General features: G+C 36.7%; 1 protein-coding gene and 1 pseudogene across 7 annotated transcripts; both read right to left on the reverse strand.

Annotated features, from left to right (window-relative positions):
• Window positions 1-24,521: 24,521 nt before the first annotated feature.
• CHM (CHM Rab escort protein) lies at window positions 24,522-242,944 on the reverse strand. Of its 7 annotated transcripts, none has more exons than XM_064574309.1 (15): window positions 242,877-242,944; window positions 219,230-219,296; window positions 188,286-188,358; window positions 185,268-185,392; window positions 160,823-161,210; window positions 155,130-155,246; window positions 154,505-154,625; window positions 152,799-153,024; window positions 120,233-120,310; window positions 102,394-102,498; window positions 101,541-101,604; window positions 94,048-94,144; window positions 51,376-51,474; window positions 45,508-45,668; window positions 24,522-30,852 (listed from the first exon to the last, which is right to left on the reverse strand). In XM_064574309.1, exons 1-15 carry the CDS (start codon window positions 242,923-242,925, stop codon window positions 30,808-30,810), a joined length of 1,815 nt encoding a protein of 604 aa, XP_064430379.1. In that variant the 5' UTR covers window positions 242,926-242,944; the 3' UTR covers window positions 24,522-30,807. The 7 variants fall into 7 exon arrangements, with proteins under 7 accessions (XP_064430379.1, XP_064430380.1, XP_045736000.1 ...); XM_064574310.1 differs by lacking the exon at window positions 24,522-30,852 and adding an exon at window positions 30,903-32,107; XM_045880044.2 differs by lacking the exon at window positions 24,522-30,852 and adding an exon at window positions 34,187-38,989.
• LOC129045955 (prefoldin subunit 3-like) lies at window positions 120,946-127,594 on the reverse strand (annotated as a pseudogene).
• Window positions 242,945-288,358: the final 45,414 nt, after the last annotated feature.

A 288,358-nucleotide genomic window follows, 5' to 3' on the forward strand; every position in this document is an offset into this window, starting at 1 on the left:
TCTATGAAAAATCCACAGTGAATATCATCCTCAATAGGGAAAAGTGGAGAGCCTTTCCCCTAAGATCAGGAACACGTCAAGGATGCCCACTCTCACCACTATTCTTCAACATAGTACTAGAAGTCCTATCAACAGCAATCAGACAACAAAAAGAAATAAAAGGTACTCAGATTGGCAAAGAAGAAGTCAAACTCTCTCTTTTCACAGACGACATGATACTTTATGTGGAAAACCCAAAAGACTCCACCCCCAAATTACTAGAACTCATACAGCAATTCAATAATGTGGCAGGATACAAAAGCAATGCACAGAAATCAGTTGCTTTCTTATACACTACCAATGTGGCTGTAGAAAGAGAAATTAGAGAAACGATTCCATTTACAATAGCACCAAAAGCCATAAGATACCTCGGAATAAACCTCACCAAAGCCATAAAGGATCTATACTCTAGGAACTACAGAACACTCATGAAAGAAATTTAAGAAAACACAAAAAGATGGAAAAACATTCCATGCTCTAGGATCAGAAGAATAAGTATTGTTAAAATGTCTATGCTACCCAGAGCAATCTATACCTTCAATGCCATCCCAATCAAAATTCCAATGACATTTTTCAAAGTGCTGGAACAAACAATCCTAAAATTTGTACAGAATCAGAAAAGACCCCAAATCGCCAAGGAAATGTTGAAAAAGAAAAATAAGGCTGGGGGCATCACGTTGCCCGATTTCAAGCTATAGTACAAAGCTGTGATCACCAAGACAGCATGGTACTGGCACAAAAAAGGACATATAGACCAATGGAATGGAATAGAGAACCCAGATATGGACCCTCAACTCTATGGTCAAATAATCTCAACAAAGCAGGAAAAAATATGCCATGGAAAAAAGACAGTCCCTTCAATAAATGGTGCTGGGAAAATTGGACAGCCACATGCAGAAGAATGAAACTCGACCATTCTCTAACACCATACACAAAGAAAAACTCAAAGTCGATGAAAGACCTCAATGTGAGACAGGAATCCATCAAAATCCTAGAGGAGAACATAGGCAGTAACCTCTTTGACATTGCCCACAGCAACTTCTTTCAAGATACATCTCCAAAAGCTAGTGAAACAAAAGCAAAAAGCAACCCACAAAATGGAGAAGATATTTGCAAATGACACTACAGATAAAGGGCTGGAATCCAAGATTTATAAAGAACTTCTCAAACCCAACGCCCAAAAAACAAATAATCAAGTCAAAAAATGGGCAGAAGAAATGAAAGACACTTCTCTGAAGAAGACATACAAATGGCTAACAGACACATGAACAAATGTTCATCATCATTAGCCATCATGGAAATTCAAATCAAAACCAAATTGAGATACCACCTTACACCAGTTAGAATGGCAAAAATGGACAGGGAAAGAAACAACAAATGTTGGAGAGGTTGTGGAGAAAGGGGAAGCCTCTTACACTGTTGGTGGGAATGCAAGTTGGTACAGCCACTTTGGAAAACAGTGTGGAGGGCCCTCAAAAAATTAAAAATAAAATTACCCTATGACCCAGCAATTGCACTCCTGGTATTTACCCCAAAGACACAGATGTAGTGAAAAGAAGGGCCATATGTACCCCAATGTTCATAGCAGCAATGTCCACAATAGCCAAACTGTGGAAAGAGCTGAGATGTCCTTCAACAGATCAATGGATAAAGAAGATGTTGTCCATATATACCACGGAATATTACTCAGCCATCAGAAAGGATGAATACCCAACTTTTACATCAACATGGATGGGACTGGAGGAGATTATGGTAAGTGAAATAAGTCAAGCAGAGAAAGTCAATTATCATATGGTTTCACTTATTTGTGGAACATAAGAAATAGCATGGAGGACATTAGGAGAAGGAAGGGAAAAATGAAGGGGGGAAAATCAGAGGGGGAGATGAACCATGAGAGACTATGGACTCTGAGAAACAAACAGGGTTTTAGAAGGGAGGGGGGAGTGGGGATTGGTTAGCTCAGTGACGGGTATTAAGGAGGCCATGTACTGCATGGAGCACTGGGTGTTATACAAAACAATGGATCGTGGATCACCACATCAAAAACTAATGATGTGTTGTATGGTGACTAACATAACAACAAAATTTTAAAAAATTAAAAAAAAATAAGATTGCTTTGGCAATTTGGGTTCTTTTGTGGTTCCATACAAGTTTTAGGGTTGTTTGTTCTAGCTCTGTGGAAAATGTCTGTGGTATTTTGATAGGGATTGCATTCAATGTATAGATTGCTTTGGGTAGTATAGACATTTTAACAACATTTGTTCTTCTAATCTAGGAGCATGGAATGTTTTTCATTTCTTTGTGTCATCCTCAGTATAGTCTTCAGAGTACAGATCTTTTACCTCTTTGGCTGGGTTTATTCCTTGGTATCTTATGGGTTTTGGTGCAATTGTAAATGGGATGGATCCCTTGATTTCTCTTTCTGCTACATAATTATTGGTGTATAGAAAATCAGCAGATATTTGTATGTTGATTTTGTATCCTCTGATATTGCTGAATTCGTGTGTGAGTTCTAGCAAATTTTTGGTGGAGTCTTTTGGGTTTTCTATATAGAGTTATGTCATCTGGGGATGGAGAAAGTTTGACTTCTTCCTTGCCAATTTGGATGCCTTTATTTCTTTGTTTTGTCTGATTGCTGTGGTTAGGACTTCCAGTACTATGTTAAGTAACAATGGTGAGAGTGGATATCCCTGTCTTGTTCCTGACTGTAGAGGAAAAGCTCTCAGTTTTTCCCCATTGAGGATGATATTAGCTGTGGGACTTTTGTATATAGCCTTTATGATGTTGAGTTATGTTCCCTCTATCCCTACTTTGTACAGAGATTTTATGAAGAATGAATGCTGTACTTCCTATCCTTTCCTTTATTAATGTGGTGTATCACACTGATTGGTTTATGAATATTGAACCACCCTTGCTGGTCATGAATAAATTCTACTTGATTGAGGTGAATAATTCTTGTAAGGTACTGTTGGATTTTATTTGCTAATATCATATTGAGAATTTTTGCATCCATGTTCTTCAGGGATATTGGCTGGTAATTCTCCTTTTTAGTGGGGTTTTTGGTTTTAGAATCAAGGTAATGCTGGCTTTGTAGAATGAGTTTGGAAGTTTTCCTTCCATTTCTATTTTTTGGAACAGTTTGAGAAGAATAGGTATCAACTCTTCTTTAAATGTTTCGTAGAATTTGCCTTTATAGCCATTTGGCACAGGACTTTTGTTTGTTGGGATATTTTTGAATACTGACTCAATTTCTTTGCTGGTATGGTCTATTCACATTTTCTATTTCTTCCTGTTTCAGTTTTCATAGTTTATATGTTTCTAGAAATTTATCCATTTTTTTTCCAGGTTGCCCAGTTTGTTGGCATATAATTTTTCATAAGAGTCTCATAATTCTTTGTACTTCTGTGGTGTTTGTTAGAATCTCTCCTCTCTAATTCATGTTTTTATTTATTTGGGTCCTTCCACTTTTCTTTTTGATAAGTCTGGCTAAGGGTTTATCAATTTCAATAATTCTTTCAAGGATCCAGCTCTTAGTTTCACTGATCTGTTCTACGGCATTTGTTTGTTTGTTTCTATATCATTTATTTCTGCTCTAATCATTATTACTTCCTTTCTTCTCTTGGCTTTAGGCTTTATTTGCTATTCTTCCTCTGGCTCCTTTAGGTGTAAGGTTAGATATTTGAGACTTTTCTTGCTTATTGAGGTAGACTGTATTGCTATATACTTCCCTCTTATGACTGCTTTTGCTGCATACCAAAAGTTTTGGGCTGTTGAGTTCTCATTTTCATTTGTTTCCATGTATTCTTTTTAATTTCTTCTTGCATTTCCTGGTTAACCCACTCATTCTCTAGTAAGATGTTCTTTTCCTCCATGTATTTGTGGTCTTTCCAAATTTTTTTTCTTGTGGTTGTCTTCAAGTTTCATAGCATTGTGGTCAGAAAATATGCATGGTATGATTTTGATCTTTTTTTTTAAATTTGTTGAGGCTTGATTTATGAACCAGTTTTTGATCTATTCTGGAGAATGACCCATGTGCACTCGAGAAGAATGTGTATTCTGCTGTTTTAGGATGAAATGTTCTGAATATATCTATTAAGTACATCTGGTCCAGTGCATCATTCAAAGCCATCGTTTCCTTGTTGATTTTCTGCTTTGATGATCTGTCCATTGCTGTAAGTGGGTTGTTAGTGTCCCCTACTATTATTGTATTCTTATCAATGAGTTCTTTTATGTTTTATTAATTATTTTATATATTTGGGTGCTCCCAATTTGTGGGCATAAATATTTACAGTTGTTAGATCTTCTTATGGAATAGAACCCTTAATTATGATATAGTGCCCTTCTTCATCTCTTGTTATAGACTTTGTTTTAAAGTCTAGTTTTTCTGATATAAGTATGGCTACTCTGGTTTTCATCCATTTGCATAATAGATGTTTCCCCATCATATTGCTTTCAATCTGCAGATGTCTTTAGGTCTGAAATGAGTCTCTTGTAGGCATCATATAGATGGGTCTTGTATTTTTATCCATTCTGATACCCTATATCTTTCCATTGGAGCATTTGGTCCATTTACATTCAGAGTGACTATGGATAGATACGAGTTTAGTTCCATTATATTATTTGTCAAGTTGTTTCTGGAGATTTTTTCTGTATTTTTCTAGTCTTTGTTTCTTTTAATCCTTCTTTCACACTCAAAGAGTCCCCTTTAATATTTCTTGCAGGGCTGATTTAGTGGTCATAAACTCCTTTAGTTTTGTTTGTCTGGGAAGCTCTTTCTCCTTCTGAATGACAGCTTTGCTGAATGAAGAATTCTTGGCTGCATATTTTTCCCATCCAGCATGTTGACTATATCATGCCAGTCTTCTCTGGCCTGCTAAGTTTCTGTTGATAAGTCTGCTGCTAACCTGATATAGGGATTTCTTTCCCCTTGCTGCTATCCAGATGTTTCCCTTATCTCTGTATTTTGCAAATTTTACTGATATATCTTGGTGTTGACCTCCTTTTTTGATTTCATGGGAGTTCTCTGTGCCTCCTGGATTTGGATATTTGTTTCCTTTGCAGATTAGGGAAGTTTTCAGTTAAAATTTACTCAAGTAAAACTTCTGCCCCCTTTTCCCCCTCATTTTTTTCTGAGAATGCTATGATACAAATGTTATTATGCTTTATGGAGTCACTGAGTTCCCTAAGTCTACATTTGTGACCCAATATTTTTCTTTCCCTCTTCTTTTTAGCGTCATTATTTTCCATAATTTTATCTTCTATATCACTTATTCATTACTCCATTTCATTCATCCTTGTGCTCATTACATCCAGTGAGCTTTGCATCTCAGTTATAGTGACTTTTATTTTGGCCTGACTAGTTTTTAAGTCTTTTATCTCTGTACTAAGGGACTGGTGTCTTCTATGCTTTTCTCAAGCCCAGCTAGTACCCTTATGATTATTGTTTTAAATTCTGTCTCAGGCATATTACTTATATCTGTTTTGATTAGCTCCCTAGCCATGACCTCTTGTTCTTTCTTTTGGGGTGAATCCCTCCATCTTGGCATTTTGTCTAGGTTTCTGTCTTCTCTGTGTTAGGAAATCCATTATGTTTTCTGCTCCTGAAAGTAATGGCTATATTAAGAAAATGTCATATACTGACCAGGGCATGGTTCTTCTGGAAGTGTTTCTGGTGTATGCTGCTTGCAGTCTGTTATTGTGTTTGAGCTGCACTTTCCCTCAGGTCAGTCCTCTGTAGTGTTTCACCTTGTCTGCAGTGGGGAGTGTTTGGACTTTGTCCAATGTGTGGCAAGTTTTAACTACATGGGTTTTGGTCTCCTTGTTAAGAGTCCAGATCCTATTTCCAGTACAGCTGAATTTTTACAGCACTTTATGATCAGTAGACTTGACGAATGTGTGTGGGGGGGATTGTGCTTGTCTTCTGGGGAAGTGACATGCTGCTTGTCTGCCTCTCAGGCACACATGCACTAGTTCAGACTCACCTGCAGAACACAGGGGGTTAGGCTTGATATAAGTGGCTCAAGCCTCCACTGTGGGCACTGTGCTGCTTACTGAAGTTCCTCCAAGCTGATGCAATGAGGGAAAAATTGTGTCAGCCAGCTTTCTTGGCCCTCAAAAGGAAAGTTTGGGCCCCCTGCTTTTCAGGAAGCCCTCACAGAATAGCACATAATCTTCCCTCATTTGTCCCAAGCTTCCCTCAGATCCCTGCCTTTATGTCTGTGGCATCTGCCTATATGATGGTACATTGTTCCTGTTTTATCTCAGGTGTGCTGGCTGGTTTTCAAAATTCCAAATTTTAGAGACTCGGCATGGCCTGGACCTGTGCTGATACCCTCAGACAGGGTCTCACTGTGCTGTGGTTGCTGCCGGTTTTTTTCTGTAAGGGCAGTCCCATGGACTTCCTGGGGCTTGGAGTTTATGGTAAAGTGCAGCAAAAAGCTGGTGTACAGGTCCAGGTTAGCTGCCCTCAACAGGTGTCTCTGCTCATATGCTAATGAATGGGGCAGCTCAAATGCTGGCTCTCTTGTCCCCGGAGATGCAGTGCTGCCTCTCCCAAATACGCTCCAAGATGCAGAACTTTCTCTCCCAGCAGGACCCAGGGGTTCCTCAGACCACACTCTCCACTACTGGGCCTCTGCCCTCCTTCACGAGCACCTCTACACCCACCAGCTTCCACCTGGTAATGGTGCTGACCTCTAAAACTTTATTCTTTGATCTCTGCTGCTTGTGAAAACTTGCAATAATCAGCCCCTCTCGTTTTCCCCATCAATGATTTTGGGGAAGTGTTTTCCTTGTGCAATGCCCTGCGCTCTGTTTCTCTCTCTCTCTTTCTCTCCTCTCCCCCTGATCAGGGCTCCCTACCTTCTGTAGCACCACTGATTCTTTTTTTTTTTTATGTTAATCCCCATACATTACATCATTAGTTTTAGATGAAGTGTTCCATGATTCATTGTTTGTGCATAACACCCAGTGCTCCATGCAGAATGTGCCCTCCTCAATACCCACCACCAGGCTAACCCATCCTCCCACCCCCTCCCCTCTAGAACTCTCAGTTTGTTTTTCAGAGTCCATCGTCTCTCATGGTTTGTCTACCCCTCCAATTTCCCCCGCTTCATTCTTCCCCTCCTGCTACCTTCTTCTTCTTTTTTTTTTTTCTTAACATATATTGCATTATTTGTTTCAGACGTACAGATCTGAGATTTAACAGTCTTGCACAATCCACAGCGCTTACCAGAGCACATACCCTCCCCAGTGTCTATCACCCAGTCACCCCATCCCTCCCACCCCACCCCCACTCCAGCAACCCTCAGTTTGTTTCCTGAATTAAGAATTCCTCATATCAGTGAGATCATATGATACATGTCTTTCTCTGTTTGACTTATTTCACTCAACATAATACCCTCCAGTTCCATCCACGTCGTTGCAAATGGCAAGATCTCATTCCTTTTGATGGCTGCATAATATTCCATTGTATATATATACCACTTCTTCTTTATCCATTCATCTGTCGATGGACATCTTGGCTCTTTCCACAGTTTGGCTATTGTGGACATTGCTGCTATAAACATCGGGGTGCACGTACCCTTTCAGATCCCTACTTTTGTATCTTTAGGGTAAATACCCAGTAGTGCAATTGCTGGATCATATGGTAGCTCTATTTTCAACTTTTTGAGGAACCTCCATACAGTTTTCCAGAGTGGCTGCACCAGCTTGCATTCCCACCAACAGTGTAGGAGGGTTGCCCTTTCTCTGCATCCCCGCCAACATCTGTCATTTCCTGACATTAATTTTAGCCATTCTGACTGGTGTGAGCACCACTGATTCTTTTTCCCCCAAATCACGTCTCTACATCACCTGTGTTGCATAATGTGGCCTCTTTTCTCCCTCTAGTTGTACAGTTTGTTATCTCAGTTCTCAGATTAATTTCCTATGTGCTCAGAATGATTTGATATTTATCCAGCTGTGTCTGAAGGACAAGACAAGCATAGGGTTCTACTACTGTGCCATCTTAACTCCTCCCTCGTGATTTATTTCTCCTATAATCATATCTCCATGCCCACTACCTTCCATGATGTGGCCTCTTTTCTCCCTCTAGCTGTTCAGTTTGTTCTCTCAGTCCTCAGATTTCTTGGGTGTTTGGAATGATTTGAAATATATCTAGCTGTGTTTCAGGGATGAGGCAAGCAGAGCATCCCCCTACTATTCTGCCATTTTCTCTCCTCTCCAGTGTTTAATCCATTTTTAGCTTACCTTTGTGTGTGGTGGAAAAAAGTGGCCCAGTTTCATTCTTTTGCATGTAGCTGCCTAGTTTTCCCAACACCATTTGTTGAAAAGGCTGTCTTTTCTCCATTGTATGTTCTTGCCTCCTTTGTCATAGATTAATTTACCATAAAAGTGTGGGCTTATTTCTGAACTATTTTCTTTCATTGATTTATGTGTCTATTTTTTGTCAGTATCATACTGTTGCAATTACTGCAGCTTTGTATTATATCTTGAATTCTGGCATTGTGATACCTCCAGTTTTGTTCTTCTTTCTTAAGATTGTTTTGGCTATTCGGGGTCTCTTCAGGTTCCATACAAATTTTAGGATTGTTTGTTCTAGTTCTGTGAAAAATGCTGATGGTATTTTAATAGGGATTGCACTGAATCTGTAGATTGCTTTGGGTAGTATGGGCATTTTAACAATAATTGCCCTTTAATCCATGAGCATGGAATATCTTTCCACTTGTGCCATTTTCAATTTCTTTCATCAGTGCTTCATAGTTTTCGGAGTACAGGTTTTCCACCTCTCCATTTCAGTTTATTCTTAGGTATTTTATTCTTTTTGGTGCAGTTGTAAATGGGATTGTTTTCTTAATTTCTCTATTGTTACTTCATTATTAGTGTACAGAAATGCAACAGATTTCTGCGTGCTAATTTTGTATCCTGCAAATTCACTGAATTCTTTTATTACTTCTAATAGGTTTTTTGGTGGAGTCTTTCAGGACCTCAATATGTAGCATTGTGTCTTCAGCAACATATAAAACTTTTACTTCCTTACCAATTTGGATGCCTTTTATTTATTTTTGTCTGATTGCTGCATCTTTTTTATTCTGATTTTTTTCATTTAACATTAAAGAGTGTTCATTGACATATGTTGATTGTTTCTCCTTAGCTTGTTTCTAGGGAGTGTTTTGGAAAACAGTGTTTTGGACTGTAGATAATACTGTTTCCAGGGAAAAATAAGACAAGGGCTTTGTGCATGTTAAACTGAACCTAAAATAATTTCACCTATCACCAAAGGAAGTTACAACTGGGAACAAAGAAGACTCTGCAAAGGATACTCTTACACCATAAAAAGTAAAAGACAAAAAAGTTTATATGACTCATATAACAAAAAGTTCATAAGTAAGTAGACTAAGTCTGTTGCAGGTCCCAATGATGCCCTCAAGGATCTAGGCTCTATCTTTCTACTCTGCCATTCCTTTTTTTTAAAAAATCCAGTATAACATACTGTATTATATTGATTTTGGGTATACAATATAGAGGTTCAACAATTGTATACATTATTCAGTAGTCATCAAGATAAGTGTACTCTTAATCCCCTTCACTTATTTCACCCATCTCCCTTCTGATAAATATATGTTTATTCTCCCTCGTTAAAAATCTGTTTATTGGTTAGTCTCTTTATTTTTCCTTTGCTCATTTGTTTTGTTTCTTAAATTCAACATATAGTATTTGTTTTTCTCTGACTTATTTCACTTAGCATTATACTCTCTAGATCCATCCATGTTGCTACAAATGGCAAGATTTCATTCTTTCTTATGGCCAAATAATATCCCATTGTATGTATGTATGCGTATATATACCACTTTCTTTATCTGTTCATCAATCAATGGAAATGGGCTGCTTCCATAATTGGCTATTGTAAACAATGCTGCAATAAACATAGGATGCATATATCATTTGGAATTAGTGTTTTCATATTCTTTGAGTAAATGCCAAGTAGTGCTTGCAATAGCAACAAACTGGAAACACCTAAATATTCATTAATAATAATGGTTGGAGACTTCCAGGAAGATGGTGGAGTAGGAGGACCCTAAACTCATCTTGTCTCATGGATACAACTAGATAACACTCACATCACTGCAAATAATCCAGAAAATGACCCAAACACTGGCAAAATAAACTCCACAACTAAATGTAGAGAAGAGGCCACATCAAAGAGGATAGGAAGGGCAGAAATTTGGTGAGAAGCAAAATCTGACAGGTCTGGGCATAAGACAGAGGGGGCTGTGGGTGCAGAGAGGAGAAAGAAACAGACTATCAAACTGGGGACCTTGCACAGGGAAGACGAATCCCCATAGCATTTGATTTTGAAAATCAGAGAGGCCAAATTTCATGAGGCACAAGTCTCCGCCAATAAAACCAACCCAAGGAGGTCCACACCATGACACATAGTAATTAAAATGGCAAAAAGTAGTGATAAAGAAAAAATTTAAAAGCAGTAAGAGAAAAGAAGACAGTTACATACAAGGGAAACGTCATAAGGTTATCAGCAGGTTTTACAGTAGAAATGTTGCAGGCTAGAAGAAAGTGGCATGATATATTCAAAATGCTGAAAGGGAAAATTCTGCAGCCTAGAATATTCAATCCAGCAAGGTTATCATTCAGAATAGAAGGAGAGGTAAAGAATTTTCCAGACAAAAACTAAAGGAGTTCATGACCACTAAATCAGCCCTGCAGGAAATATTAAAGGAGACTCTTTGAATGGAAATATCAGTAATGGAACTCACAAAATAAAAGGATGTAAAACATGACACCATATGCCTAAAACATGAGGGGAGAGGAGTAAAAAATGGGTTCAAACTTAAGCAAACATAACTTAAAATAAACTGTTATATGCAGATGTAATATACAAATTTAGTGGTAATGACAAGTCCAAGACCAGTAATAAATATGCAAACAATAAAAACAAAGGAATCCAAATATATCAGTAAAAAAAAAAAAGAAGGAAGGATCAGAGAAAACTACAAAATCCACCATAAAACAAGTAATAAAATGGCAATAAATGCATATCTATCAATGATTACTCTGAATGTAAATGGACTAAATGCTCCAGTCAGAAGACATAGGGTGACAGAATGGATAAAAAACAAGACCCACTGGGACACCTGGGTGACTTACGTGGTTAAGCATCTGACTCTTGATTTCAGTTCAAGTTATGATCTCAGGGTTGTGATTGAGTCCCGTGTTGGGCTTTGTGCTGAGTGTGGAGCCTACTTAAGATTTTCCCTCTCCTTCTTCCTCTGTCACCCCCTCCTGCTCACGTATTCACTCTCTCACTCTCTAACACAAAACAATACAAGACCCATTTATATGCTTCATATGACAGACTCATTTCAAAACTAGACACCAGCAGATTGAAAGTGAGGGGATGAAGAAACACTTGTCATGGAAATGCATATCAACAGAAAGCTGTGGTAGCAAAACTTATATATATCAGACAAAATAGACTTTAAAAAAAAGACTGTAACAAGAGACAAAGAAAGACACTATATAATAATAAAGGGGACAGGGCACCTGGGTGGCTCAGTCAGTTGAGCATCTGCCTTTGGTTCAGGTCATGATCCCGGGGTCCTGGGATCGAGCCCCACATCAGGCTCCCTGCTCAGTGGGGAGCCTGCTTCTCCCTCTCCCCCCACCTCATGCTCTTTCTCACTATCTCTATCCCTCTCTCAAATAAACTCTTGAAGAAAAAAATAATAATAAAGGGGACAGTCCAACAAGAAGACATAACAATTCTAAATATTTATGCACCCAACATGTGAGCACCCAAATACATAAAGCTGTTAGTAACAAACATAAAAGAACAAATCAGTAGTAATACAATAATAGTAGAGGCCTTTAACACCCCACTTACACCAAAGAACAGATCATCTAAACAGAAAAATCAATAAGGAAACAATGGCTTTGAATGACACACTGGACCAGATGGACTTAACAGATATATTCAGAACATTCCATCTTAAAACAGCAGAATATGCATTCTTTTCAAGGGGGCATGGAACATTCTCCAGAATAGATAACATATTAGGCCACAAAACAAGCTTTTACAAATTAAAATAGATCAAAGTCATACCATGCATCTTTTCCAACCAAAACACTGTAAAACTAGAAGTCAACCACAAGAAAAAATATGGAAAGACCACAAATACGTGGAAGTTAAATAACAGGCTATAAGCAATGAATGAGTTATCCAGGAAATCAAAGAAGAAATAAAAAAAATTACATGGAAATAAATGAAGATGAAAATGCAGTGCTCCGGGGCGCCTGGGTGGCTCAGTTGGTTAAGCGACTGCCTTCGGCTCAGGTCATGATCCTGGAGTCCCGGGATCGAGTCCCGCATCGGGCTCCCTGCTCGGCAGGGAGTCTGCTTCTCCCTCTGCCCCTCCCCCCTCTCATATGCTCTCTCTCTCTCTCTGTCAAATAATAAATAAAATCTTTAAAAAAAAAAAAAAGAAAAGAAAAAGAAAATGCAGTGCTCCAAAATCTTTGGGATGCAACAAAAGCAGTCCTAAGAGTGATGTTTATAGCAATACAGGTCTAACTCAAGAAACAAGAAAAATCTCAAATAAACAACCTAACCTTATACCTAAAGGAGTTAGAAAAAGAATAAACAAAACCCAAAACCAGCAGAAGGAAGGAAATAATAAACACTAGAGCAGAAATAAATTATGTAGAAACTAAACAAAAACAAAACAAACAAACAAAATAGAACAGATCAATGAAGATCTGGTTCTTTGAAAAGATCAACAAAATTAATAAACCTCTAGCCAGATTCATCAGAAAAAAAGAGAGAGGATTCAAACAAAATCACTAATTAAAGAGGAGAAATAACATCCAACACCACAGAAATAGAAACAATTGTAAGGGAATATTATGAAAAATTACATGCCAAAAAATTGAACAACTTAGAAGAAGTGGATAAATTCCTAGAAACATAAACTACCAAAACTGATACAGAAATAGAAAATTTAAACAGACTGATAACCAGCAAAGAACTTGAATCAATAACAAAAAACTCCCAATAAACAAAAGTCCAAGCCTAGATGGCTTCACAGGTGAATTCTACCAAATATTTAAAGAAGAGTTACTACCTAATCTTCTCAAACTATTCCAAAAAATAGAAGAAGGAATACTTCTAAGTTCATTCTATGAGGCCAGCATTATCATGATACTAAAACCAGATAAAGTTACAAAAAAAAAAAAAGAGAGAGAGAGAGAACTACAGGCCAATATTTCTGAGGAACATAGATACAGAAATCCTCAACAAAATATTAGGAAACTGAATCCAACAATACATTTTAAAAAATCACTTGACCTGAGATCAAGAGTCAGATGTTCAACAATAGTCAAACTATGTAGAGAGCCTAAATCTCCATCAACTGATGAATGGATAAAGAAGATGTGGTTTTATATATATATATGTATATATATATATATGTATATATATACACACACACACACACACACACAATGAGATATTATTCAGCCATCAAAATAATGAAATCTTGCCATTTGCAAAGACATGAATGGAGCCAGAGTGTATTATGCTAAGTGAAATAAGTCTGTCAGAGAAAGACAAACACCATATGATCTCACTCATATGTGGAATTTAGAAAGAAAAAAGGTGAACATATGGGAAGGAGGAAAAGAAAAAAAGAGAGGGAAACAAACCATAAGAGACTCTTAATGATAGAGAACAAACTAAGGGTTGATGGAGGGAGGTGGATGGGGGATGGGCTAGATGGGTGATGGGTATGAAAGAGATGACTTGTCTCCAATGTTTATAGCAGCAATGTCCACAATAGCCAAACTATGGAAAGAGCCTAGATGTCCATCAACAGATGAATGGATAAAGAAGATGTGGTATATATATACAATGGAATATTGTGCAGCCATCAGAAAATGAAATCTTGCCATTTGCAATGATGTGGATGGAACTAGAGGGTATTATGCTAAGCGAAGTAAGTCAATCAGAGAAAGACAAGTATCATATGATCTCACTGAAATGAGGAATTTGAGAAACAAGACAGAGGATCATAGGGGAAGGGAGAGAAAAATGAAACAAGACGAAACCAGAGAGGGAGACAAACCATAAAAGACTCTTAATCTCAGGAAACAAACTGAGGCTTGCTGGAGTGGAAGGAGTTGGGAGGAATGGGGTGGCTGGGTGATGGACATTGGGGAGGGTATGTGCTATGGTGAGCACTGTGAATCGTGTAAGACTAATGAATCATAGACCTGTACCCCTGAAACAAATAATACATTATATGTTAATACAAATATATATATATATAAAAGAGGGCACTTGTTATGAGCACTGGGTGTTGTATGTAAGTGATGAATCACTGAATTCTACTCCAGAACTCAATATTACACTGTATGTTCACTAACTAAAATTTAAATAAAAAAATCATTCATTATGATCAAGTGGGATTTATTCCTTGAATGCAAGGGAGGTTAAATATTCACAAATCAATCAATGTGAAACATCACATCAATAAGAGAGGATAAAAATCATATGATCATTCAATAGATGTAGAAAAAACATTTGACAAAGTACAACATCCATTCACGATAAGCCCAACAACAAAGTAAGTTTAGAAGGAACATACCTCAACAGAATAGAGGCCATGCATGAAAATCCCATACCACACATCATATTCAATTGGGAAAAAACAAGAGCTTTTCCCCTAAGGTCAGGAGCAAGACAAGGATGTGGACTCTCAGCACTTTTATTATTCAACATAGTTGGAAGTCCAAGCCAGAGCAATCAGACAACAGAAAGAAATAAAAGGCATCCAAATTGGTAAGTAAGAAATAAAACTTTTACTATCTGCAGATGACATAATATTATATATACAAAACCTGAAAGACTCCACCAAATAACTACAAGCACTGATAAATACATTCAGTAAAGTAACAAGATACAAAATCAATGTAGCATTTTTATACATCAATAATGAAGCAGCAGAAAGACATCTTAAGAAAATAATCCTATTTACAATTGCACCAAAAAGAATAATATACCTAGGAATAAACTTAATTAAAGAGGTGAAAGACTTGTATTCTGAAAACTATAAAACATTCATGAAAGAAGTTGAAGACAGCACAATCAAATGGAAAGATTTCCCATTCTCATGGATTGGAACAACAAATATTGTTAAAACATCTGTACTACTCAAAGCAATCTACAGATTTAATACAATCCCTATCAAAATACCAACAGCATTTTTCACAGAACTAGAACAAACAATCTTAAAATTTGTACAGAACCACAAAAGACCCCAAATAGCCAAGGCAGTCCTGAAAATGAAAAGCAAAACTGCAGGTATCACAATTCCAGACTTCAAGTTATATTATAAAGCTGTAGTGATCAAAACAGTATGGACTGACCCGAAAGAAAAGACACATAGATCAATAGAACAGAATAGAAAACCCAGAAATAAACCCACAAATATATCATTGACAAATCAGGAAAGAATGTGCAATGGGAAAGTCTCTTCAACAAATGGTGTTGAGAAAACTGGACATCTACATGCAAAACAATGAAACAAAGACCCCTTTCTTACACCATATACAAAAAATAAAATCAATATGGATTAAACACCTAAATGTGAGACCTACAACAATGAATATCCTAGAAGAGCACAGGCAGTAATTTTTCTGACATTGGCCACAGCAACATTTTTCTAGTTATGTCTCTCGAGGCAAGGGGAACAGAAGCAAAAATAATTGTGACTACATCAAAATAAAAACCTTCTGCACAGCAAAGGAAATAATCAATAAAACTGAAAGGAAACCTACAGAATGGGAGAAGATATTTCCAAATGACGTATCCAAACTATATAAAGACCTTGTACAACTCAACACCACACCAAAAACAAATAATCCGACTTAAAAATGGGCAGACGACTAAGAAACAAAACTAAGGAATATGAGGGAAGGGGAGAAAAAAATAAAATAAGATATAAACAGAGAGCGAGGCAAACCATAAGAGACTCATAACTATAGGGAGCAAACTGAGGGTTGCTGGAGGGGTGGTGTGTGGAGAGATGGAGTAATTGGGTGATGGGCATTGTGGAGGGCTGTTGATGTAATGAGCACTGGGTGTTATATGCAACTGATGAATCACTAAATTCTACCTCTGAAACTAATAATAAATTATATGTTAACTAACTTAAATATAAATAAAATATAAAAATAGTAAAAAATGGGCAGAAGACATGAAAAGACATTTCTCCAAAGAAGACATACAGATGGCCAACAGACACATGAAAAGATGCTTATCATCACTTATCATCAGGGATATGCAAATCAAAACTACAAGAGATATCACCTCACACCTATCAGAATGGCTAAAATCAATAATACAAGAAACAGCAGGTGTTGAAAAAAGCAACCCTTGTGCACTGTTTGTAGGAATTCAAACTGGTGCAGTTACTCTGCAGAACAGTACAGAACTTTCTCAAAAAAGTTAAAAATAGAACTACTCTACAATCTGATAATCATGCTACTGGGTATTTACCCCTGAAATACAAAACTATGATATGAACCAGTTTATGTTTTTAAAAAGTGGAAGAAATGGATGCATTCCTGGATATTTATAAACTACCAAGACTGAAACAGGAAGAGGTAGAACATCTGAACAGACCAATAACCAGCAAGGAAAGTGAAGCAGTAATCAAAAACCTCCCAAAAAGTCTTCCCAGGGGAATTCTACCAAACATTTAAAGAAGAAATAATACCTATTCTACTGAAGCTGCTTCAAAAAAAAAAAAAAAAGAAGAAGAAGAAGAAAGAAAGAAAGAAAGAAAGAAAGAAAGAAAGAAAGAAAGAAAGAAAGAAAGAAAGAAAAGAAATACAAGGAAAACTTCCAGACTCGTTCTATGAGGCCAGCATTACCTTGATCCCAAAACCAGGCAAAGACCCCATCAAAAAGGAGAATTACAGACCAATATCCCTGATGAAGATGGATGCCAAAATACTCACCAAGATATTAGCAAATAGGATCCAAGAGTACACTAAAAGGATTATTTACCAAGACCAAATGGGATTTATTTCTGGGATGCAAGGGTGGTTCAACATTTACAAATCAATCAACATGATAGAGCGCATTAATAAAAGAAAAGACAAGAAGCATATGATCCTCTCCATTGATGCAGAGAAAGCATTTGACAAAATACAGCATCCTTTCCTGATTAAAACTCTTCAAATTATAGGGATAGAGGGAACATACCTCAATAACATAAAAGCCATCTATGAAGAGCCCACAGCGAATATCATTCTCAATGGGGAAAAACCACGAGCATTTCCCTTAAGGGCAGGAACATGACAGGGATGCCCACTCTCACCACTATTGTTCAACATAGTACTAGAAATCCTAGCTTCAGCAATCAGACAACAAAAAGAAATAAAAGGCATTCAAATTGGCAAAGAAGTCAAACTCTCTTTGCAGATGACATGATACTTTATGTGGAAAACCCAAAAGACTCCACCCCAAAATTGCTAGAACTCATACACAGATCCAGCAACATGGCAGGATACAAAATCAATGCACAGTTGCATTTCCATACACTAACAATGTGTCTGAAGAAAGAGAAATAAAGGAATCAGTCCCATTTACAATTGCACCAAAAACCACAAGATACCTAGGAAGAAATTTAACCAAAGAGGTAGAAGATCTATACTCTACAGTATAGAAACTACAGAACACTTATGAAAGAAATGGAGGAAGACACAAAGATGGAAAAGTATTCCATGCTCATGGATTGGAAGAATAAACATAGTGAAAATGTCTATGCTGCCCAGAGCAATCTACACATTCAATGCAATCCCTATCAAAATACCATCAACATTTTTCACAGAGCTAGAAGAAACAATCCTAAAATCTGTATGGAACCAGGAAAGACCCTGAATCACCAGGGGAATGTTGAAAAAGAAAACCAAAGCTGGGGGCATAATGATGCCTGACTTCAAGCTCTATTACAAAGCTGTAATCACCAAGACAGCATGGTACTGGCACAAAAACAGACACATCGATCAATGGAACAGAATAGAGAGCCCATAAATGGACCCTCAACTCAATGGTCAACTAATCTTTGACAAAGCAGGAAATAACATTCAATGGACAAAAGACAGTTCAATAAGTGGTACTGGGAAAATTGGACAGCCACATGCAGAAGGATGAAACTGGACCATTCTCTCACACCATACACAAAGAAAAACTCAAAATGGATGAAAGACCTAACTGTGAGACAGGAATCCATCAAAATCTGAGAGGAGAACACAGGCAGTAACCTCTTTGAACTTGGCCACAGCAACTTTTTCCAAGATACGACTCCTGAGACAAGGAAAACAAAACAAAACAAAAATGAACATTTGGGACTTCATCAAGATAAAACACTTCTGCACAGCAAAAGAAACAGTCAACAAAACTAAAAGGCAACTTATGGAATGGGAGAAGATATTTGCAAATGACATTACAGATAAAGGCCTGGTATCTAAGATCTATAAAGAACTTCCCAAACTCAACACCCAAAAAACAAATAATCCAGTCAAAAAGTGGGCAGAAGACATGAACAGACACTTCTCCAAAGAAGACATAAATATGGCTAACAGACATATGAAAAAATGCTCCACATCACTTCCCATCAGGGAAGTGCAACTCAAAACCACAATGAGATATCACCTTACACCAGTTAGAATGGCCAACATTAAGAAGACAGGAACCAACAAATGTTGGAGAGGATGTGGAGAAAGGGGAACCCTCTTACACTGTTGGTGGGAATGCAAGCTGGTACAGCCACTCTGGAACACAGTATGGAGGTTCCTCAAGATGTTAAAAATAGAGCTACCCTATGACCCAGTAGTGCAATTGCTGGGTATTTAACTCAAAGATAGATGTAGTGAAAAGAAGGGCCACATGCACCCCAATGTTCATAGCAGCAATATCCGCAATAGCCAAACTGTGGAAAGAGCTGAGATGCCCTTCAACAGATGAATGGATAAAGAAGATGTGGTCCATATATACAATGGAATATTACTCAGCCATCAGAAAGGATGAATACCTACCATTTGCATTAACATGGCTGGAACTGGAGGGGATTATGCTAAATGAAATTAGTTAAGTATTTAAAAAATATACTCATTGTGTCTGTATGTTCATGTGTGTGTACAGTTTCACATCTCAAGAGGAGTGATATTAGAAGTGATGAATGAATATCTCAAAAAATGTAGACAATTCAAAAAATATAAGGAAAAAAGATTATTCATAAAATCACACTATTCAAAAAAACTATTACCATTTTGTGTGCACTCATCTGGACTTTGGGCATAAATACACATATGCATATAAACTTTCTTTTTTAAATTTTTTATTCTTATGTTAATCACCATACATCATTAGTTTTTGATGTAGTGTTCCATGATTCATTGTTTGTGTATAACACCCAGTGCTCCATGCAGAAAGTGCCCTCTTTAATACCCATCACCAGGCTAACCCATCCTCCCACCCCCTCCCCTCTAGAACCCTCAGTTTGTTTTTCTGAGTTCATCATCTCTCATGGTTCATCTCCCCCTCTGATTTCCCCCCATTCATTCTTCCCCTCCTGCTATCTTCTTCTTTTTTTTTTTTAACATATATTGTATTATTTGTTTCAGAGGTACAAATCTGTGATTCAACAGTCTTGTACAATTCACAGCATTCACCATAGCACATACCCTCCCCAATGTCTATCAACCAGCCATCCCATCCCTCCCAGCCCCCACCACTCGAGGAACCCTCAGTTTGTTTCCTGAGATTAAGAATTCCTCATATCAGTGAGGTCATATTATACATGGCTTTCTCTGATTGACTTATTTTGCTCAGCATAACACCCTCCACTTCCATCCACGTGATTGCAAATGGCAAGATCTCATTCCATTTGATGGCTGCATTAATATTCCATTGTATATATATACCACTTCTTCTTTATCCATTCATCTGTCGATGGACATCTTGGCTCTTTTCATGGTTTGGCTATTGTGGACATTGCTGCTATAAACATCAGGGTGCACATACCCCTTCGGATCCCTACATTTGTAACTTTGGGTTAAATACTCAGTAGTGCAATTGCTGGGTCATATGGTAGCTCTATTTTCAACTTTGTTTGTATTTCTTTGGTGTTGGTTATGATTGCTCCTCTTTCATTCATGATTTTATTATTTGGATCATTTCTCTTTTCTTTTTGATAAGTCTGGCCAGGGGTTCCTCAATCCTGTTAATTCTTTCAAAGAACCAGCTCCTAGTTTCATTGATCTGTTCTACTGTTCTTTTGATTTCTATTTCATTGATTTCTGCTCTGATCTTTATTATTTCTCTTCTCCTGCTGGATTTAGGCTTTATTTGCTGTTCTTTCTCCAGCTCCTTTAGCTGTAGGGTTAGGTTGTGTATTTGAGACCTTTCTTGTTTCTTGAGAAAGGCTTGTATTGCTATATACTTTCCTCTTAGGACTGCCTTTGCTGCATCCCAAAGATTTTGAACAGTTGTGTTTTCATTTTCATTTGTTTCCATGAATTTTTTAAATTCTTCTTTAATTTGCTGGTTGACCCATTCATTCTTTAGTAGGATGCTCTTTAGCCTCCATGTATTTGAGTTCTTTCCGACTTTCCTCTTGTGATTGAGTTCTAGTTTCAAAGCAGTGTGGTCTGAAAATAGGCAGGGATCATTCCCAATCTTTTGGTACCGGTTGAGACCTGATTTATGACCTAAGATGTGATTGATTCTGGAGAATGTTCCATGGGCACTAGAGAAGAATGTGTATTCCTTTGCTTTGGGATGGAATGTTCTGAATATATCTGTGAAGTCCATTTGGTCCAGTGTTTCTCTTAAAGTCTTTATTTCCTTGTTGATCTTTTGCTTAGATGATCTGTCCATTTCAGTGAGGGGGGTGTTAAAATCCCCCACTATTATTGTATTGCTGTCAATGTGTTTTTTTGCTTTTGTTATTAATTGGCTTATATAATTGGCTGCTCCCATGTTAGGGGCATAGATATTTACAATTGTTAGATCTTCTTGTTGGATAGACCCTTTAAGTTTGATATAGTGTCCTTCCTCATCTCTTATTACAGTCTTTGGTTTAAAATCTAATTTGTCTGATATAAGGATTGCCACCCCAGCTTTTTTTTGGTATCCATTAGCATGGTAAATTGTTTTCCACCCCCTCACTTTCAATCTTGAGGTGTCTTTGGGTCTAAAATGAGTCTCTTGCACACAGTATATCGATGGGTCTTGTTTTTTTGTCCAATCTGATACCCTGTGTCTTTGATTCGTGCATTTAGCCCATTTACATTCAGGGTAACTTTTGAAAGATATGAATTTGGTGCCATTGTATTGCCTGTAAGGTGACTGTTACTGTATATTGTCTGTGTTCCTTTCTGGTCTATGTTGCTTTTAGGCTCTCTCTTTGCTTAGAGGACCCCTTTCAATACTTCTTGTAGGGCTGGTTCCGTCTTTGCAAATTCCTTTAGTTTTTGTTTGTCTAGGAAGCTTTTTATCTCTCCTTCTCTTTTCAATTGCAGCCCACCTGAGTATAGTATTCTTGGCTGCATATTTTTCTCATTTAGTGCTCTGAATATATCATGCTAGTCCTTTCTGGCCTGCCAGGTCTCTGTGGATAGGCCTGTTGCCAATCTAATGTTTCTACCATTGTAGGTTACAGATCTCTTCTCCTGAGCTGCTTTCAGGATTTTCTCTTTGTCTCTGAGACTCGTAAGTTTTACTCTTAGATGTCGGGGTGTTGACCTATTTTTATTGATTTTGAGGGGGCTTCTCTGTGCCTCCCGGATTTTGATGCCTGTTTCCTTCCCCAAATTAGGGAAGTTCTCTGCTATAATTTGCTCCAATATACCTTCTGCCCCTCTCTCTCTTTTTTCTTCTTCTGGGATCCCAGTTATTCTAATATGGTTTCATCTTATGGTATCACTTATCTTTCAAATTCTGCCCTCGCGATCCAGAAGTTGCTTATCTCTCTTTTTCTCAGCTTCTTTATTTTCCATCATTTGTTCTTCTATATCGCTAATTCTCTCTTCTGCCTCATTTATTCTAGCAGTTAGAGCCTCCATTTTTCATTGTACCTCATTACTAGCTTTTTTGATTTTGACTTGGTTAGATTTAGTTCTTTTATTTCTCCAGAAAGCGTTTCTCTAATATCTTCCATGATTTTTTCAAGCCCAGCTAGTATCTTTATAATAGTCATTCTGAACTCTAGTTCTGGCATCTTACTAATGTCTGTATTGATTAGGTCCCTGGCAGTCAGTACCGACTCTTGTTCTTTTTTTTGAGGTGATTTTTTCCGTCTTGTCATTTTGTCCAGAGGAGAATAGATGAATGAGAGAACAAAATGCTAACAGGGTAACAACAACCCCAGAAAAATATACACTAAACAAATCAGAAGAGACCTGAAACCAGGGAAAAAGGAAGGGAAAGAAAGGAAAAAGAAAAAAAAAAGACAAAGAAAAAGATACAAAAAAAATAAGTGCTCTCCTTAATAGCCATCACCCTTTTAACCCATCCACCTGCACACCTACCCTCCAACAACCCTCAGTTTGTCCTCCATAGTTAAGAGTATGTTTTATAGTTTTCCTCTCTCTTTTTTTTTACTCCTACAGTCACATGTTTGGTTTCTTAAATTCCACATATGAGTGAAATCATATGGTATTTGCCTTTCTCTGACTGACTTATTTCACTTATCATAATACTTTCTAGCTCCATCCATGTTGTTGCACATGGCAAGATTTCATTCTTTTGGATGACTGAGTAATATTCCATTGTATATAATAGAATATATGTATATATATACAGACACACACCATTCTTCTTTTTCCATTCAGCAGTTGATGGACATTTGGGCTCTTTCCATAGTTTGGCTATTGTTGATAATGCTGCTCTAAGCATCGGGTGCATGATTCCCTTTGAATCAGTATTTTAGTATCCTTCGGGTAAATACCTTGTAGTGCAACTTCTGGGTCATAGGGTAGTTTTACTTTAACTTTTTGAAGAATCTCGATACTGTTTTCCACAGTGGCTGCACCAGAGTTTGCATTCCCACCAACAGTGTAAGAGGGTTTCCCTTTATCCACATCCTTAGCATCATCTGTTGTTTCCTGTGTTATTAATTTTAGCCATTCTGACAGCTGTGATATCTCACTGTAATTTTCCTTTGTATTTCCCTGATGATAAGTGACGTGAACATCTGTTCATGTGTCTGTTACCTATCTGTATGTCTTCTTTGGAAAAATATCTATTCATGCCTTCTGGCCCCTTTCTTAACTAGATTATTTGTTTTTTTGGGTGTTGACTTGATAAGTTCTTTATAGATTTTGGATACTAACATTTCATCAAATATGTCATTTACAAACATCTACCATTCTGAAGGTTGCCTTTTACTTTTGTTGATATTTCCTTCACTATGCAGAAGCTTTTTATCTTGATGAAGTCCCATCATTTCATTTTTGTGTATTTCCCTTGCCTCTTGAGACATGTCTAGTAAGAACTGGCTACAGCTGACGTGCTGCCTGTTTTCTCAGTATTTTGTTCGTTTCCTATCTCACATTTAGGTCTTTCATCCATTTTGAATTTATTTTTGTGTGTGGTCTGAGAAAGTGGTCCAGTTTCATTCTTCTGCTTTTTCAACACCATTTGTTGAAGAGACCGTCTAATTTCCAGTGGATATTCTTTCATGCTTTGTCAAGGATTAGTTAACCATTCAGTTGTGGGTCCACTTCTGGGTTTTCTATTCTGTTCCATTGATCTGTGTGTTGGTTTTTGTGCCAGTACCATACTGTCTTGATCACCACAGCTTTGTAATATAACTTGAAGTCGAGAATTGTGATGCTTCTAGCTTTGCTTTTCTTTTTCAAAATTACTTTGGCTATTTGGGTTCTTTTGTGGTGCCATACAAATTTTGGGATTATTTGTTCTAGCTCTGTGCAAAATGCTGATGGTATTTTGATATGAATTGCATTAAATGTGTATATTGCTTTGGATAGTATAGACATTTTAACAGTATTTGTTCTTCCTATCCATGAGTATGGAATGCTTTTCATTTCTTTGTGTCATCCTCAATTTCTTTCATAAGTATTCTATAGCTTTCAGAGTACAGATCTCTCTTTGGTTAGGTTTATTCCTAGATATCTTACAGTTTTTGGTGTAACTGTAAATGGGATCGATTCCTTGATTTCACTTTCTGCTGCTTCATTATTGGTGTATAGAAATGCAACAGATTTCAGTACATTGATTTTATATCCTGTGACTTTACTGAATTCGTGTATCAGTTCTAGCAATTTTTTGGTGGAGTCTTTTGGGATTTCTACATAGGGTATCATGTTGTCTGTGAAAAGTGAAGGTTTGACTTTTTCCTTGCTGATTTGTTGCCTTTTATTTCTTACTGTTCTGATTGCTGAGGCTAAGACTTCCAGTATTATGTTAAATATAAATGGTGACAGTGGACATCCCTGTCTTGTTCCTGACTGTAAAGGAAAAGCTCTCAGTTTTTCCCCATTGAGGATGATATTAGCTGTGAACCTTTTGTATATGGCCTTTATGATACTGAGTTATGTTCCCTCTATCTTTACTTTTTTGAGGGTTTTTATCAAAAATGAATGCTGTACTTTGTCAAATGCTTCTTCTGCATCTATTGAGAGGATCCTATGGTTCTTATCCTTTCTTTTATTAATGTGGTGTATCATGTTGAATGATTTGCAAATATTGAGCCTCCCTTGGAGCCCAGAAATAAATCCCACTTGATCATCATGAATGATTCTTTTAATGTGCTGTTGGATTAAATTTGCTACCTTCTTGTTGAGAAGTTTTGCATTCATTTTTCATCAGGGATATTGGCATGTAATTCTCCTTCTTAGTGGACTTTGGTTTTAGAATCAAGGTAATGCTGGCCTCAGGAAATGAGTTTGGAACTTTTCCTTCCATTTCTTTCTTCCTTCCATTTCTTTTCTTTTCTTTTCTTTTCTTTTCTTTTCTTTTCTTTTCTTTTCTTTCTTTCTTTCTTTCTTTCTTTCTTTCTTTCTTCTTTCTTTCTTTTCTTTCTTTCTTCTTTCTTTCTTTCTTTTTTCTTTCTTTCTTTCTTTCTTCTTTCTTTCTTTCTCTTTCTTTCTTCTTTCTTTCTTTCTTTCTTTCTTTCTTTCTTTCTTTCTTTCTTTCTTTCTTTCTTTCTCTTTCTTTCTTTCTTCCTTTCTTTCTCTTTCTTCTTTCTTTCTTTTTCTTTCTTTCTTTCTTTCTTTCTTTCTTTCTTTCTTTCTTTCTTTCTTTCTTTCTTTCTTTCTTTCTTTCTTTCTTTTTTCCTTCCTTCCTTCCTTCCTTCCTTCCTTCCTTCCTTCCTTCCTTCCTTCCTTCCTTCCTTCCTTCCTTCCTTCTTTTTCTCTCTCTCTCTCTTTCTTTCTTTCTGGAACTGTTTGAGAAGAATAAGTATTAACTCTTCTTTGAATGCTTGGTAGATTTCTCCTGGGAAGCCATCTGGTCCTGGAATTTTGTTTGTTGGGAGATTTTTTATTATTGATTCAATTTCTTGCTGGTTATGGGTCTGTTCAAGTTTTCTATTTCTTCTTATTTCAGTTTGGTTGTTCACATGTTTCTAAGAATTTATCCATTTATTCCAGATTTCTCAATTTGTTGGTATATAATTTTTCATAATATTCTCTTTTAACGGTTTGTATTTCTGTGGTGTTGGTTGAGATTTCTCCTCTTTTGTCTGTGATTTTATTTATTTGGGTTCTTTCTCTTTTCCTTTTGGTATGTTTGGCTAGGGTTTTATCAATTTTATTAATTCTTTCAAAAACCTGTTCCTACTTTCATTGATCTGTTCTTCTGGGTTTTTGTTATTGTTGTTGTTTCTATATCATTTATTTGTGCTCTAATCTTTGTTTCCCTTCTGCAGGCTTCAGGCTTCATTTGCTGTTCTTCTTTTTGCTCTTTTAGGTGTAAGGTTAGGTTGTGTATTTATTTTCTTTTTGAGGTGTTGTTATATGCTTTCTTCTTATGCTGTTTTTGCTGCATTCTAAAGGTTTTGGGCTATCATGTTTTCATTTTCATTTGTTTCCATGTATTTTTTTAAATTTCTTCTTTCATTTCCTGGTTAACCCACTCATTCTTTAGTAAGATGTTCTTTAACCTCCATTTTTTTGTGGTCTTTCCAAAATTTTTTTTCTTGTGGTTTTCCTCAAGTTTCATAGCATTGTGGTCAGAAAATATGCATGGTATAATCTCAATCTTTTTTTTTTTTTAATTTGTTGAGTCCTGATTTGTGACCCAGTATGTGATCTATTGTGGAGAATATCCCATTTGCATTCGAAAATATTCTGTATTCTGCTGCTTTAGGATGAAATATTCTGAATATATCTGTGAAGTCCATCTGTTCCAGTGTGCCATTCAAAGCCATTGTTTCCTTGTTGATTTTCTGCTTAGATGATCTGTTCATTGCTGTAAGTGGGATGTTAAAGTCTCCTACTATTAATGTATTAATATCAATGAGTTATTTTGTGTTTGTTATTGTTCTATATATTTGGGTGTTCCCAAGTTGGTGGCATGAATATTTACAATTGTTAGATCTTCTTGTTGGATAGACCCCTTAGTTATGATATAGTGCCCTTCTTCATCTCTCATTATAGTCTTTGGTTTAAAATCTAGTTTTTCTGATATAATTATGACTACTCTGGCTTTCTTTCAACATCCATTAGCATGATAAATGGTACTCCATCCCCTCACTTTCAATCTGCAGGTGTCCTTAGGTCTAAAATGAGTCTCTTATAGGCAGCATATAGATGGGTCTTATTCTTGTTGTTTTTAAAGATGTATGTATTCATTCTAGAGAGAAGTGAGTAGGGGGAGAGGGAGGAGAGAGGGAGAGAAAGAATCTCAAGCAGAATCTGCGCTGAGCACAGAGCCCCATGCAGGGCTTGATGTCATGACCCTGAGATCATGGCCTGAGCTGAAACCAAGAGTTGGGCACCTAACTGACTGAGCCATCCTGGCACCCCTTTTTGTTGTTGTTATTGTTGTTTTTATCCATTCTGATACCCTATGTCTTTTGATTGGCACATTTTGTCTATTTACATTCAGAGTGATTATTGATAGATATGAATTTAATTCCATTGTATTGCCTATTAAGTCATTGTTTCTGGAGATTTTTTTCTGTTCCTTTCTCGTCTTTGTCCCTTTTGGTCTTTTTTTCACACTCAAAGACTCCCTTTAATATTCTTGCAGGGCTGGTTTAGTGGTCACAAACTCCTTTTGTTTTTGTTTGGGAAACACTTTATCTTCTATTCTGAATGACAGCCTTGTTGGATCAAGTATTCTTGGCTGCATATTTTTCCCCTTCAGCACGTTGCCACTTTCTTCTGGTCTGCCAAGTTTCTGTGGACCGATCTGCAGCTAACCTGATTTGTCTTCCCTTCTGGTTAGGGTTTTCTTTTCCTTTCTGCTTTCAGGATTCTTTCCTTATCTCTGTATTTTGCAAATTTAACTGTGATATGTCTTGGTGTTGGCCTGCTTTTGTGGTTTTGATGGGAGTGCTCACTGTCTCCTAGATTTGGATGTCTGCTTTGTTCCCCAGATCAGGGAAGTTTTCAGCTAAAATTTCCTCAAGTAGACCTTTTGCCCCTTTTTTGCTCTCTTCTCTGCAACTGCTATGATATGAATGTTATTACACTTTATGGATATGCTAAGCTCCCTAAATCTACATTTGTGATCCAATTTTTTCTTTTCCTCTTCTTTTCAGCTTCATTATTTTCCATAATTTTGTCCTCAGTATCACTGAAGTATCACCTCTGCCTCTTCTATTCTTGTGATCATTACATCCTGTCAGTTCTGCATCTTGGTTGTAGCAGTTTTTATTTCTGCCTGGCTAGTTTTTTGGTCCTTTATCTCTGTGGTAAGGGACTCCCTGGTGTCTTCTATGCTTTTCTCAAACCCAGCTAGTATCCTTATGATTGTGCTTTATCTTCTCGATCAGGTATATTATTTATATGTTTCAATTAGATATCTGGCCATGACCTTTTCTTGTTCTTTTTTTGGGATGTATTCCTCCATCTTGGCATTTTACCTAGGTCTCTGTCTTCTCTGTGTTAGGAAAGCCTTTATGTTCCATGCTCTGGAGAGTAATGGCTTTATTAAGAAGAGGTCATATACTGTCCAGGATCTGGTGCTTCAGGAAGTGTTTCTGGTATATGCTGTGTGTACTCTGGTGCTGTGCTTTGGCTGTTCTTTCCCTCAGTTGTGTCCTCTGCAGTTTCTCCTTGTCTTTAGGTCAGTACTCTGCAGAGTTTCTCCTTGCCTGCAGGAGGGAATGTTTGGACTTTGGCAACAGTGTGGTGAGCTTTAACGAGGTGTGCTCTGTCTGCTTAAAAGAGATCTGATCCTATTTCCATGAGAGCTGAAGTTTTGCAGAACTCTATGGTCAGGATACGTGGCACGTGAGGGGGTATTGTGCTGGTCTTCTGGAGGAGGGGCCCACTGCTCTGGTTCTCAGGCATGCTTGCCCTAGAAAAGCAGCACCTGCAGAGTGCAGGGGGGCAGGGCTTTTTGTAAGCAGTTGAGGCTATTACCAGTGGCACTGTGCCGCTTACTGAAGTTAGTTTATGCTGAGGGGTTGGAGAGATAAATGGCACCAGCCCCCTCCATTTCACTGAGAAGGGAGTTCCTGTCCATCCCTGTCTGGGAAGTCCTCCCAAAAGAGCAACAATCTCACCTCATGTGTCCTAAGCATCCCTCAGATCCCTGCCTTCACCCTGTGTCCAGGCTGTCTGCCCACCCAGCAGCCCCACTTGTGTTCTATCCCATGCAGTCTGGCTGAGTTTTAAAACTCCAACTTTAGGGACCTGGTGTGGCAGGGACCTGCACTTATCCTCTGGGGTAGGGTCTCAGCATGCTGGGACTGATGCATTTTTGTCTCAGAAGGACAGCTGCACCAAAGCACAAGGGAGTGGACTTCGGAGTAAAGTGCAGTGAAGAGCCAGTATCCAGGTTAGCTGCCCTTAGCAGGTTTCTCTGCACCTATGTTGGGGGATGGGGGAGGGTAATGGTGCCCACAGGCTCTTTTGTCCCTGGAGAGGCAATGCCACCTCTCCCAGATGCTCTCCAAAGAGAGGGAACCGTGTCTCCAGTGTGTCCCAAGGGATCTTCATATCAGGCCATCCACTACTAGCCTATCTGTCCTCCTTCTCCATGGGAGCACTGCAGCCCCCACCAGGCTCCAAACCAGCCATGGCAATGGACCTCTAAAACTCCAGTCTTTGGGCCTTGCTGGTTGTAAAAACTCATGAAAATCAGCCCCTCCCATTTCCCCAATGTCTTTGTGGAAGTGTTTTCCTTCTGCAATCCCCTGTGTGCTCCTCTCTCTCCCTCTTGCCTCTCTCATCTCCATGACGAGGGCTCTCTCCCCTCTGCAGCACCTACAATCCTTTCTCCTCCAAATCACATCTCTGCACCTCCTACCTTCCACAATGTGGCCTCTTCTCTCCCTCTAGCTGTGAACTTTGTTCTGTCAGTCCTCAGATTTCTTGGGTATTCAGGATGATTTGATATTTATGTAGCCGTGTTTGAGGGATGAGGCAAGTCTAGGGTCCTCCTACTACTCCATCATATTCCCAGACATGTTTATTTAGTTAAAACTTGGTGTTTGCAAGTATCAAATCAATACACGTTTCTTGAACATCAAAGGAAATCTTATTATGAGGAGTCAGGAGTGTTTCAAAAAACTGAAGAGCAGCAATGATACTGGGTCTCCAAGAGGACTGATCTTGGAATTAGAAACTTCACAGAAACCAACGCTAGGTTCACCTGGCAATTCAGTGTCTCATCAGTGCTTCTTTGCAAACTGACTTTGCTCCCCTGGCCACCTGGTAGAAGATATAGCTGCTCATAGCTAAAGATAATTTTGCGTTATGGGCCAGCCACTCAGAACGTCAAACTCTTGATGAGTCCCAATTCCAAAGTGCTTCAGGGCCCTGTTTCCACCCTAGATTGAAACTAGTATGGCCAGAGGAGCAGGGTTATGCAGGACATGCATGGTCATGAGCCAAGGGTTGTTTAGGTACTGGAGATACATGGATGAATAGCAGGGTCCCTACCTTCAAGTTGTTCACTATCTAGGAGACAGGAATAAAATCAGGCAACTTGGAATTCAGTGAGATAAAGGCTTTATGAGCAGTACTGCAGGGAGCACAGAGGGAAAAGTAACTTTGCTAAGTGAGGTTACCAAGGGTTGGCAGTTGAAATAATATTAAATATGGGTTTTAAAGGCAGAATAGAAAGTTTATTAGAAGGGGTATAGTAGTAGCAGAGAGAAGTCAGGGCATTCCAGAAAGGATATATGTGAAGGGCCAAAGAGTTTGAAGATCCTGAGGAATTCACTGTGACTGAAGAGTAAAGTGTGAGGAGAGGTATAATGATAGGAGATGAAGGCAAACAGAAATATGTTTTTTGGGGGAGTGTGGTCTCATATGCAATGCTAAAGAAGTCAGATTGTAATTAGTATGGAAAAGTTTTTAGGGAGAGAGTGACATGATCAGGGCTATTATTTGTATTTAAGTGAAACTCTGCCACTAGAAGGGCAGCTAGATATAGCTCATTATGATGAGAAAGTATAATCTTGTTACTAGATCACAACCATGTTTCAGTGCACAAAGAATTTAGAGGAGCAATCCAAATCTTTCTGTGTGACCTTGGACAAATCATTTTAGCTCTCTGTCCTTCAGTTTCATCATCAAGATCCTCATCTGTAAAAGACAGAATGATTAATACCTACATGTTGTTTTGAGGTTAAAAGTGTTAATAGAATAGTGCCTGGTACATAGTAGGCACTGCAAGTGTCACCCTTCATTTCCTTTTCTTCTCTCTACCTGGACCTCAGAGTCCCAAGCTACACCCTGTCACAGCCATATTTGGTGCAGGCTAAGGATGCACACTCAAGAGCTTCACTCTTACTTAACTTTGGTGTGTTATTATGCTAAATAACTCCAACTCACCATGTGTAAGCCTGAGAAGGAATCCATGCAGTGGTTTCTGGAACCACCACCGGAATAGAATGGGGAACTTTGTGTCAAGAAGACCAACCGTAGGGGCGCCTGGGTGGTTCAGTCGTTAAGTGTCTGCCTTTGGCTCAGGTCATGATCCCAGGGTCCTGGGATCGAGCCTCACATCGGGCTCCCTGCTCGGCGGGAAGCCTGCTTCTCCCTCTCCCACACCCCCTGCTTGTGTTCCCTCTCTCGCTGTCTCTGTCAAATAAATAAAAAATCTTAAAAAAAAAAAAAAAGACCAACCGTAATAATTAATCTGAAAGAAAATGAGAACAGTGAGTTGTGGAAATAGAGGAAACTATGATCAGGAAGATATTCCTGAGATAAAAACAGTAAGATTATGTGTCCAGCTGGAGGAATGTGGGGATTGAAGAGTTGTAATTCTACATGTATGTGAGCAAGATAGACCTTTTTATACTACTGTATCAACTACTTCAATTAAAAAAATTGTCTACATTTCAGATGGTAGCTACTTGTGGTGAGCATAGCATAACCTATAGATGTTGAATCACTATATTGTACCCCTGAAATTAATGTTAACATTAACTATACTCAAATAAAAAAAATTAAAATAAAAAATCTATTCACATTTCAATTGACTTATTAACTTGTTCCACTGGTAGCTCTAATTGGATAAAAATAACTGAAGTGATCTCCACTCAGTAGAAGCCCTTTAAGAAGAATGGGGGATCTACTACCCCATCAGCAACAATTGTTAAGAGCAACAGTTGCTAACAGTTGAACTATATTGTTAATATAGGAAATGAGATTGAATTTTTGATGTGGATAATTGGGGCATGTTATATTTTACAACATGTATATATTCAGTTTAGTTTCTAAAAAAATATGATTATATTCAACAGATTCCCATAGATAGCAGTCACAAGCCCAAATGTGTACAGGTATCAGAGAGGTTTCACGTTGAAAATTAGTAGCAGTCTCCATGTTGCAACATCTGAAAACACGCAGATAGAAACACTGTAGAGGTTAAAAAGCATTAAAATTTTATCACTGATCTTTAATCAAGAAAGTACAAAGTACAGGTTATGTAAGTTGCAAGAATATAAATTTCCCCACTTCATGTGACTCTGTAATACCATTTTCATTTTCAATTTGAGATAGAGACTCTGTAAACATGCTTATTTTTCCCTAAGTTAATAAATTCAAATATGTTATTTTTATAGCTCATGGTTTCAAAACATTATAAAACAAAATTTACAGGAGAGGACTGAACATATAAGTCCTCCTTTTCAGAAACAGAAAAGTAGTTGTGTTGTAAAGTAAGATACTACCTATAGGTTATTATATTAATCAATAGACTTTTATTTACCATTTAAAAATTTTGCTATGTAAAGTTTTAAATACAAAAATACAAAATAGAAAAAAACGCCAAACCCATATAGCATAACCTAGATTTAATCATTAACATTTTATTATATGTATTTGCTTCACCTATTTTTAAAAAATCTCTAACAGATAATGCTTTTTAAAATTTTAACATTACCACACCCAGTAGTTAAAATTAATTCCTTGATGTCAACTAACACCCAGGCAATGTTCAATCCTTACAATGGTCTCAAATGGTTTTTTTGTTTTTTTCTAACAAAAGTTTCATTTATTCAAAGCAAGGTCCAAAGTCAGCATGTTGCACTTGGCTGATACATCTCTAAAGTCTCCTTTAATCTGTAACAGTGCTCCCTTCATTTTTTTCTGTGCAAGTTATTTGTTGATAAAATCAGGTTATTTGTCCTTTAGAATTTTATACATTGTATCTTCATGGTGTCATTTAATAAGCTCTTCTATCCCCCTAATGTTTATAAATTGGTAGTTAGATCTAGAGGCTTGATTATATTCAGATTGAGTTTTTAATTTCTATTTTGGCAAGAATTCTTCCCAGTTAGTGCTGTGTACTTCCTATTACAACACATCAGGAGACTTATAACATCTTATTTTCTCCTTGTAGTGATTTTTAAGATTGATCACTAGGTTCAGGTGATGTCTGCAACAAACTTTCAACTTAAGGTTTTAGTAACCATTGATAATCACTGCCTAGGTCCATTACTACACTGGGTTTACAAAATGGTGATTTTTCTATCATTCTTCATGTAATTATTAATGGTGATTCCTCTATAAGAATTTTCCTTCAACAACTATTTGAATACCCTGAAATAGTTTTCATAGGAAAGACAATAATAATTGCTTCTTTCATATTAGTTTCTAGAATAAAAGGTTGGTGCCATAGCAACGAAAGCAAAGCAAGATGAAAAAGTATCTAATAGATATTAATATATATTAATAGAAATGGGAAGAGAAAATTAAGAGGTAGTATTTTATCTTTTCAAGCTCTACAAACAAATCCTCTCCCAATTTAGGTACAGTCTATTTTTTTTCCACACATGAAAATCCTGAATAGAACAATTCATTAACAATTCATTAATGCTTCTAGATCAGCAACTGTCCAACTCTAAAGAATATTTCTTTTAGGGGTCAACTGTCTCATTGAGAGGAAGAGGATTTACACATGCACGTCCCATTAACATTAATAGGAGTTACCAGCATAAATCCCCCTCCAGTGATAGGTGAAAAGACTTACAGGCTACTAGGATTCAAGTTCTAATGATTATCTGTCAAATAGCCCTAAGAATCATCATCACCAGAAAAAGCAAAAACAGCAACTTGTATGGGAAGAGCATCTCATTGCAGCCCCACAGACAAACTATATTAATGGAAAGAAAACTGGCCTTAAAAAATGTGATTGGTGGGGGAATCTGGGTGGCTCAGTCATTAATCAGCAGTCTTGATTTTGGTTCAGATCATGATCTCAGGGTCATGGGATCGTGCCCAGCATCAGGCTCTGTGCTCAGCATGGAGGAATCTGTTCCTCTCCTTCTGCTCCTCCCCTTGTCCTATCTCTAATATAAATAAAATCTTTTTTTAAAAATGTGACATGGGATGCTAAGGGTTAAACCATTTAACATTTTATTTTTTAATTTTTTTAATGATTTAATTTATTTATTTGACAGAGAGAGAGCACAAGCAGGGGGAGCGGCAGAGGGAGAGGGAGAAGCAGGCTTCCCTGCTGAGCAGGGAGCCTGATGTGGAGCTCGACTTCAGGACTCTGGGATCATGACCTGAGCTGAAGGCAGACGCTTAAACGAGCACCCCAAGGGCCCCTAACTAACATTTTTAAAAAGCCACCATATGGTACATCATGTTTTTGATGTAGTGTTCCATGATTCATTGTTTACATATGGTGACTAACATAATAAAATTAAATTAAAAAAAGAACTAAAGCATAAACAGATGCTAGCAAAATATTAAAAAAATTAAAAAAGCCATCATTAAAGAGAATTCAAACATCAAATCACTTGTTTAAAAAAACAAAAAAGTGTGAATACTGTATGAGCTCCAAGGTGTTTGAAGGGTAATACAGCTACTTGTTTAAAAATTCAATTAACCTTATTTTCCCAAATTTGATTTATAAATAATCTCACAGATAAATGGTCAGTTTTGAAGGAGTCCTGTTATCTTTTGAATGCATTCTGAGAAGCTTTAGGAAACTACCTGGAATTGACAGAAAATGTCACTCTGTTTTAATTATTTGATCCAAGAGCAAATCAGAGTTAAATGAATGATTTCTGTATATGAGGAACACCAGCAGTCTCTTATGTATTTCAAGTAAATTGTTGTGGACTCAACCACCAAAGAGAAAAACATTTCAGGTTCTCATTCAACAGTATGAAAAACATTTCATATTCTCATATACTAAGTGAGATGTGAAAACAGTTTGTAGGCAATGTACTATAAAGCCATAGCCCATGCCTCAAGCACCCATTTCAAACAGAATGAGATCTGATGCTGGCATCTAGAACAATTTGCTAAGTAAATCAACCCAGGTATCATTTGATTTTGCCTTTCTCACAAACCTGACAGAGTTGACAAATACTTAGAAACAAAACCAAATATACAGCTGGACAATTGTTTAAATAATAGACTGATATCAATAAATCAGTTCCAAGACAATCTTTAATTTCTTGGTATATATGCAAAGTTTTTTTTTTTTTAAGATTTTTTATTTATTTATTTGACAGAGAGAGAGAGATAGCGAGAGCAGGAACACAAGCAGGGGGAGTAGGAGAGGGAGAAGCAGACCTCCTGCAGGGCAGGGAGCCCAATGCAGGGCTCGATCCCAGGACCCTGGGATCATGACTCAAGCCGAAGGCAGATGCTTAACGACTGAGCCACCCAGGCGCCCCTATATGCAAAGTTTTAATAGTAAAAAAATAGGAAACCACACCTGAAAGGCATCAAAACACTTTTATTTCTTCTGAAAACTTACTGCTACAGTGTGAAAATTATGAATAATCATATTTATGCCTTTGAAGTGCATATAAGGAAATTAATGTAGAGATAAATTATTCAATATCAACAGCAGTAAATGACTTATAAGAAAATTGTTTAATTCCTGCTTTAAAGGATCAATACTTAGCGATCAAATTTCAACAACATTTTTTGAGGTCTTTAGGACTTTAGACAAAGGGCTGCCTTCTTGGGAACTATAGCTATGACAGAAGTTATAATCATTAGCATGGTCATTATTTTAGATAAAAACCTGCTAATCTCAGAAACTACCATTCTAGAAGTTAACCATTAACATGGCCATTTCAGTATGGGTAACTAAATATCATCAGAGATGGGGAAAATTTTAACTCCGTTTTCCTATAGAAAAATACCTACATTTATAATATCTACCTACCTACCTATTTGCTTTTCTGGGCAGGCATGCCAACTAGATAAAGACACAGTAGCAACACAGGGTAACTGGTTTTCATGTAGATCACTAAGCTGAATGGTATTATCATTTTTGGTTAATAAGAAGCATGTATAACTAAACATTTTAAACACATGAATCAAAATTCTTTGATGACAATATTCAAAATTTTAAATTAGCTACTGAGATTTCTGTATCACATACAACATATTAACTTTATTCATATAACTTCAGGCTTATGGTTTTACAACAAAACCAAAAGGTTTTTCCTTTTTTGGCTTAAAACTATGAAAAAAAAGATTTGCAGTAATTAAGATAGCTGAAAAGAAAGCTCTTAGAATAATTTCTATTACATTCTGAGGCAACAAGAAATATCTAAAGTTCTCTACCATAATGTTTTTAACAGTTGTATAATATTTTAATCACCACTAACCATATTCAGGAGCTTTTAAACACTTAAATAGTATTTAATAAATAACCCGGAAGAGAGATTATGATGCTGGCTAATGGATAAAATAGGGTACAATATGGGTTGGGCCATGAGACCTCAGAGCATCTCCTTCCTTGTCTACATATAGATAGCTGCAGTAAAGCTGTCATAGTCTTTCTAGTTATTATTCTGGCCTACCCTGATTGGTTGCTTACATAAATGTGTATGCTGCATTCAAGAAGCCTTAACTCTTAGACTATAACAAAGTACAGTATCTTAATTGGTGCAACTTACTGCAATTGTATTCAGACTCAATACTTTCATATAGTGGAACCTTTTATATTGCTTGTATTGAGGGGCAGGGAAAATACCTGGTGCTTCAAGGTAGGTATTGTGCATTTAGCACACGGCATAGTTGGGTTTCAGGAAACATGATTTGACTTAAGAAAGATCTGAGTCTATATAGCAAAATGGATTATAATGTGATTCTACTATCCCTAATTTGTAGGACATTATAAAAGGGGAAGAGAGGGAAACAGGCCAAAGACTTAGGAGATGGGGTGTACAATGGGCAGAGGAGTTAGGAGCAGCCTGAGAGGCTGGGAAGGTTTTCCTTCCATCTGGATTCAGCTATATCCACAGGGGATTGGAAAGGTGAGGCAAGAGCTACATTCCTTGGTTCTTTCCATTTTCTATGAATCTGTGACCTGAAAGAACTAGCCTCCTTTAAGATCTCTGAAATCTGGAGAGGTCATAGCCTCACTGCAACTGTGTGCTTTCTACTGCAGCAATGGCTCTCTCATTGGTAATGTAGGCCAGAATGCACAATAAACTTTTTATACATTTAATTATTGAAATAAATCCAAAGTATTGCTCAAACAGAACAAACCATCAGAACTTGGCATGTGGAAAAATTTTAACAGTCACTGTCATTGTAACTAGATTTGCCGGCTACACAGAGCCCCAACATTTTTATGTTAAGTGTATATTAGGGTTTACCAACGGTCATACTGTATTCAGAGTCCTTAGTGGTTCAGGTTTACCTAGCAGAAAAGGAATATGAAGAATTTAGAGTGCTTTCCCTACTAAGATTCAAAACCACAATTCCATGTTACTATGCTTACTGGTCTACAAGACTATAAAATACTCATTTAGGAAACAGATTTTTTTTTTTTGCTTAGTTGCAATAAAAACACTGTGATCTATTGTGTTGGGGGGGAGTTGACAGCAGACAATTATTTGCTGCATGAGATTTTTGATATATACCTCCAAGTCAAGGGGAAAACAACTTTTTTCTCCCCCAGAACTACCATTCTATGGATTGAACTGCATTTATCTTCAAAATTATTCTCCTACAGTAGGCAACGTGTTACTATTTCCACCTTACATATGGAGAAAATGAGGCCTATAAGTTAAACAATTTGGGGGCGCCTGGGTGGCTCAGTCGTTAAGCGCCTGCCTTCGGCTCAGGTCATGGTCCCAGGATCCTGGGATTGAGCCCCGCATGGGGCTCCCTGCTCGGCGGGAAGCCTGCTTCTCCCTCTCCCACTCCCCCTGCTTGTGTTCCCTCTCTCACTGTATCTCTCTCTGTCAAATAAAATCTTTAAAAAAAAAAAAAAAGTTAAACAATTTGTCTAATATCATCAGTAGTATAGCTAGAACTAAATTGGGTCCATACACAATTAGGCTTTAGTTACCTGACCAGACAGAATTTCCACATACTGATGAGCATATCCAAATCTTTCCTTCCATTTCTTCAGTCCTATAAGCTTTCCTAGTGTGTAAATGATTCACATACAAATATCACTACTAACAAAAAATGTTGAGTAATGGACTCATGGTTTATTTGTAAAAATGAGTACTTTAATATTGGCATTTTCAAGAGTTCTCAAGATAGAAAACAAACCAAACCTCTATTCCAAACATAGGCTCCTGCCTAGATCATGATACTTTAGCTTTCCTCAACTACATTTACATGTGCTTTTATCATTGGTGTCATCATGCCCATACCCATGAAGAAAATAGAATTAAAATAATCAAAGGAAATATGTGACCTGATTCTGAAGATGTGGCTTTCAAACAAAGATCCAAAGAGGTAAGCAAAAGCTTTCTGAATATGACAGAATTATTAACAATGCATAGGTACACTTTCATATCCATAGCTACTATACTCCTGGGAACCCATCCATTTATATTTATCTGCTAATTCTACAGGTTTGGTAACTTAAAGCAGGCAAGCCAATGTGCTTTATAAGTGTTTTGTGTTCTTACAATGTCCTCTTTAAAGAAAATCCCCTTTTGGATTTCTATGACCTGCTTCTCTTGGTAATTATGTATGTCAACTGGCTGCTGTTTCTAACATTTTTCAAATAGTTCTTCCATGAAGAAGACTCTGAGGCCAGGAGGAATTTCCAAAGTGGGGTATTCAGTTTGGCATATATCCATTACTGAGAGGCCTCCTCTGGGTTTCCCAGGCTTGTGCTTTCCTTGGGAGTCTCTGAGTTAGCTTCTGGTAGGACACTGAATTCAGAAGCCTCTGATTGTAAACTGTCCCCATCAATGATAATGTCTTCAGGATTTGGTGGGGGTGGACAGAAGTCTTCATTGGGGCAGATTATCTGGAAAAGTGTTTCAGCCTGGCAAGGGAAGAAAGGACAAAATAGTTTTTGGATATCAGCTTAAAATGTATATGCCTTTCTGAAATTATTTAAAAAATGAAGTATCACCCTTGAAAATTTAAGTTATAGACCTTTATCAAGTATACATGACCTTCTAAAAATCTGCTTTCAGAATTCCATGACTTCTCTCCAATTCGATGCATGCATTCAGGCCCACCATTAAGTATATCAGTACTTGACCAGATTATCAAGTGTTAGATAGCTGAGACTTTAAGGACATTCATTCTACACATCAGTAGAGATACAATTTCCTTTAATATTCTTTATGTAAATTCCCAATAGAATCTATTTGTGATAGCTGTACAATTAAACTTGGCATATAATAACTTTAACAAGTCATTAAAATCAAGAAAATTCTTATTTGTTCAACTATTTGCTTTTCTGGTATAATTTAACTCCCCCCGGGCTTTAAGGAGTATAACATGGTGTTCAAGATCACGGACTCTGAATAGATGGCCATGTGTAAATGCTGGCTCTGCCAATTAGTAGCAATGCAATTTGGGGGAATGCTTAATCAACTTTTGAGCCTTGCTTTCCTTGTTTATGAAATGGCAGACTAAGCCTCTATATAATATGGTAGCTGTTATCTCTGTTATTAATAATAACATAAGTTAAAAGGTCAAGATTTTATTTTTAAAGATTTTATTTGAGAGAGACAGAGAGAGAGAGAGAGAGAGACTGCGCACACATGTGAGTGCAAGCGGGGGGTGGGGGGGGCAGGGGCTGGGAGAGGGAGAGAATCTCCAACAGACTCTGCCAACATTGGCCGATGCGGGCCTATGTGGGGGCTTGATTTCGTGGACCTGAGCTGAAACCAAGTCAAACGCTTAACCAACTGAGCCACCCAGGAGCCCCAGAATGTCAAGATCTAAGCTGAGCTTAGTCTGGCAGGATAAGAGAGTAAGAAACTGAATGTGATTTTAATGAACACACACGCATGCACACACACATACACACACGAAAGCAAATGTTAACAAGAAACATTGCTATTCTATTCTAAATATACCCTTACTTTTATTTAGATGAATACAGCTCATTGAGATAAGGGTCTTTGCCATACTAGGGAGCTTGCACTCTATCCTATTGGTAAACAAGTCATTAAACCGTTTTAAGGTATATGCTTGTTTTAAAGGCAACGTCTTTCTGTACCACTTTAATCCTTCTTCCTGACATGCACACAAAGTCATCCCTTAGGCCAGGTGTTGACAACTATGGTCCACAGGCCAAATCCAGCCTGCTATTCTTGTAAATAAGGTTTTATTGGAACACAGCCACTCTCATTCATTTATCTATTTTCTGTGGCTGCTTTTCCACTACAATGGCAGGGTTGAGTAGCTGCAGAAGAGACGACAGGAGCTGCAAAATCTAAACTATTTACCATCTGGCCATCTAGTGTTGGTAGACTCAGGTGGTTGGTCCATCTGGGAATTTACAGTGACATTCCTTGGGAGTGGGTGGAGGGATACTAAACAGAAACTTTTGAGCTTTGATGTGAAGTTGAAAGAAGGGACAGAGAAAAATACTTTCCCTCTTCAGTATAAAGGGTATATTTTTTGGACATGCCATTTTACTGTGACTATTTTGAAACTAAATATTTGAGATGCCTACTTTACTCTCCACCCCAGGAACTCACCACAGGTCTTTGCTGGAGAAACTTAGCTCTTAGAAGCAGGAGGACTGAGGTCAGAGCCTCTATCTCATCCTTTAGTTCCTCTTTTTGTCTTTTATCTCAACCTTGTCTGCCTATAGAAGTTCTCCCTCCCTCTTATTTCCTTTCACTCTCTGCATGCAATCAAGGGCCAAATCCTGACAATCTTATCTTAGTTCTTGACTCCATTTTTTTTTTTCCTTCCCTAGAGATACTATAGGCATACATCATCTTTCCCTTAGGTAACTGCAACATCTCTGAACTGGTCACCTCGCCTCTAGGGTTCCCCCATGTAATCCATTTCCATGCTGCCTTCAGAAGGGGTCTATGGAAATGAAATTCTGGTTATGCCACTTTCTGGCTTAAAACTCTTCAATGACTCCCCATTTCTTAAAAGGATAAAAATCCAAGATCTTTGCTATGGCATACAAAACCCTACAGGCCTATTTCTCTAGTCTTACCATTTATTCCATCCCATCTTCATCTTTCAGACTTTTTGCTTCAGTAATACCTACTTATGTGCACTTTCTTAAACATGTCATGTTTCTATCATGGATTGGTGCAGATGCTGGAATGTTTCAATTATCTTCCATTTGTATGGGGAATTGCTACTCATCTTTTATCTTCCTCTCTGCAAAGTTCTTTGACTCCTAAATAGAGCTCATGGCTCCTCTGTATTATTTTTGAACTTTGTATATTATTCTATTATTGCATATACTGTACTGCACTGTCATTTGTTTACATGTTCTTCTCCTTTACTAGCCAGTGATTCCTTCAGGGATGACAAGGACTGAAGGAATCAACTCTGGATCCTTATTCCTGGTGTGGAGTAGTATTCCAATATACATTTTTTAAAAAATGAACTAAAGAACTTTTAAAACTGTATATTGTAGAAATGTTGAACATAAATATAATAATTATTATTACTACTTTACTTCTATTCCAGTTCCTCTGTGTCTCACACCTTCTCTCCCTTTTGTTACCTACCTGTAGGATACATTTTCCTCTGGACCTCAGTCCCTGTGGCTGATTCCACACTCTGTTTCCATATATCCTTGTCATAATCTGTCTCCTAGGACTGCTAACCAATTGCAGGCTGCTGCACCACCCTTATTTGTTTTCTACCTGCTTGTGGAACTCTCACCATTAGCCCATCTGCCATTGGCCCTCACTGATGCCAATTTCCTACAGCCAGCCTTCAAAATCCTTCCCATCTCCTTTCTCTTACTGCTGGAACCTTTTAGGGTCAACTGCCATGCTCTGGAAGGTCTATCTAATACTTCTTGGTCTGCTGTATTTCATTTGTCAACTAAGCCTCAATTGTGAGAGCTGTCATAAGTAGAGGTTAGTTCAGAGGCGTTATTAACTTTTAATCCTTTTTGCCCCACCCCCGACCTTTTTTAGAGAGAGAGAAAACATGAGTGGGGAGGGGTAGAGTGGGAGGGAGAGAATCACAAGCAGGCTTCATGCTCAGCATGGAGCATGATTCTGAGCTCATGACCTGAGCTGAAATCAAGAGTCAGATGCTCAACCAAAAGAACCACCCAGGCACCCCAATCCTTCTTGCCCTTTTAAGCCAAAATCTAGCTTAAAGAGTAGAGAGTTTCATGTAGTTAAAAAAGTTAAAAAGGCATAATTATATTGTGACTTGGTTTCTTCATATTGGGAAGTATAGAGAGGACACACTGAGTTACTAAAAACATTCCCATGTGTATTTAACATACATCTAGACAAAACAAAACAAAAATATTTTGTCAGTCTAGCAGTTTAATATATTTAGGATGTATCCACATTAACAAGATGAAAGTAGCACAGCACAGTAGATGAATGTACAAGCACTGGGGTCCAACAGACCTGAGTTAAAGTTCTGGCTCACAAATTTACCAGATCTGTGATCTTTGGACAAGTTATTTAGCCCCTTTGGGTCTTAGTTTCCTCATCTGTAAAATGGGCATGTCACAGATACTTACTTCATAGGGTTCTGAGGACCAAATGAAATAATATACATGTGATGCTTAGGATATTGTCTGGTACACAGAAAATGCTCAGTGAATGGTAGCTTTAGAAAATGTGACACCTAAAATTTCCCTCTCCCTCAATGGCATGAGAAAGTGAACGATACTGCAATATGTGAGCAACTTGATAGGTCATATGATCTATAAAACTAGTCTTCAATTTACAAATTCTGTACCAAAAGTCATAAACAAATTGCTAATATGCCATAAAGACAACATTCTAAATGGTGGTTAGGCTGCCCACATCAGCCAATTTAAACCATTTTACATCTGAAATATAATACAAAGAGTACATTACTATATAATTATTCTTGTTCTTGTGGTAGTGGCACCTCCTAGGAGATGGGGGCTCCTGAAGGAGGAGTGAGCTATCAATGATCTTGGGAGTAGAGAACTATAGACCAGTCTGTTCATCAGTATGTGTGGGTAAATGAGACACTACCTGTATTAAGAAAAGAGGTATCATATGTCAGTTTCAGAAAAAAAAGAAAAAACTGAAGTAACAAACTATAAATACCAGCAAGTCACAGAATCACAATTTTCACTTAGGCTACTTATGCTAGCATCACTGTGGTGATAATAATGGCTTGGTGTGCTCCTCCTGCACACAACTTTAACTTGTATTAAACACAGGCCACTTTATATTTTTTAGTATGTTTTCAAATCATAAATAGTTCCATATGAACACAAGGGAGACAGGTCTATGCTATGCGACATCTATACATTTACAAATAGGAAAAGCAGCTGCAAACTTGCTAACTGGTAAAATAAAGCATTTGTGAAAAAAAAAGAAGTCTGCAGGTGCTTATGTTTACTACATAGACAAAGCCTAGGTGATGCTCTAAGAGCTTTTATAGACCATTTGGAAAACAGAAGTTATCAATTAGTGACTAGGCTGAACATAGGATGAAATACTGGAATTAGAACACAAGTTTATTTAAATACACTGGCTATTTGTAAATATTATTACTGATGCCCTTCAAAATAGGTATTATTTCTCCCCAAACTGATGTGAGGTTTAAAGCTATATAACAATTTAAAACTACTCACATTTACTAGGATATAATTAGTACCAAAAGTAGCATTATTATTGTTTTATACTAGGATAACACTGAAATCTACCTTCTTGGGAAGCAAATTACCTCATAACAAAATTATCCTTTAATTATAATATTCTAGCTGGTTGTTAAGATCACATTAGCATTTGTATAGTAAGTCCTTATGTAAAAAGCCTTCCCATTTTGGTTAAAAAACATTACAGTCCACTCAGGAATAAAAATGACCTAAGCTAGGGGCGCCTGGGTGGCTCAGTCAGTTAAGCATCCTACTCTTGATTTCAGCTCAGGTCATGATCTCAGAGTCAGGAGATGGAGCCCTGCATCAGGCTCTGTGCTCAGTGGGGAGTCTGCTTCTCTCCCTCTCTCTCTGCCCCTCTGCACACACGCTCTCTAAAATTAATAAATAAATCTTTTTTAAAAAATGACCTAAGCTATCTGCCTGAAAACATGTTGGCGATTCTGCTTGGGAAAAAATGGAACATCAAAGCAAAAATGCCTTGGTCATTTTAAGCCATAAATGTGGAACTTGAACCATCTCAGGTTCCTATTAAACTAATAGAATGAATGATGGATGACCTCCCACTTTTGATATCACTGATTGAATAGGATTATCAAGGATCACCACTAGACTCTGAAGAGAGAAACAAAGAATGAGGCAAAAAAAACTATAGATACATGGGGTCATGGCCTTGTTACTATGATTAAAAATTAAAGGGTCAATGAGGCCATTTGCTCCTATGAGATCCCTGCCACTAGTTGGATTGAAACTTCCATCTGTGGTCTTAATGTTAAATTATTCACTTACTGATTCAATAGACAGATATGCCAACTGTATCTGTGAAAAGTTTAGACTTGTGCCTCAAAAAAATATATTTTATGTTCTTCTCTTCCTGTCAGGTACAAAGAAGTGTATTTATATATACAAATGGATCTTCATCTGAATGGAATCATAGTTCACTTTTGTCAGCTTGTGTTGGCTTGTGCTGTACCAGTTCATAGCCCTGCCCAGAAGTGCTGTCACAAAATTCCACCTTGATTTAACATATTCCTCAGCAGCTATGACAGTAACTTTTGGGACACCAGCTTGTGTCAAAACATTAAAGGAATCATGTTAACTCTGAAAAACTGTAAGTTACATGTTCTTTTCCAAAATAAAATGTTTTAAGATCATTTAAAAATTATATTTTGTATGTGATTAGTTACTTAGTTACACTCCTTTTAAAATGACTCAGAGGGTAACAAAGAAAAATGGTTAGTGATTTCAAAATAATAAAACAATAGGCCTACAGTTTAAATTAGAAGGAGGGCATGTACTTCATGGAGCACTGGGTGTTATACGAAAACAAACTGTGGATCACTACATCAAAAACTAATGATGTACTGTATGGTGACTAACAAAATAAAATAAAATTAAAAAGAAGCAATATTTCTTTAGAAAACTGGCCTAACTTTAATTTTTCAGAATATGTATTTCTAATGTCTTCCATCCTTATTCCCACAATGGAACTCATAAATGCTCTCTTGCAAATTCATCATTATAGTCCAGAATGTGAAAATACTGGATACTATATTTAAAGTATATTTAAAGAAGTTTGGTCATTTATAGGAAAAAGTTTGGGGGCAAGTTACAGAGATGGTGTTAAATGACAGAGACACTTTTCTAGTCTTTTTTCCCACATCCCAGAGGAAAAAAACAATTCACTTTCCCAACCACACCAACTTTTTAACACAAAATGAGAAACACAAACAGCTTACCTGTTTGACTGCATTATCATTTCCTAAACCACAGTCTGGGCCAGAGCAGACATAAACGTTGGATGGTAAATCATTATAAGAGTTCCTGCTGACATCTGAAGAATCTCTCATATTGAAGTAAAGAGCCCACAGAAGTCTTGGTTTTTCAACTTCTTCATTTTCTAAATGTAGACATACATTTTACTTACATCTATAGCACAATAAGCCTGTCAATTAATACAATATGTAGCCAATTACTAACAAAGCCATGACTATATAGTGTAGTAAATCAGAGCTTTGTATGTAAAAAATAGTAAATCTTTATCCACACGCTCTAATACATGTATATATTTCAAGCAATGATGGCTTTTCAACCTAAGACAAGTTAGATTTTAAAAATTATTTTGACTACTAGTAAGTTACTTAGATGTAACTCCAATTGTGTTCTCTTGAATTTCTGTTGTTTCTCCACAGTAGTATCAAAGCATTTCTGAACACATTCATCCTTAAATTATGCCACTGAAGAAGATAAATTTTTTTATGTTTCACATAAACAAACTAACTTGAAAAAATTATTAAGTCAATGATCTATACAGGATTATGAGATGTCCAGAAGACATCTATAGAGACAGGAAGTAGATTAGTGGTTACTTAGGGCTGGGGGAATTGGGGTAAGTGAGGGATGACTGCTAACAGGCATGGGGTTTCTATTTTGGGTGATGGAAATATTCTAGAATTGACTGTGGTGATGTTTGAACCATTTGGTGAATATATTAAAAAACATTGAATTTTACACTTTAGGTGGGTGAACTGTATAGTACCATGGATTATATCTCAATAAAGCAGTTATTAAAAATAGTATATAAAGGATTAACACATTGATACCATCACTAACACTTTGTCCTACTAGATTATAAAAGTAATGGCAACCAACAACAAAAATAAGGTTGTGAGACTTAAAGTTGTTTTAGCACATACTCTCTCATTTAACAGTAAGCATCTATTATGTGTGTTAGGCTTGGGCTAGGAGACAGAGATGCACAGATAAAGCAGAGTTAGTCCTTAGTCTCCTGATTTTTCATGTTCCCTAATACAGAGGGCCTAACACAAAACAGACATTCAATGAAAAATTTCTATATTGATTTTCATCCTGTTTTCAGGTATAATCAAGTATGATGTGCTTATTAAAAGGTTCTACCTTATTAATACCTAAAACCTATTCTTTGCTATCTTAATAATTATTTCCTTGCCACTCTTCCTCAGAAGTGTTATAAATTTTCTTTGCTTGAAAACACAAAATATTGCTGTTAATAATGACTACAGAATTTTCTTTAGCCTGAATCTGAACAAAAATTCAAATTCTGTACAGTGATAACAATAGATGTATATAAGATTACCCAAGACCATGGGGTACCTTGTGAATCATAAAGAAAATACAAAACGTTTAATTATCTAGTTAATTAGCTCTTATTGTTAAATTGGTAATTAATGTAGTGAAATTCACAGCTAATTGCAGTATTCAATTAATAAGAATGCCCAATTCCCCAATTCAGGATAAACACGATTTTGTTATATTTAAAATATCTCCGGGTGCCTGGGTGGCTCAGTTGGTTAAGCGACTGCTTTCGGCTTGGGTCATGATCCCGGAGTCCTGGGATCGAGTCCCACATCGGGCTCCCGGCTCAGCGGGGAGCCTGCTTCTCCCTCTGACCCTCTCCCCTCTCATGCTGTTTCTCTCTCACTCACTCTCTAATAAATAAATAAATAAAATCTTTAAAAATAAATAAATAAATAAAATATCCTCACTACAAGAATACCAAATATGTTATTTTTCTAGTTCATTTTGAATAATCCATAATTATTAGTGTGACAGGATGAAGAAACTCTGAATGGAAGAAGTGATTCCTTATGATGTCCCTTCCTAATGCTAACATCTATTGAGTCTAAGATATCACTAACTTCATGTAAATACATGACAGATGGTGAAACCTATTTACTGACAAAATAAAGGAACTTAAGGAACTCATATTTCACAGCTAAAACTATATGGCTCTTAGTAAATTTACTGATTTTCAGTTTAGTTTCACTAAATTTTATGGGAAGACAATTAAACATATCGCCTGTGATTTGCAACATCAGACTCCAGGAGCACTGCAGAAAGAAAAGTGGGCTAAGGTCTGGAATTCCTTTAATATTGCCCAGTCCATTTCTAAGCATACATTAAGAGAGTTTATCTTGTATTTCATGAAAGTTCCAGCTCAAAGGGGGGCTTTCACTCAAAAGAAGTTGGGAAAAATGAATAATCCAATAGACTATAGGAAAGAAATTTCATAGAGGTTGAAGCATTGAGAAGGAACCATGAGAGAGATGAAAAGTTGACATAGGCTGAAGATAAATGCTCTAGATAGAAGGGAGTTATCAGGCTTTGACCTTAAAACCCTCAAGAAGACATATAATTGCTTCATCTTTCTTTGAGGTCAGCTGGAAGGCAGAGAGATAGTTGAAAAAATAACATGCAGTTGTGAACTACACAGTTGTCAAAAAAATATTAAAGCTGCTGAGGTTTGGCTAGGAATACATCACCTAACCAGGAGTAGAACTGGTTTTCTGTAATAGCTCATTTCATCAGTTAGATAATGTAAAGGACTGAACAAGTAAAAGGTAATTTAGAATAAGAACTTAGGCAAATTAAACTGAGATAAGTACAAAATAAGGTAGGCAGAAAAAAAAATCAACAATGTCATACCAAATACAAGCAATAAATGGTCTACAGTTACATGCCATATTTAGGAAGAGACTATTTTAGCAACATAGCAGAGCAGTATGAGGACAAGAGTGTAAGAGATTGTCACAGCTGTGACCTACTCTGGATACAACAAATACAAAAAGGAATTAAGATAAGGCATTTGACTTCTGAGCCCTACAATTACCTAACATCCTTATCAGCCACGAACCTCAAAATAACACCTGTAAGAGTAATTTTTGTTTTTAGGTAGTTTTGTATTTTGAGATAGGACATGAGTGAGATGGGATGAGATAATTCCACATGCCATGCACAATCAAGGGAAAAAGAGAACATGGTGCAGTAATGATACTACACTGTAGACATTTCAATATATAGTACTAACGAAATTCTTGTTTCAATTCATATAGAAAATCTCAACTTCCTGGGTAAAATAAGAAACCATTTAGGATAGTTATACCATTGCTCACTCAGTCCTTTGAAGGATATTCTGAAGTCTGGAAGAACTAATCCAGACTGGTATGAATGGTGAGCAATCACCTAATTTTCTTACCTATGCAATCAGGTTGATTAGACATAGTAACAGCTGAAATTTCTTTGGACAAGGAAATAGGGAAGGGTTTAGAGATCTCTGATGTTCTTAAAGGAGGCTGGGGGTTTAGAGATCTTTGATGTTCTTAAAGGAGGCTGGGAGGTAGGGCTCTTGGAAGTATTGGTACAACTGCATCTTAAGACAGCGTATGTCAAGAGCTCCAGCTGATACCTTAAATGTGAAAAAGTAAGTAGAAGGAATAGAGGGAATACCATTCACAAACCTACTGAAATTTCTTAGATACACCAGCAAAGAAGTACTGTATTTGAGAAGAGAACATGATCTTTTACAATAAATAAACTTCTTTGCAAGGTAACTAGGCTGACTTTCACAAAGGCTTATGAAGTGCAGCACTAAACAGAATGTAGAACTGTAAAAGAAAAAATAAGCTCAAGTGATGTTATTCCTTTGGCACACATTTTAAAACAAACATTAGGAGAAGGAAGGGAAAAATGAAGGGGGGGAATCGGAGGGGGAGGTGAACCATGAGAGACTATGGACTCCGAGAAACAAACTGAGGGTTTTAGAGGGGAGGGGGGTGGGGGAATGGGTTAGCCTGGTGATGGGTATTAAGGAGGGCATATATTGAATGGAGCACTGGGTGTTATACGAAAACAATGAATCATGATCACTACATCAAAAACTAATGATGTATTGTATGGTGACTAACAAAATAAAATTAAATTAAAAAAATAAAAAAACTATTTACAATGCTCTAAAGCATAAGATTTCTTATTACTATTAAATAATTAAAACATAATAATAAAAGCCACTAATCTGTGAAAATAGGTGCTTTTGCTACAGAGAAGAATGTGCTTTAATGCACTAAAAGTTGATATTGCTCATAAAGTTCTTTCTCATTTAGGCAGGAAAATGAATTGAGCTCTCTTCTCCAGGTGACTTTGCCTCTTTGACCTGCCATGGCCCAGTGCTCACTTTATCTGGTGATTCATTTTCAATAACTCCAACAGTATTTGTTCTGACATTTTAATTAAAATATGACCACTACCTCATCCTGATGATAAAAAGGTCTATGTGTGAGTGAAAACTAGCTTTTTAGTGCCTCAGTGCACCTGAGGACCCCTCTGAGCACATAGTTCTTACTAAAGAATTTCACTCAGGTTCTAAACAATACATCATTTCAAAATGGGATCACTTTAACCATTAAGATTAATGTTTAAAAATCTAAAATGACTAGAGGATGCCAAATAATGAATATGTAATTTCCTCAGCTTGTTTTTTTTTTAAAAGAAAATTAAATGCATTTAAAACGTGAAGAGCAATGATCCAAGATTCAAATTTAGTGTATTATTGGGACTATCACAAAATGAAATTAAAACAAAAAATTATGAAAAATTTCAGAAACAAGGAAAAAATTCAGTTTTGAAAAGCAAGGTAATCAAAGCCAAGGATAAAACCATGATTCCATATTAAGAATATTATCAGGTATCAAAACTTCGCAATCAAATTTTTAACAATAATTCAAACACTTATATATGAGACTTTCCAATGAATAAAATGTAAATATGAAAAAAACTAAATTCCAAACTAAAGTGAAATAAAGTTTCAGATTTCAGGATTTTGTTCACGTAGCTGAAAAAGAAACTAATTATACTGATATTAGTTCTTAAAACGGAGTTTCCTTATGTAAATATAAATGCCCCACGACATACTATCTCTGCATTAAGAAAACAAATAAGACACATAGGAAATGAACTAAAAGAAAATACAACAGGTAGGAGTAAATAAATGGTTGCCTGAACAAACATAACATCCAAAGGAAATAAAGATATATGACTCAGTGAGGAAACTGGTCATGATTCAAGTGGACATGCAAACCCTAAAATGAAAATCACCCTCGCTTCATATAAATGAATAATATCCATTAGGCTACTTTTTGATCACTTACACCCTAAATACACTACAAATAATTTGCTCCATTCATAGCTACAAGAGCTCCCCTACGATACGAGGAGAAAAATTTAAAACTTTGTGGTTGAAAAACATTTTTCCACTATGAGTAAGTAGTACAGTGGCACATATATTTTGAGAGCTAAATATTTATCACATCACTAGCAAGCTATATATTAAAGGACAATTATTAGAGGAGGGATTCCTACATTTGTCAATTAATATTGTAATATTATCTCAGCTCTCTTTTAAATGAAGATAACTTTTTCTGATAAAGGTATACTCTTTGTGTAATATCTGCAAAATGAAGAAAATTAAAAGGAAAAAAAAAAAAGTTGTCCATAATTCCACCAAAACTGAGAGATTTACAGGCAGTCTTTTTTCTACACATGTGAGTATGTATGCATATAAAAGTATATTTTTTGCACCTAATTATACATGCTGTGTGTAAAACATATTTTTCCTTTACCATTACAGAGTGAACATTTTCCCATTTTTAGGAAGAGAATGTGCTCCTTCATGCTACTAAAATGTGTAATACATCACATTTCAGTCCAGGTTGCAGAAACCTTCACGAGATATCTAAGAGGAGTAAAGTTGTTATATTACCTTTTCATCATGAATTGCTGATTATTATTCTTACCTATCTCCGTTTCAGTATATGGAGTAAACAATTTCTGCACAACTGGTTCTAAATCTTCTCTTGCTGTTTTAGAAGATGTACAAGTCAAATGAACCAAATCTGTTTAAAAAAAAAAATGTATCTTGAGTTCCTATTACACACATTTGGCACTAAACTGGTGCCAGGGGAAACAGAGAGCTAAGCAAGTCATGGCTCCTGCCTTTAAGGAATTTATAATCTAGTGATGGGAACATGTAGAAACCATAACAATATGCTATATGTGTTAATAGCTAAAATATGTGTTAACTAATAAAGAGCACACTAAGACCCAAGAGGAAGTAGCAGTTGGTGGTTCATTTTGTAAAACTAGCAGAGTAGAAAATCTTAGCAAACCATTTATTCATAGAAAGAGCTTAACTTATCCTTATAACATTCCCAAAGAGGCTGGATAAAGGACTGCTAAGCAAAGTAGAAGTATGTAAAAAAGATTGAAATGGAGCATTTACCTAGAGAACACACTTCATATTCTTCAGATGGAAGAATCCATTTATATAAACTTTACTGATAAGTTAACATATCTATTCATTATAGGGTTTTCTAAGAAACCTTTTCGGGGAACACTGCTGGCTAGGTTTGAGTGATACTTATACTTGAAAGTCCATAAGATGGCACAAATTAAAGCAGTATATAGTATTTTCAGAAATCCCAAATCACTTCCTTTTTCCATTTACAGATTCATGGGGCCTGGCCTTGGAGAATGTTTGCATTAGAGAATATCATGAACAAAAAAGGCCCTTCATAGGAGTAAAGTACGGTAGCCTAATACACTTAGAATTGCTAAAGCCCAACACACAAATATAAAGGAAGGACAAAAAGTTCTGTGTACTGAAAAAAAGGACTAAGGGGATCCCTAAATGGGAGAAATTCTTATGATCCAGGAAAGGGCTTGGGGTAGGATAAAATAATAACAGAAAAAATATATTAGAGAACAGTATAAGTACTGAGAAATTCTTTCCCCTAAAAAGCCAGTAGAAAAGTATACTCACTTCTTTTCTGAAAGTTTAGACCAGTAGACTTTTTTTTTAAACCCCAGGAAGACCGTTCAAAGCTTATCATGGAAGTTGACGTCAGAAGTGGATGCTCATTATTAAAATTCCATTCTAAGCATAAATTGAGGACTCTTAATAACCATCTGAGCTAAAATAAAATTTTGTAGTATTTTTTTTTCAGGTCCACCAAAAAAAGTGATATTCTAAGAGGGTTTCTATTTTATTTGAGAATAGTTTTTACATGATTGTAACAATGATTCCTATTGATTCTGGGATATAGTAGGACGTATGGTACTAATCATTTCAAAAGGTATAATAACCTTCACAACAAAATTATTCCTAATTAACTAAAATTTTTGAAATGCCATATAACTTTGCTGGGAAGTTTAAACTCCCTAGGTAGTTGCTGAATTAAATGGGGTATATAACTACAAAGGCAGAAATTCCTGATAAAACTTCAGAGAAACTGTCCTGTCTCATAAAATACCAATACCCAGGCCAAAGTTCTCAATTTTTCAGTTCTTCCTATTCAATTAATGTGTACTAGAGAAAAAGCAGATGAACATGAATATAAATAAAAGTATATTTTTAATATCTTAAGGGTAGACTACTGGTTCCATTTAACAGGATATATAAAAGAAATATATACTGGAGTAATTACATCCTTATGTTTTGTAACAATATTATCATAGTTTGGTTCAGGGAGTGCCACCAAAAATTTCTAGTAGTCAAGTCAGATTATCACCTTACACTTAATGAATTTTATAACAATTCTTAGAAAGAGGAGTGCCTGGGTGGCTCAGCTGGTTAAGCATCTGCCTTCGGCTCAGGTCATGATCCTGGGGTCCTGGGATCAAGCCCCTTGTCCAGCTCCCTGCTCAGTGGGAAGTCTACTTCTCCCTCTTCCTTTGCTCCTCCCCCCAATCATGCTCTCTCTCTCAAATAATAAAATCTTTATTTACAAAATAAAATAAAAATAAAAAATAATGTAAAAAAGCAAAAAACAATTCTTAGAAAGAAATACTAAAACATTCATAATGTGAATTCTAATGTCTGAACACGGATTCTGATTAGATGCTACATTATTAATTGACCTAAAAATTTAAGGTATAAACTATTTTTTTTTTCTCCCCACACTTCCTGCTTTTCCTGTTATGATTAAAGTAATATAGACTACTACTTATTTAGGAAGTTATATATGAACCTCATGGTAACCACAAACCCAAAAACTATAATAGATACAACAAAAATTAGGAGAAAGAAAGCCAAACATAACACTACAGAAACTCATCAATCACGAAGAAAGTAAGAAAGCAAGAGAGGGAAAAGAACTACACGACAACCACAAAACAATGAACAAAGTGGCAATAGAGATACCTAGCAATAATTACTTTAAATGTATTATGTGACTTTAATTCTTCTCCACAAAATTAACTTGCTCAATAAATGCTAAAAATGACTACAAACTACATCAAATGGGGCAGGTGCTTTCCTAAAAGCATTACACTTATTAATACAAATCAAAAACTATTACTAAGATTGCAGAAGATATATCAGAAGTGAAAATATTACCCATTGGCATCATGTAATATTAAAACTGACTCAAAATTTTTTAAACCTTGGCTCTAACTTTTATAAACTAAGCTCCTTTTACTTCATTTAGCAACTGCTTAAAGTCTTAATGGTCTTAAAGATGATGAAATGTATTTTCCATCACAATTTCTCTGCTGTCAATAATACTTCGATTTGATTGGCATTAAAGAAGCCTTAGGGCAATATAAGCTTTAATTCATAGAATAAAACAGTAACACTTGAAAAAGTTTGGGGAACAGAGTGCTAGTCACAATCAGTACCACTGAAACAAAGATATCTGAAATTCACAAGTCTGACATCACTCAACACGAAACTAGAAATACCACCATGCTTTCGTTTTAGTTCTCTAAAACTTCTTGTTCAAATCTGCATCTGTCCCAATGCAGTGAGACGCTCCCACAAAAGACCAGTGCAGGCCCCCGCCACAGCACTTCCCTAAAGTTTGGAGTTTTAAAAGTTAGCAGGCTTGGGGTAAATACCTAGTAGTGCAATTGCTGGGTCCTACGGTAGCTCTATTTTCAACTTTTTGAAGAACCTCCATACTGTTTTCCAGAGTGGCTGCACCAGCTTGCATTCCCACCAACAGTGTAGGAAGGTTCCCCTTTCTCCGCACCCTCGCCAACATCTGTTGTTTCGTGACTTGTTAATTTTAGCCATTCTGACTGGTGTGAGGTGGTATCTCATTGAGGTTTTGATTCGGATTTCCCTGATGCCGAGCGATGTTGAGCACTTTTTCAAGTGTCTGTTCGCCATTTGGATGTCTTTGGAAAAATGTCTGTTCATGTCTTCTGCCCATTTCTTGATTGGATTCTTTGTTCTTTGGGTGTGGAGTTTGTTACGTTCTTTATAGATTTTGGACAGCGCTCACCATAGCACATACTCTCCCCAATGTCTATCACCCAGCAACCCCATCCCTACCACTCCCCACCACTCCAGCAACCCTTAGTTTGTTTCCTGAGATTAAGAATTCCTCATATCAGTGAGATCATATGTTACATGTCTTTCTCTGACTTATTTCGCTTAACATAATACCCTCTAGTTCCATCTATGTCGTTGCAAATGGCAAGATTTCGGTTTATTTGATGGCTGCGAAATATTCCTTTTTTTTTTTTTAAAGATTTTATTTATTTATTTCAGAGAGAGAATAAGAGACAGAGAGCATGAGAGGGAGGAGGGTCAGAGGGAGAAGCAGACTCTCCGCCGAGCAGGGAGCCCGATGCGGGACTCAATCCAAGGACTCCAGGATCATGACCTGAGCCGAAGGCAGTCGCTTAACCAACTGAGCCACCCAGGTGCCCCTGGCTGTGTAATATTCCATTGTATATATAGACCAAATCTTCTTTATCCATTCATCTGTTGATGGACATCTTGGCTCTTTCCATAGTTTGGCTATTGAGGACATTGCTGCTATAAACATTGGGGTGCACATACCCCTTCGGATCACTACATTTGGGGGGTGGGAGGGATGGGGTGGCTGGGTGATAGACAATGGGGAGGGTATGTGCTATGCTGAGTGCTGGGAATTCTGTAAGACTGATGAATCATATACCTGTACCTCTAAAACAAATAATACATTATATGTTAAAAAGAAAAAACAGTAGGAAGGGAAAAATGAAGGGGGGGAATCAGAGGGGGAGACGAACCATGAGAGACCATGGACGCTGAGAAACAAACTGAGGGTTCTACAGGGGAGGTGGGTGGGGGTATGGGTTAGCCTGGTGATGGGTATTAAAGAAGGCACATATTGAATGGAGCATTGGGTGTTATATGCAAACAATGAATCATGGAACACTACATCAAGAACTAATGATGTACTGTATGGTGATTAACATAACATAGTAAAATAAAATTAAAAAAAAATAAAAATAAAGCGCCCGTCCTGCACCATTTAAAAAAAAAAAAAAGTTAGCAGGCTTGGCTGGGATAGAGCCCAAGTGCACTGCACTGCTCCAGGCAGGCAAGCAACACAGAGGCAGCATGAAAACACGTATCTGAAAAACGGTTGCAACGCACAAGAAGAAATTATTCCCTCTTCTGGGAGTGCTTCCCTGAGAACAGCAGCACAGAGACCACTCTCCACAGACAAAGGATGGCTGACTGGTGCCATTTCCCTGCTCCACCAAGTCCTACACACCCTGCACTCTGTTGGAACTACTTTTCTCCTACAACTGTGCATAAGTCCCAGTGCAACAGGCCCCTGCCCCAGAAAACCAATAGAAACCCCCACACATACAACGTATACTGACCAGAGAGTTCAGCAAGGCTTCAATTCTAGTGGAAGTAGCACCAGGTCTCACTTAACAAGTACACCAGAGTATGCCTAGTTAAAACTCCCTACACACTGGCCAAGGTCCAAACAATCCCCACTGCAGGCAGAGAGCCTCTGCAGAGGCTTGCTTGAAGGAGAGAACAGTGGAAACGCAGTAGCAGAGTGTACACAGCACACACCAGATACACTTGCCAGGCCCTGGACACTATATGACACCCTCATAAAGCCATTACTCTCTGGAGAAGGAAACATAACAGACTTTTCTAAAACAGAGAAGAAGATAGAGACTTACATAAAACGCCAAGATGGAAGAATTCATCTCAAAAGAAAGAACAAGAAAAGTTCACAGCCAGGAATGTAATTTAAACAGATGTAAGTGGGGAGCCTGCTTCTCCCTCTGCCACTACTCCCCTGCTTGTGCTCTCTGATAAATAAAAAAAATCTTTAAAAAAAAGATTTCTGGGGTTGTGTCAGAAGGACACAGGAGCACTGGCCAAAGGTTCGAAAGACGGGGAAAAGATGGTGGAGGAGTAGGGGTCCCTATTCCAACCGGTCCCCAGAATCAAGCTGGATATCCACCAGACCACTGTGAACACACAAGAAATCAGCTTGAGATGTAAGGAGATAGATCTGGAATTCTACAAACAGAATATTGCAGGTGGCTGCTTCCGAGGTAGGAAGAGGGGAGCCATGATTCTGCGGGCAGATATCCGAAGATAAACGGAAGGGGAAGGGAGCCAAGCTCTCGGGATCCTACACGGCGAGTGAGCGACAGCATCCCGAGATGCGGATGGGGCACAGACTCACAGACCGGTAGCAACAGGGAAAGGACTTTAGGGCAACCCAGGGACTGAAGCTGGAGTGGAGGGGCTGCGTGTGTGAACTGGGGGCAGCCGGCGGATTCAGAAGCACAAAGGGCAGAGACGTGCCCCGACCTGGAGGTGAGGACTGGGAATGCTGCGGAGGGTCGCACAACCCAAGATGCTGCAGTTTATAGCAGCACAGACAGAAACGGAGATAGCGTGGCCTGGAGAGCTCACTGAAGAACAGACTGTGATTGCTCTGCTCTGAGGCAGAGGGCTGGAAACAGTCTCTTCTGCTCTGACTCTCCAGAGAACAAAAGCCCCAAAAAACTGGTTTGCACTGAGCCCATCCCCCACCACAGGGGGGCAGGGCAACTCTGCCCCAATAGGGTTGCCTGAGTAACAGTGTGGCAGGCCCCTCTCCCAAAAACAGGCTGGGAAAACAAGAGGCCAGCAACCCTACGGTTCCTAGAAAACAGGTGCATTTTGCTTGAGTTCTCGTCAATAATTTGGACTCTATACATTCCCTCAACCACCCCCCAACAGAATGACTAGGAGGAGGAACCCCCAAAATAGGAAAGACTCAGAGACTATGATTTATGCAGAAGATTTACAAATGGTTGCAGATATAACCAAGATGTCAGAGACGGAATTCAGGCTAGCAGTTGTAAAGACAATCGCTAGAATGGAGAAATCAATTAATGGCAACAAAGAGTCTCTAAGGGCAGAAATGAAAGCTGAACTGGTAGAACTTAAAAATGCTATCAATGAGATCCAATCTAATCTAGATAATCTAACAACTAGGGTAAGCGAGGCAGAAGAATGAATTAGTGACCTAGAAGACCAACTAATAGACAGAAAGGGAAAAGAGGAGGCCAGGGAAAAACAACTCAGAATCCATGAAAATAGAATCAGAGAAATAAGTGACACCATGAAAGGTTCCAATGTCAGAATCATTGGGATCCCTGAGGGGGTGGAGACAGAGAGAGGACTAGAAGATATATTTGAGCAAATTGTAGCTGAGAACTTCCCTAACCTGGGGAATGAAGCAAACATTCGTGTCCTAGAGGCAGAGAGGACCCCTCCCAAGATCAAGGAAAACAGGCCAACACCCCGGCATGTAATAATAAAACCTGCAAATCACAGAACCAAGGAAATCATCTTAACGGCAGTTAGGGGGAAGAGATTCCTTACGTCCAGAGGGAGGAACATCAGAATAACATCAGACCTATCCACAGAGACCTGGCAAGCCAGAAAGGCCTGGCAAGACATATTCAGGGTACTAAGCGAGAAGAACATGCAGGCAAGAATACTTTATCTGGCAAGGCTGTCATTTAGAATGGATGGAGAGATGCAGAGCTTCCAAGACCGGGAGAAACTGAAAGAATATGTCACCACTCTGATGGCCTTTCAAGAAATATTAAGGGGGTTCTATAAAAGGAGAAACACCCGAAGAGTGATACAGAAAAGAAACTGGGACACCTGGGTGGCTCAGTCATTAAGCATCTGCCTTCAGCTCAGGTCATGGTCCCAGGGTCCTGGGTTTGAGCCCCACATGGGGCTCCCTGCTCCGCGGGAAGCCTGCTTCTCCCTCTCCCACTCCCCCTGCTTCTCTTCCCTCTTTTGCTGTCTCTCTCTCTGTCAAATAAATAAAATATTTATATAAAAAAAAGAAATTTACAGGGACAATCTATAAAAACAAGGTCTTCACAGGCAACATGATGACAATTAATTCATATCTTCCAATAATCACTCTCAACGTGAATGGCCTAAATGCTCCCATAAAACGGCACAGGGTTGCAGATTGGATAAAAAGACAGGACCCATCCATATGCTGTCTACAAGAGACTCATTCTGAACCTAAAGATACATCCAGACTGAAAGTGAAGGGATGGAGATCCATCTTCCATGCCAGAGGACCTCAAAAAAAGCTGGGATAGCAATTCTTATTTCAGACAAATTAGATTTCAAACTAAAGTCTGTAATAAGAGACACAGAAGGACACTATATCATTCTTAAAGGGTCTGTCCAACAAGATCTAACAACTGTAAATATCTACACCCCCAACATAGGAGCAACCATCTACATAAGCCAACTGTTCACCAAAATAAAGAGTCATACTAATAACAATACGTTAATTGTAGGAGACCTCAATACTCCACTCTCAGCAATGGACAGATCATCTAAGCAGAAAATCAACAAAGAAACAAGAGCTTTGAATGACACACTGGACCAGATGGACCTCATAGATATATGCAGAACATTCCACCCTAAAACAACAGAATAGTCACTCTTACCGAGTGCACATTGAATTTTCTCCACAAAAGACCACATACTGGGTCACAAATCAGGTCTCAAATGATACCAAAAGATCGAGATTATTCCCTGCATATTCTCAGACCATAATGCTTTAAAATGAACTCAATCACAAGAAAGAAGAGAAATAATTAAAATTAGAGCAGAAATCAATGAATTAGAAACCAGAAACACAGTAGATCAGATCAACGAAAGTAGTAGTTGGGTTCTTTGAAAGAATTAATAAGATCGATAAACCACTGGCCAGACTTATCCAAAAGAAAAGAGAAAGGACCCAAATTAATAAAATTATGAATGAAAGGGAAGAGAGATCATGACTAACACCAAGGAAATAGAAACAATTAGAAATTATTATCAACAACTAAATGCCAATAAACCAAGCAATCTGGATGAAATGGATGCCTTCCTGGAAACCTATAAACTCTGAAGCCTGAAACAGGAAGAAATTGACAAACTGAAGAGGCCAATAATCAGTCAGGAGATTGAAGCAGTGATCAAAAACCTCCCAAAAAACAGGAGTCCAGGGCCTGATGGATTCCCTGGGGAATTCTACCAAACATTCAAAGAAGAAATAATATCTATTCTCCTGACGCTGTTTTTAAAAAAAAACAGAAACGGAAGGAAATCTTCCAGACTCAGTCTATGATGCAGCATTACCTTAATCCCCAAAGCAGCCAAAGACCCCATCAAAAAGGAGAATTTCAGACCAATACCCTGATAAATATGGATTCCAAAATCCTCAACAAATCCCTAGCTAATAGGATCCAACAATACATTAAAAGGAACATCCACCACGACCAAGTGGGATTTATCCCCAGCATGCAAGTGTGGTTCAACATTTGCAAATCAATGAATGTGACAGAACACATTAATAAGAGAAGAGAGAAGAACCATATGGTCCTCTCAATTGATGCAGAAAAAGCATTTGACAAAATACAGCATCCTTTCCTGATGAAAACTCTTCAGAGTATATGGATAGAGGGAACATTCCTCAAGTTCATAAAATCCATCTATGAAAAACTCAAAGCGAATATCATCCTCAATGGGGAAAAGCAGAGAGCCTTTCCCTTAAAAGATCAGGAACACATCAAGATGCCCACTCTCGCCACTATTGTTCAACATAGTACTAGAAGTCCTAGCAACAGCAATCAGACAACAAAAAGAAATAAAAGGTATTCAAATTGGCAAAGAAGAAGTCAAACTCTCTTTTCTTTTTTGTTTTTTTTATAAAGGAACTCCATTTTTATTATAAGGAAAATCAAATTTTTTGAGAAAACCAATTTATGTATGACATAATTATGTTCCCTTACAAAGTGACTTTTTAAGAATATAAAAGATAATTAAAATAAATCTATTTCTATCTTATCATGATTTTAGTTTATAACTGGAATATTGCCAAGTTTCTAAAAAGTTACACCACTAAATTGTTACCTTTCTTCTGTGTTCTGGTCAAAGAGCAGGCATAAAATTATATTCTCTTAACTGGCCTATGACTTGAAAATCTCTTTGAAAATTATAATAAGATATGTAAAATATACACCTTCATCTAATTTTTTTTATGTTGTGGGGATGAATGATTTGCAAAATATGTTTAAAAAATCTTCCTATCCCCTGGAGCTTATTACTAAGAAAATTGAGATGACCAACTAGGTTGCTCTATTACTATCAAATAAATACATCAGCTAAAAAAGAAAATGGAATATTCACACCAAGTACATTCACTAACATAAGTGTGTTTGTGGTAAAGAGTTAGAATTACATGTTCATGTTGGACTGGGGTGGAAACAGAATTGGCAGTTATGGGATTGGACTTCTTTTATACTTGGTAGTTTGGACATCCTTCCTAAGGAGTTCATTTACTTTATTAGCAGGGGACATTTTTGGCTTTGACCATATCTGGGGGCTCTGAGGTAGTTAAAGGATATTTATAGGATCTCAATAATTAGGACCTGCATGCACCTTACTTACAGCAAACCCACTGCTGAGGGGGGAATTTCTAGGCGCTGTCTGGCCCTTAGGCCTGAAAGTCCTTACAGCCACCTCTGGATTGGTACATGATGTCTTCTGGGCAATGAAAGGGTAGGATGGGGTTTGTATCCATCCCTGTGGGTTACATGCTCCCCTGAAACCTTGAGGATAGAGGCTACCCTACAGTATGCTTTCTAAAAACTGTCTGCAGCAGTAAGAACAGCAAGAACGTATTTTATGATGAGAGGAAGAGAAATTTTTCAAAGACCCAGAACAAAAGGGTGTTTCTAGGTTTTTCAAAGGTTATGAAAGAATAAACCTGAGATGATGATAACAGACACTCTGCTCAAGCTGTTTTAGGAAGCCTTCTTTTTATCTAATATTATCATTCATATTATTAGCCATGCAAAACAGATTTCCCTACCTCCAATTTTCAAAAAGAATATCTGATTCTGTTTTAGTGATTTTAGATGCTATTACTTATTATCCTTTAATAAATCAATCAACAAATTATCAGAACATCTAAATATCCAATCTTACTTTTATCTGGACAATTTTAACTTCATCAAAGCTTATATCGGTAAGAGATTTCTTCGTCTGGCCTCTTCTGTGTCCAAATTTACACTTATTTCTCATCACTTGTTCATCATCTTCTATGGGTCTCCGAACATATTTAAAGCGATCTTTGAGAGCTCGTTTCCATAAAAAAAAGCCACAGCCATCGTCGTCCAGGAAAGGGTGGGCCTGCAGCAAGGCGCTGACCACATCATTGTACTGCTGGGTGCTGGGATACAGTGAGCCTTCCCAATACTTAGTCATGTCGGTCTGGAGAAACTCAATTGATCCTTATCCTCATGCTGTGATCGGGACACTTCTGTTCTGCTAACATGCATTTGACATCATAGGGAAATTCTGGTAAAACATAGGACTTAGTCCATTGCAATGCTTTATTCCTTGCTAGAACATGTTTCATATTCCTTCTCTGTTTCAGTACTCTTTGGTCAATTAGTCCATTATCAAGGTTTTCGGCTGCATAGAACGATGGTGTCTGCTTCCCACGGTTGGCAGGACTAGGGGACTCTTCATCCTCTGGGTCTGCTCCTGCTTGAGCAAGAGGGGCTGTTTCTCTAGGGCTTCCAAAGGACTCCAGTCTTTGACTCTCCTGCTTATATTTTTTAATTAAATCCATCTGAACAGCCTGGTGCCCAATTTTCTTTACCAGTTGCTGAACCATCCGATCATTAAGTGCTAGAAGAGCGGCCCCACTTACTTCTTCCTCTTGAAACCTATGAACTAGCTCTCCTAAGTTTTTCTCCACCAACCAAATGCAGACCTGAAAAACTGACCAGGTTTCCATGGCTGTGTCCTGTGAATACACCTTCTCCTACTTTTTTTCCATAGGCATCCCTCAGCTTTACTAACAGACCGCCAAAGCTGTACAATGATACCCAATCCTGTACCATTCCAAACTCTCTTTTCAAAGATGACATGATACTTTATGTGGAACACCCAAAAGACTCCACCCCCAAATTACTAGAACTCATACAGCAATTCAGTAATGTGGCAGGATACAAAATCAATGTACAGAAATCAGTTGCTTTCTTACACACCAGCAAAGCAACTGTAGAAAGAGAGATTAGAGAAACGATTCCATTTACAATAGCACCAAAAACCGTAAGCTACCTCGGAATAAACCGAACCAAAGCCGTAAAGGATCTATACTCTAGTAACTACAGAATACTCATGAAAGAAACTGAAGACACAAAAAGATCAGAAAACATTCCATGCTCATGGATTGGTAGAATAATCATTGTTAAAATGTCTATGCTACCCAGAGCAATCTATACCTTCAATGCCATCCCGATCAAAATTCCAATGACATTTTTCAACATGCTGGAAAAAACAGTGCTAAAATTTGTATGGAATCAGAAAAGACCCAGAATCACCAAGGAAATATTGAAAAAGAAAAACAAAGCTGGGGGCATCACATTGCCCCATTTCAAGCTGTGTTACAAAGCAGTGATCACCAAGACAGCATGGTACTGGCACAAAAACAGACATATAGACCAATGGAACAGAATAGAGAACCCAGATATGGACCCTCAACTCTATGGTAAATAATCTTTGACAAAGCAGGAAAAAACATGCAACGGAAAAAAGACAGTCTCTTCAAAAAATGGTGCTGGGAAAATTGGACAGCCACATGCAGAATGAAATTCGACCATTCTCTAACACCATACACAAAGATAAACTCAAAATGGATGAAAGACCTCAATGTGAGATAGGAATCCATCAAAATCCTAGAGCAGAACATAGGCAGTAGCCTCTGTGACATCGGCCACAGCAACTTCTTTCATGATACATCTCCAAAGGCTAGTGAAACAAAAGCAAAAATGAACTTTTGGGACTTCAGCAAGATAAAAAGCTTCTGCACAGCAAAGGAAACAAAACAAAGAGGTAAGCCATAGAATGGGAGAAGATATTTGCAAATGACACTACAGATAAAGGGCTGGTATCCAAGATCTATAAAGAATTCTCAAATGCAACACCCAAAAAACAAATAATCAAGTCAAAAAATGGGCAGGAGACATGAACAGAAATTTCTCCAAAGATGACATACAAATGGCTAACAGACACATGAACAAATGTTCACCATCATTAGCCATCAGGAAAATTCAAATCAAAACCACAATGAGATACCACCTTACACCAGTTAGAATGGCAAAAATTGACAAGGCAAGAAACAAGAAATGGTGAAGAGGTTGTGGAGAAAGGGGAACCCTCTTACACTGTTGGTGGGAATGCAAGTTGGTACAGCCACTTTGGAAAACAGTGTGGAGGTTCCTCAGAAAATTAACAATAGAGCTACCCTATGATCCAGCAATTGCACTCCTGGGTATTTACTCCAGAGACACAGATGTAGTGAAAAGAAGGGCCACATGCACCCCAATATTCATAGCAGCAGTGTCCGCAATAGCCAAACTGTGGAAAGAGCTGAGATGCCCTTCAACAGATGAATGGATAAAGAAGATGTGGTCCATATATACAATGGAATATTACTCAGCCATCAGAAAAGATGAATACCCACCTTTTACATCAACATTCATGGGAGTGGAGGAGATTATGCTAAGTGAAATAAGTCAAGCAGGGAAAGTCAATTATCATACGTTTTCACTTATTTGTGGAACATAAGGAATAGCACGGAGGATATCAGGAGAAGAAAGGGAAAAATGAAGGTGGGGAAATCAGAGGGGTAGATGAACCATGAGAGACAATGGACTCCGAGAAACAAACTGAGGGTTCTAGAGGGGAGGGGGGTGGGAGGATGGGTTAGCCTGGTGATGGGTATTGAGGAGGGCATGTTCTGCATGGAGCACTGGGTGTTATGCACAAACAATGAATCATGGAACACTACATCTAAAACTAACGATGTAATGTATGGGGATTAACATAACAATAAAAAACCTAATGATGTATTGTATGGTGACATAACATAATAAAATAAAATTAAAAAAAAACAGATATAAGTAAAATGCCTGGAGATTTTAAAGCAATAATCATAATGATATCCACCAGGCTTGAGAAAAGAATAGAATACTTCAGGGAGGCCCTTACCAGAGATAAAGGTGTTAATAAAAAGTCAGAAATGAAAAATGCTGTAAGTAAGATTTTTTTTTTTAAAAACTGAGATTCCAAAAAGACTGGATGTAATGACAACAAGGATAGAGGAAGCAGAGGAATGAATGAGTGATATAGAAAACAGAATAATGGCAAATAATGAAGGTGAACAAAACAGAGAAAGAAGAATTATTGAGCACAAGAACAGACAGGGAACTCAGTGATTCCATCAAATGTAGTAACATTCGTATAGTAAGAATCCAACAAAAAAAGAGAGAAAAGGGGGCAGAAGGTTTATTTGAGGAAATAATAGATAAAAACTTCCCTAATCTAGGGAACAAAACAGACATCCAAATCCAGGAGGCACACAGAACTCTCACTAAAATCAACAAAAGCAGGCCAACACTAAGACATATTGTAGTAAAATTTGCAAAATATAGTATTAAAGAAAAAATCCTAAAAACAGTAAGACAAGTCCCTAACTTACAAGGGAAGACCTAAAAGGCTAGCTGCAGATCATTCCACAAAATTGGCAAGCCAGAAAGGAGTGGCATAATATATTCAACTTCCTGAATGGGAAAAATCTGCAGCAAAGAATACTCTATGCAGCAAAGCTATCATTCAGAATAGGAGAGATAAAGAGCTTCTCAGACAAACAAAAACTAAAGGAGTTTGTGACCACTAAACCAGTCCTGAAAAAAAATATTAAAGGGGACTCTTTGGGAAGGAAAAAGCGACAAAGACTAAAAAGGAACAGAGAAAATCTCCAGAAAATGACAAAACAAGTAATAAAATAGCAGTAATAAAATTCATATCTATCAATAATTACTCTGAATGAAAATGGACTAAACACTCCAATCAAAAGACATAGGGTATAAGAATGGATTAAAAAAACAATACCCATCTATATGCTGCCTATAAGAGACTCATTTTAGACCTAAAAACACCTGCAGATTGAAAGTGAGGGGATGGAGAAATATTTCTCATGCAAATGAAAGTCAAAAGAAAGATGGAGTAACAATACTTGTATCAGACAAACTAGATTTTAAACCAAATGCCTTAAGAAGAGATGAAGAAGGGCACTATATCATAATAAAGGGGACTATCCAAGAAGATCAAACAATTAAACTTATGCCCCCAACATGGGAACACCCAAATATTATAGAACAATTAATAACAAACTAAAAGGCAGTAATTGATAATAATACAATAGTAGGCGACTTAAACATCCCACTTATAGCAATGGACAGATCACTTAAGCAGAAAATCAACAAGAAAACAATGGCTTTAAATGACACACTGGATCAGACGGACTTAACAGATATCCAACTTAAAGCAGAAGAATGCACATTCTTTTCAAGTGCACAGGGGACATTCTCCAGAATAGATCACACATTATATAAAAAAAAAAAAATCAAGCCTCAACAAGTACAAAAAGACAGATCATACCTATTCTATGAAAACTGAAGTCAACCACAAGAAAAATTTGGAAAGACCACAAATACATGGATTTTAAACAACATGCTACTAACAAATGGGCCACCCAGGAAATCAAAGAAGAAGAAAAAACCATGGAAACAAATGAAAATGAAAACACAATGGTTCAAAACCTTTGGGATGCAGCAAAAGTGGTCGTAAGAGGGAAGTATACAGCAATACAGGCCTACCTCAAGAAACAAGAAAAATCTCAAATACACAACCTAATCTTACACCTACAGCAGCTAGAATAAGAACCATGAACGAAGCCAAAAGCTAGCAGAAGAAAGGAAATAATAAAGATTAAAGCAGAAATAAATGATACAGAAATTAAAATAACCAGTAAAACAGATTAATGGAACCAGGAACTGGTTCTTTGAAAGAATTAATAAAATTGATAAACCCCAGCCAGACTTATCAAAAAGAAAAGAGAAAGGAACCAAATAAATGACAAATGAGAGAGGAGAAATCACAACTGACACCACAGAAATATAAGAGAATATTATGAAAAACTATATGCCAACAGATTGGACAACCTGGAAGAAGTGGGTAAATTCCTAGAAACAGAAACTACAAAAACTGAAACAGGAAGAAATATAAAATTTGAACAGACCATAACCAGCAAATAATTCAATCAGTAATCAAAAATCTGCCAACAAACAAAACTGCAGGTCCAGATGGCTTCCCAGGGGACTTTTACCAAACATTTAAAGAAGGGTTAATAACTACCTATTCTTCTCAAAATATTCCAAAACACAGCAATGGAAGGAAAATATCCAAACTCATTCCATGAGGACAGCATTTTCCAAAATAAAATCTAGTTTGTCTGATTCCAAAACAAGACAAAGACTCCACTAAAAAATAGAACTACAGGCTAATATCCTTCATGAACATGGATGCAAAAATTCTCAACAAGATACTAGCAAATTGAATCCAACAGTACATGAAAAGCAACATTCACCACAATCAAGTGGGATTTATTCCTGGGCTGCAAGGGTGGTTCAATATTTGTAAATCAATTAATGTGGCAAACCACATTAATAAAAGATAAGAACCATATGATCTTTTCAATAGATGCAGAAAAAAACATTTGACAATGTACAACATCCATTCTTGATAAAAACCCTTAACAAAATATGGATAGAGGGAACATACCTCAACATAATAAAGGCCATATATAAAAAAAAAAACACAGCTAATATCATCCTCAATGGGGAAAAACTGAGATTTTCCTTTAAGGTCAGGAACAAGATGGGGATGTCCACTCTAACCACCATTATTTAACACAGCAATGGAAGTCCTAGACACAGCAATCAGACAACAAAAAGAAGTAGAAGGCATCCAAATTGGTAAGGAAGAAGTCAAACTTTCACTATTTGCAGATGACACGATACTCTATATAGAAAACCCGAAAGACTCCACCAAAAAATTGCTAGAACTGATACACAAATTCAAGCAATTCACAGGATATAAAACCAATGCTGAGAAACCTGTTGCGTTTCTATACACCAATAATGAAGCAGAAAGAGAAATCAAGGAATCAGTCCCATTTATAATTGCACCCAAACCCATAAAATACCTAGGAATAAACATAAAAGATCGGAACTCTGAAAACTATAAAACACTGAAGAAAGAACCTGAAGATGACACAAAGAAATGGAAAAACATTCCATACTCATAGGAAGAACAAATATTGTTAAAATGTCCATGCTACCCAAAGCAATCTACATATTTAATGCAATTCATATCAAAATACCTACAGCATTTTTCACAGAGCTAGAACAAATAATCCGCAAATTCGTATGGAACCACAAAAGACCCCTAATAGCCAAAGCAATCCTGGAAAAGAAAAGCAAAGCTAGAGGCATCACAATTCCGCACTTAAAGCTATGTTACAAACCTGTAGTCATCAAAACAATACGGAACTGGCACAAAAACAGAGACCCAGATCAATGGAACAGAATAGAGAACCCAGAAATGGACCCAACTAATCTTCCAGAAAGCAGGAAATGCAATGGGAAAAAGAGAGTCTTTTCAGCAAATGGTGTTGGGAAAATTGGACAACCACATGCAAAAGAATGAAACTGGACCACTTTCTTACACAAGAATAAACTCAAAAACGGATGAAAGACCTAAATATGAGACAGGAAACCATTAAAATCTTAGAGGAGAACACATGCTGAATCCTCTTTCTCCTCAGCCATAGCAACTTCTTACTAGACACATCTCTGGAGGCAAGGGAAACAAAAGCAAAAATGAACTATTGGGACTAATAGACATGAAAAGATGCTCAACATCACTCATCATCAGGGAAATACAAATCAAAACCAGGATGAGATAACATCTTATACCTACCAGAATGGCTAAAACTAACAACAGAGGAATTAACAGATGTTGGCAATGATGTAGAGAAAGGGGAACTCTTACATTGTTAGTGGGAATGCAAACTTGTGCAGCCACTCTACTCTGGAAAACAGTATGGAGGTTCCTCAAAAGTTAAAAATAGAACTACCCTAATGACCCAGCAATTGCACTACTAGGTATTTGCCCAAAGGATACAAAAATACTGATTTAAAGGAGGACATGCACCCAATGTTTATAGCAGCATTACCAACAATAGCCAAACTATGGGAAGAGCCCAAATGTCCATCAACTGATGAATGGATAAAGAAGATGGTGTGTGTGGAATACTACCCACCCAATCAAAAAGAATAAAATGAATAAAATCTTACCATTTGCAATGCCGCTGATGGAGCTAGAGTGTATTATGGTAGAGAAAAAAGTCAGAGAAACAAATAGCATATGATTTCACTTATAGATGGAATTTAAGAAACAAACAGATGAACATAGGAGAAGGGGACAGAAAATAAAAGAGGGGGAGGCAAACCATAAGAGACTCTTAACTCTAGAAAACAAACTGAGGGTTGATGGAGAGGAGGTGGGCAGGTGATGGGCTAAATGGGTGATGGATATTAAGGACTGCACCTGTTGTGATGAGCACAGGGTATTATTTTTAAGTGATGAATCACTAAAATTCTACTCCTGACACTAATGTTACACTATACCTTAACTAACTAGAATTTACATAAAAACTTGAAACAAACACAAAAAAGGAAAAAAAAATTGTATCATGAATTTTATTAATATATACTACATACTATACATTTAGCTATATATTAGTATTTGTAATAAATTACTAATATCTTTAGTAAATTACACACATATAATTATATAGTACATGTTTTATATGTTTATATATAATGAAATATTACACAGCCATAAAATGGATGAGATTTTGCTATTTGCAACAACATGGACAGACCTATAAAATGTTATTCTAATTGAAATAAATCAGACTGAGAAAGACAAATACCATATGATTTCACTCTTATCTGGAGTCTAATGAAAAAAAAAATGAATGAATAAACAAGGAAAAAACAGAATCAGACTTCTAAATAGAGATCAAACTAATGGTTGTCAGTGGTAAGGGGAGTAAGGTGATGTGATGGACAAAATGGATGAAGGGAAGTGGGAGATACAGGCTTCCAGTTATGGAATAAACAAGTCACGGGAATAAAAGGTATAGCATAGCGAATATGGTCAATAATGTTGTAGCAGCACTGTATGGGAAGAGAGGGTAGCTACATTTGTGGGGAGCACAGCATAATGTATATGGAAGTTGAACTGCTTTGTTGTACACCTCAAGCTAATGTAACATTATGTGTCACCTATATTCAAAAAAATTTTTTAAGTGAAAACATATTTCTTGAGTTTTATAAGTGCCATACACTGTTCACATGAATCTGATCCTTGTAACAGTCCTGAGGTATAAATACTATCATTATCCCTATTTTATAGATGGGGAAGCTGAGGTACAGAGAGATTAAGCAACTTCCCTAAGGTCATTCAGCTATTATGTAAAAGAGTTAGTATTTGAACCCAGCCTATGTTCTCAACTACCATATAACAGTGTATTGTTAGAATGCATCTTCCTGGTTAACTGAACTGTTTAGCTGCCTTGGAAGTACCTTTTGTATATACTATTTCTATACTATATGAAAGTAAACTTCAGTTGTACACATATAGCTTTACAAATTCAAAATCAAGTCAAAGATAAGGCAATATGATATCCATGAAAAGTCATTAAATTAAAGAGACTAAAAGGTGAAAGTAAACTTAACGTATTTTAAAGATTTTATTTATTTATTTGACAGAGAGAGACACAGCGAGAGAGGGAACACAGGCAGGGGGAGTGGGAGAGGGAGAAGCAGGCTTCCCGCCGAGCAGGGAGCCCGATGTAGGGCTCGATCCCAGGACCCTAGGATCACAACCTGAGCCGAAGGCAGACGCTTAACGACTGAGCCACCCAGGTGCCCCAAACTTAACGTATTTTAATGTCTTAAGCACATTTTTGGTCATATACTTAAAACTACAGTGCATTTGCATAGCATAGGATAAAGAATAAAAAGTCTAAAATATGTGATCTGTAAAAAGAAAAATTAAAATTGCTTAACAATTGATCACTTCCTTTGTTAATGTCTAAAGATTAAATTGATTTTAGTATTACACTTGAATACATGATTTTTATGATATTTTCTACTCTGAATAAGAAATCTGTATTTATTTGGTATATTTTTATCAAACAAATTTGTTTTTATGAATTAATATTCTGACTAATCAAAATAGAAAAAAAATGGTTGAAAAATTAAAAATACTGTGAGAATTATATATCTTATTAAACAATGCCTACAATCTCCTAAACAGGATATTTTCTTTAACAAAAACTACAAAATGAATTTTATGTATTATACTTTACTGAATGCAACACAGTAACTGAATAGTATTTAACGTAAAGTACCACAGTATTTGTCAACCTTGAATTACACCATAAAAAGTTACAAAATTCTACCTGTTCTTAATGGAAAGAAAGTAGAAGTTGGTGCTGATTCAAGAATGGGTGAATTTGATCAGTTGATACTGAAAAGAGATAAAGATTAACTGAGTATGAGGATTAGTCAAGAAGTGAGAATATTCTCAGAAAGAATAACATAAAACCTTCATTAGCTAAAAGAGTACCTGAGCAATTTAAATTCTTTATCTTCCCAGTTACTTAACTGGGAAAAATACCTTTGAAATCAGTAACATCCTTAAAAGGAAAATAAATCTTTACATATTGATTACTATGGCTAATGAAGAATGGAGTACACTAGATTTAGACATTAATTAAACCCAGTATTTAAAAGTAAAAAAGACTTAAATTTTACTAAAGAATTCCCATATTTTCTCTAAAGCCATAATTTTGTAGTATGTCTTACAAACAAGCCAATTTGCTCATGAATATCTTTAAAATGCATTTCTTTGTTAAAAAAACTAAATAAATCACAATACTTCACATCATTTACTTTCTATAAATTTCATTTTATTACCTTTGAGGAATGAGTGTAACCCACAAAGTCTCACTGGTATGTATTTTGATTATGTTTGATTTACTCAGGTGCAACTGCATTAGTTACAGCGCTTACCAACATTTGTCTTCCAGTGATTCTTCCAATAGGAAGAGCAGTGAGTTTAGTTCATAATTTTGTCATTACAGTCTCAAATTTTAAGCCAAGTGAAGGCATTTGGTTCCACTCAGCTGGACATACTAATTATATGCCTGTCATTTATATAATGAGACCAGTCTAGATGTATTTGTCTACTTAAGTAATTGTTTTAAGGGAAAATTGTAACAATGAAACCTGCTTAATAATTAAATAACAAATTTATACAGTATTTAGAATTTACTCTTCCTAAATACTATTTTACTTTTTGATTTCTACAATCAGCACATAGATGATCATTAACAGCTCAACACTATTAGTATAAATATGAGAAATCTACAACATAGCTAAGCTAACCCAGATACATGAGCATTCAGACAGAATAGTAAAAAATGTTCTCTCAGGAATCCTAATTGAGACTAATTCTTCTGAAGATACTTTTTTTTTTAAAGTATGAATGCTGTCAAATTCCATACTATCCTCCCTTAATAGGTGGGATTCTTATACCATTTGAAAGTATTCATCATTTTCAGTTTTTGGTGTTTGACCTGGGAAATAATGAAATTTTTCTGTGAAGAAGCAATTCTGTAAACTTTTAAAACCTGTTCTATTGTGTTCAAGATAAATTTTATTCAAAAGGTTCAGGAAAAAAGACAAAACTCTTAAAAGAGATTTAGAAGTAAAAGTTGTGTAAGGGAAGAGAATTATTATGTAACATTGTAAGCTAAAAATATTTGCTTATAACCAGGGAGCTTTGAAAGAGGAAAATAAATGAGCCGGGAAAAGGTTTGGATACTTAAAATAAATACATGGCAGGGTGCCTGGGTGGCTCAGTTGGTTAAGCGACTGCCTTCGGCTCAGGTCATAATCCTGGAGTCCCTGGATCGAGTCCCGCGTCGGGCTCCCTGCTCGGCAGGGAATCTGCTTCTCCCTCTGACCCTCCCCTCTCTCATGTGCTCTCTCTCACTCTCTCTCGCAAATAAATAAATCTTTAAAAAAAAAAATAAATAAAAATAAATAAATAAATACATGGCATATACTCCTTTTTTTTCTGACTTGAAAATTTAAAAAAATTAAGAGAAAGGGAAAGGGTGGTTTAAAGCCTTCTGTGATATTAGACTAGTTCTGTTTCAGAAGACAGACAAGCTAATTACCAAGAGCAGAACAACTTGCCACCAGTTCTGATACCATGACTCTCAATTAGGGCAAAAGCAGGAAAATACACTATTAAAGACTTTTAATGTCCAAGTTACAAATTATTCCTGAAAGTCTATGAACAGGCCCAAAACATAAGACAAAAAGGAGGAAAAAAGAAGCCAAACTTTAAGTAAGAAAGTGAAAAAAACAAACAAACATGAACTTCCCTTTTTTTCTGGAACAGGACTAAGTATAAATAATAAATTCAAGCTTTTCTCTTTCAGTTAAACTTCCTGATGTAAGCCTCAGTACTGAGACTAAAAAAAACAAAGCCAGTGTATTTGTCTATATTGCTGGCTTTGCATTTATAAACTGATTAAGACATATTAGAGATTAGCAAAATAATTTTATCACAGAAAAAAGTGAGAAAGCTGAAGTTGGAGAGAGCTTTAAAGAAAAATCCAGTTTGCTTAAACTGTCATATGTTTTATCAACATGTATACAGGACAGGTGTTTTTCTACATACATGCAAAATCTGGACCATTGAGGGTGTTCAACTTGTATGAGATCTTTTCTAAACTCTTTAGACTACCCCCCATTTTCTAATAGAAACCAAGACCTAACAAATTATGAAACTTGTTCAAGGTCAAAGAATTAATTGCAAGGAATTCTGTAGACTCTTGGGCCAATACTTTTTCCACTATAACAGTATTCTTCCTAAATTTACTATAAAGTCAAGCTGGAAATTGATTCTTATAACATTAAATACAAGAACTGAAAACTAAATAAAAAACTTGTTAAAAATTTTTTTTTCTTTTCAGTATCATGACACCTTAAGATATAGTGCTTTAAAACCTTTTATTTTTCATTTACTAGTGGGTAAAATGTTTTTGAGAAAGTTTGTTTTTTTAAGTTAGAAAATGTGACTATAGAAACAAAACTGGATGTAGGGTTTTTTAAATTTGTATTTATTATATTTATTTTTATTTATTTACTCAGTACTGCTAAGCATAATGTACATATATGTGAGTTCTAGGAAGAGAAATGGTAAGCCATGATTCAGTTCCTCATATCGGACAAGAAATGTTAAAGTTATTCATGCTATAATTAACCCTAAGAAGCAGCAGAGGGCAGAGTTAAGATGGTAGAGGAACAAGGGACCCTAATTTCGTCTGATCCCTGGAATTCAGATAGTTATCAGATCATTCTGAACACCTTCAAAATTAACCAGAGATCTGAGAAAAGAATTGCTGCAATTCTATGAATAGAAAAGCGACCACTTTTTGCAAGACAGGAGGTGTGGAGACGGGAATCCAAGGCGATATATTGGAAGATAAACTGCAGGGGGAGGGAACCTCCATAAGCCTGCTACTTAAAAGTGCTATAAGCAGTGGAGTGCAAAATTGGAACTTTTAGAAGACTGATCCGAAGGTGCTCAGGAGGCAAAGTGGGGCAGAATATATGTGGGACAGTGTGGTCTTAGGATCCCTGGTGTCACAAAAAGAACAGAGGTGCCTGAGGGTAGCTAAGTTCCCATGCATTGGAGCAGGGAAGCTGGCTGCAAACACCAAGTCTAGGCACCAGCTTTCTGCTCCCTGTTGCCATAAATTGTGAACAGCTGCACGGTCTGGCGACTGCTCTCCAAGCAGGGGACCAAGAAAAGGCAGAAGCGCTCGGAGAACCCCCTCCCTAACCTGGGTAGAACAGCATGGGTCCACTGCAGGAGTCTGTCAAGTTTAGACACTGAAAAAATGGGGTTACAGCCCTGAGATAAAAATGCTAGTTCACAGTCTGGGTGAACACAGAGTTCAGATGGAAACCAGGGAGACAAGAGTGATTGACTGCTTTTCTGTGAGGCTCAATGAAGAGTAGGGGGGGCACAAACTTTTAGCTCCAGGGTTAGAGATCAGGGCACTGCCATTTTCATCCACCCCCATTGGTGCTGAAAGCCTTCAGGGAGCAAAGCAGCGACGCACAGTGCAATCCAGAGACGCTTACACTGAGCATGGCCCCTTGGCAAGGGGAGTGCAATTCCACCAGGGGAAAGACACCTGAGAATCAGCACAACAGGCCCCTCCCCCAGAAGACCAGCAGGAATATTCAGCTAATACCAAGTTTACTGATAATAGAGAACTGCAAAACTTCAGCTCCTAAGGAAAACAGTTTATACCATTTGTGTTTTTTTCTTATTTTTCTTATTATTCTTTAGGCTTTCAGTTTTACATTTTTTTTTCCTTTTCAGTTATTTTCTTATTTTATCAATTCTTATTTCAAGTTTTCAAATTTTTATTTTCACATTTATGCTTTATATATATATTTCATTTTTGTATTTTCACTGTATTCAATTTTATTTCTGTATATATATCTTTTTTTTTTCTTTCCTATTTTGGGATCTTGTTTCTTCTAACAAATGGACCAAAATAAAACCAGGATCTAGTTTATTGTTGTGTTCTGTTCTACTTCTTATTTGAATTTTTTCTCTCTCTTTTTCTGTTTTCTTCTGATTTGTTTAGTGTGTGTTTTTCTGGTGCTGTTGTTGCTATTTTTGTATTTTCTCTCTTTCACCTATTCTTTTCTGACATAACAACAAGATGGAATAACTCACCCCAAAAGAAAGAACGGGGGCAATACGGCCAGCAATTTAATCAATACGGGTATAAGTAAAATGTCAGAACTAGAATTCAAAACAATGATAATAAAGATACTGGCTAGGCTTGAGAAAAGCATAGAAGACATTACAGAATCCCTTACTGGAGAAATAAAAGAACTAAAACCTAATCAGGACAAAATAAAAAAGGCTATTACTCAGATGCAATAAAAAATGGAGGATCTAACTACTAGGATAAATGAGGCAGAAGAGTCAGTGATACAGAAGACAAATGATGGAGAATTAGGAAGCTGAGAAAAAGAGAGATAAACAGCTTTTGGATCACAAAGGGTGGATTCAAGAGATCAGATATACCATAAAGCAAAACAGAATTAGAATAACTGGGGTCCCAGAGTAAGAGGAAAGAGGGAGGTGGACAAAAGGTTTATTTAAACAAATTATAGCTGAGAACTTCCCTAATCTGGGGAAGGAAACAGGCATTCAAATCCGGGAGGCACACAGAATCCCCTCCAAAATCAATAAAAATAGGTCAACACCTTGATACATAATAGTGAAGCTAGCAAATTTCGGAGGTAAAGAGAAAATCCTGAAAGGAGCTCCAGGCAAGAGGTCCTTAACCAATAAGGGTAGTAACATAAGGATGGCAGCAGTCCTGTCCACAGAGACCTGGCAGGCCAGAAAGGACTGGCATGATATATTCAAGGTGCTAAATGAGAAAAATGCATGCAAGAACACTTTATCTAGCAAGGCTGTCATTCCGAATAGAAGGAGAGATAAAGAGCTTCCAGGACAAACAGAAACTAAAAGAATTTGTGATCACTAAACCAGCCCTGCAAGAAATATTAAAGGGGATTGATTCTGTAAGCGAAAAGAGAGCCCAAAAGTAACACAGACCCTAAAAAAACAGAGACAGTCTATAGAAACTGACTTTACAGGTAATACAATGGCACTAAATATGTATCTTCTAATAATTCCTTTGAATGTAAATGGAGTAAATGCTCCTATCAAAAGACACAGGGTAGCAAATTGGATAAAAAAAGAAGACCCATCCATATGCTGTCTATAAGACTCATTTTAGACCCAAAGACACCTCCAGATTGAAAGTGAGGGGGTTAAGAACCATTTATCATGCTAATGGACAACAAAAGAAAGCTGGAGTAGCCACCCTAATATCAGACAAACTAGATTTTAAACCAAACACTGTAGTAAGAGATGAAAAAGGACACTATATCATAATAAAAGTCTACCCAACAAGAAGATACAATTGTAAATATTTATGCCAACTTGGAAGCAGCCAATTATATAAGCCAATTAATAACAAAATTAAAGAAACACATTGATAATAATAATAGTAGGGGACTTTAACACTGCACTCACAGCAATGGACAGATCATCTAAGATACAGATCATCTAAGATCAACAATGACACACTGGACCAGATGGACTTCACAGATATATTCAGAGCATTCCATCTTTTTTATTATTATTATTATGTTATGTTAATCACCATACATTACATCATTAGTTTTTGATGTAGTGTTCCACAATTCACTGCTTGCGTACAACACCCAGTGCTCCATGCAGAACGTGCCCTCCCCAATACCCATCACCAGGCCAACCCATCCCCCCACTCCCTCCCCTCTAGAACCCTCAGTTTGTTTTTCAGAGTCCACAGTCTCCCATGGTTCATCTCCCCCTCCAATTTCCCCCCCCTTCATTCTTCCCCTCCTATCTTCTTCTTTTTTTTTTTTAACGTATAATGTATTATTTGTTTCAGAGGTAGGAGGTCTGTGATTCAACAGTCTTACACAATTCACAGTGCTCACCATAGCACATACCCTCCCCAATGTCTATCACCCAGCCACCCCATCCGTCCCACCCCCCACCACTCCAGCAACCCTCAGTTTGTTTCCTGAGATTAAGAATTCCTCATATCAGTGAGATCATATGATACATGTCTTTCTCTGATTGAATTATTTCCATCTTAAAGCAACAGAATACACATTCTTCTCAAGTACACATGGAACATTCTCCAGAATAGATCACATAGTGGGGTCTCAACCAATACTAAGAGATTGGGATTATTCCCTGCATATTTTCAGACCATAATGCTTTAAAACTTGAATACAATCTCAAGTGAAAATTTGGAAGGAACACAAATACATGGAGGTTAAAGAACATCCTACTGAAGAATGAATGGGTCAACCAGAAAATTAAAGAAGAATTTAAAAAATTCATGGAAACAAATAAAAATGAAAACACAACTGTTCAGAACCTTTGGGATGCAGCAAAGGTGGTCCTAACAGGAAGTACATAGCAATACAGGCCGTTCTAAAAAACAGGAAAAGTCTCAAATACACAACCTAACCTTACAACTAAAGGCGCTGGAGAAAGACTGCAAATAAAGCCTAAATCCAGCAGGAGAAAAGAAATAATAAAGATTAGAGCAGAGATCAGTGAAACAGAAATCAAAAGAACAGCAGAACAGATAAATGAAACTAGGAGCTGGTTCTTTGAAAGAATTAACAAGATCGATAAACACCGCATCAGATTTATCAAAAAGAAAAAAGAAAGAACTGAAATAAATAACATCATAAATAAAGAGGAGATCGTAACCAACACCGAAGAAATACAATTATAAGAGCATATTATGAGCAAGTATATGCCAACAAATTAGGCAATCTGGAAGAAATGGATGCATTCCTAGAAACATATAAATTATCCGCACTGATTGAATCTCAGATCTGTACCTCTGAAACAAATAATGCAATATATGTTAAGAAAAAAAAAAGAAGAAGAAGGTAGCGGGAGGGGAAGAATGAAGCGGGGGAAATTGGAGGGGTGGACGAACCATGAGAGACGATGGACTCTGAAAAACAAACTGAGGGTTCTAGAGGGGAGGGGGGTGGGAGGATGGGTTAGCCTGGTGGTGGGTATTGAGGAGGGCACATTCTGCATGGAGCACTGGGTGTTATGCACAAACAATGAATCATGGAACACTTCATCTAGAACTAATGATGTAATGTATGGGGATTAACATAAGAATAAAAAAAAAATTATCCGCACTGAAACATGAAGAGATAGAAAACCGGAACAGAGCCATAACCAGCAAAGAAATTGAATCAGTAATCAAAAATTTCCCAACAAACAAGAGTCCAGGAACAGATGGCCTCCCAGCCAAATTCTACTAAACATTTAAAGAAAAATTAATACCTATTCTTCTGAAGGTGTTTCAAAAAACAGAAATGGAAGGAAAACTTCCAAACTCCTTCTATGAGGCCAGCATTATCTTGATCTCCAAACCAAAGACCCCATCAAAAAGGAGAATTACAGAACCATATCCCTGATGAACATAGATGCAAAAAATTCTCACCAAGATACTAGCTAATAGGATCCAACGGTACATTAAAAGGATTATTGGGGTGCCTGGGTGGCTCAGTGGATTAAGCATCTGCCTTTGTCTCAGCTCATGATCTCAGGGTTCTGGAATCAAGCCCTGTATTAGGCTCCCTGCTCAGTGGGGAGTCTGCTTCTCTCTCTCCCTCTGCCCCTTCCCCCTGGCTTATGCTCTCCCTCTCTGATAAATAAATGAAATCTTTAAAAAAAAAAAAGATTATTCATCACAACCAAGTGGGATTTATTCCTGGGCTGCAAGGGTGGTTCAACAACCTCAAATCAATCAATATCATACACCACATTAAAAAAAGGACAAGAACCATATGATCCTCTCAATAGATGCAGAAAAAGCATTTGACAAAATATAGCATCCTTTCTTGATTAAAACTCTCCACAGTGTAGGAATAGAGGGAACATACCTCAAAATCATAAAAGCCATCTATGAGAAGCCTACAGTGAATATCATTTTTAATGGGGAAACAGTGAGAGCTTTTCCCTTAAGGTCAGGAACATGACAGGGATGTCCAATCTCACCATTCTTTAACAGTTTGGAAGTACTAGCCTCAGCAAGCAGACAACAAAAAGAAAAAAAAAAGGCATCCAAATTGGCAAGAAACAAGTCAAAGTTTCACTCTTTGCAGACAATATGATACTATATGTAGAAAACCCAAAAGACTCCATAAACAAATTGCTAGAACTGATACATGAATTCAGCAAAGTTGCAGGATAGAAAACCAACACACAGAATCAATTGCATTTCTATACACTAACAATGAGACAGAAGAAAGAAATTAAGGACTCAATCCCATTTACAACTGCACTGCCAATATCCTCTAGTACTTTGTCATTAGCTCACCCTAGGCCTTAAAAACCCTCCCACCCTCTACCTCAGGGGAGTTGGAATTCAGACTGAGTTGTTCTGCCCTCTCTCTTTTTTGCAATACTCTTCAATAAGGTTTTCCTTGTCTTTTAAACTTTGATGCAATCTTTGCTTTGACACCTTTTCACCCTAAAAAGGCATCTCATTCCTTTGTAGCAGTGGCTTTCAAACTTTCATGTATTTCTGAATCACCTACAGGGCTTCTCAAAACACGGTTTCTGAAGTAGTAGGCCAGGGTTCAGTTTTCATATATTTCCAACAAGTCTCCAGATAAGCCATGGCTGGTCCAGAGACCATATTTTGGCCTAAATTTTCCACAAACTGTCCTAACCTTCTGAAGCCCCTGGAGGCTCGAGCACATTTGCTGTAATGAGGTCATTTCTGGAGCTGATGAAGATGTGTTTTTCCTCACAATCTTCTCACTCTCCCCTTTTAAAAATTTATGTTAATTCCAGTAAACATACACTGTCATTTTTGTTCCAAGTGAACGAGATAGTGATTCAACAATTCTGTACATCACTCAGTGCTCATCATGGTAAGTGTACTCCTTAATCTTCATCACATATTTCAGCCATTTCTCTACCTACCTCCCCTCTGATAACCATCATTCTTTTTAAAAGATTTTATTTGAGAGAGAGAGAGAGAGAAAAAAAAAAAAACCAGCATGAGAGGGGAGAGGGTCAGAGGGAGAAGCAGCTCCCCGCTGAGCCGGAAGCCTGATGTGGGACTCCATCCCAGGACTCCAGGATCATGACCTGAGCCGAAGGCAGTCACCCAACCAACTGAGCCACCCAGGCGCCCCTGATAACCATCATTTGTTCTCTATAGTGAAGAGTCTGTTTCTTGGCTTGTCTCTCTTTTATTTTTCCTTTGATCATGTTTTGTTTCTTCAATTCCACATGAGTGAAATCAGATGGTATTTGCCATTTTCTGACTTATTTCGCTTAGCATTGTAATTTCTAGCTGCATCCATGGTGTTGCAAATGGGAAGATTTCATTCTTTTTATGGCTGAATAATATTCCACTGCATATATAAACCACATCTTCTTTATCCATTCATCTATTGATGGTCACATGGGCTGCTTCCATAAATTGGCTAGTGTAAATAATGCTGCAATAGAGGGGTGCATGTATTCCTTCAAATTAGTGTTTCGTACTTCTTGGTAAATGCCATTACTGGATTGTAAAGTACTTCTATTTTTAACTTTCTGAGGAACCTCTATATTGTTTTCCACAGTGGCCACACCAGTTTACATTGGCACCAACAATGCACAAGTGCTCCTTTTTTTCTACAGCCTCACCAACACCTGTTGTTTCTGGAGTTGATTTTAACTATTCTGACAGGTGTGAGGTGACAGCTCATTGTAGTTTTGATTTGCATTTTCCTGATTTTAAGTGATACTGAGAATCATGAGTCCATTGGCCATCTGTATGTCTTCTTTGGAGAAATATCTGTTCATGTCATCTGTCCATTTTTAAATTGGATTGTTTGTTTTTCAGGTGTTGAGTTGTAGAAGTTCTTTATATATTTTAGATAGGAGCCCTTTATAGAATGTCATATGCAAATATTTTCACACATTCCATAGGTTGCCTTTTAGTTTTGTTCACTGTTTCCTTCACTATGCAAAAGCTTTTTATTTTGATGTAGTCCCAGTGTTTTATTTTTGCTTTTGTTTCCCTTGTCTCAGGAGACATATAATGTAGCAGATGTCAGAAAAATTACCACCTGTGCCCTCTAGGATTTTTATGGATTTGGCTCTCACATTTAGGTCTTTAATCCATTCTGGATTTATGTTAGTCTATCGTCAAACAAAGAGGTCCAGTTTCATTATTTTGCATGCTGCTGTTAGGCTTCCCCAACTCCATTTGCTAAAGAGACTATCTTTTTCCCACTGTATACTCATTCCTCCTTTGTTAAAAATTAATTTACCATGTAACTGTGGGTTTATTTCTGGGTTTTCTATTTGTTCCATTGATCTGTGTCTTTTTTTGGGTCAGTACCATACTGTTTTGATTACTATAGCTTATAATATAAATTGAAGCCTGGAATTATTATTTCTTTTTCAAGAATGCTTTGGATTAGGGAAATGTAAATCAAAACTACAATGACATATCACCTCGCACCTGTCAGAATGTCTACAATAAAAAAAAGAAACAACAGATGTTGGCAAGGATGTGGAGAAAAAGGAACACTTGTGCACTGTTCGTGGGAATGCAAACTGGTGCAGCCACTGTGGAAAACAGTACAGAGGTTCCTCAAAAAGTTAAAAATAGAACTACCATATGATCCATTAATGACACTACTGGCAATTTACCCCCAAAATACAAAAACACTAATTCGAATGGATACATTCACCCCTGTTTATCGCAGCATTTACACTAGCCAAATTATGGAAGCAACCCAAGTATTCAGTGATAGATGAATGGATAAAGAAGATGTGGGGTGTATGTAGAACTTTATTCAGCAGTAAAGAAGAATGAAATCTTGCCATTTGCAACATGGATTGAGCTAGAAAGTACAATGCTAAGAGAACTCAGTCAGGGAAAGATAAATACCGTATGATTTCACTCATATGTGGAATTTAAGAAAGGAAACAATTGAGCAAAAATAAAAAAGAGAGAGAGACATGGAGACAAACCAAGAAACATACTCTTAACTACTGAGAACTGATGGTTTACCAGAGGGTAAGAATGTGAGGCAATGGATGAATAGGTGATGGGGATTGAGTGTACTTGTCATGATGAACACTGGGTGATGTATGAAATTGTTGCATCACTATATTGTACACCTGAAACTAATACAACACTGTATGTTACCTATACTGAAATAAAATAAAATAAAATAATTGAAGACTACTGTGTAGGTCTTTTTAGGCCTGCCTAGAGGAACCACAGAGATGGCAAGATCATTTGTCCAAGGTCATATGGTGATGATTTATCTTTGAAATATAATATTAATAATAACAACAACAACAGTTATCATCACGTATTTGCTGGGAGTAATGGGGTACGTACTCCCATTAGTTATTTCATGTATTTCTTAAGATAACCCTATGAAGTAGGTACCATTAGTTCCATTTTATAGATTGGGAAACTAAGGCTAATGGAGTTTAATTAGATTACCTAAATCACATATTTCAGTAAGTGGCAGAGCAGGGGTTCAGACATAATTTTTTCTGATTCAGGACCCATATAGCATATCACTGTGCTGATGCTGAAAATTAAAAAAAAAAAAATGCTGCCCTCGTATACTTTTCTTTCTCTAGTCATAAATCATCATCCTATTGTGCCAGCCTTAGAACTATGGGCTTTTTCCTATCTTACAATAAACAAAATAGTGCCCTGACATTCAATGATGATAGAATAAAAAGACTGTTTTCACTGTTCAGGGTCTTTTGTGATAACACACAAATTTTAGGATTGTTTCTTGTAGATCTGTGAAAACACTGTTGGAATTTTGATAGGGATTGCATTAAATATGTATATTACTTTGCACAGTAGACATTTTAACAGTATTTGTTCTTCCAACCCATGAACATGGAATGTCTTTTCATTTCTTTACGCCATCTTGAATTCCTTTTATCATTGTTTCATAGTTTTCAGAGTATAAATCTTTCATTTCTTTGGTTTATTCTTAGATATTTCATTGTTTTTGGTGCAACTGTAAATGGAACTGTCTTCTTAATTTCTCTTTTGGCTGCTTCATTATTGGTGTATAGAAATGCAGCAGATTTCTGTACATTGATTTTGTATCCTGCAACTTTCTTGAATTCATTTATCAGTTCTAGTAATTTTGGGTACAGTCTTTCGGGTTTTCCATATATAGTATCATGTCATCTGCAAATAGTGAAAGTTTTACTTCTTCCTTACTGATTTGGATGCCATTTTTCTTTTTGTTGTCTGATTTCTGTGGCTAGGACTTCTAGTACTATGTTGAATGTAGTGGTGAGAGTGGACATCCTTGTGTTATTCCTGATCTTTGGGGAAAAACTCAGTTTTTCACCACTGAGTATGATGTCCGCTGTGGGTTTTTCATATAAGGACTTTATTATGTTGAGGTATGTCTCCTCTAGACCTACTTTGTTGAGGGTTTAATCATGAATAGATGTTTAACTTCATCAAATGCTTTTTCTGTGTCTACTGAAATGATCATATGATTTGTATCCTTTCTTTCACTGATATGATGCATCACATTGATTGATTTGCATATAGTGAACCACCCTTGGATCCAGAAAATAAATTCCATTTGATCGTGATGAATGATTTTTTTTAAGGTATTGTAGGAGTTGGTTTGCTAGTATTTTGCTGGGGATTTTTGCATCTATGTTCAAATCCCTGCCCACACCACAACTCCACACCCAGGAGTTCTGAAGGGGCTTGGTTCCAGCAGCACTGCTGAAAGGTCTCATTTCACACAGACCAGAGCACATCTAACTGAAACTCGCCATATTCAGGACAAGGACCAAACATTATCCACAACAGGCAAAGCGAGCCTCCACTGGCGAAGGCATGAAGGATAAAGCAAACACAAGAGCACAGCACACAAAGCGGACACTGGAGACATTCCCTGAAGCACCAGGCCCTGGGTAACAGCAGAAACTGCACTAAGGGCACCACAGGACTTCTTCTTCATAAGGCCATTACCCTGAAGAACAGGAGACACAGCTGACTATCCTAACACATACAAGCAGGCACAGACACTTACACAAAATGCGAAAACAGAGGAATTTGTGACAAATGAAAGAAAAGGACAAGACTATGGCCAGAGAGCACTGCAAAGCACTCCAGGACCTCTTCCTCATAAAGCCACTATTTTCAAAAGCAGAAGATATACCTCACTTTCTTAACACAAAGAAACAGACACAGAGAGGGAGACAAAATGAAGAAACAAAGAAATGCATCCCAAATGAAAGAACAGGACAAGGCCACAGGCCAAGATATAAGCAAAACAGATATAAGTAACATGCCTGATAAAGAATTTAAAGTAATGATCATAAAGATACTCACTGGACTTGAGAAAAGAAGACATGAGTGAGACTGGTAAAACAGATAAGAAATAACACAGCGGAGACGAAGAACTCATTAAACAAAATGATAACAGGCTTGATGGAATGAACAGCAGGCTGGAAGAAGCAGAGCAACAAATTAATGAACTAGAAAAGAGAGTAATGGAAAGTAATCAAGATGAAAAAGAGAAAAAAATTATGGAAAACGAGAATAGACTTAAGGAACTCTGGGACTCCATCAAACATAGTAACATTTGCTTTACAAGAGTCAAAGAAGAGAGAAAAAAGGGGGTAGAAAATTTATTTGAAAAATAATAGCTAAAAAAAAAAAAATATCTAAAAACTTCTCTAATATGGGGTAGGAAACAAATATCCCGATGAAGGAGGCACAGACACCCCCAACAAAATCAACAAAAGCAGATCTATACCAGACATAATGTAATTAAATTGGCAAAATACAGATATTAAAAAAAGTATTTAAAGCATCAAGAAAAAGAAAACAGTTAAATACAAGGTAAAACCCATAAAGCTATCTGAGGATTGTTCAGCAGAAACTTTGCAGGCCATTAGAAAGTTGCATGATATATTCGAAGTGCTAAATGGGAAAAATTTGGAGCCAAGAATACTCTATCCAGGAAGGTTATCATTCAGAATAGAAGGAGAGACAGTTTCCAAGACAAACAAAAAACTAAAGGAGTTCATGACCACTAAACCAGCCCTACAAGAAATTTTAAAGGGGACTCTTTGAGTGGAAAGGAAAGACCAATATTGACAGTATGAAGGTAGAAAACACAAAAGTAGTAAAAATGACTATTTCTGTAAAAAGTCAGTCAAGGATGTAAAAAATGACACCACATACCTAAAACGTAGGGAGAAGAGGAGTAAAGAATGGGTTCAAACTAAAATGACCCTCAGCTTAATACAGACTGCTACATGGAGAAGATGTTATATACAAAGCTAATGGTAACTACCAATCAAAAACAAGTGCAAAGAATAAGGAGAAAGAAATCCAAATATATCACTAAATAAAACCATCAAACCATGAAGGAGAGAAAGACAAGAAAGGACCAGAGAAAATATCCAGAAACAACCACAAAAGCAGTAATAAAATGGTAATAAATACATATCTATCAATAATTACCTTGAATGCAAAAGGACTAAACACTCCAGTTAAAGGACATAGGGTGACAGAATGGATAAAGACAAGACCCATCTATATGCTGCCTACGACAGACCTATTTTACACCTAAAGACACCTTCAGATCGAAAGTAAGGGGATGGAGAAAAAGTCATCATGCAAATGGATGTCAAAGGAGGCCAGATTAGTGATACTTATAAGAGACACACTAGGCTGTAATACAAAGAAGGACACTATATAATAATAAAGGGTACAATCCAACAAGATGATAAAACAATTGTAAATATTCATGAACCCAAATACATAAAAGTTAATAACAGACAAAATAATTAATAATAATACAATAATAGCAGAGGAATTTAACCCCCCACTTACATAAATGGACAGAACATCTAAACAGAAAATCAACAAGGAAACAATGCCTTTGAATGACACACTGAAGCAGATGGACTTAACATATACGAATATATATGATATATTCAGAACATTCCATCCTAAAGCAGAATATACATTCTTTTCAAGTACACACAGAACATTCTCCAGAATAGATCACATATCAGACCACAAAACAAGCCTCAACAAATTTGAAAAGATGAAGTTATACCAAGCATCTCTTCTAAACACAACATCATAAAACTCTAAGTCAACCACATGGGGAAAAAATCTTGAAAGACCACAACTACAGGGAGGTTAAATAACATGCTACTAAACAATGAATGGATCAACCAGGAAATAAAAGAAAAAATAGAAAAGTACATGGAAACAAATGTAAATGAAAAGACAGCGGTTCAAAACCTTTGGGATGCAGCAAAAGCTATTCTAAGAGGGCAATTTAAAGCAATGCAGGCCTACTTCAAGAATAAAGAAAAATCTCAAAGGAACAATCTAACCTTATAACTAAACAAGCTAGGAAAAGAACAAACAAAATATAAAACCAGCAGATGGAAAGAAATAATAAAGATTGGAGCAGAAATAAATGATGTAGGGCGCCTGGGTGGCTCAGATGGTTAAACGTCTGCCTTCGGCTCAGGTCGTGGTCCCAGGGTCCTGGGATCGAGTCCCGCATCGGGCTTCCCGCTCCTTGGGAGCCTGCTTCTCCTTCTGTTTCTCTCTGTCTCTCATGAATAAATAAATAAAATCTTTAAAAAAAAAATAAAAAAAAATAAAAAAAAATAAAAAAAAAAAGAAATAAATGATGTAGAAAAAAAAAATAGAACAGATTAACAAAATGAGCTGTTTCTTTGAAAAATTAATAAAATTATTAGCCACTAGCCAGACATATCAAGAAAAAAAGAGAAAGGACTGGAATAAATAAAATCACAAATGAGAGAAGAGAAATACCTACCAATACCACAGAAACACAATTACAACAGAATATTATGAAAAACTATATGCCAACAAATTAGATGACCTAAAAGAAATTAATAAATCCTTGGAAACATATAACCTGCCAAAACTGAAACAGGAATAAATAGAAAATTTGAACAGAGTGATTACCAGCAACTAAAATTTAATCAGTAATCAAAAAAGTCCCGACAAACAAAAGTGTGGGACCAGATGGCTTCACAGGTCATTTCTACCAAACATTTAATGAAGAGTTAATGTCTATTCTTCTCACACTATTTCAAAAAATAGAAAAGGAAAACTTCCAGTTCATGCTATGAGGCCAGTATCACCCTGAGACTAAAATCAGATAAAGATAACACAAAAAAAGAAAACTACAGGCCAATATCTCTGATGAACACAGATGCAAAAATCCCCAACAAAATACTAGCAAACCGAATCCAATAACACATTTTAAAAAATCATTCACCACAATCAAATGGGATTTATTTGTGGGATGCAAGGGTGGTTCAATATCTGCAAATCAATCAAACTGATAACATTACATCAATAAGAGAAAGAATATAAACCATATAATCATTTCAATATACACAGAAAAAGCATTTGATGAAGTACAACATCCATTCATGATAAAAAACCTCAACAAAATAGGTCTAAAGGAGACATACCTCAACTTAATAAAGTCCTTATATGAAAAACCCACAGCGAACATCATACTCAATGGTGAAAAACTGAGAGTTTTTCCCCAAAGATCAGGAATAACACAAGGATGTCCACTCTCACCACTTACATTCAACATAGTACTAGAAGTCCTAGCCACAGAAATCAGACAACAAAAAGAAATAAAGGGCATCCAAATCAGTAAGGAAGAAGTAAAACTTTCACTATTTGCAGATAACATGATACTATACATGGAAAACCCGAAAGACTGTACCCAAAACTACTAGAACTGATAAATGAATTCAAGAAAATTGCAGGATACAAAATCAATGTACAGAAATCTGCTGCATTTCTATACACCAATAATGAAGCAGCCAAAAGAGAAATAAGAAAATAGTCCCATTTACAATTGCACCAAAAACAATAAAATATCTAGGAATAAACTTAACCAAAGGTGTGAAAGATTTATACTCTGAAAACTATAAAACACTGATGAAAGAAAATGAAGACAACACAAACAAATGGAAAGACATTCCATGTTCATGGGTTGGAAAAACAAATATTGCTAAAATGTCTATACTATCCAAAGCATTCTACAGTTTCAATGTAATCCCAATCAAAATGCCAACAATATTTTTCACAGAAATAAGAATAATCCTAAAATTTGCACAGAACCACAAAAGATCCCAAATAGCCAAAGCAATCCTGAAAAAGAGAAATAAAACTGGAGGTATCACAATTCCAGTTTTTAAGTTATACTACAACGCTGTAGTAATCAAAACAGTATGGTACTGGCACAAAAATAGACGCACAGATCAATGGAACAGAATAGCAAACCCAGAAATAAACCTACAATTATATGGTGAATTAATCTTCAACAAAGCAGAGGAATATCCAATGGGAAAAAGAGTCTTTTCAATAAATGGGGTTGGGAGTAGTGCATGGTAACATGCAAAATAATGAAATTGGACCACTTTCTTATACCATACACAAAATAAATGCAAAATGGATTAAAGACCTAAATGTGAGTCCTGAAACCATAAACCTTCTAGACGAGAACACAGGCAGTAACTTCTCTGACATTTGTGGTAACATTTTTCTAGATACGTCTCCTGAGGCAAAGGAAACAAAAACAAAAGTGAACTATCAAAATAAAAAGCTACTGCACAGTGAACGGAACAATCAACAAAACTAAAAGGCAGCCTATGGATTGGGAGAAGATATTTGCAAATGACATATCTGATATAGGGTTAGTATCCAAAATATGTAAAAAACTTACTAAACTCAAGACCCTAAAAACAAATAATCCAGTTAAGAAACAGGCAGAAGCCATGAATATACTTTTCCAAAGAAGACAGAGATGGCCAATAGGCACATGAAAAGATGCTCAACATCACTCACCATCAGGGAAATGCAAATCAAAACCACAATGAGATACCACCTCATGCCTGTCAGAATGGCTAAAATCAACAACACCAGAAACAAAAAGTATTGGCAAGAATGTGGAGAAAAAGGAACCCTCTTGAACTGTTGGTGGTAATGACTATTGGTGCAGCCACTGTAGAAAACAGTATGGTAGGTTCCTCAAAAAGTTAAAATTAGAACTTCCATAGGACCCAGCAATTGCACTACTGGGTATTTACCCAAAGAATACAAAAACACTAATTCAAAGGAATACATGCACCACAATGTTTATAGCACCATTATTTTCAATAGCTAAGATATGGAAGCAGCACAAGTGTACATCAATTGTAAATAGATAAAGAAGATGTGGTATGTATGTATACACACAATGGAATATTATTCAGCCAGTAAAAGAAATGAAATAATGACAATTGCATGACAACTGCAATGACATGGATGGAATTAGAGACTATAATGCTAAGTGAAATAAGTCAGAGAAAGACAAATACCATATGATTTTATGCATATATGGAATTTATGAAACAGAAGAGACAAACAAAGGGAAAGAAAGAGAGACAAGGTAAGAAACAGACTGTTAACTAAAGAGAACAAACTGATGGTTACCAGAAGGGAGGTGGGGGGGATGGGTAAAATATGTGATGGGGATTAAGGAGTGCAATTGTTGTGATGAGCACTAGATGATGTATGGAATTGACAAATCATAATACTGTACACCTGAAACAAATAGAACACTGTATGTTAACTATCAGGAATTAAAATAAAAAATAAGAAGAAAAGATGAATGGTGTGACTTAGATCTTGTTTAATTTGTTGAGACTTCTTTTGTGACCTGATATTTGATCTGTAGTGGAGAGTATTCCATGTACACTTGAAAAGAATATATATTCTGCTGTTTTAGGATGGAATGTTCTGAATATACCTGTTAAATTCACCTGGTCCAGTGTGTCATTGTTTCCATGCTGATTTTCTGTTTGGATGATCTGTCCATTGATGTAAGTAGGGTGTTTAAGTTCTCTACTATTATCATATTACTACCAATTAATTCCTTTATGTTTGTTACTGTTTAATGTATTTGGGTGCTCCCATGTTGGGTGCATAAATACTTACAACTGTTATATCTTCTTGTTGGATTGTCCCCTTTATTATTATATAATGTCCTTGTCTCTTGTTACAGTCTAGTTTGTCTAAGTACTGCTAGTCTGGCTTTCTTTTGACATCCCTTTGCTGGATAAATGTTTCTCTATCCCCTCACTTTTAACTGCAGTTTCAGTAAAGACCATGACAACATCCTGGATTTTGACCCCTCCCCAGCAGTAATGAGACACTGGGGTGGTGTCAGTGGAGGCCTAATGGAGGTTCAGGACTCCCACCACTGCCTGAGTAATGAAACCATTCTCCTCTTCCATCCTGTCAATGAAGACCATGTGAGGAGCAGTAACAAGGCACTCCTGTGCTCTTCCTAGCCAGGGTGGAAATCAGTGGAGGCCTACTAGACAGCCTACACTATAATCACTCTGCAGTAATGAGGAAGTTCTCCAACCTCCAGGTGCCATGATTCATTGTTTGCATACAAATAATACTTTTGAATTAAAAAAAGGAACAGAGCTTCAGAGACATGTGGAACTATAACGAAAGTTCTAATATACATGTCACATGAATCCCAGAAGAAGAAGAGAAAGAGGGTAAGGCTGAAAAATATTCAAAGAAAAAAAGGATGAACATTTTCTGAATTTGGCAAAAGATATAAACCTGCAAATTCAAGAGGCTACATAAATGTCAAATAGAATAATTCCAAAGAAATCTATGTCAAGACACATCATATTAAAACTTCAAAATTAAAGACTAAGAAAAATCTTGAAAGCAGCCTGGGGTGGGGGGGAGCACAGTACCTACAGGGGAAAAACAACTCAAATAACAGAAGATTTCTCATTAGAAACCATGGAGGCCAGAAGGAAGTACAGCTTATCATGGACTACTACTCAGCAATAAACAGGAATGTACTATTGATACATGCAACAAGTTGGGTGAACCTTAATTATACTGAGAAAAAAAACAACAAAAAGTCAAAAGATTACCTATTGTTTTAAATAAAAAAAGAAAAAAATTAAAAAAGAAAAAAAAGATTACCTATTATATGACTCATTCTATATGACATTGTCAAAATGACAAAATTACTGAGATAGAAAACAGATTAGTGGCTGCCAGGGATTACATAACTAGTGTGGGGAGGGAAGGATATAGCTATGGCTATAAATGGGCAATACAAGGGATCCTTGTGGTGATGGTTGCTTAAGAATCTACATATGTGATAAAATCACATATGCACATTAGAACAATGTCAAACTCCTGGTTTTGACATTGTACTATAATTTGGTAAAATATAACTATTGGAAGAAACTGGGTGAAGGGTACATGGGACTTCTCTGTACTATCTCTGCAAATATCTATGAATCTATAACTGCAAAATAAAAAAAAAAACTATACACTTTGACCCAATAATCCCATTCCGTTTTTTTTTTTTTTTTTTAAAGACCTTATTTATTCATTTGAGAGAGAGAGAAAGCATGAGGTGGGGAGGGTCAGAGGGAGAAGCAGACTCCTCGCCGAGCAAGGAGCCCAATGCAGGACTCAATCCCGGGACTCCAGGATCATGACCTGAGCCGAAGGTAGTCGCCCAACCAACTGAGCCACCCAGGCACCCTAATTCCACTCAGTTTTTAAAAAACAATGGAATTTCACAAATATTTGTTTATTAGGCTGTTTTTTATAGGACTATGAAGTAAAAATTTTCAAAACTCTTTATCTCAACAGCATGGGATTAGATAAAAATGGTATACCCACAATCACTGAAAATATTATCGACATGCAAAAAGATTTTTGTTGTATTAAGTCTTTTTAAAAAGCAGATTATAAAACAATATATAAAATAGTATTGCATATTTATGGAAATATATATGTATACACATATAAAAAGCAAGATAAAGAAATACACACCAAGTGTTTATCATCTATGGGTAGAAGGATTATAGTAATTTTACTTTTTTTATATCTTTCAAACCATCAATAGTGAGTATGTATCATTAGACTGGGCATACAAAAATATTTCAAACAGAAAAATAAAATAAAATAAATTTATAAAAAAGTTTACAAAAATATTCACTAACATAAAATAAATGTAATTTAGAAAACCAAAGATGAGTGTAGTTTTACTTTATATCTAAGATACTAACACAGATAAAAAGACATGAAAAAAAACGGTTAAGGTAATAGGGAAAAATAATGGTAACTGTCATGGTAAAAATTTACTTAATTCACAAATCACTATATAAGGTAGAAAACCATCAGTGAGCTACTTTTCAAACTGAAATTTAGGATTACAGCAATAAGGGACAAGTTTTCTTCACTCTTCCTGCTGGCAACAAGCTCCCAATTCTCTGTTTAACTACATTTCTGACATCTTTTAGTAAGTAGTAGTTCTACATTTGAAGACATAGTCATGTTTTCATTGACTATGCCAAACCAGATTAGTCTTCTGTTTCTCATAATTCATGTAACAGTTTGAATAAAACAATATAAATTTACAGAATTTTAAAAAATCTAGCTAATGACATTGTTGCTTCCCTCCTATGAATCTCTACAGTCCACTGTTTTTTGGTACTGATCTGGTGGTACTTTCATATTCTGCCTCTTACAGCTACTTTTGTGTTTGTCTTATCTGTCCCAGTAGATTGAGTCCCCTAAGGTCAGGCCTATGTCATACTGATCTTTACCTATCCTGAAATGTCTAGCAGAATACACTGCACACAGTTAATACTGTCTTGTTCTATTAGGTGTGCAATAAGATTATGAACATTTCAAATCAGGCATGCCACCCTCTGCTTTTTGTAATCCCTATAGTACATAGTTTAGGTCTAGGCATAATGATATCCAATGTATCCTTGCTGATTTCTACTTAGTGAAACACCTTTAAGAAATACATTCTACAAGCATGGTATCTGACAGTGTTAGAGACAGAAATTTTGATACATATTGGTAAAAGAACATGAAGTAGTACCTAACTTTAGACTCATAAAAAATAGAGGATTTACATATGGTAGAAGTTCATAAACTGGATTAAGAATTCTAAGGAAAAGCAAAGAAGAAAACTAACAGTAGAGAAAATAAATTTTGTGAAAGTATATTCCTAATAAGCTTAAGTAAAATTACAGAAAGAACTGGAAAGTCACAGCAATTCTTTCCCTGGAGGGTTTATAAATTGTGCCTATGAAGATGAAGCCACAAACATGATTAGAGGCAAGGGGAAGGTATAAAATGACTTACTGTATGAACATAAAGCGTGTGAACAAATAGTGTGAATAAAAAAATATATGGCAAAACTATAAACAGAACCCAGACAACTTTATCAATGGCTGCCCCCCTTTACTTCCTCAACAGGCACACAAGACGACTAAATTCTACTGTGCTTACATGTGCCTTTCATGCATGTCATTGTTGAAGGACACAACTCAATGACTCGAACAGCAAAAGTTCCTGGTTCCTCTCCTGGCACTGTCAAAATCGAAATCTAAAAAGTGGAAACAAAATAGACATAGCTGGTAGATCTCATTTTCATTATTCTATCATTAAAGTGCAGTTTACTTTCAAACTGAGTGTCTTTTCTCAAACTCCATTGATGTTTGAAAAAATTTAACTTGTAAGGGTTTAATTTAGAACAGAATTTGAAACATGTAACATGAACATGTGTCTGAACATCAAATTTCTGCATTATTTATATACTTATATATCATACACATTGCATTCATATAATTCATAGACAATGAATATTTCAAATATCTTTAATATTTAATTCTTCACTTATTTTCAAAGGATTCAATTATGACTTATTTCTGAATTGTATACACTTCAGTATTTGAAAACAGATCATATTAAATCAATTTTGATTATTCATAATGGCTAGAAGCAGATATAGAGTATTAAAATTTAAAAATGTTATAAATCCCAAAGATATTGAAATAAGCAAAGATACCAAAATGTTTCAAAATGAAGGTCTTCAAATTAATTTAAGGACTCCATTAATAAAATTAGAAACCCAGAATTTAGAGTAAAGTGGAAAATTATTTTTAAGTAACGTTTATTGATATGCAGTATGCTGATATGCTATAGGCACTACTAATATATTACATGGCTTTATACTTACAACTTTAAATGACCATCCGGTCAATGTTTCTCTATAAAACCAATAGTTTCAATATGAATTCTCAATAATCTTCATTCTGAAGAAACTATATCCTCTCATATATAAAATACTTGCCAAAAGGTAAAGCCCTATTTATACTTTTATCTGTGAGCACTAAATGCCTAGATTTTGACTGGTGATGTCACATTGATAGCCCACACAGGAAATGCCTACAAGTTTTCAGAACAGAAATTCTTTTAATAACCCTGACTATTCTACTATCATATTCCTCGTAAGTCCATTTTGGGGTTTAATATGTCTCAAAAACTGTGTTCTCCATATTCCTCTTAACTCCCTTTTGCTACTGGCTGTCCATGATACAAAATGTTGTACCTTAAAGAGAGAGGAACCACTAAAACATGAATCTAATGTTGTACAATAATTATCAAATGATTATGACTAAAAACATGTGCATAACCAGAAAGGTATCTTAGGGACTGCACCAACATGGAAGTTCAGGCATACCACATTTTATTGCACTTCTCTCTACTGCACTTTGCAAATACTACATTTTTTTTTTTTTTTTCCATTGAAGGTTTGTGGCAACCTTGCATTGAGCAAGTCTATTGGTTTTTTCCAACAGCATTTTGCTTACTTCATGTCTCTGTCACATTTCGGTAATTCTCAAAATATTTCAAACTTTTTCATTAATATATTTGTTATGGTGATCTGGGATCAGTGATCTTTGATGTTACTATTGTAATTGTTTAGGGGCTCCATGAACTGTGCCCATATAGAATAGCAAATTTAACTGATAAATGTTTTGTGTGCTCTGACTGTTCCACCAACCAACCATTCCCCAGTCTCTACCCTCTCCTTGGGCCTCCCTATTCCCTGAGACACAATGATATTGAAATTAGGCAAATTAATAACCCTATAATGGCCTCTAAGTGTTCAAATGAAAGGAAGAGTCACACATCTCTCATTCTAAGTCAAAAGCTAGAAATAATTAAGCTTAGTGAGAAAGGCGCATTGAAAGCCGAGATAGGCCAAAAGCCAGGCATTTTGTGCCAAACAGCTAGCCAAGTTGTAAATGCAGAGGAAAACTTCTTGAAGGAAATTAAAAGTGCTACTCCAGTGAACATGAGAATGATAAGAAAGGGAAACAGCCATATTGCTGATACGGAGAGTTTCAGTGGTCTGGATCAAACCAGCTAAAACATTCCCTAAGCCAAAACCAAATATAGAGCAAGGCCCTAACTCTTTTTAATTCTATGAAGGCTGAGAGAGGTGAGAAAGTTACAGAAAAGTTTGAAGCTTAGCCAAGTTGGTTCACGAGCTTTAAGGAAAGAAGCCATCTCCATAAAGAAGTGCAAGGTGAAATAGCAAATACTGATATAGAAGCTGCAACAAGATATCCAGAAAATGTAGCTAAGATAATTCATGAAGGTGGCTGCATGAAAGTACAAATTTTCCAGGTAGATCAGTCTTCTATTGGAAGAAGATGTCATCTAGGGCTTTCATAGCAAGAGAGAAGTCAAGACCTGGCTTCAAAGTTTCAAAGGACAGGCTGACTTTAAAGGCTACTGTAGCTGGTGACTTTAAGTTGAAGCCAATGCTCATTTACCATTACAATAATTCTAGGGCCTTTAAGAATTATGCTAAATCTACTCTCCCTGTGCTCTGTAAATGGAACAACAAAGCCTGGATGACACAACATGGTTTACTGAGTATTTTAAGCCCACTGCTGAGACCTACTGCTCAGAAAAGATTGCTTTTAAAATATGAATGCTCATTGACAGTGAACCTGGTCACCCGAGAGTTCTGATGAAGATGTACAAGATTAATGTTGTTCTCATGCCTGATAACACAACATATTTTCTGCAGTTTATGGATCTAGGAGTAATTTTGACTTTGCCATAGATTGTGATTCCTCTGATGGATCTGAGCAAAATAATTTGAAAACCTTCTGCAAAGAATGCACCATTCTAGATGCCATTGAGAACACTCATGATTAATGGGAAGAGGTCAAAATATCAAAATTAATAGGGGTTTGGAGGAAGTTGGTTCCAACCCTCAGGAATGACTTTGAGGGGTTCAAGACTTCAGTGGAGGAAGTAACCGCAGATGTGGTGGAAACAGCAAGACAACTAGAATTAGAAGTGAAGCTTGAAGAAAGGACTATATGGCTGCAATCTCATGATAAAACTTTAATAAATGAGGAGTTGCTTCTCATGGATGAGCAAAGAAGTGTTTCTTGAGATGGAATCTACTTCTGACAATGATGTTGTGAAGATTGTTGAAATGACAACAAAGGATTTAGATATGACATAAACTTAGTTGATAAAACAAAACAGATTTTGCTGGGACTGACTCCCAATTTTCAAAGAATTTCTCCTGTGGGTAAAATGCCATCAAAAAGCATTGTATGCCAGAGAAACCATTCATGAAAGGAGAGTTAAATGATGCAGAAAAGATTATTGTCTTATTTTAAGAAATTGTCATAGTCACCCAAACCTTTAATAACCACCACCCTGATCAGTCAGCAGCCATCAACATCAAGGCAAGACCCTCCACCAGCAAAAAAGATTAGAATTTACTGAAAGCTCAGAAGATGGATGCAGTGTTTAGAAATAAAGCATTTAATTAAGGTAAGTACATTTTTTAGACATAATGCTATATTACACACTTAATAAACTACAGTGTAGTTTTAGTAAACATAACTTTTATATGCACTGGGAAACCAAAAAAATCATTTGACTTGCTTTATTGTGACATTTGTTTTACTGCGGTGGTCTGGAACTACTCACAATATCTCTGAGGTATGCCTGTATTTCTTCTGTTTCCTACAACCATCATGTCTAATTTTAAAAAATTTAAATACAGTCAGTAATCCCCTACCCCAGTACCTTCTGTGTCCTGAACTGAGAAGGTACTGTCTTAAATCTCATAGAGATTAATAAAAGCCATCAAAAGGGAATTCCCTCAATCCTCTAATACCACTTTCATAAAATTTATCTAAACTTACACCTATTCTTTCCTCTCTTTAAGTCTCATTATATATGCTTCAAAAATTGAAAGAGGAAAAGACCCATGTAGTAAACAAAGAAAAGCATACCAAATGTATATTTTAGACTGATCGCTCTGATAGCTCTGTGGAGGATGGATCTGAAGGAGACAAGATGAAAGGCAGAACAAAAAGTTAGAAGGCAGAAATAATGAGGTCCAAAACCAGAGCAGTGAAAATAAGGACTGAGAGGAAAAGCAGATTGTAGCAACTTCTAGAAAGTACAATGAGAGGACCTGGAGGCTCAGGAGATACCAGAGATGGGAGGAAGTTGTTAGTTGGAAGGATGTCAATGCTTTTCATTAAGGTAGGGAGCACTGGATGAGTAGTTTTGAGAGGGAAGATGGTGAGTTCAGCTTGGAGTATGTTCAGTTTGAGGGGACTTTGAGATAGATGTCCAGCAGGAAGTTTGGCCAACATTCCTGGGAGATACAGAAATGGCTGTCACCAACATTTACGCAGAGTTAGAACCATGAGAGTATATGGAGTCAAGCAGCAAGTGTGCACAGAGCAAGAGATAATGTGGGCTGAAACAAGAACGGGAGGAGCCCCAACATTTAAGAGGAGGACAAAGCCCACAAAAGCAGCAGAGAGGGAATATTCAGAGAGTTATGAGGAGAACCAGGAAAGCAGTGTCATGGAAGTCAAAAAAGGGAATAATCAACATTGCTAAATGTACCAAAAAAGACAAAAACCAAAAAAATGTCCTGTGGTCCTGACCATTATAAAGTTATTAATAAACTTAGCAAGAAAAATTGTGGTAGAAATGTGGAGATAGAAGCTGGGTCTAGAAATGAATGAGAGGTAAGGAGCTGGAGGCAGCAAGTATAGATACTGTCTTTTTTTTTTAAAGATTTTATTTATTTATTTGACAGAGATAGAGAGCACAAGCAGGCAGAGAGGCAGGCAGAGGGAGAGGGAGAAGCAAGCTCCCCACTGAGCAAGGAGCCCGATGCGGGGCTCGATCCCAGGACCCTGGGATTGTGACCTGAGCTGAAGGCAGCCGTTTAACCGAATGAGCCACCCAGGTGCCCCAGCAAGTATAGATACTGTCTTAAAAATGCTGACAAGAACAGGTGAGAGATTGGATACAATTAGAGATAGGGGCAAAGTCAAAGGAGAATTTTTTTTGTTTCTTGTTTTTGTCTTTTTAATTTTTAGTTTTGGAACAGAAAATGCTAGTACATGTGTATAGGTTTGAGGGGAAGGTGCCAATAGCAGGGAAAGCCTGAAGACACAGGAGAGAGAGCATACAGGGTGGTGTGCGTGTGTGTGTGTGTGTGTGTGTGTGTACGTACGTACGTACACGCGTGAGAGCCAACAGCATTTGTGAAAGGGGCTGCTGGCCTTGGACAAGGAGGGGAGCCCCCTCATTAGTCTCTGTACTTGTGCATTAGTTGTGGGTGCTGGGGTAGGGGCTCCAGGGTCACTGTGCTTAGTAGGTGGCCTTGCTTTTCTTAGTGAAGCAGGGGGTGAGGTGAAAGAGCTAAAAGAGAGAAGGGTGGGTAAAATAGTAAAGATTTGGATGAGGCAATGAGGGGAAAGGGAGAGGGAGCTATCTGAGGCCAGTGGAAAAACTAACTGGTAGTAGGCAGAGGGTCCAGATGAATGAGGTTGGCAACCCCAACTCTGTGGCTGTGCCAGTCTGTCTGGTTGTGTGGTTTTCTCAAGTATCCCTCTGTAATCCAGATGTAGATTATAGCCTCATCCAGGGACAGGATTTTCCTCTGTGGGTGCAGTAGAACATGGCTACATGGGAATTGAAGGTATTGGGGGAAGGGCAGTTCAGAAGATTAACCATGGGGTCTAGGACATGGAAAAGGAAGAGGGCAGAAGGAAGCTGGTAAACTGGGGGAAAAAAGAGGGGACAAGGAATTGTAGGTCTCCTAACAGGTCAACGAGCAGACTGGGTGAGGGTAAGAGAATGGAAGAGCTGAAAGGATAGGGGCAGATTAATGCCACTGTATACCCATAACCTCCAGACTCAACTGGGCCATCGATGCTGTGCAGCCATCTGACCGTGAGATAGGTCACTCTCCAACTCCTCACAGTTATTACTGTATATCCTTCTTTGAGCTTTGACCTATTAAGCACTCTTATACCCTCATTCTCAGGAGATGACCTCACTTTGTAATTTAAAGAGTAAATGGAGGGGCTCCAGGGTGGCTCAGTCAGTTAAGTGCCTGCCTTTGGCTCGGGTCCTGATCCCAGGGTCTTGGGACGGAGCCCTGAGTCGGGCTTCCTGCTCAGCAGGTAGTCTGCTTCTCCCTCTCCCTCTGCCCCTCCCCTGCTCGTGCTCTCTCTCTTGCTCACTCTCAAATAAATAAATAAAATCTTAAAAAAAAAAGAAAAAGTAAATGGATCCTATCAGATGGGAACTCCCAGACCTACAACAGTCCTGCATTCACCCTCTTATTTCAAGATGCCTCACATCCCATCTAAGGGCAATGCTTTTTACCTGTTCTCTGAATCCCATCCTCCCCAGCCTTTACCTGGACCTTGCTGCATTGTCTTCCTTTTCTCCTGGGTATCTTCAACCTTTCCTTCCCTCTCTACTAGCTCCAGCATCAGCTGAAATATACACAAATCTTTTAAAGAAAAGAAAAGCCTTCTTCACTTCCACATCTCTCTTCCTCTTTCCTACTCTTCACAGCTCAGCTTCTACAGAATTGTCTATTTTCTCTCTTCATTTAATGCCTCCCTGTCATTCTTCAACACACTCACAAAGCTTATAGTTTACTGGAAGATACAGACAAGTTAACTGGTAATTATAGGACAGTGTGATGAGCACTACAATAGCTGCTGTACCAGTCCTTGCTCACGCTTGTCATGCTTAACTTAAATAGCTACTATTTATCTGTCTATATCTATATCTTCCAGACTGCAAACTATAAGGGCAGAGATGCTATCATGGTTAGCACTGTCTTCAGATCTCAGCACACTGGATGGCATGTAAAAGACACTCATTGTTTACTGAATAATCATTCAGTATTTATTAATTAAAGTATTTATGCTCATATGCATAGCAAACATTTGTTTTATATATCAGAAGCTTCTAACTTAAGGAATGTTTGGAACCTATTTTTAGCAGTAGCATATAGAAAAGGTCTGAGAGTCATACTAAGTAAGCTGATTTTATCAGTCACTGTGTAATCAGAAGAAGGGGCATACTTCTTGGAATTTAAGAGTTCAGACTGAGGAAAAACCATAGGCATAAAGACATTCCTAAAGAATTGGCAGTGAGGAGAAGGAAGAGGGTACTGAAAGGAACAATGGTGATGAGGAAACATTAGAACCAGAAGTGTGTGCGGTACTCATTCACACCAGGCCTAATGGTAAGCTTACCACCACTGTTCTAGGGTTGGTTACCATAAAGCCTTTTCCTCCAAGAGTTTTAAATGTATTCTCTGGGGATTCTCTTTTTCTCCCCATAACAATATATTTTCAATTTCATAGAATAACTGTCAAAAACTAGGATTTAGTCCAATTTCCACAGAATAAAAATATTATATAAGATGTAATTATTTATCCTGCTGGAAGGAAATCTTTAAGAAACCAATATTATTACAGAATTGACATTATGTATTTTTTTAAAAATGCACTAAATACATTAGCACATATGGCTTAATACATTTTATTTCACCAATATTAATTTATACATAATACCATGTAGATTAGGTTAGCAACATTTATTAAAAAGTACAGGACTAAAATTACCTGTTGATCTGAATCCATTTTTAGTACAGATCTGTCTGTAATCAGGACTGACCTGGAAATCTGCCTGTAACGCACAAAACAGTTAATCAGTGATTCAGATTCCACAAATAAGTTTCATTTATAGTTATATAACTACCATATTTCAAAGATTTAAGTCATGATAAAAGTGTTGCTTCCTCAAGCCAAGTCAAACTAATCTTTTCTTGGCTCATCGAAGGGAGAATATTGTGGGGGCATCTGGGTGGCTCAGTTGGTTAAGAGTCTGCCTTCAGGGCGCCTGGGTGGCTCAGTTGGTTGGGCGGCTGCCTTCGGCTCAGGTCATGATCCTGGAGTGCCGGGATCGAGTCCCGCATCGAGCTCCCTGCTCGGCAGGGAGTCTGCTTCTCCCTCTGACCCTCCCCCCTCTCATGTGCTCTCTCTCTCCTCTCATCCTCTCTCTCAAATAAATAAATAAAATCTTTAAAAAAAAAAAAAAAAAGAGTCTGCCTTCAGCTCAGGTCATGATCTTGCATGGGGCTCCCTACTCAGCGGGGGAGTCTGTTTCTCCCTCCCCCTCTGCCCCCACCCCACTCGTGCTCTCTCTCTCTCTCAAATAAATAAAATCTTAATAAAAAAAAAAGGGAAAGGAGGACATGTGACCTGCAGACCAACCCCCAGCTGATACAAAGGAGTCAAAATTAGACTGGACTCCCCTACAACCAGACTCAGTGGATATGCTGGATATATCTTTGGTTTGGTACACATTTGTATCTAACTTGAAGAACACAGTCATACAGAAGTGTCAATATAATCACACAGATAAATTTTCCAATGTTTCACCTTCCCTTAGACAGTGGGTGGAGGGGTGCCTTACCGGTATTGTACATGTGAGCATGTGTTCTCAGAAAAGTAACTGTCCTCCACAAGGAAATGCTTAGAGATTATTCTCTGACCAAACTGATCTATGATTGCTTTACATCTACAAAGAAGATAAACATAGCAAAAAAGCTCTCATTAATGATTACATAATTGAAAAATAAACTTCATCAGCTACAATTTTGAATCTGAAACCAATTTCTTAGAAGACAATTTAAAACAGTATACAATTTCACATTTTGACATAAAACTGACACTAAATTACAGAATATATATTCTTGTTGCTTCTTTGAAATCTTTAAACTATAAACATAGAATAGAATTTAAGTATTTATTTTGAATACCATTAATAAGAATAATGTTAGTGTAAGTATTATAGTATAAGCATAAGCTTTCTAATGTTTAGGAATATAGAAGCTTTTCTTTTGTTTAGAAAAGGCTTTTTTCCCCTTAATAGATCTAAGAAAAGGAGAGAAAAGTTGATTAAATATCTTGTTATATCATTCACAGTCTAAAAGTCACTAAAGCCTTTTTATTTTTGTTAAGTGTTGCTTTCTCTTTTGTTCAAGAATAGCTATCTGGTCACACGTGATAACGCTTTAAACAAACAAAAAAAGAGGTATAAAGCTTCTTTTAGTATGTTTCTACTTTACTTCAAAGGATGATCAAAAAAGATTTCTTTCAAGTGCTATTTCTAAATAAGGAAAACACTTATGCATGGACATTATCAGGTCTCTGTCACGTGATATGTGTTGGGACAATGAATCATATAGAACCCTCCACTGACCTTCTTTCAATGTGTCTAGATAAAAGGATGAAAATTAGAATCCATCTCCTTGCAGTGCCACAAGTTATAAATGTACTTTATAGGGCTCATTATCCAAACTAATGGACTAAGGGCAACATCCTTGAAATGGACTTAACAGTACTGACAAAGCCAGTATGTAATATCTCAGGAATGATATGCAAATGGCTGCATGGCTTTTTATTATGAAAATATCACAATTTACTTGTCACAGCTACTCCTTTTGGGATCAGAATTATTTTATTAGAAATACATTTGTATGTTACTCCTCATAAAATGCAAGTAAATAATTTCAAACTTATACCATATTTTAAATATACTGATATAAATTAAAATATGCTATATCACTCTAAAAATAAGCCAATTAAGAGATATTTACCAGGCATAAAACAAAATGATGAACACCCAAGACTGACAGTAAGAGAAATTTAATGTGTATTTCCTAAAGGCAGATTATGATATGTTCATTCTTGAATAAATGACATGCCACTGTTGTCAGGACAGACTGTGATACTTCATAATGTTAGATATACATAATACATATTTTAACCAATTAGCCACATATTAATACATGCTATATTACATTATTATTTATGTGATTTTTTTCCCATCTCACCTCCAATTCCTTTCTCTTCCCCAGTTGTTTCTATGCATATGTCCTCACATTTCATTAAACTAGAGCTTTTGCCTTATAAAATACTTAACTGAACAGATATAAGGTATTTATACCTAGATATAGTATTTTCCAAAATAATTATTTAAAAACTGAAAAGATAAGTTACTTACTCAGTATCCTGTTTTAATACATTCACATACAATTTAAAACACAAGGTACTTTAGGCAATGGAGAAGAGAAATCTGCTGATCCATCATTAAACACTGATCCCTATTTGTCCTGGAAGCACTGACAAGCCTTTTTCTTACCTTTAAGTCAGAAACTATAGAAGTCAAGAGGGAATAATCTGGGCAGAAAAAAAGAGGGTGTTATAATCTATATCTTGATAGGGATTTGGGTTATTCAGATTTGTCATTTATCAAAACTCAGCTACTGAACACTTAAGATTTGGGCACTTCACTGTATGTAAATTTTACTTCAAAAGGAAAGGCTATAAATAAATATTAAACTCTTAATGACAGGCATGCCAAGGTATTTAGGGGAAATTGTATTGATATCTGGAATTTACTTAGTGAAATTCTTAAGAAAGGTGAACAGATGGATAGAGGAATAAATATTTGGGTAGAAACATGATTAAGCAAGTAATATATTAAGATGTTAATTATAGAATCTGGGTTGTGGATATACAAATATTCATCCTGGAATTCTTTCAACATTGGTGTAGATTTGAAAATTTTCATCATAAAATGTTGGAATAAAATTGGTGGTGGGGGGGGTGTTAGTATAAATCCTGGACTCTTAGTCTAAGTCTTCGCAAAGGACTCCCATTTAAATAAACCACACCATTAAATCTGGCCCTCAAGCTACTGGAGATCTTGTTTTGTAGGCTTCCAAACACTAACAGGGCTGCTTTGGTGGTAGCTACACCCTTGGTGACAGGTAGAAACTGGTTTCAGAAGTTATGGCATTAGAAAGAACTACTAGTACCACTCAAAAGGGAGGTAAGGGTGTAGGAGGATTAGGGAGTATATAGGTCAATATACCAATAAATGTGCCTACTTATGCTGAAGCTTTCTAGATGAAACAGTGATTCTCAGAAGAGGAGGAGGAGGAGAAGGAGGAGGAAGAGGGAGCAAATCAGAATCACACCTGGGGGACTTTTTCAAATTATAAGTACCCCTGGAGATTCTGATAAACTCCCAAATCCCGGGGAAAAATCACTGTCGAGCATGCCACTGTTACTGTTGTAGTTTTAGGCTGTGCTAGGTAGAGAAAAGTCAAGAGCTATTGCTACAAAAAAAAAAAAAAAAAAAAAGGTGATTTCTGCAGAAATTGATGTGATGGTCACATATGCCCAATCTGGTAGATGATGGTAACAACTCACCTGATAGTCTTACTCTGAAGTACTAAGGCTCTAGGCCTGAGCAAGGCTGTTCAAACCAAAGCATGTTTAATAAGGAATAAGGTTTGTTTTCCCCCAAGATACTTGACTTACTATCATATATTAGGCCTAATTAGGAGAAAAATGAAGAAAGGAATATTAATTTGGGACCGAGACTTAGACTTTGTATTATAAAGATTAATATAAAAAATTAGGTGACACTTAAGTAATGGAAAATAGCACAATGAAACAGTACTGCCAGAGACATTAAAACACCCTTCCACATAAACCTGAGGAAGCCATTAAAGATTAACAGTATTCTGGATTTAGTTGAGGGCCTTGCTGAGCTTCATAAATAGTAAACTGAGGAGGAACATGATAGGAGTTCTCAATTACAGAGACACAAGGACCAGGCTGATCGTAAGAATCACTGAGTCCAGACAGAACATTTCTAGAGGTGAGTTTTCCAAATCAAAAATCACAACAGTTATTCAATTCTTGGTTCAATGATATGAGGACATATACAGCAAAATGATAAGGAAGAAAATGCTCAGCAAGATGAAAACTCTTTATCTGGAATTTGGCCCAGAAGAGAAATATAACATAACAAGTATCCAATGTCTATGATTTTCAGAATATCCCAACTAACTGTATGATAAGAAATGCAGCAATCACATGAAATAATAATACATAATTAAGAAAAGTTGAAGATCCCCAATCATTAAAGGAAACAAAATAATTCTCTCTATTCACTATGCCCTTCCATGCTTTCTAAAACACATTAGTTCAAATGTCACCTCTTCAATAAAACGATTCCAAATGCTTATCATTCATTTTTCTTGGGTAAAAATCCACTCCAATAGTTTCAAATACAGTAACAGATAGATAACTCCAAATCTATGATTCTGTGTTCTGACCAATCCCAAGCTCTGTATCCATATTTTTAACTGTGTCTTATCTATTTCTTTTTGTGTTTCTCAATGTGTTTCTGGATAGACTCCAAACCCTTTTTAAACCTAGCATACCCCTGGGGCACCTGGGTGGCTCAGATGGTTAAGTGTCTGCCTTTGGCTCAGGTCATGATCTCCGGGTCCTGGGATCAAGCCCCACATCTGGCTTCTGGCTCAGCGGGTAGTCTGCTTCTCCCTCTCCCTCTGCCTCTCCGCCTGCTCATGCTCTCTCTCTCTGTCTCAAATGAATAAATAAAATCTTTTTATAAAATAAATAAACCTAGCATACCCCAAACTGAGTTCATCATGATTCCTTACCTGTTTCCCCCCTTGGAATACCTATCTCATGTAATGACATGACCAGCAGTCAGGTTCCCTAGCTTAGAAACTTTCTTCCCATATCTAATCTGCTACTCAATTTTGATTCTACCTTATAAAGATTTCTTGAAACTAGCTTCTTTTCTTCATCTCTACTATACTGCCTTAGACTTGTGTTTAGTCTAATAAGATAATGGACTGCTAGCAAGTCAGTAGCTCATTTGTTTGATGTAAATGACGGCATAACAATCATGTGCCAAGCACTGTTCTAAGATATAAGAATAAAAATATCTTATCCGTAAGGAGCTCCCAATATAATGAAGATGCAGACACAGGCAATTGTAAGATAATACCCAAGTCCAGGGATAAGAAATGAGGACAGGACATCATGAGAGTACTAAGGGAAGATATCTAACTAAACTTAGGGGGTAAAGGTGGAGTATCAGGGAATGCTCCTCAGAGAAAGTGGTAACATTAGCTGCTTTTAAAGGATGAAAACTAGTTAGGCAAGCAAATAAGAACATTTCAGGTAGAAGGGCAGCATTTGCAGGGGTACAGAGGCAAATGAGAAAAGTACAGGGATCCATAGACAGTTTAGTGTTAAATGACAATAAAATGGAAGCAGGGAGGGAAGAGAGATGAGCTTAGAAAGGCAGGCAGAGGCCAGATCCCAGAGCCTCACATGTCATGTAAAAGGGTCTTACACTTTATTCAGAAGTGATATAAAGCCACTGAAGCTTTTTACACAGGGAGGGACAGAGCTAGATCTGCATAATGAAAAGATCTCAATGTGTAATTATCTCATTAATTTATTTTTCTTTAATGTTCCCCAGGAGACTCTAAGCTCCATGCAAACAAAGACCATGATTGTCTTGTTCTTGGCTATATTCCTAGCACATGAGACACAGAAAACAACTAATACTTGTTGCATGGATGGCTAATCGATGGATAGGCAATGGAAATATTCCATGCATGTGAACAGTGTGGAGACAAAACCAAAGATTCAAAATCTCTGATTTAGGAGGTAAAAGAATCTCTTATCATCAAAGTGTTTCTTCCAAATCACTGCCAGAATTGATAAACTAGCAAATCTAATCGTGTTATATACCCACTTAAAACCACCACTGATAACAGTCCAAAGTCCTTAGCTTCGCCACAGAAGGATCTTCAGGATATATCTCCTCCATGGGATTCCAAAGTATCCAATTACATTAACAATTGCAACTAGCTAACATGTACTGAGCTCTTACTATGTGTAACAAATGGTTCTACCTGCTTTATTTTTTAATAATCATAATAACCAAATAAGGTAGTTACTTTATACAGAAACTGGAGCACAGGGAGGTTAAACAACTTTTAAAGTCCATTCAGTTAGTAAGTGGGGAAGCCGGGATATAGATCCAGGTCTATCTGACTTTACAGACTGCTCTGTTTATTGCTCTCTTTGTACACGAAGGCAAGGTACATGTTTTATTCATCCCGTTATTCCCATAGCAACTAGCATGGAGGTTGGAGGTTGCTGGAGGTTAAATGTATAGAATATTATCACTACCATTTTGCAAATGAGACATGCTAAAATCAGAAATTCAGCAATTTTCCTACAATGACTAATGGTAGTAAGATCAGTCACCCCACATGCTCTAACATACTATTCATTACTAACTTCCAAGTATCTGGAAAAGGTATAGTTATTCCTGACATCAGAAAAAAAGATCTCTCTAAGAAATACTCACAGCAGGAATTCTAGCAAGTGAGACAGCTGAAGTACAAAAGAACAAAAGAACAGCAGCTGAAGTAATCAGATTCAGACTACTGGTTACAGACATATCTAGTCCAAGGTCATCCATACCCTACCCCAGTATCAAATACTATACTGCTAAATGGACAGATCTGCTTTATAGGAGTTTTACACAGTCAACACAGCTGCAAAGAAAAAGAAAGCTGCTCAACAAGAGCATTCAGTGTTTCTAGAAACAGTCAACAGAGGTGTCCAGTATTAGAATTTAGTGACAGGGTATAGAAAAGAATTGTTGATATCTGTCCTCTGAAAATTGAAAAGCAGAGCCAATGGATAATATAGCAAAGAGAGCACAGTCAATGTGGCTCTCAGGAAAAGCAAACTAAACAAAAATGAAAAATAAGACCTATCTGAAAGTAAGTATGGTTAATATTCTATATTTCTTCTTTCAAAGTTTGTACAATACATTAATGTGTAATCACCACACTGAATTCAATGCTATGATCGTTTATGCTTCTACAGCTTTACTCAATGGATAGTGAAAAGAAATCACCAGAAGATTATCATCAGATTTTTAAGATTCATTCATTCATTTAACACACAGCTACCGAGTATAATGGGTGATATGAACCTGCTTTGCTTCTGGACATATAGTCATGAGATCCTGACTTTTCTTACATGGAATTTACAATCATACAAGGGGACCTGGCTCACGGGGCCAGCAGAGGGTTCTGATCTAGCCTGTGGAATCAGGAAATAAACTTAGACCTTAGAACTCAAGCATGAATAGTTCTTCGCTACACCAAAAGGAATGCCAAGTGTTCCACACAGAAAAACAGGAAAAGAGAGCAATCTAAGACCATAAGGAGACAAATGCAAATCATTGCTGATTTATTTATTAATATTCTAATTACACTTAAAATAAACAATTTAAAGTTTAAGTCAACTTGGGTTCCTTAAAAAGAAATGTATGTTGGATATGTCTAAATATTAAGTTCAAGATTTTTTTCCCTCAAAAAATTATCCCTCACTTTATAGTCAAGTCCTGACAAATTAACTCCTATTGATGTGGGAAACAAAGGCAAAAGAAATGTAACTTAAATTAAAATCTCCTTACAGCTTGCAGCCCACTGATAGGTACCTGAAACATTCAGAGCGTGATCTTCCTCAACGAACTCATGGCTGCCTTAGTGTCTTCATGTTTCAAAGTAACCTTATCTTGGCAGCAGCTGGCCCCTCAAGGTCCTGATAGCCTTGCTTCCGGATTCCTTGGAGACTTGTGCTATCCCTAGCCCCACTAATTAAAAAATATACAGTCACTCCTCACAATTCCAGTATAGCTCTTTCTGCCCACAGGTCCTGTCTCATAAATAGGGAAAGGGTTAAGGTATTATAGGTAGGAGAGATAGGAGGCCCCTGACTCCCCTGACTAGGCTCTATTCCCGGCAGGTGGAGACGCTGAGAAGAAGCTGAACAAGAGATAAGGGAACAAACCAAGATGGCACAAGAATCTCAAGGAAACAAGCTTCCCAGTCAGTTCTCAATAAAAGACTGCCACTAAAAGCCCTCAGTGGCAATCCATGCAGGCCCCCTCACACTCTAGAAGAGTTTTCTTTCCTTTCTGCTCTCACCTTCACTTAATAAACTTTCACTTCACTTCAACCGTTTGCGTCCACGAGATTCATTCTTCAACTCCATGAGACAAGAACCCTGTAATCCTGCAACACTATTACTGGTAGCTCTCTTAAGTATTTGATTTTGAACATGAAAGCAGTGTTTGGGAAAGATAAATTAGCCCGAGTCAACTTTAATCAATGCTAGCTTTAGATATTTATAGAGACTGTTTGACTTCACAAAATGGGATTCTTATTAAAAAGGCAAAAAATTATTATAAATTTGGTAATTATTAGTGAAGGGATGAATTTAAAATTTTTAAGTACTGGTGGTCTCTTAAAACTTTTAAAGATCACTTAAGCAACACACTATCGTGAGACTACTGGAGATATCATGAATACTATGAATGCAGGTCAAATTTAAAAACTGTTCTATTCTTAAGGAAGTAAATAATTGTGGCTTGGAATAAATGTTCAAGTAAGAGAATCACAAGCAGAATCCAAAATGGCTGTATCTTAAACAACCAAGATGGACAATAAAAAAAATATTCATTGGAAAATGGGAGGTCTAATAAAATAATATGATGGTCTAAGTAGACATTTTGCTCTTTCATTTATACGCACAGAAGTTTTTTTTTATTTCTCACTGGGACTGAAGATTACCTAGTATGTAAGAATGGTCTATTTTTAAGCTTATAAATCATGTTGGGATAATTTATTTATAAATGTTAAGGAAAAACTAAGTACTTTCTAAGTACTTTTATTAACACAGTCAAAGCACGTTATATATGGGAGTAAACTCAATGATTACTGGAGAGTTCATCTAACTCATCTTACAGATAAAGGAACTGGCCCAGAGAAAAGTGACTTGCTCACTGTCATTCACAGCAGTGATGGAGTTCCAGGTTTTCTCTCATTCAAGGGCTACCTGACCATGATTGCCTTAGGAGTTATTGGGCAATAATTGTTATGTTTGAGGTCTTTCCATGAAGACATAAAACAAAATGTTAAGTAAGTAGCAGTATGTCTGCTATTTAAAATTCAGGAGAGGAGCTTGTTTGTGACTTAGGAGAAGGAACCTAGGCTTCTCTCTTCCCTCGAACATAACTAGATAACTATCAAATCATTCTGAATGCGCAAGAAATTGACCTGAGGACTGAAAGAATAAACTCCACAACTACAGGGAGAGAAGAGGCCACATCCAGGAAGGTAGGAATTCCAGAGACGTGGTTTGGGGGAGAAATGGATCACAGGTGCTGTGGAAGGGAGGAAGCCCTGGTTGCACAGAAAGGTAAGAGAAAGAAAGGAGCACAGAGAGAAACTCCCAAGGAGAACACTTCCCCAAAGCCACTGGCTGGGAAAATGAGAGGGGTTGATTTTTGTGAGGTTTTGCAACCAACTGGGCTCAAAGACTGCAGTTTTAGAGGACTTCTGGATTGGCTGTGATAGAGCCCTAAGGGCACTGCCCTACTCCTGGAGAGATGACAGGTAAACAACCTGAGGGCAGACAGCTCATCTGAGGATCACCTAAGGCCCCAGGGGAGACTGTTCTCTCTTCTTGGAGCACCTATGTGAGAGGCGGCATTCACAGAGACACCTCTCCTCCTCTCCCGGCGGGGGGGGGGGGGGGGGGGGGGGGGAGGATGGGGGGGTGAACCAGCAGTAGTCACCATTTCCCTCCACCACCCCCCACCATAGGCAGAGACACCTCCTAAGGGCTTCTTGCCCCCAACTGGCTTAGTTTAGCCTACTTGCTCCAAATCCCATTCCTCTGTGCTCTGTGCAACTGCCCTTCTCAGTCAAACGTGCAGGCCTCCCAACACTGTGAGACCCTCCTCCAAAAGACCAGAACAGGCTCCCACCACAGCACTTCCCTAAAGTTTGGACTTTTAAGTGTCTACATGCTTAATGTCCACAATAGCCAAAATACGGAAAGAACCCAGATGTCCACTGACAGATGAATGGATAGAGAACAGGTGGAATATACAGTGGAATATTACTCAGCCATCAAAAAGAATGAAATCTTGCCATTTGCAATGATGTGGATGGACCTAGAGGGTACTACGCTAAGTGAAATCAGTCAGAGAAAGACAAATATATGATTTCACTCATATGTGGAATTTAAGAAACAAAACAGATGAACATAGAGGAAGGGAAGGAAGAATAAAATAAGATGAAATCAGAGAGGGAGACAAACCATAAGAGACTCTTAACTATAGGAAACAAACGGAGGGTTGCTGAAGGGAACGTGGGTTGGGGGGATGGGGTAACTGGGTGATGAGCATTAAGGAGGGCACGTGAGGTAATGAAAACTGGGTGTTATATGCAACTGATGAATCACTAAACTCTACCTCCGAAATTAATAATATACTATATGTTAATTAATTGATTTTATAAATAATAAAATAAAAGTCTGCGGGGGCACCTGGGTGGCTCAGTCGTTAAGCGGCTGCCTTTGGCTCAGGTCATGGTCCCAGGGTCCTGGGATCGAGCCCTGCATCAGGCTCCCTGCTCAGCAGGAAGCCTGCTTCTCCCTCTCCCACTCCCCCTGCTTGTGTCCCTCTCTCGCTGTGTCTCTCTCTGTCAAATAAATAAATAAAAATCTTAAAAAAATAAAAAAATAAAAGTCTGCATGTTTGGCTGGGATAGAGCCCAAAGTGCAGTGCACTGCTACAGGCAAGCAAGCAACCCAGAGACAGTATGAAAACAGTGATCTGAAAAATGCTTGGGACACATACTCTTCTGAAAGTGGTTCTCTGAGAGCAATAAGCACTGAGATCCCTCTCTGGGGATAAAGGAGCTAGCTGGCACCATTTCCCTCCTCAGCCACTCACCATAAACAAGCTTCAGTCAACAGCACAGTGCCAACACTGTCAGACTAACCTGTTTATACCAAGTCCCACCCCCTTGAACTCTGCCTGTACCACTTTCTCAGGCAAGTGTCCCTAAGTACCAACACAGCAGGCCCCTTCCCCAGAAGACCAACAGAAAACCTTGAAAACACCACATTTCCCAGAGTTCTGCAAGGCTTCAGTTCTAGAGGAAGTAGCATCAGGTCTCATTTAACAAGCAGACCAGAGCACTACCCTAGTTAAAACTTGCCACACTCTGCCCAAGGACCAAACAATCCCCACTGCAGGCAAGGAGATCCTCTGCAGAAAAGCCAAAACACAGCAGCAGAGTGAAACCCAGCACACACCAGAGATACTCCCTGAAGCACCAGGTCCTGGACACTATATGACCTCTTCTTCATAAAGCCATTACTCTCAGGAGCAGGACACATAATGGGCTTTTCTAACACAAAGAAGAAGACAGAGACTTAGACAAAAGGCCAAGATGGAGGAATTCATCCCAAACGAAACAAGAAGAGGTCACAGCCAGAGATCTATTTGAAACACATAAAGTAATATGCCTGCATGGAGAATTTAAAGGAATAATCATAAGGATACTGACTGGGCTCAAGAAAAGAATGGAGACTTCAGGGAGGCCCTTACGACAGAGATAAAAGACAATCACTTAGAATGAAAAATGCAATAACTGAGATTGTAAACAGACAGGATATTATGACCACAAGCATGGAAGAAGCACAGGAACAAAAAAGTGATAATGGAAGACAGAATAATGGAAAATAATGAAACTGAACAAAAGAGAGAAAAAAGAATTATGTATCATGGGAATAGACTTAGGGAACTCAGTGGCTCCATTAAACATAATGCATTTGTAGCATAGGAGTCCCAGAAGAGAAGAGTGAGCAAAGGGGACAGAAGGTTTATTTGAGGAAATAATAGCTGAAAACCTGCCCAATCTGGGTAAGGAAACAGACATCCAGATCCAGGAGACAGCGAGCACTCCCATCAAAATCAACAAAAGCAGGCCAACACCAAGATATATTATAGGTAAATTTGCAAAATATGGTGATAAAGAAAAAATCCTAAAAGCAGTAAGACAAAAGAAATCCCTAACAAACAAAGGAAGACCCATAAGGCTAGCTGTAGATCTCTCCACAGAAAAGTGACAAGCTAGAAGAGAGGGACATGATAAATTAAAACTGCGGAATGGGAAAAATCTGCAGCCAAGAATACTCTATCCGGCAAGGCTATCATTCAGAATAGGAGAGATAAAGAGTTTCCCAAACAAAAACTAAAGGAGTTCATGACCACTAAACCAGCCCTGCAAAAATAGTAAAGGGAACTCTCTGAGTGGGAAGGAAAGACCAAAAATGAAAAGACTATACAGGAACAGAGAAAATCCCCAGAAACAATAACAAAACAAATAATAAAATGGCACTAAATTCATATCTACCAATAATTACTCTGAATGTAAATGCACTAAATGATCCAAAGGGTGTCAGGATGGATTACCTAAGACGCATCTATATGCTACCTATAAGAGACTCATTTTATACCTAAAGACACCTGCAGATTGAAAGTGAGGGGATGGAGAAACATTTCTCATGCAAATGGAAAAAGAAAGCCAGAGTAGCAATACTTCTATCAGACAAATGAGACTTTAATCCAAAGATTTTAATAAGAGATGAAAAAGGGCACTATATCATAATAAAGGGCAATATCCAACAAGAAGATCTAACAACTGTAAATATTTACACCCCCAACTTGGGAGCACTCAAATATATAAAACAACTAATAACAAACATAAAGGAACTCACTGATAATAATACAATAATAGTAGGGGACTTTAACACCCCACTTACAGCAATGGATAGATTATCTAAGCAGAAAATTAAGAAGGCAACAGTGGCTCTGAATGACACACTGGACCAGATGGACTTAATAGATATATTCAGAACATTTCATCCTAAAGCAGGGGAATACACATTCTTTTCGAGTGCACACGGGACAGTCTCCAGAACAGATCACATACCAGGTAACATACCATGCATAATTATGATAACAACACTATGAAACTTGAAGTCAACCATAAGAAAAAATTTGGAAAGACCACATATTCATGGAGGCTAAAGGGTACTAAAGAATGAATCGGTCAAACAGGAAATTAAAGAAGAAGTTTAAAAAAATACATGGAAACAAATGAAAATGAAAACATAATGGTCCAAACCTTTGGGATGCAGCAAAAGCAGTCACAAGAGGGAAATATACAGCAATACAGACCTACCTCAAGAAGCAAGAAAAATCTCAAATAACCTAACCTTACACTTAAGAGAGCTAGATAAAGAACAACAAATGAAGCCTCAAGTCATCAGAAGAAGAGAAATACTAAAGATTAGAGCAGAAATAAATGATACAGAAACTAAAAAAAACCAAGAGAACAGATAAATGAAACCAGGAGCTGGTTCTTTGAAAAAATTTTAAAAATTGATAAACCCCAGACTTATCAAAGAGAAAAGAGAAAGCACCCTAATAAATAAAATCACAAATGAGAGAGGAAAAATAGCAACTGACACCAGAGAAATATAAACAATTATAAGAGAATATTATGAAAAACTATACGCCCACAAATTGGACAACCTGGAAGAAACAGATAAATTCCTAGAAACATATAAACTACCAAAACTGAAGAGAGAAAAATAGAAAACTTGAACAGTGCAATAACCAGCAAAGAAACTGAGTCAGGGCCAAAAAATCAAAAATCTCCCAATAAGCAAAAGTCCAGGGCCAGATGGCTTTCCAGTGGAATTCTACCAAACACTTAAAAAATAGTTAATATCTATTCTTCTCAAACCACTCCAAGAACTAGAAATGGAAGGAAAACTTCCAAATTCATTCTATGAGGCCAGCACTACACTGATTCCAATACCAGACTAAGACTCCACTAATTAAGAAAACTATAGGCCAATATCCCTCATGAACATAGATAAAAAAAAAATTCTCAACAAAATACTAGCAAATTGAATCCAACAGTACATTAAAAGAATCATTCACTACGATCAAGTGGAATTTATTCCTGTGCTCCAAGGGCAGTTCAATATTTGCTAATCAATCAACATGATACACCATATTAATAAAAGAAAGGGTAAGAATCCTTTCAATAGATGCAGAAAAAGCATTTGACAAAGTACAACATGATAAAAACCCTCAACAAAATAGGATAGAGGGAACATACTTCAACATAATAAAGGCCATATACAAAAAACCCACAGCTAATATCTTCCTCAATGGGGAAAAACAGAGCTTTTCTTCTATGGTCAGGGACAAGACAGGGATGTCCACTCTCACCACTGCTACTCAACATAGTACTGGAAGTCCTAGTTTTGGCAGAGAGCAAAAAGAAATAAAAGCCATCCAAACCAGCAAGGAGGAAGTCAAACTTTCACTATTTGCAGATGACATGATACTATATATACAGAAAACCCAAAAGATTCCACCAAAAAATTGCTAGAAATGGTACACGAATTTAGTAAAGTCATAGGATAGAAAATCAACAAAAAGAAATCTGTTGCACTTCTACACACCAATAATGAAGCAGCAGAAAGAGAAATCAAGGAATCGATCCCATTTACAATATCACCAAAAACCATAAGATATCTAGGAATAAACATAAAGAGGTAAAAGCTCTGTACTCTGAAAACTATGCAACATATATGAAAGCAACTGAAGATGACACAAAGAAATGGAAAAACATTCCACGCTCATGGATTGGAAGAACAAATATTGTTAAAATACCTATATTATCCAAAGCAACCTACACATTTAATGCAATCCCTATCAAAATACCAACAGCATTTTTCAGAGTTACAACAAAGAATCCTCAAATTTGTATGGAACCACAAAAGACCTCAAATAGCCAAAGCAATCTTGAAAAAGAAAAGCAAGCTGGAGCATTACAACTGCAGTATTCAAGTTATATTACAAAGCTGTAGTGATCAAGACAATATGGAAATGGCACAAAAACAGACACATAAATCAATAGAACATAATAGAAAACCCAGAAATGAACCCACAGCTATGTGGTCAAGTAATCTTCAACAAAGCAGGCAAGAATATCCAATGGAAAAAAGACAGTATCGTTAACAAATGGTACTGGGGAAACTGGATAGCAGTATGCAAAAGAATGAAGCTGGACCACTTTCTTACAACATACAGAAAAATAAATTCAAAATGGATTAAAGACCTAACTGTGAGACAGGAAACCATTAAAATCCTAGAGGAGAACAGAGGCAGTAACCTCCTTGACACTGGCTGTAGATATGTCTCCTGAAGCAAGGGAAACAAAAGCAAAAATAAACTACTGAGACTTCCTCAAAATAAAAACCTTCTGCATGGCAAAGGAGACAATCAATAAAACTAAAAGGCAACCTTCGGAGTGGGAGAAGATATTTGCAAATGACTTATCTGAGGAAGGATTAGTATTCAAAATATTTAAAGAACTTATCAAACTCAACACCCCCCAAAACAAATAATCCTGTTAAAAAATGGGCAGAAGACACAAACAGACATTTTTTCCAAAGAAGACACACAGATGGCCAAGAGACATAAAAAGATACTCAACATCACTCATCACCAGGGAAATACAAATCAAAACTACAATGAGATATTACCTCACACGTCAGAATGACTAAAATTAACAATACAGGAAACAAGAGCTGTTGGTGAGGAAGTAGAGAAAGGGGAACCCTCTTACACTGTTGGTGGGAATGCAAACTGGTGCAGCCACCCTGCAAAACAGTATGAAGGCTCCTCACCAAGTTAAAAATAGAACTACCCTAAGACACAGCAATTACACTACTATGTATTTACCCAAAGGAAAGAAAAATACTGATTCAAAGGGCTACATGCACCCGATGTTTATAGCAGCATTATCAACAATAGCCAATTTATGGAAAGAGCCCAAATGTCCACCAATTGATGAATGGATAAAGATGTGGTATATATATATACACAATGGAATATTAACCATCAAAAAGAATGAAATCTTGCCATTGGCAATGACATGGATGGAGCTAGAGACTATTACGATAAGCGAAATAAGTCAGTCAGATAAAGACAAACACCATATGATTTCATTCATATGTGGAATTTAGGAAACAAGACAAATGAACATAGGCGGGAATAAAAGAGAGACAAACCAAGAAACAGACCAACTATAGAAAACTGATGGTTATTAGAGGGGAGGTGGGATGGGTTAAACAGGTGATGGCTATAAGGAGGGCACTTGTGATGAGCATCGGGTACTGTATGTGATGAATCACTAAATTCTACACCTAAAATTAATACTGCACTTTATGTTAACTAGATGGAATTTAAATAAAAACTTGGGGGAAAAAACCACATTTATAGCTTAAAGAAAATAACAAAAAACAAAAAAAAATAAATAAGATTCATATTTGGGAGGGCGCCTGGGTGGCTCAGTTGGTTAAGCGACTGCCTTCGGCTCAGGTCATGATCCTGGAGTCCCAGGATCGAGTCCCGCATCAGGCTCCCTGCTTAGCGGGGGGTCTGCTTCTCCCTCTGACCCTCCCCCCTCTCATGCTCTCTCTATCTCAGTCTCTCTCTCAAATAAATAAATAAAATTAAAAAAAAAAGATTCATATTTGACTCCAATAGATCTGGAAGAATCATTTTCATAAGGGCCTAGAATGGATTAAGATCTAAAGCTCCCACTCTATCCTAGAATACTGGCTAGATCCTGAACTTTACATTACAGATCAGTGTTTCTTAGTGTCATCTATGGAGCACCTACATTAGATTCATTTGGGGTGTTCCTCAAAACTGCAAGTTTCCTGACTCCATTCTAACCACATTATCCAATTTCACTCTCTGAGGGTGAGGCACAGAAATTTCCCTTAAAACAAAAACAAGAACAGAACAAGTTTACCTGGTGATTCTTAGGCACATTAAAATTTGAAAACTACCAATGTTTGGTCTTTAGACCCTTGGCCCCCAGCTATTTGTTGCAAGGAAGAATTCCTCTCTTCAGAGTTTATAATAAAAACTACATCAAAGTTAAGGTAAATGTAACCTTTAGTTGAACAAATGTTATTACAGTACTTAATGTAGCCATTTTCCAAAAAAAGAAACATGAGCCATGTAAATTCTTCTTGTCACTAAGAGTAACAAGTAGAACTGGATTTGGGCCCAAAAAAGGTCAAAGGATGTAAGTAAATAAACACCAAATAAAAATAAACAATTCACTATCTGGCTTTCCATCATGGGAACACATTCGTGCTTCAAAATGACTATATAAGGAAAAATGACTCTAAGAGGCTTAAAAACAACAATTCCTTCATGAACCTCCACAGAGTTATTCATGACCCAGTATATGAATATCCTGGGCCTTCAAAGATTTTTCACTATACATTATCATTTTTCATTTATGTGGTACCTTTGCATCAAGGTGCTAAAAGTACTTTACATACAAGCCTTTAAACTGTGTGTTTATATTATCTTATACTAGAGAATTACTTTCTAAGTCAAATTCACTGCCTAAATATTACATGTTCTAGACTTGAATTTTTCTCCACCATATCTCAAAATACCAGCTTTTCGTGTTATAATTAGTCTATAAGAAATTATGCCGCTTAGACTATACAAAATTACTGTAAAATAAAACAGCTTAAATTTTCTATTTTTAAGCTTCCAGTTCACGATATTAAAGTATTTTATGGTCTGAACAATACCATTTCTTTATATACCCCTAAAAATAGTCATATTAGAGATATAGGTTAGATGCTTAACAACACGTAACTAGAAAGAAAAATACATAGTAATTTAAACAGCTCCTAAAACTTAATCCAGTTTTAATTTAAACACAGAAATCAAAGACTACTACTTAGTGTAATTCAGACAAGGGTGTATCTTAGTAACTAAATAATAAATCCTAGAAAAATATAATTGAAACATAAAAACATAGACATAAATAGATAGTGCTTGGCATTTTCTAAAAGCAGGTACATTCTTATTTCAAACCTAAACCAGTCTGCAGGCCTAGTATGATTGTATAAGAATTTATCCTCAGATAACAGGGTAGCATAGTTTATGACAACAATCTACCTAAAAAGTCATTAAAATGTTTTTTCTCTTGGGAGTGACATGTATTATCATCAGAGATTAATCTCATGAGTCTTTAGGTGAGCTCCATTTTTAAAAATGCAATAACAGAGGGCTTTGTTGTCATCTGATAAAAATCAATTAGAGGAGGTAAGGCCACAAGGAAAACTAACATCACTCACTACCCACCCCCGGCAGCTGAAATGATTTGTCTTCCAAGCTTGGATGATCAGGAGCTATAGTTATATTGCAGGGAAATTAATTTAGTTTCTATATTCTGAACTCACTTTCTTTGTTCTGGAGGATCTAAATACAAATTACTTTTAATCAAGGTTGATATGATATTAATACCAAGGAGGATCTTTGAAGAATCATTTTTTTTTAAATTGACTTTAGCATCTTTCACCTGTGCTTGGGGTGCAACTATAGGAACGTAACATATCATCCTTACTTTCTGGATTCTTTGTCCACAACAAGGCACTGTACTGAATGGCGAAGACAATAGATTCCACCAAACACTGCACACATCCTAGGAAGAGAATAGAAAGCGTGAATTAGGATTCTTGAGTTGAAAATTAAGGTAGCATTATTTTCTTTGAAATATCTTCCATTTAATAAGTGATCTTACAGAAAAAGAATTTTGATAACTTATTATTTTCTCTGTCATGGTATTAAGAATCCCTCAGAAGTAAGATTAGTAATATTTTGATGCAGCAAGAGGTACCAGTACTAATAATACAATGTGCAAGCCTAGAATTATGATCAAGCCAAAAGTATCCCTAAAGCTCAGCTATTCCCCCAAACCACCTACTAACTACAAATAGCCTCAAGAGGTAATGTCTGAGACCCCCAACAGAAATGACCCCAGAGGGGCACCTGGGTGGCTTAGCTGGTTAAGCATCTGACTCTTGATTTTGGCTCACATCATGATCTCATGGTTGGGAACTGAACGGAGTCAGGCTCTGTGCTCAGCAGGGAGTATGCCTGAGATTCTCTCTCCTCTCCCTCTGCCCCTCCCCCACTCATGTAAGTTTGCTCTGTGTGTGTCTCTCTCTGTAAAATTAAAAAAAAAAAAAAAAGTGGCCACAGAGAAGTCTTAAGGAGGAAACAAGCAGGGAAGACTCTGGGAGACCCCTGGATATTTTGCTTACCTTAAAAGTAAGCAAAAACTACACTGGGAACTGAAAACTAGAACAGTAAGCACATGAGTTAATGCTGCAGAAGTTCTAAGGAGTTTGCCTATCTCATGAAACTAAGGGCTTGGGTTTTAATGCTTACGTAGAGACAGGAGAGTCCTTAAGATCCAAGTAAGGCAGGGAGTAGAAAATGAGATATTCTCTCATAATGTCTGGATCCTTAAAGGACTACACTTCAGTGAAAACCCACTTAACCACAAAAGGGAGAAAAGAAAAATGGTTTTATCCAAAGCCCTGGGTGGAGAAGATTATACCTCTGTATTTATAACCAGTGGTCTGTCCTCACACAGGTCGGGGGTTTGAAATTATACTACATGATCCAAGAAGCGCTTAACCAATAAAACACCATGAAAGAAAAGTGGCTCTGGGTCAGTAGTACCTCTGGAGACTTGGTGGAAGCAATTGCTAAAACTTTCTGGAGCGACATGAAGCCACATGAAAGAGCCACAGACAGAATCCCCTTAAGATATGTTTATAATCTAAAATTATACATGAAGAAACATACCTTAGCCTGAGTGAGGATTAACAGACACAACAAATGGGGTTGGGTAGCTGAAGTAAGGACAGTCTTACGGGGACTGCATCCTCTAACTGCACAGTTGGCTTAACCTCTCACATTGTATAATGGAATACTATAAGCAATTTAAATGAATGAACTACATTCCCATCTATCAACATGGATAAATGGCAAAAACATAAAAATTGAGTGGTAATAGCAAATTGGGGAAGAATATATTCAGAGTGATGTCATTTATAAAAAGTTTCAAAACTTCATATGCAAATATGTAGTACAAGTGCAGAAACATTTAAAGGAATTATAAACACCAAATTCAGGATAGTAGTTATCTCTGGGAAGAGAGGGAGTAAAAGTTACAATGGAAGTTTCAATTGTTCAGTTTCTTAAAAAAATATATTGAGAACAAATATGGCAAAATGTTAAGATTTGACAAAACTGTGAATGGCTACATGGTGACCTTTATATTATTCTATGTACTTCCTGGAGCATTCTTGGAATATTTCATAACCAGATTATAATGAAAAATATAAATAGTAGAGATAAGTGACATTCACCAAGTATGGCATAATACTATTATCTTTCTAAGTTTAATTCATTTTACTGAACATGACCAAGCTAGTTAGGATAGGTGAGGTTAGGTAGTAATTCATTCTGGTATAGGACGGCATAGATCAGGGGTTTTTTTCCATTGAGAAATTTAGAATATAAGAAATGGCACATTAGAGCATGCAAGCAAAATTTCACGTGCTTAAAAACCCTTAGATTGCAAGTTTTACCCAGGGCACCTGCTACAAGATATTCTCCCTTCTTGCTAATCTTGTTCACCAGTCACATACCAAGTTACAGAATGATATTTATTAATTGTCTGGTATACCTGGTACTATTTGAGACACTGCACTCGACAGATCCCACAGAGGATTAGAAAAAAATCATCTATTAGACTGTTTAGATACATTTCCCAGGTGGTATTCTAACCCCTGTTGTTGGTAGGGGAATACCAATTTAGGGAAATTGATGTGACTGAGATAATCAGTCCAACCTTCACCATCAATTTCCTGTTGATACTGAAAGAGGCCACATTCACATGAAATATTACTGGCCCACCAAAAATAGGCTAAATTAGGTTAAGTCCCAAAATGGACAATCAAGTTAAAAATGTGAATCACACAATCAGCATTCTCATCTGCCTGGGGATCTCTGTTACCTGAGTAGCAGCATCAGTGTTTCCAACTTCCTTGTAAGCAGCTATAGATGAGCGATAACCAACTGACTGACCTACAGAGTTTTTCATTTCAGTCATACTGGTCCATGTTTTTACACACACACATACACACACACACACCCCAACCCCCCCCACTCAGGAAAAAAAAATTTTAAATATCTTCCCACATTCCAAGAAAAGCAAGGGGATCAAGTTCAGAATCAGAAGCTGTATAAAGTTAAAAAAATCATAAAATATCATGCCATAGACTATTATGGTATTAACAAAAGCCTGAGAAATCCACTTAACTAAAATTAAATGTATTTTTTTTACAAAGACCTCCTTTCATTATATATTACACTATTTATGAAATACATTGCTACTTTAGTATATATTAAGTATCCCTTTGTTTGAAAATTAATTTCTATTAAGTTTTAGGGTAAATGAGGCCTCTGAAAAATGTATTTAAATATAAGATGCAATAGAGGCATCTTTAACTGTTTATTTTAGTAAGCCATCAACAAATTACCTGGTTTTCAACACGATTTAACAGTAGTGGACATATACTACATAGAAGGAACACAAGAATGTAAAGAATGTTTAGGATTGGTTTGTGTGGATGTTATTTTTTTTTTAATGTTTTATTTATTTATTTGACAGAGAGAAACACAGCGAGGGAGGGAACACAAGCAGGGGGAGTGGGAGAGGGAGAAGCAGGCTCCCCGCTGAGCAGGAAGCCCGATGTGGGGCTCGATCCCAGGACCCTGGGACCATGACCCGAGCCGAAGGCAGATGCCCAACGACTGAGCCACCCAGGCACCCTGGATGTTATTTTTTTTAACTTCAATGTTTTAGTATCATGAAATACAAATACAAAACATTGTACGAGTCTATGTTGTACTACATGGAGATGGAATAATATATTTGTTTTTATCAGAATCTGTGTCACCCAATGCTAGCCACTGTACCAAAGGCTTTCCACAGGAATTTTTCTACTCTATGAGGTTTTATCATGAATAAAAAAGCTCACAAATCTTTTCAACCACTGCAGATTTATATTTATCTTAATATTCTTGTTCAGCTGCTTTGGAGAACTGCTAAGAAATACAAAATTGCCTTAGCCAAGAGTTTTGAGTGGCTAAAGAATTTTGTTATTTCATGTTGGCCAAGATCTCCCTTATGTTGGCATTGCAAAGACACTGTGCACTTCTATGGGGTAAGAAAAAGGGATCTCGATAGCCCTCTTACTGTTTAGGGACGCAAATTACCATTTCTTGAAAAGCACAGAATATTATAATCGTTATTGGCTAAACAGTAATTAATGAAAATCCATTTATATAAATATGACAAACAACAGCAACAGAGAGCCATAAAGCCTCAAATGTACTAAAGAAAAGTTTGGAAATATTTCAACTGTTTTTCCTACCTCTACATTGGTTTAACCAAATCAAGTGAAAGTAACATCAGCCAATAAAGAAAAGTGTCCAGAATTCAGCTTCCATAGCATACCTCAGCCATTTTAGCTAAGACTTTTTTTATGAAAAACCAAAAAAGATGAAAGTAGACTTACTTTGTTGGAAATAAAAAAAATGAAAATACTGCTAATTTCATAAAATATTTGAAACTAATTTTGTTTTTATAATAAAGTGTTTATCTTTTTTTTTTTTAAGTTTTAATTGTTCCTGCTGTTAAAAAAAAAAAATCAAAGTCATGTCAACATTTAGGGATAAACTTTGGGGTATTTAAAATAACATGTTTGGAAAACTGAACCACATATTTATTTGACAGAGAGAGCACGAGAGCAGGAACACAAGCAGGGGGAGTGGGAGAGGGAGTAGCAGGCTTCCCGTGGAGCAGGGAGCCCGATGTGGGGCTCGATCCCAGGACCCTGGGATCATGACCTGAGCCGAAGGCAGACGCTTAACCAACTGAGCCACCCAGGCGCCTGAACCACATTTTTAATTGCCAGCATTATCCTTTGTTCTTGGTAGAATCATCTTCGTTTCTTCTTTTTATATCCCAATTGTAAACCCTGGCCATACTGACTTCTGTGGTAATCAAGATTCTCCGTGGCAGTCAACAAATTCTTTTCCAACAATGCCTGAGCTTCATCAATGCCATATTCAAGCATTACATTAGTCTCCAACCACAGACACACTTTATCAGTAGGAGAAATTGAAGCTTTGCAATACAGGTTACCGCCAGTAAGAATCTGGTCTCCAGTGAACTGGTGGACTCTTTTTTCTTCTGCATGTATTTTAGAATTTCTAAAGTCTGCTTAATTTCAGGAATCTGGCCTTCTAGCCTCCTTTTCTTTTGAGCAAGGTTTGAGTTCCATAAACTTTTACTTCTGGTACTGTTCATACAGCTTCTTTAGTACTGTATCTGCAGTCTCATTCCCATGCTGTTTCATGAAGGAATCTACATCTTCCACAAACACGACCTCAGTAATCCCTAGGTGGAGCCGCCACCCATTCCCTGTGGCCACTTCTAAGCCATAACCATCCATAACCATAACCGCCATCTTGGGGAAGCGAGCACACGACTTGTGTGGATGTCATAAAGGAAGAAGTCCAATGATCAGACACTGTCAGAATCCAACAAATTTCCTATTCATTTTAAACGAGAACAGGGTGTGTTTTGTGCTCTTGGGAAGAATTACTTGATATCTACCATAAATCTACACAACTGCAAAAGTGTACACCTGCATATGTATATATGTTTTTTATACTCCTTCTCAGTGGCTTTTTTTTTTTTTTCATTCCAGTCATGCCTGTTAGGGAAAATATGTGTTGCTCACAATGGTGGCATTTGTTCTCTCCGTGGTTTTGTTACCAGCTAGATCCTAAGAGCTGACCTTTACTGCCCACCTGCTTGTACTCACCAACCTTTGTCTCACATTTTTCCTTAAGCTCTTCTTGCCAGCTTATCTCATAACTCAGGCAAACAGAAATCAAAACTACCCCTCAAGCCATAGCCACTGCCCTGACAAGACCTCCTGCCAGTCCAGATCAGTTTGAATGCAAACCCGGACCCTGACTTGCGTCTGCACAGAGACCATGGACTATATCTTTTTTTTAACTTTAAAAAATGTTAATTCCAGTATAGCTACCATACAATGTTATATTAGTTTCAGGTGTACAATACAGCAATTCACCAATTCTATACATTACTCAAGGCTCATCATATTAAATGTACTCTTAATCCCCTTCACCTATTTCATGTACCTCCCCACCTACCTCACCTCTGGTAAACACCAGTTTCTTCTCTCTGAGTCTTTTTTGTTTTTATTTTATTTATTTTCTTAAATTCCACGAGTGAAATCATATGGTATTTGTCTTTCTCTGCCTGACTTATTTCACTTAGCATTATACTTTCTAGATCCATCCATGTTGGGGGGGGGGGTGTGTACACACAGTGTGTACGTACACACACACACACACACCATATCTTATTCATCTATCGATGGACATTTGGGCTGCTTCCATAATTTGGCTAGTGTAAATAATGCTGAATAAACATAAGGGTGCTGTATCTTTTTGAATTAATGTTTTCACAGTGTTTGGGTAAATACCTAGTAGTGGAATTACTAGATCAGATTTATATTTTTTTAAAAGATGAGCTTGGCTGCTGTGTAGAGAATTGTCAATGGGGCAAGAGTGGAAGAGAGGAGGCCAGTTATGTTTGCAGTAGACCAAGTTAGAGATGATGGCAACTTGAAGCAGGGTAGTGGCAATGGAGATGAAATGGAGACACTGGAGACAATTTGAGACATAAAGCTGACAAGAATTGCTGATGGACTGGATGTAGCAGGGAGATGTCCTCCTGAAGACAAGTTTAAGGTAATTCAGATATTCATGAGAGCAGTCTCCCCTCTGAAATGTTTAACAATCAAATTTAACTGTTCAAGCCTGATATAATCTCCCTGTACAGGTAGAGCTTTGAAGGATTCTGCAGAAACACTTCTCTTCCACCTAGGGTGTGATTATTAGAGCCAGCTAATTATTACCAACCTCAACAACCACTGTATCTATCCTGGCCGTTCATTACTTAATACTCTGGGTACAAATATCTAGATAGGAGGGTACCAGGAACAGATTAGTTTCAGGCCTTCAAAAAGTTACCACGTACCTGTAAGGACAGAGCACTGCTGCTAATTCAAGAAATTATATGTCACAAGTATCTAAGTCCAATGGGGCTTTTGATGCAAATTTCACACTCATGAAAAAGTTGTGAACAGAATGGATTGCCCTTTAGGCATTGCCATCATTCTTGAAAGGCATAATCATCATGCTCAACTTAGAAAAAGCTGCCAAAAGGAATACATAGCCTTCAGAAAACTCACCCAGAAACTGCCTCTATTTTATAGCTCTTAGCCATATATCTAGCTTCCTCTGTTCTTGGTGACATGCTGTAGATGATGTATTCATTTTTTTTCAGCTTTCCCAGCTGTCCTTAAATTAACCTTCTATAGGAAAAGTCACAATAAAACTATGTATTATATGACAGAAACAGATCTGTATTAATAATTGCACCAGGGACTCAGAATATAAATTATAGAATACAAGTCATCATTCAGTCTTTTTTTCCACTAGTTCTCTTGTCTTTGGGGGGATGGGTGAAATAAGTGAAGGGGATTAAGAATATACTTACCATGATGAGCACTGAGTAATGTGTAGAATTGGTGAATCACTACACTGTACACTTCAAACTAATATTATACTGTATGTTAATTATACTGGAATTTTAAAAAATTAAAAATTCATCATTCAGTATTAAAAAAAAATTAAGCCTTCCAAAAATACTGGAGGTCAATTTATATGCTTGGGTCACAACCTAGGCTCTGTATCTACACATCATGTGTAGAATAGCTCCCTGGTTTGTATGCAAACCAGAAACACCATGTCAACTCAACGATTCTCCAATACAGCCTATTGCAATGACATCAATGGAGCTTTTGATGGGAAAGCACTAATGTTCCCTAACTACTCTTTAAACATAATTTAAACTAAGGTTTGTTTTTTTTTTTAAAGATTTTATTTATTTGACAGACACAGCGAGAGAGGGAACACAAGCAGGGGGAGTGGGAGAGGGAGAAGCAGGCTCCCCGCGGAGCAGGGGGCTCGATCCCAGGACCCCGAGGATCATGACCTGAGCTGAAGGCAGACGTTTAACGACTGAGCCACCCAGGCGCCCCTAAACTAAGCTTTTAATAAAACTGAAATTTTTAGTCTGAATACACAGACTAGCAGCTTCATTTTCTTTTTAATCTGCCACATATCTACTTAAGCAAATTCATTTAAAAAGACATCTTTCAAATTCAAAAGGAAGCCCTTGGTTCAAACTTTTAAGATGTAGCAAAGAAGTCTATAGTAGTGGGGCGCCTGGATGGCTCAGTCGTTAAGCGTCTGCCTTTGGCTCAGATCATGATCTCAGGGTCCTGGGATCGAGCCCCGCATCAGGCTCCCTGCTTGGTGGGAAGCCTGCTTCTCCCTCTCCCACTCCTCTTCTGCTTGTGTTCCCTCTCTCACTGTCTCTCTCTCTGTCAAATAAATAAATAAAATCTTTAAAAAAAAAAAAAAGAAGTCTATAGTAGTAAATCTATTTAGGCTCTGGATTTCTTTGGGCTAACATCCTTTCTCTGCCTCTTTCTCTGCTTTGACATTCTGTACATGATATAATCATTTCTTATATTAATAATTCTTATTTAAATCATTGACCCATTTTGCTACCTAGTCTTCAAAACTCAAATTGTACAAATAACACAGGTAAATAAGCATCAATTTTAAATAAAGACAGTAATATACTTTTATTTGTAATGTCCTTCATGACTATGTCCTATATAGTGTGGGTTTTTCTTAATGCAGACACAAGAATACCCAAAGCTAATGTTTTCTGAGATCCCTACATAACAACTCCTAGAACTTTTCATGGGTTGAAAAATATGGGAGGATCCATCTAGAGTTACAGTCACTTATGCCATTTTCCTGCCTTCCCACATAACCTTATGAAACAATCCTTCAGCGAATACTCTTCAGTTCGATATTTTACTATCTACAATAGCCCTCAGTGTCAATTACAAATTGGGAAGCAGCTGAGAGTTACTATGCTGACTGTCCACAATCATTTATAAAAATGTTAAAAAAAACAAACAAAAGGAAGCCTACTGTAAAAATCTCCCCATGCAAGGAGGAGTTCACTGAATCCACCCATTCCTTTTTTTCTGTGTTTAAACTAGATCTCTATGCATGACTAAACATTATCCCCAACCCCATGGTAGGAGGACATTTTTAAAGCAGTGTTTGGTATAAAATCTATTAAAGGCTTTTTGAAAATCTAAATGTTCACTGACTCCTCCTTGTTCCCACCTTATTTACCCCTCTCAAAGAACCTTGGTCAGATGGCTGATGTATAATTACCTCACAAAAACCATATTCTTTCTTCCTGTGGATTACATGTCCAATAATTTTCTCCTTTGGCTATTTATTAAAAAATTGACTGTCAGGTCAAATAGCCTTATCCCTCTGTGATTCCTGGGCTCCTTCTTTAAACTATATACCCTCTATACCTTCTCCATACCCCCAAACCAAATCCCTGCTCAGGACTGACTATCTTATTTTAAACTGAATTGGTTCACACAAAGAAGTGCCCCAGGTCCCTTCAGTCACCAATACATTCACTTTTTCCCCATTGGATGGTATGTATCAATTCATACAGTAAAATAAAACAAAGGATAGTCATTTGTGTTAGGCAAATCCTAGGAAAGACCTGCAAGCGTTCTCAATTCAAAGGCTAATGGTACTAACCTGGAACATGAGTCACCTAGGGCTACGTATAAAACTGAAATTGCTCAAATCAACCAACTAGCCACTGTACTATGCTAGTTTCACAGTAGATGCACAGACTTAGCCCTCTGTTAGATAAATGAGAAAAATTATAGTATTAAGCGTAACAACTGAAAAAAAATAAAGAATTTATTTTGTGGTAGACTAGAAGTATTACAAGGGAATTGAAAGAAGAGGTCAACGTGTTGGAAGAAGAGTTACAGAATGTCAAAAGTAGAGGAAACCTTTAAAACAGCTAGACCAATTTCAGAGAAGGTAAATCACTTGCCTAAAAGCATATAGCTTCTAGCAGTCAGGTGTAGTGAAAGAAGATCTGATGGCTAGGCCTGTGTCAATCCTTGAAGAGGAACAGACCAGACTGTTGGGGGTGGGAACAGATCCTAAAAGGTAGAAAAGTAATGAGAAAATGCAGAAAGGTGAGAGTGTGCATAGACACTGGAGTAATTAAATGGATGTACAAACTGCGGCACCTGGTGGCTCAGTTGGTTAAGCGTCTGCTTTCGGCTCAGGTCATGATCTCAGGGTCCTGGGATTGAGCCTCACATTGGACTCTCCGCTCAGCGGCGAGTCTGCTTCTCCCTCTCCCTCTGTGATTTCTCTCGCTTTCACTCTCTCTCAAATAAATAAATAAAATCTTTATAAATAAATAAATAAAATGGATGCACAAACTGGGGAATGACAGGAAGGAGCTGAAGGATAAAACTACTACAAAATGGGGCTAAAAGGTAACTAGAAGTGTTTGCATTTGATGTGACAGACAAGAGAATGCCACTGGAATTGCCATGTTGGTTTGATGAAGGAGGCAGATAGTGGGAGCAGGAGAGCACCTAGCAATTATAGTCCTGACCATGGCAGAAGAATAGAAACTGAGGAAAGCATAACTCTAAGAAACTGAGAAGCGGAGCGCCTAGGTGGCTCACTTGGTTGAGCAGCTGCCTTTGGCTCAGGTCACAATCGCAGGGTCCTGGGATCAAGCCCCATATCAGGCTCCCTGGTGAGTCTGCTTCTCCCTCTCCCTCTGCCCCTGCTTGTTTACTTGCTCACTCTCTCTTTCCCTCTCAAATAAATAAAAACAGAAGAAATAACATCGTAGTTAGACAGAATCAAAGGTTAATCCCAGAATTACTAGGCTGTTGATTTGTGAGAAGAAAAATGCCACTGGAATGCTTGTGGTTTCCTTAAAGGATGCTCAATTTATAGAGTAACTCAAAATCCAAATCTAGACTTCTGAGGTTATATGGATATGGCATAAATTCACTACATACCATAGTTGCTAACTATGAGTGATATAATGAAGGGCATTTTCAAATGGTTATAATACATTTTTTTAAAACCTCAATTTGGTGAAAGATATCATCCTCTGACATGTACAAATAAAAATTGTCATTTACCTATAGCAAGGAGTTCCCAACTAGACATCCATGAGATAAATCTGCTTGTAGATAAATTTTGTATGACCTCAGTTTAAAAGAAAAAAGTTACTTTGGCATAAACAATCTGGATCTCTGTCTTCTTTTAAAGAGAAAATCTGGCAACACTAGGCCTACAATCAAGACTTATGGTCACATAGCAACTTCTCTTTTTAGATGTATCCTGTGCTCAACAGCTCACCATGGTTTCTACTGCTCCAACCATCTTCTTCCAGCCCACTTCACTTCCTATGACCTGCCTCATCCCTGTAGACATTTGGCATTGCAATCCCTATGTCTCAGTTGTTCAGTAAGTTTTCTTTTGATATTTTTATTTGCCTTGTCATGAGTGTTATATGTTAAACAACTATTATTCGGGATGTTATACATTAAAATTTTAAATATGAATCTTCTAAAAGAAATCAAAGACAGCAAAATGCAAATGTTAATAGAACTGGTACAATTTTAAGAGTGTCCACACATTTTATTAGCTATAGAACATGTGGGAAAAGAGAAAGGTATTTGCTACTCTGAGGTGGTCACAATTTATTTTTCTGAAAACAAGTAGGGTTGTAACAAGTAACAGTGGTATATTGCGAAAGCCTGTGAATCTAGATTTATCCCAGTTTTTTTTTTTAAGATTAAAAAAATACCTATGAAATGAAAGCCAGTGATAAATCAAAATTTAAACCTAACATTGAATTCCTCTTACTTAAAATGCTAACAGAGTTATACTTCAGTTATTAACCATTTATACTCTTCATACTTTTCAGACATTTGATAGAGTTAAGAAATTAACACAATGAAAATATAAATTTGAAAAATAAGCAATTGTCATTAATGTGAAATTAATATATGGGTCTGCCAAATAAGAGTAAAGACAAATTTCCTCACTTGTGAATATGTCTTTCTTTTGTAAAATTAGAGGAGAAAAAAATGTCACTTTCAAATATATGAAATAATTATACTGCACATTAATTAAAAAAAAAAAAAACTTGCTTTCTAACTTCACAAAGTCTTAGATTTTTTCCAAAATTCACTTTCTTTTAATAGGCTCTCACAAAGTGTAATGCTTGACTACACAAAGCTATGGTTAGACCGTGTTTTTAAATATCATCAACTATCTGACATGAATGGTGGAGACCTACTATTCCCATACATACAACTATGAAAAATACAAAGCTTAGCAGCAAGGGAATTTCCCACTGTCCCACGGTAATTAAAGTTAAAAAGAACATGGGAATCCATGTAAATTCTTCCTCAGAAATATGAAGCACTGAGTCTATAATGAGATATGCCGTTTTCTGTAAGTTTCAAATATTAAACTGCCACTTCAATTATTTGTTTATAACAAGCTCAAGGAAAATTCACAAAAGCAACTATCCAACACATTATTTAGATAACTGTGTATATTTGGAGTATAATCTAACTCTGATGCCATTAACCCCAAACAACATTCAAACAAACAGAATTTTAATTAATCGAGTACTGCTTCCGATTAGTCAGATTTTACTGAAAGAGAGCAAACCAACATTGTAGTCAATTTTAACTTTGCCCTGGTACATCAAATTGTATTACAGATAAATTAACAGTGTGAAAATTTTTGGCTGGTAGCCCTATCCTACATAGCCTTTTAAAAAGCAATTTCAGTGCCTATCAAGGTAGAAATCAGCAGTTGTAATTTTTTTAATACAGGTGCAAAACAATGGGACCCATTAATAGCTGAACTTTTCACAACACTATTCATGATGATTTATGAGTTAGTATATAATTTGATTATTCTATTAATTCTGATTACTGTTTTGGCTAATAAAGTGAAGGTCACTTCCAAAATAAATCTTCATTACATTTCACAGAAAGTAATTGCCTTCAACTAGTTGTTTTCTTTAATTAAAAACTAATGTAACAAGAAAGAAAACAGACTTCAGGGTTACCATGTCTGCTGCTATTAAGAGAAATATACTGTGTGGATGTAATGTTCTCAAGACAAATCCAACAAAACAGAAAGTGTCTCTTCGTCTAATCTCTGTATTTTCAAAATGGAAGAACTATTTTATATGTATTTAGAGTAATTTTGAAATTACAAGAATAAAAACTGAACTGTATTAATGCTTTAGAAATTGAAAACAAAGAATCTTTGAAAATATTCCCCAAATTCATGAATGTAAAATGTACGGCAATATTTTTCTTTTTTTTTTTTTTAAGATTTTTTATTTATTTGACAGAGAGAGACACAGCGAGAGAGGGAACACAAGCAAGGGGAGTGGGAAAGGGAGAAGCAGGCTTCCCGCAGAGGAGGGAGCCTGATATTGGACTCGATCCAAGGACCCTGAGGTCATGACCTGAGCCGAAGGCAGATGCTTAATGACCCAGGCACCCCAAGGCAATATTTTAATTTCTAAAATTATGTATGTGGGATTCAGTATATGAAAAATTAACAGTATGTCTCTCTCTTAACCAAAGTTTCTCCTAAGGGTGGCAAGAAACCTTCTCTGCCTCTTAAGATAAATACTAGGCACAGGGCCCTGACAGCTTTGGAGGGAGATTACAGGAAAAATTAAAAAGGCTCACTTTAATATATTATTCTCATTTAACCTATTTTTACACACAGAATATTCTGTGTCCTAGATTTAACATTTCGTTTTATTTTTTATAAAGTCCTCTAGACCTTCAGCTGAGGTCCTATTATCAAAGCTGCTGAATCATACAACCATATAAAATGAATAAAGGAAATTAAACATGATACGTATTTTCCCACAGAAGTAAAATACTAATCCTCAAACAGGAAATCATATTTCAAAAGCTAGAAAGCCTGAATGTAAGAAATTATTGGGGCATAACAACGAAGCAGGTGGCAATAATTTGTATGCTCACCAATGGTCTCAATTGATATATTGTCACAAACCCCATTCCTGATTAACTTGCTCACTCTGTCCTGGTCATATTAATCTTTCTGTTATCTCAAAAGACCCCAACTTAGACCTCTGCCACAGTTCCTGCTGCCTAGAAAGCTCTTCCCTCAAATCCCCAAAAGCTTATGCCTTACCATCATATTTTGGTGTCACTACACTCAAATACCACCCTCCTAAATGGCCTTCCCTGATCACCATAGCATCTAAAAGGACACCTCCCTACTGCTTATAGTCACTTCCTGCCATACTACCCTATCTTCTTTTCTTCACAAGACATATTACTCCTTAAGTTTTATCTTATTCTACTCTCTGTCCAACACTCTTCAACAACCCCTCCCAACCAGACACTTTCTCTGTTTTCAACAATGTATGTCTGGCACCTACAAAAGAGCTAGTATAAAACCTTTTATGTGTCTCTCTACATATTTTTTAACGAATTCTAATTTTTATTCTAAATTTGCATATGATAAAACAGAAAGCCCAAGTTTACAGCCAATGCTCCCTTAATATTTTATGTAAGAAAATAGTATTAGTTTTAAGTCTTTGGTAAAAAATTCAGTAACTGTTACCAATACCTAACATGCCCTGAGTGAGCATGTGTGTATGAGTGCGTGTGTGCTTAGACAAAATACATATGGCTATCAAAGAATGTACAAAAGTTGCAAATGTACTGGTGGTAACAAATACAACGAACACTCTTACTAGGTTCCTCTTGTGATTGTGATCAAGAGTACATATTTGCAAGACAGGTTTAGAGGCTCATTAGCCAGGGAAGATATCTGTTTCAAAAGGAACATATTTAGTGCATTGGAAAATGTGAGATCAGAACCACTGTAAGTCCCCAACATCTCAGAAACTTTTTGTATTTTTATACCTTTTTAAAAAATCTCTAATGTAGAAAAGATTGATTTGTTTAACTTCTAGTTTCCAATTAAAAATCATAATAACTAGTGCTCTTTACTCTTGTAAAAAGTAGTACTCAAACATATAAACACTGAACTGATCTCGATGCTATTCCTACACCTGGGAAAAAAATTCTTTAATTTTGAAGGCTTGACCTCTGAAATATACTCTCTTTACAGTCCTCACAGAAACCTTGTGATAATACTTTAAGATTTTAAAAATAAAAATAAATGTTATCCTTTCCTATAACTTAATTTCCCCGATATATGAGTTACATATAAGAGTGTATTAACTCTTATTACTCTTCCTCTCATGGGAAATTCAAGCATCGTGATATCAAGACCCGTGTGGGCTCCACATACTGCTTGGATTTCTCTCTCCCTCCGCCCCTCCCCCCTGCACTCACTCTTTCTCAAATAAATAAATCTTTAAAAATAAAAAAGACTTCCTTTTTCCTTAAGTCACAAAGAAACACACAATAAGCCAACTCCCAGTTAAGAAGACTGATAAAAGCCATCACTCCTAGATGAATTCCAGATCTAATATGAATTTTATGCTTAGTTTAATAACATAGTGGTTCTCAACCTTGGTGTTCTGTGAGATAGTGCTCCCTAAGTCTGTGGGAGGAAAAGAAAAAAAAAAAAGGCTGTGTTACAGTGGGTCCTAGGCAGAGCCTGCAGCCTCTCTTATCTATGCCAAAGCCTCTAAGAATGCTGGGTATATCCCTGGGAATGGGTCAAACATGCAAATACATCCATCATGTATGCTGACACAGAAAAGGGCTGTGAACTGCTGATAGTCTAAATATGCTGTTCCTGGGGCGCCTGGGTCGCTCGGTCGTTAAGTGTCTGCCTTAGGCTCAGGTCATGGTCCCAGGGTCCTGGGATCGAGCCCCGCATGGGGCTCCCTGCTCGGCGGGAAGCCTGCTTCTCCCTCTCCCACTCCCCCTGCTTGTGTTTTCTCTCTCACTGTGTCTCTGTCAAATAAATAAATAAAATCTTTAAAAAAAATAAATATGCTGTTCCTAACAAAAAACAAGAGAGTATCCTGTAACACAGAGAACCTCACAGCTGTTCAACTACCTTCCACTATGCTTTTGTGCTTTGGTCCTCCGTCTTGCTACCTTGCTTTTATTTTCATAGACAAGTAGGGTGTTTTTTTCATACCACTGCAACATTTAACTACAGACTCCAAACAGACATAAGGAATTAAACTCACATAAGTTTGCAAACTTAGCTTTGTATCCCTAGAGAAAACATGAGAAATTTTATCCATGGTTTAACATCTTTCAGGAGGAAAAAAGTGCAGAGAAGCTCAAATTTAATCTGCAAGGCTGACAGGCTAATTTTCTTAATCTCACTAATTATAGATCACATAAGAGGGTAATTTTAAAAACCGTTCTGAATTGGTCAGGACAATTTTATTAGTATATTTCTGTGGCTAAGATCATTTCCACAGGAATGACTAACAGTAGAAACATTTAGTCTGTTCAACTGACTGAACTATCAATAACCATCAGTGTGTTTGTTGGGGTCTTAAAAATTACCAGTTCCAAAGTTTACATTCTAAAGAGAATTATTTTCTCTCCGGCAACTATTCAGAAATAAAGTATTTCTTTTCTCATGTAAGTTTTGACATTGTTAGATATCTAAGATGAAACAAACTGCATTGGAGATAAGTAAAACCGTCTCATAAGGCCAGAGTATTTAAGCTAAAATGTAGAAACAGATAACCAAGTTCTTCTGATTCATACTTGATTTATCTGTACCATACAGACAGTGCCTTAGTTTGCTGTTCTTAAGAGTCCATTTCAAGCATTAAAATATTCATAGCCTAGAAAGACCCTCCATAGTGGTTTTTATTTCTACTTTAGGAGTACAATGAAAAATAATGCTTGTTTTCATCTGCATTTGCTTGTTGAAAGAAATACATCTAACCCCACAAAAGAAGGGACAAACAAGAAAGCTAATTCCAGGGAGGGGAATAGGTATACTGCACTAGATTTCAGATAGTAGCAGCTCTAATCTTGGTATATCCACCTCTGTGAGAAGACTACAGGCTGACAGTAAAGTTCTGATTTCAAAAACATCATGGAAGGTGGAAACACTACAGTCAGAAGTTTGGCTCTCAATTCATTAGGCATTTGGGACCACTCCACTATATCGAAGCATGTGAGTTCATATATGCACAGGAAAATTAACATGGTTTGGAAATTATTTCACTTTATATAACAAAGGCTCATGCTGTGCCTATTTGTGCCAGGTACTGTTCTAAGAGCTTAGCAAATAATTTCCTTAAAACTCCTAACAACCCGAAGAGGTAGATACTATTGTTATTCCCTTTTTATAAGGGAGGAAACTGTAAAAAAAACAGGATTTAACCAGTAGGTAGGTGGCAGAGAAGGATTCAAACAGAAAGTCTGTTTAAGGGTCTCTACTCTTAACAACTACACTGTTGTACCTTTCAGGATACATTAAAACATAAAACTAGAATCAAGATTAATTGTTCATTCAATAAATATGTATTATTCAAAAGCTTATTTTAGAGTTAATTCCTTCTATTTTTAAATGTACCTGAAGAATATGGGTCTGTGCATACAGGACCATGATTAAAGACTGTAGATTCAAGAATGAGTATTTTCAAATTCTAATATAGTCAAAAGAAAAATAGCCACACTATGAATCCCATTTTTCTTTTAACAAACTCAGATGTTTGTTAAAAAACATCTCATCTTTGTTTTCCCTCCATATTGGGGGGAAAACAAAGGAGAGAGGGAAACAAACCACAAGAGACTCTTAACAATAGAGAACTGACGGTTGATGAAGGCAGGTGGGTGGGGGGTGGGCTAGATGGGTGAAGGATATTAAGGAGGGCACTTGTGATGAGCACTGGGTGTTGTATGTAAGTGATGAATCACTGAATTCTACTCGTAAAACCAATATTGCACTGTATGTTAACTAAAATTTAAATAAAAATAAAAAAAAAACCCCTCTGGTCGGAAAGCAAAAAGTTGAAAGATATGGCTGTTTACAAATACATGTGCATTTGTATGAAATAATGTAAGGATACCAGTGTAAGTGCAAATTATAAATGACAGGTTTATGACTTTCAAGTGTGCATGAATTGAAGATTACAGGAGTCATTTACAAATAGCTGAAATTAGTTTGGTTTCTTGAGTAGGCTACATATACTTTCCTGTTTATGCTATTCATTTGTTTAGCAAACTGTTTACAGACTACAAAGTAAAAACATTCAAATTATTATGAATCCTGACTTGGTGAGATTAAAATCGGTGAAGTTTTACCACAGGGATATGGCACTTTTTGGTGCCACTATTTCACTATATTGGGCAAGTAAGAGTCTACTGCCTAATTTGGGGAAAGGGGAGAAGAAAGAGAGGACAAGTTGAGGCATGAAGGGATAGAGAAATAAGGAAGAGGAATGGCTAAAAGCTGTATTAATTATTTCAGCTCCAACACAGAGTTCTTTTTTATAAATCATTTCTCTAGTACATGAAAAAAAAATAGTTTGTCCTACAATATTTAATTTCTATGGTAAATTCTAATCCGATTTTTTAAATAAGTAATTTATTAAGCACCTACTATATGCCAGCTGAAGTTCCAAGCAGTTCTATTGAAGCAGTTAACTACATATGAGTAAAATACACCAAATTCAATAGCAAGGCAAAAATAATGGCATACCCATCTTGTAAAAGGCTATGTACTAGAAACTACAGGAGACATAAAGAGGACTACATTTTATACAGCAAATATACCTATCAATAGACATACTATAAGGTAATTTAATTACATAATTAAATTCTAAATACCATATCTTGTTTGTATAAAGTGAATGAAGAGTCTATATGTTTCAGTAATTACAAAAACACTAATTCCAAATACCAAGACCATGAAGTCATACAACTTTTATAATACCCTACCTGATGTTGGACAATCTTCAATGCACTTTCCCTAACATCATCACATTTGAGTTTCAGAGTAGCCCAGGGCAGGAGTTAGGATGAGATTTAATTACCATTTCCATTATATAGGTGAAACAATGGAGGCTCTGAGAATTTAAATGACATGTTCAAGTTCATGCAAATAATATGACAGAGCTAGAATCAGAATCCAATTCTGAGACTGATAGTTTTGTAACATGGAAAACCTTGTAACTTTCATGAGACAAGGAATTTTATAAAAACAGTTTTTTGAGCATTCCCTACCAAAGTAGAAAGCAAATTGATGAAAAAGTTGGAAATGAAGAGCTTCATTAAAATTTTATGCAATCACACTAATTGGATCACTTTGGAACAAAAAACAACTTAAACAGGGGAATAGTAGAGAACACATGGAAATCCAGCTATCTAACATAGACTTACACTTGCCAACAATTAAAGCCTTAGATCTTTGTAATTTGGTTGCCTTCAGGGTTGTTTTTTGAATTGGCTTGAAAACAGACACACTTCACATACTATTTCTATTACACTTGCACAAAAGTACATTGGTTCCAAAGAGATAGTCCAAGAAGTGTTTTGACTGATCCTTAAAAAGTCAGACTATGCAATAACACAGTGTTACCTTTCAATTTAATCAAACTAAAATCTCAGCTCCAAACACTGGGCTTAAATTCAATTGTCATTCTGGCCCTACATGAAGTCAGCCACCTTTCACTCTACTACAAGGTATTAGAATTATTTTAAGATTTGGAGTAGTATGCATTATGTAACCGGGGGAGAAAACAACTAGGCTGAGTTTTTGTATCTACGTGTGAGGATAATCTAGTATCTGAATTTTTAGCATTGAAGGAGGCTATTACTAAAATAAAAACTCAAACTATGTAATTTGGGGAACAAATATAATTCTAATATGTTCATGAGTCACAATAAATGCTCTAGCACCACACACTTATATATTTCAATGAGAAGTTATTCCCAAATTAAAAGTCTTTTCCTGTCACAACCTGAGGAATAATGCCGTCAAGGACACAAAAACATTCCATTGCTTTATTAACGACAATGCTCAATGATCTGTGAATAACCTGGGGAAAAAAAATGAAGATTATTGAGTTATTTTACCAATCTATCCATCCATCACCAGAGAACAGGTTTCAAAATGATGGATTATATCACCACCCTGCTGTTTATCCCACACAAAACTCTCTCCTCAAGGGAAAAACAAACAAATGATCATACAAACATAATCATGCCTACCCTCTATACCTTATGTATCATTTCTATGCCAATATTATTAACTAGAGGGCTAAATGTCTTTAAAATTGTATGCAAAAGATTCAGAAAATGAGGTATGTTGCTCTATTTTTTACCCTCCAGGATTCTACAATTTATAAAAATTCTATTCAAACAACAGCCCTCCAACTTTTGGGAGACAACCTTTTGGTTAAGCTATTCAACATTACTCTTCAAATTTAATAAGGGCAGTCTCAACTGAGATAGTGCATCTCAGTGGTTCTTAACCTTCTTGGGAGGTGACAGACTCCCTTGATAAAATGATAAAACTATGAATGCCCTTCCTAGAAAAATGCAGCCATGTATATCACACACACAAAATTTGGCATGCAATTTCAGAGTATTCTCCCCAAAACCCAGATGATTATTCCAGGTATTGGAATGCCAGGTTAAGGACTCTGAATTTGAAGAACTCCCCTTACTATACCCACCCTTCCAATGCTATTTTAGGCTGTCAGATACAAGTTTCTAAAAGGATGGCTGTAAGTTTGCTTATACTATAACTGAAGATGGCCAAATAAAAAAATTTCTACATATGAAGTTATATTTCTTATATAATAAAGACATAATTTTAATTTTAGCATGGTAATACCAACATTCAATGGTATTCAATTCAACTCAATTTTAGCATGGTAATACCAACATTCAAATGGTTGAATGAACTATGGTATATACATCCATATACCGGAGAACTACTCAACCATTAAGATTTTTTTAAGTACGCATGTATATACACATTTATAAATAGATGCCCGTATAAGCGTGGAAAAGATGGGAAAATATGCAACTGAACAATGTTAACTCAAGGGGTGGAATTTGTGGGTGGGGAACAGGGCTTGTATTTCTTTATAAAAGTGAGTGTGTTTGTTTCCTTTTTTTTTCAGTATTTTTATTTTTTCTCTAACTACTAAGATTGTATGTTACCAAGAATTTGCTTTATAATGGCTATTTAGTACCTTCAATATGTCAGGAAATTTGCCAAATTACCTAAGTTGTTCCACTGATTCAAATGTCAAGATCTTTTAAAATGTTCTGGTCCTTAAAGAATTTTTACATAGCTCCAGATTATAGAACCAAAAATTGAGTAGTAAGACTTTAAGGACGGCAAGAATATTTTATTCTCCCTGCCTTTCAACATTTTGGCTAGAGTCGACTATACCAATTCAATATATACTGAATTGGACTAACCCATTATTTCTCAAACAGGGAGTAGTTTGTCCTTAGGGGTATTTGTCAATGTCTGAAGACATTCTGTCTGTCACAAGTAGGTAGGTGGGTGAAGGTAGTGACATCTAGTGCGTAGAGGCCAGGGATGCTGCTAAACATCCTACTATGTACAGGACAACCCATCCCCCAACACGGCCAAGAATTATCCTGCTAAAAATGTCAAGTATCCTGTCAAAAATGAGATTAAGAAATTCTGGCCTAAACCAAAAGCCTCAAAACAATTATGTATCTCACATAATCAGGCCATGTTCAATGATAGGTGGAATCATACCACTCACTGATGGTACTTGGCTCAGAGTAGAACCCAATCTTGCTCTTTTCTGGAAATGGATAGGTTAACTGAGCAATCTGAGATTCCTGTAACTCCATCAAAGTATCATCTTGTGTGCCTTGATTAATTTCATGTAAAATCTCTTTAGACTCTTTTCTGATCATTTCTGAGTACTGATGTCATTCATACCTACATTACACACTCTGGAACCTGATGAAATATACTTTCTTATTCTGTAATTGGTCCATAAGTGTACATTTTCTTTCCTCAACTAAACACTCTTGACATTAACATCAAAGTCTACATCATATTCTTTTTCATATATATCTATTATACCTAGGCAGAGAATGGATGCTTTAAAAAATAGCCGTTGAATTAAATGGGAAGAAATGAAAATAACCAAATTTACAATAAAGGACATAGATGCTTCTTCACAACTTTTCTGTCACTCTAAATCCTTTTCTTCTTGTTGATCAGAATTGGGCCCAGAGAGCAATTACCCTGGTTACTTTTACTATTCAGCTGTGTTCCCTAGACAACAGCAACACTTGGAAACTTATTAGAAATGCAAATTTTCAGGCTTCACACCAGATCTAAAAGTCAGAAACTCCGGGAATGGGGCCCAGTAATGGTGTTAAATTCTGACACAGGTGAAGGCTTGAAAACACTGCTCTACCACTTCTTTGACACACAATTTTTCGCAGCAATTCATAAATACCTACTATTCACTAATTTACCCATCAAATACTTAATGACTAATGTACAGTAGGCAATGCACTGAGGCAATCTTGTAATATCCCCTAATATCAGGGTTTTTAAAAAGTATTATTATATTTGGTGGATAAAAGACTATTGAACTGATTAAACTGGGGTCAGAAAACCTGCCACCTATTTTGTAAAGAAAGTTTTTGGAACACAGCCATGTCCATCCTTTTACATATTGTCTATGACTGCAAATAGTTTCAAGGGAGACCACATGTCTTACAAAGCCAAAACTATTTACTATCTGACCCTTTACAGAAAAAAATTTGTTGACCCACTATATTAGAATACTAAATCTTGCTCAGTCCCTAATTCAGACAACAGCAGCAGCAGCAATAATTATAATAATCATACTAAGAGTAATAACAGCTAGTACTTATGTAGTACACTAAGGCAATCAATGTTTAAACCACTTTCTGGATACTAATTCATTTTCATCCTTACAACCTATGAGGTAGATGCTATTATCATCCCCATGAAAAAATGAGGAAACTGGAGCACAGAGAGGTTAAATAACTGGCCCAAGAATACACAGCTAGTAAATGGCAGAACCAGGATTTAACCCCCATGGGTCTGGCTCTAAAATGTACCCTCTTGTTCATTATACTATACTTAACTACTTCTCCTTCACAACACTAGAGCATAAATATCTGGTTGCATCTATCCCAAGAGGTGCCTGAAAATTACAGCTCCAATAGCAACATTTTCCAAGTTTTCCCATCCCTCTTCTGTCTTTATACTCCAGAAGCACCTTTATTATAAACTCTTTAGGACCTCTTCTTTTCATAAGCTCTTAAGGAATGATTATCTGAGTAAAAAATGTTTTCTTTTATTGAAAATTCTTAACAATAGTTCTCAATCCTTGTTTTTAGGTCATGGATGACTATGAAAATCTGATGAAACTATGAGTTCCTCTCATAAAGACACACATATAACATTTTGTATATAAATTCCAAGGACCCAAGGACGCTAGATTAAGAACCTTTGGCATAGCATATCTCAGTGCAGCTCTACTCAGCTGCAGTGCTGCAAAACAATAATGTGTAGTGATCCACAATGAAAATATTTCTTACTTAACTATAGGACTTTTGCACTCAATGTTCATCTAATTAATGTTTCTGTTGAATTCACTTTGGCAATTTTTTAACCTTTAATTTCAAATATTTAAGGTTCAATTCAATAATCAAGCTTTACACATACAAACAATTTGGACTGGTCAAATCTACCAATTAGATATAGGTCGTTTCCACACCTACATTTTTAGGTGTATCATGGAGTTCTACCTATGACACTGAGGTGGGGTGGGGGCAGGGAACCAATGGGGTTGGGAGCATGAAACACAGGAATGGTAACTAGCCTCCAAAACATATAAAATCTAACTGCTACTGGGCTCATCTGCATTAGTGTTCATCAAATGCAAACATAAAAATTATAGGGCTGAAGGGGAAATCTGTTTGCTCGTAATGTTTTTCCTTTTACCTTTATCTATTAGGTAAAATGTGGGAAGTTGAAAGAATTCCTTTATTCATCTAAAGTAGTATTTCCTACTGGGCACAGAATTGGAAGAGGTTTCTAAGAATACTGTAAGAATGGCCCTTAGTCTCACCTGCTTTTTTTTTAGAAAGTGACTATGTATTGACAGTAAGAAATCCTAACAAATTACAAGTTGTTAAAAGCTGACAAATACCACAAATATTTTTTTAAATCCCCCCAAATAACAATATTTTTATTAACTATCTCCTTTTAGTTTTTTCAGAAAATGTTTAAAAATTGTGGGGCACCTGGGTGGCTCAGTCAGTTAAGCGTCCGACTTGATTTCAGCTCAGGTCATGATCTCAGGATCGTGGGATTGAGTCCTGCATTGGGCTCTGTGTTCAGTGTGGAGTCTGCTTGTCCCTCTTCCCCTGATCCTCCCCCCTGTTTGTTCTCTCTTTCTCAAAGAAATAAAATGTTTAAAAAAATTGTGTAAGATTGTGTAAGAGGTAAGTCATGAAGAATGCATACCAGGAAATCTTTCTAGCCTCAGCCTCTTTTTATCTTTCCTCATTTATAAAATTAGACCATCAAAACAACATGAAAGCATTCTTTCAATTCTAATTTTTTTTGTTATATTACTACCAGAATAGTAGGGAGAATTTTACAAGAAAAGAGATTAAAGAGAATGCTGTTAAAGGGAAATAATAATGTACTGTTAAAGTATATAGATCTATAATCTAAGCCATGCTTATGTGGGTGGAAGGGCAAGAACATTGGGGGCAGACTTTAAAAAGCCATCTCAATTTTGCTCTGACTTTACATGCAACTGAATATATAAACTCATAAAACTTTCCATTGGTATAATCTTTGGCCAATTTTAATATTTCTCTTGGTTTTCCAATAGGTTCATCCAGGTTAACAAATGTCTTTTAGATTTCTGAAAATTCCCTGAATAAAAAGTGTTGGTTATTAGAGAATAAAATAGGCAGGTTACTTTGGTCTGAGAGATGTTTTCTACAGAGTTCTCCAAATATAACAATAAAGCAGAGGAAAAAGATAAAACAATAGAAAATACTTTACAATTTATATTAAAAATAAATTCCATGATTATAACAAAATCAGAGTAGCATCTATGTGGTCCCTTGTAGGCATCATTATTCAAGCCATTGCTGAATTAATTTATCAAGTGGGAGATTCCCTTTCCTATCTTTCCATGCTGTTCCTATAATCTTGAGCAAGTTACTTACATATTTTGGACTTTTGGTGTTCTCTCATTCTCTCTTTTTAAAAGCTATAAGAGATCAACTTGTGTTCCAAAATTTTCTGAGGCAGATCTCGCATTTGTTCAATTTTCCACAGTCAATACTCAGAAAAATGTCACGAGTACAAACACCTAGTAAAAAGTATTTGGTGGTGATTCTACATGTGTGTGCATGCACAATATTTATATTACATGTTAAAAGTAAAAAAAACACATCTTTTATGTTTTAAGAATCCTACTACATTAAAGGAAAAAAGGAAATGAAATTTAGGCCACTGAAGAATGGAAGACTGAATTACCCAGTAAATTATCAGTTGAATAAACTCTTCTTATAAAAATCAAGTAACAATCCCTGGGCAGTCTAAGTCTACTTATAAAAAAGTGTAAAGTTTGTTTGATCCCACTGGTACTGCTCCATTTCACAGGTTATGACACACTATGTGAAACCTACTCTGAACTAGAAAGTTCTAAAAGCTACCATGTTACCAACCACACAGATAACAAATAAATTAGTCAGGGCTTAAAAAGGACTTCTGTTTAGAAGATATATTGAGAGAGTCTAAAAACCTATATACTGCACACATATCCTGTCCAGTGTGTCAGAAAAAATACTAACCAATATACGGTAGGGAAAATTCTGTGGCTTGCTAGACTAGAAAAATACAGTTTTCAATGACTTTTCTTCCCAAAAGGTCCAATTTATGACATATTAGTGGGTAGTATTACAATAAGTAAGCGTCACATTTTTTACTTAAAAATAAATCTACCAGGAATCCTGGGTGGTTTCAGTCGGTTAAGGGTCTGACTCTTGATTTCGGCTCAGGTCATGATCTCAGGGTCCTGGGATGGAGCCCAGTGTCGGGATGCCCACTGAGTGAAGAGTCTGCTTGTCTCTCTCTCCCTCTGCCCCTCTCCTGTTTGCTCACTTGCTCTCTCTCTCTTAAATAAACCTTTTAAAAAATCTACCTCTTTAAATGTATAAAAACCTCAAAGGGTGTTTGTTAATGAAAGTTATCTCTAGTAGTTAAAATGTTATACTGTTTATGCAGAATTCATTTAGAATGCAAGGATATGACTTACAAATGTCTTTGAATCCTCACATAAATATGCATGCATGCCATTTATATCAGTAGCCTTGATGAGTACCCACTGTAACTGGCTGAGAAATGCTTAGGCTTATAATAAAACAGAATATAGAATGGTGGTTAGAAATCACAGAACAGGTGACACCTAATTCTGATAAACTGGTGATAAAAAGTATAGGCTATGATGTATAGATGGTAGTAGTGTTACTACTTTAGGATATAAACAAAACAACATTTATATGAAATTATAAACTGTGATGCAGGGAATCAAATATAAAGTTAATATCCCTAGGCTAATGCATTTTTATTATAATTCACATACATATATGTGTGTGTGTGTGTATATATTTTATACACCTCAGAGACCTTAGATTTACTTTAATTACCAAAAAACCACCCAAAAGTTTAATATACTACTTAAAAAAATGGAGAAAGTTTTTGGTTTATTTTGTTTTTAATCAACTACCTATATGTATATACATTTAATTATATAATTCCCTGAAAGTATCAGTTCAAATTGCAGAGAGTGAGGTATAATTTTTATAATAAACATTAAATCTATATCGTACACAAAATTCTGAGATACACTCTATAGAGGATAAAAAGATGTAGAAGGCTGATAAAAACTCAGCTTTAAAGAGAGTACAGAGGTGCTGGGGTGGCTCAGTCGGTTGAGCTTTCGACTCTTGATTTCGACTCACAGGGCTGTGAGATCAAGCCCCAGCTATGGGCTCAAGGTGGAATCTGCTTCTTTCCCCCTCTCCTTCTCCCTTGGCTCCACCCTCTGCTCATGTGCACATGAGCACACATGCACTCCCACTCTCGTGCTCTCTCTAAAATAAATAAATCTTAAAAAAAAAAGAGGGTACAATCATTTTTTGGGAAAAATGTCTTCTTTAGGATTCAACACATATAAGGTCTCATTTTGAAATTTTATATCAGTATAGGACAAACAAAACTTTTCAGTGTTTTTTCCCTTAAAAACAACAAACAAACAGGGGTGCCTGGGTGGCTCAGTCGTTAAGTGTCTGCCTTCGGCTCAGGTCATGATCCCAGGGTCCTGGGATCGAGCCCCGCATCAGGCTCCCTGCTCCGCGGGAAGCCTGCTTCTCTCTCTCCCACTCCCCCTGCTTGTGTTCCCTCTCTCGCTGTGTCTCTCTCTGTCAAATAAATAAATAAAATCTTTAAAAAAAAACAAAAAAACAAAAAAAAACAAACAAACACCAAACAGTATTTACTAGATGTAAATATGATCTGAATTAGGAAAGGAAATACAGGGATTTAGTGGAAAAACAGGAATGAGGTTAAGAATTCCATTTTCAAAAATGGTAAGGAAAACCAGTGAGCTTCTGTTCACTCCCCAGTGTTCATTCTGTCCCTATTCCTTACCTAAAAGCTCTGTAGGAGTGAGTAGCAAGTGACAACACAAGAAAAAATAGTGTGGCTCCTTTTACATCAGGCAATGCCAGGAAGAGGAAAAGAATGATTAAGAAAACCAGAAAACCTCCCTCTTAGTTTAAATTGATAGGAGGACCTCTGGTCCTGCGGGACATGACATTCCCTATTCATGCCTACTTTGACAAGTAACTGGAGAAGGAAGAGTTTGTCTGGAAATACACAGACCTATCATATTCAGAATTAAATTACTTTCAAATTTATAACATCCTCACCTCTGCATGATTAAGAAATGTGGACGGGAGAATATCTACTTCCAGCAGTATATTGGACTGGATACTGGGAAGGGACCTCTTGTTTCTACCAAAAAAAAAAATGACTTTTTACATTAAGCATAACTTTTATTGCACTGCTGAGATTGAAAGAAATAAAAGAAATGTCGACAAGAAACTCCCCAAGCCCAAATACACACACACAGTACAAACAAACCTTGAGCTAAATTCAAAGCTTCAAGGAAAAAAAAAAAACACACTGCAATTAAATAAAAGCAAGTCTTGGGGCGCCTGGGTGGCTCATTCGGTTAAGCGTCTGCCTTCGGCTCAGGTCACGATCCCAGGGTCCTGGGATCGAGCCCCATGTCGGGCTCTCTGCTCAGTGGGAGCCTGCTTCTCCCTCTCCCTGTTGCTCCCCCTGCTTGTACTCTCTCTCTGTCAAATCAATCAGTCAATAAAATCTTAGTTAAAAAAAAAGCAAGTCTTCATTCTAGCCATAAGTAATACTCTTCCCAAGATACATGAACCATGTTTTTAAACAGTCATGTCACTACGAGATGCATTTTTTAAGTTTTTATTTAAATTCCAGTTAGTTAATATACAATGTAACTTTATATTTCAGGTGTACAATATAGTGATTCAACACTTCCATAAAATACTTGGTGCTCACCACAAGTGCACGCCTTAAACCCCATCACTTATTTAACCCATTCCCCCACCCATCTCCAATTTAGTAACTATCTGTTTATTCTAAGAGATGCATTTCTAATACAGTTTTACTTTTACGTTAAAAAAAAGTCTTGTTGCTCATATTAATCAGTGTGGCAACTGTACCTGGGGTTCCTTTAATAAGAAAGGATCCTCCTTTAATAAGAAAGGATCCCCTTATTATATGCAACTGATGAATTATTGAACACTACATCTGAAACTAATGATGTACTGTATGTTGGCTAATTGAATTTAAGTTAAAAAAAAAAAAAAAGAAAGGATCCCCTGAAAGAAGCTGAAATGGTCCCAAATCTTAGTGCCTTCTGGCTGAAGCAAACACAAATAATCTTTGAAGGAAAGCATCCTTAATTTGGGTCCCCAGATTTCCAAAGATTAAAACCAATCAAATATAAACTCTCAAAGATAAACATGGCACAAGAAACTAAACCAATAACATGAATCAACAGAAACAATACATGGCAGAATGTAAGATATATGGACAAAATGAACAAGCAAAAGAAAATATCAAACAACAAGAAAGATTTGGGGAGAGGAGGAGCACAGCTTCTACAAATGAAAGATTACAATATTGAAGTAAAAAAATGAGAGGATTAAATTACAGATTAGAGACAAATAGAGAGAATTAATAAACTGGAAAAGAGATCTTAATAAAGTACCCAGAATATAGCCAGAATGACAAGGAGATAGAAAGTATGAAAAAGAGATTAAGAAATAGGGATGAGAGAATGCAAAATTCTAAAACATTTCTAGTTAGGGTTCCAAAAAAGTAAGGAGAGAGACAATGGAGGAAAACCAGTATTTGCAAAGATACTGGCTGACAATTTTCCAAAATGACAAATGACAATTCACAGACAGAGGAAATACACTGAAGTTGTTTGAACCATATGGAATTGTAGGTCAAAATGGTTTAATATTATTAATTACACATGGTTTAACCGATACCAAGCTAGATAAAGAAACACCTAAATTCACTGTAGTGAAAATACAGAACACCAAAAATGAACTATCTTAAAAACAACCTGAGAGAAAAGAAATATGATTTATAAAGAAATGACCATTAGGCTGACATCAATTTTTCAACAGCAAAAGAAGGAATCCAAATGACAGTGGAATAAAATTTTAAAGTACTGAGAAAAAGAACTGCCAACCTAGAAATGTTTTCCTCACAAATCTTCCCTCAAACAAAAAGGCAAAAAAAAGTTATGTTCATATACAAACTAGGCATTTACTGCCAACAGATGTAAACCAGAGGAACTTTTAAAATTAGATACTTCAAAAGGAAGGAATAGACTCCTATTAACAAGATTCATCCTGCTTGGTAAAAGACAGAGATTGTCAAATCGGATTAAAAATATGCATTAATTTGCTATTTAGAGCCCCAAATACAGACTCAGAAGACTCAGAGATGGAGAAAGATAAAACAGGCAAATACTAATAAGTTGTAGTAGCTATTATAATATCAGACAAAGTAGACTTTAAGGAAAAAAAATGCATTATTAGGGATGAGAAAGTCAGCAAATAATGTAAAATATTACATTCATCAGGAAGATTAAACAGTTATAAATTTAAATGATCTTAACAAATTGCCTCAAAATAAATATAAGGTAAAAACTGACAGAATTATAGGGAGAAATTGAGAAATCAAACATCATAATGGGAGATTTTAAAATACTTTATTAATGGTAGATCAAAGGAAAAAACTCAATAAAATTTGCAAATTACAAAAAGAATTTGCAAATTACAACTCAAAGCCTGCCTTATTAGACTCCAAGACCAATAATTGGAGAATCCTGTGCCCAAGAACTAAACACATTCTTCTTGAGCATAAATGGAAAAATTACAAAAACTGATGACATACTAAGTCATAACATAAAGCTCGAAGTATTAAATACCATAAAAACATGTTTTCCGGGTGCCTGGGTGGCTCAGTTGGTTAAGTGACTGCCTTCGGCTCAGGTCATGATCCTGGAGTCCCAGGATCGAGCCCCGCATCGGGCTCCCTGCTTGGCAGGGAGTCTGCTTCTCCCTCTGACCCTCCTCCCTCTCATGCTCTCTGTCTCTCATTCTCTCTCTCAAATAAATAAATAAAATCTTAAAAAAAAAAAAAAACATGTTTTCCATAGCAGCAATGTCCACAATAGCCAAACTGTGGAAGGAGCCAAGATGCCCTTCAACAGATGAATGGATAAAGATGCAGTTCGTATATACAATGGAATATTACTCAGCCATAAGAAAGGATGAATACCTACCATTTACATCGACATGGATGGAACTGGAGGGTATTATGTTAAGTGAAATATGTCAATAAGATAAAGACAATTATCATATGGTTTCACTCATATGTGGAATATAAGAAATAGGGCAGAGGACAATAGGGGAAGGGAGGAAAAACTGAATGGGAAGAAATCTGAGAGGGAGACAAACCATGAGAGACTCTTGACTCTGGGAGACAAACTGAGGGTTGTGGATAAGGAGGAGGGTGGGGGGATGGGGTAACCGAGTGATGGGTATTAAAGGAGGGCACGTGATGTGATGAGCACTGGGTGTTATACACAACTAATGAATCACTGAACATTATATCAAAAACTAATGATGTACACTATGTTGGTTAATTGAATTTAAATTTAAAAAAAAAAACATATTTTCCAGACGTAAATTAATTTTCTACAATGAAATTAGATGGTAAGAGCAAAAGAATCAACCAAATCAGCTATTTTAAAACCTCTCATAATGGGGCGCCTGGGTGGCTCAGTGGGTTACATGCCTGCCTTTAGCTCAGTTCATGATCCCGGACTCCCAGGATCGATCCCCGCATCAGGCTCCCTGCTCAGTGGGGATTCTGCTTCTCCCTCTCCCACCCCCCCGCTTGTGCACTCTGTCAAATAAATAAATCTTTAAAAAAATAAATAAATAAAATAAAACCCCTCAACAATCCATGGGTCAATGTAGAAATCATAATGGAAATTAAGATATTTAAGACTAAAAGATAATGAAAATAATACATAATAACTGTGAAGGGTCAAAAGAGGAGTTGGCACTTTATCATCTTAAATGCTTATATTAGAAAATAAAAAAGATACATATTTAACATTGGGTTTCCTCCTAAGAATTGGCAGGGACAGAAAAGGGGAGGGATGAGCTGAACAAAACCCAAAGAAAGCAAAATAAAGGAGATAATAAAGAATGGAAATTAATGAACTAGGAACACAAAGCTGTAATAGAAAGAATCAAAAAGCCAAAAAGTTGATTCTTATAGACTGTAAAACTTGCTCAAGGTTACATGGCCAACGAATGGAGAAGCCAGGACTTAAATCTTGGTAGTCTGTCTCCATAGTCCAGGTTTTTAACTACCATGCTCCACTACCCTAAAAGTGCTAAGTATAAAAAAAAAAAAGATTGTTATGTTTGACTAATCTTAATGCATCATGCATCATGAATACCATAAAGCAACACATACAACTAAGAAAAGATTAGTATTCAGAACAAAAACTCCTACAAATCAGTAAGGAAAATACAATAACACAGGGACAAATGGAAAAACACAGGAACATGCATTTCACGAAAGAGAAAACATGAATATCCAATAACCATATGAGAAGATGCTCCACCTCATAAGTAGTCTATGAAATGCAAAATAAAAGTATAATGTGAGGCTATTTTATGTGAGTCAGATTGACAAAAACTTAAAAACCTAATAACAAAAGTTGGCAAAGATGTAGACCTATGGAAATTCTTATATACTGCTGTGGGATGTAAACTGGTACAGTGTTCTGGAGAAAAATTTGGGTACTATCTTGTATGAACATTCATATACCCCATGACTTGGAAGTTCCACTCCTAGATATGTATCATAGAGGAATTCTTGAACATACATATCCTGAAACATACACAAGGATGTTAATAACAGCAAAAAGCAAAACAAAAAAACAAAAACAAACAAACAAAAAGAAACCCCTGGAAACATCTTGTGTCTACCAAAAGAAAAATGGAAAAATAAATTGTGGTATATTCACAATGGAATACTACATAGCAATGAAAGTATAATTGTGCAAAACAAGGATGGTGTTTTGAAACTAATATTGAGTGAAATAAGGAATTTACAGTGGGGTTCTATTTTATGAAGTTCAAACACAGGCCAAACTGAATATCAGACAGGTAGGTAGGCAAATACACAGATTTATAAAAGAGCAGAACAACAGACTATGCTTGCATATACTAAATCTTGAATAAATCTCATTTTTGTCTTTTTAATTTTCATCTGTTATTTATTACCTTAAGAAGAAACAAGAGAACCAATGCCAGTCTTACCTGCAGAAACACTGAGGAAGTTCTCCTTGGCCATATAAAGGAAACAAAAATGGAGTGTTGCCATACCGCCCAAGACAGCGAAGAAAGTTTTTGGTAGCTTTGAGACCATCTATGGTATTGCAGGCTGTCTCTGATGTCATTGCAATTGAATGCAGGACAAAGTACCGGAGGTTGGGGGTTAATTTTTGAGTTTTTAAATACTCAGAAAATGTAATCTCCTCATAGGCTATGTAAAGATAAAAATTTATCAGTTAAAATCAGAACCAAACTTCCAATTTAAAAAACACTGCACAAAAGAAATCAAGCCTGTTCAAAACACTTGGCAAAAGACCCAGGTGGCAAATATTACATTTTAGACAGAAACCACAGACTTTAGGGGAAAAAAAGAAACTAGAAACAATCTCACTATCTTAACTGAATTAATGGCACAATTTTTAAGCTTTAAATGATGAATCTTTAGTAGTTTACAGACTTAAAAAACTAGAAAAATATTAAATAATTCATTAACCATCATAACAGGTTTCCATAATTGGCAATAATTAACTTTATTATCATTAAAACTGCAGAATAATGTCAATAATTACACTTTGAAATATTAAATATGACAAATGGCAATTTTTTGGTGAAAACAATGATACTTAATTTTTTTGAAATGTATATTTCTTACTAAAACTAAGAACAATAAACTATGACTAAAAAGTAAGGAAGTTAATTTCTGTGTGGCTAATGGAATCAGTCTTACTGCCTTATATCACACCTCAAAACAAGGGACCCCTAAAAACTACTCATTTAAAGAACAGAAAAAAATGTAACTGGACTGTTAGTGGTAGGAAATACAACTCCATGATGAAAGAAAAAAACATAAAAATTATAAAAATTTACTGAGAGAACATAAGTTTACACCACTGTGAAGAACGATTTGGCAGTATCTAATGGACATGAAGCTTTAAGAGCAAGAGCCTGACTTTTAATATTCCATCAAGTAAAAAAAAAAAAAAATACTGCTATATTTCTCATTGTAACCTTATAAATGAAACATCAATAGAATATTCCTATTTTGGATAATGTTTCCAGCCCAAAGCACTTAAAAAGTATAAAGCTCTGATACTAAACGGAGATGTTCAATTTTCAACAAACTCTGAAGTAACTGTATGATTTGGGTCAAAGCCAAGACTAGAAACCATGTCCTCTAATACACTCCCCATACCATCTAGCCTCTTTTTCTTAATCAGTCAAAATGAATAATTCAATATACCAAGCAAAAGTAATCCTGGGAAAATGAAAAAAATATACAGATTTTTTTAACTGCTGAAAAAAATTAATGGAACAATGAAAAGAATGTATCATCTATGAAGAACTAGTTGACAGCAGTATTTACTTAACAAGAATAAAAACTAACACCCAGCATAGCACTTCCACAATGATGAAAACATTCTATAGCTGTACTGTAGCCATAGTAGCTAATAACCACACGTGGCTACTGAGCACTTCAAATATGGCTAGTCCAACTGAGGAACTGAATTTTAAATTTAATTTTAATTAATGTTAATTTAAATAGCTACATGTTATTCATGGCTAACCTATTGGATAGTGCAGAGTAAGAATGTACTTTAACAGAGAAATGAGTGGCTTACTACATCAGAGCAAGCATATTAAAATAAGAAAGCTCAAATAACTAGAGAACACAATTTAATAGAAAACAATACCTTTATATTCATCAGGATGTTTTTCATACTCCATACAAAATGTAAGAAACTTCATTAGCATTCGCTTTTCTACCATAGTAAGTTGTTTGCTATTAAAGACATCTGCTCTAGAACAAGGAACCTGAAAAACATGATTTTAAGTTAAGAAACTGCTTCCTAGTGATACAAGTATTCCAAATTACGTTTCTTTTCCTTTTAACTATAACAAGATCATTATTTCCATGCTAGCCATTCATGTTACCTTCCATCAGTTCTAATGGCATCTCTGTTGGCTTCAGAGCTAATTAACTTGTGAGCTCTCTTACTTAATTCTGCCAAGTTGCTCCTTATGCCATTAAAAGGCCAATGGCACGTCACCCCTAACTGGGTACAAATGACAGCTCAAATCTAGCAATACTGCCTGATATTAACCTTTTCTCAACACCAACATCAGGCTGCAGAATAACTCATGAAAAAATTAACACTAGAAATTTTAACTGAGTAATCTCTTACTATTTACTTTTACCATGCAGGATTGGAATTTGTTGCTTTGCCAGGAAAATAACAATCCTATTTGCTTATCCTTCCAAAATATATCATAATAACTTAAGCTCATACCCAGTTACAATACTTCAGTAGCAAGTACCTGTTCCACTCTTCCTTCTCGAAATGCAAGAATCCTGGTAATATTTTTGAACTCTGCATATCGACTTACATTAGATTTGATTAAAAGATCAATTAGCAATCCTCGAGAATACAGCAGCTGTACAAAGAGAATATTTTACAGGATGAAATAAAAGGTAAAATTGTGGAAAAACTGATAAATGCTAAATAAAGATATATATAATTCCACTACATTTTTAAATATTTGTAAAAAGCATTATACCTATTAATACTGTCATACATAACATACTTTACGACAGGTTTACAATTGATTATCTGAAATTCAAAACCCAAAAAACTCTGGAATCAAGTTTTTCCATAATTAGTTAGGCAACAAAATGACCCAAACTGATATGAGGCTCTTCTGTCTTTGCCCCACTTACTGTGAATATTCATACATTTGACTGCAGAAATATTAATAGGTTTCATTACAGAGTGCCTCCTCAGACTCTGCTAAGACTGTTGTTACATCTATAGCATATCAGCATATGTACTATATTACTTTCTAAAATAATTTTTTAAATCTAAATAACAGAACACACCAGGCCCAAGGGTTCTGAATAAGAGACTGTAGCCTTATAAAACGACAGGTGGTCAGTAAGAAAACACCAGCTCGCTGGACTTCCTCACCAAACAAAAAAGAAAAAGATTGGTTATACATTTCCACCACAAGAGTTGAATTTTAAGGTCCCTCTATAATCCTAGCAGGCTAGATTTAAATGATATGTCTTTTTCAAGAAGTGAGGATGATGGGTATCGCCAGCATGCATGTGAGGAATTGATTTAACCATTCACATCACTCATAACCAATATCAGAGACAAAAACAACTTCAACAGTATTATCTAGCATGTTCTAAATTTAACTATATGGTTAAATGCAAGAGATTTGGCTATGTCCTATACAGATATACCTTTAAGTGTCTATAAATAAATATTAAAAATGTAAATGTTACATCTGTAATAGGGAAGGGAAAGAAAACAATTAGCTTTACTACAAAGAAAAAGGGCATTTCAAAAATCAATCCAAACTGGTTAGTCTGAGTATCCAAGAGGTCAGTAAAGACTTTGAAAATCAGTATCAGTTAGGTGAATTTTTATAAAGTCCAGCATTGTACACAACAAAGCTGGCACTGCTTCTTTTTCTGAAACTAATCCAATTACCCTGACTAAATATAGCATGTTATTTCATTATCTTCAGCCTAATACCCTACACAACTGATATAGCCCGTTTTTAAGAATATATTGCCATGGGGCGCCTGGGTGGCTCAGATGGTTAAGTGTCTGCCTTCGGCTCAAGTCATGATCTCAGGGTCCTGGGATCGAGTCCCGCATTGGGCTCCCTGCTCCTTGGGAGCCTGCTTCTCCCTCTGCCTCTCTCTCTCTCTCTGTCTCTCATGAATAAATAAATAAAATCTTAAAAAAAAAAAAAAGAATATATTGCCAAGTATTCTGTAATTATAATAAAAAATAGGTACTTCAAATACCTAATCTGTTTCAACAAATACTTGAAATTCAATGATCCCTCAGTAGTCATAATAATTTCACAAATATTAACACAAACATAAGATGTATTTTCACTTAATAAGATCTTAGTAAAGCTTAAGATTTAATGCCAGCTTAAAATAATGCATTAAGATAACACTGAGAACACATTTCAATTAAAACTACACTAAACTTTTGTCTGAAGCTTAGTAATAACAAGTATTTAAACCTAAGCCTCTTTTTCACCACTCTCTAAGTGATGTAACAGAAATTTCAGTGATGAGAGGCTAAAGAATACCAAGTATCCTTCAACAGAAAAATGGATAAAGTTGTGTATATATATATATATATATATACACAATGGAATTACTTGGTGATAAAAAAGAATGAAATCTTGCCATTTGCAACAACATGGATGGACCTAGAGGGCAGTATACTAAGTGAAATAAGTCAGAGAAAGACAAATACCATATGATTTCACTTATATGTGGAATCTAAAAAACAAAACAAATGAACAAAGAAACAAAAAACCAGACTCTTAACTACAGAGAACAAACTGGGTAGTTGCCAGAGAGGAGATGGGTGGCTGTGGTTGGGTGAATGAAATAGATAAAGGGAATTAAGAGGTACAAACTTACAGTTATAAAATAAGTAAGTCATGGAGATGAGAAGTACAGCACAGGGAATATAGTCAATAATATTATACCAATGTTGTCTGGTGACAGATGGTGAGTAATAGTGGTGAGCAATTAGTAAATGTATAGAACTGTCCAATCAATATGTTGTACAACTGAAACTAATATAATATTGTATGTTAATTATACTTCAATAAAAATAAAAAGAATACTTCAATTTCATTAAAATATTGACAATTAGGGGTGCCTGGGTGGCTCAGTCATTAAGCGTCTGCCTTCGGCTCGGATCGTGATCTCAGGGTCCTGGGATCGAGCCCCACATTGGGCTCCCTGCTCCGCGGGAAGCCTGCTTCTCTCTCTCCCACTCCCCCTGCTTGTGTTCCCTCTCTCGCTGTGTCTCTCTCTGTCAAATAAATAAATAAAATCTTTAAAAAAAAAAATTTGACAATTTAATAATTGATTTAATAATTAATCATTTTTGCTTCACTTGGCCATGTTGGTTCCATAATTATTAAGGGTATGGACTTTCTTAGAAAAGAGTTTTAATTGTTTAAGACCTTCAACTTTGATTTTCTCTATTACTCTAAGCAGTATAATATTATACTATAATAATAATATATATACTACATAAAAATGTTAAGTATTTTATTTAACCTACCCTGAGTAGTATAAGACTACTTTTTAAAAGGCTATATTTATGTGGGTAAAGCACTACAGTAATGTGTGTGTCAGTTTTACCATGATGACTTTGAGATGGAATGCATGTAGAAATGTAGGGGCGCCTGGGTGGCTCAGTCGTTAAGTGTCTGCCTTCGGCTCAGGTCATGATCCCAGGATCCTGGGATCGAGCCTCGCATCAGGCTCCCTGCTCTGCGGGAAGCCTGCTTCTCCCTCTTCTACTCCCCCTGCTTGTGTTCCCTTTCGCTGTGTCTCTCTCTCTGTCAAATAAATCAATAAAAATCTTTAAAAAAAAAAGAAATGTCAAGTAGTTTGGAGACATCAAACTGGACTTTAGGAAAGAGGTAGGGCTTGAAATAGATATTTGGCAATCATCCTAAATTTAGATGCAATAACTGAAACTAGAACAGATAGAATTTCCAAGGAGTAACTGATTGCCCCAATATCATGGAATGTACGGCTTTCTACACCATAGGTACTCAGTAAATATTCACTAAATGACTAACATTAAAAAATGATAATAAACCTCTTATATTGCAATGGTTCTGCATTCTTTAGCTACTGCTGCTTTTGTAGGATGAATTTATTATTTTTTTAAATATATAAAACCATGAAAACTACTATGCAGGACAAAGTAAACTGCCTTGACCTCTCTAGACACATCTGTTTTTAATTTACCCTAAAAGACAAACTATTGTGATCCACTGAAACTCATGAAAATATCCAGAAATCTTAAGTCTCCTCAGACATCTTAGCATCTAATTAAACTATCTCCCCCTCCACTACAATCAGCATTCACTGTCTTTCATACAAGTGAATAATTTTCTACACTAATTCCAAAAATTGATACACCACCATCTTCTACCATTTTCCTTTGCAATATTTATACTGTATTTCAGCTACCATAAGGGTTAGAGACTATTATAAACTACTGTTGATTCTTTTTTTTAATTTGAGAGAGAGAGAGAAGAAGAGACAGTGAGAGAGGAGTACAAGCGGGGAGGAGGGGGGAGAAGCGGGCTCCCTGCAGAGCAAGGAGCCCGATGCGGGGTTGGATCCCAGAACCCTGGAATCATGACCTGAGCCAAAGGCAGACGCTTAACCGACTGAGCCACCCAGGCGCCGCACTAGTCTTGATTCTTAACCAACATTTATATCATCATTTAAATTAGGCATTCCATATTCCAAGTAACTAACTAAAAATGAAAATTTCAGAACAAAGCCCATTTGTAACTTGACTACTTCAGTTTTCTTATTTTATTTTTTGGTTTTGTAAAACTTATTTTCTGTTCATGAGAGGAGGAAGACCATTAATAAACTATGATTAAACTTCCACCCAGAAATCAAGAGCCAAGGTAACATGGAAAAAATGCTAGATTTCAAAGCACGGCAGGGTCACAGTAGGTAAAGGTGGAATAGATGGCACAGAAATATGAAGTAGGACCAAAGTAGCAGTCAACTCAAGAGCAGGAAAGAATCAGACACAGAAAGCTATGTGATGGAAAGAAACAAAGGATTTTTTTACTAAAAAATATACTCATATTTTTAGGCATCAGGTTCAAAGAGAGCAGCAGTGTGAGTATATGGGATTGTATCAGCAAAATGTGAGGAATATGCAATTAGTCTCTCTTTACTCTGTAACTTGGAACTTCAAGAGAGCACATTAAATTGAAAAGCTTAGTTTTGAGGCAAGTCTAATATTATTTACTACACTCTCCTACTTCTTTTTAATTTCTTATTGTTTGCCCTCAATTTATGGGATTTAGTCTGTTTTTTTCTACTTTCTCCCAGCCCTGTATCTTTTTTTTTTAAGATTTGTATTTATTTACTTGAGAGAGAGAGAGAAAGAGAGAGAGCATGCACAGGAGCTGGGGGGGGAGGGGCAGAGGGAGAAGCAGATTCCCCACTGAGCAGGGAGCCAGATGTGGGGCTCTATCCATCGGCCCTGGGATCAAGACCTGAGCTGAAGGCATACATTTAACTGACTGAGCTATCCAGGCGCACCCTATATCTAACCTTTTAAGACCATCCTTACTGGTTTTCTGTTCTTTTTGCACTACATTAACCTTGCTTCCTATAAACCCAATACAACATTGTACTCTCCAAAGACTCAGGGACCTCCTCTGAAGTTACACTGACCTAACGTCAGAGTTAGGGACTGAAATATAACCAAAGAATAGCATTGTTTCCAGTCTCCCTCCCCTATCAACCATTAAATTATCCTCTAAAGCCCTCATACCTGAACAGGTGATTTTCAAAAATGCACTGGTTTATTCAGAATGTTCATCATCATACAGATTTTTTTTAAAAGATTTTATTTATTTATTTGACAGAGAGAGACATAGTGAGAGAGGGAACACAAGCAAGGGGAGTGAGAGAGGGAGAAACAGGCTTCTTGCAGAGCAGGGAGCCTGATGTGGGGCTCGATCCCGGGACCCTGAGATCGAAGGCAGGCGTTTAAGGACTGAGCCATCCAGGTGCCCCCATACAGATGTTAAAATAGTTATAGAAGGGCTAAAAAAAAAAAAAAGTTCGTTTAATTAACTATAAATATAATATAAATTTATAATTAGGCTCATTAGAATTTTTCTCTTGATAGAATTCTTGGTGTCCATGCAGTAGGAGAATATTAGAGTGGACTCTGCTCCAGTACAAAAGTATTCTTGTGCTACAGTACTGAGCATTTTTAATGCATTTTTAAACCTATATTTAAAGAATATTTTAACTGAAGTATAAATTTCTGGCTACTATCTCTTTATAAAACAAATGTTCCACACTTCAAAAAATAAAATTATGGTAACTGCGTTTATGGTCCCAGATGCTATTTTCAATTAAAAATTAGTATTATTCTAATGATAAGATGAAGAAAATTAGTACTTACTTTTGATACCAAATCAATATTAAATCTCCTGCCTTCTTTAATAATTTGTGAGTAAGTAATCCTATTTTTCTTTGGTGGCAATGCAGTGTCTTCTGCTATAGGCACATTTTCACTTGTTTCTTCTTCTGAAGCTGACTTCACACAAGTTTTATCGTCATAATGTTTTTCTTTTTCCCCTGTTACTCCCACATCGTTTATTTCTAGGGCAGTCTCTAGATCACTGCTTGGAGTTTGTTCTGTGGGCATTTCACAGCTCCCAGTGCATAATGACTCATCTTCTGAAGGCAGATAGGCAGAATGTGCAGTTTCTGTGGGGCTTCCAGATATCACAGAAGCATGATTTTTCTGCAGTGCACCAGCTTCTTCAACATCTTCATGTAAATCCTGACTAATGAGAAATCATAATAACAACACACTTTTGAATATTGTACTGGCTACATTTTTATATTATTTTAATGGCGATTTTTATTTCTTTACCCCATTTATATTATCAAGTTCAGTATACATTTTGCCTTATATGAACCACACACTAAACATCCATCTGTTAAAGTTCCAATACAATATAAAACATAATTAATATTTGAAAAATACACATAAAGATTTCAGAGTTTAGTAGGGTCTGTCATATGTACACTTTTGAGAATTTAATGTCATCAAGGGAATTGTATTTTAGAAACAAATCAAAAGTGCTTATGAGCACAGGCTTCAGAATAAACAGGACAATGTTCAAATCCTGACCCTGTAATTAGGTAACTCTGTGAACTTACACAAGTTATTTATCCTCTCTGATCTAAATTATCCATCTATAACATATGGATAATAGCATCTACCTCACAAGGTTGTTTTGAAGATTAACAGTTTAGTCTTCATGGTGTCATGTGCAAAGAACCTATCACAGTGCCTAGCACACAGTAAATGTTCAACAATGGTAGTTATGAAAGATTATTATTTTTGATGATGGGACAGAGCTAGAAAAAGTTGCCATAAAGTTTAAGTTGGCTTATCACAATGTGGTATCTAAGAGGATCTTTTTCTTTTCTTTCCTGCTTTATTTTGTTTTAGTGTCTATTACTCTACTGGAAGTCCCAATTCCAAAGTTACTACTGATAAAACAGGCTCCTGTTCAATCTACCCACATTATGCATTTCACTTTCATGGTTTATCCTCCACAGAACCTACATTTCATTGAGTTGTCCTACTGTGCAACACTAAAAATGCCAATGATAGGCCTTGGGAAGTAAACACCTGCTAACTGATTGCTCAAGAACTTAGAGCAGCTCTTCCTTGTATGGTCTCTAAGCCCTACCCCATAAAGTCTTCTTCCTGCCTCTAACCCGTATCACCTTCTTTATCAACTATTTTCTGGTCTTACTGCTCTTGTTTTCAGACATAGCATCTCTCTGAATCTATTAACTCCAATCTCCATGTTTTGGACCATATCATTTGTGTCTCCTGGGTTATTCATCCCACTCCCCATAATATCGTAATTCTCCTATTCTCAAAAATAAGCACGTACTTTAACAATCTATCCACTGTAAGAAAAATTTTAAATATTTCCCCAAAAAACTTCCTTAAACCAACCATACGTATCATTCTATTACTTCATGTCCCCAAAATACACACATGCAGTTTACCTTGCATTTATTTATCAGTTCCTTTTAATAGTCCTTTGGTTGTCCAGGATATACTTTATCTTCTGAAGTAGACTTTAATCCCCTTGAGGGAAGACCAGACCATCTCTACTTATGTGTCCCTCACAGCACCTCCTGCACTGCTCTACAGACGTGCTAATAAATTATTGAAGAATAAATGGTTTCTACATGCCAAGGGTGTGTGTGTGTGTGTGTGTGTGTGTGTAAACACGAAACAAACTGAATCTGCAGAAAACACAAGATAGGAGGCCAGGAAAAAGCAATAAATTATAAGTAAGTCTGAGTACACTTTTCAGTGTATTTTTAAAATGTCTTATTACAATTAATACAATAAACACTATAATAAAAGAGGTACAATGAAAGAGTAACATAACTTAAATGTCAAAAAAAAAAAAAAAAGTGCTGGGGAGAAGAGCTAAGATGGTGGAACAGAAGGATCCTAAGCTCTTCACCCTTGAAAACAACTAGATAACTATCAGATCATTCTGAATACCCAAGAAATCAACCTGAGGACTGACAGAACAAACTACACAACTAGAGGGAGAGAAGAGGCCACATGGAGGAAGGCAGGAAGTGCAGAAACATGCTTTGGGGGAAAAACAGATCTCTCATGCTGTGGAGGGGAGGGAGCCCTGGTCTGGGAGAAAGGCAAGGGAGAGAGAAGCATACAGGGGAACACATTCCATTGGCTGGGAAAACAAAAGGGGCAGAGTTTTGTGAGTTTTTGCAACCAGCAGGGATTGAAGACTAGAGTTTTAGAGATCCACAGCATGGCTGGGATAGAGCCTGGAGAGCAAACTGCACTGATCCTGGAGAGAAGGCAGGCAAACCACCTGGGGGCGGACAGTCATCTAAAGAACACCTGGGACACACAGGGGGGAGATAATTCCCTCTTCTCAAACTGAGTTCCTGAGAACAACAAGAACCCTCTCCAGGGACAATGGAGCTGCCTGGCTCCATTTCCCTCCCCCACCCCTCAGCATAAAAAAAGAACCAACTGCTATAAACACCAGAGCACCTACACTGGCTGCCTAACTGGCTTATACCAGGTCCAACACCCCTGCACTCTACCCCTACTGAACTTCTTTGTCAAGTTTGACTCAGTCCTAGCTTGACAGGACCCTTCCCCAGAAAACCAGCCACAACATCTCCTGACCAGAGAGTTATGCAAAGATTCAGGTCTAGTGGAAGTAGTATTGGGTCTCATTTAACAAGCAGACCGGAGTACACCTAGTTAAATTCACTGCACTCTGCCCAAGGACCAAACACTGCCCAATGAAGGCAAGGATAGACTCTGCAGATAACTGGCCTGAAGGACACAGCAGCCAAAACAAGCAGCAGAATGCATGAGCATGCACCAGACACATGCCCTGAAGCACGAGGCCCTGGGTACTATATGACCTCTTCTTCATAAAGCCAATACACTCAAAAGCAGGAAACGGAACAAGATTTTCTAACAAAGCCAGACACTTAGGCAAAATGCCAAGACGGAGGAATTCATCCCAAATGAAACAACAAGATAAGGTCACAGCCAGAGATCTAACTGAAACAGATATAAATAACATGCCTGAATGGAGAACTGAAAGCAACAATCATAAGGATAATGACTGGACTTGAGAAAAGAATGGAAGACTTCAGGGAGGCCCTTACCAGAGAGATAAAAGAGTTAAAAAAAAACACACAAAACAGAAATGTAAACTGCTATAGAAAAGATCTGAAACAGACTGGATACAATGAACACAAGGATGAAAGAAGCAGAGGAACAGATAAGTGATATAGAAGGTAAAATAACAGACAAATACAAAGCCGCAAAAGAGAGAAAGAAGAATTATGGATCAGGAGAATAGATTCAGAGAACTCAGTGACTCCATCAAACGAAAGAACATTCGTACTATACAAGTCCGAGAACAGGAAGAGAGAGAAAAGGGGGCAGAAAATTTATTTGAGGAAATAATAGCTGAAAGATTCCCTAATCTGGGGAAGGAAACAGACATCCAGATCCTGAAGCACAGAGGACTCCCATCAAAATCCACAAAAGTGGGCCAATACCAAGATTTATTATAATTAAATTTGCAAAATATAGCTACAAAGAAAAAAATCCTAAAAGCAGCAAGACAAAAGAAGTACTGAGCTTACAAAGGAAGACCCATAAGACTAGCTGCAGATCTCTCCACAGAAACTTAGTAAGTCAGAACAGTGTCATGATATAATCAAAGTGCTGAATGGGAAAAATCAGCAGCCAAGAATCTCTATCCACCAAGACTATCATACAGAAGAGAAGGAGAGATGAAGAGTTTCCCAGAGAAAACAAAACTAAAGGAGTTTGTGACCACTAAACCAGCCCTGCAAGAAATACTAAAGGCGACTATCTGAGTGGAAAGAAAAGAACAAAAGTGACAAAGAAAGGAACAGAGAAAATCTCCAGACACGACAAAACAAGTAATAAAATGGCAATAAATACATAGCTATCAAAAGTTCTGAATGCAAATGGACTAAATGCTCCAATCAAAAGACACAGGATGGCAAACTGGATAACAAAACAAGACCCATCTAAATGCTGCCTACAAGAGACTCATTTTAGACCTAATGACACCTGCACATTGAACATTAGGGGATGGATAAACATTTATCATGCAAACAGACATCAAAAGGAAGCCAGAGTAGCAATACTTATATTAAACAAACTAGATTTTAAACCAAAGACTATAATAAGAGATGAAGAAGGGTACTATATCATAATAAAGGGGACTATGCAACAGGAAGATCTAACAACTGTAAATATTTATACCCCCAATACAGGGAGGTACCCAAATGTACAAAACAATTAATAAAAAACATGAAGAAACTCATTGATATTAATACAGTAATACTACAGGACTTTAACACCCCACTTACATCAACGGACATATCATCTAGGCAGGAAATCAATGAGGAAACAATGGCTTTGAATGCCATACTGGACCAGATGGACTTCACAGATATATTCAGAACACTTCATCCTAAAGCAGCAGAATACCCATTCTTCTCGAGTGCATATGTGACATTCTCAAGAACAGATCACATACTAGGTCACAACTCAGACTTCAACAACTACAAAAAGACTGATCATACCATGCATCTTTTCTGACCACTTGCTATGAAACTTGAAGTCAAGCACAAGAAAAAATTTGGTAAGACCACAAATACATATAGGCAAAACAATATGCTACTAAAATATGAATGGATCTGGGGTGCCTTCGTGGCACAGTCAGTGAAGCGTGTGACTCTTGGTTTTAGCTCAGATCATGATCTCAGGGTAGTGAGACTGAGCCCCGTGTTGGGCTCTGTGCTGAGTCTGCTTGAGATTTTCTCTTCATCTCCCTCTGCCCCTCCTGCTCATGCTCTTCTTCTCTCTCTCTCTAAAGTGAATAAATAAATCCAAAAAAAAAAAAAAGAATGAATGGGTCAACCAGGAAATTAAAGAAAAAAAAAAAATGGCAACAAATTAAAATGAAAACACGACAATCCGAGAGAAAAATCTCAAATAAACAACCTAACCTTACACCTGAAAGAGCTAGACAAAGAAATATAAATGAAGCCTAAAGCCAGCAGAGGAAAGGAAATAATAAAAATTAGAGCAGGAATAAATGATATAGAAACTACAAAAAAAAAAAAATAGAACAGATCAATGAAACTAGGAGTTGGTTCCTTGAAAGAATGATTAAAAGTGATAAACCCCTAGCCAGACTTATGAAAAAGAAAAGAGAAAGGATCCAAATAAATAAAATCAGAAATGAGAGAGGAGAAACAACCAACATCACAGAAATACAAATTATGAGATAATATTATGAAAGTATCAGAAGATATTATTAAAAATGATATGCCAACAAATTGGACAACTTGGAAGCAATGGATAAATTCCTAGAAACATACATCCTACCAAAACTGAAGCTGGAAGAAACAGAGAACTTGGACAGACCCAGAACTACCAAAGAAGCTGAAACAGTAATCAAAAATCTCCCAACAAAGAAAAGTCCAAGGCCAGATGGCCTCTCAGGGGAGTTCAACCAAACATTTAAAGAAGAGTTAACACCTTTTCTTCTGAAAGTATTCTAAAAAAACAGAAGAGGAAGGAAAACTTCCAAATTCATTCTATGAAGCCAGCATTACCTTGATTCCAGGACCAAAGACTCCACTAAAAAAGACAACTACAGGCAGATATCCCTGATGAACATGGATGCAAAATTTCTCAACAGGATACGAGCAAATTGAATCCAATAGTACATTAAAAGAATCATTCACCATGATCAAGTGGGATTTATTTCTGGGCCACAAGGATGGCTCAAAATTTGGAAGTCAATCAACATGATTTACCACATTAATTAAAAAAAGGGTAAGAACCATACAATCCTTTGAAAAGATATAGAAAAAGCATCTGACAGAGTACAACATACATTCATTATAAAAAAAAAAAAAAACCCTCAACAAAGTAGGGTTAGAGGGAACATACCTCAACATAATAAAGGTCATATATGAAAAATCCACACCTAATATCATTCTCAATGGGGAAAAACTAAGAGGTTTTTCCTTTATGGTCATGGACAAGATAGGGATGTCCACTCTTACCACAATTATTTCACATAGTACTGGAAGTCCTAGCCACAGCAATCAGACAATACAAAGAAATAAAAGGCATCCAAATTGGCAAGGAAGAAGTTAAACTTTCACTATTTGCAGATGACATGACACTCTATACAGAAACCCCAAAGACTGCACCAAAAAATTGCAAGGACTGATACATGAATTCAGTAAAGTCACAGGATAGAAAACCAACATACAGAAATGTGGTGCATACCTATACACCAATAATGAAGCAGCAGAAAGAGAAATCAAGGAATCAATCCCATTGCTCCAAAAATTGTAAGATACCTAGGAATAAACCTATCCAAAGAGGTAAAAGATCTATACTCTGAACTAGAACACTTATGAAAGAAACTGAAGATGACACAAAGAAATGGAAATACACTGCAAGCTCATGGATTGGAAGAAAAATATTGTTAAAATGTCTATACTGCCCAAAGCAACCTATAGTCTTCATGCAATCTTTATCAGAATAACAGCAGCATTTTTCACAGAACTAGAACAAAGAATTATTAAATTTGTATGGAACCACAAAATACCCCAAATAGCAAAAAGCAATCTTCAAAAAGAAAAGCAAAGCTGGAAACATCACAATTCAAGACCTTAAGTTATATCATTACAAAGCTATAGTGATCAAGACAGTATAATACTGTCACAAAAATAGATACATAGATCAACAGAACAGAAAACCCAGAAATGTACCCACCACTATATGGTCAATTAATCTTCAACAAAGCAGGAAAGAATATCCAATGGGTAAAAGTCTCTTCAACAAATCTTGTTGGGAAAACCGGAGAGCAACATGCAAAAAATGAAACTGGACCACTTAACTTATACTATACACAAAAACAGACACAGAATGATAAAAAGAGCTAAATGTGACACAGGAAACCCTCAAAATCCTAGAGGAGAACACAGGCAGCAACCTCTTTGACATTGGCTGTAGCAACTTCTTACTAGATATGTCTCCTGAGGCAAGGGAAATAACAGCAAAAATAAACTATTGGGACTTCATCAAAATAAAAAGTTTCTGCACAGTGAAGGAAATAATCAACAAAACTAAAAGGCAATCTACAAAATTGGAGAAGACATCCTCAAATGATGTATCTGATGAAGGGTTAGTATCCAAAATCTATAAAGAACTTGTCAAACTCCACACCCAAAAAACAAATAATCCAGTTAAAAAATGGGCAAAAGGCATGAACAGACATCAGCAGACACATGAAAAGATGCTCAACATCACTGATCATCAGGGAAATACAAATCAAAACTACAATGAGATATTACCTCACACCAGTCAGAATGGATAAAATTAACAACACAGGAAACAAAAGGTCTTGGCGAGGATGTGGAGAAAGGGGAACCCTCTTACACTGTTGAGGGGAATGCAAACTAGTGCAGCCACTCTGGAAAACAGTATAGAGGTTCCTCAAAACATTAAAAATAGGACTGTACAATCCAGCAATTGCACCACAGGGTATTTACCCAAAGAATACAAAAATATTATCTCAAAGGGATATATGCACCCTGATGTTTATAGCAGCACTATCAACAATAGCCAAATTATGGAAAGAGCCCCAATGTCCATTGACTGATAAAACGAAAAAGATGTGAGATATATATATGATATAGGAATACTACTCAGCCATAAAAAAGAATGAAATCTTGCCATTTGCAACATGGATGAAGCTCATTACTATTACACTAAGCAAAATAAGACAGAAAAAGACAAACACCACATGATTTCACTCATATGTGGAATGTAAGAAATAAAAGACACAAACATAGAGGGGGGAAGAAAAAGAAGAAAACCAAGAAACAGACTCCTAACTATAGATGACAAGCTGATAGTTACCAGAGGGGAGGTGGGTGGGGAGGGGGGGTGAGGGAGGGTTGGGAGGGGGCACTTAAATAGGTGATTGGGATTAAGGAGGGCATTTGTGATGAGCACCAGGTGTTATATATGTGTTGAATCACTAAATTCTACATCTGAAACTAATGTGTATGTTAACCGGAGTTTAAATAAAAACTTGGAAAAAATAAAGAATATTTACAGTCCCCAAAAAAAGAAATAAAATGGCAAGATCTTGACTGTTATAATCCAATAATTTTAATTTAATATAATGAAAGTAAAACTTAATATCATTAATGATCTAATCCTACCTTTTAGATCTAGGAAAGTAAAGCGGGAAAAGTTCTAGACCTAGATGCATTAATTAGCAGGTCACTTAATCTCTCAGATTCATCTATAAAATGGGAATCAGTCCACTTTCCTTACCTTTCATGAGGCTGTTGTACCATAAATGAGCTAACGTATATGCAAGGTATTTTATAAACTCCAAAAGACTAATCAAACATGAGATACTAATCAAACATAAGATACCGCTAAACTTCACAAAGGTCAACAAACAATTCAAAATACACGTACCAAGTTTTTTTTTTTTTTAAGATTTTATTTATTTATTTGAGAGAGAGAGAATGAGAGAGAGAGCACATGAGAGGGGGGAGGGTCAGAGGGAGAAGCAGACTCCCTGCCGAGCAGGGAGCCCGATGCGGGACGCGATCCAGGGACTCCAGGATCATGACCTGAGCCGAAGGTGGTCGCTTAACCAACTGAGCCACCCAGGCGCCCCACGTACCCAGGTTTTTTGAGATCACACATTGAAAGCTCTTTGGCCACATTACCCCACGATACCATTGTCATTAGCAACATTAAAAATAAGGAGGAATAATATGACATGTGATTTGTATATTTTCTACAGAATTATTCATGCTCTACACTTTCATTATTTTAAAAAGCAAATAAACCGAAGTGTGCTCCATGAGGGATCTAAGGTGACAACTTTCAGAAGTCCCACAACTACAAATTAAGGAATGACATGATAATCAACTGCATTTTACAGATAAGACAAAATATGGCAACTTATTACAGACCTTGATAATGACACCATGGAAACTGAACACAGAAACTGATCTAGTCAGTGGCTCTCTATTACATTCTGAGAAAAGGGGCTTTCTACAGTGAATGAAATGTATTAATGCTGAACAGTCTGGAAAACATGACAAAACAATTAAACTATAAGTAAGTATAAGAAAGGAAATTATTCTTTGTGTATCTGTCCTACAACCATAAATTAATAAGTCTTACTCTTCTCAACATCATTTTGTGAAATCCCTAGCACTATGGAAAACATGCAATAAAAACACAAGATTGTCCTTAGTTTCTATTAACAACATTTTTGGACTTTGGCTAAGGTTAAATTTAATTAACTAGAAGCTATAAAGACACCAGAAAATTCCCAAAACTCCATTTACTGCACTAGTAAGCAAAATTCTCTTCATCAAAATGAACTTATCTTTCCTTAAATTTAAAACTTCATATTTTGGTAAAAGAATTTCTTAAAATAGATAATTCAACCTTTTGAAGAAAAATTCAGAATAAATTAAAAACTCAAATTTATAAATTTTAAAGTATTTGAAAAATATAAAAACACATTTGCAAGTTGTTAATGAATATGGCTGATTATAAGCTCTCAATGGAAACTATGAGTTCAACAATGCTATCATGATTTAACATATAAAGAAAAAATCTGCCTCATTAGTTCTCATAAAACTTTTCAATATCAAAGAAGATTTCAGGGCGCCTGGGTGGCTCAGATGGTTAAGCGTCTGCCTTTGGCTCAGGTCATGATCTCAGGGTCCTGGGATCGAGTCCCACATCGGGTTCCCTGCTCAGTGCAGAGCCTGCTTCTCCCTCTCCCTCTGCCACTCCCTCTGCTTGTGCTCTTCCGTCTAACTCTCTGTCAAATAAATAAATAAAATCTTTAAAAAAAAAAAGATTTCACAAATGAAACCTAATATCATTTATAGTGCCAATTTGAATTTCAAAGACATTTACAATACAGTATAACAATACTGAGATAATTTTACCTACCTGCAACTGATGAATACTATTTTGTCTAATGCTTTTTATACTAACTGCCAAGATATATATATATATAATCTTAAGAATCTGGGGGTATAAATTCAGGTATTATCTAGTATTGCTTATCAATAAATTATATTAACAAAGTAATACCTCAAAGTGAATGCATCTTATTCACAGTTTGAGATGAGTCAAATAAAAAATTGCCAACTGGTTAATTTATTCAACACAGGTTTTAACATATTCATTTTTCAACCATTTGCATCTTTTTCACCACACTATAGGTTGTTGCAAAAATTGTATTTTTACTTAGTTGTATGTGCTTTGTTCTAAGGCCAAGCATTTCTGATTTGCACAGTATATGTTAAACTGCTACCCAGCTGTTTATTCCTGCAAATAAATGTTTAATGGATACCCATAACAGTTACAAAAATCAGACTATCCAAAAGTTATTGTTCCAGAAATTAGCAATATAAAAAACCACCATATTCAATTTTGAATTGCTACAATAAAATATATTGGTGTATCTTTTTCTCTACTCTTACCAACTTCAAATATTAACACACGTTATGGAATATAGCTGAAATACTAACCTCTTGTCACATTTTTCCAGGAACAAAATTTCATAAGATGATGTACTGCAAGTACTGCTGGTTGTCTACACAGCAACCATTAGTCTCTTCCTCCCTGACACAAGAAATGCAATTCCAGAACTAGGGAAAGGATCATGGCTTATTAAAGCCAATTATAGCAATTTACATCCCTTTGCTGCTGACTTGATTTAGGAGTGAGCTGGTTATCCAGTTTTAGCCAATGAGACAAGGGAGAGTGTGCTGGGAGCTCCTGATGAAGACTCTGTAGTATAATAATAAAAAAAAGGGGATACATATGGGGCACCTGGTGGCTCAGTTAAGCATCTGCCTTCAGACAAGGTCATGATCTCAGGGTCCTGGGATGGAGTCCCACATGGGGCTCGCTGCTCAATGGGGAGTCTGCTTCACCCTCTACCCCTGTGCTCTCTTTCTCTCTCACTTTCTCTCAAGTAAACAAATTAAATCTTTAAAAAAGATAAAAGGGATACATATGTTAGGAAAACTCTCCTCCTTCCTATCATGTTTGGAGGTCTTTGCTGCATGAAAATCTGTTTAGAATTTTGGCAACCACTTTGAAACTCTAGACAGCAAACTAAGAGAAGTGCAGAACAGCTACTCCAAAGCACTAATGTGATTAAGATGCTCGATTAATGAGAAAAAATACAAAAACAACCACAAAACAAGTAACAAAATGGCAATAAATACATATCAATAATTACTTTGGATGTAAATGAACTAAAAGCTCCAATCAAGACATATGGTGACAGAGTACATAAAAAAAAAACAAGACCCATCTATATGCTACCTACAAAAGACTCATTTACCTGCACATTAAAAGAGAGGGGATGGAGAAACACTTATGCAAATGAATGTCAAGAGAAAGCCAGGATAGCAACACTTATGTTGGACAAAATAGACTTTAAAACAAAGACTGTAACAAAAGACAAAGGATACTATATAATTAAAAAAGAGACAATCCAACAAGAGGATATAAGAATTGTAAATGTTTATGCGCCCAACATGGGAACACCCAAATAGACAAAAGAGTTAATAACAAACATAAAGAAACTGATAATAATACGATAATAGTAGGGGACTTAAAACACCCCACTTACATCGATGAGATTCATCATCTAAACAGACAATCAACAAGGAAACAATGGCTTTGAATGACATGCTACACCAGATGGATTTAACAGATATATTCACATCATTCCATCCTAAAACAGAATCACATTCTTTTCAAGCACCATGGAACATTCTCCATAACAGATCACATATTAGGCCATAACACAAGTCTTAAATACAAAAACACTGAAGTCCTATCATGCGCCTTTTCTGAACACAAAGCTATGAAACTAGAAATTAAGTGCAAGACAAAAATCTGGAAAGACCACAAATACATGGAAGTTAAACAACATGGTCCTAAACAATGATGGGTCAACTAGGAAATCAAAGAAGAAATAAAAAAATACATGGAAACAGGGGTACCTGGGTGGCTTAGTCCGTTGGGCGTCTACCTTCAGCTTGGGTCATGATCCCGGGGTCCTGGGATCGAGCCCTGCATCAGGCTCCTGCTCAGTGGTGAGCCTGTTTCTCCCTCTACCTCTGCCCTTACCCCCCTACTCGTGCTTGCTCTCCCATGCTGTCTCTCTCTCAAATAAATAAATCTTTAAAAAATACACATGGAAACATAGAAAATGAAACCACAACAGTCCAAAGTCTTTTGGGTGCAGCAAAAGCAATTCTAAGAGGGAAGTATATAGCAACACAGGCCTACCTCAAGAAGCAAGAAAAGTCTCAAAGGCCTACCCAACCTTACATCTAAAGGAGCTAGGAAAAAAAAAAACAACAACAATGAAACCTAAAGCCAGCATAAGGAAGAAAGTAATAAAGATTAGAGCAGCAATAAATGATATAGGAACTAAAAAAGGCAATACAACATATCAATGAAACCAGGAGTAGGTTCTTTGAAAAAATTAATACAACTGATAAACCTTTAGCTGACTTATCAAAAAGAAAAGAGAAAGGACCCAAATAAAATCACAAATGACAGAGGAGAAATAACCAACATCACAGAAATACAAACAACTGTAAGAGAATATTCTAAAACATTATATGCCAACAAACTGAAAAACCTAGAAGAAATGGATAATTCTAACGAACATGAACTACCAAAACTGAAGCAGGAAGAAATAAAAAATTTAACCAGATTACCACCAATGAAATTCAAATAGTAATCAAAAAACTACCAACAAACAAAAGTCCAAGGCCAGATGGCTTCACGGGTGAATTCTACCAAATGTTTAAAGAAAATTTAATACCTTTTCTTCTGAAAGTATTCTAAAAAAACAGAAGAGGAAGGAAAACTTCCAAATTCAGTCTCTGAGGACAGTATCACCCTAACACCAAAACCAGATAAAGACACCACAAAAAAAAGAGAACTTCAGGCCAATATCTCTGATGAACACAGATACAAAAATCCTCAATAACATACTAGCAAACCAAATCCAACAATACATTAAAAAAAATCATACACTACAATAAAGTGGGATTTATTCCTGAGATGTAAGGGTGGTACAATATTCACAAACCAATCAATGTGATACATTATCACATCAATAACAGGAAGAATAAAAACCATATGATCATTTCAAGAGATGCGGAAAAAGCACTTGACAAAGTACAACATCCATTCATGATAAAAACCCTAAACAAAGTGGTCTAGAGGGAACATACCCCAACAGAATAAAGGCCTTATATGAAAACCCCACAGCTGCTGGAGTGGTGGGGGGTGGGAGGGATGGGGTGGCTGGGTGATAGACATTGGGGAGGGTATGTGCTACGGTGAGCGCTGTGAATTGTGTAAGACTGCTGAATTACAGACCTGTACCTCTGAAACAAACAATACATTATATGTTAAAAAAAAAAAAAAGATAACAGGATGGGAAAAATGAAGGGGAGTAAATCGGAGGGGGAGACAAACCATCAGAGACTATGGACTCTGAGAAACAACCTGAGGGTTCTAGAGGGGAGAGGGGTGGGGGGATGGGTTAGCCTGGTGATGGGTATTAAAGAGGGCACGTACTGAATGGTGTTATACGCAAACAATGAATCATGGAACACTACATCAAAAAATAATGATGTAATGTATGGTGATTAACATAACATAATAAAATAAAAAAAAAAGAAAACCCCACAGCTAAGATCATACCCAATGGTGAAAAATTGAGAGGTATTCCTGTAAGATCAGGAACAAGACAAGGATGTCCACTCTCACCACTTTTACTGAATATAGTACTGGAAGCCCTAGCCACAGCAGACAATAAAAAGAAATAAAAGGCATTGAAATTGGTAAGAAAGAAGTAAAACTGCCACTATTTGCAGATGACATGATGGTATACAAATAAAATACTAAAGACTCCATCAAAATACTACTAGAACTGATAAATAAATAAAGTTGCAGGATACAAAATCAATGTACAGAAATCTGCATTCCTTTACAGTAGTAATGAAGCAAAATAATAACGATGAAGCAGCAGAAAGTAAAATTAAGAAAACAATCCCCCTTACAATTGTACCAAAAACAATAAAATATGTAGGAATAAACTTAATCAATAAAGTGAAAGACCTGTACTCTGAAAACTATAAAACACTGATGAAAGGAATTCAATAGGACACAAAGAAATGGAAAGATATTCCATACTCATGGAATGAAAGAACAAATATTGTTAAAAATTCTGTTAAAATGTCTATGCTGCTCAGAGCAATCTATACTTTCAATGCCATCCCAATCAAAATACCAATGGCATTTTTCAAAATGCTGGAACAAACAATCCTAAAATTTGTATGAAACCAGAAAAGACCCCAAATCGCCAAGGAAATGTTGAAAAAGAGAAACAAAGCTGGGGGCATCACATTGCCTGATTTCAAGCTATATTACAAAGCTGTGATCACCAAGACAGCATGGTACTGGCACAAAAACAGACACATTGATCAATGGAACAAAATTCAAATCAAAGCCACATTGATATACCACTTTACACCAGTTAGAATGGCAAAAATTGACAAGGCAAGAAACAACAAATGTTCGAGAAGTTGTAGAGAAAGGGGAACCCTCTTACACTGTTGGTGGGAATGCAAGTTGGTACAGCTACTTTGGAAAACAGTGTGGAGGTTCCTCAAAAATTTAAAAATAGAGCTACCCTATGACCCAGCAATTGTACTACTCGACATTTATCCCAAAGACACAGATGTAGTGAAAAGAAGGGCCACATGCACGCCAATGTTCATAGCAGCAATGTCCACAATAGCCAAACTGTGGAAGGAGCCGAGATGCCCTTCAACAGATGAATGGATAAAGAAGATGTGGTCCATATACAATGGAATATTACTCAGCCATCAGAAAGGATGAATACCCACCATTTGCACTGACATGGATGGAACTGGAGGAGATTATGCTAAGTGAAATAAGTCAAGCAGAGAAAGTCAATTATCATATGGTTTCACTTATTTGTGGGACATAAGGAACAGCATGGAGGACATTAGGAGAAGAAGGGAAAAATGAACGGGGGAAATCAGAGGGGGAGACAAACCATGAGACTATGGACTCCCAGAAACAAATTGAGGGTTTTAGAGGGGAGGAGGGTACAGGGATGGGTTAGGCTGGTGACGGGTATTAAGGAGGGTACGTGTTTCATGGAGCACTGGGTGTTATACGTAAACAATGAATCACGGAACACTACATCAAGAACTAATGATGTACTGTACACTGACTAACATAATAAAAAATAAATTCTGTACTACCCAAATCAATCTACAGATTTAATGCAATCCCTGTCTAAAGAGAAACAGCATTTTTCACAGAACTAGAACAAACAATCCTAAAATTTGTATGGAACCACAAAAAAAGCCCAAATAGCCAAAGCAATCTTGAAAAAGAAAAATAAAACTAGTAGTATCACAATCCCAGACTTCGAGTTATATTACAATGCTATAGTATTCAAAAACAGTATGGTATCGGCACAAAAATAGACACTTAGATCAAAAGAACAGAATAGAAAATCCAGAAACAAACCAACAATTACATGATCAATTAATCTTTGACAAAGGAGGAATGAATATCCAATGGAAAAAAGACCGTCTCTTCAACAAATGGTGCTGGGAAAACTTGATAGCAAGATGAAAAGAAATGAAACTGGACCACTTTTTTCACCATACATGAAAATAAATTCAAAATGTAATAAAGACCTAATGCGAATCTTGAAACCATAAAAATCTAGAAGAGAGCACAGAAAGTAATTTCCCTGATAATGGCTACAGCAACATTTTTCTAGATATGTCTCCTGAGGCATGGGAAACAAAAGCAAAAATAGACTATTGGACTACAGCAAAATAAAAACCTTCTACACAGCAAAGTAAACAATCAATGAGACTAAAAGACAACCTACAGAGTGGGAGAAGATATTTGCAAATGACATATCCAATAAATGGTCAGTATCCAAAATATACAAAGAATTTAGAAAACTCAACACCTCCCCCCCCAAAATAATCCAATTAAAAATGGGTAGAAGACATGAAGAGACATTTCTCCAAAGAAGTCATACAGATGGCTAACAGACACATGAAAAGATGCTCATCATCAGTCATCATCAGGGAAATGCAAATCAAAACTACGATATACCACCTCACACCTGTCAGAATGACTAAAATCAAAAACACAAGAAGCAACAAGTGTTGGTGAGGATGTGCAGAAAAAGGAACACTCTTGCCTTGTTGGTGGGAATGCAACTGGTGTGCCCACTGTGGATACCAGTATGGAGACTCCTCAAAATGTTAAAAATAGAACTGCCCTACAATCCAAGAATGGCCCTACTGTGTATTTACCCAAAAATACAAAGACACTAATTCAAAAGGATACAGGCACCCCTATGTTTATAGGAGCATTATTTACAATAGCCAAATTATGGAAGCAGCCCAAGTGTCCACTGGCTGATGAATGGATAAACAAGATGTAGTATAGATATACAATGGAATATTATTCGGCCATAAAAAAAGAATGAAATCTTGCCATCTGCAACAACATGGATAGAGATAGAGAGTAAAATGCTAAGCAAAAAAAGTCAGTCAGAGAAAGACAAATACCATATGATTTCACTCATGTGGAATTTAAGAAACAAAATAATGAGCAAGTGAAAAGAAAAAAGAAAGACAAACCAATAAAGAGTGTCTTAACTATAGAGAACAAACTGATGGATACCAGATGGGAGTTGGATGGGAGGATGGGTCAAAGAGGTGATGGGGATTAAAGAGAACACTTATCATGATAGCATTGTAATGTATAGAATTGTTGAATCACTATATTGTACACCTGAAGCCAATATTACACTGTATGTCAACTGGAAATTTTTTTAAGTTTTTATTTAAATTCCAGTTAGTTAACATACAGTGTAATACTAGTTTCAGGTGTACAATACAGCACTTCAACACTTCCATACACCACCTGGTGCTCACCACAAGTGCACTCCTTAATCCCCATCACCTATTTAACCAATCCCCACCACCACCTACCTTCCCTCTGGGAACCATCTGTTTGTTTTCTATAGTTAAGTAACTGGAATTTAAATAAAAACTTTTTAAAAGTGTTCATTAACAAATTCTTCAATGATCAACCTACTGACCCACCTACCTCCTCACCTTCCCACCTCCCATCTACCTATCCTTGTACTTGCTTAAACCACTTTTAGTTGGGCACTATGTCACTTGTAGCCTAAATCAAACTTATTTGTACACAATGATAAAAAATAGCTTCCTCTAAATTGTAATGATTACATTTTTAAAATTTATTCCTTTTTCTTACTGATATTACTCCATTTTTGCCCAGGAAGTTCAGGTTACTTTGTATTTTTGAGTTAAAATATTAGAATCCAAAATTAAAAAGTAGAATTTTGGATTACTATTAAAGTGATATCTTTATTTTATTAATCGACTAGAGAGTTGGTTCATTTGCAAATCTAAGAGGGAAGTTTTCATCCTGCTTTAATATTATCATGCCAGAAAAGGGAAAACAATGTTCAATATTTGCAAAAACAAAAAACAAAAACACCGGGGCAGAAAAATACAAGTTATTGCCAATACTTCAGAAAGATAAAATCTCTTCTTGCTAAAGGAACTACATGGTATTATGCAAGTAACAGGCAACAATCTTTTACCTAAGAATTTTCTGGATTTGTGAGACTAAAGTGGGAATTAGTGTATTGTACCTTTTCATCGTCTACTGAATAAAATAAGATATAGTAGCTGTTTTTATTCCCTCATATAAACTACAAAAGCATCCTGTGGTGTATAAACTACAGTCACCACAACTAAAGGATATAGGATTGATTCATCCCTTACCTTCCTAACTCTAGGAGTTAGGCACTTTTCATTCCTCATTATAGATATGACTACTTTACAATACTAAATAGTATTCTAGTAAATTAAGGAAGTAAATGCACCTCATTAGGTGCTAGTCTGTACAAAAGAAATACTTTATTCACCTGATGGAATGGTTCTCTTGATGTGTGTGAAATACAACATGGAAAAAAATGGAAACAACACCAGCTTTTGAGTTAGACAGACACGGGTTCAAATCTTGACTCTGCTATCTCTAGCTCTCCCTGAGCTCCAGTTTATTCAGCAGCAATATACACCAATAGCTCATGCACATGGCTATAATACAAACTGAATGCAATTAAATAAACTGTGTAAAGCACCAGGTTATAGAAGCTGTCACACAGACATATATGTACTGTGGGGAGCCTGCTTCTCCCTCTGCCTGTCGCTCCCCCTGCTTGTGCTCTCTCTCTCCCTCACTCCCTCTCTCTTTCTGACATAAATAAAATCTTAAAAACAAAACAATCTATGTATAGAAGTATTTTTGGCTCAAACTGGAAATTTTCCTACTTATTTCAAGCAGCATTCAGGATCAAAGCTCTGATATAACAAAATAATCTGGATTGTTCCTGATGGGAGTTTATGATATGTGGACTTACGCTATGATAGTAGACATATCACCATTTCTATTTTAGTATTTAGACCAATTTTGGAATAACCAAAAGTACTAAATTTAATGTTCAAAAGATCAATAAAGCCTTTAGGTTGAATACTTAAGAATTACTTTTGAAAACAAGTAAAGTCAACAACAATAAAAAAAATAATACACTATCCTATATGTTTATATTAGAGTATGGTGTTACTGACTTTCCAAGTACTTTGAGGTATTTTCCAAGCAATGGTGATGAGTCTACACTGATTTATTTGCATCGTTGCCCTGGCCTCCTTGTAATCAAAAATTAAAAATCAAGAGGCTGCTGGTTATGGCTACAATATTGTTTATGGCCAAAAGATACATATTTTATTCTCCCTTGATGAAATAATAAGTAGCATATGTGAGAATCTAATTGTAGATTTTGGCCTAATAAACATCAACTCTATAAATAAGCTAACACATCTGGTCTAAAAGGAGAAAACAAGTCATATGTCAGTATTCATATTATTATAAAGCTGTCTTTACCTGATATTTTGGATTTACCAAAATATTAAAACCAATATTCTATATATGTAGTGTATCAAGGACTAAAGTTTGACTTCTATTTGTTTGATACAACTAGCTACAATAAACATGAATGACCATTAAAAGGACCATCACTTTTGGTAATGACCATTACTTTTGGTAATCTGTCATTTGATCAGATTGTGGATTTGATAGGCACATGCTAAAAGAGTAGTGTACAAAAACATGATAATTAGCCAGGGAGAGACCCTAAATGATTTGCCTTCATTAGGGTATAATTACAGAGTCATCAGAAAGTGGTAACAACTTTCTTTCTGAAAAAAAAAAAAAATGCTCATTAAGTGAGGCTAAGGTTAAGTAGAAAACAATTAACTCATGGTGTGTGGCTATGGACAGAAAACACACGACTCTCAATAGGAAACAGACGCTTTAAAAAAAGCAAACGAAGAGGAATACATAAATCTGTTCCTCTTTGTATAAGACATTACTGTCTATGTAAAAATCCCAAGGAACCTATAAAAAAAATCCCCAGAATAAGTGAGTTCAGCAAGATGCCAGGATACAACTCAATGCATAAAAAACAACTGCATTTCTAGATACCCATAATGAACATATGAAAGCCAACATTAAAAAGACAATGCCACTTATAATTGCCCCAAAGAGAAGTAACAACTTAGGTTTACAATTAAAAAAACATGCACAGGATTGGGATGCTGAAAATTCACAATTCTGTAGAAAGAAATCGAAGTCAACCTACATAAATGGAGAGTCATACATTGTGAGTGAACTGGAAGACTCAAAATAATAAAGGTATCAATTCCCCCCAACTTGATTTATAGCATTAATGCAATTCCTAAATTCTAGCAACATTTTCTCGACAAAGAAAAGCTTATTAGAATATTTATATGAAAAGGCACAAACTCTGGAATAAATAAAACAATTTTGACAAAAAAAAATCAATTTGGAGGAATTATTCTACCTGATTTTAAATCCTAATATATAGCTGCAGTAATAAAGACAGTGTGGTATTGGTGTGGGAAAAGACATACACATCAATGGAACAGAATATAAAATCCACAAATAGACCCATCAAAGTACAGCCAACTGATTTTTGACAAATATGCAAATTAATTCAGTGGAGAAAAAACAGTCTTTATAACAAACTGTGCCAAAGCAATCGGATAACCTTATGTTAAAAAAATTAACACTGACCTAAAGCTCACACCTTATACAAAAATTACAGTAGATCATGGGATTAAACATAAAACATACTGTAATTTTTTTTTGAAAAATAGGAGGAAATATTCTGGATCTATACCCAAGAAAAAAGTGATAAATTGGACCTCATCAAAATTTAAAACATTTCACCTGCAAAATATCCTGCTTAAAGAGGATGCCAGACAAGCCGCAGACTTGGGGGAAATATTTGCAAACTACATACTTAACAAAGGACACATATATAAAACATATAAAGAACTCTCAAAAATCCACAGGAAAAAGCCAATCCAATGAAAAAATGAGCAAAAGATATGAACAGATTTTCAACAAAAAGGATGTAAGAATGGCAAACAAACACATGAAAAGATGTTCAAAATCAGCCATAAGAGAAATGCAAATTATAAATCCAATGAGATATCACTACACAACTATCAGAATGGCTAAAAAAGTGAAAACATCAAATGTTGGGGAGCATGTGGGGAAACTGAATCATGAAATTCTGATGGAAATGTAAAATGGTACAGCCCCCCTGGAAAACAGTTTTTCAGTTTAAAACTAAACATGTAATTACCATATGGCCCATCAATTATACACTTGGGCATTTATCCCAGACAAATGAAAACTTATGTTCACAGAGAATTCTATAAACAAATATTCATAGCAGCTTTATTTGTAACAGACACAAGTGAAAAAAGCCCAGATGTTCTTCAACAGGTGAATAAGTGAAGCTTGGTATGTCCATAGCATGGAATACTATTCAGCAATAACAAGGAACCAACTACTAATGCATGCAACCACCTGGATGAATCTGCAGGTTAACTACAATGAGTGAAAAGAGCCAATGGCAAAAGGTTACATACTATACAGTTCTATTTACATAACATTCTCAAAATGACAAAATAATGGAGCTGGAAGAGAGATTAGTGGTTACCAAGAGTTAGAAATTGGGGGAAATGGTAGGAAGGAGATGAGCTATGGTTATAAAATGGAAACAGGAAAGATCCTTGGGGTGATGTAACTGCTCACTTCTGTTAGTTGACTGTGGTGATGGATACATGACCTGACATATATGTTAAAATTATACAAAACTAAACACATACTCATGCCCTACCTCCACAAAATGTAACATTAACATCATTGATAATGCATATATAAAAAAGCAACAACAACAACAAGCCAAGAACCTGTACCATTTTTTCATTATTTACAAAAGGGAAATCAAAAAGATTTTTTGATGTAGCCAACAAGAATGTCAAGGATCTATTACACGGTGATACTCTCTTACATCAATAAAAGAAAATAAAAACCATATGGTTCAATATCTGCAAATCAATCAATGTGATACATCATATCAATATCAGAAAGAATAAATAGATGCAGAAAAAGCACTTGACAAAGTACAACATCCATTCATGATAAAAACTCTCAACAAAGTAGAGATAGAACATACCTCAACAAAATAAAGGCCATATATGAAAAACCCACACCTAATATCATCCTCAATGGAGAAAAAGTGAAAGCTTTTCCTCTATAGTCAGGAACAAGACAGGGATGTCCACTCTCACCACTGCTGTTCAACACAGTACTAGAAGTCCCAGCATCAGCAATCAGACAACACAAAGAAATAAAAGGCATCCAAATCAGCAAAGAGGAAGTCAAACTTTCACTATTTGCAGATGGCATGATTCTCTATACAGAAAACACGAAAGACTGCACTAGAAAATTGCTAGAACTGATATACAAATTCAGTAAAGTCGCAGTATACAAAAATCAACATACAGAAATCTGTTGCATTTCTGTACAACAATGACACGGCAGAAAGAGCTATCAAGGAATCAATCCCATTTACAAATGCTCCAAAAACAGTAAGATAACTAGGAATAAACCTAACTGAAGAGGCAAAAGATCAGAACTCTGAAAACTATAAAACACTGATGAAAGGAAATGAAGATGACACAAAGAAATGGAAAAACATTCCATGCTCACGGACTGGAAGAACAAATGTCGTTAAAATGTCTATATTACCCAAAGCAATCTACACAGTTCATGCAATCCTTATCAAAATAATAACAGCATTTTTCACAGAATGAGAATGAACAATCCTAAAATTTGTATGGAACACAAAAGACCCCAAATAGCAAAAAACAAACTTGAAAAAGAAAAGCAACACTGCAGGCATCACGATTCCAGACCTCAAGTTATATTACAAAGTTGTAGTGATCAAGACAGTATAATACTGGCACAAAAATAGACACATAATTCAATAGAACAGAATAGAAAACCGAGAAATGGACCCACAACTATATGGTCAATTAATCCTCGACAAAGCAGGAAAGAACAGCCAATGGAAAAAAGTCTCTTCAACAAATGGTGTTGGGAAAACTGGACAGCAATATTCAAAAGAATGAAACTGGACCACTTTATTATACCATACATAAAAATAAACTCAAAATGGACTAAAAACCTAAATGTGAGACCTAAACTATAAAAATCCTAGAAGAGACCACAGGCATTAACTTCTCTGACATCTGCCATAGCAACTTTTTTCTAGATAGGTCCCCTGAGGCAAGGCAACAAAAGGAAAAATAAACTATTGAGGCTACATCAAAATAAAAAGCTTCTGCACAGTGAAGGAAGCAATCAACAAAACTTAAAAAGGCAACCAGAATGGGAGAAGATATTTGCAAATGATATATATGATAAAGGGTTAGTAACCCAAGTATATAAAGAAGTTGTAAAACTCAACACCCCCCCCCAAAAAATAATCCAATTAAAAAATGGGTAGAAGACATGAATAGACATTTCTCCAAAGAAGATAGCCACATGGCCAACAGACACATGAGAAGATGCTCATTATCACTTATCATCAGGGAAATGAAAATCAAAACTACAATGAGATTATCACCTCACATTTGTCAAAATGGCTAAAATCAACAACACAAGAAACAACAGATGTTAGTGAGGATGTGGAGAAAAAGGAACCCTGTTGCAGTCTTGATGAGAATGCAAACTGGTGTAGCCACTGTGGAAAACAGTATGGCAGTTCCTCTAAAAATTAAAAATAGAACTCCCCTAGGATCCAGCAATCCCACTACAGGGCGTTTAAATTCATGTGGAATTTAAGAAACAAATGAGCAAAAGGAAAAAATAGAGAAGCAAACCAAGAAACAAACTGTTACCACAGGAGAGGTGGGTGGGGGAATGGGTAGAATAGGTCATAGGGATTAAGGAGTGCACTTGTGATGAGCACCTGGTGACCTATGTATGGAATTGTTTAATTACTATAATGTATACCCAAAACTAATATAATAGTGAATGTTAACTGGAAAACAAAAACTTAAAAAAAATGAATTTTCTCACTTAGAGACACTTAAAATATTACTTCCCAATATTCTCTCCTGATTTTGAAAATATGTCCCCAAATATTATGACCAATTGTTTTTATTTCAAACTTATAATTTTCCATTTTGCTACACTGAATATTATCTAAGAAGAGTTAAAAGAACACTGGAGCAGAATTAAATAATCCTGAGGTTTGATCTTGGGCTCCACCACTATCTAGGCTACATGTGGTTTGGACATTTTTCAAGCCATTTTTCCCTTCAACAAACTAATCTCTATATAATGAGGATTCTATAAAAACTGCAACTAGTACTACCTCCTCTATCCTAGCACAGGATGGTTGTAAGAATCAAGTCATTAATGTGGCATGTTATTATCACCATTATCATCTAAGCAGAAAAAACTGAAAGTTATATTTTTAAAAAGGCAAACCATCTTATCAATTGACGTTTAGCAACCAATGTTATATGTTGGCTTCTTTTGAATAGATGTGAATAAGAAGTCATTAACTCAGTTTATCCTAAATAAATACTTTTCATACCTGGCATAACAAAACACTTCCACATGTTGAATGGTTTTGTCCTTCCTGCTAAGAGCAATGGCTTCTTCATTTTCAAGAATCTGCTCTTGCCATGCTGGGCTTTCATTCACAACATCACTATTTTCCTAAACAAAATACAGATGAGAAACGTTAATTAAATTGTGCAATCTGAACCTCTACTTTTTTGTGAAAATGTATACCTTTCTCAATTAATACTTTGCCTCTGATTCCATCAAAATTCTGAAGTGACTCTAGCATAGTGTGCCATCTTCAAAGAGAAGAAAATTGTGTAAAAACCTATCCTCTCAAATGTTACCTCTGGTTTACAGTTTTCTATCAGGATATCTGACATTCTGATGCAGTCATTGGATGTGCCTGTTTTGACATTACTTAAGAACTAGGATAACTAACCCTCTATCTGCTGAAAATCAAGTGTGTCTGGTATACATATTACTTGTTATTATTAACAAAGTTTTTGCATTTTGTTGTCCAAAAGCAGGCCCACGATTACTTCATTCTACTTACCTTTAGGTCATTGAAGGTTAGTCACTAGCCATGCCAAATTCTGATTTTATGTAAAAGTATTTTTGAAAAGTATGCAGCCTACTGTAACTAAGGACTGTATAATAATCAACCTCTAAATATTTTATATTCAGGAAGACAATAAAAACAATAATATATGATAATGTATGTAAACTTATAAGGGTTGAAAGTGGCCCTTCAAAATTTTTAATAATTCCTAATTATATTTTATGGAAATAAGTTATATGCGTAGCAATATCTGAATACAGGGGATTTTTGGAAATGTCAAGATATGCTTTTTCCAAATGTCAAGGATCAATTTTTAATTCGTTTAAAATTTTAAACTATTTGGTACATATTTCTCAGAGAAAAAAATTTTTGAATATATATTCTCAAAGAACTAGTAGGGAAATATAACTACAATATTCTTCATTTTAAGTACATTCACCTCAAGAAATTTCTAAACTTGCAGATTTCATAAAATAGGACAATAATTATTTTCAAAGGCTTTTGTTCTCAGGGCCCCTGGGTGGCCCAGTCAGTTAAGCATTGAACTCTTGGTTTTGGCTCAGGTCATTATCTCAGGGTCCTGGGATAAAGCTCCAGGTCAGGCTCTGTGCTCAGCAAGGAGTCTGCTTCCCCTCTCTCTCTCCCTCTGCCCCTCCCTCAGCTCATGCACTCTCTCTCTTTTAAATAAATCTTTAAAAAGGCCTTTTTCGGGGTGCCTGGGTGGCTCAGATGGTTAAGCGTCTGCCTTCGGCTCAGGTCATGATCCCAGGGTTCTGGGATCGAGCCCCACATCAGGCTCCCAGCTCAGTGGGAAGCCTGCTTCTCCCGCTCCCTCTGCCTGCTGCTTCCCCTGCTTGTACCTGTCTCTCTTTCTCTGTCAAAAATGGGTAGAGTCTTTAAAAATAAACAAATAAATAAAAAGGCCTTTTTCTCCTGAATTTAACATTTTAAACTGAAGAAAAGTAGGGCAGACATTGTTATTATTAAGTGTAATTATTAGATAGTGTTAAACATCCCAACATAGGTAGAAAAGGAAGTGAAATACAGGAACTCTGAATGTGTAGACATGGGGTTTCCAACCTGAAGACAAGACTGTGGATCAGCACACAAAGAGTGAAGGGCGAAAGGATACGGTAGAAAGAGAATGCTGGAGTAGAAGCAGCACTAAAATAAAAGAAACATCTACAAAAATATTTTTATTTTAATAAATCTAACCTAGTATCAAAATTTACTTTATAAAATTATCCTCACTCACCAGAATTTTCCATTCAGACAAATGAGGTATTTTTGTTGTCTTTTTGTGAGCATCTAGACTAAATTTTCTCAAGGAAGTACTAAATATGCTAAATATACTAAATAAGATAACCCTTATACATACTTCCTAAGAATAATGATCAACATAAATATACAAATATTTAAGGCACATACATAAAATAGTTAAATGTCTACTAGTAACATTTACTTTCTTGCAATATTATTTTCCAAACATTACTTGTTTCTCCACACTCTCATTTCATGCAACGGTATTATTCAAACTGAATCTTCACTGCATCTTCAACATCAATGGCTTTGTCACCCCTAGAAGCACTTTTTTAAGTGCATAAATTAATCAGTACAACTACAATGCTTATTGTGGTGTTTGGCACACAGTAAGTGCTTAATAAGTCTTAGCTATATTATTTTTAGCTAACTGAATACAATTTTATAGAATATATCATACTCCTTTCCCAACTGTCTAAACGCTATTGAGATATAGCAGTTTCTGATTCCATGCATGATGCTCTCAGTAGGAAGTTCTTTTCAAGCCACATATACCATTCACATAAAATTAGGACAGTTTTTTTTTCATCTGTCATAAAAATGAGTAAAATCCAGGACATAACCAACTCTCCATATTACTATGCCATACATGTCCTCTAAAAAACTTCTTTACAATGATATCCAATATTTATAGTAGTGAGATTCTAACTTAGAAAAAACTTACTAAATTTATATTAAATTTTTCCTTGTTTTTTGTTTTTACTAATTCTGTCAGATGACTTTTAAACTACCAATGACGCAGACCATTTCAAATTAATGTACTGCCCCCCTCCCCGAATAGCTGTTTTTTTTTTTTTTTCCTCAAAATATACTACTGAAAGAGCAACTAGTAATATGTGAGATTTTATGAGGACTGAATTTTTTTTCTGAAAGACTATTTTGGAGAAAATATCTTGCCTTGTATTTGGGAATGTAATGAGAAAATGGTATCAAGCATATATGATGTACTCTTCAGCCAACATGTCTATGTATATTTAAAAAGTGATATCTATATTTTGAAAGCATCAGAAGAACATTAACTTAAAAAATGACTGCATAATTTTTGTTAAATAAATAAAAATGAGGAATCAATTCTATATTACAGAAGCTTAGGGTTTTCCTTAACGTAGGGTTATTATGTGATACAAAATACAACCTAGTAGATTAAAAATCAACTAAGAAGTTTACCTGGTATTCCTTTAGCCAGGACAGTATTCCTGAAAAGCTAAAACTGGCCCAGTTTCCACCATAATAGCTTCTTCTGTAATAATAAAAAATAAGAGTAAAGAAAAGGGAAAAAAAATTAAGTCACTGATCTCCATCAGCAAACCACCCTGGACCCTTCAAATGATCTCAATATTGCTACCTCGGAGTTCAAAACAACTGGGATATTGGAAATACTAGGCTGAAATAAAAGATGGCCTCTCAGATCCCAAAGGTAACTTTCCATTGTACAAGGAGTTAAAAAAATCTCTTTGGCCTACTCAGAGCTTTCTCCACTGATCAAATGCCACTGATCATGTGATTGTGAACAACTTGATATGGGCATTGAACAGGGAATATGAACAAAATTTGACTCCTGGTTTAAAAAAAAATGGCTGGAGAGAAAACCTTGGTAGAACTCAAGTAAAGACAATGAAAAAACTGCTAAGTTTTCTATAAACATATTTAATTATTTATACACAATTATATGTATACACTACATATATACCCATACAGACAATTATATAGACACTGTCACCACCACCACCAAAGCCCCAAACCCATAACCCATAACCCATGCCAACATACACACCCACACACAAATGGCTACTCTATTCACTTAATTTTGATAAGTAAAGCAAGGACAATATTCCTGCTGATAACTAGGTGAACTATTATTCTTCATTCCATAGTCCTGTGAAGATTATCATTCTGTTTTAGAGAACCCAGAGGTCTCCTAATTAGGATCAGGTAAACCTTGTAGAAATTGGACTTCTGATTAACTTCCTTAAGTAGGAGATGTGTGGCAAACCAGAATTCTCTAATTCTGTACTATATATCTGTACTGGGGCTTCCCATTTCTTACAAAACTCTTCACGTTTATTTATTCTTTGTATGATGAACCACAAAGTATACTCAGTCACACCTACAACATCCATTCTGGTTCTGGGGTGGGACAGATTCTTGGTTTGTTTTTTGTTTTCATTTTGGCTTCTCTGTATTTTTCTCTAATGAAATAAAAATCTAAAAAAGCTCTTTTTTAAATGAGATGAAAATTAAAACCTTTAATATAATATCCAAAATTGGGGGGGGGAGATGGCAGAGGAGTAGGGGACCCTATTTCAACTGGTCCCCAGAATTGAGCTGGGTATCTACCAGACCACTCTGAGCACCCACGAAACCAGCCTGAGATGTAAGAAGATCTGGATCTCTACAAACAGAACATCACAGGCGGTTCGTTTTGAGGTACGAAGCGGGGAGCCGTGATTCCACAGGCAGATATCAGAGAATAAACGGCAGAGGGAGGGTGCCTGGCCGTGGGTTTCCTACACCACCGGTAAGCGACAGCCTTGCGCTCTGTGGACGGGGCACAGACTCGCAGACCGGTAGCGGCAGGGAAAGGACTTTAGGGCAGCACCCTGGGCGGAAACCCAGAGTGGCGGGGTCACGTGTGCGAACTGGGAGCGGCTGGAGGTTTTAGAAGCACACAGGGCAGAGACGTGCCCTAACCTGGAGGCAGGACTGGGAGCGCTGCGGAGGGGCGCACAACCCAGGACGCTGCAGTTTATAGCAGCACCGACAGAAACGAACACGGTGTGGCCTGGAGAGCTCAATGAAGAACAGACTGCGATCTCTCTGCTCTGAGGCAGAGGGTTGGAAACGGTTTCTTCTGCTCTGACTCACGGAAGAGACGCAGAAAGCGGCCAGGGAAAGCCTCCAGAGAACAAAAGCCCCAAAAACTGATTCCCGCTAAGCCCTTCCCACGCCACAGGGGGGCAGGGCAACTCCACCCAAACAGGGATGCCTGAGTAACAGCGCAGCAGGCCCCTCCCACAGAAGATAGGCTGGGAAAACAAGAGGCGAACAACCCTAAGGTCCCAAAAAAACAGGTGCATTTTGCTTGGGTTCTGGTCAATAATTTGGACTCTATACATTGCCTCAAATACCCATCAACAGAATGACTAGGAGGAGGAGCCCCCAAAATAGAAAAGACTCAGAAATTATGACTTATGCTGAAGATTTACAAATGGATGCAGATATAACCAAGATGTCGGAGATGGAATTCAGGCTAACAATTGTGAAGACAATGACTAGAATGGAGAAATCAATTAATGGCAACACTGAGTCTCTAAGGGCAGAAATAAAAGCTGAACTGGCAGAACTTAAAAATGCTATCAATGAGATCCAATCCAATCTAGATAATCTAACAGCTAGGGTAACTGAGGCAGAAGAACAAATAAGCGACCTGGAAGACAATATAATAAATAAAAAGGGAAAAGAGGAGGCCAGGGAAAAACAACTCAGAATCCATGAAAATAGAATCAGAGAAATAAGTGACACCATGAAATGTTCCAATGTCAGAATAATTGGAATCCCAGAAGGCGTGGAGAGAGAGAGAGGATTAGAAGATATATTTGAGCAAATCATAGCTGAGAACTTCCCTAATCTGGGGAATGAAACAAACATTCCCATCCTAGAGGCAGAGAGGACCCCTCCTAAGATCAAGGAAAACAGGACAACACCCTGGCATGTAATAATAAAACTTGCAAATCTTAGAACCAAGGAAACCATCTTAAGGGCAGTTAGGGGGGAGAGATTCCTTACGTACAGAGGGAGGAACATGAGAATAATGTCATACCTATCCACAGAGACCTGGCAAGCCAGAAAGGCCTGGCAAGACATATTCAGGGTACTAAATGAGAAGAACATGCAGCCAAGAATACTTTATCCAGCAAGGCTGTCATTTAGAATGGATGGAGAGATGCAGAGCTTCCAAGACCGGACGAAACTGAAAGAATATGTGATCACTAAGCTGACCCTGCAAGAAATATTAAGGGGGTTCTATAAAAGGAGAAAGACCCCAAGAGTCATATACAACAGAAATTTACAGGGACAATCTATAAAAACAATGTCTTCACAGGCAACATGATGAAAACTAATTCGTATCTTTCAATAATCATTCTCAATGTGAATGGCCTAAATGCTCCCATAAAATGGCACAGGGCTGCAGACTGGATAAAAAGACAGGACCCATCCATATGCTGCCTACAAGAGACTCATTCTGAACCTAAAGATACATCAACACTGAAAGTGAAGGTACGGAGATCCATCTTCCATGCCAGCGGACCTCAAAAGAAAGCTGGAGTAGCAAGTCTTATAAAGACAACTAAGAATTTAAACTAAAGTCTGTAATAAGAGATGCAGAAGGACACTATATCATTCTTAAAGGGTCTATCCAACAAGAAGATCTAACAATTGTAAATATCTATGCCCCCAACATGGGAGCAGCCACCTACATAAGCCAACTGTTAACCAAAATAAAGAGTCATATTGATAACAATATGTTAATTGTAGGAGACCTCAATACTCCACTCTCAGCAATGGACAGATCATCTAAGCAGAAAATCAACAAGGAAACAAGAGCTTTGAATGACACACTGGACCAGATGGACCTCACAGATATATACAGAACATTCCATCCTAAAATAAGAAAATACTCCTTCTTCTCGAGTGCACATGAAACTTTCTCCAGAATACACCACATACTGGGTCACAAATTAGGTCTCAACCGATACCGAAAGACTGAGATTATTCCCCGCATATTCTCAGACCACAATGCTCTAAAACTGGAACTCAATCACAAGAAAAAATTTGGCAGAAATTCAAACACTTGGAAGTTAAAGACCACTCAGCTCAAGAATGTTTGGGTCAACCAGGAAATCAAAGAAGAACTTAAACAATTCATGGAAATCAATGAGAACGAAAACACATGGGTCCAAAACCTATGGGATACTGCAAAGGCGATCCTAAGGGGGAAATACATAGCCATCCAAGCCTCACTCAAAAAAAATAGAAAAATCCCGAATTCACCAACTAACTCTATACCTTAAAGAACTAGAGAAAAAGCAACAAACAATGCCTAAGCCATGCATTAGAAGAGAAATAATTAAGATTAGAGCAGAGATCAATGAATTAGAAACCAGAAACACAGTAGATCAAATCAACGAAACTAGAAGTTGGTTCTTTGAAGAATTAATAAGATCGATAAACCCCTGGCCAGACTTATCTGAAAGAAAAGAGAAAGGACCCAAATTAATAAAATTATGAATGAAAGGGGAGAGATCACGACTAACACCAAGGAAATAGAAACAATTACTAGAAATTATTATCAACAACTATATGCCAATAAACTGAGCAATCTGGATGAAATGCATGACTTCTTGTAAACCTATAAGGTGCCAAGACTGAAACAGGAAGAAATTGACAACCTGAATAGGCCAATAACCAGTAACGAGATTGAAGCAGTGATCAAAAACCTCCCAAAAACAAGAGTCCAGGGCCTGATGGATTCCCTGGGGAATTCTACCAAACATTCAAAGAAGAAATAATACGTACATTACTGAAGCAGTTTTAAAAAATGGAAACGGAAGGAAAACTTCCAAACTCATTCTATGAGGCCAGCATTACCTTAAACCCCAAACCAGGCAAAGACCCCATCAAAAAGGAGAATTTCAGACCAATATCCCTGATGAATATGGATTCCAAAATCCTCAACAAAATCCTAGCTAATAGGATCCAACAATACATTAAAAGGATCATCCTCCACGACCAAGTGGGATTGATCCCCGGGATGCAAGGGTGGTTCAACATTCTGAAATCAATCAATGTGAAAGAATACATTAATACGAAGAGGGGAGAAGAAACATATGGTCCTCTCAACTGATGCAGAAAAAGCATTTGACAAAATACAACATCCTTTCCTGATGAAACCTCTTCAGAGTATAGGGATAGAGGGAACATTCCTCAAGTTCAAAAAAATCCATCTATGAAAATCCCACAGCAAATATCATCCTCAATAGGGAAAAGCGGAGAGCCTTTCCTTAAGATCAGGAACACATCAAGGATGCCCACTCTCGCCACTATTTTTCAACATAGTACTAGAAGTTCTAGCAACAGCAATCAGAAAACAAAAAGAAATAAAAGGTATTCAGATTGGCAAAGAAGAAGTCAAAACTCTCTTTTCACAGACGACATGATACTTTATGTGGAAACCCCAGAAGAATCCACCCCCAAATTACTAGAACTCATACAGTAATTCAGTAATGTGGCAGGATACAAAATCAATGCACAGAAATCAGTTGCTTTCTTATACACTAACAATGCAACTGTAGAAAGAGAAATTAGAGGAACGATTCCATTTACAATAGCACCAAAAACCATAAGATACCTCGGAATAAACCTAACCAAAGAGGTAAAGGATCTATACTCTAGGAACTACAGAATACTCATGAAAGAAATTGAAGAAGACACAAAAAGATGGAAAAATATTCCATGCTCATAGATCGGAAGAATAAACATTGTTAAAATGTCTATGCTACCCAGAGCAATCTATACCTTCAATGCCATCCTGATCAAAATTCCAATGACATTTTTCAAAGTGCTGGAACAAATAATCCTAAAATTTGTATGGACTCAAAAAAGACCCCGAATCGCCAAGCAAATGTTGAAAAAGAAAAACAAAGCTGGGGCATCACGTTGCCCGATTTCAAGCTATTTTACAAAGCAATGATCACCAAGACAGCATGGTACTGGCAGAAAAACAGACATATAGACCAATGGAACAGAACAGAGAACCCAGGTATGGACCCTCAACTCTACGGTCAAATAATCTTCGACAAAGCAGGAAAGAACATACAATGTAAAAAAGACAGTCTCTTCAATAAATGGTGCTGGGAAAATTGGACAGCCACATGCAGAAAAATGAAACTCAAGCATTCTCTAACACCATTCAAAAAGATAAACTCAAAATGGATGAAAGACCTCAATGTGAGACAGGAATCCATCAAAATCCAAGAGGAGGACATAGGCAATCACTTCTCTGACATCGGCCACAGCAACTTCTTTGAAGATAACTCTCCAAAGGCTAGTGAAACCAAAGAAAAAATGAACTTTTGGGACTTCATTAAGATAAAAGGCTTCTGCAGAGCAAAGGAAACAGTCAACAAAACAAGGAGGCAACCCACAGAATGGGAGAAGATATTTGCAAATGACACTACAAACAAAGGGCTGGTTTCCAAGATCTATAAAGAACTTCTCAAACTTAACACCCAAAAAATAAATAATCAAGTCAAAATATGGGCAGAAGACATGAGCAGACACTTTTCTGAAGAAGACATACAAATGGCTAACAGACACATGAAAAAAATGTTCAACATCACTAGTCATCAGGGAAATACAAATCAAAACCACACTGAGATACCATCTTACACCAGTTAGAATGGCAAAAATGGAAAGGGAAAGAAACAACAAATGTTGGAGAGTTTGTGGAGAAAGAGGAACCCTCTTACACTGTTGGTGGGAAAGCAAGTTGGTACAACCACTTTGGAAAACAGTGTGGAGGTTCCTCAAAATTTAAAAATAGAGCTACCCTATGATCCAGCAATTGCATTCCTGGGTATTTACCCCAAAGACACAGATGTAGTGAAAAGAAGGGCCATATGCTCCCCAATGTTAATAGCAGCAATGTCCGCAATAGCCAAAGTGTGGAAAGAGCTGAGATGCCCTTCAACAGATGAATGGATAAAGAAGATGTGGTCCATATACACAATGGACTATTACTCAGCCTTCAGAAAGGATGAATACCCAACTTTTACATCAACATGGATGGGACTGGAGGAGATTATGCTAAGTGAAATAAGTCAAGCAGAGAAAGTCAATTATCATATGGTTTCACTTATTTGTGGAACATAAGGAATAACATGGAGGACACTAGGAGAAGGAAGGGAAAAATTGGCGGGGGGAATTGGAGGGAGAGATGAACCATGAGAGACTATGGACCTGAGAAACAAACAGGGTTTTAGAGGGGAGGGAGGAGGGGGGATTGGCTAGCCGGGTGATGGGTATTAAGGAGGGCACGTACTGCATGGAGCACTGGGTGTTATACTAAAACAATGGAACATGGATCACATCAATAATAATGATGTATTGTATGGTGACTAATATAATAAAATTAAAAAAAAAAAAAAGAACTGCAGTTAAAACTCAGTTCTCCTAGACCCTAATCTAGCCATTGGAACATAATCCCAAAAAACTCAGCTGGCTAGCATTATTTAGTCCATAGGATATCATAATGTACCTATGGTTCAATGAAGCCAAATACTTAGATAACAAATACTTGTGGTAAACGTAGTGTAATGTATAAATTGCCAAATCACTAAGTTGTATACCTGAAACTAATTTAACATTGTGTCAACTATACTCAAATAAAAAAAATGGCACTTCGACCTGATTACTAAGTTCACCTTTTCCAAAGTGTATCCCATTAATAACATGGACTATTAATAGATGTTCCAAGAAGAAAAAAGTACAATGACAAAATAAATTTGGAAAATGCTAGGTTTTTAAAAGTTAAAACACCAAATAATGGTTTATGACAGAGCTTCTCAGGACCATTATGAGCTGTATGACAAGACTATTAAACCTATTAATTAGGGCCTTTTTATTAAATCCTTAGTGTTCATGTCTGTTCTCACCAAGAGGAAAAAATTTAGTTGAGCAATGAGCACTTTTTTTAAAAAAAGCATTTGAAGGGACTGGGGTTATACAAGACATATTTTGAGAAATGCTGCCTTAATTCATATTAAGGGGAAGGAGAACAATAGGATAATATATATTACAGAGCTTGCCATTTTCCATTCACTACCACTTAATGTTCACAAGAATCCCGGGAGATTGGTGCTAAAATTATCCTCATTTTACAATTAGGAAAATTAAAAAACAAACAAAACAAATAAACAAATAAACAAAAACAGGAAGTTGAGTATCTTGTTTATATAACTCACTCAGCTAGGAAATGGTCTGGCCCCAAAGTCTAGTCTTTCCACTATAAAGACTGCCTTCTATCAACTTTTTTCAAAGAAATGGAACAAATAATCCTAAAATTTGTATGGAACCAGAAAACACCACGAATAGCCAGAGGAATGTTGAAAAAGAAAAACAAAGCTGGTGGCATCACAATTCTGGACTTCAAGCTCTATTACAAAGCTGTAGTCATCAATACAGTATGGTACTGGCATAAAAACAGACACATAGATCAATGGAAGAGAATTGAGAGCCCAGAAATGGACCCTCAACTCTATGGTCAACTAATCTTTGACAAAGCAGGAAAGAATGTCCAATGGCAAAAAGACAGTCTCTTCAACAAAATGGGGTTGGAAAAATTGGACAGCCACATGCAGAAGAATGAAACTGGACCATTTCCTTACACCACACACACAAAGAGACTCAAAATGGTTGAAAGACCTAAATGTGAGACAGGAGTCCATCAAAATCCTAAAGGAGAACACAGGCAGCAACCTCTTCGACCTCAGCCACAACAACTTCTTCCTAGAAACATTGCCAAAGGCAAGGGAAGCAAGGGCAAAAATGAACTATTGGGACTTCATCAGGATAAAAAGCTTTTGCACAGCATAAGAAACAGTCAACAAAACCAAAAGACAACCGACAGAATGGGAGAAGATATTTGCAAATGACATATCAGATAAAGGGCTAGTACCCAAAATCTATAAAGAACTTCTCAAACTCAACACCCAAAGAACAAATAATCCAATCAAGAAATGGGCAGAAGACATGAACAGACATTTTTCCAAAGAAGCCATCCAAATGGCCAAGAGACACATGAAAAAGTGCTCAACATCGCTCGGCATCAGGGAAATCCAAATCAAAACCTCAATGAGATACCACCTCACACCAGTCAGAATGGCTAAAATTAACAAGTCAGGAAAGGACAGATGTTGGCAGGGATGTGGAGAAAGGGGAACCCTCCTACACTGTTGGTGGGAATGCAAGCTGGTGCAGCCACTCTGGAAAACAGTATGGAGGTTCCTCAAAAAGTTGAAAATAGAGCTATCATATGACCCAGCAATTTGAACTACTGGGTATTTACTCCAAAGATACAAATGTAGGAATCCGAAGGGGTACGTGCAATGTCCACAATAGCCAAACTATGGAAAGAGCCAAGATGTCCATCGACAGATGAATGGATAAAAAAGATGTGGGGTATATATATATATACAATGGAATATTATGCAGCCATCAAAAACAATGAAATCTTGCCATTTGCAATGAAGTGGATGGAACTGGAGGGTATTATGCTGAGTGAAATAAGCCAATCAGAGAAAGACATGTATCATATGACCTCAATGATATGAGGAATTCTTAATCTCAGGAAACAAACAGAGGGTTGCTGGAGTGGTGGGGGGTGGGAGGGATGGGGTGGCTGGGTGATAGACATTGGGGAGGGTATGTGCTCTGGTGAGCGCTGTGAACTGTGCAAGACTGTTGAATCACAGACCTGTACCTCTGAAACAAATAATACATTATATGTTTAGAAAAAAAAAAAGAAGATAGCAGGAAGGGAAGAATGAAGGGGGGGATGTTGGAGGGGGAGACGAACCATGAGAGTGTGTGGACTCTGAGAAACAAACTGAGGGTTCTAGAGGCGAGGGGTATTAAAGAGGGCACGTACTGCATGGAACACTGGGTGTTATATGCAAACAATGAATCATGGAACACTACATCAAAAACTAATGATGATATGGTGATTAACATAACATAATAATAAAAAAAAAATCCGAGAAAAAATAAAAACCTCTAGAAATATCTCACTGGCCCTACTATAGTTTAATGAGTAGCTTCTTTTATATAATAAATCTCATGAAAGTGTAGAGTATTAAAAAAAAAAGACTGTCTTCCATAATCTACAAGATTGTAATATTTAAAATTATAAACATAAGCATATAATACAAACCCCAGAATCTAACTTACTATAAGTTAAAGGCAATGGAATCTGTTTACAGACATTAGACAGAATGAAGTCTAATTTTTGTTTTCCTTCTCCAGTTCATATGGATAATGAAAATGGGAAAATAATTTCATGACTACATCTACTTTAATGCCAGAGCTGAAGGGACTACTCCTTTCCAGGACCTAAAATACAAACAATTTTATTGCATTTCTCAACTTTAATGTGTGCAAATATCTTTCTGTATATGATAAAAGTAGGAAAATAACAGTGTGGTATGTCTACTACTACTGATTTGCTAGCTATGAAAGAGTACAAATATACCATGCACATTAAGAGAATTTATTCCATTTAAATTTGATTGGAATACTATGAAGAATCATGACATGTTTCTACCTTCCTGGTTGACAAATAACAGAACAGACTAGGGAATATACTGGATTTACTCCCTACGCAAATTTTCCTTTACTAAAACCTCCACATAACTGATACACAAGAAAGCCAAGCTCCTTTCACCATCCACTCATTCTAAGATCAAGGCAGGTGGGCTTCCTTGGTAGAGTATGCAGATGCAGTTCTAATGTTAGAAAGGAAGACCAGGCCCTTACTTGGTTTTAAAAGCATCCCATGAAGCTACATTAAGTTGCTTTGGCAGTCAGATCAGTCTCCCAGAATAAAATACTCCCAGGCTGAGGCCCCAGTAATTAGGGCTGGACAGAGACCCTCCTACATTGACAGTTATTAGTCACTGACACTAGGCCACCCACTCAAATCCATTTTCAGACAACCAAACCAGGTAGATGAGTAAGTAATATACACAGATGGTCCTCAATTCTTGTTTTTCTCTGTGATCTCATCTATTCTTACTGGCTCAATTATCACTTCTCTGCTGATGACTTACAAATTGTTATCTCCAATCTGAGCACCTCTGGTAAGCTCCAGACTCACAGCTATTTTGAGGCTGAAAATACAGATGAGTCATCAGCTTGCTGGACAACTCCGTTTATTAAATATTCCTGATTAACTTTAACCTCTACATGATGAACAGACAAATTTATTATCTTTTACCCACCCCCATGTATCCTACTGGGCTCTTGCAGTGACTCTTCAAGGTAAGTCATACACTAGCCACATTTTAGACTTGAGGAAAACAAATCACATAACTAATCACTGACAGAGTCACAATTTGAATCAGGTCTCTTGACCATCAAGGCCAGTATTTGTGTCTGTTTTCCAACCCTACAACTTATCTCGGAGAAAGAGCACAGGCTTTGCTGTCAATAGGACCTGAGTTTAAATCCTCATTCTTCCCCTAACAGACGTGTGACATTCGACAAGTTATTTCAATTCTCTTAATTTGTTTCCTCATCTGCAAAAAGGGAAAAATTATACTTCTTTACAAAAATGTAGTAAGATTTAAATAACTTAATATTTGTAAACTATCTAACACAGTACTGAGCAAATATTCCATAAATGGGAACTATTTTTATTATATCACGTCATCTCTAATAGCAAACATGTTGAATGCCAGATTAGGTTAAGCAAATTAAAAATACTTTCACTCATAAATTAGTGCCTCAAACATCGTATCTTTTTAAAGTGGGAGAATATGGAAAGGAGAAAACTAGGGCAACACCTGATTTTTTAATATTTCATAAACATTTTTCTCACCCCTATAGGAGACCACAGTTTTCTTTATCTATAATAGAAGGTAGAGGACTTCTGCAAGATGGTAACATAGGAAGATCCTCAATTCAACTCTTCCCACGGACATATCAAACCTACAACTACATATGGATGATTTCCGTCTGAAATATATTTGAAGACTAGATGAGGTGCTTCTCCACAACAAAGAATAAAAAAACCACAACCAGATGGTAGGAGAGGTAGAGACACAATCTTGCCAAAATCCTACCCAGATGCTGGGGCACGCAAAAGAAAGGGGTCTCACAAGTCCAGTGCTTCTAGATAAGTACATACTAGTAATCAATAACTACTTACTAATCAATAATTACTTTAAAGGAAAATGGACTAAATTCTCCTAACAAAAGACATAGAGTAGCTGAATGGATAAAAACACAAGACCATCTAGGGGCGCCTAGGTGGTTCAGTCAGTTAAGCATCTGCCTTTGGCTCAGGTCATGATCTCAGGGTCCTGGGATCGAGACCTACATCAGGCTCCCTGCTCAGCAGAGAGTCAGCTTCTCCCTCTCCCTCTGCACCTCTCATGCTCTCTCTGTTGTCTCAAATAAATGAATATAATCTTTTAAAAAAACAAACAAAAGAAACCCTACAAGACCATCTATATGCTGCCTACAAGAAACTCACTTCTTGTAGGACAAAGACTGAAAGTGAATTGATAGAGTATATTCCATGCAAATGGAAACAAAAAGCTGCTATATGGGCGCCTGGGTGGCTCAGTTGGTTGGGCGACTGCCTTCGGCTCAGGTCATGATCCTGGAGTCCCAGGATCGAGCCCCACATCGGGCTCCCTGCTTGGCAGGGAGTCTGCTTCTCCCTCTGACCCTCCCCCCTCTCATGCTCTCTCTCTCTCTCATTCTCTCTCTCAAATAAATCTTTAAAAAAAAAAAAAGCTGCTATAGCTATACTTATATCACACAAAATAGACTTTAAAACAAAGAATGTAATAAAAGACCAAGAGGGACACCACATAATGATAAAGGTGTCAATCTAGCAAGAAGATATAACATTTATAATTATATATGCACCAATATAGGAGCACCAAAATATATAAAGCAAATATTAGCAGAACTAAAGGAAAAAATGGCAACAATACAGTAATAGTGAGGGACTAATACCCAACATACATCAATGGATAGATCATCCACACAGAATATCAATAAGGAAACACTGGCCTTGACTGACACATTAAACCAGGTGGACTTAACTAATATACAGAACATTCATTCATTCCCAAAGCAGCATAATACACATTCTTCTCAAGTGCACGTGGAATGTTCTCCAAAATAGATCACATGTTAAGCCACAAAACAAGTCTCAATAAATTTAAGATGACTGAAATTATATCAAACATCTTTTGCAGCCACAATGATATGAAACTAGAAATCAATTACAAGAAGAAACCTGGAAAAAAAATCACGAATATGTGGAGATTAAACAACATACTACTTAACAACCAATGGGTCAATGAGAAAGTCAAAAAATACACTGAGACATGGGGCACCTGGCTGGCTCAGTCGGTGAAGCATGCAACTATTAATCACAGGGCTGTGGGTTCGAACCCCATGTCAGGTGTAGAGATTACTTAAAAAAAAAAAAAAAGATCTTTAAAAAGGAATACATTGAGAGGCAGAAGAAAGAGAAATCAAGGAATCAATCCCATTTATAACTGCACCAAAAATGTTAAGATACCTAGGAATACACCTAACCAAAGAGGTAAAGGACCTGTACTCTAAAAACTATAGAACACTGGGGCGCCTGGGTGGCTCAGTTGGTTAAGCGACTGCCTTTGGCTCAGTCATGATCCTGGAGTCCCGGGATCGAGTCCCACATCGGGCTCCCTGCTCGGTGGGGAGTCTGCTTCTCCCTCTGACCCTCCCCACTCTCATGTGCTCTTTCTCATTCTCTCTCTCTCAAATAAATAAAATCTTAAAAAAAAAAAATCATTAAAAAAAAACAACTATAGAACATTTATGAAAGAAATTGAGGAAGACACAAAGAAATGGAAAAACATTCCATGCTCATGGATTGAAGAACAAATATTGTTAAAATGTCTATGCTACCCAAAGCAATCTACACATTCAATGCAATCCCTATCAAAATACCATCAACATTTTTCACAGAGCTGGAACAACCCTAAAATTTATATGGAACCAGAAAAGACCCCAAACAGCCAAAGAAATGTTGAAAAAGAAAACCAAAGCTGATGACATCACAATTCTGGATTTCAAGCAGTGTTACAAAGCTATAATCCTCAAGACAGTATGGTACTGGCACAAAAACAGACACGTAGATCAATGGAACAGAACAGAGAACCCAGAAATGGACCCGCAACTCTATGATCAAGTAATCTTCAACAAAGCAGGAAAGAATATCCAACAGAGAAAAGACAGTCTCTTCAACCAATGGTGTTGGGAAAACTGGACAGCCATGTGCAGAAGAAAGAAACTGGACAACTTTCTTACACCATACACAAAAACAAACACAAAATGGATGAAAGAGCTAAATGTGAGACAGGAAACCATCAAAATCCTAAAGGAGAACACAGGCAGCAACCTCTTTGACCTCGGCCGCAGTAACTTCTTGCCAGACAGGTCTTCAAAGACAAGGGAAACAATAGTAAAAATGAACTATTGGTACTTCAAGATAAAAAGCTTTTGCACAGCAAAGGAAACAGTCAACAAAACTAAAAGGCAACCTACAGAATGGGAGAAGATATTTGCAAATGTCTTATCAGATAAAGGGCTAGTATCCAAAATTGATAAAGAACTTCTCAAATTCAACACCCAAAAAACAAATAATCATGTCAAGAAATGGGCAGAAGACATGACAGACATTCTCCAAAGACATACAAATGGTTGACAGACACATGAAAAAATGCCTAACATCACTCAGCATCAGGGAAATAAAATTAAAACCACAATGAGATAACTACCTTATACCAGTAAGAATGGCTAAAATTAACAAGACAGGAAACAACAAATGTTGGAGAGGATGTGGAGAAAGGGGAATCCTCTTACACTGTTGGTGGGAATGCAAGCTGGTACAGCCACTCTGTAAAGACAGTATGGAGGTTCCTCAGAAAGTAAAAACTAGAGCTACCCTACAACCTAGCAATTGCACTATTACATATTTATCCAAAGGATACAAACACAGTGATTCGAAGGGGCACATGCACCCCAATATTTATAGCAGCAATGTCCACAATAGCTAAAATATGGAAAGAACCAGATGTCCATTGACAGATGAGTGAATAAAGAACAGGTGATTTCCATTGTGTATATATACAATGGAAATATTACTCAGCCATCAAAAAGAATGAAATCTTGCCATTTTTAATAATGTGGATAGAACTAGAGGGTATTATGCTAAGCAGAATAAGTCAGAGAAAGACAAATATCATATGATTTCACTCAAATGTGGAATTTAAGAAACAAAACAGAAGAACACAGGGGAAGGGAAGGAAAAATAAGACAAAAACGGAGAGGGAGACAAGACATAAGAGACTCTTAACTATAGGAAACAAACTGAGGGTTGCTGGAGGGGAGGTGGGTAGGGGACATTAAGGGGGGCACTTGATGGAATGAGCACTGGGTATTATATGCAACTGATAAATCACTAAATTCTACCTCTGAAACTAATAATATACTACATGTTAATTAAACTGAGTTTAAATTTAAAAAAGAATAAAAAAAGAATACATTGAGACAAATGAAAATGGAAATATACCAAAATCTATGGGATACACAGAAAGCTGTTCTAAGAAAAAACTTACAGAGATACAGGGCTACCTAAAGGAACAAGAAAAATCTCGAATTAACAATCTAACATTGCAACTAAAGGAACTAGGAAAAAAAGAACAAAGAGCCTGAAGTTAGTAGAAGGATGAAAATAATAAAGATCAGAGCAGAAATAAATGAAATAGAGACTATTAACAGTATGAAATATAAAGGTATCATCTCAAAAGATGTAGAAAAATTATTTGGTGAAATTCAACCTCCACTTATGATTACAAAACTCCCAACAAACTGGATATATACTGAATGTACCTCAAAACAACAAAGGCCTTATTAAGCCCACATCAGAAATCATACTCAATGGTGAAAACCTAAATGCTTTTCCTTTAACATCAAGAACAAGACAAGGATGTTCACTATTGCCACTTTTATACAACACAGTATTGAAGTCCCAGCCAGAGGAATTAGGCATGAAATAAAGGGCATACAAATTGGAAAAGAAGAAGAAAAATGGTCACTATTTGCACATGACATGATATTATATATAGAAAACCCTAAAGACTCCACCAAAAAACTTTTAACCCTAATAAAAGAAGTCAGTAGAGGTGCAGAATACAAAATCAATATACAAAAATATGTTGCATTTTTATACACTAACAACAAACTATCAGAAAGAAATCAAGAAAACAATCCCATTGACAATCACAACATAACAGAATACCTAGGAATAAATTAAATGAAGGAGGTGAAAAATCTGTAAACGGAAAACCAGAAGACACTGATTTAAAAAATTGAAGAAGAGACAAATACAAAGATATTCCATTCTCACAGACTGGAAAAATTAATATTGTTAAATGTCCATAACACTCAAAGCCATCTACAAATTCAGTGAAATCTCTATCAAAATTCAAATGGAATTTTCACAGAAATAGGACAACCCTAAAATTTGTATGGAACCTCAAAAGACCCCGAATAGCCAAAGCAAACTTGAGAGGAAAAAAAAAAAAAAAAAAAGCTGGAGGGATCATTCTCCCTAATTTCAAACTACATTACAAAGCTACTGTAATCAAAACAGTATAATATTGGCATAAAAACAGACACACAGATCAAGGGAACAGAAGAAAAAGCCCAGAAATAAACCAATGAATGCATACATGGTCATTTCACTTACAATAAATGAGGCAAGAATACAGAATGAGGAAAGGACAGTCTCTTCAATAAATGGTGCTGGGAAAACTGGACAGCCACATGAAAAAGAATAAAACCAGACCACTATCTTACACCATACACAAAAATTAACTCAAAGTGGATTAAAGACTTGAATGTAAAGCCATAAAACATAAAACTAGAAGAAAATATAGAGAGTAATTTGACTTCAGTCTTGACAATATGTTTTTTAGATCTGATTCCAAAGGTAATAGCAACAAAAGCAAATAAACAAATGGATCCACATTAAACAGAAAAGCTTATGCACGGTGAAATAAATCATCAACAAAATAAAAAGGTAATCTATTGAAAGCGAAGACATTTACAAAAGTATATCCAATAAAGGGATAATATCCAAAATATACAAAGAATTCATACAAATCAACACAAAAATAACAACCCAATTAAAAAATGGGCAGAATATGTGAACAGACATTTTTCCAAAGACATACAGATGGCTAACAGGCACATACAAAGAAGCTCAATATCAGTAATCATTAGGGAAATGCAAATCAGAACCACTATGAGATACTACCTCATACCCATCAGAATGCCTATTAACAAAAATTCAAGGGGCACCTGGGTGGCTCAGACGGTTAAGCGTCTGCCTTCGGCTCAGGTCGTGATCCCAGTGTCCTGGGATCGAGTCCCACATCAGGCTCCCTGCCCCTTGGGGAGCCTGCTTCTCCCTCTGCCTCCCTCTCTCTCTCTGTGTCTCTCATGAATAAATAAATAGAATCTTAAAAAAAAATTCAAGAGGCACTTCTGGGGAAAATAGCAAAGATCCTAAGCTCACTCATCCCACAGATAACACCCATATCAGTATAAATAACCTAGAAAATGACCTGAAGACTGGGCAGAACAGACATTCTTCAGATAAATGTAGAGTAGGGGCCATACTGAAGAGGGTAGGCAGGGCAGAGAAGTGGTCCAGAACTAAAGGAACCTGGGGGAGGGGGCTGTCCAAGGGAGGAGAGAGGGTGTGGGCACAGAAAGGGAACGAAACAGACCCTCACACCAGGACACCCCAGGCAAAGGGAAACCTCACGGGGAAGATGAATCCCTGAAACATTTGGCTTTGAAAAACCAGAGGGACATAATTCTGCAAGTTCTTACAATTAACAGGGCTTCACACCAGGAACTTTAAAAATCAGCAGGCTGGGTTCTGGGAGAGCATTGAAGGCTATTAGAAACTAGATCCCTACCCTTAAAGAGACTGCACAACAAACAGCCCTGTGAAAATACAGTACAGAAGCAGCAGTTTGAAAAAGGCCCGGGGTATATGAGAAGATTTATTTACTAATTTCAGAGCCTGTGCTGGCCGGGCAAGGATCACTGGGAGACTTCTCCAGATACAAGCTGGCAGGCACCATTTCCCTCCCCTGACCCCAGCCTAGATATGTGAACAATTGCAGGAACAAGCACAGGGCCAACACCCACTACCTAACAAGCAAACAGCAAGCCCCACCCCTGTATTCTCCTCAGACACACCAGGGCCCATCCAAAGCAGTGCCACAAGTCTGGCAAGGTGTAAGTAGCCCCGACAGGGACCAGCACAACTTCAAAGTGACTTTTACCTTGGGCAGAGGGGAAGATAATGATACACAACACTCCGACTACAGCCCCAGCAGTGAGCTGTGGGCAAAAAGCTGCTCTCACTGCAGGCCCCAACCACCAGTGAAAGCTTCTCAGGGGACAACACAGCGCAACTACCCAGCAGTTTGGTGCTACTGGATCTTTGGCAAACACATGGTCTGACTCAACTCAAGCCCAAAGGAGCCCAAGACTGGCCCACCAACAACACAGGGACCAAATCCTGCTCATAATAGGCAGACAGAGCCATCAGAGATGGCTGATGTCTTTTCTCAAGGGACATTACACTGCAGAGCACTGAAGAATCTCTTCTAGATTAAGCCACTACTTTCAAGAGAAGATGTAGCTGACTTTCCTAACACACAGAAATAGACACAAAGAATTAATACAAAATGAGAAGACAGAGGAAAATGCCCAAAGGAAAGAAGAGGACAATCACAGCAAAGAGAGCTAAATGAAACAGATATAAATAAAATGCATGATAAAGGATTTAACATAATGGTCATAAAGATATGCACTAGACATGAGAAGAGTGGAGGACCTCTGTGAAACCCTTAACAATGGGATAGAAAATGGGGCATCTGGGTGGCTGTCAGTTAAGCGTCTGACACTTGATTTCAGCTCAGATCATGATCACAGGTTTATGGGATCGAGCCCCACATCGGGCTCAAAAACACAGAAAAGAACCAATCAGAAATGAAGAACTCAATAACTGAAAGTAAAAATACACTACAGGGAATAAATAGACTAGAAAAAGCAGAAAAACGAATCAGCTACCTGGAGAACAGAGTAATGGAAAGTATTCAAACTGAACAGGAGAGACAAAAAAAAAATAATAAAAAATGAAAACACATTTTGGAATTCAGTAACATCATCAAGCGTAATAACATTTGCATTATAGGGATCTGAGGAGAAGAGAGAAAAGAGGACAGAAAATCTATTTGAAAAAAAATAATAGCTAAAACTTTCTGAATCTGGAGAAATGGAAAGCCAGATCAAGAAGGCATAAAGGTTCCCTCCGGGAAAGTCAACAAAAGAGGTCCACACCAAGACATGTAGTAATGAAAATGGCAAAAAGCAGTGGTGATACAGAGAATTTTAAAAGCAGCAAAAGAAAACAGCTGAACATAAGGGAAACTCCATAAGACTATCAGCTGATTTTCTTCAGCAGAAACTTGACAAGCCTTACAAGAATGGCATGATATATTCAAGATACTGAAAGAAAAAAAACCTGGAGCCAAGAAGACTCTATCCAGCAAGGCTATCATTCGGAACAGAAGGAGCTTTGAGTTTCGCAGACAAGCAAAAGTTATGGGAATTAATGACTGCTAAACCAGCCCTACAAGAAATGTTACAAGGGACTCTGAGTGGAAAAGAAAGACCATAAGCAGGAGTAAGAAAAATAGGAAGAATAAAAGCAATAAAATTAAGTATCCCTATAAAAATCAGTCAAGAGATGCACAAAGTAGAAGGATAAAAATCAGTCAAGAGATGCACAAAGTAAAAGGATGTAAAGTATGATAACATATGCCTAAAACATTAGGGGGTAAAGGAGTAAACATTGAATTCAACCTTACACCATCATCAACTTACAGACTGCCATATGTATAAGATACATAAGATACAAACAGAATAGTAACCACAAATCAAAAATCAGTGATATACAAAAAATAAAAAGAAAGGATTCCAAATATATTACTAAAGAAAGCCAACTAACCGTGACAGAAGAGAGCAAAGAAAGGAACAGAGAAGAACTACAAAAACAACCATAAAATGAATAACAAAATGGCAATAAACACATCCCTATCAATAATTATCTTGAATGTAAAAGGACTAAATGCTCCAGTCAAAAGTCATAGGGTGACAAAATGGATTTAAAAAATCTTTTTGCTCCCAACAAGAAACTCATTTCCTACCCAGTGACACATTCAGATTGAAAGTGAAGGGATGGAGAAGCATTCGTCATGCAAATAGATGTGAAAAAAGCTGGGCTAGCAACACTTCTGACAAAATTGACTTTAAAACAAACACTAACAAGAGACAAGAACACTATATAATCATAAGGGAAACATTCCAACAAGAAAATATAATAATTGTAAGTAAATATTCATGGACCCAACATGTAAGGACCTAAATACATAAAGCAGCTAGTAATAAACATAAAGGAATTAATCAATCAATCAATTAATTAATAATAGAAGGGACTTACCATCCCACTTACAACAATGGACAGATAATTCAAACAAAATCAAAAGGGAAATAGTGGCTTTGAATGACACAATGCAGGAGATGGATTTAACAGATATACTCAGAACAATCCTAAAAAAACTAGAACACATTCTTTACAAGTACACATGGTACATTCTCCAGAACAGATCACATATTAGGCCACAAAACAAATCTCAACAAATTGAGAAAAAAATGGAAGTCATACCATGCATCTTTTCTGACCACAACATTGTGAAACTAGAAATCAGCCACAAGAAAAAATCTGGAAAGAGCACAAATACATGGAGAATAAACAATGCTATGACACAATGAATGGGTCAACCAAGAAATCGAAAAATAAATGGAGACAAATGAAAGTGAAAACACAACAATATAACCTCTTTGGGAGGCAGCAAAAGCTATTCTAAGAGGTAAGTCTGTAGTAGTACAAGCCTTCCTCAGGAAGCAAGAAAAATCTCAAACAACTTAACCTTACACCTAAAGGAGCTAGAAAAAGAACAACAAACAAAACCCAAAACCAGAAGAAGGAAGGAAATAATAAACATTAGAGCAGAAATAAAACAGAAACTAAAAACAGAATAAAACACATCAATGAAAGCGGAAACTGGTTCTCTGAAAAGATCAACAAAACTGATATTTAGCTAGATTCATCAAAAAGAGAGGACTCAAATGAAGAAAATCAGAAATGAAAGAACAGAAATAACCAACACCAGAGAAATACAAAGAATTATGAGAACATTATGAAAAATTATATGCCAACAAATTGGACAACCTAGAAGAAATTGATAAATACAAAGAAACATATAATCTCCCAAAACTGAATCAGGAAGAAATAGAAAATTTGAACAGATTACCAGCAAAGAAATTGAATCAGTAATCAAAGAACTCCTCCAACAAACAGAAGTCCAGGCTTACATGGCTTCACAGGTGAATTCTACCAACACTTAAAGATTAATACCTATTCTTCTCAACTTTTCCAAAAATTTAAGAGGAAGGAAAGCTTCCAAATTCATTCTATGAGGCCAGCATCACCCTGAACCCAAAACAAGATAAAGACACCACGAAAAAGAGAAATACAGGCTAATAACTTTGATGAATATAGATGGAAAAATTCTCAATATTACTAAACCGAATCCAACAATACATTAAAAAAAACATTCATCACAATCAAATGGGATTGGTTCCAAGGATATAAGGATGGTACAATATTTACAAATCAATCAACATGATATAACACATCAATAAGAGTAATGATAAAAACCATATGATCATTTCAACGGATGCAGAAAAAGCATTTGACAAAGTACAACTTACATTCACAATGAAAAACCTCAAAAAAGTAGGTTTAGAGGGAACATACTTCAACACATTAAAGGCCAGATATGAAAAACCCACAGTTAACATCATCCTGATGAAGCTGAAAGTTTTTCCCCTAAGGTTAGGAATGAGACAAGGATGTCCACTCACACCACATTTATTTAACATAGTACTGGAAGTCCTAGCCACAGCAATCCCACAACAAAAAGAAATAAAAGGCATCCAAATCGAGAAGAAGTAAATCTTTCACTCTTTGCAGATGATGTAATACTACATACAGAAAACCCTAAAGGCTCCACCAAAAAACTACTAGAACTAATAAATGAATTCAGTTAAGATTGTAGGATACAAAGTTGATATACAGAAACCCATCGCATTCTGTACACTAATAATGAAGTAGAAGAAAGAGAAATTAAGAAAACAATCCTATCTATACTTTCACCAAAAATAGTAAAATACCTAGGAATAGACTTAGTCAAGGAGGTGGAAGATCTGTAGTCTAAAAACTGTAAAACACTGATGAAAGAAACTGAAGACAATACAAACAAATGGAAAGATATTCCATGCTCACAGAAGAACAAATATCATTAAAATGTTCATACTACCCAAAGGAATCTACATATTTAATGCAATCCCTATCAAAATACCAACATTTTTCACAGAACTAGAACAAACAAACCTAAAATTTATATGGAGCCACAAAAGACACCGAATAGCGAAAGCAATCTTCAAAAAGAGTAAAACTGGAGGTATTACAATCACAGTTTCAAGATATACTACAAAGCTGTACTAATCAAAATAGTACAGTACTGGCATAATAATAGACACATAGGATCAATGGAACAGAATATAAAATCCAGAAATAAACCCATGATTATATTGTCAACCTTCGACAAAGCAGGTAAGAATACTGAATGGGGAAAAGACAGTCTTCTTTAACAAATGGTGTCGGGAAAACCGAACAACTACATGAAAAAGAATGAAACTGGACCATTTTCTTACACCATATACAAAAATAAACTCAAAATGGATTAAAGACATAAATGTGAGACCTGAAACCATAAAAATTCTAGAAGAGGGCTCAGGCAGTAATTTCTCTGACATCAGCTGTAGCAGCATCTTTGTAGATAGGTCTCCTCCAGCAAGGGAAACAAAAGGAAAAATAAACCATTGGGACTACATCAAACTAAAAACGGTTCCGTGGAGCAAAGTAAACAAAAGCACTAAAAGGCAACCTACAAAATGGGAGAAGATATTTGCAAATGACTTATCTGATAAAGGGTTAGTATCCAAAATATATAAAGAACTTATACAATTTAACTTAAAAAAAAAAACAATTAACCCAATTAAAAAATGGTCAGAAGACATGAACAGACATTTCTCCAAAGAAGACATCTAAATCGGCCAACAAACACATGAAAAGATGCTCAACATCACTCATCATCAGGGAAATGCAAATCAAAACTACAATGAGAGATCACCTCACATCTGTCAAAATCACTAAAATCAAAAACACAAGAAACAAGTGGTCATAAGGATATGAAGAAAAAGGAACCCTAATGCACTGTTGGTGGGAATGCAAACTGGTTCAGCCACTGTGGAAAATAGCATGAAAGTTCCACAAAAAATTAAAAGAGAATTACCATATAATCCGGGAATTCCACTACTGGATATTTGCCCAAAGAATACAAAAACACTAATCTGAAAAGATATATGCACCCCTGTTTACTGCAGCATTATTTACAATAGCCGAATTATGTAAGCAGCCAAAGTGCCCATATACATATGAATGGATCAAGAAGGTATAGTGTGTGTATTATGAAATATTAGCTATAAAAAAGAATAAAATCTTGCTATTTGCAACAACATGGATGGATCTAGAGAGTATAATGCTGTGTGAAATCAAAGACAAATACCATATGATTTTACTCATATGTGGAATTTAAGAAACAAAACAAATGAACAAAGAAAAAGAGGGACAAATAAAAAAAACAGACTCAACTACAGAGAATAAACGGCTACCAGAGGGGAGATAGTGGAGTGATGGGTGAAATAGGTGAAGGGGATGAAGAGTCCACTTATCTTGATGAGCACTGAGTAATATACAGTATTTTTGAATCACTGTATTGTACATTTGAACCTAGTAACTCTGTTAGCCATACTGGAATTAAAGTTTTAGTAACGGTAAAATAAAAAAAAAATTAAATCAAGAAATAACAAGTGTTGGTGAGGATAAGCAACAGGGAACCCTCATGCACTGCTGGTGGGAATACTAACTGGTGTAGCCTCTAGGGGAAACAGTATGGAGTTTCCTCCAAATATTAAAAATAGAACCACCATATGATCTAGCAATTCCACTTCTAGGTATTTATCTAAATAATACACTAATTCAAAAAATCTATAGTGTACTCCTATGTTAACTGCAGCATTATTTACAAAAGCCAGGATATGGAGAAAACCTAAGTACACACTGATAGATGAATGGATAAATATTTATACACATACATATACATACACACACACACACGAATACTACTCAGCCATAAAAAAGAATGAAATCTTGCCATTTGAGACCACACGGATGAACTTGAGGGTATTATGCTAACTGAAATAAGTCATAGGAAAGGGAGGCAAGATGAAAGAAGAGTAGGGGACCTCGGTTCATCTGCCCTTGAATTGAGCTGGGTATCATCAAATCATTCTGAACACCTGTGAATTCAACCTGAGATCGAAGAAAAGAATTGCTGGAATTCTACAAATAGAAAAGCAACCACTTTTTGCAAGGTAGATGAGGAGAAGTGAATCTGAGGGGGATATATCCGAAGATAAAAGGCAGGGGGAGGGAACCTCTGTAAGCCAGCTACCAGAAAGTAATATAGCCCTGAAGCACAAAATCGAACCTTTAGAAGTCAGCTCCAGTGAGAGATGTCCCTACCTGAAAGGTGCTCAGGTGGCAAAGCAGGGCAGAATCCTAGATGGAACAGTGGGGTCTCAGGATTCCCAGATCACAGAAAGAATGGGGGTTCCTGAGCCAGCAGAGTTCCCAAGCACTGAATTGGGGGAACTGGTTATGGTCAAGAAGACCGGAGGAGGCTCTCAGCTCAGTTTGCCATAAACCACTAATGGCGGCACAATGGTGGCACCACTCTCGTGTGGGGCCCTTCAAAGGGCAGAAACACAGTGACCCTCCACCTTCCCCCAAGAGGGGCGGCACCAGTGTAGGCACCATTGGGGACCACTCTCCATGCGAGGACCCTGCAAAGAGCAGAAAGGCAATGCCCCTCTGTCTTTCCGTTGAGGATCTATGCCAGTGTGCACTGCAGGAGTCTGCACAGTTTGGCACACACAAAAGAGAAGACTGCTTAATACCCGAGGGTTTACTGAAGAGAGGGGGCTGTGACCCTTCAGTTCCAGGGCTGGAGATCAGGATGTGACCATTTTTATTTTTATCCTCTACAAGGGCACAGAAAGCCTTCAGGGAACAAAAGCCACATAGAGCAACCCCAAGCAGCTTACACTGGGCAGCCTCCACCCCCAGCAAGGGGTGTTAAAACTCAACCCAGGCAAAGACACCTGAGAATAAGAGCAGCAGGACCCTCCCCCAGGAGACCAGCTGGAACAAGTGGCAAAAACCAAGTTTAAGGAGCACACAGGACTGCATAACTCCAGTGCTAGAGGAAAAGAGTGTACAGAACTCAAGGGTTTTTCTCATGATTCATTTATCTTTCAGTATAAAATTTTCCTTTTATTTCTTTTTTTTCCTTTTCAACGAGTTTCTCATTTTAACTCTTTGTTTTTAAGTCTTTTTTTTAACTTTCATTTTCTACATTTACATTTTATAGATATATTTTTTTTTGGCTTCCATTCACTGTATTAAATTCTATTTTTGTGTGTATATATATAACTTTAGGTTTCTTTTCAATTTGGGGATTTAGTGTCTTCAAACAGACCAAAATACACCCAGGACCAAGTAGATCACACTGTTTTGACATAGCTGGGAAGTTACCAATCCTCATAGAAGACAAATTTGCTTGTAAACCAAAGACTGTAGTAAGGGTTGAAGGACACTATATCATACTTAAAATTAAAAGGTCTACCCAAAAGAAGATCTAACATTTATAAATGTTTATGCTCCTAACTTGGGAGCAGCCAATTATATCAACCAATTAATAACCACATTAAAGAAACACATTGGTAATAACACAATACTAGTAGGGGAATTCAATACCACACTCACAGCAGTGGACAGATCACCTAAGCAGAAGATCAACCAGGAAAAAAGGACATTGAATGACACAGAGGACCAGATGGACTTCACAGATATATACAGAGCATTTCATCCTAAAGCAAAAGAATACACATTCTTCTTGAGTGCACATGGAACATTCTCCAGAATAGATCACATACTGGGTCACAAATCAGGTCTCAACTGGTACCAAAAGAATGGGGATTATGCCCTGCATATTTTGAAACTACAGTGCTTTGAAACTTGAACTCAATCACAAGAGGAAATTTGGAAGGAATTCAAACACTTGGAGGTTAAAGAGCATCCTACTAAAGAATGAATGGGTCAACCAGTAAATTAAAGAAGAATTAAAAAAAAATTCACAGAAACAAATGAAAATGAAAACACAACTGTTCAAAACCTTTGGGATACAGTAAAGGTGGTCCTAAGAGGTAAGTGCATAGCAATACAAGACTTTCTCAAAAAATTAGAGAAGTCTCAAATACACAAGCTCACCTTAAACCTAAAGAAGCTAAAGAAAGAATAGCAAATAAAGCCTAAACCAAGCAGGAGACAAATAATAAAGATTAGAGCAGAAATTAGTGAAATAGAAACAAAAAGAAAAGAACAGATGAACAAAACTAGAAGCTAGTTCTTTGAAAGAATAAGATCAATAAACCCCTACCCAGAATTATCAAAAAGAAAAAAGACCCAAATTAAATAAATCATGAAGGAAAGAGATCACAACCAATACCAAGGAAATGCAAACAATTTTAAGAACATATTAGGAGTAACTCTACACCAACAAATTAGGCAATCTGGAAGAAATGGATGCATTCCTGGAAACATATAAACTACTAAAATTGAAATTTATAAACTACAAAAACTAAAAACAGAAAGAAAAGGAAAACCTGAACAGACCCATAACTGGCAAGGAAACTGAAGCAGTAATTAAAAATTGCCCAACAAACAAGAGTCCTGGGCCAGATGGCTTCCCAGGGGAATTCTACAAACATTTCAAGAAGAAATAAAACCTATTCTTCTGAAGCTGTTTCAAAAAAACAAATAGAAGGAAAACTTCCAAACTCATTCTATGGGGCCAGCATTACCTTGATCCCAAAACCAGACAAAGACCCCATCAAAAAGGAGAATTACAGACCAATATCCCTGATGAACATGGCCAAAACTCTCACGAAGATACTAACCAATAGGATCCAACAGTACATTAAAAGGATTATTCACCACCACCAAGTGAAATTTATTCCTGGGCTGCAAGAGTGGTTCAACATTCCCAAATCAACATATCACATTAAGAAAGGACAAGACCATATGTGATCCTCTCAACTGATGCAGAAAAAACATCTGACAAAATACAGCATCCTTTCTTGATTAAAACTCTCCACAGTGTAGGGAGAGAGGGAACACACCTCAGTATCTTAAAAGCCATCTATGAAAAGCTCACAGCCAATATCATTCTCAATGGGGAAAACCTGAGAGCTTTTCCCCTAAGGTCAGGAACATGTCAGGGAGGCCCACTCTCACCACTGTTGTTCAACATAGTACTAGAAGTCCTAGCAACAGGGCACCTGGGTGGCTCAGTTGGTTAAGCGACTGCCTTCGGCTCAGGTCATGATCCTGGAGTCCCTGGATCGAGTCCCACATCGGGCTCCCTGCTCAGCAGGGAGTCTGCTTCTCCCTCTGACCCTCCTCCCTCTCATGCTCTCTGTCTTTCATTCTCTCTCTCTCAAATAAATAAAATCTTAAAAAAAAAAAAAAATAGAAGTCCTAGCAACAGCAATCAGACAACAAAAAGAAATAAAAGGTATTCAAATTGGCAAAGAAGTCATACTCATGTCATAAATGACATGATACTTTATGTGGAAAACCCCAAAAGACTCCACCCCCAAATTGCTAGAATTCATACAGGAATTCAGCAACATGGCAGGATATAAAATCAACGCACAGAAATCAGTTGCATTTCTCTATGCTAACTATGAGACAGAAGAAAGAGAAATTAAGGAATCGATCCCATGTATAACTACACCAAAAACCGTAAGATACCTAGAAATAAAAACCTAATCAAAAAGGTAAAGGTTCTGTACTCTGAAAAACTACAGAAAACTTATGAAAGTATTTGAGGAAGACACAAAAAAATGGAAAAATATTCCATTCGTGGGGATTGGAAGAATAAATATTGTTAAAATGTCTATACTACCCAGAGCAATCTACACATTCATTGCAATCCCTATCAAAATACCATCAACATTTTTTCAGAGCTGGAACAAATAATCCTAAAATTTGTATGGAACCAGAAAAGACCCAGAATAGCCAGAGGAATATTGAAAAAGAAAACCAAAGCTGGTGGCATCACAATGCCAGACTTCAAGCTATATTACAAAGCTGTAATCATCAAGACAGTATGGTACTGGGGTGCCTGGGTGGCTCAGTTAGTTAAGCGTCTGCCTTCGGCTCAGATCATGATCCCAGGGTCCTGGGATCGAGCCCTGCATCGGGCTCCCTGTTCCACGAGAAGCCTGCTTCTCCCTCTCCCACTCCCCCTGCTTGTGTTCCCTCTCTCGTTATGTCTCTCTCTGTCAAATAAATAAATAAAATCTTAAAAAAAAAAAAAGGACAGTATGGTACTGGCACAAAAACAGACACACAGATCAATGGAACAGAACAGAGACTCCAGAAATGGACCCTCAATTCTATTTTTTTTTTAAGATTTTATTTATTTCAATTCTATTTTTTAAAAATATTTTATTTATTTGTTTGAGAGAGAGAGAGCATGAGCAGGGAGGAGGGACAGAGGGAAGAGGGAGAAGCAGGCTCCTGATGTGGGGTTCAATCCCAGAATCCCAAAATCATGACCTGAGCCTAAAGCAGATGCTTAAGTGACTGAGGCACCCAGGCCCCCCTGAACCCTCAATTCTATGGTCAATTAATCTTTGACAAAGCAGGAAAGATTATGCAATGGAAAAAGGACAGTCCTTTCAAGAAATAGTGCTGGGATAGTTGGACAGCCACATGTAGAAGAATGAAACTGGATCACTTTCTTATACCATACACAAAGATAAACTCAAAATGGATGAAAGACATAAATGTGAGACAGAAATACATCAAAATCCTAGAGAACACAGGCAGCAACCTCTCTGACCTCAGCCGTAGTAACTTCCTGCTAAACACGTCTCCAAAGGCAAGGGAAACAAAAGCACAAATGAACTATTGGGACTTCATCAAGAAGCTTCTGCACAGCAAAGGAAACAGTCAACAAAACTAAGATGCAACCCACGGAATGGGAGAAGATATTTGAAAATGACATATTAGAGAAAGGGCTAGTATCCAAGATCTATAAAGAACTTCTCAAATTCAACCCCCCAAAAACAAATAATCCAGTCAAAAATGGGCAGAAGACATGAACAGACACTTCTCTGAAGAAGACATACAAATAGCTAATAGAGACATGAAAAATTGCTCAACATCACTCGGGATCAAGGAAATACAAATCAAAACCACAATGAGATAACACCTCACACCAGTCCAAAGGCTAAAATTAACAAGACAGGTAACAACAAATGTTGGCAAGGATGTGGAGAAAGGGGAACCCTCTTATGCTGTTGGTGGGAATGCAAGCTGGTACAACCACTCTGGAAAATGGAGGTTCCTCAAGACATTAAAAATAGAGTGACCCTATGACCCAGCAACTGCACTACTAGGTATTTACCCCAAATACACAAATGTAGTGATCCGAAGGGGCACCTGCACCCCAATGTTCACAGCAGTAATGTCCACATTAGCCAAACTGTGAAAAGAGACCAGATGTCCATCAACAGATGAATGGATAAAGAAGATGTGGTATATATATACAAAGGAATATTGCTCAGCCACCAGAAAGGATGAATACTTACCATTTACATTGTTGTGGATGGAACCGGAGGGCATTATGTTAAGTGAAATAAGTCAATCAGAGAAAGACAATTATCATATGGTTTCACTCATATGTGGAATATAAGAAACAGCCCAGAGGATCATAGGGGAAGGGAGGGAAAACTGAATGGGAAGTCATCAGAGAGGGAGACAAATCATGAGAGACTCTTAACTGCAGGAAACAAACTGAGGATTGCTGGAGGGGAGGTGGTTGGGGGGATGGGGCAATTGGGTGATGGGCGTTAAGGAGGGCACATGATGTGATGAGCACTGGATGTTATATGCAACTGATAAATTATTGAACACTACATCTGAAACTAATTATGTACTATACGTTGGCTAATTGAATTTAAATAAAAATAAATAAATGAATGAAATAATCAGAGAAAGGTAAAATACCTTATGAGTTCACTTAAATGTAGAATCTATAAAAGAAACGAAACAAAACAAAACCAATCTCATAGATACAAAGAACAGAATATTGGTTGCCAAGGGGTGGAGGTTTGGGAGGTGTATAACAGGTTAAGGGGATCAAGAGGCTCAAATTTCCAATTATGAAATAAGTCATGGGGATGTAATATACAGCATGGTGACAACAGTCAGTAATGTACTGCAAATTTGAAAGACTAAGAAAGTAAATCTTAAACGTTCCCATCATTAGAAAATACCAATGTTTTAATTTTGGTGACAGACGGTAACTAGACTTATTGTGGTGATATTTCCCACTGTATTTAAAGTGTCCCATCATTATGTCATACACCTGAAACTAAGATAATATCGTATGTCAAATATACTTAATAAGAAAGAAAATGTGAAGCCCAAAATACAATAGTACACACAGGTTGTATACACCCTCACAGTTATGTAAGAAAAAAAGCAAATGTGAGGTTTCCAGGTTTTTTACATAATTATTTATCACTTAAAAAAACAAAATCACTCATGAGAAAAAATTATCCTACATTTGGTTAATTCTCAAAGAAAAAGATCACTATTTCACAGACTAGAATTCTAAAACTTCTATTTTATATGTTTCACATATTTTGGTGAAAATTAAACAATTCCAATCATTTTTCCAACTTAGCTTATACATGACATATATAGACACATATATACACACATGCGTGTGTATTTAAATTGAAATTCTGCGCAGAGATATTTAGGAAGTATTAAATGTTACCATTGATAAACTTACGAATCAACATGCAGAACCCTCTGGCCACTTCTTGAACATGCAGCTGCAATGATGGATTCAGGCAAACCTATAAAAACACACAACTATATCACTCAGAATGTAGAAAAATATATAGAGAGAGAAATCTTACACAAATAGTTCATGCATGCCATCACTGCATATAAAAGTTTACCAAAGGAGGCTCATCCTTGTATTCAAACTTCTAACATTTGTATCATTGGATATTTGTTAAATGTACACTACTTATCCTGAAATTTTATTATGTGGAGATTTTTTTTAAATCAAGCACGTAAAATCTTTTTATATGCAAATTTCCATAAATGAGCAACTTTCAAAATATTATTCATATAGCACTTTGTTATTTAGTAGCTATGTTCACATACTAACTCATCTCATTTTCCAAACTGCACTGACAGTGAAGCATCATCAGCACAGAAATGAAATACTGAGGGGCAAATATGTTAATTTGTTGCCCAATGCTTTAACATTTTTTCCTATTGTTGAAATTTGAATCCAAATCTAACTCCAAAGCCATCCAGTGCCTATGAGGGGGAATGGCATACATTTTTCAGTTTAAGCAATAGGTTAGGTAGTTCAAAAAGAGGCCATTTATTGAGACCTGAAACCATAAAACGCCTGGAAGAGAACAGAGGCAGTAATTCAATGGACTATCACACAGCCATAAAAAAAGGATGAGATCACGCCATATGCAACAACATCGATGAGCCTAGAGGGCATTATGTTAGGCGAAATCAGTGAGACAGAGAAAGAGAAATACCGTATGAATACACTTATATGTAGAATCTAAAAAACAAATGAATAAACAAACAAAAAGCAGAATCAGATCTACAAATACAGAGAACAAATTGATGATTGCCAGAGGGGAGTAGAGGGGGGCACGAGCAAAAGGTGTGAAAGGGAATGGAAGATACAGGCTTCCAGTTATGAAGTCACAGGAATAAAAGGTACAGCATAAGGAATATAATCAATGATATTTTAAAAGCACTGTATGATGACAGATGGTAGCTATACTTTTGGTGACCATGGCATAATGTAGAGAGAAGTTGAATCACTATGTTGTACAACTGAAAAATAATGTAACTGTTGTCTAAATGAATGAATGAATGAATGAATGAATGAACGAACGAAGAAGAAAATCCTATTTTAAAAAAGAGGCCATTTACAAGACACATTATCTCACTTTCTGGTTAATACAGCAGTTTGAAAAGAACATTAGTGTTCTGGAATCAAATCGAGCCACACCATAAAGTGGGTTATCATAAAGGAAATATACAAGTACTAACAAAAAAAAAATCACAAATTACCAAAGAATGATTTCATAACATAAAAATTTCAGATGTTCACCAGTTAATACACTATATTATACATTCAAGATTGTTCCATAACTTTTTATTGTAAAATCTACCATTTCAGTAGAAACTATTAAGAATCACTTATATGTAGAAACTATTAAGAATCACTTATATCAGTCAGACAAAGCATGTTTTGAAAGTTTAGTGCAATTCTGTAGTACTACCACCTACTCTTTCACTATAATGAAGCACCTTGATCCTCTTGGATTTTTATGTAGTGGAAAAGAAACAGCACATTTTTTTTTTTTTGTCAAGGATTTAAACTACACACTAAGCATCAAGGATTTCAAGAAAAGAGAAGAGTTATCTTCCTTATGTAAAAAGCAACAGGCATATGGAAGCAATTGACACAATCTAGCTAAAAACCACATTAAACACAAGCTCCAGCTGCATTCACAGAAGAACTAGAGTTTTCCAGTGGTGACTACTGTGGGTGTATAGTGTTTGGTTCAAAAACAAAGTTCTGACTCGATGTACTGAAGACAGCCATTAAATATCAATTATTGGAAATAATCCATAATAAACTTTCAACTTTAACTTCAGATAATTCAAAGAGAAAACATAGTAAGAATTTGTGGTGTAGAAGGAACTAGGAGAAAGAAAGTTTTATTTTTTTTTGAAAGTTTTAAATAGTTAAGCATACTTAGTTCTTCAGTCAAAACTGTATTGTTCTAATGTCTTTTATCTTAAGACTATCTGAACTTTTTACACCTAAAGAAATAACTTTTCTCATTAATGAAACGCAGTCACTATGGTACTTTAAAAGCTGCCAAACATCACAAACATTAAAAAGGACAACAGGAAAGAAATATTTGGGAAGGAGAATTAGTATGTTAAAGCATGTAATAATGACAGCACTAATAATATACCACCAAACATTAGTATAGGGCTTTATGGTTCACAGTATCTTTTCATATACATCACCTCATTTATTCCTCATTATAATCCTGGGAGGCAGGCATTATTATCCATGTGAGAAAATGGGATGAGAAAGATTAAATAACTTGCCAAAGATCAAGTAATTCATTAATTTGATATCTCAAATTCAATTACCATGGTAAATTCACTCTCTTCAACTTGGACATGAGTTTGAGAATGAGGATTCAAGGGGAGGACAGCAGCATAAGGAAATGAGTATGGTCTCAATCAGACAGACCTAGGCTTGAATCTTTTTTTTTTTTTTTAAAGATTTTATTTATTTATTTGAGAGAGAGAGAATGAGAGAGAGCAAGCACATGAGAGGGGGGAGGGTCAGAGGGAGAAGCAGACTCCCTGCCAAGCAGGGAGCCCGATGCAGGACTCGATCCAGGGACTCCAGGATCATGACCTGAGCCGAAGGCAGTCGCTTAACCAACTGAGCCACCCAGGCGCCCCCCTAGGCTTGAATCTTAATTTTGCTGCTTAACTAGCTATGTGACCTCACACAAGTCACTTGCCATCTCTGAGCTTTTGTTTCTTCATCCATCAATGGGAATACCGCCATTTACCTCATAGGACCATTAAGTTGTTGGAGGGTACTTGCTCTATAAAAACTACCTACTTTTATTATTGTTCAGCAAGATACTTTAGAAGCAATACATTTTCATCTAAATACTACTCCAAACATACATCTACTTTTACTAGATGCCAACTCCAATGGCAAGCAACAACAAAATTACTCTCCTATTTGGCTCTATTAGCTCTGACTCTGGATAGGCAAATATGCATGTGGTTATTTCCATGGCTGCAATCAACAGTCAGAGGTCATGTCTCTGGCTGACAAAGCAAAGCCAAGGACAGATTTCAATACTGAACATGGTTGGAGTCCAAATACACAACACCAAAATAACTATCATTTGTGTTTTCCCTTAATACTTCTATCCAGACACTCCCCATTAGTTTGTGAAATTGATAGGCTGTTTCTACATTAAATGGCAAGGGCCTATTATCTTCATGCTTAGAATGATTAACAGACTAATAATACAGTTAGTAATGTCTCCCCACATCTCATATTTCTTCCCACCCATTTAATAAACACTGAGTTAGTTCCTTGAACAGAGGAAGCATGTATTAGATTTTCCATAAATATTTGTTGAAGGAAAGAAAAAAAGAAAGAAAATGGGGAAAGGGAAGATAGAGAAGAATGAAGCAGACTTTGACAGGTGGTGAGAAAAAATAAGATAAGGTTAAGACAATTACTAGCCTAAAAGAGCTGAGTCTAACAAATAAAAATTTAAAGGGATTGGGACACCTGGGTGGCTCAATTAGTTAAGCATCTGCCTTCAGCTCAGGTCATGATCCCAGGGTCCTAGGATCCAGTCCGCATCAGGCTCCTTGCTCAGCGGGAGCCTGCTTCTCCCTCTGCCTGCTCTGCCTGTTGCTCCCCCTGCTTGTGCGCATTCTCTCTCTCTCTCTGACAAATAAATAAAATCTTTAAAAAAAGAATTTAAAGGGATTAAAATAATAATTAAAACTATTATAAGAACACAATGGAAAGATGCATTCCCTCTGTGGAGCAGTCACTGAAAGCTCCAAACAGCAGAGGACACTAGCTGCGTCTTTCAAGATCTGTAATTAACACAACTGAAGAGTAGAGAAGGAAAAGGTGAAAGAAAAAAAAAAAAGGAAAGTGGAAGGGAGTATTCCCGGCAAAGGGTGAAGGGAGAACCAAAAGGTGATGTTCAAAAAAGAGTATCTGGAACCAAACTGGAGTCTGAACTTGGAACCTGTAAGCAACAGGGAATCTTGAAAGGATTTTAGCCAGAACAGCATGGTGAAATCAGTATTTAAAAAAAAAAAAAAAAACAATTCTAGTAACAGCATGATGAACTGGTATAAAATTGGAGCTTTAAGTTTCAGGGGTTTTTTCTTAATTATTGTATAGGAAAAGTTAACATATTTAAACTTGGTCTTATCGATAATTTAGCAAAGTAGGTAAAATAACTGCTTGTTTTGTTTAAATTCATATTTATATGCTCAATTTTAATAGCATTTAAACCCTTGACTGATTTAAAAATGAAACCTTTTTTTAACATTTGGCACCATAAAATGTGAACTACTTCTGAATCATTACTCAAATTCACACAATGTCCTGTGAGGCCTTTATACAAAACATATATAAGCTTACAATGAATTACATAGTCTCTCCCACAAGGAAAAGCCAGACATGAGATAGAAACAGATAACCTAAATCAGGGTCAAATCACAAAGCATTACACTGGAAACACACTGTAAAATATGTGAGTACAAATATACAAGCACAATGTTTTCAACTACAATATGGGACTAATAATATATCTCACAGGAATGTAGGGAGGAATAGGTACAAAGTAATATAAAACATCTTACACAGGGCCTCCTAGCATGTCACTGACATTCAATAAATACTGGTTCTGTTCCCTTCTCTTCTAACCCCTTCAATAAGATTAGTTATTTGAAGAGGAAAAAAAGAAAATCACTTGTTTACTGAAGTTATCTTCAAAGATGTAAAAACTTAAAAAGTTTTTGAAAAGAAGTCCATTAGCCTTTTCTATATGTACATTACAGGCTTTTTCTATATGTTCACTAAAGAAGTTCACCCAACACTTAGTATTATTTAAACATTCCATATTATTAAGTATGGTTATTAAATTCATTTGTGAGGCCATATCAAATAACTCTGGAAAAGACTGTAGGAAAAATATCTAATTCTGATTCAAGACAAACACCTTTTACCGGCAAGTCATTTTTATCAAACCACACAAGTTTTAAGTATTAAATTAGCATTTCATAAGTTTGTAATGGGGGAAATTAAGGTTTGTTACTTCATGTCTTTTTCAGTTGAGATTCCGTATAAAGTTGACAGCTAGAAAAAATACATTAAAGGCTTATGGAACATTATATGATCATATACACAAACATGTATAGTCCCAGATTTCTGCAATTTTCTAAAACCTGTCTAGATAAGATAAAGAAGTTTCATTCTCAAATGAAGGAGTTAGGCTAAAATCAGAACCAAACGTATGAAATTAGTATTTTCAAGAATCTTATCTAAAATATTTTATAGGAATGAAACCATTATTCATTCACTTTTCAAAATCCCCTTTTAATCCAAGTCCTTAATGTTGAACTTCATCTTTTACAACTATAAGATTTAAGTTAGTTCTCTATGATCTGTTCTTAAAACTGTATTAAGTGTCTGGAATTGATTTTTCCTGATGCTATACTTACATAAGATAAACATAAAATAAAATAAAATACTTACACCACTCCCAACATATTGAACAATAAATAAGAGATTCTCCTGACAGAACTTTGATGACCTGGCAAGGCCCAAGTGCTTTCAGCCCAAATCATATGAAACTATAAATCACTCTTTATTTTATAGAACATTTCAAAATGGATCCCTGCTTTCTACCTTGAAAGTCATTTCATGTGTTATTTATAACCAGTGAAGACCAGAATGGAAAGAAAATTACACAGAACTAGAAAATTCACTGTAACTATTTTTTATAAATAACTTTTTTTAGGAAAAAATACAGAACTACTGTACTGGCAAGGAAAAATTTGTGGGCATGACAAGCTTTTAGAGAGCCACATTCCTTACTACATAACCCTATGTACAGACCTTCTGCACCGTCATAAAAAAGCACAAACAACATTAGGTACAGAACTGACTAAACTGAGCAATGCAAAAGTAAAACCACATGCTTAACTCACAGAGCAGCCACTCAAATAAATGACATTAATAATTAAACGGAAATTGAATTTCAACCCAGGTTCAAGTAGTTTTGTTCATTCCTATTAAATTCTAATTAAAAGTTTATATCTTTTATTTTTTAGCAGTTACCTGAAAAAGAGAAAAAAGTGCCAGTGAAGCAGCCCAAGGAACTACCAAGAAGTACAGATAAAAATAGTTCTTGGGCGCCTGGGTGGCTCAGTTGGTTAAGCAATTGCCTTCGGCTCAGGTCATGATCCTGGAGTCCCGGGATCGAGTCCCGCATCGGGCTCCCTGCTTGGCAGGGAGTCTGCTTTGCTCTCTGACCCTATCCCCTCTCATGTGTTCTCTCTCATTCTCTCTCTCTCAAAATAAATAAAATCTTAAAAAAAAAAAAAAAGAAAAAAATAGTTCTTAAATTGACAACTATTTTAATTCACTATGACTCATACGAAATACTGAACATATTAGTAAGTACTAATGGAGTATCTATGGATTTCTTCTTCATGGGAGAGTATAGTTATTAATATCTATGTAATTTTTAGAACTTTACAAAAGTATATTATCCATTAAATGTTAACTTACAAAATTTATGTTAATTTTTTTTAAATTCAATATAGTATGAGCTCTGAGTGTTAAACAACAAGAACACTGTTCCAATATTCAGAGTACTGAACTGAACATCCAGAAAACTGGATTCTTGTTTTCAGATTTATACTAAATAGTTGGAAATCATTTAACCTCTTTGGAATTCAGCTTCCTTATAAATATCCTTATAGATAAAATGAAGGGCTTGAAATAAATGGCCCATAAGGTTTGTGACAAGATCTCAAAGGTGAATCTTAAAGGTGATCAACAACTTGGCCTCTGTTCTTGGGCAAATGACTTGAACTTTAAAAAATAAAAACAGAACTCTGGGAAGATGACATTAGCAGCAAAGTTGTTAAATCTCCCCCAAGATTCCCATAAAGACAGACCGTGTAACCAAAATACCAAAACCAAACACCTAGGGGCAACATCTATAACAAAGATAGGTGACAAAATATGATGAACTCCAAAATACAAGTGGATCATTACAAATCATCAATAGCTATAAGATCCACACGTTATCAGAAAGAATCCATAAGAAAATAAGGGAAGACAAATTTGTGACAGCCCTGAAAGCCAAAGAAACCCAAAATTGCTATTAAGCATTCACTGGAAACTTAGCAGGCCATTTGAGAACAGTAGCAGCAACTGGGAGGAATTTTTCAGGCTCCAACCTATGGATGAGTGCAAAGGAACCTCTGGGAGTGCTAGAGTGGTGGGGGGTGTGGGAGGTGGAGTTGGGCCCTATAAACTTAGGAAACTAATGAAACAAACTCTCCATATAGATAAATCCCTGAACTGAGGAGTAACTTGGGAATCTAATCCAAAGTCAGTAGAACAGGAAAAATAGGGGCAAAGGAAAGAGAAGCTCCATACAAAACTAGGAGAGGGTAACACAGCCAGATCTCAGGCTACATTTTTTTTATTACTTTGTGAAAACAAAAAAAGAGAGATCTAGAACAGTGACATTAGAAAAGCTATCCTGACCCACACTCCTCATTTAAAAGCACACAGAAAAATTTCACTTAAAAATGAGCAACATAAAAGGATCTTAGTTGAATCCTATGCAATGTACAGGTAAAAAAAAATACAGGAAAAAGGAGTGAAATAATAACCCAAGAGACAATGAAATAAAGCATGCCAGAAAGACATGCTCACAAATTAGATAAAAACTATAACCCAGAGGCGCCTGGGTGGTTCAGTGATTAGGCATCTGCCTTCAGCTCAGGTCATGATCCCAGGGTCCTAGGAGTCCAGCATCAGGCTCCCTGCTCGGCAGGAAGTCTGCTTCTCCCTCTGCCTGCCACTCCACCCCCTCCACGCTTGTGCTATCTCTCTGACAAACAAATAAAATCTTAAAAAAAAAAAAAAAACAACTATAACCTAACTATGGTAATAGAAGCTAAAAAAAGAAAGAAATATAAGAAAATAATAGAAGCTCTGAAAGAACATAAATCAAAATTAAAAAAACTCCAAAGTGTGATTAGAGAATAGTAACATTTGAAAAGAGCAAAATAACTCAAGAAGAAATTAAAGAAAAAATCATTTCAGAAATAAAAATTAAGCTAGAAAGACCACTAGAGCAAAGAAACACAATGGATACATGCCTTAGGAAAAACTGAAGATGCAAACAAGGGCATAAATGTACTGAAATTATGTTTAAAAAAGAGAGGCCTTATCTTTTACATATATATTGAAATATTTACACATAGAATATGATATCCTGAATTTACTTAAAAATAATTTAGGGGGCGCCTGGGTGGCTCAGTCGTTAAGCGTCTGCCTTCGGCTCAGGTCATGATCCCAGGGTCCTGGGATCGAGTCCCACATCGGGCTCCTGGCGCAGCGAGGAGCCTGCTTCTCCCTCTCCCACTCCCGCTGCTTGTGTTCCTGCTCTCACTATCTCTGTCTCTGTCAAATAAATAAATAAAATCTTTAAAAAAAAATAAAAAAATAAAAAATAAAATAATTTAGGGCTGGATAGTGAAATGAGAAGATGAGGGGTATAGAGAACACAAGATGGTCCATAAATGGATAACTGTTGAAACTGGGAGATTGGTACATGGGGGTTATTTTAGTCTACTTTTTTATGTTTGAAATTTTCCATAATAAAAAGTTTTAAAAATAAAGCTTAATACCAAATTTTGGACAGCTAATGAAAGCTGGGGACTCTACCAAATAAATAATCTCTTGGAAAGCAGAGATTTAGTATTCTGTTTTTACCTACATAGAGAAAAATGTATCAACTCAAATTCTCTTAATGAAAGTTTTACTAAGTAATGTAAATATTTGCTGAAGACTTATCCCATGCCAGGAAATGAAATAAGCAGATTCCATTACAATTAATTTTAACTTACTTTTCATTACACTAATATTTCTGTTTTATCAATTTAAGTGACTAAAATGATCTTTTCACAGCAAAGACTATCCCAGGTGAGCTCCCTTCAGACATAATAATATTTAACTTGTGATGAAAAAATAGTTTCTTTGTTCAGCACATATCTTATTTCTCTGCCACAGAAGTGAAATTTATTATATTACCTATAAAGCTATGAGACTAAACAGATGAAAGAGACTGTATACTCATTCCAAGAATGTTATAATCATGAAACAACCTCCTTCCCTTATTTAAAATCTTATCATGAAATCCACTTTTTAAAAAAATATTATATATTTTAATATTAATACTTTTAATAACATTTAATACTTTTTATTAATATTTTAATAGTTTTTAAAAAGTATTATACCAACAAATTGGACAACATGGAAGAAAGGAATAAATTTCTAGAAACATATAAACTACCAAAACTGAAACAGGAATAGAAAATTTGAAAAAACCAATAACCAGCAAAGAAATTGAGTTAATTGTCAAACAAAAGTCCAGGACCAGATGGCTTCAAAGGCAAATTCTACTAAACATTTAAAGAAGAGTTAATACCCATTCTTCTTAAACTATTCCAAAAAATAGAAAAGGAAAGAAAACTCCCAAATTCATTCTACGAGGCCAACATTACCCTGATAACAAAACCAGATAAAGACAACAACAAATACAGGCCAATATCTCTGATAAACATAGATGCAAAAATCTTCAACATAATATTACTAAACCAAATTCAACAATATATTAAAAAAATCATTAATCAAAGATCAAGTGAGATTTATTCCTGGGGTGCCAGTGTGGTTCAATATCTGCAATCAATGTGATACATCACATCAATAAGAGAAAGAATAAAAACCATATGATTATTTCAATAGATGCAGAAAAAGCACTTGACAAAGTACAACATCCATTCATGATAAAAACCCTCAACAAAGTAGGTCTAGAAGCAACATACCTCAACATAATAAAGGTCATATATGAAAAACTCACAGCTAACATCAGCCTTAATGGGGAAAAACTAAGAGCTTTTCCAGTAAGGTCAGGAAGAAGACAAAGATGTCCACTCTCACCACTTGTATTCAACACAGAACTGGAAGTCCTAGCCACAGCACTCAGACAACAAAAAGAAATAAAAAGGCATCTAAATAGGTAAGAAAAAAGTAAACTCTCAGTATCTACAGATATCTATAGTTTCATATATATATATATATATATATATATATATATATACACACACACACACATATATATGATATATATAACCCTAAGGACTCCACCAAAAATCTGCTAGAACTGATAAATTCAGTAAAGTCACAAGATATAAAATCAATGTACAAAAATCTGCTACATTTCTACACACGAATAATGAAGAGAAAGAGAAATTAAAAAAACAATTCCACTTACAATTGCTCCCAAATCAAAGATACCTAGAAATAAATTTAACCAAAGAAGTGAAGACCTATTGAAAACTATAAAACACTTATGAAAGAAATTCAAGACAACACAAAGAAATGAAGACATTCCATGCACATGGACTGGAAGAAAAATACTATTAAAATGTCTATACTACCCAAAGCAATCTACACATTTAATGCAATCCCTTCAAAATACCACCAGCATTTTTCGAGCTAGAACAAACCTAAAATTTGTATGGATACACAAAAGACTCCAAATAGCCAAAGCAACCTTGAAAAAGAAAAGCAACTCTGGAGGCATCACAATTCTGGACTTCAAGTTCTATAACAAAGCTATAGTAGTCAAAACAGCATGGTACTGGCACAAATATCACACAAAGACACACAGATCAATGGAACAGAATAGAGAACCCAGAAATGAACCCTAACTATATGGTCAACTAATCTTTGACAAAGCAGGAAAGAATATCCAGTGGGAAAAAGACAACAAATGGTGTTGGTTAAACTGGACAACAACATGCAAAAGAATGAAACTGGACCACTTTTTTCACCATACACACAAGTAAATTCAAAATGGATGAAAGACCTAAATGTGAGACCTGAAACCATGAAAATCCTAGAGGAGAATGCAGGCAGTAACCTCTTTGACATTGGCTGTAGCAAGTTTTTTCTAGATAGGTCTCCCGAGGCAAGGGAAACAAAAGCAAAAATAAACTATTGAGAGTACATCAAAATAAAAAGCTTCTGCACAGCAAAGGAAACAATCAACAAAACTAAAAGGCAACATATGGAATGGGAGAAGATATTTGCAAATGACATTACAGATAAAGGGTTAGTATCCAAACTATATAAAGAACTTAGAAAACGCAACACTCAAAAAACCCAAATAATCTAATTAGAAAATGGGCAGAAAACATACACAGACATTTCTTCAAAGAAGATATACAGATGGCCAACAGACACAAGAAAAGATGCTCAGCACCACTTATTATCAGGAAAATGCAAATCAAAAGTACAAAAGTACAATGTGGTATCACCTCACACCAGTCAGAATGGCTAAAATCAACAAGACAAGAAACAACAGGTGTTGGCAAGGATATAGAGAAAGGGAAACCCTCCTGCATTGTTGGTGGGAATGCAAACTGGTGCAGCCACTCTGGAAAACAGTACGGAGGTTCCTCAAAAAGTTAAATATACAATTACCCTATGATCCAGCAATTGCTCTACTGGGTATTTACCAAAAAAATACAAATACACCAATTCAAAGGGATACATACATCCCTATGTTTATTGCAGCATTAGAAGCAGCCAGGCGTCCCTCAACTGATGAATGGATAAAGAGGTCGTACACACATTATACACACAAACACACACACACACACGTATGCACACACAATGGAATATTACTCAACCATAAATAAGAATGAAATATTGCCATTTGCAAAGACACGGATGAAGCAAGAGAGTATAATGCAAGGTAGAAAAGTCAGGGAAAGAGAAATACCACATGATTTCACTCATTTGTGAAATTTAAGAAACAAAACAAATGAGCAAAGAGAAAATAAAAGACAGAGACAAACCAGGAGACAAACTCTTAACTATAGAGAACAAAGGGATAGGTTACCAGAGGGGAGCTCATGTGTGCACTCTCACTCTCTCTCTCTCCCTCCCCCCCTTCTTCTTCCCCTCACCACGCCCCCAAAATAAATAAATTTTAAAAAAACTTTAAAATGTTTTTAATTGAAAAAAATAACAGTAATAAAAATGCCTAAAATGCAGCAAGACAGCTCTTTTTTCATTTTCTCTTACTCTGTAAATATGGTATAATGCTAAAGAAAATATTTTAATCATATATAGCCTGACCCCTAACAATTTTTTTTCATTTTTCCCTTACTTTCCAGTCTTTGTCCACATGTATACAAGGCAGAAAATGAAACACAAAGGGGTTAAGTAATTTGTCCAAAGTCATTTACCCAGTAAATGGTGAGTTAATACTGGAATCTAGCCACTGTGGCTCAAGTCTGTGCTCTTAAGTACTATACTTTTTCATGACATCTAAATCTCCTTGTCCATCCCCACCAAGCAACCTTACAATTAACTCCATTTTCTGAATTACTTGATTCTCAGAAATGAGTACTTTAACTGGTAGATACTAATAATGCTAGAAAGGTATGTTCCCTTTTGTGAATTAACTGGCATTAATTAACTGGCAGCTACTAAGTGTAGAAGGAATCAAAGAACTAAGAATCAGAGAAAAAAACATCATTTTTTGCAACTCCTAATGAGAATACTAATTTCTACAAGAATTACCTACTAATGTTAAAACAGTTATGTGAACAGCTGGTATCAAACTGAGTATTTGTACAGTGCCAAATTAGCAATACACAGATTATCTTCAATACACAGGGGAAACATGTCCATACAACAGAAGCATCAGATTGTCATCATTCTAATCTAGGGTTAATCTTAGCAACACTCACGGTGGATCAACCGAATATGATGTGTGTTCTGGCATAATCCAACATGGCATCCAATCACTAAAGATAAATTCTAGCCAAAAATTTTAACTTTGAATCCATCAAGCCTTTAGATATAAACTCTCAGTTTACAGGAAAAACATAGGCTAGAGTAATAAAGTAACTGATACTACAAGGAAGAAAGCAGCCAAATCCAAAAGGCAAAACATTCTGTAGGACCAGTCTCAACATTTCAGTCATCATTTAAAAAAAAAGAACTATACTAGGATAAAACAGACTTACAGTACATTAACAACCAGCAGTGCATAATACTGAATTGGACATAAATTTGTACATATCAGCTATAAAGAGTATTTTGGGGTGGGTGTTTGTAGAAAATTAAATATGGTCTGTGTACTGGAGATAAAAATGACCTGGAATGGATAGAAAGGTATTACTGACTGAAAAAGTTGTAAAATGGTATGTACAGATGACCTTATTTTGTCATGAATGTATTTATGACATTACAAATTTCCTGGGGTGGGGGAGAGGCTTGAAAAGCTATAAACCAAAGGGCATATAAATACAATTACCTTGGTAAATAGGCATAACCTACTGAAGCTGAAGATTTGAAAACCTAGCATACAACACAATAGCAGTGTGTGTGTGTGTACATGTGAGTGTGCAGGGAGGGGGGGATTACATCTGTATGCATCTGTACAGACGATCTCACAAGCATAAAACTGGTCAACAAAAGCAAAACACAAAAAGAATACATACAATAGAATTCCAGAAGTTAGACAACGGTCAAAAACAGTTAAAACAATGTATTTTTTAGAGATGCATACACATGTAATAAAGACACTTTAAAAAATATAAGGGAACAATACAATTTACCATAATCATTACATCTATGGGAAAGGAAGGGAAGACAGATGATAGTGATGCACACAAGGAGCTTCTAAAGTTCTGGTAATGCTGTTTTTCTCTAACTGGGTCCTACATACACACCATTCACTTTATTATTGTTCACTAAAATAAATGTACACACACATAATACACATATTTCACTTGTACGTATGTTATTTTATAATATAAATGAAATCTGTGGACCAGATCCCAGGCCACATTGTAAGACTGCCTACTCCACCAGTTAACTGGCTTCCTGTGTGCTTTCAGAGCACTTTAATATATATTTATATTAATTTCAAATTTAACTATGATAAGCAGCTTTAAAATAGATGTCACTCTGGTAGCTTTTAAATATACTGATTTTCTCAAAATAAATTCTCAGATCCGGAGTTACAGAGTCTAAGAGAATAAACATATTTAAAATTCTTAGTACAAACTGTCAAATTACTTTGCTCAAGTGTTATCTCAATTTATAATATATTAATTGACTACAACTTCATCAAAAAATTAGTTCTTACTCTTTTAATGTTTTTAATTAGGTTATTTTGCATTCAACTTATTAAGAAAAAATATTTTCCCAGCAGTCTGTTGACCATTTCTATCTTCTCTTTACATTCTCTGCCCATTTGTCTAAAGAGATCTTGATATTTTTCACATAAATTTGGAGGTACTCATTTTCTGTAATTAGTCCTGTTATGAGTTGCAAATATTTCTTCTGGTTTTCTATTTTTCAGAGTAGATGCTATAATTTTTATATACTCAAATTCCACCTTTTGTTTTTTGAGATTTCAAAGAAGTTATTTCTCTATAGATCAGATGACCCAATCTATACCAATTTTATAGTTCCCACTTTGAAAGAGACTACACTGAGACACTCAGATTATTGTCAGAAAGTCCAAAAATTGATCATATAGTAAAAAAAAAATTAATTTTGACTCAATGAAGAACAGATTATTAGTTCAATGGTGTTAGAATAACTGGATGGTGATTTAAATGGAAAAAAAACCCTCATACATTACATCAAAATAAATTTCAAGTGATTTAAAATTTAAATGTAAAAAATAAAATATTAAAAAATAAACTAGAGTTAATATTTACTTAATCTTGGAAGGGAAAGCTATCTATGTATATCCAAAGGCTGTTAACAAAAGTAACACAAGTATATGTAAAACTGGTGAAATCTGAATAAGGTCATTGGGTAAGGTCAATTTCCTGGTTATGCTACAGTTATCTAGGATGTTACTTGCCATTGGGGAAACTGGGTGAAGTGTATACACTTCCCATACTATTTCTTACAACTGCATGTGAGTCTACAATTATCTCCAAATAAAAACTTTTTAGGAAGGACACTGGAAAGAATATTTGGTTGACATGGAATGATGTTCATGACATACTGTGAGGTGAAAAATAGGTTTCAAAACAGCATCTATGATAAACTTGTATAAACACAGAAAAGTAGACATATATCTATATACACACAGTGAGAAAACATCTGGAAGTACATACATAAAAGTGTTACTAGGTTAATAACACAGTCCTTGAAGGAAAAAGTTATTACCAGATTCATTCTGTCAATTAAGATGCATCCATTGTAAGTGCTGACAAATACTGAAAATTGTAGGAACCAAAAGAATAGTCAATCAAAAAAAGACAAGCTTCATAAACAGGACAATGAGTCCAATACTTGATCTTGAAAATTTAATTTGCAAGTGAAGAAAACAAAAAAACAAAAACAAACAAAAACCTAAAATGGCAAACTCCAGCACATGCACAAGCAGCCTATATGTTATTTTTAACAATGATTTTATTTCAGTGGGAAACTATGTATCTTGAAGTATCTTGAAATCAATGAATAATTAATTCCTGGGAAAAACAGATTATCTCCTGAAATATGACTGTATTCTCTGATCCCATTTTTCACCATTACTTTAGTGGCTGTGATTTTTACTTTCACTTTTAAGTGATAAACACAACCAGGTCATGTAGTTCACCTTCATCAGAAGGTTTGCAAGCTAACACAGATGTAATGATGTTGTAAATGATGAGTTAACACTACAAAACTTGTTGGCATCTGGATTTTAATGTCAACAGTGGTGACTCCCAAAAATGAAGCAATTGCCAACCAACAGCTAGGACACATTAATATAATATTGACAGTATAAGACATTTTTTCACTTGGAAGAATCCCACGAGCTCATTCTAGAATGTAACTCAGTTTTAGCTAGAACAACTCTAGTCTTAATAGTTTGACCTAGGTCAAACTTAACTAAGCCTTAGGTTATATATTTGTAAAATGGAGTTAACTAATCTACCACAGACAGGGTTATTGTGAGAATCAGATTAAATAATGCATTTTAAGACCTTACAACAGTACTCACATATAGTAAATATTTCTCATGTATTTAACAGTGTGTTGTAGGTACTAAAACTAATTCTGTTATCTATTTGGCTTATATAGCTCATCTCAAAGTAACACAGTTCATAGAAAAATAAGGATTAGAACTCACAACTCAGTAAGTCATGGGAATGAAAGGCAGAGCATAACAAATACAGTCAACGATATTGTAATAGCAATGTAATGGGACAGATAGTAGCTACACTTGTGACCATAATATAATGTATAAACTTGTCAAATCACGAAGTTGTGCATCTGAAACTAATGTAACTGTGTCAACTATACTCAAATAAAATTTTTTATTTGAAAAAGAAGTCACAACTCAGCATCTTCCTAATATGCCTTTTATCTGTATGTAAAACCTATTTCTCTACACTTTAGCTTGTGTAAATTTTTCCACAATAATTATTTTTTTAAATTTATTTATTTGAGAGAGAGACAGATAGTGACAGAGATAGCAAGAGAGCACAAGCCGGGAGGAGAGGGAGAAGCAGGCTCCACACTGAGCAGGGAGCCCGGAGTGGGGCTCAATCCCAGGACCCTGGTATCATGACCTGAGCCGAAGGCAGACGCTTTACCGACTAAGCCACCCAGGCACCCCCATAATTATTTTAAACTCATATACAGAAAAGTAGTTTAACAAATGTGCAAATTTGGATCACAGATATATGATCCAAACATTTCAAAGCAATATACAATGATTAAAACTCCATTAATTAATCGCCATTGTAACTCAATGTGAACACAAGGCTGGACAAAAAAGATATGTTAGACTAGTACTCAGGGGAAAAAAAGTAGATGTTGGTACTATTCTAAATGTGATATAAACCAAATCAGTCAAGTAGTATGACTTAAACTCTTGGTAAAATCCAATATGAGATGAAATACTTACACTAAGCACCACACTGGCCTGGCTGCCCCTTGGTCTGTCTCTGTCTGTCTCTCTTTTACCCCTGCGTCTCTTATTTGCAGACTTTTTTTTAAATAGCCTTAATATGATAACATGATGGCTCTCATAGTCATGCTTTGGAAAATCACTACCTGTGATAAATCATCATCTCTTTTTACACTGCCCTTTAATAAGATTATTAGAAAAGCAAAAAGACAATGAATCAATCTTTCAAAGTATCCCTATTTTGTTGGCTACAACTGAATATCCTCAAAATGTTTCCAATCTCTCTAGCATTTCATATATATATAAATACAAACTGACGGAGACTTTTAGTCTATTTTACTTTTAAAACCATTTATATACATATCAGGCAGAACCTAACATTTCAGTTAAAAGACTGCACTGAAACTGAATAGCAGGTGACTTAGCATGAGTAACAGGTCAATTATATGGAATTATAATTATTTCTGTGCATTGGGATTTTATGTTAAACATGAGAATGTGATGATGAGCAGCCGTATTTGATTTTAATTGCTGTAGCTTGAGTTATCCAAAACATCATGAGATCACTAGAGAAAATGAGAAAATGCCATGAGGCATGGGAGATGAAAATGATGCTGCAGAGGGAACTCTGGTAACAGATGTAGCTCCGAGGAATTGGCTCAAACTTATGATTTACAGGGAAGGGTAAGTCTCCCAGAGTCTTCTCCAGAGTTGGCTAACTCCCTTTACTTTCCTAGCTCCTGAGAACAAAAAAGACATACTTTTCCACCAATAAATGCCTGAAGAATTGCAAAGCATTTTTCAGAAACAGGAAAATATGTGGGCTTTCTTTAGCTCCTTCAGCATTCTTATACTGACGAAGAGTTTCATACTATGCCCCAAATAAGATAAATCTGTTCAAAATCTTAAGACAAAACAACAAATAATTCAAGCTGATGAAAGAGAAAAAAAGAATAGAAAACTCGTAAACCCGCAAGATAAGAAATCTGTTAGAAATAGTGGTAATAGACATACAAAGGTCTTTCCTACCAACCAGCCAATGGGAAGAGGAGGAAGATGACTCAGACACCTGAATCTTTCTGTTGCTTTCCATGGAAAACCCTTCCTGGGAAGCATTCAAGCAGCAACAGTGATGATAAAAGCACCTGGGAATAGCATTATGGGGCATAAAAATCAACTACATTTTCTGAGCACTTACTAAGTATCTTACAGGAATTATTTCACTGAATTCTCAACATAGTTCTGTGAGATTTATTCTCATATAGAAATGAGAAAATTGAAACTTAGACATTAAGGGACATGTGTAAGGTGGTACAAGAGACACAGCTGATTCAAAACCCAATCTGTCTCATTTCAGAACCACATTGTCAATCACTACATTATCACTACACTGCTCAAATGAGATACATACATGTCAAAGTAAATAAAATATATGAATGGTATAGCATTTGTAAAACTAAAGAGTTTTGAAATACCATATTCATTATTATTCATTGTTATTCAGTTAATATTCTCTAGACTTTAAGACTTTTTGCCCCTGACAACACCCCAAAAATATCTACATATATATGGATATATTTTACACAGTGATTATACACACATGAAATATTTGTTTCATAAAACTATATTCATCCTTACTACATGTAATATATTCTGATATATTCTACTCTGCCTCTTTTTTTAATGCTGGAATTGATTTCATGACCCATAAATAGGTGGCATCTTGTCACAGAAAAAAATCATAACTCAACTCTGGACAATAGGTGTATGTATGTTTGGAAATACAGACAGAGGAAGTATGGGCATCCTGTCATGTTAGAAACATACACAGACATCCTGGGAGAAGAGTAAGTAAGATATATATGTAGGAAATCACATATAAGGTATTTGGTAAATATGTTTTCACAAAACCTCCCGCAGTACTACTATTCCCCAACGTTTAGAGAAGCGAAGTTATACCACCAACATCGTAAGCATTATAGTCAATGAGCTTCCAGCCAAAGCTGACATTATGATTCTCAACCAACATCAAAGAATGGAAGCATGCCACCTCCGTGACCTTCCTGATAAAGGCAGCTTACTGTTTGCAAGAAAATTTTTCTGAGCCATTTTGATACCCAAATTTCTAAAGTATATTAAACACTGACCTGACTCCTTAAAAGGACTATACAGAATTTAGCCTTTTCAAGGACCCAGGGTCATACTTACACAGACACAATGGTCAGCTGGTAGACAGGTCACCTAATTCAAATCTCCCACTTTACAGATGAACAACGTGGCGTCCCAAGAGGTGATGCAATCTGCCCAAAGTAGAAAGGTCAAGTGATTCCCATTACACTATTCTGCCACATCTATTACTGTACTATGTCAAGCACTATCTAGGAAAGTAGTCACAATTTAGGAGCAATACTCTTTGTAACTTCTCCCATGTTTGTTATTTTGGTTACCTCATTTCTTTCTCCATAATCTTTAGCAATAAAACTCTTTAATCAAAAAGGATCTATGTGTTTATCTTCTGCAGGAAAAATTTTAAGCTAGCCCACTCCATAGCCCATCTTAGGGAAAGAACTCCCAAAATATAATTGTGTGGTGTACTTCAGAAAGGAAAGGAATGCAGACTGAATCCCTATGTGGTCTTCAGAAAGCAAGAAGGATGCAACGAAAAGCCTACGTTGGCTTAAGAACAGTTCTGTGGATGTGACTATCAGGAACCCCAGTCTCTGAAAACAGGCAATACAGTAAACTTCACAAACGCAGGGACTAGGTTCTCAGTAAATGTGGGTTGAATACTCTGAAAAATTTGTCACTATACAAACTGGTCCCAGGCCATTTTACTGTTTGACGTAGGCTTGCACTTTAGGGTATTTGCCTCTTCCCTTTCCCATTAGGATATCAACTATCACTTATATCTAATGACATCCCCAAACACAGCTTTTACAGAAGTTAAGGATGTTTCTTTTTTTTTTTTTAATGTTTTATTTATTTATTCATGAAAGTCAGAGAGAGAGAGAGAGAAAGGCAGAGGCAGAGGGAGAAGCAGGCTCCCCACGGAGCAGGGAGCCCGATGCGGGACTCGATCCCAGGACCCTGGGCTCATGACCTGAGCTGAAGGCAGATGCCTAACCATCTGAGCCACCTGGGCGCCCCAAGGATGTTTCTAATATGCTCTGAGCATGCTGGAATTATTTCTAAAATAAGAATATGCTCTAAGTGAGGACCTGAAGGATTCCACTATGTAAGAACTATGCCGATGTTATCACAGCTCTCCTAACTTCCATTTTGCCTGCTCTTCTGTTGAACTGTTGTCTCTGATGCAGATTGCAGATTACACAGATGTCACTTCCAATGAGGTGTTATGTTATTGAGACTATTTTTATCCTGAAACCAATGATACTTCTCTACAACCCATCATTCCAATGTCTTTTTAAATGGCAAAATGTCTTGAAAATGACAACTGTGTACCCAAACTGAAAGCCACTTCCTAGAACATCACTTACATCCAGTTTTGTCCTCTCCTTTAAGACTCCAGATGGCCCCCCTTCCTTATTCCATTTTCTTCTATATTTTTCACAGCTCAAATACTTGATTTTATCCCTCTGCCTTTAGGTGTTTGACAGATATTTCCTGTATTTTGTAATCAGAAAGAAACGGACATAACTAAGAAAAAACATACAAAACTTTATCTTCCCATAATCTCTTCAAAACATGACCCTAAGGAAAATCTTGTGATATGAAAAGTAAAAAAAAAAAAAAAAAAAACTAATTAATCAAGGACAAAGGGATTTAAATATTATCTACAGATGTTTTTACTTGAAGCAATTGTCTCTTGACATAGAGCTAAATCTACTAAAAGAAAAATTACATTTCATAGCCTATTTCTTCATGTTTCTGATACATGCATGATTAATTCTGCTTTTGTCAGTAAAACTGAATATAAGAAATGCTGCTTTTCCTAAGATTTACTCAAGCCAGTATTTAGTAATGCAAACATATATATACATATATTTTTAAGTAGGCTCCATGCCCAATGTGGAGCCCAACTGTGGGGCTTGAACTCAACGACCCTGAGATCAAGACCTGAGCTGAGATCAAGAGTTAGACGTTTAACCGACTGAGCCATCCAGGTGTCCCCAATGCAAACATTTTTAAGACTACTTTCAGCAAACTATTTCAGAAGAAAAATATTCCAAACACATTAACAATAATTCCAATTAAGTAACGACTAGAATTATTAGAATCATTTGGGAAATGACTTATCCAATTTTTCCGTTTTAACATACCTAAACACAAAGCTTCATAACATAAATTTATGCAACGTGCTTGATAAACTCAGAGTATGTTCACCATTAAGTGATATGAAAAACATAACTTACAATTAACTTCAAGTAAGTTCTTCCCATACTTTGAGAAATAATACTACCCTCACTGGAATAAGTCTAAAATGAATCTTTTTCTTTTTGTTTTTTTTTTTTTTTTTTAAAGATTTTATTTATTTATTTGAGAGAGAGAGAATGAGAGACAGAGAGCATGAGAGGGAGGAGGGTCAGAGGGAGAAGCAGACTCCCTGCCGAGCAGGGAGCCCGATGCGGGACTCGATCCCGGGACTCCGGGATCATGACCTGAGCCGAAGGCAGTCGCTTAACCAACTGAGCCACCCAGGCGCCCGAATCTTTTTCTAAATACACCAGATGCCACCTAATGCAATTTTCTGTATCACTCACAGTATCTTCCTACCTCTACCATAACGGACTCTAACAGGATGAATACAGTCCATACTATGAACTGAACCAGAAAGCAACTAAGAATTAACGGCATTTAGTAATAGGAATTAGCACTCTTATCAATTAAAATTTGAATCCAGGTAAGAAGAATCTTATAATAATTCAAAAAATTAAAAAAAAAAAAACACCCCAAGTTCCTAGGTAACAAAAAAGGCAATAATATAGAATCCAAGTATGGTATAACAACTATTCAAAAATGGATGTTGTTCTCCGTTTTAGGATAGACTGGAGAGAACATCCAACATCTGTTCAAGCAGCTACAGCCAAGTTATCTGCAGCCATGCAGTTTTCAGAATGGGAATAAACATGTCTTTGTTGTCCTGAGACCAATTACCCACATGCAACTAGAATAAGAGAATTTTTGGTTAGACAATACCTGAAAGACTAGCTTACCCTTTCTGTTTAAAAACAAGACTGAGGCTCAGAGAGAATAAGTGCCCTAGCAATTCAAACAGCTATTTGAAGGCCAAGCAAGGCCTAGAAACAACCTTTCTCAATTATTTCTACTAATATGGGTTAACTCTGAAGGTCTGAAGCACTGATTCTCCTTCTGAGATGGAATGGGCCTTTGGAAATTTACCAGCTGTGTGATCTTGAGTACACAGCAATCTTTCTAAGGCCCCTTTTCCTCGTCTGCAAAGTGTAGAGAATACCTACTCTAAGGAGGTTGTTGTGAGGATTACAAACAGCTTCTAAAGTGCTTAGCACATCAATTAGCAAATAATAAGCATTCAAAACCAGGTAGCTATTATTTTTACTCCGGCCCTGGAAACATGGCTGCCCCCACTGTTTGAGAAGACAACAAACTCCATTCGTTAACACAATGGACAGGTTCTCATTCACCAGAGCTTCTCCGACCTACCACATTCTGCAAACAGGAGAAAAGCCCTCTCAACAACCTACTTCACGCCATCTAAAATCTGCCCTTTACACTATTAAGAAAAACAAAATACCAACTGCTGCCAAATGTCTTCTGCCACGTGTTGTACGTTGAATTTGTCAACTAGAAATTGCAGGGGATTTTTCTGACTCCACCCAAAACACGGAGAATAAATGATGGGTAAACGAGGGGAAGATAAGGTCCCACACCTGAAATGGAATTCACAGAAGCTTCTCAGCTCATTTAGTTGTGAGTTGATAGGTGGGTGACAGAAAGCAAAACTCTATCTTTCAGCATCATAAAGCAGGAATGGCTAACTCAACAAAATACAATTCCCTAGGTTTGTCAACACAATAGAAAAGAATCCGTGTCCTTGTCCTAGTAAATTAATACGCACACGGGCAACAACTGAGCACCTTTCTCGAAAACCTGAGGACTAAACTGTATCCGAGCTGCACACACACCCTAGGACTACATAAATATATGAAAAATTCCTAAGAAAGGGCGAGACAATGATGGGGAATATCACCTCGAAATCAACAAGGAATCATGTCATGCCAAAGGAGTTTCCTTCGATAAAATCCCGACCCTCCGTTCTCATGACACTACAAACCCACCTCCCTCTAAGGAAATTACAGAATCACCCGCAGCAACCAACCTCAGTAATCGGCATCGACCAGATCGACCCCTACTCAAATGGCGCTAAGTACCGTGGGTCCAAGCCCCTCCCTGGAGCTGCCAAGTCCCGCGCTGACTCCACACTACCTCACTTCCTTCCCGTTCTCCCTCCCATCCTCAACCCCCGGCATTTCTCGCCAACCCTCACCACTGATAGAGAAGGTAGGAACGAGATAGATTTCCTACACTTTGTTCGGGGAGTACCAGAGCCACACATACCCGTCCCTATTACGATCACATCAAACTCCGAAGGGAGATTATCCGCCATCTTGAAAGGAAACGTGTCATGTGACTATTGCTTGTGGAAATGAGATCTAGTCAGGCGTTGCCCTGGTAGAAGGCGGAAGGAAAAACAGTGCATTCTGGATATTGTAGTTCTTGGTGGCCGGTCCAGGTAGGCGGCTACAGCATTTTATTTTAAATGTTTATGCGAATGTTAAAAGCTCAGTTTATTTTCCAGGCTGAGTGCAGTAGCGCGTTTAGCCTGGAGGTTTGGGGTAGTAATGAGTTGCAGATTTTTGCTCTGCTAGCTAGGATGAATGGGAAAACCTGGGTGCCCCTTGACAATGATGAAGCAAGAATTGTTGGGATAGATGAAGGGCGGAATGAAACCGAAAGGGGATTGGTCTGTGAACAAAGGAAATTTTCATTCCAGCCTGGTAACTTGTTTCCCCCAGTGTGTGTGCACTTTCTTTTTCGCCCCCCGAGGCATAATTGTTCGCACCAATTCTTTCAAACTATATCCCGTATCTTTTTCGTCTCCATATCTCCCCAATGAAAACCCATGAAAAAACTCTCACCTTAGTTTCGCCACAATGAAACCTAAATTGCGTCTGTATTTGTTCTAGTTAGTCCACGCAGCCACCCGGCAGTATATTTTTACAAAATTGGCTTTGCTTTACAGGAGGGAAAAAAGATATGAAAGCATAGTAGTTGCTTGATAAGCGTTTATTGGTTCTGAATCTGGTTTTTTATACGTGTACAAGGAGTCCATACAAGATTCTTCTGATAAACTGCTGCAGAAATGATCAAGGTAAAATGGCCTTTATATTAAAGTGATTGTATTTGATGAGGGGCTTTAGGGTTCATTGTAGTTATTTTCGTTATTTTACAAGAGCTTCAAAATAATTGAGGAGAGAAATAATTCCAAAAGAGAAAGTGCCAGTAGTTGACCTTCCCTTACACCACCTGTCCGCCGAACTGTTTGTGGTTTCCCAGTCACACTGTTTTTCCTTTAGCATGGAATGATATTCCTATACTCCAGCTAACATATCCTTAATATTCAGTTCAGGTTCTACCACCTCCTTCTTTTATCTCCTCCCTATATTGGGTTAAATTTCCCTATGTAGTGCTAACACCCTGTCATAGCCTCCCATATTGCACTGAAATTATTTGCATTATGTTGGTTCCTATACAGTTAACACAGCCCCACACATACAAAAATATACACCCGGATATATAACAACCTAAATTTTAAGTCCCTCTATGACAGGGACCGGGCCTTACTTATCTTTTTACCCCCTGCATCTAATATGAGCCTGTAGCTTAATAGGAATGCCAGTCAGTGTTTGCTGAACTGAGTTTAGTTCTGACTCCCCTAATAGATGGTAAGTACTATGAATACAGGGACTAAGTCTTCATCTTTATATCTGCCCACAACTATCATGTGTCTTATATATTGAAGATGCTCAATACATGTTTGTTACTTTGCTGAGGTTCCATGAAAATTCTTTAAAATTGTATTTTACTGGGTTTGGGTTTTGTTTTGTTTTGCTGCATTTTGCCATAATCTTTAGCAATATTTTACATGTTTCATTAATTTCTTTTATGGACTATCTGAATGTATTGAACAATTCTCTTGTGATATGGTCCTCTGATGAATATTTTGTTTAAGATACTCCTCTGAGAAATGTAATGTATTGTTCAGTAAATCACTCTGCCATTTGCCTTGATATGAAAAGAAAGTTTTGAGTACTATCAGAAGTGAAATAGATCCTATCTATGAGACTCTTAATACCACCAGTGGAAATGAAAATTAATAGGTTTCCCAAAGTAAACACAGGGAACTTCAAAATCTCCTCTAACAGAAGCTATGGATGGGTGGTTAAAAACATGATAAATTAAGGTATCTCCATCTTACTTTGGCGATATGTGTATATGTGTGTGTATATATATATATATATATCTTTTTCAATATGAGTATATCTAACTTTCTATGGACTCAGAAATTTTCTAACAAATAGACACAATGTGAAGACACAACTTATTATTTCATTCAATTTTCCTTAAATATTTATTGAATACCTACCATGTGCAAGGCACTGATTTAGATGCTGGAATTACAGCAATGAGTAAAACAGACAAAAACCCCTGACTTCATGAAGTTTACATCTAGTGGGGTATAAAACAAAATAAACAAGTAATATTACTTTGTCGTGCTAATTTTCCAATATGTTTTGCCCCAAATAGGAAATCCCTTTTATTCTGAAGCTAGAAAGCAGGACCCTCGGAAAGATAAAATTGCCACCCTGTGTTTTAGCTGTCCTCTATCACACCCTCTCTGAGCATGAAAAATATGATTACGTTAGAAAAAATTAAAGCCTCTGCATGGAGAAAATGCTCAAAATACCTTTTCTGTCAAATGTATTTTTATAGATCTTCTGCAAAGTAAAGATGAATATAGGGGTTGATAATGTCATTAAAATAGCATGAAGCAAAGCAGCTTAATTGCTGTCTATTCTATTATTCTAAGGACATCTGTTTTTGAGAACTGAAATATTTTATTTGGATAAGTCACAGTACAATGAGATGAGGGATACAAATTGACTTACCCTGTTAAATCACTGAGATCCTAATTTTGTACTTAATGGTTTCCTGAGTTGAAAAACCATGATTCCCTGAACGTTTACCTTGTATTCAGAAGCTTACTTAACTGTGGGATCTGATGTGTCATCTTTTTTTACAAACCAGTTATTTAATGGTCTCTATCCCTGGGCTTTCCTTTGAGCTCCAGATCCAGATATCCAAGCCCTTACTCAACATCTCTCCTGAACATGTCCAGGACCAAACTCCTGAACATTTCAGCCCCACTCCCAAACCTCTTCATCCAGTGTTCCCTACCTTAGAAACGGTACCACCTTCTAATCAGTTACTCAAGTCAAAAACCTTAAGAATTATCCTTGATATATCATTCTCTTTCACTCTTAACCCAATTTCATCAGCAAATCTTGCCAGATCTATCTCAAAGTTATATTGGAAACATATCCACCTCACAATCTGGACTGCCCTCATTATCTCTTATCTGGACTACTACAATAGGTCCCAGCTGGACCCCTCATTTATGCTTGCTTCCCTTCAGTCCACTGTCTACACTGCAGGTAAACTTTTAAAAATTCAAATATAGGGGGGAAAAAATTCAAATATAGGGGTGCCTGGCTGGCTCAGTTGGTGGAGCATGTGACTCTTGGTCTCAGGGTTGTGAGTTCAAGTCCTGCATTGAATGTAGAGATTACTTAAGAATAAAATCTTTTTTAAAAATTTCAAATCTAATTATGTCCTCCCCTCCCTAAAACTTGCACGATTTCCCATTGCTCTGAAAATACACTCCAAAATTTTAAACATGGTCTAAAAGTCCCGGCTGAACTTTCTAGGCTCATACACCTCTCACCCTTGTCTTTCTAAGCTCCAGCCATATTGTCTCTCCATTTTGTCTGATACCCCATGCTCCTTCCTGCTTCAGGGCCTTCATTCATGTTCTTCCATGTGCCTGAGGTGCACTTTTGTCCTTCTCCCTTTCTTCTACTTTAATCCTACTCATTTTGTAGTTCATTCAAAACATCACTTTCTCTGGCGAGTCTTCATCTAGTCCTCAGTCTGCCTTAAGTCTCCTATACTCCTCCTTTGTTGAACTTTTCATGATTGGAAATATCAAATTGCTTATGCAATTTCTTATTTCATATCTGTTATCCTCCTAGGATGTAAGTTACACAAAGGCAAGGACTGTGCCTATATTGTTCACCATTATATTTCTAATACATCATTCAGTGCCTAGCACATAATAGGCACTCAAAAATATCTGCTGAAATCCCACTTCTGTGTATATATCCAAAGCAAATAAAATACTATCTCAAAGAGATATCTGCACTCCCATGTTCATTGCAACATTATTCACAGTAGCCAAGATATGGGAACAACTTAAGTGTTCATCAACAGATGAATGATATATATATATATATATATATATATATATATATATAAAGGAATACTATTCAGCCCTTAAAAAGAAAGAAATTCTGCCACATGTAATGACATGGATGAATCTAGAGAACATTATGCTGAAGTGAAATAAGCCAGACACAGAAAGACAAATACCACATGATCTCATTTATATGTGGAATCTGAAAAATATGTATTTTTAAGTCAAACTCATAGTAACAGAGAGTAGAATGATGGTTACCAGAGAGAGACTGGGGGTAAAGGAAAAGGGAACATATTGATCAAAGGATACAAAATTTCTGTTGTAACATGAATAAGTTCTGGAGACTTATGTACAGCATGGTGACTATAGTCAAAAATGTATACTTGAAATTTATTAAGATTATAGATTTCAAGTGTTCTTACCACAAAAAAAGGTAACTATGGGAGGTGATGGATATGTTAATCAGTTTGATTGTGCTAATCATTTCATATCATATATATCAAAACATTACATTGTACACCTTAAATATATACAATTTTTATTTGTCAAAAATAAATGATTTTTTAAATCTGTTGAATGAATGGGTAAATAATAAGGTACAGGAAGTCTTCAGGAAACCACACATGAGTACTATTTTAAATGAGAATAAAATGAGTTGATTGCCCAGTAAACTTATTTCATCAGCTGGTTTTGTGTTTATAATTGAACAATACACATGTGGTTAATAAACAATCCAACTACCGGGGCGCCTGGGTGGCTCAGTTGGTTAAGCGACTGCCTTCCGCTCAGGTCATGGTCCCGGGGTCCTGGGATCGAGCCCCGCGTCGGGCTCCCCCTGCTCTGTGGGGAGCCTGCTTCTCCCTCTGCCTCTGCCTCTGCCTCTGCCTGCCACTCCCCCTGCTTGTGCTCTCGCTCTCTCTGTGTCAAATAAATAAATAATCTTTAAAAATAAATAAATAAATAAAAATTAAAAAAATTTAAAAATAAACAATCCAACTAGCAAAAGATCATACAAAGACTTGTAAGACTAAGAAGTCTCCATACCCTCCTAGCCCCGCCCCCAGGTTGTCCTCCCCAGAGATATTATCCATTTCTTGTGAATCCTGCTAGAGATTGTGTATGTGTGTATGTGTGTGTGTGTGTTTAAGGGAAGCAGTAATCCCTTTATTTCTTTTTTGACACAAATGGTAGCATGCTATAAACATTATTCCTCACCTTACATCTGTATTTTTTTACTTATTATATTTAGGAGATCCTGTGTTCTCAGAACGTATAGACACCTCATTTTTAATACTTTCCTATAACTCCATTATATGAATAGACCATGATTTATTTAATATTCCTCTATTGATGGATCTTTAGTTCTTTTCTAGTCTTTTGCTACTACAAATGGTACTGCAATGAACATCCTTTACTTATGCACTATAGGATAATGGTTATGAGTTCAGATTCTTGGCCAGACTTCCTAGATTGGAGTCCCACTTGCATCACTTACCAATTGAATGGCCTCAGATAAGTTACTTAACCTCTCTGAATCTGTTTCCTCATAGGTAAAGTGACAATAATATTACTTACCCTCCATGGTGGTAATGAGGGGTAAATAAAGTACTTAACACTGTATTTGACTGGTAGTAAGCACTCGAATATTAGTAGTAGTAAGTAGGAGTAGCAGCAGCAGCAGTCATTGGGAGCATATGGGAGATAAACAACTTTCACCCGTCAGATTGACAAAATGAAATTATTTGATAACATACAGTACTGGTAAAGTTCTGGGGGAGCAGTCTCACTCATACACTGCTAATGGAAGTGGAAATGGATACAATTTCTTTCTTTAAAAAAAAAAAGACTTTATTTTTAAGTAATCTCTACACCCAACGCAGGGCTCAAATCACAACCCCCAAGATCAAGAGTCACATGCTCTACTGACTGAGCCAGCCAGGTGCCTCCTGATATAATTTCTTTGAATGGCACTTTGGCAGTATCTGTCAACATTTTAAATGCATATATTTGGTTATTTAGCATTTTTTCATTTGAAATTTATCCTGTAGACTAGTGAATTTTTTTATTCTTCGTTGAAATGATTGATACCATATTGATCATTTCAATATTTTTTTCTGACTTTTGGGTTTTAAAGTCATGTGACCAAAAAATAATTTTTCATGTTAATAGTTATTTTGTCATGCAGTATTATAGAATATATAATTTATTCTTAAATAAAATATAAATTATCTCCCTCCATAATGGCTTAGGAATTGAACATACAAACATATTTAAGAAAGGCTTATCTAGGGCGCCTGGGTGGCTCAGTCGGTTAAGTGGCTGCCTTCGGCTCAGGTCATGATCCCAGGGTCCTGGGATCGAGCCCCACGTCTGGCTCCCTGCTCAGCAGAGAGCCTGCTTCTCCCTCTCCCTCTGCCTGCCACTCTGCCTACTTGTGCTCTCTCTTTCTCTGTCAAATAAATAAATAAAAATCTTTTTTTTTTAAAAAAAAGAAAGGCTTATCTAAATTCAAGGATTGTAAAAGTTAGTAGTATAAGGGTAGGGGTCTTTGTTCACTGACTCCTAAGCATCTAGAAGAATGCCTATAATTGAGGAAGAGCTTAATAAATATTTCTTGAATGCTGAAGGAGTGGAGATCTGACACAATCCCCTATGAAACCCTTTTCAGTGCCATGGCCAGCCTTTTTCCTAAAGTGGGTTCTGGGGAAAAGTAATTCTGTAGGATGTTAATAGGGGTTTCATGATCAAATACATTTAGCGAGCAGTTAAAGTCAAATGATTTCTTTACTGGAGGACTCTTCAGATCTTTTATAATAAATATGTGAACTATCAGGATTTCATAATAAACTTAAAAATGTTTTTTATTTGAGTATAGTTGACACAGTAACTTTTTTAAGTGGCATATTTATTTATTTATTTGAGAGAGAGAGAGAGAGAGCTCGCACACAAGCAGGGAGGGGCAGAGGGAGAAAGAATCTGAAGCAGACTCCGCACTGAGCAGGGAGCCAGACTCGGGGCTCTATCTCATGACCATGAGATCATGACCTGAGCTGAAATCAAGATTTAGAAGTTTAACTGACTGAGCCACCCAGGTGCCCCAACACAATAACTTTTAAAGCACAGAACATAGTTTGGGAAACACTAGGCTGGACTATTGGCCTGACTCAGAATGAAATTTCTTGTGTTTTCATAGATGATGTTTTTGCTCCATCATCATTAGGACACAGCAAAAGATTTTCTAGGAGTGGTAATGGGGTCAGATGGAGCAGAACTATTACATAGTCTTTCCAGATGTCAGTGTTACTAGTATAGATTATGATCCAGGAGACACATAATTTTATACACATATGCGTGCATGCGCACACGTGTGCGCACACACACACATGCACACACACAAATTGAATTCGCTACCATGGAATCTCATTCTTACCATACTGTAAACAACCAAACGTACCAGACACTGATCTTCTTGTTTAAAGTAAGAGTGCCAGATAAGCCATCAATACCTTGAGTTCTTTAGGTTTAAAAGAGCTTCTTAGAAAATAGTTATGTCTATATGAATGTATATCTCTTAACACCGTGAAAAACCAGCAATACCAGTTAAAAAGTAAATTACTAACTTCTTAATACAAGTTCCAGACTTACAAAAGAAAAATTTTTTTAAATGCAGAACTAATGTTTGAGCTTACTTTGTATTTTTAATAGTTTCACAATTTCTAAATGTTCTTTCTTTTTTTTTAAATTTTATGATGTTATATTAGTCACCATACATCATTAGTTTTTGATGTGGTGATCCACGATCCATTGTTTTCATATAACACCCAGTGCTCCACGTAGTACGTGCCCTCCTTAATACCCATCACTGGGCTAACCAATCCCCCCCCTCCTCTAAAACCCTGTTTGTTTCTCAGAGACCATAGTCTCTCATGGTTCATCTCTCCCTCTGATTTCCCCCCCTTCATTTTTCCCTTCCTTCTCCTAATGTCCTCCATGCTATTCCTTATGTTCCACAAATAAGTGATAAGATAATTGACTTTCTCTGCTTGACTTATTTCACTTAGCATAATCTCCTCCAGATGGCTGAGTAATAGTCCATTGTATATATGGACCACATCTTCTTTATCCATTCATCTGTTGAAGGGCATTTTGGCTCTTTCCACAGTTTGGCTATTGCAGACATTGCTGCTAGGAACATTGGGGTGCATGTGGCCCTCCTTTTCACTACATCTGTGTCTTTGGGGTAAATACCCAGGACTGCAATTGCTGGGTCATAGGGTAGCTCTATTTTTAATTTTTGAGGCACCTCCACACTGTTTTCCAAAGTGGCCGTACCAACTTGCATTCCCACCAACAGTGTAAGAGGGTTCCCCTTTCTCCATAACCTCTCCAACATTTGTTGTTTCTTTCCCTTTCCATTTTTGCTATTCTAACTGGTGTAAGGTGGTACCTCAATGTGGTTTTGATTTGAATTTGCCTGATGGCTAATGATGATGAACATTTTTTCATGTGTCTGTTAGCCATTTGTATGTCTTCTTCAGAAAAGTGTCTTTTCATATCTTCTGCACACTTTTTGACTTCATTATTTGTTTTTTGGGTGTTGAGTTTGAAGAGTTCTTTGTAGATCTTGGATACCAGCCCTTTATCTGTAGTGTCATTTGCAAATATCTTCTCCCATTCTGTGGGTTGCCTCTTTGTTTTGTTGTCTGTTTCTTTTGCTCTGCAGAAGCCTTTTATCTTGATGAAGTCCCAAAAGTTCATTTTTGCTTTTGTTTCACTAGCTTTTGGAGATGTATCTTGAAAGAAGTTGCCATGGCCAATGTCAAAGAGGTTACTGCCTGTGTTCTCCTCTAGGATTTTGATGGATTCCTGTCTCACATTGAGGTCTTTCATCCATTTTGAGTTTATCTTGTGTATGGTGTTAGAGAATGCTTGAATTTCATTCTTCTGCATGTGGCTGTCCAATTTTCCCAGCACCATTTATTGAAGAGACTTTTTTCCATTGCATGTTTTTTCCTGCTTTGTCAAAGATTATTTGACTGTAGAGTTGAGGGTCCATATCTGGGTTCTCTATTCTGTTCCATTGGTCTATATGTCTGTTTCTCTGCCAGTACCATGCTGTCTTGGTGATCATTGCTTTGTAATATAGCTTGAAATCGGGCAACGTGATGCCCCCAGCTTTGTTTTTCTTTTTCAACATTTCCTTGGTGATTCGGGGTCTTTTCTGATTCCATACAAATTTTAGAATTGTTTGTTCCAGCACTTTGAAAAATGTCATTGGAATTTTGATCGGGATGGCATTGAAGGTATAGATTGCTCTGGGTAGCATAGACATTTTAACAATGTTTATTCTTCCGATCCATGAGCATGGAATACTTTTCCATCTTTTTGTGTCTTCTTCAATTTCTTTCATGAGTGTTCTATAGTTCCTAGAGTATAGATCCTTTACCTGTTTGGTTAGGTTTATTCCGAGGTATCTTACGGTTTTTGGTGCTATTGTAAATGGAATCATTTCTCTAATTTCTCTTTCTACAGTTGAGTTGTTAGTGTATAAGAAAGCAACTGATTTCTGTGCATTGATTTTGTATCCTGCCACATTACTGAATTGCTGGATGAGTTCTAGTAATTTGGGGGTGGAGCTTACTTTGAATTAAAATTTTTCTGTTTTGGGGCACCTGGGTGGCTCAGTCGTTAAGCGTCTGCCTTCGGCTCAGGTCATTATCCCAGGGTCCTGGGATCGAGCTCCACATCGGGCTCCCTGCGCTGCGGGTAGCCTGCTTCTCCCTCTCCCACTCCCCCTACTTGTGTTCCTTCTCTCACTATCTGTCTCTGTCAAATAAATAAATCTTTAAAAAAAATTTTTTTTTTCTGTCTCTAAAGCTGTGGTGGTAGTGGTAATAAAAAGTCATGAGCACAAGTATTCTGGACAGTAAAACATAGCTGGAAATGGAGAAAATCGAGTTTACTGGAGAATAACCTGAAACTCCCCAAAGTAGCACTTTTGTGAACATGCATACTCTTTAAGGAGTTTTACAGTATACCCACTTGAAGTCAACTTGGACTTTTCCATTTCAGATATATACAAATATTATCCCATCATACCATTTTCTGTTATATAAAATTCAGGTTGAATTTATGTTCATTTTTACCTTTAAAATATAATCAATGTCATGATAACAATTATTTCCATTATATTAGAAATATGTTTTAAGTACTAGTTTTAGTAACGAAATAATGATTTGTACTAACTATTGTGTCTGTCAGCTTAGTCAATACAGAAATATTCAGAATACATTTGTATTTTTTCATGGTCCTTGCAAAACAAAACAAAAATCTATGAATAATTTTATGGGAATTTCATGAATGTTTATAGATAGTCTTGCTGTTCTTTTAGCTGTTTAATTGTAATGTCATAGTAATAGAAAGCAGCATACTGAATTTTGCATGGATGGATAAGCACATTCAATAAGGAAGATTAAACAGAGTAAATCAAATACTGTATTAAACATTTTCTGCATAACAGACCACAAAATGGGCATTTATCTTACCAATGGATCCTTGGCATTAGAAGCAAATAGAAGTGCATACCAATATAATTTAACTGAATATTCAATGGCCTGATTGCAAAGTTTCCCTATATTTTATTATACCAACATCCAGTTAATTAGAATTGTCTAACCATATTCAAGTACACATATTGAAAAGATTAAGTGTAAACACTATTCATTTGCATTTCATCATCCAATAAATTAATTTGTTTTGTTATCCCCAAAGTTTGAGCATAGTAAATTTTCTGTATGGTTGCACAAAGTAAAAAATTCAGACAACCACATGGAAATCTGCAATATGGGATGATTTCACATTTTAATTATATTTGATTTTTCATTTTTGATAAGAAAAAAGTTCTTAATGTAAAGATATATTTAGGGGCACCTGGGTGGTTCAGTTGGTTAAGTATTTGACTCTTGATCTCAGCTCAGGTCATGATTTCAGGGTCGTGAGTTCAAGCCCCATATTGGGCTCCACACTGGGTATGGAGGGTACTTAAAAAAATAAAATAAAGATATATTTAATCTCAGAGGGTGCACTATTCCCCCCAAATTTGCTGACAAAACCTCACATCAAAAAATTTTTTTAAGATTTTATTTATTTATTCAAGAGAGACAGAGAGAGAGAGAGGCAGGGGCAGAGGGAGAAGCAGGCTTTCCATGGAGCAGGGAACCTGATGTGGGACTTGATCCCAGGACCCTGGGATCATGACCTGAGCCAAAGGCAGATGCTTAACTGACTGAGCCACCCAGGCACCCTCACATCAAAATTTTTAACATGGCTATTCATAGTAAAATTTTCAAATATCCTATAATTTATACTTATAGCCTCTCCTATTATTTGTATTTTATTAGTACAGTTCTTACTATAATGCATTCATGTTGTATTTCAATGCAAAAGCATTTTCAATTAATTAGTCTTTATCAGGAAATGGTTGAATAACCTAAGGTTCAGAGCTTTTATTTATTCAAATCCTCAAGGATAATGTTTTATTAAGTCAATGTATGACTCAAAACATTAGGAATTGAAAGTCATTTCATGTTTGGACTAACTTTATGACAAGATTGACTATAATGAGGTCATTTGAACTATATTTTGTATTCTTAATTCTGTATTCTATAAAGGTACAAAATGGAGGTATGGCGAGGAATGCCTACTAAAAAGCAGGAATTGTCTCTGTATTTTTGTAGCACTAATGTCTACCACTGCAACTGTACTTTCTCATGGAGGCTCCCCCTCCTACACACCTGCCAAAAGGCAGCAGTCATGTTTTAAATTCCGCATGACTTCAAGCCTCCAGCCATAGTTGATTGGAGGACAAAGAATAAAGCTGACCCAAGAGAAACCATGGCTTGCAAATATTTATGCCTAAAATATTTAGGCCGGTGTTAAAAAGGTAACCTGAGCCAATCAGATTCCCTTTTCAGGAAATTCTAAATAAATGACATAGAAGATGCAGTATAACAAAATCTGAAACAAAATACTGATTTGTCTTGATGTAAAGTGGGTTGAAGCAGCCATTATGTGAGTCACCCGTCTTTTGTATGGACATAGTCAAGATAAGTACCAGAGGAAGTCAACTGGTAGAGAGAAAGGAGAGTAGAGGAGATCTAGAGAGAGGAGTACAGGCACCATGAGAGCAAGAGCAAGTTCCTGCTCTTGTGAGAGAAGAGTTGTGATCTCTGTCCCATGAAGATCAGTTGTGTTTTGTTTTTATCCTTCAATTCCTGTAAACTCCAGTGTATCCTTACAATAATACCCCATTTTCTTTAGGTAGCCTGGATTAATGTTGAGACCAAAAAGTTTGATTTGATTTTTTTTTGTTATTATGTTATGTTAATCACCATGCATTACATCATTAGTTTTTGATGTAGTGTTCCATGATTCATTGTTTGTGTATAACACCCAGTGCTCCATGCAGAACGTGCCCTCTTTAATACCCATCACCAGGCTTACCCATCCCCCCACCCCCGTCCCCTTTAGAACCCTCAGTTTGTTTTTCAGTCCATAGTCTCTCATGGTTTGTCTCCCCCTCCGATTTCCCCCCCTTCATTTTTCCCCTCCTGCTATCTTATTCTTCTTCTTTTTTTTTAACATATAATGTATCATATGACCTCACTGATATGAGGAATTCTTAAATCTCAGGAAACAAACTGAGGGTTGCTGGAGTGGTGGGGAGTGGAAGGGATGGAGTGGCTGGGTGATAGACATTGGGGAGGGTATGTGCTATGGTGAGCACTGTGAATTGTGTAAGACTGTTGAATCACAGACCTGTACCTCTGAAACAAATAATACATTATATGTTAAAAAAAAAGTTTGATTTTAAATATTTAAATATTTTAAAATGTCCATGTAGCCAAGAGCATATTAGCACACAGGCCCTACAAAATAAGAAGCAATTACAGACAATTTTTTGTAAACTATTTCTCTACCTGAAAATTACAGCTGAAAGAGGTTTTTATTAGCACTATTCAAATACTAGAAATACTAATTCAAATCCAAATAGTGATTGAGAAATCATAGGATGAAAACAGATTTTAAGAAATGATCTGTCTATCCTTTGCCTTCAGCCCAGTTCATAGCCAAAATGTTCCAGGCAACTGGAAAAAGCTATTCTATTTTGAATACCTCTGGGGAAGCATATTTCAATTCTTTTTTGCCCATTTATTCATGGTTAGGAATCTCTATGACTGCAATATTGGTTTCTGTATTTTTTAATATTAAATTTAGAGTTCTAAGTGATGTATTAACATATTAATATGACATTATGAAATGGTTGAAAATGTATTAACATATTAATATGACATCATGAAATGGTTGAAAATATATTAACATATTAATATGATGTCATGAAATGGTTGAAAATAAAACAATTCAGCCCAGCATTCAAAACCTCCATATAGTGGTCCCAATATAAGCATAGTATCATATGGAGTCTGAGAAATTTTATATAACTATCAAAACACATGAAATTAACTGCATTAATGGTGAAACCTCAGTTTCAGTCCTAATTACCCTGCAGTAATATACAAATTACAAGTTTTCATCAAGATAGGAAAATCAAAACTGTGGCAGCCAGCCAGCCTCTAAAAGGGTATCAGTAGGCCTCACATCCTGGCAGTCATGCCCTTGTGCAGTCCCTCTGTAAAATCAGCTGACCTGTGTACAATTAGGATTTTGTGGAAATGATGGAGTGTGACTTTAGAAGACAGGTCATTTAAGACGTTGCAATTTCCACCTTAATCTATCTAGAATTACTCACTCTGGGAAAAGCCAGTTGTCAGTTCATGAGGAATTCCAACAACTCTTTGGAGAGGTGTATGTGGTAATAGCTTTTGCACACATGCGGCAAGGAACCAAGACCTCTTGCCAGCAGCCATGTGAGTGACTGAGCCATCTTGGAAATGGATCTTCCATCTCCAGTTAAGCCTTCAGATGACTATAGCCTCAGCTGCCATCCTAACTGAAACCTTATGAGAGACCCCAAAACAGAACCACTCAGTCAAGCTGCTTATGAATTCCTGAATCTTAGAAACTGTGAGATAATAAAAGTCGGTATTTCCATCATGCTGTCTCATGGAGAGAACTGATACTGCTACATCCAAGAAACCTAAGCCCCACCCCATCCCAAATGTTTTAGTCAAATCAAGCCCTAATCTAATCTTCCTAGCATTATCTACCACTACCTCTACACTACCTATATTCTGGTTCAGCAAAACTGGTCAATTCACTCTTCCCTGAGCATTTTATATCTCCATGTCCTTCTTAAAATTGTTACCTCTCACTGAAAAGCATTTGTTTTTCCTATCTTTGCTGTAAAATCGCACATTTCCTTCAGAATCCCTCTAAGCTGCCATCTGCTTCATGCAAACTTTACAGATCTCTGAAACTGGAAGATATATCTTCTTCATTTTAAGCCCTGTGTTATTGGAGACTATTTTAATTGCAAGTGACAGAATTGCAACTCAGACTAGCTCAAGCAAAAAGGGCATTTGTTGGAGGGGAAGATAACAGTGGAATAGGAGGACACTAGGCTCATGTCGTCCCATAAATACAACTAGACAACTATCAAATCATCCTAAATACCCCAGAAATTGACCTGAAGACTAACAGGAAAAACTTCATAACTAAAGGTAGAGAAAGGCCACATCAAAGAAGGTAGGAAGTGCACAGATGTGGTTTGAGAGAGAAACTGATCGTGGCCACTGTAGTGGAGAGGGAGCCAGAGTTGAGAAGGGCTGGAGAAAGACTAGCACACAGGGGAGTGCATGGAGAAAATGAATTCCCATACCAATTTTCTTGGAAAGCAAGAGGGGCTGAATTTTATGAGTTCTTGCAACCAGTGAGGCTTAAAACCTGAAGTTCTAAAAGTCAGCAGGTTTGGCTCAGATACAGCCTGGAGGACATTGGGGCTACTCTTGGAGAGAAGGCAGGGCAAACAGCCCATGGATGTACAGTATGGAAACAGCAATCAAAAGGGTACCTGGGTCACACAGTAGAGAGGTTAGTTGCTCATCTCAGATCATGTCCCAGAGAGGCAGCATTCATGGAGAGACCCCTCTGGGAACAAAGGAACTGGCAAGTGCCATTTGCCTCCCCTGCCTCTTGGCATAAGCAGAGGACCACCTGTGGGAACCATCACAGAGCAGACCCTTACCACCTAACTTGCTTACACCAAGCCCTACCTCCCACACTCTAGTGGGACTCCCCTTCTCAGTCACACTTGCCTCAGTCCCAGCATGGCAGGCCTCCTTCCCCAGAAAACAAACCCAAACATCTGCCCACATGTCATCTCCTGACTCAGGAGATTTGCAGGGCCTTGGTTCCAGCAGCAGTGACAACTGCTCTCATTTCATAAGCAGACCATAGCACACCTAGTTAAAATTTACCATATTTAGGCCAGAGATCCAACACTGCCCATAATAATCAAAGAGAGCCTCTGCAGATGACTAGCCTGAAGGATAAAGCAGCCAGCAGTGTGCATGCAGCACACAATGGAGATAGTCCTGGTGCAGCAGGACCTGGAGAAGAGGGGACACTACACAGCAGGGCACTATAGGACCTCTTCTTCATAAGGCCATTACCCTCAGGAACAGGAGACATAGCTAACTTTCCTAACACAGAGAAGCAGGCACAGAGACTTAGACAAAATGAGAAGACCAAGGAATTTGTCCCAAATGAAAGAACAGGACAAGTGCACAACCAGAGACCTAAGTGAAACAGATATAAGTAACATGCCAGAGAGACAATTTAAAATAATGATCATAGATACTAACTGAATATGAGAAAAAAGTGGAAGGCATCAGTGAGTGATAAAGAATAACATAGCAGAGATAAAGGGCTCAATAAATGAAATAAGAAATATACTTGATGGAATGAACAGCAGTCTGGAAGAAGAAGAGGAATATATTAATGACCTAGAAGACAGAGTAATGGAAAGTAATGAAGCTGAACAAAAGAGAGGAAAAAAGAATTATGTAAAATGAGAATGGACTTAGGGAACTGAGTGACTCCATCAAACATAATAATATTCATGTTATAGGAGTCTCAAAAGAAAAAGAGAGAGAAAAGGGGACATTAAATTTATTTGAAGCAATAATAGGTAAAAACTTCCCTAATCTGGGGCGCCTGGGTGGCTCAGTTGGTTAAGCGACTGCCTTCAGCTCGGGTCGTGATCCTGGAGTCCCGGGATCGAGTCCCGCATCGGGCTCCCTGCTCGGCGGGGGGCCTGCTTCTCCCTCTGACCCTCCCCCTCTCATGCTCTCTCCTTCTCACTCTCAAATAAATAAATAAAATCTTTAAAAAAAAGAAAAAAAAAAAAAAAACCTTCCCTAATCTGGTGAATGAAACAGATATTCCAGATCCAGGAAGCACAGAGAACCTACAACAAATTCAACAAAAGCAGATCCACACCAAGACATATTGTAATTAAATTGACAAAATATACTCATAAAGAAAAAAAAGTTAAAGATTTTATTTATTTATTTATTTGAGAGAGAGAGTGAGCAAGAGAGAGAGAGCAAGCATGAGCTTGGGGAGGGGCAGAGGCAGAGGGAGAGGGAGAAGCAGGCTCCCAGCTGAGCAGGGAGCCTGACATGGGACTCAATCCCAGGATCCTGGGATCATGACCTGAGCCAAAGGCAGACGTTTAACCAACTGAGCCACCCAGGCGCACCAAAGAAAAAATTTTAAAAGGAGTAAGACAAAGGAAGATAATAACATACAAGGGAAACCTCATAAGGCTATCAGTGGATTTTTCAGCAGAAACTTTCCAAGCCAGGAGGGAGTGGAATGATATATTCAAAGTACTAAATGGGAAAAATCTGCACTCAATACACTATCCAGCAAGGCTATCATTCAGAATATAATAGGAAATAAAGAGTTTCCCAGACAAACAAAAAATGAGTTCATGACAGTAAACCAGCCCTGCAGAAATATTAGGGGGACACTTTGAATGGAAAGGAAAGACCAAAAGTGACAGTACAAAGGTAGAAAACATAAAAGCCATAAAAATGAATATTTCTATAAAAAGTCAGTCAAGGAACTCACAAAGCAAAAGGTTGTAAAATATGACACCATATACCTAAAATGTGGAGAAGTGAGGAGTAAGAATGGGTTCAAACTTAAATGACCATCAAATGAATATAGACTGCTATATGCAGAAGATGTCATATACAAACCTAATGGTCACCACAAATCAAAAATAACTGATAAATATGCAAATAATAAAGAGAAAGAAATCCAAATATATCACTAAAGAAGACCAGCAAACCATGAAAGAGAGAAAGAGAAGAAAGGATCAAAGAAAATCTTCAGAAACACCCACAAAAGAAGTGATAAAATGGCAATAAATACACATCAATCAATAATTACTTTGAATGTAAATGGACTGAACACTCAAATCAAAAGACATAGGGTGACAGAATGGATGAAAAAATAAAACCCATCTATATGCTGCCTACAAAAGACTCATTTTAGACCTAAAGACACCTGCATTTTGAAACAGAGGAGATGGAGAAACATATATCACTCAATGAATGTCAAAACAAATCTGGAGTGGGAACACTTATATTGGACAAAATAGACTTCAAAAGAGAGATTACAACAAGAAGCAAACAAGGACATTTTATAATAATAAAGGAGAGAATCCAACAAGAAGATATAATAATTGTAAATATTTATGCACCCAACATGTAAGCACTCAAATATATAAAAAGTTAATAACAAATGTATTGGATATAATGACTAATAATGCAGTAATAGTAGGGGACTTCAACACCCCACTTACATCAATGGACAAATCACCTAAACAGAAAATCAACAAGAATAATAGCTTTGAATGACACAGTAGACCAGATAGATTTAACAAATATATTCAGAACCTTCCATCCTAAAACAAAATACATATTCATTTCAAGTACACACAGAACATTCTCTACAATAGATCACATATTAGCCCATAAAACAAGCCTCAATGGGAGTGCCTAGATAGCTCAATTGGTGGAGCATGCAACTCCTGATCTCAGGGTTCTAAGTTCAAGCCCCACATGGGGTGTAGTAATTACTTAAAAATAAAATTTTAAAAGCCTAAACAAATTCAAGAAGACCAAAGTCATACCATGCACCTTTTCTTACCACAATCCTATGAAACAATAAATCAACCACAATAAAAATCTGGAAAGACCACAAATACATGATGGTTAAATAACACACTGCTGAACAATGAATGGATCAATGAGGAAATAGAAGAATAAAAAAATCCATGGAAACAAATGAAAATGAAAACATAATGGTCTAAAACCTTTAGGATGCAACAAAAGTGTTCTAAGAGGGATGTTTTTAGTAATACAGACATGCCTCAAGAAGCAAGAAAAATCTCAAATAAACAACCTAACCTTATGTGTAAAGAAGCTAGAAAAAGAACAACAAAACCTAAAACCAGCAGAATAAAGGAAATCATAAAGATTAGAGCAAAATAAATGATATAAACACTAAAATATATTAGAACAGATCAATGAACCAGGAACTGGTTCTTTGAAAAAGGCAATAAAATTGAGAAACATCTAGCCAGACTTATCAAGAAAAAAAAAGGGAAAGGACTCAAATACATAAAATCACAAATGAGAGAGGAGAAATAGCAACCAAGACCACAGAAATAGAAACAATTATAAGAGAATTTTATGAAAAACCCTATGCCAACAAGTTGGACAACCTAAAAGAAGTGGGTGAATTCCTAGAAACATATAAACTACCAAAACTAAAACAGGAAAAAATAGAAAATATGAACAGACTTATACTCAGCAAAGAAATTGAATCAGTGCCCCCCCCCCCAAAAAAAACTCCTAACAAACAGAAGTCCAGGACTAGATGGCCTCACAGGTGAATTCTACCAAATATTTAAAGAAGAGTTAATACTTATCCTTCTCAAACTATTCCAAAAAATAGAAAAGGAAGGAAAACTTCCTACTTCATTCTATGAGGCCAGCATTACCCTGATTCCAAAACCAGATAAAGATACCACAAAAAAAAAGAGAACTACAGGCCAATATCTCTGATAAACATAGATGCAAACATCCTCAACAAAATACTAGCAAACCAAATCCAACAGTACATTAAAAATCATTCACCACAATCCAGTGGGATTGACTCTTGGGTAGCAAGGGTGATTCAATATCTGCAAATCAATCAACATGATGCATCACACCAATAAGGGAAAGGATAAGAACCATATGATCCTGTTAATGGATGCAGAAAAAGCATTTGACAAAGTACAACATCCATTCATGGTAAAAATCCTCAACAAATTATGTTTAGAGGGAACATACTTCAATATAATAAAGGCCATATATGAAAAACCCACAGCCCAACATCAACCTTAATGGAGAAAAACTCACTGAGATCTTGCGCTAAGGTCAGGGATGAGACAAGGATGTCCCCTCTTACCACCTTTATTCAACACAGTACAGGCAGTACTAGCCACAGCAATCAGACAACAAAATTAAATAAAAGGCATCCAAATTCGTAAGGAAGAAGTAAAACTTCCATTATTTGCAGATAACATGATACTATATATAGAAAACCCAAAAGACTCCACCAAAAAAACTGCTAGAACTGACAAATGAATTCAATAATGTTGCCAGATACAAAATCAATGTACAGAAATATGTTGCATTTCTATTCACCAATAATGAAGCAGCAAAAGAAATTAAGAAAATAATCCCAATTACAATTGCACCCCAAATAATAAGATATCTAGGAATAAACCTAACCAAAGAGGTGAAAGACCTGTACTCTGAAAACTACACAACACTGATGAAAGAACTTGAAGATGACATAAAGAAATGGAAAGACATTCCATGCTCCTGGATTGGAAGAACAAATATTGTTTAAATGTCTATATACCCAAAGCAGTCTACACATTTAATGCAACCCTATCAAAATCCCAACAGCATATTTCACAGAACTAGAACAAACAATTCTAAAGTTTCTATGGAACCACAAAAAACCCTGAATGGCCAGAGCAACCTTAAAAAGAAAAGCAAAACTGGAGACATCACAATTCTGGATTTCAAGTTATATTAGAAAGCTGTAGTGAACAAGACAGTATAGTACTGGCCCAAAAATAGACACATAGATCAATGGAGCAGAATAGAAAACCCAGAAATAAACCCATAATTATATGGTTGACTTATCTTTGACAAAGCAGGAAAGAATATCTAATGGGAAAAAGTCTCTTTAGAAGATGGTTTTGGGGTGCCTGGGTGGCTCAGTCGGTTAAGTGTCCAATTCTTGATTTCAACTCAGGTCATTATCTCAGCATTTTGAGGTCAAGCCCCACATCAGGTTCCACACTGGGCACGGAGCCTGCTTAAGATTCTCCCTATCCCTCTCCCCCTGTCCCTCCCCCACCTCTAAAATAAAAGAAAGAAAATGGTGTTGAGAAAACTGGACAGCAACATGCAAAAGAATGAAACTGGAGCACTTTATTACACCATACACAAAAGTAAATCCAAAATGGATTGAAGACCTAAATGTGAAATCTGAAACCATAAAAATCCTAGAAGAGAACACAGGCAGTAACTTCTCTGACATCAGCTGTAACAAGTTTTTTCTAGCCATAACAAGTTTGTCTCCTCAGTCAAGGGAAACAAAAGCAAAAATAAACCATTGGGATTACATGAGAACAAAAAGCTTCTTCACAGCAAAGGAAACAACAAAATTAAAAGGCAGCCTACAGAATGGGAGAAGATATTAGCAAATGAATATTTGATAAAGGGTTAGTATCCAAAATATATGAAGAACTTATAACACTCAACATCCCAAAAACAAATAATCAAATTAAAAAATGAACAGAAGTCATGAACAGACGTTTTTCCAAAGAAATCATCCATATGGCTAACAGACACATGAAAAGATGTTCATCACTTACCATCAGGGAAATGCAAATGAGAACTACAGTGAGATATCATCTCACACCTGACATAATGGCTAAAATCAACAACACAAGAAACAACAGATGTTGGTGAAAATGTGGAAAAAAGGAATCCTCCTGCACTGCTGGTGGGAATGCACACTGGTGCAGCCAATGTAGAAAACAGCATGGAGTTTCCTCAAAAAGTTAAAAACAGAACTACCCTATGATCTGGCAATCGCTCGACTGGGTAGTTACCCAAAAATACAGAAAAATAATTCAAAGGGATGCATGTGCTCCAATGTTTATAGCAGCACTATTATTGTTATACCAGCCAAGACATAGAAGCAGCCCAAATGCCCATCAATTGATGAATGGCTAAAGAAGTTGTGGTATATATATGCAATGGAATATTATTCAGCCATAAAAAGGAATGAAATCTTGCCATTTACTATGTCATGGATGGAGCTAGAGAGTATAATTCTAAGTGAAATCATTCAGAGAAAGAAAAATACCATATGATTTCACTCATATGTGGAATTTAAGAAAGGAAACAATTGAGCAAAAGGCAAACAGAGAGAGAAAGAAATAGACTCTTGGGGCGCCTGGGTGGCTCAGTCAGCTTAAGTGTCCGACTCTTGATTTCAGCTCAGTTCATGATCTCAGGGTCCTGAGATCAAGCCCCACATAGGGCTCAGTGCTCAGCATGGAGTCTGCTTGGGATTCTCTCCCTCTCCCCCTGCTCACACTCTCTCTCTCCCCCTCCCTCTTTCTCTCTTTCTCTAAAATAAATAAATAAAATCTTTAAAAAAAGAAATAGACTCAACTATAGAAACCAAAGGGATGTTTACCAGAGGAGAGATGGTTGGGGTATGGTTTAAACAGGTGATGGGGTTAAGGAGTGCACTTTTTGTGATGAGCACTGGGTGATGTATGGAAGTGTTGAATCACTATATTTTAAACATGAAACTAATGCCATACATTGCTAGCTAACTGGAATTAAAATAAAAACTTAAAAGGCATTTACTGATTCACATAACAAGGTATGGAGTTGGCTTAACTATGGATCCTGAGACTCAAACAGTGTCATTAATTCTATCTGTCTCTGTCTCTCCATTTCTTGGTCCTGCTTCCCTGATTACCTGTGAAGATTTCCTTAATTCTATAGGCAGTCTCCTTGTTGGGGAAAACAGCTGTTAGAAAGATACATCTTAAATCCCTACATCAAAAACTAATGATGTAACATATGGTGATTAACATAACATAATAAAATAAAATAAATGTAAAATAAAAAAAAATCCTTATAGTTTATTATTCCAAAGTAGAGAGTCTCTCCATCTCTCCCCAGGTCCATATATAAGAACAGTCCCTGATCCTGTCATCGGGCTCCCAACAGAAATCGAGGGCACACTCAACCTAGGTAGTTTGTTGTCAGAATTTGGGGAAACCTACAAAGAATCTTGCAGCAGTTACAACAGAGGAGAGCTGTTATCTCTGGACCAGGAGAGGTAAGAGGCAAGAAGAGTTAGCTGTGCTCAGAGAGGGTAGCTGTATGGAGAAGGCCACCTGGCAAGTGTTGTGAATTAAGTAGATGATTGTAGCCAATTCACAGCAACTTTGAGAGAAATAGAGACTAGACCTTTGTGGTTATAGTATGGATCATGGGGAATTGCTTAAAAATGAGATTTGCAAAGTAGGTTATGATGAGATCATGAGGGACTTTGAATGAAAGACTAATTGTGGACTTTGTATGTAACTGGAAACACTGAGCCTTTTGTATGGGGAAAGGCATAATTATATCTTCAGAAGAAAATTCTGCCCCTGGTATGAAGGCTATAATAGAACAGGAGGTAGAAAGACCAGTTAGGAGGCTATTGTAATATTTTAAGAAAGGAAAATGTGTGATGAAACTAGAGCAGTGGCAGTGAGAAGGGCATAAAAATGAATTTGGAAGACTTACCAGTAGAAATGACAAACCAGTCAATATATTGTGGAGTGGATGTGATGATAAGTGAAGAGAAGTCAAACTTAGCCCTAGATAATTAGAGAATGGCAATGAAACCAAAGAAGATTTTATCAATTCTACCATATTGCTCCATTTTAGGAGGCACCATTCACATTGTGATCTATGTAAATGACATCCTCTGCAGTAGTGTTGCACATAGACTGCAGTCTGCCCAGATATAAACAGCGATCCTGGCTTCTGTTTCCTTCCTGTATTAAGAAAGTACCATTTTCTATTATTGACCAATGGAAATTTTAATGGCACTGATTGCTGAGATGACAAGTAACTTACATAGTAAAGGGGGAAAATGTGAGAGAATTAAATTTAGGAACAGCAAGTAAACAAAGTTGAATAACAAGTGAAGTTGAATCCAGTGAAGTGATTAGGGCTGTGTGTTTAAATATTATTTATGGGGATGCCTGGGTGGCTCAGTCAGTTAAGGGTCTGCCTTTGGCTCAGGTCATGATCCCAAAGTCCTGGGATCGAGTCCTGCATCCGGCTCCTTCCTCAGCGGGGGGCCTGCTCTTCCTCTGCCTGCCACTCCCCCTGCTTGTGCTCACTCTCTCTTTCTCTCTGATAAGTGAATGAATAAAATCTTTAAAGAAAAAATTTTATTTATTTATGAGAGAGAGAGAATGAGAGAGAGCACATGAGAGGGGGGAGGGTCAGAGGGAGAAGCAGACTCCCTGCCGAGCAGGGAGCCCGATGTGGGACTCGATCCAGGGACTCCAGGATCATGACCTGAGCTGAAGGCAGTCGCTTAACAAACTGAGCAACCCAGGCACCCTGAATAAATAAAATCTTAAAAAAATAAATATTATTTATGTATTAGTTTACTATGTTGTTTCATTTGCATTGTTACAAGAAGCAGTTGTTTGGGAAAAATAGGCTTTCAAACTAGTGTTTCCAGGGTTTAGGATAAAGCAGAGTTTAACAACTTTATTGAGAAATAATTCATATACAAGTCATCCATTTAAAGTGTACAATTCGGTGGGTTTTTAGCTTATTCACAGAGTTGGGCAGCCATCAACACAGTCAATTTCATCACCCCCTAAAGAAAACAAATACCCTTTAGCTTTACCCCCTTACCCTTTTTGGCACCACCCCCAACCTACTTCCCAGCCTCTATAAACCACTAATCTACTTTTTTAAAAAATGTTTTTATTTATTTATTTATTTGACACAGAGAGAGAGAGAGAGGGATTACAAGTAGGCAGAGTAGCAGGCAGAGGAAGAGGGAGAAGCAGGCTTCCTGTTGAGCAGAGAACCTGATGGGGGCTCAATCCCAGGACCTTGGGATCATGACCTGACTGAGCCACCCAGGTGCCCCACTACTAATCTACTTTTTATCTCTATAGAGTTCCCTGTGTGGGAATTTCATATGAATGGAATCATACAGTATGTGATATTTTGTGACTGATTTCTTTCACTCAATATAATGTTTTCAAGGTTCACCCATGTCATATCATGTATCAGTACTTTATTCCTTTGTGGCTGAATAATTTTCCAGTGTATGGATATGCAACAGTTTTTTTATCCACTCATCAGTTGAAGGACATTTGGATTGTTTCTGACCATTGGCTATTATGAATAATGCTACCATAAATATTCATATACAAGTTTCTGAATGGACATATGTTTTCATTTCTTTTAGGTATATATCTAGGAATGGAATTGATGGGTCATGTGGTAACTCCATGATTAATGGCTTGAGGAACTACCAGACTGTTTTCCAAAGTGACTGAACCATTTTACATCCCCACCAGCATTGTATCAGGATTCTGACTTCTCCACATTTTGCTAATACTTGTTTTTATCTGACTTTTATGCTAGCCATCCTAGTAGATGTGAAATAGCATCTTATTATGATTTTTGTTTACATTTCTCTGTGTGTGGGTCTAATAGCAGAACTTCAAACTAATATCCTCACATTTTACATAAAGCAAAGGTTATTTAAAAATCTTGAGACCAGTTTATTTATGTTTACATCATTTCTTTGAGTATATATATTAGAATGAATCAAAAATTGTTAAAGTTTAAAGATATATAGAGTAGACCTACTAGGTTCAAGAAACTAGCAGAGTGTATAAAGAGACACATAAATGACTTATAATACCAGCAATTAGATGATAAATGCCATTATAAAGGAATAAACAAAATGTCATGGACATGCAAAGGAAAGAACTCTTCCTTCTGCTCAGAGGGCTGGTAGAAATATTCAATGAGATTAAAGCATAAAAGTCAGGATATGGTTGAAGAATAGGGAAGAGGTCTGTGTGGCTATAGCTAAATAAAACTGTCTATACTTATTTCATCATGTAAAGATTTTTAAAGTAATAAAACATATTCTGTATATCTTTATAATTGTTATGTGATAAAGCCAAGTTTTTCCCTTTTTAAATTGTTTTAATTTTTAAATTTTATATGTACTTTTAAAAATTTCAGTGATACTTTAATTGATAAACATGTTATGTTTATTGCTGCACATAGTTGAGCTTTCTTTTGGTTTTAGCTGGGGTGGAGAAATGGGGGAGGGGCATGGGATGTGACCTGATTACAAAATACCTTCCACAGTCGTTTATTTTTTATTTTTTTATTGAAGTATAGTTCATACAATATTGTATCAGTTTCAGGTGAACAACATAGTGATTCAACATTTATATACATTATGTAATGATCACCATAGTAAGTTTAGTTACCGTCTGTCACCAAACATAGTTATTACGATAGTATTGAATATATTCCCTATGTTGTGTATTAAATCCCTGTGATATTTATTTTATAATTGGAAGTTTGTACAGTTTAATCCCCTTTACCTATTTTGTCCATCCCCCCACCCATATCCTCTCTGACAACCACCAGTTTGTTCTTTGTATTTATGAATCTGTTTCTGTTTTGTTTTGTATATTCATTTTGTTTTTTACATTCCACAAATAAGTTAAATCAAACAGTATTTGTCTTTCTCTGACTTATTTCACTTAGCATAATACCCACTGGGTCTATCCATATTGTGACAAATGGCAAGATTTCATTCTTTTTTACGGCTGAGTAACATTCCATTGTGTGTATACACACACATACACACACACATATATGTATATATATACACCATATTTTTTATACACACACACACACACACACATATATATATATATACACAATATTTTTTTATCCATTCATCTATCAGTGAACACAGGTTGTTTCCATATCTTGGCTACCGTACATAATGCTGCAGTGAAAACAGGGGCGCTTATACCTTTTTCAATGAGTGTTTTCATTTTCTTCAAATATCCAGAAGTGGAATTTCTAGATTGTATGGCATTTCTATTTTTAATCTTTTGAGGAATCTTCGTACTGTTTTCCATTGTGGCAGCCTCAATTTACATTGTCATCAGTAATGCACGAGGGTTCTCTTCGCGCCACGTCCTTACCAACACTTGTTATTTCTTGTACTTTTGATACTAGTCATTCTGACAGGTGTGAGCTGATGGTTTTTCGCCTTGATTTCATCAATATATGAATTTTTATGTGATTCATCAAAAATCTCAGCTGATTAAAGACATTGACAAAGGTAGATTGAAACAAGTTCTTTTACATCAAAGGAGGTAAAACTAGTTTTTATTGTTTTTATATGTTTATTTTAAAAATTTTTTAAAAATTTTTTTACATTCATTAGGTTATGTTAGTCACCATACAATACATCATTAGTTTTTGATGTGGTGATCCAGGATCCCTTGTTTTCATATAACACCCAGTGCTCCATGAAGTATGTGACCTCCTTAATACCCATCACCAGGCTAACCCATCTCCCCTCCTCCTCCCCTCTAAAACACTGTTTGTTTCTCAGGGTCCATAGTCTCCCCCTCCGATTTCCCCCACTTCATTTTTCCCTTCCTTCTCCTAATGTCCTCCATGCTATTCCTTATGTTCCACAAATAAGTGAAACCATATGATAATTGACTTTCTCTGCTTGACTTATTTCACTTAGCATAATCTCCTCCAGTGCCATCCATGTTAATGTAAAAGTTGGGTATTCATCCTTTCTGAAGGCTGAGTAATAGTCCATTGTGTATATGGACCACATCTTCTTTATCCATTCATCTGTTGAAGGGCATCTAGGCTCTTTCCACATTTTGGCTATTGCGGACATTACTGTTATGAACATTGGGGTGCGTATGGCCCTTATTTTCACTACATCTGTGCTTTAGGATAAATACCCAGGAGTGCAATTTCTGGGTCATAGGGTAGCTCTCTTTTTAATTTTTTGAGGAACCCCCACACTGTTTTACAAAGTGGCTGTACCAACTTGCATTCCCACCAACAGTGTAAGAGGGTTCCCCTTTCTCCACAACCTCTCCATCATTTGTTGTTTCTTGCCTTGTCAATTTTTGCCATTCTAACTGGTGTAAGGTGGTATCACAATGTGGTTTTGATTTGAATTTCCCTGATGGCTAATGAAGATGAACATTTTTTCATGTGTCTGTTAGCCATTTGTATGTCTTTTTCAGAGAAGTGCCTTTTCATGTCTTCTGCCCATTTTTTGACTTGATTATTTGTTTTTTGGGTGTTGAGTTTGAGAAGTTCTTTATAGATCTTGGATACCAGCCCTTTATCTGTAGTGTCATTTGCAAATATCTTCTCCCATTCTGTGGCTTGCCTTTCTTTTGTTGACTGTTTCCTTTGCTGTGCAGAAGCTTTTTATCTTGATGAAGTCCCAAAAGTTCATTTTTGCTTTTGTTTCACTAGCTTTTGGAGATGTATCTTGAAAGAAGTTGCTGTGACCGATGTCAAAGAGGTTACTGCCTGTGTTCTCCTCCAGGATTTTGATGGATTCCTGTCTCACATTGAGGTCTTTCATCCATTTTGAGTTTATCTTTGTGTATAGTGTTAGAGAATGGTTGAGTTTCATTCTTCTGCAGGCGGCTGTCCAATTTTCCCAGCACAATTTATTGACGAGACTGTCTTTTTCCTATTGCATATTTTTTCCTCCATTGTCGGGGATTATTTGACCATAGAATTGAGGGCCCATATCTAGGCTCTCTGTTCTGTTCCATTGGTCTATATGTCTGTTTTTCTCCAGTACCATGCTGTCTTGGTCATCATAGCTTTGTAATATAACTTGAAATTGGGCAACATGATGCCCCCAGCTTTGTTTTTCTTTTTCAACATTTCCTTGGTGATTCGGGGTCTTTTCTGATTCCATACAAATTTTAGGATTGTTTGTTTCAGCAGTTTGAAAAATGTCATTGGAATTTTGATCGGGATGGCATTGAAGGTATAGATTGCTATGGGTAGCACAGACATTTTAACAATGTTTATTCTTCCGATCCATGAGCATGGAATGTTTTTCCAACTTTTTGTGTCTTCTTCAATTTCTTTCCTGAGTGTTCTGTAGATACTAGAGTGTAGATCCTTTACCTGTTTGGTTACGTTTATTCCGACGTATCTTACGGTTTTGGTGCTATTGTAAATGGAATCGTTTCTCTAATTTCTCTTTCTACAGTTGAGTTGTTAGTGTATAAGAAAGCAACTGATTTCTGTGCATTGATTTTGTATCCTGCCACATTACTGAATTGCTGTATGAGTTCTAGTAATTTGGGGGTGGATTCTTTTGGGTTTTCCACATAAAGTATCATGTCATCTGCAAAAAGAGAGAGTTTGACTTATTCTTTGCCAATTTGTTTTCTTTTTTTTAAAGATTTTATTTATTTTTTTTTGTCAGAGAGAAAGAGCACAAGCAGGGAGAGTGGTAGGCAGAGCAGGTAGAGGGAGAAACAGGCTCTCTGCCAAGCAAGGAGCCCGATGCGGGACTCCATCCCAGGACCCTGGGATCATGATCCGAGCCGAAGGCAGACACTCAACCAACAGAGCCACCCAGGCATCCCTCTTCTTGCCAGTTTGAATACCTGTTATTTCTTTTTGTTGTCTGATTGCTGTTGCCAGAACTTCTAGTACTATGTTGAACATAGTGGCCAGAGTGGGCATCCTTGACGTGTTCCTGATCTGAAGGGAAAGGCTCTCAGCTTTTCCCCATTGAGGATGATATTCACTGTGGGTTTTTCATAGATGGATTTTATGAACTTGAGGAATGTTCCTTCTATCCCTATACTCTGAAGAGTTTTCATCAGGAAAGGATGTTGTATTTTGTCAAATGCTTTTTCTGCATCAATTGAGAGGACCATATGGTTCTTCTCCCTCCTCTTATTAATATGTTCTATCACATTGATTGATTTGCGAATGTTGAACCACTCTTGCATCCCGGGGATGAATCCCACTTGGTCATGGTGGATGATCCTTTTAATGTATTGTTGGATCCTCTTAGCTAGGATTTTGTTGAGGATTTTGGAATCCATATTCATCAGGTGTATCAGTCTGAAATTCTCCTTTTTGATGGGGTCTTTGCCTGGTTTGGGGATTAAGGTAATGCTGGCTTCATAGAATGAGTTTGAAGTTTTCCGTCTGTTTCTATTTTTTGAAACAGCTTTAGGAGAATAGGTATTATTTCTTCTTTGAATGTTTGGTAGAATTCCCCAGGGAATCCATCAGGCCCTGGACTGTTGTTTTTTGGGAGGTTTTTGATCACTGCTTCAATCTCGTTATTGGTTATTGGCCTATTCAGGTTGTCAATTTCTTCCTGTTTCAGTCTTGGCAGCTTATAGGTTTACAAGAAGTCATGCATTTCATCCAGATTGCTCAGTTTATTGGCATATAGTTGTTGATAATAATTTCTAATAATTGTTTATATTTCCTTGGTGTTAGTAATGATTTCTCCCCTTTCATTCAGAATTTTATTAATTTGGGTCCTTTCTCTCTTTTTTGGATAAATCTGGCCAGTGGTTTATCGATCTTATTAATTCTTTCAAAGAACCAACTTCTAGTTTCGTTTATCTGATCTGCTGTGTTTCTGGTTTCTAATTCATTGATCTCTGCTCTAATCTTAATTATTTCCCTTCTGATGCATGGCTTAGGCACCGTTTGTTGCTTTTTCTCTAGTTCTTTAACGTGTAGAGTTAGTTGGTGAATTCGGGATATTTCTATTTTTTGGAGCGAGGCTTGGATGGCCATGTATTTCTCCCTTAGGACCACCTTTGCAGTATCCCATAGGTTTTGGACCGAAGAGTTTTCATTCTCATTGTTTTCCATGAATTGTTTAAGTTCTTCTTTGATTTCCTGGTTGACCCAAACGTTCTTGAACTGATTGGTCTTTAGCTTCCAAGTGTTTGAATTTCTGCCAAATTTTTTCTTGTGATTGAGTTTCAGTTTTAGAGCATTGTGGTTTGAGAATATGCAGGGAATAATCTCAACCTTTTGGTATCGATTGAGACCTGATTTGTGACCCCATATGTGCTCTCTTCTGGAGAAACTTCCATGTCCGCTTGAGAAGAATGGGTATTTTGTTGTTTTAGGGTGGAATGTTCTGTATATATCTATGAGGTCCCTCTGGTCCAGTGTATCATTCAAAGCTCTTGTTTCTTTGTTGATTTCCTGCTTAGATGATCTGTCTATTGCTGAGAGTGGAGTATTGAGGTCTCCTACAATTAACATATTGTTATCAATATGACTATTTTGGTTAACAGTTGGCTTATGTAGATGGCTGCTCCCATGTTGGGGGCATAGATATTTACAATTCTTAAATCTTCTTGTTGGATAGACCCTTTAAGAATGATATAGTGTCCTTCTGTGTCTCTAGCTACAGACTTTAGTTTAAAATCTAATTTGTCTGATATAAGAATTGCTACCCCAGCTTTCTTTTGAGGTCCACTGGCATGGAAGATGGATCTCCATCCCTTCACTTTCAGTCTGGATGTATCTTTAGGTTCAAAATGAGTCTCTTGTAGACAGCATATGGATGGGTCCTGTCTTTTTATCCAGTGTGCAACCCTGTGCCATTTTATGGGAGCATTTAGGCCATTCATGTTGAGAGTGATTATTGAAAGGTATGAATTAATTGTCATCATGTTGCCTGTGAAGACGTTGTTTTTATAGATTGTCCCTGTAAATTTCTGTTGTATATCACTCTTGGGGTCTTTTTCCTTTTATAGAACCCCACTTAATATTTCTTGCAGGGCCAGCTTAGTGGTTGTATATTCTTTCAGTTTCTGCTGGTCTTGGAAGCTCTGCATCTCTCCATCCATTCGAAATGAAAGCCTTGCCGGATAAAGTATTCTTGGCTGCATGTCCTTCTCGTTTAGTACCCTGAATATGTCTTGCCAGGCCTTTCTGGCTTGCCAGGTCTCTGTGGATAGGTATGACATTATTCTGATGTTCCTCACTCTGTACATAGGGAATCTCTTCCCCCTAACTGCCCTTAAGTTGGTTTCCTTGGTTCTAAGATTTGCAAGTTTTACTATTACATGCCGGGTTGTTGGCCTGTTTTCCTTGATCTTGGGAGGGGTCCTCTCTGCCTCTAGGACATGAATGTTTGTTTCATTCCCCAGATTAGGGAAGTTCTCAGCTATTATTTGCTCAAATATATCTTCTAGTCCTCTCTCTCTCTCTCCAGTCCCTCCAGGATTCAAATAATTCTGACATTGGAATACTTCATGGTGTCACTTATTTCTCTGATTCTATTTTCATGGATTCTGAGTTGTTTTCCCCTGGCCTTCTCTTTTCCCTTTTTATATATTAAATTGTCTTCCAGGTCACTAATTCGTTCTTCTGCCTCACTTACCCTAGCTGTTAAATTTTCTAGATTAGATGGGATCTCATTGATAGCATTTTTACGTTCTGCCAATTCAGCTTTCATTTCTGCCCTTAGAGACTCTATGTTGCCATTAATTGATTTCTCTATTCTAGCTATTGTCTTCACAATTGCTAGGCTGAATTCCATCTCTGACATCTTGGTTATATCTGTATCCATTTGTAAATCTGCAGCATAAGTCATACTCTGAGTCTTTCCTATTTTGGGGGTTCCTCCTCCTAGTCATTCTGTTGATGGGTTGTTGAGGGAATGTATGGAGTCCAAATTATTGACTAGAACCCAAGCAAGATGCACCTGTTTTCTAGGGACCTTAGGGTTGCTGGCCTCTTGTTTTCCAAGCCTGTCTTCTGTGGGAGGGGCCTGCTGCGCTGTTACTCAGGCAACCCTGTATGGGCAGAGTTGCCCTGCCCCCTGTGGCGGGGGATGGGCTCTGTGGGAACCAGTTTTTGGGGCTTTTGTTCTCTGGCGTTTTTCCCTGTTGGCTTTCCACATCTCTTCCGAGAGTCAGAGCAGAAGAGACCATTTCCAACGCTCTGCCTCAGAGCAGAGAGATCGCAGTCTGTTCTTCAGTGAGCTCTCCAGGCCACACTATCTCCATTTCTATCCGTGCTGCTATAAACTGCAGCGTCCTCGTTTGTGCGCTCCTCCGCAGTGCTCCCACTCCTGCCTCCAGGTCGGGGTACGTCTCTGCCCTTTGTGCTTCTAAAACTGCCAGCTGCTCCCAGTTCGCACGTGCGACCCCGCCGCTCCGGGTTTCCATCCCCAGGGCTGCCCTAAATTCCTTTCCCTGCCGCTACCAGTCTGCGAGTCTGTGCCCTGTCCCCAGGGGGGAGGCTGTCGCTCACTGGCGGTGTAGGATCCCCGTGGCCCTCCCGCTGCTGTTTATCCTTCGATATCTGCCCGCAGAATCACAGCTCCCCACTTCGTACCTCAAAACCAACCACCTGGGGCATTCTGTTTGTACAGATCCAGATCTTCTTTCATCTCAGGCTGATTTCATGGGTGTTCACCATGGTCTGGTAGATATCCAGCTTAATTCTGGGGACCAGCTGGAATAGGGTCCCCTACTCCCCCACCATCTTTTCCCCCCTTTCCAAAACTAGTTTTTAAATAGCAGAATAAAGTCTTATTTTGAGTAACGTATAATGATTTTAACAATTAAATGCAATGAGGTTTAATAATAACAATTGCCTTTTTTTTTTTTTTTGCTTTCAAGATTTTATTTAAATTCTAGTTAGTTAACCTACAGTGTAGTGTTAGTTTACGGGTACAATTTAGTGATTCATCAGTTCCACATAACACCCAGTGCTCATCATATCAAGTGCCCTCCTTAATGCCCATTGGCCATTTATCCCATGCTACAACCCACCATCCCTCTTGCAACCCTCACTTTGTTGCATATTGTTAAGAGTCTCTTATGATTTGCCTCCCTCTCTGTTTTTATCTTATTTTACTTTCCCTTCCCTTCCCTATGTTCATCTGTTTTGTTTCTTATATTTCACATATGAGTGAAATCATATGGTATTTGTCTTTCTCTGACTTATTTCACTTAGCATAATTCACTCTAGTTCCATCCATATCATTGCAAATAGCAAGATTTCATTCTTTTAGATGTCTGAATTATATACCATTATATATATATACCATCTGTTCTTTACCCATTCTTCTATTGATGGACATTTGGGCTCTTTCAATATTTTGCTTATTATAGATAGTGCTGCTATAAATATTGGGGTGCATGTGCCCCCTCAAATCACTATTTTTGTATCCTCTGGATAAATACCTTGTAGTTAAATTCCTGGCTCATAGGGGAGTTCTATTTTTAACTTTTTGAGGAACCTCCATACTGGTTTCCAGTGTGGCTACACTAGTTTGCATTCCCACTAATAGTGTAAGGGGGTTCCCTTTCTCCACATCCTCACCGACATCTGTTGTTTCCTGAATTTTTAATTTTAGCCATTCTGACTGATGTGAGGTGTTATCTCATGGTGGTTTTCATTTGTATTAGCCTGATGATGAGTGATGTTGAGCATTTTTTCATATGTTTGCTAGCCATTGGTATGTCTTCTTGGAGAAATGTCTTCAGCCTATTTCTTAACTGGACTTTTTATTTTGGGGGTGTTGAGTTTGATAAGTTCTTTATAGATTTTGGATACTAGTCCTTTATCCAATATCTTATTTGCAAATATCTTCTCCCATCCCATTGGTTGCCTTTTAGTTTTATTCATTGTTTCCTTTTCTGTGCAGAAGATTTTTGTCTTGATGAAGTCTCAGTAGTTCATTTATGCCTTTGGTTCCCTTGCCTCTGGACAAGTGTCTAGCAAGGAGTTGCTGTGGCCAAGGTCAAAGAGGTTGTTACCTGTGTGCTCCTCAAGGATTTTGATGTTTTCCTGTCTCATATTTAGGTCTTTCATCTATTTTGAATTTATCTTTTTGTATGGTATAAGAAAGTGGTTCAGTTTCTTTCTTCTGCATGTGGCTGTCCAATTTTCCCAGCACCATTTGTTGAAGAGACTGTCTTTTTTCCATTGGATATTCTTTCCTGCTTTGTTGAAGATTGCTGACCATAGAATTGAAGGTCCATTTCTGGGTTCTCTATTCTGTTCCATTGATCTATGTGTCTATTTTTGTGCCAGTACCATTCTCTCTTTATGATCACACTTTTGTAGCATAGCTTGAAGATTGGAATTGTGATGCCTCCAGCTAATATTTAGAGAAGCATTGATGTCTGTTCTTCTCAAACTATTACAAAAAGTAGAAATGGAAGGAAAGCTTTGAAAGTCATTCTATGAGGCCAGTATTACCCTGATTGCAAAACCAGACAAAGATCCCGCTAAAAAAGAGAACTACAGGCCAATATCCTTGATGATCATTTGCAAAAATTCTCAACAAAATACTAGCAAACTGAATCCAACAGTACATTAAAAGAATCATTCACCATGATCAAGTGGGAGATATTCCTGGGTTGCAAGGGTGGTTCAATATTTGCAAATCTATCAACATGATACACTACATTAATAAAAGAAAGGACAAGAACCATGTGATCCTCTTAATAGATGCAGAATATTTGACAAAGTATAACACCCATTCATGTTAAAAACACTCAACAAGTAGGGTTAGAGGGAACATACCTCAACATAATAAGACCATATACAAAAAACCCACAGCTAATATCAACCTTCATGGGGAAAAACTGAGAGTTTTACTTCTATTGTCAGGAACAAGACAGAGATGTCCACTCTCACCAGTTATTAACGTAGTACTGGAAGTGCAAGCCACAGCAATCAGATAACAAAAAGAAATAAAAGACATCCAAATCAGCAAGGAAGAAGTCAAACTTTCACTATTTGCAATTACAGGATAATCTATGTAGAAAACCTGAAGGACTCCACCAAAAAATTGCTAGAACCAATACATGAATTCAGTAAAGTCACAGGATAGAAAAGCAATGTACAGAAATCTGTTGCATTTCTATACATCAATAATGAAGCAGCAGAAAGAGAAATTAAAGAATCAATTCCATTTACAATTGCATCAAAACAATAAGATATCTAGGAATAAACCTAACCAGAGGTGTAAAAAACCTGCACTCTGAAAAGTAAACAAACAAACAAACAAACAAAAACAAAACAAAACCCAAACTGATAAAAGAAATTGAAGATGACACAAAGAAATGGAAAAGCATTCCATACTCATGGATTGGAAGAACAAATATTGTTAAAATGTCTATATTATCAAAAGCAATATACATATTTAATGCAATCCCTATCAAAATACCAACAGAATTTTTCACATAGTCAGAACAATCCATCCTCAAATTTATAAGGAACCACAAAAGACCCCCGATAGCAAAAGCAAACTTGAAAAAGAAGAGAAAAGCTGGAGACATCACAATTCTGGACTTCAAGTTATATTACAAAGCTGTAGTGATCAAGACAGTATGGTACTGGCACAAAAAAAAAAACAAAACAGACATATAGATCAGTGGAACAGAATAGAAACTCCAGAAATGAACTCACAACTATGTGGTCAATTAATCAATTAACAAAGTAGAAAAGAATATCTAATGGGAAAAAGATAGTCCTTCAACAAATAGTGTTAGAAAAACTGGATAGTAACATGTAAAACATGGACCACTTTCTTACCATACACAAAATTAAATTCAATAAGCACTGGGTGTTATACACAACTAATGAATCTTTGAACACTACATCAAAAATGAATGATGTACTGTATGGTGACTAACATAACATAAAAAAAAAAAAAACCCTAAAGATGTACTATATGTTGGCTAACTGAACATAATAAATTTTTTTTTAAAAGAAAGACCTAATGTGAGACAAGAAACCATTAAAATCCTAGAGGGGAACACATCTTTGACATTCGCCATAACAGCTTCTTACTAGGTATGTCTCCTGAGGCAAGAGAAACAAGAGCAAAATAAATTTTGTAGCTTCATCAAAATAAAAAGCTGGTGCATAGCAAATGAAACAATAAAATAAAAAGCAATCTATGAAATGGGAGATGATATTTGCAAATGACATATCTGATAAAGGGTTAGTATCCAAAATATATGAAGAACTTATAAAACTCAACACCCAAAAAACAAAGAATTCAGTTAAAAAATGGGCAGAAGAAATGAATAGACATTTTTTCCAAAGAAGATATACAGATTCCAACAAACACATGAAAAGTTTCTCAGCATCACTTACCATCAGGGAAATGCATGTCAAAACTACAATGAGATATCAATTCATACGTGTTAGAATGGCTAAAATTAACAACACAGGAAACAAGAGATATTGGTGAGGATGCGGAGAAAGAGGAACTCTCTTGCACTGTGGTTGGGAATGCAAACTGGTGCAGCCACCCTAGAAAACTGCATGGAGACTCCCTAAAAAGTTATAAATAGAACTACACTACAATCCAGCATTTGCACTAATTGGTATTTTCCCATAGAATACAAAAATACTAATTTGAAGCAATACATGCACCCTGATATTTATAGCAGCATTATCAACAATAGCCAAATTATGGAAAGAACCCAAATGTCCATTGACTGATGAATGGATAAAGAATATGTGGCATACACACACACACACACACACACACACATGCACACACACAGTGGAATATTATTCATCCATAAAAAAGAATGAAATCTTGCCATTTGTAACAATGTGGATGCATCTGGAGTATTATGATAAGAGAAATAAATCAGAGAAAGACAAATGCCAGGTGATTTCACTCATATGTGGAATTTAAGAAACAAAAGAAATGAGCATGGGCAGGGGTGGGGAAGAGAGGAAAACCAAGAAACAGACTCTTCACTATAGAAGACAAATTGATGTTTACCAGAGGGGCGGCTGGTGGGGTGGGGGGTAGGGTTAAATATGTGATGGATATTAAGGAGGGCACTTGTGATGAGCACCAGGTATTGTATGTAAGTATTGAATCAGTAAATTCTACACCTGAAACTAATACTATACTGTGTTAACTAGCTGGAATTTAAATAAAAACATTAAAAAAAGAAGAAACGTATCATCAAAAAGTCTGTGAGGAGTAGTAATTTGTGAGCTTACATCTACCCCACCCACCATAATGTTCTGAAGGTAGAATCCAGAAAACTTCAAGAAAATTTAGTAAAGTATATAGTATCAAAGTATAAAGTATCAAAATAAGATGCCTCTACAGAACAAGCTGAACAAATAAACTGATGGATTTAGGAGCTGGAAGAAACTGGGGGCAGGTGAAAAATGACTCTTCTGAGGAAAATTTGGGGTAATGAGTAGACATCCTGTTTTTCTTGAAGACTTCAGAAAACTAAGCCACTTGGGAAGGAATCAAATGATTAAAATGTCCTATTGGTAAATAATGAAGAATGTTTTTGTGGATTTTTAAAACCTTAGATGGGAATCTTATTTTTACTTTTCTGAAATCAGTTTTATACCTAAAATTTTGAAAAATTATATGTCAGAAAATGAATAAAATATATATTTCCTGATGGACTATTCGTTTCATTCTGTCAAACAGTAGATAGATATCTCAAAATAAAGTGACATATAGATCAATGGAACAGACTGTGTTTGTATGTGCATGCACATGTATGTGTGTGAAATGAATTAATAACTTTAAGAAGGGATTACAAACATATCTATGGAAATCAGGCAGGTAATATAAATAAAGTGAGCTATTTAAGACAAAGGATCAGTAGGAACTGTGATGAACTGGAAAGCAAATATGCTACTCAATTCAGTTTCCCTGTGGGACTATGGATCTATTGCCATATTCCCTGTGTTTTCAAGAAAGTCTCAAAACCTATATTTTTACATAAATACTCCAATTTTTAAATATTGGCAAACATTCTCTTATTGTTTTCAATACTGTGCATGCCGAACAAAATAATATCCAGGTTATTAGCCATCAATTTAAATTCTAGCATTCATTCATGCAGGAAATACTGAGGTTCTAATATTAATCACCATATACTAATCACCAAGGATAAAAACAGTGAAGAAAATGGACAACATATCTTCTGACATGGGACTTATCATACTAGGAGCAGAGTAACCAACACAATTTATAGCAATGCTTCTCATGTTCCTTGTTCATAAAAGTTGACAAAAACAGAAGAGTTTCAGTGGAACGCATAAGGAAATATACATGCATTTCCATGTGTCATTTTTTTCTTCCTCTTCTTCAGTAAATAATTATTAATTCAAGTTGTGTATAATATTATTGTTAATATAACAATAATAATTATATTTTTTTAATTTTCCACTGTTTTCTAGGGAGTGTAGATACTGATAAATTAAGGGACATTTATTTGTTGAGCTTCTGCGTGTGTGTATGTATAATATCTTGATCTAATATTCTGAGATGTTTAATTTCCACTGCCTCTATTCCTTGTATACATTATTCTTTCCCACTAATCTGGCAACAGAGATAGCTTTCTGTATGTCTTGCCCTTGCTTGAAGGATGGACCTGTCTTAGAATAAATATGTTAATTAAGCTGCTGATTGGATTTTGAAACTTGCAGCACACATGATCATTTAAAAGCCAATGCATTTTGATTTATAAGAGCCAAGTATGATTAATAAAAATATTCCTGGAATTCTAAAATTTATTTATGGAATCAAAACTGAGAACATGGACTTTATGTCATCAACCACTAAGTGAGATTTTTTTGTTTTTGTTTTTTGGAGGGTGGGACCCATAATACCAGAGACCATTGTCTAGCTTCTCAAAATGTAGTATTCTAAAAGGTACAAGTCTCATAGGGATGTACCTTGGCAACAGACTAGCAATGGCAGTAAGAGGTGTTCAGGAAGATAGACTTCAAGGCAGCCTGCATATATCATGTATACCTCAACATGGTGCATGGAAAGCAACTATGTGCTCCAGAGCCCACAAGAAGAGATCAAGACAGTGCTGATAGAACCAGCTGTGAAGACATACAATAAGAAGCAGGACATAATAAATTCACAATCTGCACTGACCAAAGTTAAAACTAGATGTGACTGAAATACATTAAATTGACAGGTTTAGGTTTTTCTGCCAGTTGTGAAAATGAGATTCATGAGCTGATTTGAATTACAGTAAAATAAAAGTTATGAGGCTTCATATCTGACTTTTGAAAAAGTGCGATTTATATCTGCTACATGAGTTTGGAAGAGCTGAAGCAAACTTCAACAGTACCACTTAAGAAAGGAGCAAGATTTGGGGGCGCCTGGGTGGCTCAGTTGTTAAGAAAGGAGCAAGATTTAAAGGTCCAGGGGGAAAGATCTTGGATCCAAAAACATCCAAGTCAGCAAAACTAGACAGTAAGGAGAAAGACTGAAAGTGGAAAGGAAGGAGGGGATGGAAGAATCACCGTCCCCTACCCAACACACACACACATATGCACAAATATTAATGCAACTAGGGAAACTTGGAAGGAGACATATGTCCACTGACAATTTTTACCACTAAACTCTATGCAATGTGCAATGTGATCCTTTCTGTGTTCCCACAAATGTTCAGTAAAACTCAATACAAAAAAGCAAACAAAAACAACAACAACATGTTCAATAAGATTAGAATTTCTTGTGAAAGCCAGTGAAAAGGTCAAGTTTTCTGTCAAGGTTTGTGGGAAGCCAAATTATGGTCACACTATGCAAATGGGGTATGTAGCCAACGGGTGAGCTTTAAAAAGTTAGTTATTTGTGAGAGAGTTCAATATAGGTATTATGTCTCAAATGTCTTTGTACTTCTCTGAACCTCAGCTATCTACTCTGCAAAATGAATATGAAGATATCTACCTTTTAAAATTACTCAAAGGATTAGAGATAATGTATTTTAAATGCCTAAAATGAAAAAATAAAATAAAATACCTAAGATAGTGTCTGGCACCACTTTGTAAGAAATAAAGGCAATTACAGGGAGGAGTTAGATGGCAGAGAAGTAGGAGGACTCTGGGCATTCTTACCCCTTGAACACAGCTGTATTGAGCTCAGATCACTTGGAACACCCAGAAAATTGATCTGAGGACTGGAAGAAGGCTCTCCATGGTTGGAGGGAGACAGCTTGGCAGGTGTGAGGTGCATGGAAGTGAATTGGAGTAGAGAAAAACGGTGATTCCGCAGAGGGGAGGGAACCGTTTCCACAGAGAGAGAAAATGGAGAGAAAGAGAGAGGGGTTGAGAGAGTGCAATGTTGGGTTCACACAAGATGAAAACCTCTCTAGACCATGGACTGGGGAGCAAAGGGTACAGAGTCTCACAGGTTTTTTGCAAACAGCATGTAGCTCAAACTCAGGTTTTGGAAGTGTGGGACTTTCACCAGAGCTGTTGCCTGCTCTCCTGGGGAGAAGGAGGGTGCTTGCTGGGGAGCACACAAAGTGGTGTAGGGATCTCCTGGGTCACACTGGGAATGTTCCCCTTCCTGGAGTACATTTGGAGGAGGGTAGAGTGCCTCTCCAGAGACAAAAGACCTTGCAGGTACCAGCAAATAGCCTTTTATGGGAAGAGGACAGAAGTACATGCAGAGGGTGGATAACTGCATTGCTGCTTTTCACAGTCCCACACCATAGATTTCATCCACTGAGCAGATGTTGTACTATTGTTCTGGGACAAAAGACACCAAAAACAATGTAGCAAGGCTCTTCTCTGTAGAAGAGGAGCAGGTCCATTCCATCTGGGTTCCTTTAAGATTTGGAGTTTTGAATCCCAGCCATGTGCCAAAGATAAAATACAGGAGAGCTGTGGAGCTGGGTGTGCTGATGTCCTTCACTTTTCTATGAGGGCTTCCTAAACAGCAGGGGTGTGAGATCTCCTGTCCAGGGGTGAAAGAGCTAGGTGGCACCCTTTTCCCCCTCACTGACAACATTGTGGGACTTCAGTGAGCAACACAGCAGCCCCCAGTGGAGACTGGTGCCACTTACACCAAACTCTGCCCCCCTGTGCCAGGGAAATGCATATTTACTGGGATAGATCTGACTCTGAGCCAGGGCAGCAGGCCTCTCTCCCAGAAGAATAGAATAGGCAGCACCATGCATACACCAAGTCTAATGATCATAGAGTGCTTCAAAGAGTCACCTGCAGTTGTGGTGGAAATAGGACCAGGCTTTACTTCTTTGTTTTTTCTTTTATTTTCTTTGGAATCAGGCTTATAGTTTCTTTCTTTATTTCTATTTTGTTTTTTCATTTCCTTTTCTCTTTCTCTTTTGGATCAGGCTTCTTTCTTTTCTTTTTCTTCTTCTTCTTCTTTTTTTTTTTTTTTTGCTTTTCCTTTCTTCTTCTTTGGAATCAGGCTTATAGTGTTTTGATTGTCTGTTTGGTTTTTTCATTCCCTTTCCCTTTCTATTTTTTTCTTTTTTCCAGGCTTATTTTAACAAACAAATCAAAGCATATCTAGTTAAAGTTCTAAACACTCCTCACTGCAAGTGGGGAGGAGCTGTGCAGATGACTGACCAGTGGGAAAGAGCACCCAAAATGCACAACAGCAGCATGCACACAACATACACCAGAAACACTTCCTTGAGTGCCAAGCTCTGGACAGTGTATGCCTCCTTTTTAATATAGCATTACTCTCAGGTGCTCTCAGGAAACATAACAAGCTTTTAAAGCACACAAATGACAGAAACTTAGCCAAAATGATAACACAGAGGAATTCTCCCCAAAAGAAAGGTCAAGAAGAAATCACAGCCAGTGACTTACTCAGAACAGACATAAGCAATATATCTGAACAAGAATTTAGAACAACAGTCATAAGATTATTAGCTGGGCTTGAAAAAAGCATAAAAGGCACCAGAGAGGGGTGCCTGCATGGTTCAGTAGGTTCAGCATCTGCCTTCAGCTCAGGTCATGATCCCAGGGTTCTGGGATAGAGCCCTGCATCAGGCTCCCTGCTCAGCAGGGAGTCTGCTTCTCCCTCTGCTCATGCTCTCTCTTACTCATTTTCTCTCTCTCAAATAAATAAAATATTTTTTAAAAAACTATAAAAAAAGAAGACACCTGAGAAATCCTTGCTGTAGAGATAAAAGACCTAAAAACTAGTCAGGCTGAAATAAAAAATACTATAACTGAGGTGCAAAACCGACTGGATATAATCACAAGAAGGATTGAAGAAGCAGAGGAGAGAAGAGGTGATACAGGAAAAAATTATAGAGAATAATGAAGCTGAAAAGAAGAGGGAAAGGAAACTATTAGATCATGAAGGTAGACTTAGGGAAATCAGCGAGTCCATAAGATGAAAAAATATCTGTATTATAGAAGTCTCAGAAGAAGAGCCAGAAAAGGGGGCAGAAGATTTATTTAAACAAATTATAGCTGAGAACTTCCCGAATCTGGGGAAGGAAACAGGCACTCAAGTTCAAGAGGCACAGAGACTCCTCTCGAAATCAACAAAAACACATCAACACCATGACATATATTAGTGAAACTTGCAAAATACAAAGAAAAAGAGAGAAGTTTGAAAGTGGCTAGGAACAAAAGGTCCTTAACCTACAAAGGTAGACACATAAGTTTAGAGGCAGATCTGTCCACTGAAACTTTGCAGTCCAGAAGACATGGCAGGAAATATTCAAAGGGCTAAATGGGAAAAATATGCAGCCAATAATAATTTATCCAGCTAGGCTCTCATTTGGAATAGGATATCTAGAGTTTCCAAGACAAGCAAAAACTAAAGGAGTTCGTGAACACTAAACCATCTCTGCAAGACACATTAAAGGGATAGTGTGACCAAAAGTAACAAAAAATAGAAAGAAACAGAGACAATCTATAGGAATAGTAACTTTACAAGTAGTACAATGGCACTAAATTCATCTCTATCAATTATTACTCTGAATGTAAATGGACAAATGCTCCAATCAAAATGCATAGGTTATCAGAATGGATAAAAAACAAGATCCATCAATATGCTGCTTAGAAGAAACTCATTTTAGACCCAAAGACACCTCCAGATTGAAAGTGAGAGGGTAGAGAACCATTTATCATGGTAAAGGACATTGAAAAAAAGTTGGAGTAGCCATACTTACATCAGACAAACTAAATTTTAAACCAAAGACTGTAATAAGATGAAGAAGGGCACTATATTATAATGAAGGGGTCCATCCAATAAGAAGATCTAACAATTGCAAATATTTATGCCCCTAAATTGGGAGCACCCAAATATATAAATCAATTAATAACAAACTTAAACTCATTGATAATAATACAATAAGGTAGAGGACTTTAACATCCCACTCCCAGCAATGGACAAATCACTGAAGCATGCTTAGAAGATCAACAAGGAACCAAGGGCTATGAATGACACACTGGAACAGATGGACTTCACCAATATATTCAGAGTATTTCATCCTAAAAAGAGCAATGCTATGAAACTTGAAGTAAATCACAACAAAAAAATTTGGAAAGACCACAAATACATGGAGGTTAAAGAACATCCTACTAAGGAATGAATGGGTTAACCAGGAAGTTAAAGAAGAGATTAAAAAAAAAAATACATGGAAGCAAATGAAAATGAAAACACAATAGTCCAAAGCCTTTGGGATGCAGCAAAGGCAGTCCTAAGAGGGAAGTATATAGTAATGCAAGTCTTCCTCCAGAAGCAAGAAAAATCTCAAATACACAATGAAACCTACACCTAAAGGAGTTGGGAAAAGAACAGCAAATAAAGCCTTATCTAGCCAGAGGAGGGAAATAATAAAGATTAGAGCAGAAATCAATGATATAGAAATAAAAAAAATCAGTAGAACAGATAAATAAAATTAGGAGCTGGATCTTTGAAAGAATTAACAAACTTGATGAACCCCTAGCCAGATGTACCAAATAGAAAAGAGAAAGGATGCAAATACGTAAAACCATGAATGAAAGAGGAGAGATCACAACAACACTACAGATATACAATTATAAGAGAATATTATGAGCAATTATATACCAACAAATTAGGCATTATGGAAGAAATGGATAAATTCCTAGAAACATACAAACTACCAAAATTGAATCAGGAAGAAATAGAAAATCTGAACAGACCCATAACCAGCAATGAAATGGAATCAGTCATCAAAAATCTCCCAACAAACAACAATTCAGGGATGGATGTCTTCCCAGTGGAATTCTACCAAACATTTAAAGAATTAATTCTTATTCTTCTGAAGCTGTTTCAAAAAATAGAAATGAAAGGAAAACTTCCAAACTCCTCCTATGAAGCCAATATTACCTTGATTCCAAAACCAAAGACCCCACTAAAAAAGAGAAATACAGACCAATATCCCTGATGACTATGGATGCAAAAATTCTCAAGATGCTACTAGCTAATTGAATCCAACAGTGCATTAGAAGGATTATTCACCATGATCAAGTGGGATTTATTCCTGGGCTGCAGGGTGGTTTAATATTCACAAATCAATCAACATGATATACCACATTGATAAAAAAAAAAAAAGGATAAGAACCATATGATCCTGTCAATAGATGCAGAAAAGGCATTTGACAAAATTGAACATCCTTTATTGAAAAACCCTCAAGAAAGTAGGGATAGAAGAAGCATACCTCAACATCATAAAGGCCATATATGAAAGACCCACAGCTAATATCATTCTCAATGGGAAAAAACTGAGAGCTTTCCTCCTAAGGTCGGGAACCCAACAGGGCTGTCCACTCTCACCACTATTATTTCACATAGTACTGGAAGTCCTAGCCTCAGCAATCAGACAAAAAAATAAATAAATAAAAATAAAAGACATCCAAATAAGCAAGGAAGAAGTAAAACTTCCACTATTTACTCTATGTAGAAAATCCAAGGGGGCACCTGGGTGGCTCAGTTGATTAAGCATCTAATTGTCGGTTTGGGCTCAGGTCATCATCTCAGGGTCGTGAGATCAAGACCTACGTCAGGTTCCATGTTCAACATAGTCCACTTGAGAATTTCTCTCTCCCTCTGTCCCTTCCCCTCCACTCTAACTCTCTCTCTCTAAAAATAAATAAAATCTTTTAAAAAAGAAAACCCAAAAGACTCCACAAATAATTGCTAGAACTGATTCATGAATTCAGCAAAGTTGCAGGATATAAAATCAATGCACAGAAGTCTATTGCATGTCTATACACCAATAGTGAAGCAGCAGAAAGAGAAATGAAGGAATCAGTCCCATTTACAATTGCGCCAAAAAACATAAGATGCCTAGGAATAAACCTAACCAAAGAGGTAAAAGATATATACTTTAAAAACTATAGAACACTTATGAAAGAAATTGAGAAAGACAGAAAAAGATGGAAAAACATTCCATGTTTATGGATTGGAAGAACAAATATTGTAAAAATGTCTATACTACCCAAAACAAGCTACACATTCAATGCAATCC

Source organism: Mirounga angustirostris, unplaced genomic scaffold (genome assembly GCF_029215605.1).
Source record: "Mirounga angustirostris isolate CCGP_5_RB_7025 unplaced genomic scaffold, mMirAng1.0.hap1 SCAF_11, whole genome shotgun sequence".
Lineage (NCBI taxonomy): Eukaryota > Metazoa > Chordata > Mammalia > Carnivora > Phocidae > Mirounga > Mirounga angustirostris.

What these genes read in the sequence shown, in the direction of transcription:
- CHM (XM_045880044.2), bottom strand. Translation starts at nt 242,925, where the DNA reads ATGGCGGATAATCTCCCTTCGGAGTTTGATGTGATCGTAATAGGGACG. An exon ending in AGGGTTCTGCATGTTGATTC is followed by an intron (nt 188,359 to 219,229) that starts GTAAGTTTATCA and finishes TTATTATTACAG; the next exon opens with AAGAAGCTATTATGGTGGAA. An exon ending in GAGAAGGAAGAGTGGAACAG is followed by an intron (nt 154,626 to 155,129) that starts GTACTTGCTACT and finishes CATGTTTTTCAG; the next exon opens with GTTCCTTGTTCTAGAGCAGA.